At 37.1% G+C, this 230,350-nt stretch overlaps 6 protein-coding genes across 9 annotated transcripts; 4 read left to right on the top strand and 2 right to left on the bottom strand.

Annotated features, from left to right (window-relative positions):
* Positions 1–3,798: 3,798 nt before the first annotated feature.
* On the top strand, positions 3,799–14,862 carry LOC133516854 (cytochrome P450 4d2-like). Its single transcript, XM_061849855.1, has 10 exons — positions 3,799–4,255; positions 6,644–6,813; positions 7,175–7,284; positions 10,067–10,160; positions 10,285–10,540; positions 11,229–11,355; positions 12,073–12,285; positions 12,535–12,778; positions 13,373–13,540; positions 13,932–14,862. Exons 2-10 carry the CDS (start codon positions 6,651–6,653, stop codon positions 14,093–14,095), a joined length of 1,539 nt encoding a protein of 512 aa, XP_061705839.1. The 5' UTR covers positions 3,799–4,255; positions 6,644–6,650; the 3' UTR covers positions 14,096–14,862.
* A 73,850-nt stretch (positions 14,863–88,712) lies between these two features.
* Positions 88,713–160,413, bottom strand: LOC133516855 (insulin-like growth factor-binding protein complex acid labile subunit). 2 transcript variants are annotated; one of them, XM_061849856.1, is made up of 4 exons: positions 160,069–160,413; positions 109,402–109,495; positions 105,085–105,208; positions 88,713–91,680 (listed from the first exon to the last, which is right to left on the bottom strand). In XM_061849856.1, the coding sequence occupies exons 2-4, from the start codon at positions 109,422–109,424 to the stop codon at positions 90,616–90,618; spliced, it is 1,212 nt and encodes a 403-aa protein (XP_061705840.1). In that variant the 5' UTR covers positions 109,425–109,495; positions 160,069–160,413; the 3' UTR covers positions 88,713–90,615. The 2 variants fall into 2 exon arrangements, with proteins under 2 accessions (XP_061705840.1, XP_061705842.1); XM_061849858.1 differs by lacking the exon at positions 160,069–160,413 and having other exon boundaries at positions 109,402–110,066.
* A 10,860-nt stretch (positions 160,414–171,273) lies between these two features.
* LOC133516857 (N-acetylglucosamine-6-phosphate deacetylase) lies at positions 171,274–180,288 on the top strand. Its single transcript, XM_061849859.1, has 6 exons — positions 171,274–171,611; positions 171,833–172,107; positions 173,660–173,878; positions 174,609–174,744; positions 175,775–175,951; positions 179,161–180,288. Exons 1-6 carry the CDS (start codon positions 171,407–171,409, stop codon positions 179,352–179,354), a joined length of 1,206 nt encoding a protein of 401 aa, XP_061705843.1. The 5' UTR covers positions 171,274–171,406; the 3' UTR covers positions 179,355–180,288.
* A 3,967-nt stretch (positions 180,289–184,255) lies between these two features.
* LOC133516858 (brain tumor protein-like) lies at positions 184,256–202,509 on the bottom strand. Of its 3 annotated transcripts, none has more exons than XM_061849863.1 (9): positions 201,962–202,509; positions 197,989–198,160; positions 197,552–197,696; positions 195,959–197,318; positions 195,618–195,865; positions 195,040–195,228; positions 194,247–194,415; positions 192,291–192,523; positions 184,256–191,588 (listed from the first exon to the last, which is right to left on the bottom strand). In XM_061849863.1, exons 2-9 carry the CDS (start codon positions 198,099–198,101, stop codon positions 191,484–191,486), a joined length of 2,562 nt encoding a protein of 853 aa, XP_061705847.1. In that variant the 5' UTR covers positions 198,102–198,160; positions 201,962–202,509; the 3' UTR covers positions 184,256–191,483. The 3 variants fall into 3 exon arrangements, with proteins under 3 accessions (XP_061705847.1, XP_061705845.1, XP_061705844.1); XM_061849861.1 differs by having other exon boundaries at positions 195,618–195,886; XM_061849860.1 differs by having other exon boundaries at positions 195,618–195,889.
* Positions 202,510–202,650: 141 nt separating this feature from the next.
* On the top strand, positions 202,651–204,082 carry LOC133516859 (signal recognition particle 9 kDa protein). The gene is made up of 2 exons (XM_061849864.1): positions 202,651–202,932; positions 203,968–204,082. The coding sequence occupies exons 1-2, from the start codon at positions 202,792–202,794 to the stop codon at positions 204,061–204,063; spliced, it is 237 nt and encodes a 78-aa protein (XP_061705848.1). The 5' UTR covers positions 202,651–202,791; the 3' UTR covers positions 204,064–204,082.
* Positions 204,083–206,629: 2,547 nt separating this feature from the next.
* LOC133517427 (uncharacterized) lies at positions 206,630–227,175 on the top strand (the record flags this gene model as incomplete). The annotated part of the gene is made up of 27 exons (XM_061850743.1): positions 206,630–206,939; positions 207,044–207,292; positions 207,681–207,833; positions 208,464–208,703; positions 209,620–209,841; positions 212,410–212,562; positions 212,779–213,094; positions 213,612–213,751; positions 214,851–214,925; positions 215,959–216,195; positions 216,804–217,013; positions 217,747–217,896; positions 219,782–219,914; positions 221,098–221,361; positions 221,519–221,724; positions 221,766–221,930; positions 221,972–222,136; positions 222,178–222,342; positions 222,384–222,548; positions 222,590–222,754; positions 222,796–222,960; positions 223,002–223,166; positions 223,208–223,372; positions 223,437–223,784; positions 224,359–224,496; positions 225,891–226,086; positions 227,054–227,175. Coding segments are annotated over exons 1-27 (4,908 nt in total), but the record flags the coding sequence as incomplete, so codon positions are not given.
* Between the last annotated feature and the right edge of the window lie 3,175 nt (positions 227,176–230,350).

The following is a 230,350-nucleotide window of genomic DNA, read 5'->3' on the forward strand; positions in this document are numbered from 1 at the left end:
CAAAGAAATCAACTTTTTTCATTTTCATTATTATCCTTACGACCAAAATGAACGAGCATTCCTTTAGCTTTTAAACTTGTATTTATGATCAATACAACCCGGCCCAATTCGAACTTTAAGATACGCCAAAAAAATCCTAAAGATATGATATGAATTGACGAGTGACGTATCTTCAAACAAAAACGCATCCATAAATCTAATCCATATCGTTTATTTAGCAAATGTTTGACGAACCATCTTAAAGTTCGAATCTTGCCGACCCATTACTATTTACTTTGGTTTGTTTTTAATTAATCGAGTTCGCATGACGTACTAAGAACGGTAATTCCCGGTGATCAATGTGATGCCCGTATTTTTCAAGAAAAAAGTTTTCCATAGTATTTTTCCTGTTGCTCACGATTTCCTTAACCCAAACCTTTTGAACTTTCAAGGGAACCAGCCCACTGAAGGAGATTCAAAACGAGAGTCATCTCATTCAAGATTTTTCGCCTCAAAAAATCTTACAGGGTATATTATACAGCTTCAGTTAAAAGTCTTTGAGCGCAATAAATATATGTAGGTACTAGCTGTTGCGCGCGACTTCGTTCGCGTGGATTTTATGTTGGTTGTTGTAATTCTACATTACTGCAAAATAGCAGTCGGGTCAGTGGGGTGACACACTGGACCTTTCGGGGGCACTCGGCTCTGTTCGGCTCAGCGTTGCAATTATTAGGCAGCTTAAAGATACAGATAGTTAATTTCCCAAGTAGGCATATTACAATGCGCTTCTGAACGTCAAAAAAAGCTACGCCGGCTCTAACTCTACACCTCTGACCCGAGAAGATTTAAATCCCTCCTAAATTGTAGTAGGGTGTCCCAATATGCGACCTTGTAGACGTCCAGTGTCTTCAACGAACATTTGTCGTGTTTTCCTTGGTAAGTACTTGTTTTCTTTGGTGTATCCATGAACCTATTATACTACAGAAGCAATTTTGCTAATACAGGATTTCATCATATACCAATTTCCTGATAATTACGCACGACACAAACACTACACTTACACTTATCTCTATGACCTTATATGCCAACCTGCCATCAGTCTGATCGAGACGTCAGTATATAGGTAGCGAAATAGGTACAAGAAATTATTTGAATATGCATGCGTGACAAAGTGCTGTAAAATGATTCCGGACGAAAGAGAAAAAACACCGAATAACTTTTTATTTTTAAGTTCATAAATTATCACATAATTGTATGATTGTATTGTATCAATATTGTTTATAAATTATCATACTACGAAAGAAGGCGTGAACAGTAGGGTAATTTTCAGAAAGTAAGGTAATTTATGCTTTTCTTACTATGTATGAGATTTATATGTTCAATATTATGTTTATATGAGACTATTTCGGTAAATGGCTAAATTATGGATTGTATAAGTATATATTTCTAACTGATTTTGTATTACTGCTTCGGTAGAGTAGAGTATAGAAGTTTGAAGACGCTCTTATGTGCATTTTTTTTAATCATTGTTTAGCTGTGGCATTAGAGAAATGGCTAAGAGGCTTAAACTTTAACTGATGTCGTCTAGAGTAGAATGTTGTTACCTAATACGGATATATGTATGTTTACTGATCTTTGTTTGTTACGTTTTCCGATTACAGTCATAATTTTGTATAAACCATCATATCTCTAATGTTTCAAGTCAAATGTATACATTTTTATAAAAACATGACAAATCGATTTCATTCTGATCCTAAATAATATGGTTTTAAATTTTTGCACATGATGCATCTAGTTTGAAAAGGTAATGAACCTTACTTATTTTTGTAGATCTATAAAATCAACAGTGGTATTTTTTTTATTTAAAAATAATTTTTTCACCATACATGGTATCACTGGCTTACACGCACTCTGCCAAACCGTCTGCCATTGCAGTGTCACAGTATATCACAAGTGACAGTCTGTCAATATTGGACAAAACACCTGGCGAAAACACCGAACGTGTATAAGCGGCCTTAGGGTTGGCAAAACTTGACGCTCCTCTGCGTCACAACCACAGATAAGGTAATATAATGACCTAAACGAATGCTAAACGCTCATACTTGACAACTCTAAATAGCCGAAAGGCATAGTGCCATACATTATAAGTAGAAAGGGACAACATGATTCTTTCATAAATCGCTGTCAAACTCCGGTTTTGTAGGAAGTGTAATTTATGTACGATAGTACTATTATATGACTATTGGGTTAATAATTTGACAACACGTGCCATTAAAGCTCGAAATCTAAATCACAACATTGCACAATACCACGATAAGTTGGATTTCCGATTCATGATTTCCCGTGTAAGGAAGGAAGTCGTTCGATTATACAATTTATATGTAAGGTGTTCCCCATGGCAGTTATTGTTTACTATTGCCATTTATAGACGTAATTACGTAACGTGTTACTTATGTAGGTACTTATGGTGCCTTACGTGGCGGAAATCCCTGCGTGCGGTCTACGGCGCCTCATTTCTAGGTTAAAGATCTTGTTATTGCTTCATTCATAAAAACATGTAGGTATCTTGGAAGTGGTTAAAGCGTTTAAGTAGGGATATGCAGGTACGGGTAAGGACACGTACTTCACTTTATATTTGACCGAATATCTGCGGTTTTCCTAAATTAATTATATTATTATGTATTTTGGGTCACATAAAATTACACTTAAATTGTATGCGGTTTGTATTAATTAACTCATCATGGAGTACTGGAAGTTTAAATAAAATAAAATGTGTGCAAAAATATAATGGTTTCTCTAATAAAACACGCTATTTATTATATTACCTAGGTATTAAAATATTTATTTTGCTGTAAGTATTATCCCACCAAAAACCATGATTATGTAATTGCGTAAATCAATTGACCAAATTTAATGTTATTTCACATTGAATTGGACATGAACTTATTATAAATGAACTTATTTAGTAATCAGTAACATTAGTAATTAATATTTTGGAATTACGGATTTGTCTTGAGTCTATGTAGTTTGAACTGATTTTGTGTCATATTTAACATGTCAAGTCTAATTTGTTTATATAATAAGTTATGCTCTCTCTCTCTACAAATTCTAAGTATTGAACTATGATAACCAAAATGTGTTCTAGAAGTTTTAAATAAGAAAGACCGAAAATTAGCTAGTCAAGAATGCTGTCGCGGAACCGTCCAGTATATTTGTTTCAAAAGCTGTGGGCAGTCTAGCGTTCCCGAGACAATTTTATGTAGTAGCGTTTGGTGAGAAATCCCATGAACAGTGAGAAAAAATAGGAATCTCTTGTATACGTTCGATTCGTTCTACGTGACATTTGTAAAACGGATTCCATATATCAGACAATCTAACAGACTGCGAACTAGAGCTTAGAGCCAAGATTTTTTTGAATTTCTTGCAATTTCTTTGGATAAAGCCAAGCAGTTGGTCAGCCTTTTTTATGTATTACATTATCAAGGTGTGAATTAAATGATAATTCTTTGTCTAGAGTCACCCCCGAGATCTCTTATAAGCGAAACTTCTTCCAAAGGTTCATTGTCTATGGCATTCGATGTTTTTACAAGCAACCGCTTTTTCGTAAAAGTTATGTGCTTGCATTTTCCTATACTCAGCGGCAGTTTGTTGTTATATATATAATTAATATCTTAAAATGAAACAATGATCACTATTTGATTATTTTTGTTATAATTAAGATTTTATCGTGTATTTTTAGAAATGTCTCAAATTGGAAATTATTATTTGAAAAAAGAAATTATTTGTACGCAACGCTTGCCTCAAAGCTCAGACTCAGTTACTGAATGTGTAAAAGCGATGCTAGTTTCATAATTAAAGCAAATGCGTTGTTGTGTAAACACTGACTGAGTAGGGTGAAAGGGGGCGAGCCAAGAGTCTATTCTGTATGCGAGGTGCGAACTCGTTACCGCCCTACCCGCGGGCATAGCCACGTCTCAATTATACCTAACTTCATTACTCAGATTCCGTTACGAGCATAAGCTCTAAGTAGTCGCGGAGTCATCTCGTCGTAATATATACGGGCGAACTTTGTTTGTGTAATTAATTTGTTTTCTGTGCGCCTCTCGGCAAGTTACGTCGCTCGCACGACTCTCATTCAGTTGCTCTACAGAAAATTCAATTTGTTTTTAATATTAGATATATATTTTTAAATAATAGTTCAAATTCTATTCAGTTCATTTTTATACTCATCGTATTGGTGTTATAATTTATTTACATACGGGATCTTATCTAACAAGTAAGTTTACAAAGGCATTAGTATAGTTGGTAGGTAAGTATATCAAAGGTATATTTATCATTTATTTCTTTCATTAACAAATAAAACTAACTACTTACCTCTAAAACATAAGTAGGTACCTAATAGTTGTCAGCGTTTAGCTGCAGCGCACGTTTAGCTCGCAACAAGGGGCTAGATTTATTGAAAAGTTGATTCGATTAAAACTTTAATGCATAACGTAGCCCACAATATTACCCACCAGTGATTCTCTTCAAACTTGGACCTCGGAGTTCTAGCCGCAATATATTTCTCGCTAACAGCCTCTCCAACAAGACTCAAATGAAAACTGTTTTATTACATCAAACGTACAACAAAATCCGTTTCTGAAACATTTTTAGTTTTATCTTTTTTTATGTCTTTATGCTGAAACACAAATACTGCTGTTGAACCGCACTTTACCGGCAATCTCAACAACTGAACAATAACATCTAATGTTGGAGCAAAAAGTTACGATTAATTTGCGATGTGTTCAATCGGAAATACAGCTAACGAGTAAATGCGCGTGTGGTAATTTACTCTCGCGGAATAATGAACCAAGAGTAATTCCTTAATAATTGTTGGTCTGAAAGACCCGAGGAAGTTGTCGGCGGGACTTGAAAGAAATTAATGAGTGTTAGCAACTCCCGACGTGCCGGCGGCGGCTGATCGGCGGACCAACTTGCCCGGCGCTTAAGAAAATTTCCCGCTAATTGCAAATGGCCCAAATTACTATTTCAAATGCCTTATCACCGTGAGCGGCGGTTAATTTATGCAGCTTTTGATGAGAACTTGTCCTGTACATTTAGCAATGTATTTGTTATGTTCATATTAAATCATTATTTGGTAATTTAGCATGAGATATATTGTAATCATATTGAGTAGTTAAAATGCACTCACATTCGCACAAAACCAAACACGTACCTACGTCTCATTATCAACACATATTTGAATTTAATCTATCGGTAATGCAGGGCTTTATATCTTTAAACTTTTTGCACAATGCAATAACGTACAACTAGCAACCATACCTAACAATTAGTGGTTTCACTGATAAGTGATTTGTCGATGTTTGATTTCTCAAGCACACTTTTTTGCCAAGGAAAGTTCTAGGACTAATAATATGTCTATAAATTATTAGATTATTTTTATATAGGTATAAATACCTCGCTACTCCTCCAAAAACAACAGCATTAAAGTTCAACTCACGTGGAGAATCACGCCTATAGTAAAGTAGTGCCATACGTTAGCCATACCTACATACAAGTACTATACCCGCAATCGTATTACCTTAATCACAATATTGCCCCGCAGAGGGCACTTTGTACTCTGACGTAATGGCCTCCACTATGAAACCCCGCCCGGCCATATACCACACCTGGCTAGTACTAGAATAGGAAAGAAAGTAAGAAAAATGCTGCATTAGGAATCCTAATTTAGGATCCGACCTAAATGATAATTAACCCTAATGATTAGCAATATTAGCCTAAAATGATACAGATAAAATAAAACTTGATTAATTCAGTAACAAATACAATAAAAAAAAAATCTGCGCAAAACCAGTGTCGTAATGAGTTCTTCGGAACTTACCACTTAATTATCACTAATAACTGAATTTAGTTGCGAAGATATTCAATGGTGTATGTGAATTCGCTTTGGGTCAGCGTGGGGTAGTCTAATTCTGCTTGTTTACCATCTCATAGGCATCTGCCTATCGCCAGTAAAGGGATGTACATATATTGGCTGGTGTTATTATTGTTTACCTAACTGGTAAATTTACGAGTAAACAACATTCATGAAGACCTCATTATAAATATAGATTCATGTTCCCACTAACTTCGAGTTGGAAACTTATGTAGGAATTATATGATGCTCACTCGCTGACATCCAGTAAGTATATTAATATGTAGGTAACTGCAAAGTTTAAATTTAACTTGCACATTTACGAGGGTTTGCGAAAGTTTCTAGTTGCTCTCTCTTTTTCATGAAATACCTATCGGAGGTATTATTTATATATGTTTGTTAAAGATATTTTATGAAAAACATAATGTCTCCTATTAATAAATCGCCCAAAATACTAATGGTTTTATATGTTAGATGTTAGAACGCCTGTTTTTATCTTCTACGAGTAATTGTGGTCGAATTATATCTGTCTTGGTCGAATCTGAAATTGAAAAAAGTTTGTCGTTTTATATTTTGCCTGCACAAAAAAGGAGGGTCATGTTAATATTATATTTGTTTTTAAAACTTTCATTGGCATGAGTCTCGGAGGTGAGACTAACATATCATTTAGCACGTACTTACCTAATTTTACATTTTTTTTTCCATTGAACATTAGCTACTTGTTTATAGAAATTTTGTTTTTTTTTTCAGTATCACGATGATTCTCGTGGCTACCCTCCTGTGTGTACTCGTTGGGCTGGTATTTTATTACGACCGCAAGCGCAAGAACACGCGAGCCAAAAAATTACTCAGCAAGTTTAATGGATCGGACGGGCTGCCTATCATTGGAAATGCTCTGGAACTCGGCTTTGATTCTGATGGTTAGTGATTGTAAATATTGTTACTAAATACTGATTATATACGATCCAGCTATGACTTCATAATAAAAATATTTCTTTACCTATTTACAATTTGGTATCAAGCTAAGGGTACCGGTATAATTGCATCAGATAGGGTTTTAATTAGAAGCGCGAGGGATAATAAAAATGGAGAGTACGTGACATATCCGTAATCAAAACGGACTTTAGTGACTGAGGTGATCTAATTGCATGTTGATGAGACTGAATGTAACCTTTTCTTACAACAAGACTGCAAGAAATGATTGAGATATATATATATATATTTTGTAATCTTAGGGAAAGTTTTACGGTTGAAATTAAATGTGTTCTGTTACTTTTACAGGTGTGTCTAAGATTTTATTAGACAAATGGCGAAAATACGGCATGACTAACTATCGTTTGACGGTTGGCTCCGAGGAGTGGGTTATGCTCTGTGAATCAGACGATGTCGGGGTAAGAAAACAAGATTTTATTAAAGCTGTCTTAAAAAAATGTCTGTTTCACTACGTAGATACAACAACAATAAATGGCACTGGAAAATGAGTTTGAATTTGGAATGAGACAATGTTATAACCGCAATCATTAGTGATCATATTTCTGTGATGAGAGTTAATATCGAAAATCCTTTACCACATTGTATAGGGTTATCGATATTTTATTTCAATTTTGCGTTTTCATGAATTAATTTTCATAACTTTTTTTGTAAGTCTCTCTATCCTCTGGACATAAATGAATAGGACGTATCGATTAGAATATTTCTAACATATGTACAAAACAAAGTCTGATTGCAAACGACACAGTATTGACGGAGAAATTAATGATTGACGATTTAATACTTCGGAACAGCCTGAATGTAGATACACGGTAATTAAAGAGTATGTCATATCATATCACTAGTGTTACTTAATCTTATCATCATTGTGAACGACTAATACAGTATGCTACTATTTGTTGTATTGTGTATTGATGTTTTATATACTCGAAATCTCGGTCAATGTCCAGAGAGTAAAGACACGTGTATATTTAAGTGTTTGTATACCTAGATATCGTAGTTTTGTACCCACAAAAAAGGCCCTATAGAGGCGGTCGGTTTTCGTCCCCTAGATATTTATCTATTTCGCGTTAACTATCTAAAGAATGCAGCGTGCCCTTTTTTGCTTAAACTGTATCTTATTAATCGTATGAATCATTAATTCTTGAACGAGGTAAAAGTTCGTTTTTAAGTGTGCCGATTGCGTGGGCTTCCCAACAAAGAGGATAATCTGATCAAAAACCAGAGAAAGATAATTAATTTATATCGACTTGTAATGCTGCGCCTCTTTAGGATTCCGTACCAAAAAGGTACAAAAGGAATCCTTATGGTGCGACTCTGTCCGGGCGGACTGTCTATCTGTTCATAACGCTAAATATCTCGAGAACCACTTCTATCGATTTGAAATTTGGAACTGTTATGAACAACACTGTTATGTCGATAGTGATATTTATTTTCTGTTCAAAACAAAAATAGAAACACAAATCAAATAAAAAATACAATCATTAATAATACTTAAGGACTAACAAATAAACTATCAATAATATAATAATAATAATTCAGCCTATATACGTCCCACTGCTGGGCACAGGCCTCCTCTCATGCGCGAGAGGGCTCGGGCTATAGTCCCCACGCTAGCCCAATGCGGATTGGGCTAGCGTGGAACTATAAATAAAACTAAACCTAAACTAACCTCTAAAAACTAGTCAAAAAACCCAACCCGCGTGTCGCTCCCAACGCAAAGGTGCCCATCACGCTTGCTGCGTTTCCGCGTTAAACAGCGCTGGGCAACCTTTGCGCTAGGAACGACCCGGAGCGGGGGTCGAGACCCCTCTCCCGCAAGCGCCGCCCCAGTTCCCCAAGAAAAGATTTCGCCACCACTTTTATGTCTAGGTCAAGTGGGGTATCATTTGAAAGAGCTTTGTACATTCCAAACATTTACCATGGTATTTTATTTTATTGGTTTAATAATTACAGGCATCATGAATTTTACTTTTTCTCGAGAATATAGTAAGTGTAAAGTTATTTCTACTCAGAATTACTAGTACTATTTATTTATTTAAAAAGAGATTAAAACACGATAGAAGTTTTCAACAGTTTTGTGACGCATTTTCATATGAGTAAATTTTTTATGAACCGTCATCGCATCACACATCGCATTTTGTGACTTATTAACTGAAACAAAGTTAAAGGTAACAAAGTACAAAATATATTACAAAAATATATTATTGGATATTTATAAAATAAAAACTAAACCTAACTAAAAAATAAAAAATCCATAAAACCTACCTTTTAAGCCTACGGTGCCCATCACGCAGGCAGCGTTCCCGCGCTGTATAGCGATAGCAATCCTTTGCGCGAGAAAGCTGCTGGCGCGAGATTCCCCTGTTGCCTCCCTTAACCGCTTCCCATGTTTGTCCGATGACTTCGACGAATCATTTTTTCAGTAGGAAAAAGAAGAAACAATATTTGGTACACTTTGAAGGAGTATATACCTCATCGATCCATACGGCTTTGTCCATTTAAAAAACGATTTGTAGATAGTACTGTAAATAAATTTATCTTTGTTTTGAATTTCAATCAAGACGTCATATTTAATTGACAATGTCAAATCCAATATTATGATCATTATGACAACTATTTTTTTTGTGATGAACGGCAATTGCATTTCACCTATTGTGCCGTAGAATTGGTAAAAGGACAACATTTTTTTTTATTCTTTTGTATATTTTGTAATAAGCAATATTAAATTTATATTGATAATATATTGCAGTGAACACAGCACAATTCTTCCAAATCATATGTAAAATTTCTGGTGTTACAAAAATGAAATGTCATTTGTCAGAATCTCGAAAAAAGTAAATGGAATACTTTTTTCTGAAAACTTTACATTCAAATAGGTATGGAAAACGACGACAAAGAATATTCATAGCGGAATATAGATTGTCTATTGTCTAGAAGCTCTTTGTCCAAAATACCTCGCGTTTGCATCAGAATCAGTATGCACAGTGTTTCTCACCTTCCATACACTAGGGATTAGGACTTTTGTATACAAGTTTGTCTTTATCGCCATCTTCCTAGCGTTGCTTCGGCTTTTTCGCCACACCCCTTACTACTGCTACTAATACTTACACAAATAATGTTTATGCAATAGGTGCATATGATAATATAATTTTTATGCAACAGTTAATATTCTCCTTTTAGTCGATCCTTGGACATCCGACAGAGTTGGCCAAGCCTACTGAAAGGAACGCTGCTATGATGCCTTTCTTCGGGAATTCTGTCTCAACATCAGAAGGTGATTCATACTTTATAAATGACTTAAAGGCAATTTGCAGATTCAAAGCCTAACAGCCATAAATGAAAAACGAAGTTTTGGTTGGTCGATTAGACTGATAATAATTTATTATTTTTCTTTTTAGGCGAACGATGGAAATCGACTCGTAAACTGATGACTCCCAGTTTCCACTTCAAGACGCTAGAAGCTCGCGTTGACGCAGTCAATTCGCGTACAGACGCCCTCTACCAAGTGCTAGACCAATACGTGGACAAGGCCCCTGTGGATATATACAGATACCTTCGACCGTTCATGTTTGATATCCTATGCAACACATTGATGGGTGTCGATGATAATATGCTCGCCAATCCCGACCACCCTTATTTAGACGCCAGCGCTAGGTAAGTCATATCTTTTATAATACCGCTTTGTATCCTTATCAAGAAATACTAATGACTTGTTTTTTTGAAAATTTGTAGTTCAATATTTGAATAAAATTTGTTGTTATCGACTACCGATAATTTTAACATGAAAAAAATAAAAATAAAATTCTGAGGTGGAAATTGTAGATTTTCTCAATGTCATTTATATATGACATGCGTTCCCAGTGTTAACTGTATTTTTGTCATACATACATGGCATTATGTGTTTATTGTATTTTAATATAATTAATAAAATACTGATAATATTACCTATATTAAAAAAAAACATATGGATTATAATAACAATGCTTTTAATCATATTTTAATAGTCTTTTATTAAATATTAACATCTGCTCAGTCAAGTAAATCACAGTCGACAGATTAGCCTAATCTTTTGTACTTTTGAAAATAAAATACAATGATTGTACCTTCATAAATGAATCACAATCAGAAAATAAACATGGGTTTTTTTTTTATATAATTAAGCACATCACGAGATCACGAGATGTTATATTACCATGTCTTTTATATACCTATGACGCCAGGCCCCAGGAGGTGAAAAATTTAACCCCAAATTGTAAAAATCTAACAGCTTCAAAAAATTCTTCATGAACTATTACTTTTTAAACCCTTCGCCTAATTTGATTTTAATTTTAAATATTTTCAGGGTTATCAAAATCGCTACCGAAAACTATTTCTCGTACTGGAGGAATATTAGCTTCATCTTTAAACTGACACCCATTTATCGAGAAATGATGGATACTATTAAAACAATTAGAGGCTACAGTGACAAGGTACGTTACGTTTTAACATCATAATTTTCTGTTACTCATATTATGATCATAATTATTGGATGTAATAAAATATCCCATCAACATTTTCATGTAAAATGTTGCCAAGTTTCTGATATATATTCAAGACGAAACCATAAGGCTCGCACTGTCAAAAAATTATCAGACCTCTTGTAGAATTAAGCTTATAACTCTACTTACAAGCCCTAACTTGAGAAACTCTGCACCTTAGTCAAAATATATGACTTGGCAGTTTCGCTACCGTCTCATGGCCATAAGGTGAAAAATGTATTCCCTAGGTATTCATTATTTTTTACTATACAATACTTCTTGTAGTAATGAATACCAAATACCAATTACCGAATTTCAGCTTCCTAAGACTTCAGGAAGTACCCTAAGGATCATCAGTGATGATCATCAGTGAGTGAGTGAGTCAGTGACGAAATCGGCTTTTATTAGATATGAATAAAATTTAAGGCATGAGAGCTATGCAATAGATTTTTTTATGTTTAATAAGTCTACTATTGACATTATATCCTGAGAATCTTGTTTATCTGGTATTATCCAAACTCAAGTTATAAGGATTCAAAAACGACGAAGCGCTTCGAAAAAAGATAGGTAGTGCCCTTGCGTTTCGCTTTGCTCGTCTTGGCGGGGTTACTACCGAGCCCTCAGATAAGAAGAGTATTCCTTGTATAATGGTCGTTCTTTTTAATACAGCTTATTCGTGAGAGAAGAGTGAAGCTAAACGAATTCATCGAAGAAATTAAGAGCAATAACAGGGACGCTACCGTTGACATAAACGCTCTGATTCACGAGAAAGTATCCGAAAAGGCTTGCCTTCTAGACTCCCTTCTTCTAAGTACCCTGCCCAATGGCGATCCTGCTCCAGATGACACCATCAATGAAGAAATCACTCTGCTCTGTTTCACAGTAAGATATTCGTAAAGCATAATGCACATACCTACTTATTATTGCATTTGTTCATTATTATATACGTCAATAGTTGCCAACAAAGCTTTGGCTTAAGCATTAATAATTAGAACTTAGCATAATAATATAACATTGGATTGCTGTTTTTCCTCTGTTTTGTATTCTTATATGTTTATTTTATGTAGTACGTTAGAATCAAAATGGTAAAATAAGATGTCTTCAGCACTTATAATATTTCTTTTTCCACAGGGACACTACACCACAACAATGACAATGGCACACACTCTGTACTGTTTAGCCAAATATCCGGAAATTCAGGAGAGAGTAGTCGAGGAACAGAACTCCATATTCAACAGTGACAAGCTGAGACAGCCTACCAACCACGATCTCATTGAAATGAAATACCTCGAGGCTGTCATTAAAGAGAGCATTCGTGTCATCCCCACAGTAACAAAAATTGGAAGGCAGCTGCAAAATGATTTACCATTAAAAGGTACAACATATTTATCTTACATAACAATACTACAATATTTTTTGGGTATTTCAGTGCCGCACTGCTGGGCATATATTTTTTCCGTGCGAGCCTGCCGCATGTTATTACCCGCGAATCGGCGTAGAATGCATCGAAGTCGTCCCGCTATCTCCTTTTTGGTTTATCTTAACCCCGTTGACCACCTGGGGGCCGATTTTTGAATTTTATCACTCTTAAATCTGTGGAATACGGCGAAATGCTATTTTTGAAATACGAGCGAGACCAATTCTACGAGTATAAGTAAAATTTGCTATTTTTGAGTATTGACCAATTCTATTAGTAGAATTTAAATTTCTAGTATTGGAGATATTATTAAAGAGGGAACACGAAACAGAACGATCAAAATTCAAAAATCGGGCACCTGTGGTGTCCCGTGGGCCCCACTCAGTAGCCATTTTGGCTTACCTTTTCGGATGCTTACGACAGACATGCCCAGCCCAGTCACGCTTACTTAAGCTTAGCGGTCTTGACACCCACATCTACAGTTCTAATATTAATAGTATCAGTTATTAATATATTAAATTTTGTTTATATCAGAAACTCCTTCTTCCACAGATGGTAGAATCATTCCTCCTGGAACGCAAGTCGTCGTGTACTACGAGGCCCTGTACGCCGACCCGAAGATGTTCCCCGAGCCCGAGAAGTACAAGCCAGAGAGGTTCTTCAACAGCCTACATCCATACGCTTTCGTGCCATTCAGCGCGGGACCGAGGAACTGCATAGGTAAACCTTTAATCTTATACCTTTAAACGAGCAATTCTTGTATATTATATAGGTAGTACCTGGGCGACCGAGCTTTGCTCGGTTATAACTATTTATTGTAATATGGTGGTGTATAGGTGATAATCTTAACTACATTTTTTTACTAAATTAAACTTGTCTAAAACAATAAAAATTAAAAAATTATATATAAACTTGAACATATAAAAAAAAACAAAAGTTAGTCACCGGGCAAGATTCGAACCAGTAACACTCGTTTAGCCGTCCGCGTCTTAACCCGCTGGACCAGACGGACAGGTGTTGAATATACAGTTTTATAATAAATTCGCTAAATAACGTAACCAAACATTCAAGCCTCGCAATTTAAGTTGCCTAATTGCTTTTCGATTTCTAGGTTTCCGTTACGCTTGGGTGGCGATGAAGGCGACACTATCCAACTTCCTTCGACGGTACGAGGTGCTTCCCGGCGCCCCGGAAGATGAGCCCAAGTTCGCTCATAGGATCATAACCGAATCCATCAACGGCGTCAAACTAAGATTGAAAAAGAGAGAACTTTAGATTACTTATCCAATTGTTGTTGTGGTCAGAAATGGCAAGTCTGGTCAGTCGTTGTTATTGCCAAAGTATTTAATAGTGTTTAATAGGTAGGCATTTTCGATTTTGGAATGATTTATTTACGAAAGTATGGACGCTAAGCACGAAGAGTTGATCCGCCATTTTCTATATCTATCGCCCGCGCGTAAATGTTGCTGTCCCGTCCATGATGCCGGCGGTAAATACGCGTGGGAAAAAAAAGAAAATGGTGGGGTACAAAATTCTTCGTCCTTGGCGTCCTTTACTTCATAGTTCACAGTTTACTTCATATTCTGAGAGATGATATATCACTATGTATCTCTCAGAATATGATTGTGATTTGCTCTTGTGAGGTATGCACGTATTTTTTTGGAACTGTACATGTGTGTAATATAATGATAAAATAGTAGGTATAAAACATTTTTCTTCTTATATTACAGGTTTTTGCTATTAAGTAGATAGGTATCGATAAATATTTTTTACTAATTTAATTTATTTTAATATATTTTTTAATAAATGATATTAAATAAAAATAGAATATTATTAACGCTTGCCCGTCTCACATAGATCACGTATAGATATTAATACATCCCTAAAAGCTGGCCATTAGTCGAATGCAACATATTGCAGAATTCCTGTAAACGGGTATGTACTCGTATTCTGATTCCTGGACCCAGAAATTCCTGATTTCCGGGTCTGAAGCGAGTTTGTAAAAACTATCGAAAATGAATAAATATATAATTTAAAGGACATTTTTATCAATAATGTTTTATTTATCAAGCAGTTACGTCTGCGGACGATACTACAAATTTTATATGAAAGGAAAAATTCAAAAATTCACTGTTCTTAACCGAAAGAGCTAATAATTAAAAAAAGCCTACCAGAAGTGCGCGAATCGTTCCATTTCTTCCCTCATGTATACACGCCTCGGGATGACGTCAAACGACATCTACCGAAAGACAGTTCCATTTTTACGGTACCGGAGTCTCAAGTTCGCCTATAGGTTTACGCTTGGTTTCCGCAGCTCGATGTCATAAGATTCCGCCTATTTTGCGTGGTGGGTTGGCGGCGCTACTCTCGCTCACCCAACTCTACCTTTAATCCTAATAGACCCTTGATTTTGCCGATGACTTCAGGGAGAGATCCCTGCGAACCGAGGTGTTGTGCCCGGTACCCTGCCACCCCTGGGCATTCGAGAATGAGATGCTGATCTCTCCAGTCCAACAGTTATTTTAGTACAAAACCGAAGGGGTAGATTGGGTAGAAACTGGGCAATCGAAGTGTCGTTTTAGTATCTGGGATTTAAAAACAGTGCATAGGTAGGCCTTGCTGGAATTAGTCGGGATCTCTCACGATGTTTTACGTCGTCGAAAAGTCACTGCTAAATATGAAATAATATTTCGTAACTAAAAGAATCTAGTATTTGAACTTAAAAATAACGAAAGATTTTAATTGAAAAAGTTTTATTCGTTACAATTGAAGTCTGAATCTAAATATTCAATGTAACTGATTGAGCTAGCTTCAGAACAACCACAGAGACCGAAAGATCTTCATATAAATTGGATGTGCTTGAATCTGAGGCGTGGATTACAAATGCTTGCATATCATCTACTAAATGGTCTTTTATCCGATATACCGTAGATCCTTTTTTTCAGTCCTGAAAGTAAATTATTCATATAATTAATATGCATATAATGGCAAAGTATCAACACTATTTGTCAGTTATTTTAAGATCATGAATGACCTGCATATTTATGTAAATTAATATATTTGGAATAAATACGGTTACCGATTATGTTCCGGAGATTAATTACTTAGGCGGACTATTAGATAGTTAATTATTTAATAATAAATACAACACAAATACCCATCATAGCGCAAAATTTTTGAAAGTCAATAGTGGAGATTATAGCCGCTTTTTCTCTGTGACAAAACTGAATAACTTATATGAAATATAATTTCCCTAGTGGCATTATGTACGGTTTAATTCCGTTTTTGAAAGTATTTTATACATAAACCTTGAGGTTTTTTTTGTAAATAAAAATACATAATGACATATAAACGACACAAGTTTGTTTATTTTTTACAAGATGGGTGTCAAAGGTTTGATTGCCATGTTAAATTGCTAATGATAGTTCCCATTTCTGCCACGGCTGTTCTCTTTCCGCACAGACTCTACCCTTGATTATGCGGTCGTATCAAAAAAAATTTGTCCTAATGGGTCCTTTAGTATTTAGGTCACAATTTAATGTTTGGCTGAAGCAGGGCAACTTTCCAATTTCTTTTACGTATTGCTAGAACTGAAAAAATTGCGACAATTTGATTCAAATTTAGCGAAGGTCTCCCTTTCCGCTTGGGAAAAATGCTTTCGTATGTCCGGTTATTCTCCTCTACGGGTCTTAAGAGGGAATAGCTTTGCCAGCCTAACGAAATAACGGTACTTTTTCCATGAAATTTTCCACTAACTAAATCTTAACAACTGACTTTGCTGTCGATCGCATCAGTGTAATACATTCTAGGTTTCGCTTTAGTTTTTTTTGTATTGCAAAATAAAAAAATAAAAACCTATACACCTAGTTTTTCGTTGTGTCAATACTAAAATATAATGGAGAATGGAAAATATTTAGAAGTGGAAGAACATTACATAGTTCCGCTCCCAGCGCTCTGAGTGTGGACGTGTTTGACAGTTTACGGTACGCGGTGCTAAAAATATTTACAATAGTACAATGTAAAAAGTGTAAATTGTTTGTATCAACTGCTAAGGAAGATAGGTACCAACAAGGAAGGAGGATATCATAAGGGTGGATGTGATGGAATTTTACATAAGAAATGTGCGTGGAAGGTGGACCTAAAATATATGTGTGAAGGTTGTGAAATAAAGGTTCTCCTACAATGCCTAGAATTTCATTGGAACTTGGAAACGTTACGGTGGAGACTCTGCTGAATGAGGTAAACAAAAAACGTGAAGTAGTCTTCAACATCGAAAATAAACTGCAGGAAATGTCGGATCTGACTTGTGTTGGTTTGATGTTTTTTCCTACACGTTTCCTTTACCGACTGTAATTTTTTGTTTATTTTTTGACCACGTACTTACGGGAAACAAAACTTGGCAAAAGACGCCTGAAACATCACACGCACTTTGACGTTCTTTTTGAAGCCTGGATACCAATTGAAACTTATATTTGGGCGAATGATAACAAAATTACATCATTTAGACATCAAAATGTACGTTCTAATTGACCTCCTGTACACTCCTGTTTATTCTAAGTGGAATGTAAGATACTCAGAACGGTATGGCGAACTAGTCAAGTTCAAAGAAAGAGCAGATAACAAAATTATCGTATTAGAGAGGAAAATTTTCTATTTACAAAAGTGCAACCTAGCCCTGGAGGAAAGAGTAGAAATGTCCGAACAAAAAGAGAAAGAGAAAGTAATTGAGATTGCGTGGACGAGGTCGAACATAAAAAAAAACTAGACGAGGTAGTAACATCTATTTCGCAAAAGCTTGACCTCAAAACCGATGACATTGAGCAGGTCATGCAGGAGCATGCGCACTAAGGCAGCCCGGGACCAATGGATAAACAAGCACAAGACTCGTCTCACTAACGGCAAAGTTTTTGGCAATAAGAATGCAAAAAGGATTTATATCCATGGATATGACTAAGCTGAAACGCTAATTATTTTATGCGAATTTTATTGTCCGCCAAGAACCAGAAGTCTAACATATTAGTGAAGAAGAGCGAGACAGAAAACAAAATTTATAATGTAAGAAGCGAAGGGGATATTAAATCCCTAATTGATAACATTAGAAATACGGCACAGTAAACTACATAATCAGGCGCCGTTATTGAGCGCGTACACACTACTCGATTTTTAATTACATGTCTTATTAGAACGATATTTAAAAAAATATGGCTATTATTATTTAATATTGTATGCAACCGTAACTAACGTAACGGCTGTTAGTTGCAGTGGGGCATTAATCTTGTGCATTAACCCGTATTTATTCAGCTAAAAGCTTCTTGGAAAGCAAAAAGCATATATTAGGTATATGTTTTGTGCAGCCATCAACAGAACACGACTTGTCTGTTAATGAATAAAATATTCATGGCAGCGCATCTGTATAACACCATAACCTACTTAACTAAGAGCTGTTCTGACAGTAGGTAGTCAGTAATTACAAATCAAGATTAAGTAAAATATTGATTGACCTGTCTATCCTAGTGGGTAGTGACCCTGCCTAAAAAGCCGATGGTCTTGTGTTCAAATCTTGGTAAGGGCATTTATACGTGTAATGAGCATGGATATACAGTGTGTAAATCTAATACGGGCGATAAATTAAACCAGACATAGAACTCATTAGTGTAATCATTAATTAAGATACTTTATTAAGTTACACTTAACTGTGACCCCACAATTATTTTTTGAAAATTTTATCAGCAGCAATGTACTGTAACCACTGATGAAGTTCAAGCTCCTCCTATTTATGAACAGGGATGTTGAAGGCGTGCATATCTCGCTTGGCGCAGTCCTTATGCCGAAACATAGGCCGACCGACGCTTCTCTTGGCATCAGCTACGGCGCCAAGCAAAACACGCCGCGGCAAACGAGAAGGTTGCATTCGATGCACATGCCCCAGCCAACGTAAGTGTCTCTGCTTCAGTAGCGCAAAGAGGCTGGGTAGCTGAGCAATCTCAAGAACCTTCTCGTTCGTAATCTTGTCCTTCCAATTTATATCCAAAATATTCCGGGCGCAGCCCATGTGGAATGCATTGAGACGACGTTCGTGCTTGGCGTACAATGTCCAAGTCTCAGCCCCATACAAGAGTAGGCGATGTCGGCTTGAGTGCCGTCACTGCCTGGACTCTTTCCGCGTTTCAGTTGCTTTACAGCCTTATGAAATTCCTCGTCCATCCAACATGATCATCGGTATTTCCGCACACCCTTGAGCCAATACAACAGTTTTCCGGGGATTGATGGACATAGAGAACAGAGCACAGGCCCGAGAAAATTTGTCCATAATAGTTTGAAGCTCAAACTGCGATGTAGCAATGAAGGCTGCGTCGTCAGCAAAAAGCAAGTGGTCAACGAATAAATTGTCTCGTTTTCGCTTAGACTTTAGAAGGGAAACGTTGTAAAGTTTACCATCGGTCCTTGTATGCAGATGGATACCCTGTTGGTCGTCACCGAAAGCAGTTTTTAGCAGCAACGAGAAGAAGCAAACAGGGTAGAGGTCAGTACGCAGCCTTGCCGAACGCCTCGACGCATAGAGAACGGGTCAGACACGGTACCGTCGAACACCACTGCACCTTGCATACCTTCGTGAAAGGACTTCACAAGGTTCAAGAGATTTGGTCTCATGTGTGCCAGTACAGAATAAAGCCCTTCTTGGCTAACTGTGTCGAAGGCCTTATTTAGGTCAACGAACGCGACAACCAGAGGTGTTTTCTGTTCTCTACATTTGCCGAAGTGTAAAGATCATGTCCGTTGTGGAACGCTGGGCACGGAATCCACGCTGACTTTCGGGATATACGCGATCGATAAAATTCTAAATTGACCTGATAATAGTATCCTAACAGTCCCGGGTTCAAATCCTGGTAACGGGTATTTATTTGTGTGATGAGCACAGATATTTGTTCCTGAATCATGGGTTTTTTTCTATGCAGGTATTTATGTATTTATAAATTATTTATTATATTACATACATCGTTGTCTAAGAACCCAAACACAAGCCTTATTATGATTACCGTAAGACTTAGTCAATTTGTGCGATAATATCGTATAATATCTATATTAAAAAAAGATTTGAAAGATTATTTACCTGCCTTAACAAAAGGTACATAGGACATAATATCTATATAACATATCCAGATCTGGCCAATTTCGAAGAACTAACACGAACCTAACATTCTGGCCTCTTCTTTAACCCCCTTTTCAAATAATTACGAAGATTTTGGAATGAGTAATTTATACAGTTTTAGTACCTAACTGAATATTTATCATCAACACATACATGTCGTCAATCTCACCATACTTATTAACCTAACGAATGAGCTGATGCCTTTACTGATACTGGTGGTTTCTTCAGCTTAATAGTCGCCTCCAAACCTCCCCTTATAGCGACCCCATTCCTCACACAAAGTTTACCTTAAGGTCATATTAGCCATCAACTTATCCCCGGATCACTGTTCACTCTGAGTACTGATATACGTTGGTCACAATCTACAAGAGATACATCATTATTCTAATAACACCATAAGATCGGCCTTGACTTGATCTAAAAGCAAATATCACTCCCCGTAGATTTGTTCGTACACAACCTCCTTCTCCTCCCGTCGTTCACATCTACCTTCTCAACTCCAGCTAAAAAATCACAATAACCTTCAACCGGTTATTTAACTTAAACTTGACTACTAGCGCCATCTACTCCATGACGTTGGCAAATATTAGCCCCGCAATACGTTCCGGACACATACTATATAAATTAATTTTTGCGCTATGCCAGTTACTAGCAATACATAACTTGCTCATAAAAATAGTACATTACGATACAAGTGCGAAAAATAGGAAATTTTAAATCGACACGAGTTGCTAATTACCTATTCGCACATGTATCTTACAACGTTTTACAGTACATATGGCCCTTTAAATGTTCGACACAGTAACGTAATAATTATGCTAATATTCGCACTAGTGCGGTAAAGTAGTACCATATGTACTGTAAAAATATTTTAATTAATAAAAAGAAAAGTATTTTCAGACCACTAAATAATGAAAAAATAAGTGTAAGTAATAACATCTGTACCCCTAGTGTAAATATTTTCGACAGCGAAACGTGACGTACGCGTTTGCGTTAAGTGTCATTTTGTATGAGATTTTTGACTTTCCAAAACGTCCCGCTTGGCGCGCTGTTCAAAAACCCATACAAAATGAGACTTAACGCAAACGCGTACGTCACGTATCGCTATCGACTAAATTTACACTAGGGGTACAGACATAACTTTAGTTCTGACACTTCTGACAGTTTCTAAATTTTGGGGAAACTTTTAATGTGCCGTCAATGAATTTCAATTTTTTTTTTACCTACTTTATCTTATCACAATTTATCCGGATCATGGGACTTCCCGTGTCACGTCCCGATTGCTGCCCAGGAGAGTTGGATTTGAACACCTTCTCGTAAGTGGGGCTTATATAATTTAATTACTTTAGTTCTTCCTGTTCAAGTAAAGGCCTGAGATAATTGCATTTGGAGTAATGATATGTCTGTATTTTGTATCCCATTAAACCTACAATGTTACATAACCTACATTTGGTAGTTTTGATAAAATTGTGTCTGTCATTGGGTAATTTTATTGTGTTTGTCATCTTTCCAATTGCGACCTAATTAGTCTGGAGGAAATAGACCTTTTTAGGGTTCCGTAGCCAAATGGCAAAAAACGGATCCCTTATAAATTCGTCATGTCCGTCTGTCTGTCCGATTATGTCACAGCCACTTTTTTCCGAAACTATAAGAGCTATACTGTTCAAACTTGGTAAGTAGATGTATTCTATGAACCGCATTAAGATGTTTACACAAAAATAGAAAAAAAAGAACAATAAATTTTGGGGGTTCCCCATACTTAGAACTGAAACTCAAAAAATCTTTTTTCATCAAACCCATACGTGTGGGGTATCTATAGATAGGTCTTTAAAAATGATATTGAGGTTTCTAATATCACTTTTTTCTAAACTGAATAGTTTGCGCGAGAGACACTTCCAAAGTGGAAAAATGTGTGCCCCCCCCCCCCCCCCCGTAACTTCCAAAATAACAGAATGAAAAATCTAAAAAAAATATATGATATACATTGCCATGCAAACTTCCACCGAAAATTGGTTTGAACGAGATCTAGTAAGTAGTTTTTTTAATACGTCATAAATGGTACGGAACCCTTCATGGGCGAGTCCGACTCTCACTTGGCCGCTTTTTTTTGAGAAACGCCGTCGACATCTCTTCTAAATACCTAAAACTGGTATGGATATGTTCCTCGTTGTCTCCAGAATACGAATTGGCTGCTTTTAGTTTATGGAGGGGGGAGGGGGATCGAAAAATGGGGAGAAAGATGGCGGCCAAATGTCGTTGATATTTATTCACAATTTGAGACGTATGTATGTATAAACTCTTTGTTGTACAAAAGACAAAATATAAATATGGCACAGGATAAGCAGTACAAAGGCTAACTCCAGGAGGTCTCTTTATGGGACCGATCGGTACGTGTGAGGTGTTGTTTGAAAGAATATTAGAAGTACTATTATTGTGTTATAGTAACCTTAGTCATAACTGTAGTTGTTTACAAAATATTTGAAAATATGTGATTTATTACCGTGGATACGGCTTACGCCATTACTGATAAAACAACCTTCTAACTCTATAAAATATAATTTTACTGCAATCAATTTTATAACAAAATTTGCGGCACATTTTATGAGCTTACCAAAAATATACGTTTTATTGGTGTGTGATATTATATAACCAAGTAATGATGAATTTTGTTCAGCATGGGTCACTACGCACTACGCACCGTTACATAAATTGCGGCCGCTTATTATTAATTTTGTTCTATTTTACCGATCGATTCGTGTGAGGTCTTGTTTGAAAAATTATTAAACGTACATTATGATTTATAACAGCCGTAGTCATGACTGTAGTGTTTTTAAATATATTTGAAATTATATTTTTTTTTACCATGCATGGATAGCATAAGTGCTGCTAAAACATCCTTCTAACTCAATAAATTATAACTTTAGCGCAATTAATCTTATTACGAAATACGCGGGAAATTTTATGAAATTTCGAGAAACATAAGTTTTATTGGTATATGATATTATACAACCAAGTAATGATGTTTTTTTTTTCAGCATGGGTCACTGCGCACCGTCATATAAATCCTAACAAACAATTAGGCGACACAGCACCTATTTTGTTACCAAATAACCGTAGTTCTACTAAACAAACCTCTGAAGTAAACATGTAACATTTTCTTCATTATTTTAAAATTGGTTAAGTTTTCGCCTTAGATTAGAAACAACCGAGTGTAATCACATTTAATATGCTTGCAAATGGTATCCATCACGAATTGATCAGTATTATAGAACCGGAACAAAAATGAAAAAAAAACAATGACGGTCGGCCGCCATTTATTTGACCCATGCTGAACAAAATTCATCATTACTTGTTCATATAATGTCATACACCAATAAAGCGTATTTTTGGAAAGGTAAGGAAATGTCTCGTATATTTTGTAATTACATTATTTCCGGTAAAGTTATAATTTAAAGAGAAGCATGTTTTATCAGAACTTATGCTATCCATGCACGGTAAAAAATTATACGTTGTCAAATGTTTTGTAAACGACTACAGTTATGACTACGGTTGTTAATAAACAATAATAGTATGTTTATTGTTCTTTTGAACATGACCTCACCCGAATTTATCCGCAAAATAGAACACAAGAAATAACGAAATATCGTCGACGGTCGGCTGCCATTTCTGTGACGGTGCGTAATGACCTATGCTGAACAAAATTCATCATTACTTGGGCATATAATATCACATACTAATAAATTGTATATTTTTGGAAAGCTAATAAAATTTCCAGCATATTTTGTAATAACATTCATTACGGTAAAATTAGTAGCATGTTTTTTCAGTACTTAATAATAATAATTATAATAATATTCTTTATTGTGCACAACGAAAACATGATCAAATATAGCAATTAACATAAAAAATTAAGCAACAACAGGTGGTCCTATCGCTAAAAAGCCATCTCTTCCAGACAACCTTCAGGTAGTGGAAATTACCGTTAGGAAGAAATATGTATGTATAAGGGTAGCAATAATAAGTGGAGAATCAGAACAAAGCAAAAAAGGAAATAGCACAAATACATGTATATCTTATACCTTTAAACGAGCAATTCTTGTATATATATATATATATATTTCTGTGATCTCGAAAACGGCTCTAACGATTTCGCTGAAATTTGGTATATGGGGGTTTTTGGGGGTATACAATCTATCTAGATTAGTCTTATGTTTGAGAAAACGCGTGTTTTCGAGTTTTCATGCGTTTTTCTTTCGACGCAGAATATGGTCGCTAATTTCGTGTTGCTGGCCACTGTCCGTCTGGTCCAGCGCGTTAAGACGCGGACTGCTAAACGAGTGTTACGGGTTCGAATCTCGCCCGGTGACTAACTTTTGTTTTTTTTATATATATTTTCAAGTTTATATATAATTTTTTAATTTTTATTGTTTTAGACAAGTTTAATTTAGTAAAAAAATTATTTATGTAATAAGAGGAATTGACAATAGATGGCGTTACTCTGTGACAAGTGCTGTATTAAGGTTAAAATCGATTGTAAATAATAATAATTGTCAGTTCACATTTTACTTTTTAAGTTTATGTAGATTATCACCTATACACCACCATATTACAATAAATAGTTATAACCGAGCAAAGCTCGGTCGCCCAGGTACTAACAATATAAATATATACATAAATGTGATAAATAAATATATATATATCTATAAACACATAAATATATCATATCACACAACACAGAATCAAACAGACTGACTAATGATTAACGAGTTTGAGGAAGGGACAGATAGTGTATTTTGAGTTATGCCATCCATGTACGGTAAAAAAGCGGCCAAGTGCGAGTCGGACTCGCGCATGAAGGGTTCCGTACCATTTAAGACGCATTAAAAAAAAATCTACTTGCTAGATCTTGTTCAACATTTAACCACTTTGGACACACATTTTACCACTTTGGAAGTGTCTCTCGCGCAAACTATTCAGTTTAGAAAAAAATGATATTAGGAACCTAAATATCTTTTTTGAAGACCTATACCTAAGATACCCCACACGTATGGGTTTGATGAAAAAATTTTTTTTTTAATTTTATGACGTATTAAAAAAAAAAACTACTCACTAGATCTCGTTCAAACCAATTTTCGGTGGAAGTTTGCATGGTAATGTATATCATATATTTTTTTTAGATTTTTCATTCTGTTATTTTAGAAGTTACAGGGGGGGGGACACATTTTTTCACTTTGGAAGTGTCTCTCGCGCAAACTATTCAGTTTAGAAAATAATGATATTAAAAACCTCAATATCATTTTTGAAGACCTATCCATAGATACCCCACACGTATGGGTTTGATGAAAAAAGATTTTTTGAGTTTCAGTTCTAAGTATGGGGAACCCCCAAAATTTATTGTTTTTTTTTCTATTTTTGTGTGCGGTTCATACAATACATCCACTTACTAAGTTTGAACAGTATAGCTCTTATAGTTTCGGAAAAAAGTGGCTGTGACATAATCGGACAGACAGACGGACATGACGAATCTATAAGGGTTCCGTTTTTTGCCATTTGGCTACGGAACCCTAAAAACATATATTTTGAAAACAACTACAGTTATGACTACCGGTTATTAGAAATAATAACAGTGCGTTTAATATTATTTTAAACGACACCTCACATGAGCGGATCGGTCCCATAGGACTCAAGATGTGAACAAATATCTGTGATGGTCGGCTTCCATCTGTCTCCCCCTTTTTTGACCCAACCCCGTCCATAAACTAAAACCGGTAAATTCGTATTCTGGAGACAATGAGAAACACATCCTTACCAGTTTAAGGTATTTAGAAGAAATGTCTACGAAAATCATGAAGGAGACGACTTGGTTAAAATTCGTATATTTAGTCTAACTTGTTAATTCGTAGACTAGCTACCTAAATACGTCAAGGTATATTTTAAGCAATAAAAAATATGCGTTTATTATGTAACTTCAGGACTAAAACTTTTTTAATTCAGGCAAAGACAATAAAACTACAAAGTTAGCCTGGCCGAGACTAGAAGTGCAGTTGCATTCTGCTGGAAATATTACCCACAAAGTCAGAGTACTCCTACAAAAAGTTACTTACTTTAACCCTAAAATCTTTACCGTTACTGCATTGTATTTATATCGAATATGTGTGTATATCTATGTCAATCAAAATAACTATAGGAAAGCTGAAAAAACTCATAATTTTAATCTCCGAAATAAATCGAAATTTGTTCAGACTAAATCTAACTTCATCCACTTCAATAACAGCCTTAACAATATCGCAATCAAAATTTTTAATAAATTAAGTACCGACATCAAACAATGCAGTAATCTAAAAACCTTTGACATAAAAGTAAGAGATTATTTTATTAATAGACCATTCTACACTATTGACGAATATTTTGCCAACGCACTTGATTAAACTGTTCTATGGATACATTGTAAGGTTCACTTTTTATTATAATAATATTTGACATTCATATACCACAAGATTGATGTAATATATTGTAAATAATTGTATATACCCGTATTTGCATGTACATGTACTTATCGCAAATAAAATAATCTGAATCTGAATCTGAACCGGTTTCGAATATAAGAATTAGGTAAATCGAAAGTAGATTTTCCGATAATTCGGCATGAAAACAAAAAGATTAGGCTTGCTCTAATTTAGTGCTTAACTTTGACAATAGTTACGAACCAATGGGTAAAGTTTCGGAGCGATTTGATTGTTCGCGCCTGATATTGCTTACAAAGTTAAGAAAGTCGCGATATTTAAAAAAGATTTAGTTTTGTTAAAGAGTAGAAGATACCCGAAAGCCGAAGCCTACACATTATTTTGTTTAACTAAATATGTCCATTTTTAGGGTTCCGTAGCCAAATGGCATAAAACGGAACCCTTATAGTTTCGCCATGTCCGTCTGTCTGTCTGTCTGTCTGTCCGAGGCTTTGCTCCGTGGTCGTTAGTGCTAGAAAGCTGAAATTCGGCATGGATATATAAATCAATAAAGCCGACAAAGTCGTACAATAAAATCTAAAAATTTAATTTTTTTTAGGGTACCTCCCCTACACGTAAAGTGGGGGTGAATTTTTTTTTTCGCTTCAACCCTAGAGTGTGGGGTTACGTTGGAAAGGTCTTTCAAAACTAATAGGGGTTTAACTATGTTTCAAGAAACATTTTTTGATAAAGTGAATATATTCGGAGATAATCGCTCCGAAAGAAAAAAAAAATGTGTCCCCCCCTCTAACTTTTGAACCATAGGTCCAAAAAATATGAAAAAAATCGTGGAAGTAGAGCTTAAGAAAGACATTAAATGAAAACTATAGCGGACATGATCAGTTTAGCTGTTTTTGAGTTATCGCAAAATGTTTTCCCTTCATAGTAAAAAGACTTACTTTAATTAGGTACTGATTATGCAAATTTGCCTATTTGTTTAACTCGGGTGAAAGGTACCATTTATTACACTTTAAGCTCCAGTTTAGCTTATTGTGACGGAAGTGTAACTACGGAACCCTACGCTGAGCGTGGCCCGACATGCTCTTGGCCGGTTATTCTTTACAAAAACGCAATAAAGGTGGTGCCTAAAACAGTTAATTTACGGTTTACGCCGCAACGGATCTAATAGCTGGTGGAGGCAATGTTTAAATGTTTTCTTTAGGTTCGTTTCTTTTGTGTAATTACCTTAGGCAGCCCCATAAGGGGGCTAACTGGTGGTAGTATCCGAGTATAAGACTACGGGTGTGGAATTTAAGTGATCCTATTTGGTGGCCGGCCGATTGAGGCGCTCCACGTACCCAGTTCGTGTTGCGAATCGACAATGTTTACCTGTTCGACCGTTTTAGCTAATTATTACTTGGAACTCGTATTGGGTCTAGTATATAATTCACCTATTATTTGCTTCTTTACGATAAACTTATGTTACAGTGAAAAAAATATTCAAGGTATTTTTTTTACATTTTATACTAGTTATACATTACTTTCGTTTAGAATAATGTGAACCATGATCTTAGAGTTAGTTAAGAAAATCTTAAATGTATACAGGTTGATGTTGTAAGATTCAACTATTACGCCTTATTATTACAACATTCTACAAAAAATAAATACGTTAACAAAGTTTTCAGTCATATTCTTTGTAATTAGTAGATAAGTTAGAGTAGCTAAGTGTGAACGAAGGATAGTACATAGAGTAGTTTCTGGATTCGGTTGTTCAAACACAACAGGATAATTTAAGAACAACAAATCGCGTGAAGTTTATCATCGGCAATGTTGTTGGAAACAAATGGCGGCCGCTGTTGGCTGTGGAGTTGTGGACAGCGTTTAGCCGCCGCGTCAGTGTTTGATTTTATTTTGCTACGGGGCAAGTTTGCGAGGAAACGTCGTTATCGAGGGAAGTTGAGCCATCGGACTTTTCCATTATTAAAGTTTTATCCGACTGGGCTGCGCGAGAAACCGATACTAATGCCAATTTTCTTAACGATTTTTGTTTTACTTGCCCGTCCATTTGCATATTGATATTATTTTATTAAAAAATACAATGTTTTGCTTACGTTATAAATATTTATTACTTAACATTAATTCATTCCTTCGTAAAAACTAGTAAGTATAGTTGACGAAATATAATTTGCACGGTTTGGTCATAAAACTTTATCTTTACAATAGGACAAAAGAGGTATGAAGTGCGTTGCCACTCGTTCTATGCATACAGTAAGAATAACTAAAATAAATAAATAAATAAATATTATATGACTAAGTCCCACAGTAAGCTCAATAAGGCTTGTGTTGAGGGTACTTAGACAACGATTTAAATATAATATAAATATTTATAAATACTTAAATACATAGAAAACACCCATGTCTCAGGAACAACTAGTTATGATACTTCGTGTTTCTGGGATAAAATCGACACGATATTAGGTAAATGAAACTTTTTTTTTGATAAATTAAGGATTCTTTACATAAAACTTTTATTTTTTAAAACAATATACTAAGAATTCAAAAGTTGGAATAACTTCTAGGAAAATTTAGAAAGCAAAAAAAGTAACTGGGACCAAGTTTGTTTAGTTCAAGTTTATGCCTTTAAAAGGCAGAGAGAATAGGTTTCCCACCTGATTTTGTTTTTTTTTTTTCAAAGTTATGGGGTTAAATTTTGCATAATTGCCAGTGATCGGACCTATGGGAGTAAAACTTTAACAAAACTTGTTAAGCGGACATAAAATAGTGCATACAGCCCGAAAAATATTCATGTCCATAGGGATAGGAATATTATAGTACATTCATAGATATTCGAATATGTTTAAGGCTATAAGCACTTTTTTTACGTCCGCTTGATAAGTTTTGTTAAAGTTTTACTCCCATAGTTCCGATCACTGATAATTGCTGACACTCTTATGCCTTATAAAATATAAAGCAAAACCGGCAGCTAATTATTTTATTATTCTATTGTAAAAGAGCCATTAGCGATAACATTCATCGGTGCAAATAACATTTCTTCGACTATACGTACCTCTTTAATTCATAACCACTTATTTCTTGAAATAGGAAAGCATTTATCAACAAACGTATTGATTTGATGTAAGAATACTATACTTAAATATCAATTCAATTGTGTCGATGAATTTATTTTATGTCCTAATTAAGTCAGTTAACAATTATTTACAGTAATTTTAATTGTTAATTAATATTTCGTGATTTTTCCCTTGTAACCTAGGTATTTACATAAATTGATTTAACTTAATACAATTAATTAATTAATAAAATATATTTTTTACATATTTTGTATGTTGAAGCGGACAAAGAGATACCTTCTTATTAGTAGATAATTTTAACAGCGAGCGTACGCAGCGACTGCATACGTCACGGGCGTAGAGGTTCATAGCCGGTCGCCTTGCGCCCGCGCAGTGTCTCGTCTCGCGGGAGTCGCAGGCTACGTAAACGGTCGACAGTCCATCAGCCGCGACGTGAAGTGCATGTCGCTGCGCCGCGCATTTGCACTGCAATCGCATTTCGTTGCATTTAGCTCGCACCTTATACTTTTATGTGCATATCGCTTTACCATTTCTCCTTGTGAAAATATCTGCTCTGAGCCTTCGCTTATGCATGTGTGTGCTCAAGATTGAAGCTACAAAACATATTGCTTGTTTACTTTCTACGCCCGAAGCTAGCACCTACAACAAATAAGTGGTTAGGTTAGTTAGGTTAGAGAAGTAACGTAGTAACGCACTATTTAGAATTCTAGAATTACAGATATTTTGACGCGGTGCTGTCCGATAATATTGCAACTGACTGCATATAACGCTGCAGCACTGTATACTGACCCGGCGGCATATAGGTGCAAATAGGATCACGTTCGCTACGGCTGGCAGTGATCTCCGGCACAAATGTCTTATTGTCTATCCGCGCTGTTCACACGCCGCTAATCCCAATAAAATAATGAACCTATTCTCATTTCATTTACTGTCTGCTTTATCTTTATACCACCTTCGTTTGATTAAATAGTGATTAACGGCAAAAGACTAGACTCTTCTTAATTTAACCAAGCTTAAATCTACCCCCGATCTCGGTACACGATCCCCACGCTACTGCAATTTAATTCTAATACGGCAATTGATCATTTGAGGCCTACGGGTGTCACGATCTTGGATAGACGTTCAACGTCCATTTCTCGGCGCGTTCATCAGATAAGTAATCACGTGGGCTAACCAATTAAACTAGTATTATCGGCACTCCAAGTTTCACGCCTAAGTGGGGTGATACGCAAAAGTTTCAGCTCTGCATTACGGTATTATCCAACCGGACCCGACTCTTCTGTCTAAGTGTTTAATTACTCCGCCTTTGTTGTTATAAACAGCACCACAATCCGACGCCGGGACAGCGGTGACATTACAACCACTTGCCACATGTTGAAAGATCAGGCTAACCAGTATAAGTGCGCTCCCCAATTACATATTACGTTTTATGAATTTTAAGACCACGCTACAAGAGCTAATCTGAAAACTTAACTCGCTAATCCACTGGAAACATGGGGTCGAGACCACATCTGTGGCGGCATGCAGGCATGAATTGCTGACTCTGCCTGCCTAAGTAAATTTGCCCTCTAATCTGATACTTTTTAATAAATAATTTTAGCTTTAGAACGTATATAAATATAATATATGCATGGTAATATTGTGGGAACAATTCGGCAATTTTGATTTTCTTGGCTGATTGGATTTTTTTGTCGCATTTTATTTTATTTTTAAGAAGAAGAAAAAGCCATAAATAAATAGAGAATACCTAAAATTATTATGGAATGTGAGAAAACTCACCTTAATCTATTAATGACGATCACGTGAATGTAACACCTTCACACTGCACTGTTTACAGAAAGCTACCGAGCGAATTAGGTACTTTCGGCAAAATTATTCATTAGTAAATTCATTATAAACGCGGTTACAGTTTATCGAGTTATAGGAACCTACTGTAAAACAGACAGAGCTCCCATAAAGATACATTCGAGCTGTTGATGAGTAACTGATGCAATAGTTATTTGTACAACAAGAGAGCAAAGTTTGATATATCTTCGAATGCTTATTTATATAATAGATTCACGAGCGTAGCGAGTGAATCTTATTTAGAATCTTGAGCGCAGTAAGGGATTCAAAAGCGTACGAGATGTAAATAACTTTGAAAAATTTTCACGATAGCAGTGTGAACAATATAATCCGTCTTAAGGTATTCTAACAATTAAGTTTAATTACCACAATAAAAAAAACGAACATCAATTGACAGTTCAACCGACAACTTTTTTTTGTAAAAAAAACTTTGTAAGATACGGTCCGAATTGCGCATACAATTATTTATCAATTATAGTAGAGATCGTTAAAAGTAGAAATATGTACTTTGCGTAACAATTGCGTATTTTTTTAAGTTCATTGTTTTGATTATATAATAAAATACGTAAAATAAATAATTAATTATTACGATTGAGGACTCGTAGGGTGCTTTGGAACGATGCGGTCTGACTTATTCGGGGGTCTAATATAAACCGTCAATATACCGTTGAATTACGTATGCACTTATTTCTGTCTCTTTCTTTTTGCTAATGACGTGAAAGGGACAAAGACAATAGAATTAGGCCCCACACGTTGAAATGGCATTCGAATATAAAGGTCACTTGAATATTATTTTGTCTCATTCAGTGAGCAAAATGCGATTTTGCTCACTGTTTTTAAGCAGCAAATTACCCTTGTTCCAGCTACTCACGTGAAAATAATATATTGTTTACAACTAGCACAAAATAAAGGAATAATACTACGACGCATTCGCCACAGCTGAGACCGATGAGTTCATCTGTTTTTGTTCTGTTTGTCACGAAATAAGACTATTCTTATTCGCTGTCCATTCGACACGCTCGGCAAAAAGCTCCCGCAGAAGGGTCTGCTGAGGTTTGGGCCGCGGGCGGCCGGCAGACGATGCCAGTTACCGGGATAATCCCCCGATTAGAGAGCTCGACACACCATTCTCGCTTCCAAACTTTCATAAGTCTTTACGACTAACAGCGTAAATAACGTTGTCATTATGAAGGAATATGCAAACTAAGTCCGTTGTTTTTTTTCTGATGCTAAATTTAAAACTTGCATTACAGCTATCAATCAATCATATTTTTATTGATAATGATAAATATAATATAAGTATTTTAAATGTCAACACACTCAATCTATAATAGTATCACACATTTGTATCTCCTTGGATTTCACGGCCTCTAAATCCCGGTCGTTTTTATAGCTTGCGTGGAGTTATAGCTCCAACACGTAGAGGCCCCTTGGAGAGCTTTACTGTCATGTAGAACGCCTGCTGGAACCCGTTCACTGCAGGTACAACAATAGATACCCATGAACCGCTCGCAGGAGGCATTGGGACTATTGTAGAAAAAGTGAACAGGTTAACGATCTATGGATTGAAGTTTGTCCACCCACAATGATCACACATTACTATTATATGAATGAAAATTTGATAATGCTATCTGTAGTTAGGTAAAATATTAAATGTCGCAATGCTTCAGTTGTGGGTACTACCTAATACTACATATACCACGATTTATCCTGTCACTTTTGTATTAAATTTAACCCTTAAGATGTTTTAAATGTAGTTGAAAACAGTAATTAGGTAATCCAATGCAGTTGAAATAAGGACGTTGAATATTAGTAAGTAAAATTATCTGTAATTTAAGATAAGAGAATCTAACTAGAGAGAGTTTTATCAGCAAGTCGTTAAAACATTCGTAAGATAAAATTCTTTGAAGTGATTTGCCTTACTTCCCTAGGCGAAATTGATTGAGCGAGCGAGCTCGTAACACGAAGCTGGCAACAGACAGCTCTGCACTGTGTTATAAAACTTTCAAATAAAAGTTGTGTATTGGAATCCAGAGAGGATTGAGTCACGACAGAACGACCGTTGTTTTACGTTTTAGCCATCAGAGAACTGAAATTGAAAAAAGCCTTGATTGGCGCAGTCAGTACTGCACAATTCGGCTACCTGCACCATTCACAAGCAATTCAAAGGCACGTCTAAGCCACTACTAAAACCGGCGTCACATGAACTTCACTCATTTGAGAGCGCTTCAATGTTCGAAGCGACCGTTTTCGGGAGACACAGAGTAACAGAATCAATATTGAAATGCAAATTTAGATTTGAATGTCAAAATACGCTGTATTGAGTCATTAAAAAGCGGCCAAGTGCGAGTCGGACTCGCCAAAGAAGGGTTCCTTTATGACGTATTAAAAAAAAACTACTTAAACTACTAGATCTCGTTCAACATTTTACCACTTTGGACACACATTTTACCACTTTGGTAGTGTCTCTCGCGCAAACTATTCACTTTAGAAAAAAATTATATTAGGAACCTAAATATCATTTTTGAAGACCTATCCATAGATACCCCACACGTATGGGTTTGACGAAAAAAAAAATTTTTTTAATTTTATGACGTATTAAAAAAACTACTCACTAGATCTCGTTCAAACCAATTTTCGTTAGAAGTTTGCATCGTAATGTATATCATATATTTTTTTTAGATTTTTCATTCTGTTATTTTAGAAGTTACAGGGGGGGGGACACACTTTTTTTCACTTTGGGAGGTTCTCTCGCGCAAACTATTCAGTTTAGAAAAAAATGATATTAGAAACTTTAATATCATTTTTGAAGACCTATCCATAGATACCCCACATGTATGGGTATGTTGAAAAAAAAAATTTTTTTTTAATTTCATGACGTATTAAAAAAAAACTACTTACTAGATCTCGTTCAAACCAATTTTCGGTGGAAGTTCACATGGCAATGTATATCATATATTTTTTTTAGATTTTTCATTCTGTTATTTTAGAAGTTACGGGGGGGGGGGACACACATTTTACCACTTTGGAAGTGTCTCTCGCGCAAACTATTCATTTTAGAAAAAAATGATATTAGAAACCTCAATATCATTTTTGAAGACCTATCCATAGATACCCCACACGTATGGGTTTGATGAAAAAAGTTTTTTTGAGTTTCAGTTCTAAGTATGGGGAACCCCCAAAATTTATTGTTTTTTTTCTATTTTTGTGTGAAAATCTTAATGCGGTTCATAGAATACATCCACTTACTAAGTTTGAACAGTACAGCTCTTATAGTTTCGGAAAAAAGTGGCTGTGACAGAATCGGACAGACAGACGGACATGACGAATCTATAAGGGTTCCGTTTTTTGCCATTTGGCTACGGAACCCTAAAAAAAGAGAAAAGTTGTTATTGTATGAGCTGACTAGCGCAGCTAGTAGGTTTGTCGCTAATCCTATTGCGGCGCTCGCGTGACAGTTGCCTCTAAAAGTTCAGAGTGCGCATTCCAAACAAAACGCTGCTAACGCCCCGGGACTTACCAAACAACGGAAGGCTTTGTACTTCTTAGCGCGAGATGAACGTATTTCTTTCTAAACTTATCGGCTTATTATTGGACGTTAGTAGGTAATGTTATGATGTACCTACCAATTAAGTCACTTCTATTCATAAATCGAGAGGGTTCAACATAATCTTGGCTGTCAAAATGTTAAAATCCACGAGTTGTTGAAAATTCTTTATTTCTGCTGCAAATTTACCTACAAGGATTTAATTAAGTATTTAGCACATAGATGGGGGCACTAGGACACAAAATTATAAAGTGACTACTACACGGCTTACAACGAGGCTTCCGACTACTGTGACCTTGGTACTGACATTGTGGTAGATGGTTGGTTGGCTACCAAATTGTATTATGATCCAACCAAGGTGAGATTAATCTCTTACCACTACCTGCTTTGTTGCCAGTCATCATTGTTTCTGAATCTATTTGTAAACAATGAATTCTCATATGGGTAAGCAAATAATCAACAGCGTTAACTGTAAAAATAATAATCTACTTATTCTACTGATTAGTGATTTTGTACTAAGGTCGTAATTTGTCTTAATCCCATTTTAAGTATTTTTACTATCAGAACTAAATACCGTTACGCAAGGAGGTAACATCCCTAAAGAGTTTACCTAATACTGCAGCGTCACTTCGTCTCGCATTATAAAATATGCAGATAAGTTACGGGAATTGATTCGAGGCACAAAGGAGGCCGGCGAAGCTGTCTATAGACGAGGCGGCGAGATTTCGGCAGTAATTTCCCGAGAGGCCACACCTTTATCTCATGACACTGAAAATATTTTGAATAACGTAAATAAACTATATGCTCCAATTTACTGCACGTTCTCAGCTTTCTAATTTACGAGGGTAGGTTGCGGAGCCTAGTGTAAAGTTTGTATATTTTTACGTTCAAAATGCCGTCGTGGCACCTTTCATGCGTCAATGCCAGTTGCAATGAATGAATGACTGACGACCGGTCTGGCCTAGTGGGTAGTGACCCTGCCTATGAAGCCGATGGTCCCAGGTTCAAATCCTGGTAAGGGCATTTATTCGTGTGATGAGCATGGATATTTGTTCCTGAGTCATGGATGTTTTCTATGTATTTAAGTATTTATAAATATGTATATATTATATATATCGTTGTCTAAGTACCCGCAACACAAGCCTTATTGAGCTTACCGTGGGACTTAGTCAATTTGTGTAATAATGTCCTATAATATTTATTTATTTATTTAATATTTGGTTGGATTACACCTATATATTATTCAATTTTCTATTGTTACTGTACAGTCAGCATCAGATGAATAGTGACGGCCGAAGTGGCCAAATATATCTTAACGCCCCTTTGTTGAATTTTTTTTTTATAAAAATGTGTTTCGATATGTTTGGCCCCTTTGGCCGTCACTATCTATTTGATGCTCTCATACAGTCAGCATCAAATAGACAGTGACGATATCAATACCTACTGTACGGAGGACCCGCGCGAAATCGTCATTTTCCTGTCTGGATATTAATATTATAAAAAATATTTTTATATAATTTGTTGTATACCTATCCAGGGCATTCCACTCCTTGGTAGTTCGCATAAAAAATGTTGAAGCAAAACGCTTCGTGCGTATTTGTGGAATACCTACCATGAAGCGATGCTGGAGTGCCGATTGTCTGATAGTTCGATGGTGAAATGGGGACGGAGGAATAAGGTTGTGCAGTTCCTCGGCACACTCTCCGAAATGTATCCTGTAAAAGATCGTTAGGCTGGCAACCTTGCGACGATGCTCCAGACTTTGGAGTCGAGCATTCGTCAAATCGTCATCATTAATGATTCTCTTCGCTCTTCGCTCGCGCTAACTTTTTCAATATAATATTTTATATTAAGTTACCCAACCTTAGGTACCCAACAATACTTAAATACGCCCCAGTTATTATCAAATGTTAGTCTTAGAATTGATGAATCGATGAACAACACATATATCTAAGCATTATATTCTTCAAACAGTTACACAAGTTGTATAGAGATTAATTGCGATAAACCAGACAGTCAAAGTAAAAGCTACGTAAGACATTCACGAGCGATAATAACGACGAAATGGCACTAATGAATTAAACTTTGTCCTCCCGACCGGCGTACTAAGCCATTATCGCCGGCGTCTCGCGCAAGACAGACGCCTCCAGTTCGTACAGTACAGTCAGTATCAAAGAAATAGGTACGTTAGTGGCGGCCAAGGTGGCCAATATATTGGGACACATCCTTACCCGCCTGTACGGATATCAGAGATATAGAGATCTAGAGAGATAAGGATCTTTATTTAGATCCATTTATACATTTACATTTCAGGTAGGGTATCGCAAAATATTATTTTCTCCAATATGCTCGGTAATGTTCTCCTTATTGTAGCAAAAATAGTACGGGAAGTTCTTCATTATGGTCAAACACAAAACAATTCAAACCATTATTGTCGTGTTTTAGCGGACGGGAAAGTTATTACTGTATTGTTTTTTACTTTTTAAAAACATGTATCGACTAAGAAAAATGCATACAGCCAATTAATATAACTGCGGGCTACGTCTACACGACCAGGTCAGCATCATTTCAAGCTATAGGATAGAGTCGTGTAAGACCGACGTGTATGATCGTGCGAATACTACTTAATAAAATCAAAGACTATATAACTTTTATAATTTTTTAAGGATCTCACGCGTGCAAATACAGCTTATATTGCACAATTATATTGAATGCGCGAATATGGAATAGTACTGAATGGCAGAATAGTTGTGCCTTTAACTTTTAAAAAAGCGGCCAAGTGCGAGTCGGACTCGCCAATGAAGGGTTCTGTACCATTTATGACGTATTAAAAAAACTACTTACTAGATCTCGTTCAAACCAATTTTCGGTGGATGTTTGCATGGTAATGTATATCATATATTTTTTTTGGATTTTTCATTCTGTTATTTTAGAAGTTACAGGGGGGGGGCACACATTTTTTCACTTTGGAAGTGTCTCTCGCGCAAACTATTCAGTTTAGAAAAAAAATATATTAGAAACCTAAATATCATTTTTGAAGACCTATCCATAGATACCCCACACGTATGGGTTTGATGAAAAAATATTTTTTGAGTTTCAGTTCTAAGTATGGGGAACCCCCAAAATTTATCGTTTTTTTTTTCTATTTTTAGGGTCCTAAAAAACACCCGTCTTTATGTGTACCTTTAGCGATAAGATATTATAAAACTTCGTCGATTTTTTTAGTAAAAAATGAGTTTTAGCCGATACAACAAAACACGTGCTCATTATTTTTTGCTGCTTTCAAACATATACTCAAACCAGCCATTAACTAGCAAGTTGCTTGAGCATCACTTTCTACAGGAGTTAGAAGATTTAGTAACTTTTTAGTACTTTGGAGGACTATTTCTTCCAATAGGTTGAGTTTGGGCAGCTAAAAAAAAATACGTGTCCGTTATTTTAGACTACTCTATAACATATATAAATATAAATCAAATCGGAACCGGACAGTTGGATACCTTTCCTTGTTAGTCCAAGTTTGTTCCCCGGCACCAACAAGTGAGTACCGTAATCTAAAATACTGCGAACTGTATTGTAAGCTAATCTAAGCGAAATAGGGCACCCCAAAAAACTCCTGAAAGGGACCTTAGAGTATTAAGCACACGTTTACACTTTTTTATTAGGTATTTAAAGTTAGGAGTTCTCTCAATTCCTCATGGATCCCAGAACTAGATTTGACCAACCAACTTAGAACTATTGGCTACGTGCGAAGTGCATGGTATAGTATAGCGATGGCAGCGCATGCAATGGTAAATTATCACCAACAAATGTAAACGTTTTTAACATTTTGTACAAATTATATGTACGAAATGGATTTTTAAATTTACGATAACTCCTAAGACATTCATTTAAATTGTATGGTGTAAGGCATCATTGTAATCTGTATGAAATGCCTAATATAACTAATTCATTTAAATTGGTAATGATTAATACTGCATCCAGCTTCTAAATAGCTTTGCAAATACCACATATTATGTGATCTTTATCTAGATGTTAGAAATGGGTATAGTAAGTTTTTCTTAAAAGATAGACATACACCATCGCGGACTCTATTGTAGACCAATGAAAGAGAGACAACCCCACCATACATTGTGTTGTTATAGCTCAAAAGGATTAGGCAGCGTTTTCAATTAAAGCTCTTAGATTTTTTTCCGACATCGTTAGCAAATTACATCGTCATCATATTTCAACCAATTTTACAAAACAACCTTTAAAAACTTATACACTTAAACCTTCCTCAAGAATTGTTCTATAGATAGGTGAAAACTGTATGAAAATCTGTTTTGTAGTTTTTAAGTTTGGGGGACGTTATTCTGAGGTAACAAATATATAATATACTTCTAAATAAAAAAATACGGCCAAGTTAATAACCTATAATATGGTGCATATGGTGTATTAGCATTTTACGTGCCTGTCGAAAATTATATGGGCCATAGGTACTGTAAAACGTTGAACGATACACGTGAGAATAGGCATTTAGCGACTCGTGACGATTTAAAACACTTCCTACGGTCGTGTTTTAAAGACACTCGTTGCGATTTTCCTTCTTTTCGTACGTGTATCGTAATGTCGGTATATTTTATACATTGTAACAATTTATAAATAATACTGTTTCATCTTTCAAGTTGACAGGTAAACAGTCCTTCTGTAGTAATTGAGCCGAAAAGCGGCTCCTCGAAAGTATTTAAAGTATCTAATGCCCGAAAATTCTTTGATTTGTGAGGTAATTTAACTTGAAGGTTGTTTTGTTTCGCTTAAATTCTGCCGCTGACATGGAGCGGTATCCTACCGGTGAATTTCTCTAACTTTCAATCTTTGTGTTTAGCGTACGCATACTTTTTAATTTGATTACAGCGATATTCAAGTAGGTTCTTTTATTTAAAATATTTATCTACACACATAATCATAAACCTTCTACGATGCCTTCAAAATCAGTAAATAATGGTCAACATTACTATAAATGGTTTTGTTACCACAAATTTCTTATCTGTGAAAATGTCATCGGATATGTCAGTATCAGTATCTTCAAACAAAAACGTCACTTTTGACACTGATATATCCGATATATACCCTAATTCTAAACCTAATATTTGACGTATCTTAAAGTTCGAATCGGGCCGTTGATATGTTACGTCACCGGTTCATAACTTATTCTTAAAAAAAATATGTATGACAAAAAAACTACCGGTTCGTAAGTAATCCTATGAAAAGTATGTATGACATATATTTTAACAATACTATTGGCAATTTAATAAAAGTCTACCTACCGTAAGTTCAGGTACTTCAATACCCAACCATAGTCTAATTTATAACAAAAAGTTATTGACGATAATTGTACCCGTTTTTAATATCGCGCTTAGGCGGATCACACTGGAAGCTGTTGCGGGTTTTTCTTTTCGCCATCGCCCTACACGACAACATTTACATCCTCATCACTTAGGTGTCGGCTTACGTGAGCGAATAACTCGCGAACGCGAAGGGGTGCGGCGGCGGCGCGGGTGAATTCAATCATTTGATACCTATGGAAGTGTCCTCAAGTTACTGATTTAATATTTGGTATTAAAACACAATAAAGCTCCCGAATCATCTTGTATTGGTCGCTACCATTAACCAAGTAACGCAACAATATACTTAATTGATCTCTTGTACTTAGAAATGTATGTTTCTATCTTTATAAATAATAAAAATGCAGACGGATTCAAAATGGTCGTATTAATTCCTTCACTTTCATATTATTTTATCCTTATGTCGATTTTTATCACCTTTCAACCTGCCGCGTTTATGGTGTCATTGACCCCACATGGGTTCATTGACCCCACACCTAAAATAAAAGTATGACAACAGTTATTTACAACAATTATTTAGACTTTTTAGAGCGTAGGTACAATTTTGTTGATGCCACAAGGAATTCCTCAACTACTTTAGTAGATAGATGGATGTCAATCAGGTGGTTGTTTAGACAAGGGGACGTTCAAAGCGAGTCGTAAATGTTTAGGGTTACCAAAAAGGAGACACTGGAAGACTGTGCCGGTATCGCCGTCGAGAGAGCGGTCATCCAGATACCATAAGTTAAATTTAGAATTTAGGTTCGAGACACCCCGTAACACTGCCATAGGTAAGCCTAAGTTTCTGGAAGATATTTGTTTACTTTCGTTACGAGGGCACCACGGTTATCCGAATTAAAAGCTTTTTTGACGTAAATTTTTATGAATACCTCATAGTCCGGGCGACTCAAAAAGGACCGTGCGGCGTCCACGACAGCTTCACAACCGCTCTTGACACCAGAACCCAACTGCCGAGGCTTAAGGATATTTTTCAATTTCTGATTATATTTTCGGCAGCAGAGTTTTGATGCCAAGCGTCTGAAAGTGCAGCCGACAGCGATAGAACGGATGCACCTATCTTTTTTGCCAAAACAATGAGATTGGCACCGTAAACAAGTGGGATTTCAGCGTTTTCCTGGCCTGCTAACATTAAAAAATATTAATATTTTAATATGCGGTTTTAATGTGTATTTATTTTTTGTATTGTTAGTGGTGTATTTTAATTTTATTTTTATTATAATTTTTACATGTGTTGTCTTTCGCATTAAATATTTTAAATTTAAATGTACTAGAGTCTGTTCGGAAAGAGAAGAGTCGTGGAACGTATGAGGCCCAATATTATGTATTCCTGAGCAGCCTCTTGGCTAGGGTTACCAAGCATTAAGTACCTACTTGACTTATAGAGTCTGTGCAGAAAGAGAAGAGTCGTGGAATGTATGAGGCCCAATACATTCCACGACTCTTCTCTCCGCACACTCTATAAGTTAAGTAGGTATTTAATGCTCGGTAACCCTAGTCAAGCGGCTGCTCAGGAATACAAACACGGCGCAGTATAATGAATTAAGTTAGGAACTCTCGCGCCAACCCTCCTTGTGTCACACCTCTTGAGTTCGACCTCTCTGGTGAACTTAGTTCGAAGCTCCTATGACACCAATTCTACATTTGAAGTAGCTTTTATGTCGTGAGGAAACAGTTTTATAGTTCGGTAATTAAATTACACTCAAATTGATACTTAAGAGGATAGTGGAGGACCAATTCTACATACAATTAGCTTTCTTTACTGCCATATAGCTTTCTAGAAAACTAACTAACTTTAACATTAAAGAAAAAAAAACATTTTGATGTAAGTAGGTATATTTTTAGTCACAGCTATGTCCCTTCGTTTGAATTTTCTCGATTTTTTATTAACGTACCTAAAAGATATTAGGAGCTCTAAAAATTTGCTTGCATTTTGTTCTTTGATCCTGGCTCTTATAATACCTAATTAAAAAAAAATACAAAGGGGCTTTTTTTATACTACGTCGGTGGCAAACAAGCATACGGCCCGCCTGATGGTAAGCAGTCTCCGTAGTCTATGTACGTCTGCAACTCCAGAGGAGTTACATGCGCGTTGCCGACCGTATCCCCGGCTTAGCTAAGGTTAATATATACTTAGGTATATCATATTGTCTATTTTTTTCCATAATATCCCATATCCATAATATCAATATCCCATTGGACTACGTTTGTATGGAGAACCAGTCATCCACTTTCCTGTTTTATTTTTTGATTATGACAAGAGTTAAGAAGCGGAAAATAAATTAAACATAAAATTTTAAAAACTCGGAACTCTTATAATAATGAATAAATCGAAAAATTCAAACGAAAGGGTATAGCTGCGGTATTAACCATCAAATTGCGTAAGAGTATTTTCTATAATGTCATTAATGTTAATATCTGGAGAAGAAAATGGGGACTACGTTCGTATAGAGAAGCGGCCACGTCACTTCGTCTTAAGCTACTGAACTGATTTACTACGACTGTGACAATGGGCCGCCATTTGCGAACTAAACAGCTCCGCGGCACAATGTTGACTCCCCGCCCGCTTCGGCACAATGTGTGTGGGGTCATTTTCGTCATTTATGTTTATTATCAATCGCTGCGGGGAAGGAACAGGAACAATAGTTTTATCAAAACATGTCATCATTTCACGTAGACGAAGTCCCGAATAGAAGTTAGTATGTTTGATTATAATATAAAAAAATTAAATTTAATCTGTTTATTTCATACCAAAAAAAAAAAACATGCATTTTTCTAACTTAACTACTAATCTTAAATTAAAAAGATTTTTTGAGTTAAGGAGTCTAGGCGGTAGGAGTTTAGGTATATAAAATCATTTGGTACTATCAAACTGATCTCTTCGATAATTTTCTTTTGGAGCAATGATTTCCGAAATTATTTACTTTTCAAAAAAGTTGACTACGGAACCCTAAAAGAGCAGGCCAAAAAGCTATTGAGGCACAAGACAGTCCCTTATCTTGCTACGGCCTTTCAAATATGAAACGCCTAATTGAAAATTTTACAACAAACAACTACAAACAACCCTCCTTGTGTCACACCTCTTGAGTTCGACCTCTCTGGTGAACTTAGTTCGAAGCTCCTATGACACCAATTCTACATTTGAAGTAGCTTTTATGTCGTGAGGAAACAGTTTTATAGTTCGGTAATTAAATTACACTCAAATTGATACTTAAGAGGATAGTGGAGGACCAATTCTACATACAATTAGCTTTCTTTACTGCCATATAGCTTTCTAGAAAACTAACTAACTTTAACATTAAAGAAAAAAAAACATTTTGATGTAAGTAGGTATATTTTTAGTCACAGCTATGTCCCTTCGTTTGAATTTTCTCGATTTTTTATTAACGTACCTAAAAGATATTAGGAGCTCTAAAAATTTGCTTGCATTTTGTTCTTTGATCCTGGCTCTTATAATACCTAATTAAAAAAAAATACAAAGGGGCTTTTTTTATACTACGTCGGTGGCAAACAAGCATACGGCCCGCCTGATGGTAAGCAGTCTCCGTAGCCTATGTACGTCTGCAACTCCAGAGGAGTTACATGCGCGTTGCCGACCGTATCCCCGGCTTAGCTAAGGTTAATATACTTAGGTATATCATATTGTCTATTTTTTTCCATAATATCCCATATCCATAATATCAATATCCCATTGGACTACGTTTGTATGGAGAACCAGTCATCCACTTTCCTGTTTTATTTTTTGATTATGACAAGAGTTAAGAAGCGGAAAATAAATTAAACATAAAATTTTAAAAACTCGGAACTCTTATAATAATGAATAAATCGAAAAATTCAAACGAAAGGGTATAGCTGCGGTATTAACCATCAAATTGCGTAAGAGTATTTTCTATAATGTCATTAATGTTAATATCTGGAGAAGAAAATGGGGACTACGTTCGTATAGAGAAGCGGCCACGTCACTTCGTCTTAAGCTACTGAACTGATTTACTACGACTGTGACAATGGGCCGCCATTTACGAACTAAACAGCTCCGCGGCACAATGTTGACTCCCCGCCCGCTTCGGCACAATGTGTGTGGGGTCATTTTCGTCATTTATGTTTATTATCAATCGCTGCGGGGAAGGAACAGGAACAATAGTTTTATCAAAACATGTCATCATTTCACGTAGACGAAGTCCCGAATAGAAGTTAGTATGTTTGATTATAATATAAAAAAATTAAATTTAATCTGTTTATTTCATACCAAAAAAAAAACATGCATTATTCTAACTTAACTACTAATCTTAAATTAAAAAGATTTTTTGAGTTAAGGAGTCTAGGCGGTAGGAGTTTAGGTATATAAAATCATTTGGTACTATCAAACTGATCTCTTCGATAATTTTCTTTTGGAGCAATGATTTCCGAAATTATTTACTTTTCAAAAAAGTTGACTACGGAACCCTAAAAGAGCAGGCCAAAAAGCTATTGAGGCACAAGACAGTCCCTTATCTTGCTACGGCCTTTCAAATATGAAACGCCTAATTGAAAATTTTACACAAATAGACAAGACCTTTAGCTATGTTTTGTGCCTTATATACTAGTTACAACATAATTCAATACGAGGAGTGTTTATTTACGTTGGAGTCGGAGGAGTGAGATATGGTTTTTCTGTTTCTTGAAATTATTAATCATTATATCTACGGAAGGTGGAGATAAGGAACGAAATCTCCATGTACCAAAAAGTGTCATCAAAAAACTTTAAATAGGTGGCGCTACAATACCTAGAGTACTTGAGAAAAAAAAATCAAATCATAGACAGCGCAATTCACTCCGTCAATAACACCTAGGTTCTTAGCTACTCTAGCGCTACTCTGGAGAGATTTGGAACTATTATTTATAGGTGACGGCTGGACACTTATGCAACAGTTCTACCATAAGAGATGCCACTCCTCTTAATTCCACACTCCATAATTATATCTCTATAATGATGACAATTCCAAGAAACAAACGACAAATGGTACAAAATAAATGATTTGGTGTTAACAGGATCGCATCGGCCTGGAATGATTGGGACGATTTAAAATGTCGTCCGAAGCTCATTATCCATTTAAAAGGGACGAGTTATATAGTAAAAATCAACAGTAGTCACTAATGAGAATTCGTTTCCATTCCAACCCAATTTGTGATTCTGTAGAGCTTGTTTTTAAAGGGCTTTTGAAAAAATGTTTAGTTCATTTCCTGTTTTTATTTCTAAGCGATAAACGCTCAATATCTCTCAAATATTAAGACAAAAGGCACTTGATCTTCTCAAGGTACTCAAAATTATAGGTTACTTTTCGTTGACCTATAACTACGAAATTTGGCAAGTAATACCGTTTTATACCATAAGTAATATCATATTTTCGTAAATTATTTGTAATATGTACCTACAAATTTGTACGGAACCCTTCGGTGGGCAAGTCCGGTTCGACTTGTCCGTTTTTTTATTATTATAAGAGTTTAAAAATATAAGATTTGTTTTTTGCTCGTAACTTCTATTACAATAAAAAAAAATTATAAAATCAAACAATGGGGCTACGGCTAATACTAACTGATAGGTACTACGTTTGTATGGAGAATTTATCATCCACCATACTCTTAAAGAAAAATTGTTTTTGGATAAACCATAGATAAATGATAACTATAGATGTATTTTCTCAAGTTCAATATTGTCGCCGCATAACCTTGACAACAATATTTGATAGAAGTTTAACAGGACAAAGATTCACTTGGGACCTTCGAAAGATCTACGGAACATGGCGGATCATGCTCCAGATATATTTTTGATTTTTTTCTTTGATGGGATATTATGCAGTGAATGGCAAACGTGACGGTGGACGGTGGTGGTTACAGTTAATGAAAAATTCTTCTGGAAATGCGAATAACGAATTCTTTGGACATCATTCGGCGGTTCGTATTCTCGGCAGCCATTATGCTTTGTACTGCTGCACCAGTGCATCGTGAAGGCCGCGATGGTTGACTGAAAATCGACGACTACTAGCGCCAGGGTCCGCTTTCCTACTCAATTTTCTAGGACCTTGGACGGTGAGGTCGAGGCACCTATTTCCTACATAGTCTATCGGCCTGCAGCTTATATGACCTTACTGTCGGAGACGAATTTCCTGCAGCTTACTACACCCTACTCCTGCCGGTGGGTAAGGTTGCCAGAGTTCAACGAGGGTGCGGAGTGTTAGGGCCGGCAACGGGTATGTAACACCTCTGGGGTTGCATGCGTACATAGGCTACGGAGACTGCTTACCTTCAGGCGGCCCGTGTGCTTGTTTGCCACCAACGTAGTTTATAAAAAAAGCTTATCCGCTACGTCACGAATTCCGAGGCTGCTACGGATGTGTTCGTTACGTATGCGATCTAATCGCGTAACGCCACACATCCATCGCAACATTTTCATCCGTGACGTGAACCTGCAGGACATGTCTTCCGAAAATAGGCCAGGTCTCGCTACCCTATAGAAGGACTTCTGCCAGTGTCATTTCATCCAATAAATTTAATAAAATAATAAATGTTCACGGGGTATGGTTATCTTGGTTAAAAATTGTGATTTTCTGTTGAGTTATGAGTAATGAGAAGATTTTAAAATTAAAATCTATTTCATATCTTACCAGGATGTACAGTAAAATACATACAAAAATGGAGTCTTAAAGAAAAATAATTGGGACAAATAATTTCACCAGACATAAATATTATGATTTTAATGCCCATTAAGTTAAAGCTGTTCGAAGATTTAATTGAGTATTTAGATATTTTAAATGTGTAATTTTCTAGTAGGTGTGATAGGTATAGCGGCCGCGGCCGAATAGTACATTTGTGGCATCGACCATGGTTAAACAAAAATGTTTTCCAACTCACTGTGAAATGATTGCCCTAAGCAATTTTAAGGCATACATTGATGAGTTGGTATACAAACATGTCGTAAGCCATGCATACTTTGCCATAGTATATATGTGTCATATATTGCACCCTGTGGTATTGGCACTGTCGCGATATCTCATTGTGTTGTCGCGTTTGGTGCAGTTAAACGAAGTCTATGTCAGTCGTCGTACCACGCGTACCCAAAATAAAATAAAACAACATCTATTATTTGAACAACAAACACGCTGATTGAGCGAATGGTCATGATCGGAGGCTGATTGAGGCTTCCCGAAACGTGAAATTGACAAACTGTGTATATTGTGTACACATTTTTTTCTGCGATAACCCAGGAATTTGAATTTAATTTTCACTTGAAATTGATTATTATATTTATTTCAATCGTGTTAAATACGCTCTCGCAAAATAAGTTTGGATTGAAAAATAGGTTTTGGTAAATTGTATAAGTACAAACGTTATGACGTGTTTGTATAATATAAATGTTTAAACTCTAGGTCCATGGGGTCCCAGCGCGCACAAGTTTTTTGGAGAAATCGCGAAACGTCTGGTTGACGTAACTGGTGACCGAAGAGCTGGCGGCTTCCTCGCACAACGTATCAGTATTGCGATATAACGAGGAAATGCCGCCAGCATCCTTGGTACAATGCCTCAAGGGCCTATTTTAGATATAAGCTAGTTATAGTAATCATCTGTATATATCCATTATGTATATTGTTATCTCAATAAATGTTTAAATATTAAAAAAAAACTATCAGACACTTGCCATAATGCCATTTCATATATTATTACTTGTTATAATGTAATTGTAATTCATTCATTCATTCATTCATTGCATCCATGGTTGTTACATAGTAATAGTAATTAAGTTTCACATGGACCCTGATAGGGCACAGCAATAGTCTGAAATCTAAATTATGCTAGGTATTAATATTAATGTAAAAAAATATAAAAATTAGATCTTATAATATAATAATGATTAGGTAATTGTAATTTAAAATTATATAGCAACAGATTCATTATTATCTATATTATATATTATTGTAATTAACAATTAATCTCTTATTATGATACGTTGATTTTGTTACATTATGATTTAATCTAAACCTTAATTTAACTAGTATAACTAAAATAAAGACATATTGTACAATGGCTTTTGTTTAGTTATATTTTAAACAAAATAAATAAATAAATATTATAGGACATTAGTACACAAATTGACTAAGTCCCACAGTAAGCTCAATAAGGCTTGTGTTGTAGGTACTTAGACAACGACATAAATATTAAATAAATACTTAAATACATATAAAACACCCATGACTGAGGAACAAATATCCGAGCTCATCACACAAATAAATGCCGTTACCATGATTTTAATATAACGTAATGCTTTATAGAAACAAAAACATTATAGGTATTGTATACTGTGTCATAGTTCTAACCTAACCCACTTTTTCGGGAGCCTTTTATTTCTATTAAGACCTAACATATAATTGTAGCATGTCATTATTTAGAACAAACATCGGGGCTAAACTCGGGGTTCGCCATAGAGCTATGGAGATTATAGATGTAGGTCGAAAAGCGGCCAAGTTAAATTGGGACTGGACTGGTCATGTCTGCCGCATGCCGAATTATTTGTTTGCCAAGATAACCACGGAGTGGGTGCCCCACGAGTCAAACCGGGGATCCGGCAGACCTCGTCGGCGATGGCGGGATAACTTAGACTCTTTTATGAGAGACTGGCCAGTTGTAGCTCAAAACCGGGACGAGTGGAAGAATAGAGGGGAGGCTTTTGCCCAGTAGTGGGACACGATAGGCTCGTAATAATAATAATATAACAAATTTGTTTTAGAGTATGTAGTAATTATGGCAGTGTATATTAGACGAGGTGTAAACCCTATAACCATTATAGCAAGAATAATATTATGTACCTATTTATGTCGTTGATAAGGTAATATAGTAGTATCCCTTTTATTACGTTATGCAAAATCTCGATATGTCAAAGTATAATATATGAAAAGTAATTATAAAAAATGTAGTGCAACCAATATACATCATAATTATATCACGGTCATCGTAATTTTGAACACGTCCGAAATAAGCGCAGCTCGTGCGAGAGTTATACAGAGATCTTCCGAAAATGGTATTAGCCGGGACAGGACTGACCGCTGATTTCAAAGATGAATTGAATACAAGCACAACACTTTTACTTTTATTTCCAGCTAGATAATTTACAAAATAAATCACCAGGTATATAAAAGGCTCGCGCTCCACATTAATATTCCCACGGCATTTTTTGAATACTCGCAGCTTCATAAAGCTACAGCTCGAATTTTAACTATGCCTTTTCGGCGAATGAATTCGCCTCTCCGAACGAGACGTCAAATAGAAAATATATTAACAACTGTCCATTAACAATCAGTAATTGCAATTCTTTGTGGAAAACTCATCAATATAAATTAACAAGTTAATCAGTCGATGCCCTTTTTCACAACCTGGGGGCGAATAAAATTTATTTCGCGGGTTAGGGGGAGTAGCGGGCCTTTTTGTGAGAAGATATAACTCAAAATATAACGGATTTGCGTAAAATATGTGAACCCTTTTGTATGCTAATATGATCCCATTGGTCGGAGATTGAATTTTGGGCTATCATGCTTAAGAATTATTCATGACAGATACGCAACGATTGTAAGGATAATGTATTAAATCTATTAGGAATCAATCGTGTCTTTCATAACTTACGGCCCGATTCGAAGAATGATTAAGACACGTTTAAGATCTTGGAAAGATCTTTCAAAGATCGATAGTTAAACGACATGTCAAAATTAACGTTTATTACGATTCCGCGGTGATCCCAATAAGATCTATCTGCGATATTTCTAACGTCAAAGTGACATTGGTTGCCGGAATCGAGCTGCTTCTGTCAATTATACGACATACAAACGATACCTAAATGAGAACTTATCTAAACCAGAACTCATTCTTCGAATCGGGCCGTAAATAATGTGCATACCTACATAATTTAATAATTTGCCACAATCATTTCGTAAATTTCATTTAAACCGAATAACGAAACGAGATTAAATAATTCATCAGTAAAATAGATTGGGGTTTATTAAAAGGATAGAATAAAAACAAACTGGGTTTAATAAGAGTTGATAAAACGAGATTTTGCAAAGCACAGAAATATTTTAAATATCATTGCGGCTGAAATGAAAAGTCAGCAGGATATAAATATATACCTATAATGGTTAAAGTAGTCGACCGTCGCGGTCGGCGCTAAATCATTTCATCTAGACGCCGTAAAACATTGTTGCATTGAATATTAAAAAAGTAGCACATGTGGAATTGTGAGAGGGACAGATTAAGGGGCGTTCATTTCTGGAAGGCACCGCACGTCTCTCGGGCGGCGGGAAATTGAAACTTTATATTTGAGCGCACTTTATCTGACCGGCGAAGCTGGAACCTTTCTAGCGGAAAATCCTTAGTCGAAATAAAATAAAACGAAAACGAATTTTCTCAATACTTTCTACAACTAGAACAAGGTTTGCCGTTGTAAGCTTTGTTTGATGTTTCTAATATCTATAAATTGCAGATTTCAATCACAACGATAAAAAAAATTGATCATCGTTTTTTTTTCTTCGTTGTGGTTAACAACTGCATATACAATTTATAGATTCATGTCGTGCCATCTGTTCCATGTGTTCCATACCATCATATGCTCTTGTGAATAAATTATGATTGATTACGTCCCACAATGAAAAATAAAATATTAACACGCAAGTTTTTAATATCCGTCTTACATTCATTGCTTTGTTATTTAACTTACACCTACGTTCGAATTAACAAGTGTAGGTATTAGGTAGATACGGTATAAACATTTCAACGGAATTCATCACGCGAATTACCCAATAATATTCAAACGAAATGAATCGCTTGAAAGTTTTTTTTATATATAAAAGTGCATCTGAGGCGAAGCAGAGTCAGTATTTAGCTTCACCAGCACTCGACTACACAACTATTTTAATTTCAGTTCTAAAGCAATTTAGCTTGAAACATTTCTCGTTTGGCGAATTGAGTGAAAGCAATGGCGTATTTTACTTATGAAAACAAAAATATTATACACGGTAAATATTTTGATACAAATTACATTTTGGCGCCTCAACATTGTATGAGAAAATGTCGTGAAATAAATAGTGTCAGTCAAAAACGAATTACAAATAAGAATTAACATAACCACCTAGTCTATATTAATTATTATAAATAAAAATGTACGTCGTCTGATTATTAAAGTACGCTAGATTGACTCAAGGTTAACATGGGCCCCGCACATCCAATCCACCTACGACAGACTAGCCTCAGCCTGTTTTGAGTTGTCACGAATAGCACCCAGTCACAGATCATATAATACTAGTACCCAGTTTATCGATTGAGTACCTAAAGATTGCCTATTAGGGGTACTTTCTTAAGGAGCTTTGGGGTACAGCTGCTGACCGCCATAGACTGCTCAGAATGCAAAAACGCGCCCTTTGTGTAATTGATGGAAAACCCGCTGACTATCCTGCACAATCTCTATTTAATTAAGCACAAAATATTAACGTTATCGTGTTTATATATATATAAGTGCCTGTATGTTTGTCAGAACAAATATATACCTGTACAAGTGTAGTGCATCTAACCGTAATCGTCCAGCACGCAGCACTGCCCTGCTCGCCTGCTCGCTCCTAAATGCCGGCTTACGAAGTCGCGAAAGTCGCTCAAATATCATGTGACCAACGCTTTATAACTCAATACCGACTGACATAAAGGAATAAAAAAAACTAAAACGCAATAAAAAAACCTGCACTAACACGAAACGAATCGACCAACAAAAAAAACAATAGCGCACTGAAAAGAAAAAAATAATAACTTGCGTTATTGCAAGTGAATATCTACCCTACAATTACAATTATAATCTATTTCTATACACTTTCTATATACCTAATACAATCGCTAGGCTTATATCAATTTAATTACATCTAGAAAGTATGAACTATATACATACGTCTGAAATCAATCACACAAATCTGCGTATTTATATATTTACAATCTGTTATTTTTGGAGTCGGTGCCAGCCTCAAACAAACTTGAGCACCTGGCGGAGGTTGCAGTTTTGGAATGTGTTGCGTTCAACTCTTCACTAAGGTGCTCAAGTTTGAGACTGGCACTGACTCCAAAAATAACAGATTGTAAATATATAATGATTGATGAAAATGACATTTTCGTCAATATATAAACTAAAAACATGCAAAACTATTCAAATTTTATGACAAATACGGAAAATGACTGGCGATGGCGCGTAGTTGTTTTTACGCACGATTCCAATGCACGCGCAAGGCAAAGGAGCGAACGAAATCGACAAACAGCCAATTATAAAAATGTAAAAAACTAAAATTTTCGTATTTATATTCGACGGATGGAGATCAAATCGATAAAATGTTATGTTTATTCATTAATATAATTTACAAGATAATTTAATCTATAAATTATGTTTACTGACTTACTTACTCCGTTGGCTCAGCGACCCAAAATGAGACTTGGCCTCCGACACAAGACAGCGCCACTTTTCTCGGTCCTGTGCGACCTCTCGCCAATTGTCGACTCGAAGCTCGCGCAGATCCGCCTCCACCATGTCGCTCCAGCGATACCTAGGGCGTCCGATAGGACGTCTTCCTGCTAGGCGACCCAGGTACGCTCTTTTCACGTTCCGATCTTCGTCCATTCTCTCAAGGTGGCCTAACCAACGGAGTCTGTGGGCTTTACTTTCTCCCATGATGTTAGGTTCAGCCACTAGGTCTTCAATCTCACGGTTCTTAAGGACTGTCCAACTTCCATCCGGTCTTTGTTTGGGGCCCAATATTTTACGGAGGATTTTCCTCTCGGCAACTAGCAGCATAAATTATGTTTGGTGGTGTTGGGTGTGATAAAACCTCTTTGAACTAACATTTGAAACCTAATAGTTGGTTAAAAAAATGTATTACTCGACCAAATTAAGAAGTCTCCGTTTCCATGCATATTATTAGCAATCAGTTACCTTCTTAACTCAGTCGGATAATATAATGAAAAAGCACGAGTGTTATAATATACCGAAAAAGCACGCGTGTTTAATATCTAGGATTATGAGCCAAAAATCGGTGGAATAAAAACGTCGTTTTGAGCAAGTGTGTTGAAAAAACAATTTTCAAATAACCGTATATCGTACTACACGTTACAATGTATAGTCACTTTATTTTAGCGTAGGCGTCTAAAAATCAGTAAAGTATCAATACCTAATTCAATATAAGAGGCTTAAAAAAAAGTTCAGTTTTCGAAATCGGAAAATGCGAAAAACCTTAAAATGAAAAATGCAGTTAGGTAGATACCATGCCATGGTATACCATGTAATCAGTTTAGGGCATTCTCAGTAATCGTTTAATCATAGAACTTTGTAAACAAAGTTCCCTGAAAAGTGTTTTGCAATGTCAAAACATACTCTCTCAGTTATTGCGTCCATATTTTATAAGAATTACGAGTGTGTGGATCGACCACCCGCCCCGTGTTATGCATTTTGACGATTGGATTTTGCTAACTCGCGGACAACTCGCTAATAAATTCTTCGCTGCATTTAGTCCACTAATGATAAATATCTAAATCCTTTCATAAATATCTAAGTGAACAACAAGCATGAAAGCTTAACAATAGGAATTCATGAAACTGCTAAAAGTTATAACAATAGAATCGTGACAAACATTTATGTCTAAAACCTTTAATTAGTTGAAGCCCAAAATCCTGAGCAAGTATTTATCAGGTTACAGCATTTTGGTAATGGCATCAAATTGCATTTTTTTTTGAGTTTTCTGTAAAAACTTGTTAAGGACAAAAGGACCTGTTGTTAATGGTAAATTGAAAGCAGTGTTCATTATTTTGGCAATTGAGTTAAGTTTTCGCCGTAGAAGTACCATGATTTGCGATCTCGCGCGCAAGGGCTCACCTACTTGAAGTCGCGCTGAAAGCGGGTCACTAATATATGCTCATGTCATCATTTTACTTTCCTCGTAATCAAAATGAAAAGTAAAGTATTTAACTCGCGTGAAAGGCACCATTTCAGTCTCGGACTATTGGCAAACTACCTCGATAGAAATGAGTGCCTTTCACCCCTTGGCTAACAATTTACTATTACTGTAGCATGTCATAAATTTATATTAATTTAACAGTCATGTGCTGTATTTCATAACTTGCAAAGTAATTAGTGGTGTCCAGGTTAGGTATGCGCCTTGTCAACATGTATGTATAATGAGACATAATAAATCTTTCTGTAGGCGTATTCTGATTGTGATAGCAGATTATGATTAGTCTGAACTTGTTTATTTTATTTATTTTATTTCCACACATACAATTACCATTACAGGCTGAACCGATAATGTAGCAACAAATTAAATATACAAACAGACAAAAAACAAGTACCTATATCTAACAACTAAATTTTTCAACCTTACATACTACCTATTCAATATAACAAAGAGTTAAGACAGCTACTTTTGTGAATTCACTCATCGTACATGAAAATAGGCCTATATGCGTGGCTATGATGTTCAGGGTACGCACGGCGCGCGTCATCGGCGCCTCGCGCGCCCTTGTTGTGGGTATTATTTGTCAGTGTTAACTTGACTATTCTGATTGAAGATATAACTTGTAGGGATATGTTGTACTAATTAAATAAAACAACAATAATAAATATTTTTGGGGAGATATCACTACTTTTTTGTGATGCCTCGTGGTATGACATAAATGTCATATGAATTACGGTCGATAGTTTATTACCAATAACAAAATACAGTTTAAATTTACAATGTGTTCCAACCTTGAATTTAAACTATTAGGAGTTGTTTTGGCTGTCCGTCAGCGGTCTATATCACATACATAGCGTACGGACATGTATTGGCAATTTGAACAGAGAGGATAATGGAAACGTTATTATCTACAAACATTTTCATGATTGAATAAGTAAATTAAAATTTATTATACTCGTATAAGCATGTATCAGTGAACTTTGATAAACTAAGAAGACGATATTTAACGATACTAAAGAGTTATTGATTTTACAATCAATAGAGTAAAAGTCTAAGAAAAAACTTGCCCTTTAGGTTGACAGCGTAAGCTTCGATAAATACTTACACAATTGCTTAGCATAAAACTTAATATCTTTTTTATTTATAGAAGTTAATTGTGTGTTTGCTGTATTTCAGCATCACTTTCTCCGGAACTTTAATTTTATATAACTAACTAGGACTGTAAATATTTGGTTTATTACCGGGCAGTTGGTATTCAGGATCGCAAATTTGATTATGTGATAGCAAAAAGTATCTAATAAATCAATGCGTATACCTAAAAACAAGTTCTCAAAAAATAACCTTTTGTTCTAGGTATAACACGTATTTTTATAACAGCAACGCCCAAATGTGCACTACGTTGTACATAAACTTACGATTAAGAAATAAAAATAGTTATCAGTGCCTCTGTAAAAAAATAACAGTATTACAATAAAACAAACAGACATTTAGGATTATTATGTCACTCTCAAAACGAAAAAAGCCATGATTAATTTCATAATAGTACATTACGATACAAGTACGAAAAATAGGAAATTCGAAACGAGTGGCGATACATTAAAACACGACCGAAGGGAGTGTTTTAAATCGACACGAGTTGCGAATTACCTATTCGCACATGTATCGTACAACGTTTTACAGTACATATGACCCTTTAAATGTTCGACACAGTAACGTAATATGCTAATTTTCGCACTAGTGCGGTAAAGTAGCACCATATGTACTGTAAATAAATATTAGTACCTGGGCGACTGAGCTTTGCTCGGTTATAAATATTTATTGTAATATGGTGGTGTATAGGTGATAATCTAAACTACATTTTTTTACTAAATTAAACTTGTCTAAAACAATAAAAAAATATATATATAATCTTGAACATATAAAAAAAAAACAAAAGTTAGTCACCGGGCGAGATTCGAACCCGTAACACTCGTTTAGCAGTCCGCGTCTTAACCTTAACCTTAGAATACAAAGGGTCGATGTGAATGGACAGCGATCACCGGGGTCATTGGTCTCTATGGGTGTACCACAGGGGTCAATATTGGGACCTTTCCTGTTCCTTATCTACATAAATGACTTGCCATTCCTTGTAAAGACCCACCATGATATAGTATTGTTTGCAGACGACACTTCACTTATTTTCAAAGTCAAACGACAGCAACAAGCTTACAATGATGTAAACGATGCTATTTCAAAAGTAGTAAATTGGTTCAAATGTTAATAATTTATTGTTAAATGAGAATAAGACTAAATGTATTAAGTTTGTCACTAGTAATGTAAGGCATGTAAAAACAAGTGTCATTGTGAAGGATGAGGAATTGGAATTAGTTGATAGTACAGTTTTTCTTGGTATAACTTTAGATTCTAAACTCCAGTGGGGTCCCCATATTGCTACTCTTTCGAATAGACTGAGTTCTGCAGCTTTTGCAGTAAGCAAAATCCGTCAGTTAACTGATGTAAAAACAGCTCGATTAGTATATTTTAGTTACTTCCATAGCATTATGTCATATGGTATTTTACTGTGGGGTGGTGCTTCAGATATAAATACCATTTTTGTTCTGCAGAAGAGGGCTATTCGAGCAATATATAAAATGAACCATAGAGACTCACTGAGAGATAAATTTAAGGAAATTGACATCATGACAGTGCACTGTCAATACATTTATGAGAATATTCTGTATGTGCATAAAAATATTGCCGATTTTAAGAAAAATTGTGACATTCATAATATTAATACTAGAAATAAACATAAGTTCGCCGTGCCCTTCACTCGGCTCCATAAAATTAAAAAATCATTCATGGGTAATTGTGTGAGATTTTATAATAAACTTCCAAACCATATTACTGAGTTACCAATTAATAAATTTAAGAATCATGTAAAGCGTAAACTTTTTTCTAAAGCTTATTATACCACACAAGACTACATGAATGATAAAACAACGTGGGATTAATTGTGATTCGAAATGATTAATTATTTATTATATTTGAATAATGATGATGAAATGGATATTCCAATGCATGTATTTCCTTTGTTGTTTTTATTATATTTGTTTGACATTTAGAATTTATTCTAGAAACAATCTAGACTAGTATTATTTATACATTTTTTTTTGTATGACTATATTTTGTGAAAGTTTTAGAATTAAATTTGATCTATGAATTATATTCATTAGTATTATATATGGAATAATATTTACAACATCAATAAATTGCTCTGATAATTAGATTAAGATAATTATATGTAATACTGTCTTACTATTCATAAGTGCTTGTTGCTAGGCCTACATGAATAAAGTATATTTTGAATTGAATTGAATTGAATTGAACCCGCTGGACCAGACGGACAGTGGCCGGCAACACGAAATTAGCGACCATATTCTGCGTCGAAAGAAAAACGCATGAAAACTCGAAAACACGCGTTTTCCCAAACATAAGACTAATCTAGATCGATTGTTTACCCCCAAAAACCCCCATATACCAAATTTCAGCAAAATCGTTAGAGCCGTTTCCGAGATCCCGGAAATATATATATATATATATATATATACAAGAATTGCTCGTTTAAAGGTATAAGATATACCCATGTCCCACGTGTCAATTGTGGTTGTCTGTGAATATCTGTCAAACGTCTGCTGTCAAAATAGTAGCCATTGAACTGACCATTCACGACCTCTAGGTGAGTTCCAATTTAGCGGGAAAATTTAAAACTGACATCTGATAAACTTTTTTGTACCTACAGTGTATTGTCCACTGGGTGTTTAGCGCTAAATTTAGTTTCTAAATTCCGGGAAGTTATGCTGAGTGTCACTTTGTACAGTGTTTTGCACATTGGGCGGCACGAGACTATAGAGTTTTTGGCGAACGGCGAGTTCTCAGTTCGGTACGAAGTACTAATTACATTGTTATATTTCTTTATTCTTTATGTAGGTACCCAATTCATGATTACTGTTCAAACGCCCGTCGCTTGTATTCTGTATCAGGATAAAAAAGCCTACACTGGCAGATCGGTACCGGTAAATTATTAATTTAATTTAATAATATTTCTTTTACGTATTGATGGTCTTATTTATCAACCATATTCAGCTTCAATCCGGCAGTAAGCTCAACTACGCAATTAATCATACTTGTCGGGTTCGAATATCGAATTGGCCTCGTAGGTACCGCAGTAAACGTGTTAAGACCCCGTTCGTGTTCTTCTCTCACTCTCACTGATCGTAAGCGCGAGGGAGATGGATGTGCGTGTTCGGGACCGCGGATATCATGTTTTTGAATTTTAATTTATTGTAAGTTTTAAAAATGAAAAAGTACCTAATCGCTGAGCCTTAAAAAAAATTGCGCATTTTTAGGAACCATTTTGCGCATTAATTGTTACAAATTTTTAACGTGCGTTTTAGACCTATGCTCGTGATTTTTTCTATAGAATAAAAGTAAAAAAATCGCTGAAATCTCTACAGAAAATCCTCAAGATTGATAATTAAATTTTTGGCAACCGTATTGTTATCTAAAAAAGCGGTACGAGTTTTTAAAAAACTGCGCTCTCTGAATCTACGGCACCTTAACGGCTTTATTCAGCGCTTTTAGTATGTTTTAAAATCTTAGTGGAGCCCACATTATCTCTTTTTTTAATTCTAGTTATTGGCTTAATGTCAAAGTACAAATGGATCAATTCCACCAAACGAGCATTTTTATCTAATTTCTATGGAATTTTGATATATCCATTTAAATTTTAATATAAGTAGTGAAATGTAATGTGGTAATTGCCGAAAAATAAAAGCCAATATTACTTTCAGTGTAGGTACGCATATTATTTCAGTTTGAAAATTCGATCTGGGCACGGGAATTGGCGTCATATCAGAATTATTACTATTTAAATATTATAGGGACATTCTTACAGAAATTGACTAAGCCGCACGGCTACTTAAACGCCTACGGCGGCTTCTACGGCGGCCTTTTTAGTTGACGGTTATTTAAACTATGTTTTATTATTAATCACAAGTACAATAATATAGTTATAGGATTATTAAGGATCCGAATTAAATAAGAATATTTTTTTTTTAGTTTGATTATAATTAATGTTTATGCCAGCAGTTGATTTTAATTTTATGTAATGGAATATCGTATGAACATTTGGACATTATTTATGTAGGTTTGTTTAAAAGTGTCTATTACTAATATTTATGATTAACTTATATTGTTTTGGTATTTTAATTAGTCTGAGTATTTAAATCGTAAGCTTTAACGATAGAATTTCGCATTCGTGGATTTTGGCGATAAGACCGCCTGTTGTTTACCTCTTCTTAATGTGTTGTATTATTTGTATTGTTTCTATATTGAGGTGTGCAATAAAGAGTATGTGTATTGTATTGTATTTGCAGCAAACTAATAAAAAAAAAAGTAATATTTGGTATGGATTCATTATAACTCGTATACGATATGGCCCACTTGTAATTTGTCCACGATATATGACCTAAATAACGCTGAAAGACATATAACATCCATAGTAATAGCGATTAATTAATGAAATAAATAATGATTTCAAATTCCCGTCTCTAGAAAATAAGGCACGATAATTGGGTTTCGTAATAAATAAAATCGCCTAAAATCCAATTGGCATATTACAGAAATTTTATTTTATTCTCAATATTCAAACTAGTGTTCATTATCGAAAAAATATTTAATATTTATAGATATTTATTGTGGCCATGGAAATTAGATAAAAATTCTCGCCCAACCCGTTTTTATAGTTCTAGTTAGAAGACATATAACAGAACAAAAAAATATGAAAGTAGAAGTATGAGAAGGCTTCACGTGTGATGGTGAATGGCTTTGAATTTTTTCGATAAAAATTTACTCTCCATCTCAGACAGAATTTAAACATCGATCACGAGTTATTTAGCACGAAAAAATTAATGTTTTAAGTATATACTCAGTAAATATAATCTAATTTAAGTATTTAACAATCAATAAGTGATAATAATGTACAGATTTCGGTGGGAATTTTCATTTTACTTAAAAACAGATTCCGGAGAGGGCACGGGAGTAGTAGCTTTTGAGCCTTTAAGTATTTGTAAAGTGTACCCGAAAAACAAATTATTCAGTGAATTCATATTGACCTCAGTGTGAAAGTGTGACTTCTTTATGAAAAAAATGGTACGTATTATCTGATGCTACCTTTTCAACTCGGACACAAAAAAAATCGCGTTCAGATAATGACCCAAATATTATGCAAGATATTTTGTTTCTTTAAGTGTAATACTTTCCATACGCATTAATATACTTTACTAGCAGAAAAATAACTATATTAATTAGGATTAGGTAAAAGATATATTTTATTTAGTTTTATGATAAATTATTTAGTTTTTTTTATTGTTTGCATAGGTAGATAGTTCCAATTACATTTCTCTTTAATGCTGTGTTGTATATAATACAAAGTTTAAGCTTATTCGTATTTACTAAATTTCCTCTCCTATTATTTGCATTCTTTACAATTTTTCCATAATTTATTAAAATTAAAATGGCTGAATCAAATAATATTTTTTCATAATGTCCTATAATATTTATTATTTATTTATTTATTATTCTGCTTTCCCAAATTGCTTTTATAATCAAGAGACCTAATTGGGAAGTAAATCGAAAGTAGAGTGTGACTTTATCTGAATTTAACAGCCGGTACATCCACGATAGAAGGCTAATAATATCGAGAAAGTTTTGATCCTTTTACCCTAATCCGGACTCAATGTCGCTTCAGGCTACTCTGATAGGGAAAGTAAATTCCATTCCAACGCGGATATTTTTAGTTCTGTTAAGAACAGCGTTCGCTACGGATTGAAAAAGAATTTCTTGAGCGCGAGACGAACACTATGTCTTCGGTAAATTTGGGTAGTGCTAAACAAATCCAAACCCAGATTCCAGGTGTCGACGGAACAATGCAATTCGAGGAACAAATCATGTCGTCGCTGCCAGGACGCAGCCTGCAGCATTTTTCAGTCTTATTCCGAATCGGTCGGGATACGTAGAGAAATACGCCTGTTTATGCCTGTTTTTTTAGATATCTTTAAGGTTTTCGATACCGTGTCGTATGATACTGTGGTCAAAATTAAATGTGTGCAAAATAATGCCGCTTTCGGAATGAATCGCCTGCAGATCTTTTTACCTTCAGCAGGGCGATAGTTCTGAATTCAAATAATCATTGCCAGTTATCTAACCTTAACAGTATGTATTTAAATGATCTGATTGAGGCGCTCAGCAGAATTCATGGCGGTTGTAGAATTGATATCGTTTGTGTAAATAATATAAGTTATGCGAACGATACGGTGCTGTTGAGGCCATCAGTAACAGGACTAAAAAAGCTAAGTGATCCATGCGAGATATATGCGTAGCAGCACGGTTTGAAATACAACGCTGCCAAAAGCGGGTTCATGATTTTCAGAAATAAAATAAAAAGCCCAGCCTACACGCCCAAAATAATGTTGAACGGGTTTCCTTTGAATCGTGTCACACATTTCAAATACCTAGTAGGCAAATTGTGCACTTTTATACCAACCTTCATTCTACAATTTTTAAAGATTAGATATTGCCATAGTTACGAATGTAATAAAGATGTCGATGGAAGTAAACAATGTATAAATAATGCTGTATTCAAGAAAAAAATGCAAATATATGATAAATACGTAAACAACATTAAAAACCGTGTTAAAATTATAACTTTGCGTGTTAAAAATATGAAGCAGATTATACCGGCTATATTTGGCTATATAGAGAAGATTATTATGTTGACAAGAGAACACACAGGTAAAGAAATTTATATTATAATAAGTATATAATTTAGGGCATTGCGACCGTGGCTGTCTCCTACTGTTAATTAACATTATCTAATACGTATGGCCTTATTAGCAAACTAAATTTTATGTCCATGATCTCGATTTTAAAACCTTATTAAAATTTTCAGATTATTTCATTTATTCAGCTGAATCAACAGCACAAGTTTTTGAAGAGAGTTTAATTTTTTTTGTTGCCAAATCGAAACACGTTTTCGCTACGCCGTGTCGAAGGTCTGGAATAACATCCCTCCCCCCTTGAGAAACCTGCAAAGTATTCATAGTTTTAAGTCAAAGTTGAAACAGTATTTACTTAATCACCAACTTAACCAGGAAGCCTACAGATTTGATACTAGCTGCCTGTAGTTTGTACGCTTTTACTTACGCTTACCACAAGTTTTTGTTCCTTCTGCATAGCAATAGTTCACCAGTCCTGTTATGCCATACTTGTTTGAGTATTATTATGTTAGTATTCGTCTTCCTCTGATGCTGTTTTCATAATATAAAAATCTTGTAAACTGATAAAATGGACGCTCGATAATGGTCTGGTCTGTCATTGCCTTTTAGTTCGTGTAGCTACCGTTGGCGCTTGTTGCGTATGCAGCTGTAATGTTCAGCCAAGGTATGGTTGGACCGGACCGATACAGTGTTATGTTTACGATGCTTGATATAAAAATAATCTTTACTTGATTTAGTCGTTATCTTTTATCTATTTTTCAATTTGTTCACTCTATATTATTTTATGTCTTTTTCCTTCTTGTCTGTTACCTTTCGTGATTTTTCTCACTTGAATGGTCTCATCGGAAGATCAGCGCTGGAAGCCACCAGCAACATGCTGAGATGAGGCCATTTCGTGGCACTTTATACTTCCTTTGTTTTTGTTATATCATGTAATTTAATGTGTCTTGTTTGTGTCTACGAATAAAAAATATTCTATTCTATTCTATTCTAAACATGAAACATGTATGCACTTCGTTGGTTTCCACGACACGGCAATGAGACACGACGTTGTATTATGCTACGACACGACGTCGTATCGTCCCACGACGCGACACCGTAACGTGACACGACGTCGTTTCGTGCCATGACAAGACCGCCGTAGCAGTATCGTGTAATTGTGTTATGGCTTTTAGGTCGATTTAGTGATAAGAAAATTCACGAGAGCTGTGGGTCTCAGATGCTAATTAAGGGAATACGTTGATTAAATGGAAGAAAAATACGCAATTTAGAAGGTTAAAAGACGTCTAAAGTCATACTACTAATTGGTTTAACAAGAGGAGAGAAAGGAGTGATCAAAATATTATAAGGTAAATACTACACTTAAAACTAGTTTCTTCTTCTGCCACATGGATGGCTTAGACATGTCGCTGGGTCACTGGCCATATTCGATTCGAACTTACTCATTGCTACGAGTATAATTTTGTCACCATTCGCCAGTGCGTCTCTGCGTACCTACTTACGAGAGAAACGGGTGTGTTTTAAGTAGGTACTAAAAGTACGTATTGGTCATAGCACAATGCACTGCGATTAATAAAGTTCGAAAGAAATACGTTCGTACGTCGCTTCTGCTGGCTTAATTTACTTTCTCATTGCATTGTTATAACAAACAAATTATCTAGTGTCATTAAAGTAATTGATATAATTACACCAACCATTATTTACACCATACATTCAAAAGGAAACATAGAGAAGGTCCATTATACAGTTATGAATAGAATTGTTTGAACTTGTGTAATTATATTGGGCCGCAGGTGCTTCAAATGCCTTGTAACAATCACTAAAATAATTAATGATTCAAAATACGTACGTTTTCTAACTGCTGTTATAGTTTCCTGACTAAGCTTCATTGTACTTACCTACTCGGCAACCAAAACTTTTTGAAATATTTTAATCTCTTAAAGCTCACGGTCTTACCCGTAGTACGAATTACTTCACTATAATTTAAAACTAAGTAAAAGTCTTCTGGGCAACATAACACAGAAAGGGAGAGTAGAAAGCATTTTTTATTCATAAGTTTATTTTAAGTTTTATAATATAGGTAGTTTAGTTAGTTTATTTATTTGTTATTTTAGTTAGCTGTATTTTATTATTTTATGTTGTCCCAATAAAATAACTATTATTAGGATTAAACTTAAACAATTTCAATTGGATCAGACTTGCATTTCTCTTGTTTCGTTTGGTTTTATAACAAAAGAAATTTAACCATATTTTGTTCACGATTTGAAATTAAACTACATATAATAGTGGAATAATCCTTTTGTATTTTTTACACAGCTTGGGTACCGTAACAATTGTCATTACAAAGTGCAAAGGAATAACTGTTGGCTGATGAATTCGACATTGATTTATCGTCTTAGACAGATTTTAACGAATTCAAACGAGTTCACCCGACAAGTTCAAAAAGGTGTAAAATAGATATACTAATTCTAACAATACGTGCGATATCTCATTGTATTCGGAATAATGTATAGAATAATGTATTCAAAGCGTACACACATATGGTCATAATAGCACAATCGGAATAGTACAAACCTCGAAATTTCTCGACTCGACAGTCCTGAAAATTGGTATGTATGTAAATTACAGGCCCCTTTTTCACGTCCACACCATTTGAAACCTCACCAACCTTGGAACCTCAAGGAATCGCAGCCATCTTGGAAAATGTGTACCATCATGGAGAAAATCGCATTTTATTCTCAATCTACGTTATCTAGGAAAATATGGTGTAATCAACATTAAAGCTTATTAAATTCTACACAAAAATGTCCTAGCTATCTTTGCGAAAAGATACATCTTATTATAGAAAATACTGGCAGAATCTAGGTTTAGCGCTTGTACACTTTCAGGGGACATTATCTTAATAGGAAACTCGGAGAAATACGAAATCCCCCTTTGTCTATACATTTGTACATGATCTACCTCAATATCAACATTTCACTCGACTGCAACTTCACCAGAAAGTAGGATTATGGGTTTAAGTACTAATGATTCAGAACAGCGTGTAGCTTAGGGTACTGGTCGGATTTTTTAAAGTGACATATCGGTAGATTCCTCTTGCCCTTCCCAACCTGATTACAAAAGTTTTATCAAGACAAATTTATGTGCATAAAAATTCATATAATCAATTTATTCGGTAATTATCAATAGTTATGCGAAACGCTGTTATGCCAATAGTTGTTATGCGAAGTGAAAATAGTTAAGAAAAAAATTATGCCATCCAATATATTCCCGTCAGGACCATGTCATTTCAGTGTTATACTGCTTGTTTTTCGAAGGAAATAAATTTATAGTAAGCATCAAAATGAATAAAACAAAACGTAGTTAATCTTGGAACTCGGCTGTTGGCCATAATATAAACTTTAATGATTGTGATCTCATTTAAAGATACATATTTATGAATGATCTGCTCAAATGACGGGTAAGTATACGATTATTTTCGACCACTCACCTTTGATTTCGAGCGCTCGAATCACAAAAATTAGCTCCCAGGTCAGTTATTGTATTTTGTATTGGGTAGGTAGTTCGGTTGTCATTACGAATACACGTCAAAATCAGTGCTCTGCAATTTAAATTCGGTTAACAGCATGGCTGCCACGAGTTACCATTTGACATTTACGTTAGCGACTGCGTGAACTCGATCGCATTTCCTCTCTATCGCACCTATACAACAGAAAGCAAAGTTATTCGTAAGTAAATTTGTTGTCCAAGTATCTAATTCTTTTATAATTCATAACATACAATGGTGCAAAACAAATAATGTCGCAGGTTCCCATTAGGGACTTATGTCTTCTTTTTCGATTAAACCTAAAAAATATAACCCGTCTACATTTATATGACTGCATTGATAATCCAGTTCAAAATAAGCCAGAAAAACTACTTTACATTCCATTCTTATATGTACAAGATCCTTAATTTTATAAAATACTTAGGTTTAAGGTTTTTTGTATAACTTGATTCTGAAAAAAAAGTAATGCAGGAATTAATTAATCAGGGCATTACATATTCGATCTAGCGTATTCCAAGGTTATCTTTATCTTACTCGACATGCACACGCATTATGATAATAGCAATTATAATAATCCAAATTTACCTATCCGTTGAAATCAATATTTATTTCTCAATACAACATTTCAATCTGTGTGAAATCAACAGAAATTTGCATACAAAAAGCGCTATCTGCTTTGCATAAATCGATTTACCTATCCTCTTTCAAAAGCTGGCTTTTTCCTTCCCAATTTCAACGCCAAGTTTATTTGTAAACAAAGTAGCAATGGCTCTAGGGTATTACCAAATAAAAGTTTGAAACGCGGCCGAAAATTATTCTTATTTTTATGTTTTTATTGGTGGCGATAAATACAAACACAATGGCAACAGTGTTGCTTGTTTGTTGGCCTAAGAAATTATTGGGAAAAAACATTCGGAAAGTCGAAGTATCCCCGAATTACGCCAGTAAGTATAAGATACGATAGAATGTGCTTAAGAATATACCTTTTCATCCCACTTGCTCTAAAAAATCTTATTTCATGCAGGTGTACTGAAGGACGAAGGCCTATATTATTCCCGCGTTATGGATTGTTAGGGAGTTATAGCTTTTTTTAAATGTGTCACTAATTCATACTAACCAAGTAGGTTTAACGAGTGTTACTTTTAAAATACCTACTGACGTTTGTAGTTTATTTTTATTGTTTATGTTAATTTGATTAATTGAATAGCCGTTTCTAATATTTTTACAGAATTTTCCATCGTGACTGAATGCCGGATAGGTCTGTGCCTTCGATGCCTAACCTGTCAAAGAATGACAATATGGCGGAATATTTGAAATATCACCGTATTTAAGAATTATTTCCCTTAAAAATTAGTGTTTTCTTCGCAAGTGTGATGAAAAATATTGTGTGTAACTCCGAGGGTAAGAATATTCAAATCGTGCATATCATCGAAATATTACGATGATTCATCTTGTCTTAAGTTGGATACTCAATTCCCTTGGTACATAACAGCTACCTCGACGCTCAAGTTTCCTCATCAAATTTGAGCGATAAGGCCCTTCGATCCGATAGCCATCGTGTGGGATTTTCGATAAATTCAAAGTCACTTAGTAGGGTCCTTTCATGTGTCATTAATAATATACTTCTACCAGTAGCGTTTAGCAGTATCGTAGCAAGCTACAAGTGTTTGGCATTAAGTCCCTCCGGTCGATCCGGCCCATCAAGCGAAAGATTTCAAAATCTGGAATCTTAATCGTTGCGAGGATTACACAAATTTTGCCACTGAGTGAAAAACATTTTTCACCGCACCAATGCGAAGAAAATAGTAAAATTTAACCAAAAGAAATCCAAATGGACGTTATTAGATATTTATCATTCATATTCATCATGTAAAAGTCATTTCTAGTTACCAGCCAACATAAAAATTCAAAATTTGTATCAAATTACCTACTTTGCCTTATAGATAAAATGCAACTGTCTCATCAGTTTTTGAACAACCAAGATCTGGAAGGGAGTCTTTACGAACTGGTGTGCTGAAAATAATTTTTGTAAAGAATCGCTCCAAGTGCACGTAAGTTTAAAAAAAATTACCCCTTTGCTCACTTACTTACTACGTTGGCTCAGTGACCCAAAACGAGACTTGGCCTCCGACACAAGACGGCACCACTTTTCTCGCTCCTGTGCAACTTTTCGCCAATTGTTGACTCGAAGTTCGTGCAGATCCGCCTCCACCATGTCTCTCTAGCGATATCTGGGGCGTCCGATAGGACGGCCTCCTAAGGTGAGGTGAGGGTAAGGTGAGGTAAGGTGAGGTTAGGCTATCCTAAGGTGTTAGAATTGTTGCAAAATAATAGTTCAGACGCGGTAACAATAATAAGTAAGTAAGTAAGTATAATAACAACTCAAAAACTAAACTAACAGAAATTACTATTACTAATAGCAAATAGGGAGAGCTATATAATCGAGCTTAACCTTTGTAATAGGTACCGATACGAGTAGAAGCGAGGGAGCGAAATGATATCAAGCTCCACCTACGATAAAGGAATACAAGACAACTTGTTGAGTTGATGTCTGACTAAGAACTACCTACATCTACGTACCTAGTGTGTATTTTTATAGTTTTCTATTCCACCCTGAAGTTTCTTAGAAGGCGTGATTTCCTTACGGAATATTTTATTTCTTTCATTCTTTATATCATGCTGAATATGTGGCGATTTGGCGAATTCATTACGTTCTGAAGATTGATGCTGATCGCTTCAGTCATTTGCCAAAATTGTGTAATGCATCTGTGTACATTAACTTGAATAAGAATATGTATTATTAAAACGCGATCATATTACTTTCTTCAGTCAAAATTAGTTTTGGAAAAATTGGAGTGTTACAAGTATGTATAGTTTCTGATAGTACCGTTGTTATAGGTGTCACTAACATAGATTTATAAGTTTTGCTGTGCTATGTACTAACACTAATATGGATTGTATTATTCGAATTAAAAATATTGAATTGAATTGAAAACTAGAATTAACTACTGCTCAAAATTTTCAACTTCGAAAGAAAGCGTGAAAAGGGGGAGGAAAAGGACATTAGGGGGAAAAAAGAGTTGAAGTTTGTATGGGGAATCTGTAAAAAATACAGATTGTATAAAAGATGCCCCCAGATGCGTATTTAAGGATTATTACCTTGCTTATATTCTCATGAATATAATGTAGTGTTAGTATGTACTTTTAATGTCTGCATACTTGCTATATTGGCCCGACGGCCATTTTTCCGGTGCTAAAGGTAGGTAAAAGAATACTAACTTTTCTTAAATTCTCGATTTATATGTATGTATTAGAAAATATTGTTAAAAATTGATAATAAACAATATTTTCTAATACATACATAAAAATCAGCAATGAGATTTTAAGAAAAGTTTGTATATTTTTACCTACCTTTAGCACCTTGTACCGGACAAATGGCCGTCGGGCCAATATAGCAAGTATGCAGACATTAAAAGTACATACTAACACTACATTATCCCATACATTTTAGTCATGAGGAAATAAGTAAGGTCTGGCGGCTCTGGGATATTAGACCAATAGTAATACACCACCCCCAACCCTTTAACAACTTACAAAAAGAATAGTAAGTAAGTAGTAGAGAAAGTTAAATCCTACCAAAAACAAGACGAAACCATAAGACCTCGCTTTGTCAAAATGTTATCAGATCTTTTGTAGAGCCAAGCTTCTAACTCTACAAGCCCTAACTTCACAAACTCTACACCTTAAACCTTGGCTTTATATAGCATAGAATTTTGACGTTTCATAGTGATACCAGGCAAAAAAATACTCCTTACATTTGTGGTGAGAATTGCTAGCCAAAATAAAATATTGGAAATACATACATTTTGACATGATTATTTTTACTTACAATCATCATTATATTTTATTCGTGAAAAAAAAAAAAATTTTAAGTGCACTATTTGGACAATAGTGCACTTAAATTTTTTCTGGGGTGATAAATAACTGTTACTGGTTTCATTGTAACGACTTTCATATACTTATCATAAACCTTTGGTCTAAAATTATATTTTTTATACTTTGTACTATCTTGTCTTGTTTTAAACAAATGACACGATAGGTCGGGTCGCTGTTTTCCATTCCACTCCACCCTATGGCCGCTGCTGCCGACGCAAAATGTCGTGGCCGAGCCGTGAGAGTGTTCTTACATCTACCCTCCATTTTAAACATTCGTCTGTGTTATTTTGTTATTTCAATGTTATATGTGTTATAGTTCGTTGAGTAATTTCGTTTACGAGAACTACCTACTTTGAAATATTTCAGTTAAATAAGTTCATGCAAGAAATATTATCTTCATATTTCATATAAAAATAATTGCAATAATATGTACACTAAAAACGTTTACTATCACATGAGCGTAAGGTAAAAAAATTAGTCACTGTTCATTATTTTTTAATATACTTATACAATACTTCTTGTAGTCATTAATATACTTACACCAATGCTTTGCAAACACTTAATCCTATTGCAGAGTTTCGATTGCCTGCACCACTCTGGATATCAATTCCGTTAACAGGCTAACCGATAACAAGAGACATTGACGTGGATAGGCTTGTACGATACGAGAACGCCGACAAGTCTCGCGAGGGGCTTGTTCCAGTGACTAGGTCGTCTGTGCTACGACCTGTGGTAGCGGCCAACTTCAAATTGGAATACGCTACTGGGTCAAATACTCCAACTTCCACGTTCGTAGTTTTCAATGGAATATCAGATAAATGCAGTAGTGACGTCATACGTATTTCTACACTGTAATACTAACTGTGATACCAGTAGTTTGGCAAAACGAACACTGACTTTCTACCAACAGTACCCCTAGTGTAAATTTTATCGACATCATAACGTGACTAACGCGTTTGCGTTAAGTCTCATTTTGTATAGGATTTTGAGTTTCCAAAACGTCCCGCTTGGCGCGCTCTTTCTAAATCCAATACAAAATTAGACTAAACGCAAACGCGTACGTCACGTTTCAAAATCGAATTTATTTACACTAGGGGTACTGGTTTATACAAGTGTAGGTAAAGACGGTAAAGTATATTTTTGAGCTGTGTCGGTGATTTACTTATCCATAATTTGTGATTTTACTCAACATCATTTCGGGTTCGTTTAATAATAATAATAATACTTTATTGTGCACTACAAAGAAAAATACATGTTACAAACAAAAAAAAGGACATAAGTGAGTAAGTAACAACAGGCGGACTTATCGCTACTAATGCTTGAGCAATTAAATTGAACAGGTACGGGTAGATATACTTATTTTAATTACCTACTCAAAAATACCGACTACATACATTTAATAAAAGGAAAATTGTATTTTTCTATGATAGGTATATAATCGAATGAATGAGCGAAGCGAAGTGAAGCTCTTACATTCAGCTTGGAAAACGGCTGGCTAAGGGCACGTCCCGGCATTTCAATGTTTTTAAGCTGAATCACGCTGAACTAACAGAGGATAGTTTGATGGACAATAAATTAAGTAAATTTGTTATAATTTAAATGAAATTAGATAAACGTGGAGTTGAGGGCATTACATTTTAGTTGTTAAATTATGAACAGGCTCGATCAAGGGGTAATGGTGCTAGAAGAGCTTAGGTGAGGGGTCATCTTATTTGCACGAAATTATGGCCGAGTTTGATGTCAAATGAAAGTGCTCGATTTACGCAATTATAATTATTTTGTTATTTAAGTTACGGTTTTAAAATAATTAGAAAAATAAAAACGAAATATAATAAACATAATATAGGTATTTGACATTGGACAAGAAAGACGACGGCTTACCACAGATACAGTTTATTTTAATCTTTATGGCGAATTAAATCTAACTTTTTTGTAAACCGCGAGTTCTCAGTTCGGGGCGCAGTACAGTCAGCATCAAAAGTAGCGGATGAAACAATGCTCCAAAAGTATCTAATTTTCCGGATAACTTTTCCAAATAAAGATAAATCTCTAAAATTCACGTTCAAAACTATATCTTTTTCAGTCTTAATTATTCTACATATAGAACCATCCCTTCTTGTTAAGCTGTTACAGAATGATAGATACTTTTGAAGCGTTGTTTGATCCGCTACTTTTGATGCTTACTGTATTAGTATATGTATAGTTTTATAGTTCATGCGTATTTACATATAGTACCAGTTTTTATTTACTCACATTTCTTATTGTTCTCGTCCTATCCAATGTTCTAATATTGCTATTGTTCATAATTAAATTGTCTTTCACCTTTTAGTGTGTGTAAGTTTCGCATTATCTTCAAGGCTTAGCTGGAAGTGATCCATTTTAAGGTTCACCCTTGTACATTTACAATTACATGTCATACTTTGTTTTGTATGTTTTATGTAAACTCGTTTATCTGTAGGGCTAATATGGTCGGCTTTTTATCATTTGTCACCATGCCTGTCACGTTCTAACAAGTATGTAAGTGGAAAAGTGACGGGCATAGTAATAAGCGATAAAAATGGAACCATGATGCCACTGCTGCAATCACCTAAGTGACATACGTGTATATATATATATATATATATATATATATATGTATCTAATGTCACAAGAAAATCACAAAGAATAAATCCACTGTAGCCGCCGTGCAGGGGGGCGATTTTTGGATTACGAGCACTCGATTTCGTCACTCAAAAATCTGTGGAAAATGGCGAAATTCTATTTTTTAAATACGAGCGATAGAAATTGGTTATCTAGTGGTTCTGATTCTGACTGACCACTCGATTTCAATTTTATAAATAAATAAAATAAAAAGCCTTTTATTTCATGCAAAGAACAATTACATTTTTAAGGTGAGAAAATACTAAAATTAATTTGAAAAAAGTAATATGAATTATATATTATGTGTTTTCTTTTTTTGGTTGTTGCACGAACCCCTCTTAGGTGAAGGTGAAGGCCTCCTCTAAAGATTTCAATTTTTCTCTGTCCTGAGCTATTTGTGGCCAGCAGGGCCCCGCTACTTTTATTATGTCGTCTGCCCATCTGGCATGAGGTTAAATTGTATTAGTAGAATTTAAATGCCTAGTAGTGGAGATATTATTAAAAGGAGGAACACGAAATCGAGCGATCAATATCCAAAAATCAGCTCCTAGGTCAGGATCACGACGACTAGAATAAAACTTGGATTTATAGTGAAGTGTTATAATCTTCCTAGGTACTGGTTTACAGGAGTTCTTTCCAAAACGGTTCAGTGAAAGAACGTGGTTGTTGATAGTATGGAGGATGATGAAAGAGTGATCTGCAATATTTGATCAGAACTAAAGGTGATTTAAATTTAGGTGCCTCTAATTGGCTGCGATATAAATTATGTGGAGCGCTCCTATTGGTGCTTTTGAAAAGCCTCCGAATACTAGCCGAGCCCGACATCTGCGTTTAGCTACTGTATTGGAAATATTTTTATACAATATTTTTTGCTGTTATATAAATATTATAATTATGTGTAAATAAAAGAGGTTTGTGACAAGCAAATTGTAATTTTTGTAGATTTTATCATACAACCACCAAAAGTATCATCATCCGAAGCAGGCTTTGTAAAAAAAGTCGTTGCTTTATACTTCATTCAAGAACCAACTGTAATAAGTGCGAAACTCCTCAATCAAATGAAATGAAGCCTCATGCTGATTACCTGTATAATTTTTAAATTACCTCAAATTTATCGACAGTACTTTGATTACGGAAGGTGGAGGTAAGGAAATAAATCTCCATGTACCAAAAAGTGTCATCAAAAAACCATAAATAGGTGGCGCTACAATACCTAAAATACTTGAACAAAAAAATCAAATCATAGACAGCGCACTTCACTCCGTCAATAGCGCCTAGGTTCCTAGCTACTCTAGCGCTACTCTGGAGAGATTTGGAACTATTATTTATAGCTGACAGCTGGACACTTTTGCAACAGCTCTACCATAAGAGATGTCACTCCTCTTAATTCCACACTCCATAACTTTGATGTTGGCTTTGCCATTTTGATGTCAACATAATTATATTTTTTCTCACCTGTAATTTTGTTGGTAGCTACGTATCTAGTAAGTCGTTAGGTGTGACATCATTTGTCTTTGATCTCATCCTCTACCTCCCAATGAGGTATAAGTATGCGCGTGTACACAGTACCTACTCGTATTGTGTGCGTGAAAAAATTGCAGCAAAGGGTATGAAACCAAATATATATATTTACACGATGTAATTAGTCAATTTTTAAGACCGATTTTGACAAACCGACTGGCGACTGGATCGCATAGGACAATCTTAAAATCTCATAAAAACAAGACCTATCAATACATGCTCTTAACTCTCAATATCGGGTTTATACAATTGGTATTGCTACAAACTTAAACCCACTCGTAAAGTTAAAACATATTAATACATTTACCAGAAGTCTAGAACTAAAGAAATAAAAAATGCCTGTTCGTTCAACAAAATCCACCAGAAGCGCAGCTAATCTAATAACAAACTGCCATGGAATGAACTGTACAAAATGATTTCGTGTTAATGGATCCGTCATCCAGGCAGGCACATTGATGCCTCGATGTTCAATTTAGCCTTTATATGAACTTGATCATTCATTTCACTGCTGTAGCTGTCAATCTAAACAAAGAATTTAGATTTAATTCAGTAATAAATATGGTCTTTTTTTACGAACAATACTGCTTAGTATTGCCACACAGCGAGGAAATGCTACTAGCATCTTTGGCACGACAATGCCGCGGGGGCCCTTTAGCTTTAGATGTATTTTAGTTTAGATTATATTTAGTATGTATTTATATATATTGATAAAATTGTTGTATAGTTTATTTTTAGGCGTATTTTGTTACTTTTAAAGTTTTAAATTTATTTTATTGACCAATCGAAAGCGAAAGTCTCCGTTTCAGCAAACATTATTTCGTATGTCCGGATGTTCTCGTCTACAGGTCACATTTTTCAACCGATTATCTTGAAATTTGATTACCATGTTGGATTATTATATAGATTTTTGTCTTTATTACTTAAATTCCATAAGTATTTTACTTATATTTACTTTTTAAAATATGGACTACATTTATAATGAAAGTAAAAGCAACTACCCACGGTACTACAGTTAACTTAGCTGCTGTTAACATCCGAATGTCTCTTTAAGATTGATTGATATTCAGGAATTGGATTAGATAAGTGACATAGATGTGATTAAACAATTTGTAATGGCTTTAATTTGGTTTTGATAGGACTCTGCCGATCATCTTGGTAATTGGCGCGCAACTCACGTATGACTTTCACTTCATTTCGGTTGCACCAATCAGCGTGAGCGAATTTCAAGGTTGTATCAAAACCAGTTCAAAGCCCATATAGTTAAATCTGAACCGAGCACTAGGTCTATTAGTTGAAAAAAATTAATACTCATACTCGCAGTTTATTGACAACGTAAATTACAGGTCAGGCTATTAACTAAAAAAAAAAAAAAATTTATATTATAGGACATTATTACACAAATTGACTAAGACCCACAGGAAGCTCAATAAGGCTTGTGTTGAGGGTACTCAGACAACGATATATATATAATATATAAATATTTATAAATACTTAAATACATAGAAAACACCCATGACTCAGGAACAAATATCCATGCTCATCACACGAATAAATGCCCTTACCAGGATTTGAACCCGGGACCATCAGCTTCGTAGGCAGGGTCACTACTAACTGTATTTAGCAACGGTTTTGTGTATACATTATATGGCTGTAGCTCAGCATAAAAGGATTCAAGCCAGCCGACGCGGCGTGTAATCCCAGACCGGTATGCAATATTCAAAACTATTATGATACAAATTCAACACGAGTTTGTTACATTCTTAAAAAAAGCAGTTGTACTGTAACGGGGGATACGATCTATCTGTGATGACGAATATAAACGCAGATGTAGATTTTTGATATTATGTATTTTTTTATACGTTAAGGCAGTGTCTTACCTGAGCGAATAACTCGCGAACGCGAAGCGGCGTGGCGCGGGCGAATTCAATCCTTTGATACCTATGGAAATGTCCTTCGTGGGCGATCTCCGAATGCCGTTGGGCCGCCACGCCGCGCCGCGTCGCATTTGCGAGTCATCGCCCACGTAAGCCGCGCTGTCAGCTAGATTTCAATTTCAACTACCCGTAATAACTGCCACCCCCCAAATGCCCGTCTGCAGATCTTTATTTATCTGGCAGGGTAGTTCTGAATTCAAATCTATAACTTGCCAGTTATCTTCAAAAAGACTGTGAAGGTTTCCAACCTTCACAGTACTCCAGTGCGACCTAGTACGTGCACACAACACGTTTTTGATACATCATTTAGGGACGACAAATTCATTTTCGAGAATAAGACCGTAAACTAGTTCCACATCTTTATAAAATTTAAGTTTGTAAGTTAACTTCCTCGTAAAATGCATAGTTTCTCACTTAAGCGGTCGGCGGAGAACGTAGTTTGAGTTCTTCCACTTAACTTTACGGTTATTGCCTTGCTTGTTTTACGCGGTTAATTTATTAATTAAGCTGGTTTGTCTTTATACTTCTTGGAACGTTTCAGGATGACGCGTGCCTTGACTCGTATTGTCATTTTTTAAAGGTTAGATTTGATAAATCTGCGCATCATCGTGGATGCCTAGAACTATAATATTAAATCTTTTTCCTACTCCTCTACTGTTATCTGTCATTTATGCATTCATTAACACGAATATAAGAACATACATAAAAGGTTTCAAGAAAAGTCTATATTGTCTATTCCTCATAAAAGCTCTTGTGCTTTTATACGCTATAACGTTACTGCGATTAATGGCTACCAACCTAACAAAACCAAAACGAATACAGTTTTAAACTAAGTGCATTGCTGCCAACTTACAAAATATTCATTTGGTTGCATAGTAAAAATAATTACTTCATAAGTCAGAAACACGCATGTGACACCCGTAATATAGCAACACCCATAGACTACGAAGACCGCTTAGCGTTGCTTGTTAGTCTCCGTAGGCTACGGTGGCCAAAATTGAGAAAAAACTGTCCAAAAAAATAATTTAGCAAGTAGCAAGTACCAGGGCCTCATGAGTTACGAGAAGGTGTCGCCGACCGGCCGGCCGCGGCCCGCGGCGGGCCGGGCGCGTAACAAGGTATGCTCGCGCGTCTTGGCTATATACTTTTGCTGTAATTTGTTTACGTAAATTAAGATTTATTTTTGTTGACTCGTAGGAAAAATATTGTATGCCACGTTGTATAAGTAGGTCAAAAAATTCTCGTGGCGTATTCCTTTACAATGTTCGCCTACGCCTTCGGCTCCGGCTCACATTGTAACTCACGCCACTCGCCTTTTTTGACCCTTCTTATACAACTGTTGCATAAAATACTATTTCCTACTCCTCCACTGTTATCTGTAATTTATGCATTCACTAACACGAATATAAGAACATACATAAAAGGTTTCAAGAAAAGTCTATATTGTCTATTCCTCATAACAGCACTTGTGCTTTTAATCGCTATAACGTTACTGCGATTAATGGGTACCAACCTAACAAAATCAAAACGAATACAGTTTTAAACTAAGTGCATTGCTGCCAACTTACAAAATATTCATTTGGTTGCATAGTAAAAAAAACACTCCATAAGTCAGAAACAAGCATGTGACACCCGTAATATAGCAACACCCATAGACTACGACGACCGCTTAGCGTTGCTTGTTAGTCTCCGTAGGCTACGGTGGCCAAAATCGAGAAAAAACTGTCCAAAAATTTAATTTAGCAAGTAGCAAGTACCAGGGCCACATGAGTTACGAGAAGGTGTCGCTGACCGGCCGGCCGCGGCCCGGGGCGGGCCGGGCGCGTAACAAGGTATGCTCGCGCGTCTTGGCTATATACTTTTGCTTTGTTTACCTAACTTAAGATTTATTTTTGTTGACTCGTAGGAAAAGTATTGTATGCAACGTTGTATAAGTAAAATACTATAAAAGGGAACTAACGCAAAATTGAAGGGATGTTTACAAAAACAACATAACTAACATTTTTGGTGGATTTGAGTTATTGATCTCATAGTGTTTGTAAGAAGGAGCTACAATTCGTGCAAAAGATATTGCCCAAAAATTACCCCATTTGTCCAAAATCGTTCCCTAAATTATACCAAATTATACTTTTTTATATCGAATTGTTACACAATTTTACAAAGGCAAATACAATTTCGGATGAAGTAAAGCATACAGATAAGAGTAGGTACAATATAGGCAATTTATTAAACATAAGTCAGTCGTACATAAGCAATGTCAAATATTTCAAGCGAATAATTATTATAGTATATTAGGTAATGGGTTGTCTTTGAGATTCAAGATGACGAAGACGTCTCGAGAATATTTTTTTGTGTTTTGCTCATTAATGTCGTTTAAAGTGTAATATTGATAGCTTATTATGCAGTGAACTATCGTAGAAGTGCACACTTTGAAAAACTGCTAATGAAAAACTAATCTTGAAACGCGTTTAACCATCTTTTAATCAACACCCGGCAATCCATCGTGGCTTTTAGTAAATAAAGTCCAGCTATCTCTTTACTAAAAGCAACTACCGAACAACGTCATGCTCTACGAGCACACTTAAAAGTTACCACTGAATAACGACCCTTGACATCGGCAAAATCATCATAGATTTGATGAACGCCATATTTTAAAAGAAGAAGAAGAAGGTAATGCAGCTAGTGGCAACGATTGATTACATCCTGAAAAAAATATCTGGTTCATTGTCGCTGTCCATGATGTTGTTAAGAGGAAAGAGGATGGCCGATTCTCCATAAAAACGTATTTTCCTCTCTAGATGTTGATATTTTGGAAAATATTTTTAACTAATTTCATGTATATTAATCATAGCTACGTTTGAGTTTGGTAAAATTTTGTATTATTACAAAAATTAGGAGCGAATAACTGATTTCATACAAAATTTTAAATGCTTTTAACTCATAAAATAATTAAAACTTCGAAAAAATCAAACGTAGGGCATAACTGTGGTTCATATAAGAATCCAGAGAGTTTATATAAGAAGCGCTGGTGGCCTAGCGGTAAGAGCGTGCGACTTGCAATCCGGTCGCGGGTTCAAACCTCGGCTCGTACCAATGAGTTTTTCGGAACTTATGTACGAAATATCATTTGATATATACCAGTCGCTTTTCGGTGAAGGAAAACATCGTGAGGAAGCCGGACTAATCCCAACAAGGCCAGTTTACCCTCTGGGCTGGAAGGTCAGATGGCAGTCGCTTTCGTAAAAAATAGTGCCTACGCCAAATCTTGGGATTAGTTCTCAAGCGGACCCCAGGCTCCCATGGGCCGTGGCAAAAATGCCGGGACAACGCGAGGAAGAAGAACTGTGGTTCATATACAACAATGTGACAATATTTTCAATAATGTTAATATCCAGGGAAGACAATGAGGATTACGTTTGTATGAAAAGTTGATTTCGCGCGGGTCCTCCACTTTCGTCAAGCAGACGCGTCTGGCCTGGAGATACAGCAAAGAAACCACGGCTACGGGGCCGAAATTATGTGAATAACTTTTTTCCGGAATCCTTTGGACGTATTTATAAATTTTAAAGACGTTTCAAAAATTCACCCACCAATTCACAAGAGAAACGGATAAAAAATATGGGGTGAGCGCTATCATACTTCTTTTTATTTACTCGCTTTTACGATTCGTAGCCGTCAGCTGCAGGTGGACTTGCGGATCATTAGGAGGGCGGCCCCCGTGGTCCGCCACGCCGCACGTAGCCGACCTAATAAGCGATCCCACAATCAGAGGTCTTGATTGTATATTTGAGGCCGATTTGAAATTACAAATGGATGAAAATATTTCAAAACCATGACATAGCTAACAAGCATACGGCCCACCTGTGAATTAGCGGTTACCGTAGGCTAAGGACGCGTGCAACTCCTCAATGTTATAGACTTAGTATGTATGTTGCTGACACTTATAACTGCACCTTTTTTGCTGATAAATCAGTTTTAATTTGGAATGCATAGTGTGCATCAATATTCTAATATAATATGTTATAGATGCGTGTTGAGGTGACCCTCTTACTTACAACACTAACCGCGACCCTGAAATCTTTACAGGGACTGCCATCACTGCACCTCCTTATACAACAGGAAGCGTTAGCTGCAGCGGTACGACTCAAAAAAATCAAATCTCTGGAGACCGCCTAGAGTGCCACACCGAAATCCTCTACGAGGCCATAGGTTAGGAGCCGCTCATAGAATCGGTGACTGACAGGATACCCAGGCAGTTCGTCTTGGACAAGAAATACGAGATACAATTACATGAAGAACCTCGTGAAGGTGGCAGCCAAAAGGAGCTGGGAATTTTCACGGATCGAACAAAGACAAGGTTAGGCACTGGCGCTGGAGTATCTTCAAAGGACCTAAATATACATTCTGCAACTCATTCCAAGGTAAAACACCAACAGTATTGGTCAAACCTAGGAACATGCAGGCAGGCGAAGGAAGCCCTCCCGAAAGTCAACCCCGGTTTGTCATGAAGCTGAAGAAGCCACAGCTCCGGCTTATAAATGGGGCAATAACTGTCCACGCCCCACTAAACAAGCACCTGGTGACTACTGACTGGTGGTACGTGCAACAAGCCCTCTGCAGGGCTTACATGGAGATGGAGGATACAGACGCCCACGAGAAAAGAAAGAATGCCCAGGGGTGCCAGAGTACCGGGTAAAATACCTTGATTCACTTAGATCTCTCCCTGAAGTCGTCGGCAACGTCATATGTCTGCCAGGCTTTCTGGTCGAGCTGGGTTGGTAAGAATAGTGCAGACAACCCATCACGCAAAATAGGCGCAATATTATGACGTCGAGTTCCAGGCCCACAAAATCTATACCTATACTTACCTGCTGCGATCTTTTGAGAAAACCTCGGCAATCCTTTGAAACCGCATAATAAGCAACCATTTACATAGGTTCTAGAGTGTGAGGATGAATCCCTTGTCGACGACGAGTAGTATGATGGTAGAAAGCAACTGGCAGTTATTTATGCTATTGCTACATTTCGATATCACTCGCTCATGCATTTCACTTGTATGAAACCGTTCCTCATCTAGAAGTAGTATTGATTATTATAAATTGAATTGAATGTTTGACGACTATGTTCGTTTCCAACCCATTATAATGCACATTACCTTTAAGAGGAAATACCAGCTCAGCCCTTCTCAGATTTGAGAATTTTAGACAAAAATCTCCGTCGTGCTGACGGAGGCGGATCTCGATATTTTCCTCCTCAAAAACTTGACAAATCGTAACGAAATTTTGGGAACAGAATGAGAATGTAGTTATCTGTGTCTGACAGTTTTTATTTTGGCGTTTATCATTGCCGATTTTGTATACAAATCGTCTGTTTACTATAATTCAAATTTAATCATCTTATATACATATAAGATAATTATCACAAATACTTTATTTACGTTACCTACTTATGATCTGACAGCTATGGTCACGAAATATACATACGAGTAAAGGGTAGTTGACTGTGTTATTTGCTGTTCTTAACTTATTATTTCGATTATATAATATATTATCTTAGCTAAAGTGAACTTTTTCGCAACTGGATGTGTAAATGTAAGTGTGATCTTTCTTTATACTACGTATCTCACAATGATGTTTTACTGTTAAGTGTTAGATATCAAACGGTGTCGTCATATAGGCCAAGGTATATCGCCATCTATTAAGCATATTTTTTTCTTGATTTTTCGAGACACGTTTTTTATTAAACTTTTTTTTAATCTTATACGGAGTTATATATAGCGAGTCATTTTCTAAACAGAAAAATAAAATTATGGCACGGTTACGTATCGCACAACAATGTGTTAGAAAACAAAAGATCGAAAGACAAAAGTTCTTTCTTCCATTGAAGAGAATTACAATCGGGTTTCACCAACAAACGGCTCGGTGCGGCGGAATCAAGCTCAAAGATAAACAAAACGTGTCCATTTTATTTTCGTCACATAGTTTTCCTCTCTGTTAGTAACTTGACTATCAGCTTACAGTATTTTGAATTTGTATTTCTATCGCAACTGGCCAAAATTATTTTGTTCCTGCATGGCAGATGCAGACTGCATGACGTCATGCAAAACCAAGACTATTCATATACCTCTCTCTCGTTATATCCCATCAAAAACATTGTCATGTAAAATGTTGCCTAGACGAAACCATCGCACTGACAAAAAGTTATCAGATCTCTTGTAGAGCCAAGCTTCTAACTCTACAAGCCCTAACTTCACAAACTCTACACCTTAGTCAAAATAAATGGGTTGGCCCTTTCGCTTCCATTCAATGTTCAACACACAAAAAAGTCATTAAACCATAAAGTATTCAATGTTTTGAAATCTGCGTTTGCAATTTGGCACTAAAACTTGTTTGCATTAAGTGTACTCATCTCATGTAAAGCCAAGCTTAACCCGCTCGGCGGGTTCTCTGTTCGTAGTCGCTTTCCTCTACGAAGCAGGAAAACGCTGGGATCGGCTACGAAAACGTTGATAGCGAATGTGTTAAATGTGTGATTGAGGAATTTGAGGATTTGTCCTCTACTTTTGCAGTCGACGAAGTGCCTAATTAGTGGCACAGAAGAATCACTTTCCTACATTGAGGGTAAAATTGATACATATACGACACAATCGAAATTTAGCACCTTGAATATGTCTTTTCATTCAATAAACTTCAGTGACAGAGATTCTTCGTCTCCATTCGTTATCGCGTGCTCTGTCTAGAGTTCAGAGAGTAAAATTACTGTGCTTTGTGATAGAGCGGTAACCTGTCAGTTTCGTACATACACGGGTAAAGTGTGGGTGTCTTTAACTATCATGTTATTTAATACGATTATTATAAGTAACACTAACTAACATGTTCTTTAATACTATTATAAGTACATATGTATATCGTTAAATTAGAAGTAGCACACAATCGACCTCGCTCGAGCAGGAAGTGCGGTCACGTGAAGCTCGGTTCACACATGACAGGGCGCTATGCGCCTCATTAACGCTGTATCGATCTCGCGAACATTTAATTAACAAGATGCTTCATTCCAAACTCCCGCCCTGCCGCAGCTCTGATTATTTTGCAGGGTTCGAAACGTCGGGATGAATTTCTAAATTCATTTTACGTGATATGATTCTTCTAAATAGTTTTAGGAATATCTATCGCGGTAAGACATTACATGTAACATACCTATCTTAACAGTAGTTTATGTGACTGCTACATAATAAAAGGCATTAAAACACAAGAGTGTGGGTTTAAGAAACGAACGAAGTGAGTTTCATAAAAAGATCACACGATATGTGTGTAGATAAAATTATTTTAAGCTTTTCAACTCGCTTCCATTATATTTCATGTGGTTTCTGGACACATCATAGAGGTTATACCTATAGGTGAAAAAAAAAACAATGTATGTAACTGTACACAATTCGTTAATTAAGGCATTAAAACACACACACTCCTATTTCAATGCCGTTCATTATGTGCAATAACCATGTGACTTATTACAAATATAGAGTACGTACTTCGTAGATTCAAGTACAGTCAGCTGCAGAGAGAGGTGACCCAGGTGTGCAGGGGCACAGAGTAATTGTAAGCAGGGAGGTCACCTCTCTCTGCAGCTGACTGTACATAGTACAATCGGATGGTGTAGGTAAGCAAAGGCCTAATGTTTGGGGATCCCAAAAGGGGATTTTTGTAGTTACTACCCCTGCCTATGAAGCCGATGGTCGCGTTCGAATCCTGGTAAGGGCATTTATTTGTGTCATGACTGATGAGTATCGATATTTGTTCCTGATGGGTGTTTTCTATGTATTAAAGTATATTTATATATTATATATATATCGTTGGCTGAGTACCCACACCACAACCCTTCTTGAGCGTATTGTGAGTCTTGATCTATTTGTGTAAGAATCCTAGCAAACATTTGCGGTAAATATTACGATAAACAAACCTATTTCAGGTCACACATGTTACGGTGACCAAAATGAGTTACCACGAATCGACGTCGATTCGACATCGAATCAACCAAAATGGGGAAAAAATCAGGTACCGGCTACGTAATTAGTAACGTAATTCCAGTCATTATAACCATTAGGTCAACATTAGGTCATGTTTTCGACGTGAATTAGGCGTCGTCACGATGATGTACTTACTAATTTGGTAATCTTTACCACCTCTAAACGTGATGGCGACGTATTTTTACCATTTAGTTCTACACAATTGCGTTGTATTTTTAAGTTGTTCGAAGCAACTTAAAAATACAACGCAATTTCATTTGACCTCTTCTTTACAAAACGGCTCCGTTATTAGCTGCCCACTTCCACGTTTTTGAAGAAAGTGACTTACTCATAAGAAGCAATTTATAATCAAAGATAAATTTCAATTTCATTTACCAAAAATTAGAGGACGAATTAGTACGATCACGCACTAATTCGACGAAACATTAACTAGCGATAGCACGAAATATTGTTTTTATATGTGGCCGTATTGCAACCACCATACGACATATCTCTGCACATTTAATATTTTTTTAATTTTACAAGAATCTAAAATCTCGTCCGACATGTGGCATCATTATGTTGTTAATTCATACAAACTTCATACTTATAAATAGGTGTATTCTGATTGTAATTACGTTATGAATTTGATATCCATAACAAATTCAGATCGAATTCATAGCCTCTTATTACAATCAGCATACGCCTCCATGAATCGTCTTCACATTGCATTAAAAGTTTATCATTTGACTAGCCAGTTTGATCCCCTATTGTACTTTTAAATGGGTTTCGTATCACTCGAGCAGTCGAATGGGGTTTTCAGGTTCTTTAATAATAAAATACCATCGTAATGGCTCCGATACGTTTATGGGTCATTAGCAAACCCACTTAAGTCGTAACATTTTACATTTAATCTTTATTTGGAATTTTTTCATGCTTATTTCCTTGTCAGTACCTACCATGCATGGTATTAAAAGAAAGGATTGAATATTTAGTTACACATCGAGTTCGGTGAATGGAGACCTTTTTACAATCAGCAGATAATGCGTATTAATTTCAATAAATTTAACTTTGTAAAAGTTCAGAATAGATAATAGAATATGTACCACAATTAGTGCGCGGCACATAAGAGATTCAATGCATATTTTTTAACACACATGATAAACCTTCTATGATTGAGTTAAAACTAGCGTTGATTTAAGGCACTGTTTTGTTAGAACAAATCTCTTACCTGTGAAAATGTTATTATTGATCCATTAAGAGGATACGGGAGCTGAATTTAAATATTTTAGGTGAATATATCCGTCTCGCAAACGGAAGCGGCTCCTAAAACTAGTGCGATAAGGACAAAGCCAGGCTAGGCGTAAAATCCTGCGTAAAAATTTCAAAAACCGATGTTTTGTACTCGACAGTTTCCTCCTCCAAAACTTAACCAAATGTTACGAAATTTTGAGATTTAAACGGTAATGAAATTACCTGTGTCGGACTGTTTTGCTTTTGAGGCTAATTGATGTCAGTTTTAAATACCATGCTTCTCTTTGCGACATAGTAAATTAGGCCGTTTTTTTGCGAATATTTGAAGTGCACTAGCGCCTTAATAAAAATAAAAAAAAGCAAAACAGTCGCATGGTTGACTGGTACCCGTGGCCACCTTTCAGCTCCATCATCAGACCCCGAATACCTTGTGTCAAAGATCTTGTTCAGACGAATCAAACGAGCCCAAACATGAAGTGGTTTGTTTACATTACCGGCTTCATCATCAGACCCTGAGTGTCACCTAGGTCCAAAGATCTCGTTGAGACCAATCAAACGAGCCTAAACACGAAGTGGTTTAGTTACATGGTTTATTGGTACCGGTGACCACCTTCCAGTTTCATCATCAGACCGTTTGTTTTTGTTGTTTTGTTTTTAATATACTTCATGAATCACGAAGTGTCAAGATTGTTTAATCTATCATTGTAATGTGAGCGAGAGGGATAATGTGGTAGAAGAGATTGGCACACTGAGCTCGAACAGCCTGCCACAGCGCGTAAAAAGGTAAAAACCTAAAGTCGCTCAACGCTGAAACGTAATTGCGCTCTTTGTCGTGGTCAACTGCTGACATCAGGCGCAGATGTTGCTTGCCGTACGATTCCTCGCCATTTTTCGCGGTTGGGGGTCATTCTGGCAAATGCGTTCAGGGGTCCCTTCATGGTAGATATAAACTACTATTATGTTAAATGGAAAACTAATAGGTACTACATATTTGTAGTAACCCTTGACAACCTTAAATACCCGTATCTTAAAGAATCCCATGTCGTAGTGCAAAGGAAATACCTTAGGAGGCAATTCTAACACATACTGCAGGTTCCGGGAAGAAACGAGCGAGATGCCTACTTCCTATTGGCATGAATCTAAGAAGTGAGGATGAGCTTCTTCGGAGTATTCGCCATTGTATAGTAATAATCATTTGAACTGAGCTTGTTTACTTACCTGTACGAACAATGGCATTGTATTATTACAATCCTATTTTTTTTTTTTGTTATATAGTTATGGATATGATGGATATGTACTTACATATCCATAACTATATACCTAGGTAGGTGATTCCGATGTAGTTTGTGATATTTTAGAAATTACGCGTCGATGTTTATGCCGATATTTTAACAAAATGTATTTTAATTAATCTGTTTCGTACTAAACGAGCTCGTTGAATTTATTAGATAAGAAGATTGATTACCAGTGATTTCAGAATAAAATACATTTCAGGTTTTGAATATTAATTTATTATTAGTCTGTATTGCATAGAGGTCTGTTATCTCTGCCGCTTTCTGTACACCAATCTGCAAAAGTGCATGGCCACTTTATTAATAATTCCATTCAAAATGTGTCCATGAAAATTTTCAGCTAAATACCGACTAAATTCTAATTTTATGAGGTTCGTAGTTTATTCTATTAGTAGGATCTCGTCTGTAGACTGATGGATCAATCGGATTAAATCTGATTAATCGCGTTATTGTGTACGAGAAACGCACTCGCAGCGTTCAGCAAGTTTAGGTATTTTACGCGCTGCGGCAGGCTGTGCGAGCTCAGTATGCCGATCTCTTCTACCACATTTTTCCTCTCGCTCGCACTACAATGATGGATAAAACAATCTTGATCCTTCGTGGCGCATATTGAAAACAACCATAATAAAACTACCTGCAATCAAATCTTAAAGTCCTAATAAATGTTATTTTGACCCAGATACCTAAATATGCATCTTCGTCTGCGACACTATGTTGGAGAGAGTAATGTTCACCATGCGTTGAGTTGTTGTGGATGTGCGGGATGATTTCAACGTCACCATACCCTAAATGATATCATCAGGAGGGCTCTTGTGTCTGCGAATGTGTATATAGATTGAAACCTCCAGGCCTAAGCCTCTTCAATAGCAAAAGGCCTGAGGGGCTGACACTTATGCCTAAAAAGGGTAAGGGTACTAAGTGTCTACTTTGGGACGCTACGTGTGTCAGACCGTCCGGACCGCAGGAGCGGCGGCTGAATTAACGGAACTTGGAAAGCGCGACAACTACTCGGTCTTGCCCAGTTATAATATTTGTTCCGCTAGCGGTGGACGGAGGAGACACAAAACAATACTACTTCCTTTACTACTTACTTCCTTTCTACCGGTTGTTCAGTGAAGCATAGAAATACTTACAATTTGGCGATAGTCCGCTACCTTTATACTGTTGTACAAAATTAAACTCATAGCAGCAGCCCGGTCCCAACGGTTCAGAAAGTAAAAGGACAAAGCTCTAACGTACTCGTAGATAACCAGATAACTTTGACACCTTTACCAAATGGCTAGAAATGAAATAAATAAAATCGAGAGTTGGAAGTTAAAATTCTTTGCGCAGCAGCCGTATCCTACAATAAAGAGTTTACTACTACTACCGTTACAATATTCATTAATTACTAACGGTGTAAGTATGATCTACAATAAACGGAAATTTGGAAAACCTATCTCACATGGTGCGCTGTAATCACATTCGCATGCCTCGAATACCAATAAACCGCAATGGACATACATTAACACCATTTCATACGTCAACGTCAGAATAATTATCCGGCTTCATTGTCGTCGTAGTGTATGTAATAATTTACAGATTGTACTTAACTCTTTTGCTCTACAGGCTTATTTGAGAGTCCCACTGCTGGGCAAAGGCTTATTCCCCTGATTCCCACGACTCCCGATTTAGTGCTTCTCGGTATTATTTTATAAACTAAAATGTTTTTAGAGTAGAGTGATAAGCGTTAATGGCGTAGGCCACTAGCATTAAGGCGATTTTCAAACCAAATGTCTCTGATTCGAGCCTATTGAGAAACCCAAGAAGGTCCGTGAAACGCAATGAGTTTCTTGGAACTTATTTGCGAAATATCATTTGATATTTACCAATGGCTTCAGTATAAGAAAACCTTACGAGGAAACCGGAAAAATCCCAATAAGGCAACGTTCTGGGTTAGAAGGTCAGATAGCAGTTTATTATTTAATTTTTATTGTACATAAGAAAATAAAAACGTACAAAAGACGGGCTTAATGCTAAAGGCATTCTATACCAGTCAACCTTCGGGAAAAGAAGATAACTTGTAGGCGGTGCATGTACAACATGATGTTGTAATTACAAAGCAAAGTATATAGGTACTTTTTACAAAACACAACATAACATACATATACATACAATACAAACATGCGTAAGTAAATAACAGAGAGATAACGCGGCCAGCATTATGGGTTCCATGCCGCAGGTGGAGGCTTTAGAAGGGGTGTTCTTTTTATAACTTATTTGTTTATAAGTATATCTTTTAGTTTTAGTTTTATTTAATATTAGTAAATTTTTTAAGTAGTTTTATTTTATGGCTAGTTTACTATAGTTAAAATACTGACGGTGACAACGAAAAATAGAAAAACAAAACATATATTTCCTAACTTAAAACGATACATAGTTTATATGAGCTAGAAGAAGAAATAACATATATACATTTACCATTTTTTCAATTAAAATATTTTTTCAATTAAAATCAGCTTTTGTTCAATTAAAATATTTTTTTATACTACGACGGTGGCAATCAAGCATACCGCCCAAACAGGAAAAATAATATTAAATAATAAAATTATTTATTAATAACATTATTTATTAAAGTTAGCACAATAGGTTAATTGGGAGCAAAAGATACTTTTGAATAGTCAGTCATTACAAATGTATAATACTAGCTGTTGCCCGCAAGTTCGTACGCCTGGTTTTGTATGTTGGTGGTTATATATTCTACATGAGCATAGACCATAATGCAGCAAAAGATAGCAGTAGGGACGTTTAATCATTATACAACGCATGAGATTTGGCTGTCACAATTAACCTACGGAGTTTCAAGCCCCTAACTGAAAAAAAATTCGAGACATAATCCCTCTCAACCCCTTAACGAGATTTTCAAGTCCACTATTAAAAAAAAAAACCCTCCCGATTCAAACTTTAAACCCTTTTTCACCAATTTAGAGGATCAATACAAAGTTTCAATTTTAACTCCCTTAAGAAATACATTTCTAAAAACGGGGAAATCACGTTTGTTGTGCCTTTTTCATCATTGTGTCTTTTTACGACATTTCAAGAAAACTATTTACAGAAAATTTCGTTCCCTCGTTGGTGCAAATTTTTAGCCCTTTTTTCACAAACTTTTTATTCCTTTAAGGGGATGCATTTTTTAAAAACGCTGAATTTATTGAATTCTTGTAACAATATTACGTTTATATCAAAGTTTATATTTATATTAAAGTCCCGCACTCAAAATAATTTCGATCACTATACAAACTTTCAACCCCTTTTTTACCACCTTGCGGGATACATTTTCAAAAACGCTGAACTAATCTTTCTTCTATTTTAATGAAATACTTGTTTACCAAGTTTCAAGTTTCTAGCTCAAAATAAATGTAATCCAACACAAACTTTCAACCCCTATTTAACCCTTTTAGAGGATGAATTTTAAAAAAAACTGAAATCACTTTTCTTGAATTCTAAGATTCCAAGGTAATGGCACGCGGCGTTTTAGTTAACAATAGACAATGGATAAGCCGTTGAGGGCCAGCTACAAATCTAACGACTATAATACACTTATCGGTAGTCGCGACACTTGTTACCTCTGGTGTCAAATAATGGTACTGATAATCCGCTGCTTGTCGCTAGATAGCGAGTATGAAAATAATAAGCGTTTTGGTAAGAAAACTGATGTAAGTACAGGGTGAGCACTGTAGGCTTACTTAGTTCTCTATGTTTACCCAGATCAGAGAAAATGTATTTGTATTTAATTACAGTATGGAATGTTTTGTCTGGATAATGGCCCGCTGATCATAGTAGCTGTTGGTACTTAGAGTTTAAGTGCAAATAAATTTAATTTCTTTCTTTCGAAAAACCGTATCGCAATTTATGACCTCGTCCTAAAATCAACCCTATTGTGAACAAATTTGGGTCCTTATCTCGATGCAATGCCTATGAGAATGAGAAGAGAATGTTAGACTGCCCTTAGTAAGTGGACGTATATTTCCCGCTTGTGCGGTTGCGACGACGGCGCATTACTCAGCCCTATCGGATGGCGACCGCTAATTGACTGGAAGTAAAGATAAAACGCTATTTTTATTCGGTCATAAATCTTCACTTAGGTACGTATGATTTATCGTCCTGTAAATTCATGGACTATCCTCTGTCAATAAGTTTCGAGACAATCAGCGCTAATCACCGAGGGGAGAACATGCATGTAAAAAAATAATGAGTGAGAAAAGAATGAAACAAAATTTGAAAAGACAAATTTTAATCATGGTCCAACGTATACTCAATGAACGGACCTTTTCAATGTAAAACATTTGACATTATTATACTTAGGTACTTTATATTAATTACAATATGTACATAAACGTAAGTACCTAATTGAACACGGAAGGCGGTTAGCAGTTGGCGAGGAGAGCGAAGGCAGTGATAAAGAGCGCGAGGTGTGGTGGTGCCAGGCAATGCTCGGAGCGCGCCGAGCGCGCGCCCGTGCCCGCCGCTGCACGCGCTCGAGCGCTTCCGCCCGTCTCGCCCCGGCACAACGCTCCCGCCGCGCTCGCCAAACTTCGCCCCCGCACCTTCAGCGGTGAAATACAGAAATTCTCCTCCACGAAACCCTGCATCAACGCTAATGGATTGGCTAAGGGATCCCTACCGCACTCGCACGGTAGGTGATTACCGCGTATGACTAAGTTATCCACTTCCAACATGACCGATTCCGGTGTCTCCAACATATGATTCCCGGTCAGTCTAAAGTTATGTACGCTGTTATTTTGCACTAATGAAAGCTCCTCAATTCTATCAATTTTATTATTACATATTTCGAGCGTGTCGACTTTCTGCAGACCCTCGAAGGCTCCTACGCGAATAATGCCGAGATCAGATTCCCGCAACGCCAGCTTCCCGACTCGAGTCAATCCTCGAAATGTGTCCGGTTGAAGCGCCGGCAAGTCCATGTAAGCCAGTTCCAAGACGCCAACGCTTTCGAGCCCCGCGAACGCTTGCGGCTCGATTGATCTAATGCCGGAAGGCAGTTCAATTTGTGCCACCTCGTTTAACCCCGAAAACGCATGAGCCAGTATTTTTCTAAGCGGATTGTTTCTAAGGGATATAACTTTAATGAAGTTAGTACCGGCAAAAGCATAACTCTCGACTTGTGCGATTTTGTTGTGCGTGAGGACGATGGAAGTAATGTTTTGTAAGGCGGCGAAAGCGAATGCGTCGACGGTGGCAAGGGGAGTATGTTGGATGTAGAGCTCTTTCAACCTATTCAGACCGCGGAAGGCGAAGGGGCGGATGCGCGTGAGGTTGCAGGCGTCGAGCGCGAGACGGCGCAGCTGGCGGAGGTGCGCGAAGGCGTCGGAGCGGAGCACGCGCAGGTCGGCGCGTGACAGTGACAGCTGCGTCACCGCGGGGCTCAGCGCCGACGGCACGCCGCGCAGGTTCGCGCTGTTGCACACCACCTGCGACACGAGCACGCATGTTACAAGATGTCATTTCACTCAATGATAAATATATTTGGTATTTAGTAAGTCTTTGTATAGTTTCGTTTATGCTCCTCTGATTCTGTGTCTGTGTACCTAATATAATATGCGCACGAAAGGAATTCGCGGTATGTCTAGCAGCTGAGCGTGCGCCGCGCTATCACCGCAATGTGATACGCAATATATCTTGAATATTTTCGTTTCGATAGATTATTATTCGATTTGAATGACGAATGCGTTACTGAGGATAAATATTTTCATATACCGTACTCATAGTTATGTAATGAACTAGTGGAGCATAGTAATACTATTTGGCACGTATTTAACCGGTCAGCTAAATCTGAGTTCAGTAGCTAAATCAAATAGAAATAGGCACTAAAATTAATAGTTTGGCGACAAAAGCGGAGCCTTCTTATAATATTTCAATATGTGCATTATTTTAATGCCATTATAGCTTTTGTTTATTTTTAGGCAAGTACCAATTATTTATTTGGCAACTGAATTATTATATTGGAGACTATTTGTGAAACACATTTTAAAAAGAAAACAACTATGTATTAATTTTAAAAATGAAGTTCTTTTAAAATATTTGAATAGCAAATTAAGGTAAAAGCACATTTAAAATTTGTGTACTCGTATGGACAATCATTACTTAAGCTGTCATTTTAATATAAAACAGTCTAAAACCGTCATTGTGGTCGTATAAACGTTGAACTTATGGGTAAAAAACTTAAGAGGAAAGGGGACGGCCGCTTCTCCATAAAAATTTAGTCCCCATTTTCCTCTCTGAATATTGACATTATAGAAAATATTTGTAAGTCAGTTGATGTAACCATAGCTATGCACCTACATTAAAAAATAAAACATTTTTTTATTTTTGTAAAAGTTAGGAGTGAAAAACTGATTTCATACACATTTTTAAATGCTCCTAACTAAAACAATCAATAAAAATCAAACGTAGGGGATAGCTGTGGTTGATGTACAACAAATTGTGTCAAAATATTTTCAATAATCGAATCGAGAGAGGAAAATGAGGACCACGTTTGTATGAAAAGGGGTTTCGTCTTCTGTTCGATTAAGTCATGGCATAATTGGCATAGAGAAATAAGTAAGCATAGACTGCTCACTCCATATCGTCGGGTAAGGATACCTTTTGTGCCATTTAGGTACACTAGTTTGCAGGAGACCGAGAAGAAGCAAATCCAATATTTTTCGAAAAGTTTTATATTTAGGAAATTTTGTACTTATTTATCATTTAAGCACATACGAGTACGTTTACTATTTATAGCCTATAGCGGCAATTGGCGAAACGGCTGGTGGATGGGACCGGGGATGAGAGAGCTGGCAGCTTCCTCGCCCAACGCTTGAGCATAGCGATCCAGCGAGGAAATGCTGCCAGCATCCTCGGCACGTTGCCACAAGGGCCCATTTTAGATTTAGATTTTTAGTTTTATAGTAGTATTACTTTAGTTAATTGTAGTTTACTTGTATAATTTGAATTATTTTTATTGTATTTTATAATAATCCGTAATAAAGTATCTGTTTATAGAACGATACAAATATTTGAAACATAGTGGTTATCATGAAATAAAAACATTTTTTTATTACCATAAGTATCCATCATATATAATTTTTGACGAGTAAATGTTAAACGTGCAATGTATGACATGGCGCAAAATGTTGAATATTATGTATGTTGAATATAAAAGTTTTCTCATAATTTTCTGTTCACAGATCACTCTGTGAACAGAAAATTATGAGAAAACTCACATATAACACATAGTACTCACGTACTATAGTAGTAAAATGCAAACTTGGTACAACATATTTGAAAATAAAATTATAATATTTTTTGGCTATTATAGAAATCATTAAAAGCCGGCGATACCTACGGAGTTACCGGCGGAGTTTTCGTACCTACATAATAATATTAAGTTGTATGAGATGTATGGTAAAACATATTGCTAATAAGTTTAAAACTAGCTTAAAACTGAATACTTATTGAGCTTAAATCTGACTAAGATAAGTTTTCGCAAAGCTCGGTTTAAACTACTTATAAATTGTTTTTAAGGGTCTTTATTGTTTCCCGTAAAGTTTTAAGTCATAATGTATTGTTTGCTGGCATTTTCGTTAGCCATAATTTGACTTTTCTCAGAAACGCGTATCTTTTCAGGATTGCCATAAAACAAACCTGACCTAACCTAACCTATCTATAGGATAACCTAAGGAAATTCCTGAAAAGTTAACGGTTTCAGAGTTATGACTAATGATAATATGACTATCATTACATTATGTCTTTCGATAATTATGCGAAAGAAAGGGACCCGGGTTTTTATCTTTGTATGGACTGAACAATCTATGTTATGGCTAACGCAAATGACTGGATCTGAATCCCTTAGTTTTGTAATGTTTTTTGCAGCTTATCATATTAACAGCAACGGCTGTAAGCAGTTATAGTGTCACATATTTACTTCATATTTCACTGTTTTCGAGATATTTGGCATCAAAGTTGAACAATTTCAGGCCAAAAAACTAGTTTATTGGCCATAACTTTTGTATTAATTGGGTTAAAATTAAAATCTCTGACCAGTTTTTAGAGACGTCGAAGACGAACCCAAATGTTCGTACATGTAAAATCTTTAACAACAATCGAGTAACAAAAAAAGGGTTTTTTTAAACAATGTTTAAAAAAATATATAAAAAAATAAGTGTTCATTTCTTTCAAAATCGGGCAGACCAGAATGGAGATAAAAGATTAAAGAACCGATAACCGTTTGTCTTATAATTCTATCTATATTGCCACGTGTGTGGACGTGGGATCCTCTTTCGTATAGGGCTATAAAGCCACGAACGCAAGTGTCGTTACCAGGATGCTGCTTAAAACATCTCACACCGATGAAAAGGCCTCTTATAGTGCAAATATAAGAGTAACGACTCAAAACTAGTCAAAAATCGATGTAAACTGCGGGGAGCCCCTTAAGATAATGTTCATGAAATAATTACGGAATGTTACAGTATCTACAAACATCAGCATCACTTTTGGTATAACGTTTCAAGCGCGTTAAATAGATTAGGTACAGTTGAGTTCATAAACATGTACCTATACATTTTTACTTTATTAAAATGGATTAAGTAAAAAACAAATATGTGGCAATCTGTATAATCTGTAACACCAATGTGTGAATCATTACTAGAGATGCAACGAATATCCGGCCACTGTTCGGTATTATTAGCTGCTTCCGTAATTTAAATACTACCTGAAACAACATCGTGATGATACGGAGTCATTATTGTACCGCGTGAATTATTAACTATACGTAATATATAGGCTGAACACATACATTAATCCACACACACACACACACACACACACACACACACACACACACACACACACACACACACACTGTATGTTATGGAGGAGCGGGGCATCCTGATACAGGTTCATTCACCTAAAAGGAAGCTCCAACCACTTATGTCAAATTGTAAACCTTTACTTTATAAGGAAAATAAAATATTTTACATTTTTCATTTTCATTTTTTCATCGTTTCGACATCGTTGAGTACAAGCTCAATATGATTATTTAGGTGTTAACAACTATATGATAATTGATAATAAATATAAAAAATCATACGCTTTACAGTAATAGGTGAAATTTTATTATTTTAGACGCTAGACTATAATTTCAAGTTCCTTATTTATTATTTTGCTAGCTCGAATTTTCTGCTGGTTTTTTTAGTAATATTATGCTTATATTTGGAATTAGTATAATATTTTTTGGCCCTAAAATATTAATACACAGCCAAATTATATTATTATATGGCCAATCAAAGTTCCCGTTTAATATTTTCGTTGCCCGGTTAATAATATGCCATACTTGACTATCTATAGTTGAGTTGATTTACGGTAATGTAGTTTAATGATGAACATTACATAAAAAATAATCTACCTAATTTGCAGACTAATATCAGTTTTAAAATCCTTCTGTATTTTTGTGTCTATTTCACTGACCTTATATTATTCAGCGTTCAAAGATTCATTAAAAATGAATATCGGAGCGATACGGTCACGAAAGATAAAAACCATGAAAAATAATATGCCCACACACGCTACAGGAAGAGTAAATCCCTATGAAAACATTGACAGATTGGTTTCGTCCCGTTACAGCCGCTGCGATATTCCCTTTACAGATAAAATTAATCCTTTTCCAAATATCTCCGACGAGCTATGACGCACGTCCATAGATAAGCTTCACGAAAAATCGGATATCAAATCATATTAAATTTGATAGTTTTGCAAATACAATAAAGAGTTAGCTTGGTCTGACTCTAGTCACCTCTATAGGTATACGAGTAATTATAGTATTTGTCCTAGCTCAATTAACTTTAGTATAAGCGCCTATGGTAGAAGAGTCGACGAAATGCACAACGATTTCCCATAAAAATGATGCTAAGTCTGAATTTACAAAAAAGAAGGCTTCTGGTGCGAAAAAGGGTGGGCTGATTTAACCTATCTGATACGGAAATAATAGTTTTGGCAACAGTTAGACGCAGAAAAGCGAAATCCGTCAGTATTTTTTTGCCGGAAATGCTTGGCAGACGCTCGGGACCCCTAAATATACCCATCAGATACCACCATGAAATCAATTCCATTCGGTAAGTATGAACACCCATTTCAGGAATATATAAGTCTGCCAAGGCTTTTTCAGCTGAAACACCTTGACAGACGAGATTACAATTCCAAAGTACGGGTCCCACGGATGTTGCTTACTTAATCGTTTACGATATTTGAATAAAAAAAAATAGCACCATATCGTCGGCATAGCTAATATTATTAACAAAACAGCCGTCCACCGAACAACCTACACCAGCGCTGCTGGGCTCCTCAATCAACCCATTAACATAAAGATTAAAAAGTGTGAGTGACGTTAACCCTCCCTGTCTCACACCACACTTCATTTTATAGGGGTCTGAGTATCCCACAGCCCATCTTACAATATTTATTTGATGATCATACCAATACTCAAACATATTTATTACCTCATCTGGTAAACTAGCCCCATTACGTAACGTTGCGCCATAACAACTTGTAAGATACTAGGTCAAATGCCTTCGACAAGTCCAAAGAACATGCATAAACTGACGTACTCCGCTTAGTGTAATATTGAACAGTATGCTTAACACATAGTATAGCCGATTCAGTTGAAAGTCCGGGTCGAAAATCGAACTGGGCGTCATGTAGGTAGATATGTTTATTCAGATACGGGTTAAGCACATTGTCCAATACCTTCGCCAGAATAGTTCCCAACGAGATTGGTCTATAGTTGGACTTGTCAGAGGCATCACCAGTCTTATTTTTTATAATGGGCACCACAATGGTCTTCATGAGGTCTTTAGGTAAATAGTTATGGCCAATACAAAATGTGTAGAACATCGCAAGAACTCTAGGGAGATGAGCTCCCGCATGTTGCAGATGCTCGATGCTAAGACCATCGTGTCCGGGTGACTTACCTCTCGTCATTTGCCGTACAACCTTGGATATTTCCGCTGGTGTAATTGTGATTAAGGTACCATCCACACGAGTCCCAGCACCGAGCATCTAAACTCAACTAGAAATGTCGATTGGGGAAGCGGATTAAGTATAACGGTAACGGCGTTCTATTATTACGTGGAATGAAAAACTGCTGTTAGGAAGCTAACCAAGGCCTATTGACTTCCTTGGAACCTCTTATAAGGATGTGACGTGATTTGGCATCCAACAAAAAGTGTTGCCAGGAATTTGAATAAAAATATTTTGCTACAGTAATATAATCATATAAAATTAATCATTTAAGAAATTCGTCCTAATTACGAATTTTAATGGTTTTTTTAATGTAAAGATTGCAATTTGTGGGCTCTCCCGTCTCTTCGCCTGGGATATACGCCTATTTTCATAAAAGTTGAAATTCCCGCCTATGTTTTAGGGAGGTTCCACAAAAAATTACTAAATAGAAAGTGTATTTTATTCATATCAATATCCTCGCATCAATTGTCGCTACCTTAACGCCGTTTACGATCAATGCCGTTGTTTCGTTGGACAGCATGTGTTTTTTTTACCTTGGCGGAACTTCGTTATAAATAATGCTTAAGAAGGGATAAAGGTAAGCTTTTCCTTGTATCAAAATCTACAACTACGAGTACCGAATGCTCTTTCTTATTGTATTATTATTTTGTACCTAAGTTATGGTTAGACGTCGCAATCAATTAAAATGTAATTGAGGTGATATTCCAGACATCTTGTTGCTACACTTCGCCTGCCCCTAGGGTTGTCAAATCTATAATATAAATGGGTGTGTAATGTTTAATATAATTATGAAAAAACTATCACACACTTGCCACAATGCCATTTCATATTTATTTATTTATACAAGGAATTCCAACAGCTATAAAAGATACATTCAACTTTTTAGATAGTAATACAGAGCCAATTACAGGAACTCAAAAATAGAAACTGTATATATAATTACACAGTACACACTAGATACAATGGCACATGTGGTACAAGATATTACAATAAAAAAAGAGACCCAAAAATAGATATGAACAATAAGTAAGAACACTTATAATTTATGAAAATACACTAAGTTAAACAACTTATATTCGCACTCGGATGAACAACATGGACCGGGCTCAAATACATTTAAGTTACAGATCACACACCATAGCCTGTCACCACCTGCAACGCAACATGTTATTTAGAAGCACAGATTGACTAGATTGCGCATTACACTAGGGATTGAGCAATTAAAAACGTCAATATCTACATCGTTCGACAAATTATTCAAGTTACGAGCTGCGCGATACAGGAAACTATTTTACCTATAATTAGATAAAGTGCGTTTAACTGAAAGGGGTGATAAAACCTATTAGACAGAGTGTTTAGAAAGAAGTTGTGGGCCAAAATACATGCCAAAATCCAGGCAAAGTGAAGGGGTTTTACAGTGAGTGTCATTTATCTCAGTTCTCATTTCTAGTGTCGAATTGTAGGTAAATAACTACGTCATCATAATGTGATTATTTTTTATAACGTATTCATCGCTAGCATATACCTACCTAAGTTACGAGACACATTGATTAACGATTACCGTATTACCGGGCCGGATTAAATAATAACCAGAAGCGTTGGTCAAAACTTGAATTTTTTATTTTGACCGTTCTATATTTATAATTTCCGGTGAACGGCGGTTTATTCAAACACAAAGGTAAGTATATCTAGGTAACTCGAATTTATCACTTCCCTACTTCTTGCCGAGAAATGTCATAAATTCGGTCATATTTAGTGTGTATTGTGATTATGTCGCAAATGTATGCAAAAACTTCGTTGATGTATGTACATACGGAACTGTCATTTGCACTCGTCCCAGGTTCTTCACTTGCATGAATGCTCGTGGAAAACCATTCTGAATTTGTCTTTTTTAAACTTGCGTAGTTGAGCAACGGCAATAACTTGTACGGCTACACTAAAACATTTTTATTTTATTCCTTTTTTTTTAAAGAGAACAGTAGTTAGACCAAGACAAGTCTGCAAAGATTTTGATAGCAGACGCAGTGTAGTATATACGTCATAATTTCATGGAAGTTTGACGAGGAAAGTAACACTTACACGGTGTTTGCTATAAAATTATTACAGAATTTCCTTGATCTGACTCTATACAACTTCAAATCCCTTGATTTACTCCTTACATATTAATATGAAAGCTTTCGACGAAAATATTTAATCTAATTAGTATGTTTACTGACTGAAGAAAATGAAGAAGTTTTGCGCACGTGTAACTTCTATTCACTCTATTTCCTTTATATTACAATTTATAGCAATCAAAACGAATACCACATACATAAATGTTTATGTTAGTTTATTTTTCATGCCAAGTTTCACGTTATTTCAGCATGTTGTTGTAAAATGAGCGTGTAAGGTCTGCTTAAAACGCCACCTGCGTCGGGCAGCGTGTCGTGACGTCACGACTGACGACTGACACGCTGCCTGCCGTGGGTGCCTGGGGCCTATCGCGAAAATGGAAATTCCCAAATTGCGGGGATTTTCTCTTTTACTCTCACTAAGACGTAATTAGAGTGACAGAGAAAAATGCCCGCAATTGACGAACTTCGATTTTCGCGGTTATAGCCCTGGTCTGCTTGATACACGCTGTCCGCGGCAGACGACATACACTTTTCATACAAACAGTATTAGTGTATCATACAAACATTAGTATTAGATTGCACTATACTCATTTATAGATGTCGCCCATCTTTCTTTGCTAATCAATTCTACTATTTACTTTTATTTTGTGATGTCAGCAAACGAGCAGACAAGCCCCCTGATGGGAAGCGGTCATCGTCGCCCATGGACGTAAGCAACATCATAGGAGCCACTTAAGCGTCTGACCCTTGAGAACCCTAAATACCCGCTTCTTGAAGGCAACTCATTCCACATTCTGCATTCATTACAAAGGGCAAAGCAGAAAAATTATACAAATAGTATAAATGTAGCAATCAGGCAGGTTAATATTTATTTAAATACATGCTTAAACTCTTTCTGATCATGTAAACAAATTTCTATTAGAATACAATCACCCTGAACGCCCATCGATCATTCTCGAGTGTAAAACTGCTGCCAGTCTTGGTCTCGAAGAACCATCCGATATAATAGTGATCATTTCACCGGCAGCAAAACACAGAACAATGATCACTTTGCACTATCAATGTTTGTTTTTTTACCACACGAATTGGCAAAGGCCCTCTTGATTGTCCAAAAACTAATGAGAAAGTTGTATTTTATCCACATGTGGGGCAAAGTAATCAAATGCAAATTTTGAGTTGTTTCCTTATGTTAGCTGGTAGAATTGACTTTTAAATGATGCTTTTGAATGATACATTTTTTATTACGTTTATTCGGATTTGATTTGGTTTGTTTTTGTTTTGGTACTTCATAGTTAGTATTTTCCCTGCGTTGCTGTGGTGAAAAATTGCCTTGAAACCCTCGCAACGTTCAAGATTCCACTTCTCGAACCACTTGCTACGCTCGTGGTTCAATTTTGGAATCTTTCGCTTGCTCGGGTATCAATATTAGCACGAGCGGATAAACAACTTTGCCCCCTTGTAAAACAAATAACTATTAATCAGCCACCACTAATATAATGGAGGTAAATTCTATATTGTTACTTCATACGATACATCTATCTTACTAACTTCATAATAACAAATCATTTTGTGACCAAATATCCCGTATCGGATATAGGTATAGGTATATGAGGTATGGTATTTTGAGGTAACCGATATCGTTAATTAAACTAATATGATTTCATAGGAACGGAGAGTGATTTGTAAATCGGAAATTTGAGAAATTCGATTTAAGCCAGTATGCCTATTGGCTAGTTTGCCCTTGTTTGGCCTGCAGTCGAGAATTAAGCAATCTATTTTGAATTGCACGCAACGCACGCTCCCGCTGGATTGAGTATTGACAGAGCTCGTGGGCCATAATAATCGCATTTATTATTCAGGCACGATTCAGGTCCGAGCGTTGAGCATTTCATAGACAGATTTAACCTCTCTCATTTAATGTTGCAGACTTATTATACTCGTAATTACGATGTTATTGACGTTACAAAGAAACACAAAACGTTTTTCTGACGCCACGGCAAAGAAAACAAAAGGTAACACGCAAAACAGGAATTTCAAAACGAGATGTCGATTGTTCTTACTTAAAGATGTCTCTAAGTATGTATTATTGCTACGGATGTATTTTTATGTGATGCACATGATTTCAGACATTAAACTGTATTTAGGCCATTTTGTTTGAAGTTGTTACTACACTACACTTTTTCAGATTTGAGATTTTTTGTTAAATCTACTCAGAATCACGAGCTCTTTCGATTTGAAGAGGAAAACGAAACTGATATTCAAACTTGATTAACTCATTCGGTAAAGAAAGTATAAAGGCAAATTACGGAAAGCAACTACAACGTACGGCGTACTAATTACCTAAATTACACTTCGCTCTGACGTACCAGCGGCATGTTGCTATAATACGCGCGTAGCGTTGTCCCGCTCAAACATCGGAGCGACGTGCGAATCGGATCCAGTTTGCTAAGCGCCTACCTATAGGTTTGTTCCTACATGAACGGTTTCATATATAAATTCGCCTTGTCGAATAAGTATAATTGATGGTACTTATTATGTTACGAGTTTCATCTGGTTGTTCAGCAGCTTAACACGTAACCTTTATAAACAAAGTTGTGCCGTTAATGAAAATAAATAATTAAATTTTCACCACACCAGCTAGTAAAGGCTCTCTTGGTTGGTCAAAAACGGATGAGAAAAATGCATTTTATCCACATGTGTGGCAAAGTAATCTGATGCAAATTTTGAGTTGTTTACTTATGTTAGCTAGTAGAATTTTGACTTTATATTGACCATGTAAATGTTTAGAGACACCTAAAAGTTTTGATTGAAAAAATATAAAAGTTTTGGTTATCTTTTTTGAGATTCCTCCTAACTATCGCATGGCCGGGAAGTCCCGAAGGAAAATTTTCTACACAATTTATATGCCAATGACCACACTATTTTTAATTACTGTACGTTTCGTACACGACGCACTGACGTTCGAAATATATTATTAACACGTTCACTGCGGGACAAATTTTGAAAAACTTTTAACTGGTGCAGTTGAGATCGAATCAGCCCAAACCTAAGCTCTTTTACAGTGCGAGTGAGGCCTTATTGACCTCAAATTTCAGAAGTTACTTAGATCCATCACAACTTTGTCTAGACTAGGATTAGGTGTATTTTTGGTGTGACCTTCATTTGTCAGTAAATGTTTAAAATACACTTAGCTTCGTCCTTGGTTCTGACCTCTGGTTAAAGAAAAAATACCTAAAGATTTTTTAAGGTATTTTGGGCCTCAAAACGCACTAAATTTTATCTCAGACTAGTGAAGGGAATGGCACTCATCGCTAAATGATCGATGAGAAACTCATCATCTCATTTTTTTCCGTTTCCTTTTTCAAAGCGGTTTTGAGTTATTTTAATGCATGCATCAGATTTATTATTTTGAGTTCGAGTCGTGGTAAGGGCATTTAATTGTGTGTTTATCACAAATATTTCTTCCTGGGTTATGGTTAAATTATCTAAGTATTTATTCGTCTATAAGTACGTTTACGTTTATTAATCGTCGCCTAGTAACCATTGTACAAGCTTTGCTTAGTTTAGGGTTTGGTAGGTCCATCAGTGTAATCTTGTTCCCAAATATGTATTTATTTTAAAACAAGTCTTTGTTTAAATGCTCTAAAAGGAAGCAAAAAAACTATGGATTATGTAAATAAAACCCATTATTTCGTATTTAGGTTTTATTATATTTAGTAGGTACCTATTATTTACGTGAAACAAGCGTGGTTCAGTATCGACAACTATGGCCGCCCTATCGTCAACCGGTCGACTCCCACGCCGCCCGCGTCCCGCTCAGTGCGGCTTTCAGGCGTAAATACATTTTAACCCGCACTGTTTAATATATACCCAGTAAAATATAGACCTCAAACATTTTTTCTACACGAACGAGTCCGGGTTTGAAAAACATAAAGAAATGTATATTTGCCTTTATCATACGCCTTGTAAGTAAACGTCAACAGCTCCCGCACGAAAGAGATAACATGAACTTTTAGCTCCACACAGACGTAAAGTTGAGCTTGAGGCGGTTTTGCCTCGACCTGAAGTAAACGTCTTAAAAAACACTATAGTGAAACACTAAAAACATATATCTATCTAGTCCGAAGTAAAACAAGTCATTCGGGTGAAATTTATTTGTTAACCATGGTGCTAAACCGGAATACTTTTTTTTATTTGGCCTACTGCATTTGCAAAATATTTAGGCCGTTGCTCATATAAAGTATCCTTGGTATGAGATATTTATATTAAAGTTCAATATTCCAAATTATTGGATTATAAGTTAATCGCCGGGCATATGTGGCTAAAGTTTATTTATATCAAACTAAGGATTTATTTGTTCAGTTGTAAATATTTGGGGTGTTATGTATATATAAATAATTTACCATATTTTGGTGTTTTAAGTTATATGATTTAAAAACGTATTACAGTCGTTTAACTTTAACCAATTCGGTAATACAAGAATACGATCTGATGATAATTGTTCATGACACATCTGATACTATTTCAAGAGTTTTAACTTAAAAATAGCAGTTCCTTTTTTTGCTCAAAACGTGTCTAACGCCGTTAAGTTCTCTGCTCTGATCTATCCAAAAATAAATATATATTCTGTTTTTTAACAAATGTCAAAATCCATCATGTTCGTGAAATATAAGAAATAACTAGGGAAACATCTTAATATGCACTTTTGTCGCATACCGTTTGGCACTATTGTTCCTTAGGTCAAACAAAGCTGATTTAGCCAAGTAGCCACGAGATCGTGCGTGACTACACCCAAAAAAGAGGGGGGGTTCCCCAGGTCCAATCTATGCTATATTTTTTTCTGCTCTTAGCAACTAGGCCAAATTGTATATAATTTTCGTATAATTTAGGGACAAGGAATTCATTTTTGAAATGATTGTTATACCTTTTCATACAAAAAAACTGATTTGTGCACATACAATGAAAACGTATGTAACTTTTTTCGACAGTTTTGGTCTTTACAATCACAGTGTAGAAATTTGTACTAAATAAAAATATGGACAATTTAGACCATTTATTTCTTATTCTTAAAGCTATCACTTCAAAGTACAAACACATAATTTTTTGTCAAGAGATAACAGTTTGTAGCGCGTGCTGGTGATAATTTTCATATAATGGCCAAGGTCAAATTTAAAAAAAAACACTGAATTATGCATTTTAAAAGTTAGAATACAATGTTCGGAATACTAGATCTAACTAGGGAAACGGCGTTTTTACTAAAAACGGGTTTTTACGGTAGCATCATTATACTAATCAAGAAGGTATATATTATTTAATGATAACATACTTATCTATGTGTACTTAGTTTACGACATGCATTATATTATGTCTTTTTACGATATATAAAAAACCATTATAGGAGGGCAAGTGGAAGCAAGCAGGAATACAGTGAAGCCAAGATAAAATACACTGACCAATTAAACGAAAAAAACTAAACGATGATTCGTATCAGGCGATCAATATCAAAGAGAAGGGATAGGATAGATACTTGGAAATCGCTTCACAAACAGGAGGGAAATTCAGACTTGCATTGTGACATCAAAATCATATCTAAATGATATCAGTTGCACATGCATTTTGCTCGTACGTGTCCGTACATGTGTTGGCGCGAGGGAGACGCACAGCTAGTTTTGATGTGGAATTCCATGATGATGATGTGTGGTTTACCTGTGACTGTGATAGGCAGATGCAATGCATGGGGCAAGGCGGCGGCGCCAGCGCCGGAGCGTGACCGGCCAGCCCGGCGCCCAGCGATAACACCGCAGACCACGCCGCCCAACGCACCAGCCACCTACGCAACCAACACAACTTATACTGTCTTTTTTATATATATATATATATGGGGACTATTTTATACAGATCGACCTAGCCCCATTATACAACGTGTCTCTACTCTACCGAGATCTCGAGTAGAGTTCGTTCTCAGGATTTTTGTAATGTGGAAAAATATTTGATTAGATAAACATAAAATATATATATTTTAAAAGTTAAATCAATACAAATAAATCATCAATAAATAGGAGGAAACTGTATTAGCCGTTCGCAATGAAGATAAGATTGAAGGCAAGTTTACAAAAACAACATAACTAACATTTTTGCCTTTGCTTTATTTCCTTTATTGTTACTATTTTGTAGAATGGAGTCATTTGTTAATATTTTGGCTTTACGTATTACTATCCTTAATAATTTACAATATTTTTTATATTTACTCTTGTTAGCTGTATTTTTAGGGTTCCGTACTTCGAAAGGAAAAAACGGAACCCTTATAGGATCACTTTGTTGTCCGTCCGTCCATCTGTCTGTCTCTCAAGAACGTGTCTACTGAACTCAGGTCTACTATCCCTTGGGGCTTTGAAAAAAAACAAACTTCTAAGCCAACGCAATCAAAAGATATAGCCGTTTATACCGCAAATCTCCGCAAATTTTCGACACTCGCAAGGGAATCAAAACCTACGGGGTACTTCCCGTGAACTCAGAATCTTGAAATTTGGTACGAAGCAACGTCTCATAGCACAGATAAGGGAAAATTTGCTTAAACCTTAAATTTTTAGTTACATCATATAATAAAAATATTTTTAATAAATGATACGACTCGATTGTCGTGATAGGTGAACTTTTACTTATATACCAACAAATTTGTACGGAACCCTCGGTGCGCGAGTCCGACTCGCACTTGGCCGGTTTTTTTCGTTGTTGTATACCTAAATGCATTTTACGTTTTACTTTACTGGCTCTTTTTATTGCTTCGATTATCCAATTTGTTTTTCTTTTATGTGTCTTTTTAGGGTTCCGTAGCCAAATGGCAAAAGACAGAACCCTTATAGATTCGTCATGTCCGTCTGTCTGTCCGATTATGTCACAGCCCATACGTGTGGGGTATCTATGGATAGATCTTCAAAAATGATATTTAGGTTTCTAATATAATTTTTTCCTAAACTGAATAGTTTGCGCGAGAGACGCTTCCAAAGTGGAAAAATGTGTGTCCCCGCCCCTGTAACTTCTAATAACAGAATGAATAATCTAAAAAAAATATATGATATACATTACCATGCAAACTTCCACCGAAAATTGGTTTGAACGAGATCTAGTAAGTAGTTTTTTTTAATCCGTCATAAATGGTACGGAACCCTTCATGAGCGAGTCCGACTCGCACTTGGCCGCTTTTTTATTGTCTCTTCAGGTATACATAAGTAAAATAATAACTGAAACAAATGTATGAATTTATTATATGCTGTTTGGATCAGAATAGTCATACACATCTAATGAAAATGTCTAGATTACAGTCGACCTCTCTAACACTTACAAATCAGTATTTTTCCTAGTAGCTTTTGCTTATTGGAGTTTTTATAATTTGGCCTGATGTATGGTCCGAAATTGCTAAGTTTATCACTTCTGAGACGTATTTCTTAGTGTTTGTAAAAATATTATCAATACAAGTCTTAGTATGACAGGTAATTCTTGTAGGTTCATGAATTGTGGGATGGATATTATAATTGCGTAAGACAGAAAGAAAGAGATTTGAATTTGCACCATCATTTAGCAAATTTATATTAAAATCTCCTGCAATGTTTCTAAATACTTATTTATCAAGAAGAGATTCTAGTTTTTGTAAAAATATGTTTATTTCTGAGTATAATGGAGTTTAGGTCTGGGAATACAATACCCAAGATTCAAAGTGAGTCTCGAAAGGCATATCCGAGATCCAATCTAGACTGATGCAATTCAATGTTTTTGTAACTTTGCATTGCAACTCCCCCTCGTGTTTTTTGATTTCTAGAGAAAACAGAAGCATTTTTATAACCACAAATCTGTAACATTTGAACATTATTTTTACTAAGAAAAGTTTCCGTTTAACACACCACATCAATATCAGAGCTGTCTTTGAGAATTTGTATTTGACCCAGTTTTGATTTTAGGCTTTGTACATTTTGGTGGTAAATACTGAAGGTATATTCATTGTCTTTAGTCACGAAAACAATGTTTTGATAGGTCCGGGTCGGCCTGATTTTCAGAGGGTAGGGACACGTTGTATAGACAAATACATATTTATGTACATAGAAAACACCCATAACTCAGGAACAAATATCTGTGTTCATGATACAAATACTTGTGATACACTGACGATTGATTTCACCGACTAGCCGGATCGGATGGTCGATTAGTCGGTCGACGAGGCGGCTAGTCGTCTAAATTCATAAATCATGATTTCTCTATAGTTTAAATTCGGATTTACAGCCCCACGTTTTATGAGGTTGACATCTTGGTAGGTTCTAGCAATTTAATTAAAGGTGCCTTAAATAATAGAAATAAAAATTATCGAGATACTGTAATACTATTAATGTTGTACAAAACATTATATTGTTCGGACTGTGACGATATACACATACTTTTTGTTATTTCGACAATACCAATATAGGTTTGCCTTAGCTTAACATTCCTTTTTTGTGTGACATTGTACATTTATTAATTTTTTTTCTTTATATTTTACTACATAAACAACTGGAGACGCCTCTGTAATTTGTAATTTTGTAATTTTCTGTACAAAACGGTCTGCCGATTTTTACAGGGGAGGGGCACGTCAAATGTATGACTATTTGTACGTAACGTACAAATAGCCATGTCAGATTAACGGCATTCCATAGAATACATATGACCATTGGCCGAGGTTTTCGACAGAGGGGTAAGCTCTTAAAGGCCACTCCAGTTGTTAAATCCTCCAAGATATCGATCGAATAGGCTTCTACTGCAGAACAGAAATTATAATCTTTGAAGCACTGGCCCGTAATAAAATGCCTTAGTGGAATGTTTAATTTAAACTGACGCTTCCTGTTTTTGCCACATTCATTCTGATTGCATTCATTCATCATATATTCCACCGCCTCTTTCAATGGAACCTACTATAATATTGAATATTACAAACCGTCTCTTATTGAATATTTTTAAATTTTTGGCATATTTTAAATAAACATTTCCCGAATATGAGTAAGCTGCGTAACATGCAATATTAAGTTGTTTGTGGGTCTTTTTTTATGGGCGCTTTAACTCACTAACTACTACTCAACTCACGCCTTGATTCGAAGAATGATTAAGACACGTTTAAGATCTTTAAAATATCGATAACTAAACGACATGTCAACATTGTCGTTTATTTCGATTCCGCTGTGATCCCAATAAGATCTATCTACGATATTTCTAACGTCTCAGTAACATTGGTTGCCCGAATCGAGCTGCTTCTCTCAATTATACGACATCCCTAAATGAGATATCTAAATGAGAACTTATCTAAACCAGAACTTATCGTTATCGTATTTCATTCTTCGAATGGGGCCGTCACTTTCTAATTGCCGGCATGTCTCAACGTGCCGGCAATGGATTGCCGTAAAAAAATGCAGACAAGACCTTCATGAGCTTCATCACGTGTCATGCATATTTAGAATGTATTTTAAGGTTATATTAGTTACCACACATTATTTGTAAAAGCATTATATTACTAAATTGAAATTTACATTCATGACTTCTTAGTTAATTTCGCACACTTTTTAAAGACAATCATGATCTTACCAACGGTGTTGGTTTATTCGTACTTAAAGTTTATCAGAACTTATAGAGTTGTTGCATAATTATTTTCCCACTTTGAAATAAAACAATGTGTGCGATCGGTAGTAGTGTTTGGGCCAAAAGCAGTGTTAATCTTATTTGCAGTTTCCCTTGAACTGGTTCCCAATTTGTGTTCATATAAGTAAATCGCTCGAAGATGTTCTGGTCCATTTTTCGAATTTAACTAAATCTCTGTAACAAGCCCGCTCTTATATACCCTACGTAAAAGATTCGAGAACATTCTACTACATACTAGATTTATTCTAGAATATTCCCGAGACTACTAAAAATATCAAGAAAATTTAGAAGTGGAAAAAAAATGCAACAACCCAATATTAAGGTTCATTTTATACTGTACCTTTGTAGCCTATTAATGTGTGTACTCACCTCAGCATGTGTGCGAATGCCATGCGCTGGCGCCGACGGGGCGCGCCGCCCGCCGCGCGCTCTCACCTTTGCACCACCATCGCTTCACCATGATCTGCGGACACGATTATATATTTTACCATATTTACGTTTTAGATTATTATAATGTTACAGTCGGACGATAAAGATTTTTAAATAAAAACGACCACTAATATTTTATACCTGGCAATACTAGATTTCCTCTGGAATATGTGACAAAAAAAAAGAATATTGTTGCTTACACATGCTGGTAGGTAAATACGCAACAAACAGCTGTACAGCGGTGGCAGGATGGTTCCATTTTTATCACCTGTCACTATGGCCATCACTTTCGCGCTTATGTGAATACTTTTTAGAACGTGACAGGCATGGTGACCAATGATAAAGAGCCGACCATCTTAGCCCTGCTGTAGGGCTATAAAGCTTTTCACTTCTAGTTGTCTCCGAGGAAAAGCGTTTTTGTAATATTGTGTGTGCAATTTAATGGTGGTTTAGTTTAAAAGCGTGTGCGTTGTGGAGTAATGGCGCTCTGGGGCCGGCTCGCGGGAATCTCACGCGGCGCCATAAACATACTCTTGCAATTTTAAATTTTTGGCATGCTGCTCCGGCATTATTCACCACTGTTTACGTATACGGTACATATGTTTACGTTTATTGTAGACACGCCTATTAATTTAGGCGCTTGACGTCACGAGGCATAATCTTCACGTCTGTTTATCATGTTTTGAATTCAGACGGAAAGATTAAATTACAACTCGAATTGTCGTCCACGTTTTTATTTCAAACCAGTTAGGACACGGCTCAATACGTGGGTGTATCGAAGTGAATTTACCTTTTCCGTGCTACCGATTTTATTTTCAATATCGCTTTGTGTAAAGTCAATTTACATGGAAATTCGTCGCAGCAACTTTGATCATATAACTAGCAAACAATTCATGATCCATTATGACCTAATAGATTTAATAGCAGCGTTTTACCTTACAATAAAACGCTTATTAAGCGAAATACCTTATTTGAAGCCTATTTAATATTTGAGAGTGCGATGCTGTTTGACAGATGACGTAGCGGTTCATTATAGGCTGACACCTACCCCCTTGGTACTCGTATTTCAAGTTTTACCCCGCTCCACCAGGCGCCCGTGGCGTGCGGCCGCGGAGCTCTTCATTGGCGTGTATAATTGATCCGTTTATAATATTAGAATTGCCACAACAACGTGGAATGTGGATTTACCTACACGTATGTACATGTATGTATAAGGCAGGCTGGCTGGCTCCCGCGAGGCCGAGGGAGTCTCCCCATCAAGTGTTCACTTTCAATTTCCGTTTAAGTATAATTGAATCATACAATAGGATGCTCGTATCCGTGGCCAAACAAAACATTTTTATGTTTGTTTAACATTTATACTTCGTTTTCAGACTCGGCGTGAATGGTGTGTACTGATAAAACCATTAACTATCTGGCATATTCTAATTTTAAGTACAGGATAGGAATTCGATCCATATCTAATCCAGACCGAATTCATAAAATTAGAATACGCCTTAATATTTCATTCCATTTCCAACTTTTGAAGGAAACTTTCAAGGCAATATTGTGTTAAAGTATTTAAGAATGATTATCGAAGCACGTATTGCAACGGAAATGAATATAGATTGAGCTAAAGTATTTTATAGAGAGCATGGCGGGCATCTCTCGTTGATTTACAGATAAAACCCGGTAATTTTATTTTTCATTAGTGAATAAATATGTTTCAATTTATAAACGAAATAAGGGATAGCATCGAAAGAGTATTTTCAATTTGCTATGTAATGGATACTTGGCGAGTACTCAATTCTTTTATTCGTCGATAATATATATATATATATATATATATATATATATATATAGTTTTGAAAATAATTGTCAGCTATTGTATTCTTGAAGCAGTAGCAGTAAACAGTACCGCCAAAACCGAAAAAAAAGAGAAAGAAACGTCAAAATGTATTTTTCATCACACTCTCACAGAGCATACTGACATGGAATGAGCTTTAATATGCCCACGGGCGAAATATATTTTTTCAAATTTAATTACGCCCATATATTTGCATAATTGTTATGTGTGCTATGAATTAACCCATTTCGCACATAATCATAACTCCTCAGTAACACGTTTTCATGACTTACCAGTATGATGATGGTATTACCTATAAGCAGCGCAATGATTGATTGATATATTTAAGATGAATGTGTAATATAAAAACAAAAAACCCGACTGCGATATTTTTGTAATGTTAGTTCACTGCATAATAATCTACCAATATTGATTGCACTTTAAATTGCACATAAAGGTACAATAATAGCAATGCTTAAGAGGGAAATATACCACGTCCATACAAAAATGTTTTTCCACTTCCAAATATTTTCCATTTTCCATAATTTGTTATTATGTTATTGACATAATCAAAAACTAGGTTTAGAGTTTTTCTTTTTTTTTCCATACCTGTAAACCTAGACTATATTATTCTGAAGCGATCGACATCAAAATCAAAGTTATTTGTTAAGATTTAGTTACCGTAAAACTACACAACTATAGTCCAATACTGCAACTATGGTCCACAAGTTCGAAAGAAAATTAAGTATCTATACCAATGTTCCTTTTGGTTTACTCCTAGTTTTACCTTCCATTTATAAACATACTTTGCCTTAGAACTACAAAAATATAGTAAAATACACACCTGAACGAGAAAAATTGAGTTTATTTGTGGACCATAGTTGGGAGCTTTGGACTATAGTTGGGTGGTTTTACGGTAGTGGAAACCGTTTTCTCCCGAAATGAAAATTCATAGAAAAAGTACCGTTATTTCGTTAGACGTTAAAATCACAAACCAATCAAAATCCAATGTCACGTTCGATTGGTTCCATGCTTATTTTAAATTAACAGTTTTAGCATAGTTCCAAAATATAATCTACGCGATATATCTACTCGTATACCAAAGAGAATATATAACACCGTTGTTGGTGCGGATATCGGTTGAATGCCGATTGTCGAGTGGCACGATGACACGCCGCCATTGCTATGACTGATCGCTACGCCGGGAACCAATTAAACTTGTCCACTACACTACACAACAGGAATTCGGGAAAATAAATTGAATTGGAATGTTTGGACAAATATCTGTTTTTAGTGATTATTGTCTATCTCAGACGGTTAGTAAAGAAGTACGCAATATAGCAGATTGTTAACCAAGGTATGAAAGTCACTTTCATTTCTACTTAACATAATACAATTTAACTTCATACAGCCAAGCCCTCAACCAGTCCGTAACTGCCTGAGTTTAACCGTAGACCTTGTTAAGGTATTAACTCCCCAGCCCGCATAGCCAATAACGCTCCGTAGCGAACGATACGCAACTGTCTCTGTCGCTCTAATATGGAAGAGTATTAGTGAGAGATGACTAGGATACGCTACGGAGCGTTAAGAGGAAAGGGGACAGCCGCTTTTTCATACAAACGTAGTCCCCATTTTCCTCTCTAGATATTGACATTATGGAAAGTATTTTTACATAATTTGATATGTATTAACCATAGCTATGCCCATATATTTGACTTTTTTAGATTTTTTATTATTGTAATATTTAATCAGGAGCAAAAAACAGATTTCATACACATTTTAATAATAAATAAATTTAAAAAAAAAACAAATATGTGGGCATGGCTGTGATATACAACAAAATTTGTAAATAGCGTTGCATATACAACAATATTTTCAATAATGTTAATATCCAGAGAGGAAAATGAGGACTACGTTTGTATGAAAAGGCGATTTCACGTGGGTCCTTCACTTTCGTCTTAACGATTGGTACGTTGGCTACGCGGCCTGAGCAGAGTTCGGTCGCTCAAGTTATTTGAGCTACTATTTTCGAAAATGTGTGAACGGTTGGGTCTTTCTTTATAGTTGTTATTGTCAAATATTGAGCGACAGACGCATAGCGACAATATTATAGACGACAAAAAAAACAGCTAACGGAACATACGTAGTTTTCTGGATGGAGACACCTGGCACACTTTGCGAGATTTGTTGTTTAAGTATGTAACGTCCGTATTTTTTATTGCAATGTTATTTTGTAAGGCTTCACAGTTTCGCAGTTTGAGATGACAATACGGAATATATTACTAAAATATCCGTATTCCCAAAATTGATATGCATTGGTTTCCTCAAGACGCCATTCTTTGTACATAAAACAAGAACTTAATACAATATATCAACATCACAGTTGTTTTCAGTTTATAGATATCTGTTCTTAAAATAGTTGACAAAATTTTACTATTTTGAATATTGCAACTTGTTTTATAAATATTGACTGAGTTAATATCATGTGTAAATATTGACTTAATTTATAGACTTAACACAATAGGTACATATATATTTATATTGAAATAAAGTAAATTTGTATTTGTATGTAATGATCTGTAAAAATGTATTTAATATACTCATATGGTACTGGCAGAATGATTTAACAGTTTATTTAAACTTTATTACACAACAAAGAAATATATTGAATGATTTAAAAAAGCAAACCATACTTATAAACTATATAAATAAATAATAACAATATACATACTACCACATATTTATAAAATACATACTATAAATATAATAATGATGAATATTATTCGAACTCTTGTTTTAGAAAATGCTTACGTAACATCCGCTTGAAAGAAAACTTACTTGGAGCTTGTCTATATTTAGAGGGAGTGAATTCCAAAGACGACTAACCTGGCCGGCGAAAGAGTTAGTCATAAAACCAGTACGGTGTAAAGGTACGGTAAGTTTGAGAATGCGGGATGTACGCAGCTCACATCCTAGACGAGGAGTATCGAAGACGAATTTACTTTTGAGATAGCCAGGAGCAGAAGGCTCAAACAGGATATAAAAAAGGACACAAAGGATCCGGAAGGACCTACGACGACGGATGGAAAGCCAGTTGAGCTGCCGGCGGTAGAAGGAGACACATATTAACGAAGTCCAAATATAAATCTAATGCAGTTATTGAGGAGACGGTCTAGTTTATTGAGTGATTCCTGAGTGATATTGGTAGTGCACACATCCCCGTAATCAATTATTGGTAAAACGTGGTAAAACTAAGGACTGCACTATCATCTTTTTCGTGTTTACAGGTAGAAAGTTTTTAAGTTTATAAAGAGTTCAAGTATTCCAGTGACCTTCCGACTTGTCTCCAACAGGTGACCAAACCAGGAAAGGTTGGAATCTAAAATCCAAGGTTCTTAACACGACTGCTCACCGGAATTAGAGTATCCTCAAAAAGATCAGATCAACAGGTACTGAACTCAACTTGGACAGTTGCGGCTGGCTAACTAAAATGAGGGCTTGGCATTTAGCTGTTTTTTTTTTCAGTTTCAGTTACCTATTTCCCCAACTCATCATGAAGTCTCGAAGAAAAGTAATTTAATTTACGGCCGATCAATTATTGGTTCAGAACCTATGCCTATTTAGTTTCAAGATTAATTTTAGTTCAGCTGGATGAGCATTCCTGATCTCAAACGTCCCTCCCTATTCGGTTCGGAGGTTCAGAAATCCGAAAAAAATCTAGTGTGGCTTCCCAAGCCTTTTTGACATCCACTCAAAGCATGTCTGGTCTCATAGGGCTTTGCCCACAAACTGTGAGATTGCGGGCTTTGAGGATGCTAAAATGCTTTTAAAATTGCTTGCCCGGGCAATTGCTCTAAGGCTAACTGGAACAGATCCCTGAAAGGGATAAGTTCGCTTTTGTACAAATGATGTGTGTTATTTCCTGTTTTATGTTTCTTTTTGTACAATAAAGTGTTTTACTACTTTACTACTACTACAATTTTCAGACGACCCATAATCACAAAGAAGCTGGGATATAATTTACTGTGATTTAACTTACAATACTTTTCTAAACAACTGTACCGGTCCAGATCGCGCGAAGCTTTTGGTGGTCGGAGCCCGAGAAGCTGGGTACTAGCTACATGCCCATCCTTCACCTAATACTGGTACTTCCTTGGATCCGAGCTCCCTTAAACTGGCGACTGGTTTGCGATTAGGGGTTTCGGTATATACGCCACACGTTACGCTATTATCGCATGGACGTGGACTAACTGGGACACCGTGGATTATCTTGTCAAAAAAGTGCACTTCAAGACATGTGTTGCTTAATAACAAAATCGCGTCGCTTAATAAAAAAAAGGATAATAATGTAATGTAATAAATATGAGAGCCTCGGTAGAGTATACCATTTTGTGCCAATTGGCGTTGAAGTAGGTCCATGGAGTTCCAGCGTGCACAATTTTTTTTGCAGAAATCGCGAAACGTCTGATTGACGTAACTGGTGACCGAAGAGCTACGGTTTCCTCGCACAACATATCAGTATTGCGATACAACGAGCCTCAAGGGCCTATTTTAGATTTAAGCTAGCTTTAGTAACACCATTATATATATTATACATAAATATCTTCGAGCAACGCCGGGAAGGGAGACGGCATTCGTACTATTTCCCCTCTGCCGAAGCATAGGTACAGTTGTACCTATGACTGTGCATGTTATGACTCGTCCGTACACAAAAAGAGATCGAGGTCTGTAAGATTTGTCATTGACGTGTGTCATTTTCTATGTATATGTGTCGTCATTACAGATTGGATTTTGTATGTAGTGAGTGAGAAGTGCGACTGTGTGCACGTTTTCCCCCGCAAAAAATTGCAGAATGATTTGTTCGGTGAGATATCGCTTGGGCTCCTCCCTTCAGACGTATCGGAAGCCGGTGTTGCTCGTAGATAACTATGTTATATTGTAAATAAAATTTGAATGAATACTTACAATGCTGAATACTTTCAGTGCGATGTCAACGTCAGTCGTCACACTTTTCTTTATAGTTCAAAATTCACTTACGTTTTAAATTTCTACTGCTGACATTAGCCACTTAGCATATAAATCACGGAAAATCTATGTCCCAGCCGCATGGAAATTCAGAACGTCCTGCACCAATTCAAACGTAAATCAAACCCTGGATGCGTTTGCTTTTAGACCAATAAAATAGGGTAAAAATCGGATAGATGCCATACTTTTTGAAAAACTGTCATAACACTCATAACTTCGAAACTTTTAATCTAACGTGAATATTGAATATTTTCAGTTAAGCTAGTTAGCTTAATCTTTAGTTTTTCTTTGAGTCAGTTTGAGTGTCTCTTCTGTCCTAATAACAAATACAATACAGTTTATGCAGACTTTTCGTTTTTTCAGAAGATATTTTTGAGGATAGATGCCTTACTGGTATGGATAGATGCCTAATCATGAAAGGCATCAATCCGCTCTATGGAAAAAAATAATTAAAATTATATAAATATGTTTAATTAGTCACCTTTAGTAGATTATTATATAAAATAACTTACATAATTAAATAAATTATATTGTCATACAAACAAAATTAACAATTTACGCGAAAATAGTTAAGAAATACAAAATAACTTAAACTATTAACTCAACATAATATAACTTAAATCTATGATGTGGCAAAGGGTCCCAATCTCAGCATGTGCAGTGCCAGAGAGACGGCGTGCAGTGGTCCCGGGAGAGATTGGGGTCGGTCACTACTAGCATAATGTACTTTTATTAGGTACAGCTCTATATTTACATCTTTATGTGTATTTGTACAAAGCCATAAATAAATGGCATCAATTCTGTATTTATTTCTTTGTTTAAAAATAATTATAAGATAGTAGAACTAGTTTTTAGGGTTCCGTACCCAAAGAGTAAAACGGGACTCTATTACTAAGACTCCGCTGTCCGTCCGTCCGTCCGTCCGTCCGTCTGTCACCAGGCTGTATCTCATGAACCGTGAAATTTTCACAGATGATGTATTTCTGTTGCCGTGTTGCCGCTATAACAACAATTACTTCCGTACTGACCGAGGACCGAGGGTTCCCCCTCGGTGGGCGAGTCCGACTCGCACTTGTCAGGTTTTTAAGATTGTTAATTTAACAGTCTCTTGACGTGAAACATGTATTTCATGTTTTTTTTTAATTATTTGAGTTCTTTTTAGTTGAATTCCCGAGGGACAGTATTTCTATACCGTTCACTGGTTGAATTCCCGAGGGACAGTATTTTTATACCGTTCACTAGTTGAATTCCCGAGGGACAGTATTTGTATACTGTTCACTAGTTGAATTCCCGAGGGACAGTATTTGTATACCGTTCACTAGTTGAATTCCCGAGGGACAGTATTTGTATACCGTTCACTAGTCGAATTCCCGAGGGACAGTATTTGTATACCGTTCACTAGTTGAACTCCGGGACAGTATTTCTATACCGTTCACTAGTTGAATTCCCGAGGGACGTTATTCCATTTTACAATGCTACTTTAATTATAATATTTAATAACTTTGATAGTAATTTACGAATTCTTAGTTGCTCATTATACTAAAATAGTGTATCATTTTATTAACATGGTTTAAATTCATCTTTCTTTAGTAACGGATATGTTTTGTGCTTGTTGGAACATATTTCAAATATTATTTCATCGTGTATCATGTCTCACACCTCAGAGAGCTTGGGTTGTTACTTATCATAATGTTGGTCTATATTTACCACTAGATGATCAGGCCATACCTTACTTATATTTAAATAAGGTTTTAATTTGTCTTTATGTGTGACATATTTTATTATGTTTGTGTACAGGTTAAATTTGGCAGTCAGATTTTTGTTCCGTCTTGTTTTCCTGACTTAGGTATTTGGCCCTAGCAATCAAGTCGGTATATCTGAATGGGTCCTAATCAGATTTCATTGGATATAGAGCTCATAAATTATTGAATCAAACTCAATCTTTAATGCAATAAATCAAATTTATTAGCATTTAATACCTTGTTTATTTTATACTTCATCCCCTTATTTACTAAATTTCAGTATTACTTTCCAAAGGTTTCAATAGAGAAGGTTGAGGAAAGTAGCAGTATTTCAGCTTACAAAGCTTCTGTAGTAGAGTTTAGGCAGGGTAAGACATTACACCAATAAGATCTATCTACGATATTTCTAACGTCCAAGTGACATTGGTTGCCTGAATCGAGCTGCTTCTGTCAATTATACGACATACAAACGATATCTTAATGAGATCTTATCTAAACCAGAACTTATCGTTATTGTATCTCATTCTTCGAAACGGGCCGTGTATATCATTTGTAAAATTATATTATACATATACATAGTCATACCTACAGGGACAGTCTTCACACGAGCTCTAAGAATGGTCAGAGACCATTCTGACATGAAATACTTTACTGTACCATGGGCGAAACGTGTATCGCGACTTTTTGCAATAGCACATTACAGTATACATACACCTATTAGAGATACCTAACCCTCAATATCCCATGCTTAATTATAAAAAGATAGGGTTCCAAGGCAAGGCTGACTGTGTTAAGTTAGACCCCAGGGAGTGCTTCGGGTTTCTATTAAATTATTACACGATTGTGTCTGATATGTGCGCTACGCTCTTACTAAGTCGCTAAGGTAAACCAATCAGCACGATTGGCGATAAAGATAAAAGTACATTGTGCAATGAGGGGGGGTAAGTGAAATTGTGGATACAAGGGTGGTAAATCCCGACAGCCGCAGGCTGGAGGGAATTAAAAACCCGAGTTTGCAATATTCTTACCTCACTATATGTAGTTACACACAATGTTTTTTTATCACATTTGCGAAGAAAAAACTAAATTTTAAGCGAAATAATTCTTAAAGACATCAAACATTCGTTCACCATTTTGTAATTTCTTGACATGTTAGGCATTGAAGGCACAGACCTATTCGGTATTCAGCCAGATTGAAAATTATGTAAAAATATTATAAGCGGCTGTCAAATTAATCAAATTAAATAATTTTAAACATAAACAAAAATACTAAATTATAAACGTCAGTATTTTAAAAGTAAAACTCATTTATGCTACTTGGTTTGTATGAATAAGTGAGCCGTTCAAGAAGTTCTTACAGCAGGTAGATGTCGCTAGGCGTTAGGGCGCATATGAAAGGAATGATGGAAATATTCGCTGTCAACGGATAAGTATCGGTAGCTCAGTTGGTAGAGCTTATATCGCTTAACTACTTGAATTTTACAAGGTAAATTTAGTATGTTTAGCAACATTATTGTCCGCGGTTTTCCTCGAGGATTTCCCCAAACCGGGCGTGGAAAGCTAACGTGACACTATACCAAAAATTAATTATGATGTTCATTTTCAAAATATTCTGATAGTTTCGAGAAGTGCAAAATCTGTAATTTTTATTGGCTGTCAAAATATTGCCTAACAGACTTGTTCTGGTCTTACTCTAGCCTTATTTCAGGAGGCGTTTTTATCCCGCCTCGTATTTTAAACCAAATGATTAAGTGATAAGCAACATATAGTTATCATATGATCGAGCCTTACTAACTAATTTTTAGGGTTTCCTAGTCACCTAGAAATCCTTGTACAGGGAGCTTATTTAGTCACCGCAATAATTTACGGGCTGAATATATAGGTCATTTTGAGCAACTTTTACTATAGAACCAAACCCGAAATAAATAAATAAAGAAAGAATAAATATTATAGGACATTATTACACAAATTGACTAAAGTCCCACAGTAAGCTCAATAAGGCTTGTGTTGTGGGTACTTAGACAACGATATATATAATTTATACATACTTAAATACATAGAAAACACCCATGACTCAGGAAAAAATATCCGTGCTCATCACGGCTTCATAGGCAGGGTCACTACCCACTAGGCCAGACCGGTCGTCAACAACAACAAATCACAAAAAAAATTACTAATTTATAGTCTTTCAAAACGAACAAGAACATTTTCGGTAATAAGAAAAGCATATGTGCCCCCCCCCCCCCCCCTCTAACTTTTGATCCTAACAAAGAAAATTATAGATCATGATCAGTTCAGCCGCTTTTGAGTTATTGCAAAAGCTCTTGGCCGAATTTTCATTATAATTTATTCATAAAACAAATACTATGCTCGCCCCGAAGCTGGGTACAACGCCCACACATATTCCACCAAAAACAACTTACAAGTCTTCAAGTGTTTCTTGAATCGTCGCTGGAAAATTGTCCTCCTTCCGTTCCTATTATAGGCTCTAAGCAAAACATAACAAAGGAGACTCCACTCTGCTATTGCGTCTCCTACACAAATATTATCTTTCCGTCAAATAAGTTCGCGGTATTTGCTGTGTCAAGTAAATTGCGCCGTCCAATACGTGTGAAACACAATTCAACTTTACGACTTCATTTTTTACACAATGTCTTTAATTAAAATATAAATGTGAGCACTGTAAGGGTAATGACGTCTAATAAGCTTTCGGGCGACAATGCTAGGGCTAAACGCGCTCGCTACAGAAGAAAGGGACTGGGAAAAATGAATTTATTAATGATATTTCGCGTTAGCGTAACATCTCGGCGTCCGACTGAATTAGCTACATTATCCCGCTGCGGCTGTATTACTACACCGTTATTAGTTGACATTAAACGTAAACAGCTTTCTTTATTATGCTATTTATATGTTACAGTCGTACTGGGCACAAGCCTTCTTTCGTGGAGGGTTTGGGATAGCATTTACGTTACTAAAATGGGGTTAAAAGACTTCACATATATCTTTTAATTTCATAGCAGATGTCGCTACAAGTATCCTCGCGAAGTTTTCTTTTAATAAAAAAACTTAAGTATATTGCAAATGCCTCCACTTTAAGAGTCGCACTTATTATATTTAAAAAACTATTTTACTTTCTAAAAACTATTCAAATATTACTCCTTGATTGCAAACTACTTATGCAGATTAACCTAGCTCCGTAAAAATAACTTTGAGTACTCGTACCGTGTTCCTGCCAAGCACGCTGCGCTGTGAGCTGTCATTCTCATTATTGTTAGCGTCTGAATACATATTATTAAAGTTCCAACAAAACTAAAATGGAGGAAGACTTCGGTTGATATTGAACTGCCGAACGAAATGCAGTAGCAGTTAGCAGATGTGATAAGAAGGTTTTAGCATTTTGCATTTGCATAAATCAGTTATGAAAACCTTGTTGACCTTAAATACAATGTAATATCTCAACAAGAAAATACTGTCTTAACAGTTAGAAGATATATTCGATTATTTAAATATCATCAAAGCACGGTCGGCACCATATGTCAATAAGACGCCAATTTGTGTTTGTCTTTAAAGTTACGGATCCCTAAAAAGTATATTATATAGGAAATAGAAAACAGTTTTGATCACCTCCCACCACCACTAGTTAAACTTACACATTCTTGGAATATACTTCACACCGCCAAAGAAATAATTAATTTCATTCATCCTCAACGTAAACAGAGGTGAGCTGTTAACAAAATCTGCAAGGTTTAGAACGTCGCTCCGCGTGTTTTACTTCAATTTGACACAATTTAATTAAATTCCGGAAATAAGTTCTCGTTTGTAATACGGAAAATGTACCAAACTACACTAGTACAAAACCAAACTACACTAGTGACAATGTTACTATACGTGGTAAATATCGCGCGAATATACCAACCAGAAACTCTTTTCAATCGCTATCTAGTTACTCTGAATCAGAGGAAGAATCTGAGTATGAACCACCTGCATCTGGCTCAGCTTTAAATAGAAGCTGCCCAGAAAAATCATGTGTTTATACTAGATTAGAGGAGTTAGAAAAACGTTCAATAGAACTTACGGAGAAGCTCGCAATTGCCGAAAATGAAATTGAGAACTTGCTAGCTGAAAACTGCTCCTTAAAAAATAAAATAAAATCATATGAGAGTAAAGTAAACCACTTAAAGACAATAAGTAAAACTGTCACCAATAAATCAACAGGCAAAAAATCTGAGTCAAGAAGGAAAAATAATTGTCGACAGAGTCATGATCAAAGCTATATAGACTTAAATATTCAACAGCAAAATAGTCACCATAACTTACAGAATATTTCAATACATAACGACCAGCCTAGTCCCGCTATCTCGCCGGCAAATAAACCGACCCACTCGAGTACACCTACACTCTGTAACCGGAAACAAAAGAAGCGTAGTATTTATATATGTGGAGATGAAAACTTGCGAGGGTTATCAGCACGACTTAACCATTCAAGAGGTAATGACTGCAGGGTAACTGCAATGATTGAATCATATGCCCCGACTTCTAGGATACTGAAATACCTCCACGCCACGTCCAGCATTACAAAAGATGACATCATCATATTTTCGATCCAACACAATGAAACGGACCCGTATAAGCTATTAACAAGATTAAATAGCACAATCGCCAAATATAAGGAAAACCGAATTATAATATTAAATGTATGTAACACTTTAAATTTTAAATGTAATGTATTGTATTATGAATTGAAATTATTTACAAACATATATGAAAATTGTCAGATTATTGACATTTTTAAAAATAACTTTATTTATAATCAAAGTAAGACTGCATTTGTAAATTGGATTCATTTTAAATTAAATGAGGCCCTTGACGCGATTTTCTTAAAGTGCAGCCCCTTAAATGTTATGGGTAAATGTAATGTGAGTAAAACTAATCAGTTGTTTGGGTCTAAATCTTTTTTTCGACCCTAAACCTACCCATTCTGCAGGTTCCCAGCCAATTGGATCACCTGATCCTTTAGTAACACATACATTGAACACTAACACAATATCAATATTCCATCAAAACATAGGGGGACTGTACTCGAAGCTCGATTTACTGGATAGTACTCTAAAGCAGCTACGTGATGAAGGGAGCGAGTTCGATATAGTCTGCCTATGCGAAACTTTTATCAGTGAAGGATCTCAGGGAAATATAAGGATTGACAATTTGAAACTCGCAACCTCTTACTGCCGTGATAAGAATAGGGGTGGTACTTGCATATTAATACAAAAACATCTAGACTTCAAAATATTGCCATATCTCTCAAAATTAGCTAATAAATTTTACTTTGAGTGCTGTGGTATTGAGGTAGTAGGTTTGGGGCTTATAGTTGTTAACATATACAGAATTCCAGATCATAAAAAATGTTACCTTGAATTATTTTTTCACAAACTAGACATTTTATTAAATTATTTAACTTCTCATTTTAAAAGGAAAAAAATTGTTTTATGTGGTGACTGGAATATTGACTTGTTAAAGCAAAGTGTAGCCTCAAGAGACCTAACAAATGTTTTACATAATTACAACTTGAATCCGCATATCTTACAATCAACAAGGCAAGGGTCTTGCATAGATCAAATTGCAAGCAATATAATGAAGAATGTAACTGTAAATATACATCATCTGGGTTTATCTGACCATGAAACAGCACAATCTATAACTTATACCTATTCATCTACGAAACAAAAAGCAGGCTTTTCTACTTGGTTCGAGTATAGGCGAGACTACAGCAATGACAACATCCGTAAGTTTTGTAATTGCTTGTCTTCGCTTTCATTTTCAGACGTTACTGACTGCAAGAATGCGACAGATGCTTTCAATTTATTTTATGATTTACTATGTTTATTTTATGATCTGTGTTTTCCCACTATAAAAGTAAAAGTTAAAAATAGACCGCTCACAACAAATTGGCTCACTAAAGGCTTAAAAAAATCTTGTAGAACAAAAAGAAACCTTTATTTCAATCTTAAAAAATTAAAAATTAATAGGCAAGCCATGAAAAATCAATATAACAAATACAACGCAATATTAAAAAAATGTATGTTAAAAGCTAGGAAAATTGTAAATACTAATTACATTCAAAACAGCAAAAATAAATGTCTTGCCACTTGGAAAGTAATATCAACATCTTTGTCGGATATATCGCATGAAAAAGATACACAAGCTTTAGAATCGAATAAAAATATATTTTATAATCCCTGTGATATCTGTGATATTTTTAATACTCACTTTATAGAGTCTACAAAGTCTGACAAGTTGTCACAAAACTTACCTCATAGAATTAAGTCTGTACTACCCAGTGAGAAGTCATCTTTAAACCATGCCACAATATTTTTAAGCCCCGTCAATGAGCAGGAACTGTTTAATATAATAATGTCCTTGAAAAATAGCAACGCAAGCGGTTACGATGGCATTACTACAAAACTATTGAAACTATGTGCTTTTGACATCTGTATTCCCCTTGCTCATGTAATAAACCTGTCATTTGTTGAGGGTGTTTTTCCGAAACAACTGAAAGTCTCTATAGTTAAGCCTTTATTTAAAAAAGGTGACAGGCTTGATCCAGGCAATTATAGACCAATAGCATTAATCCCGATTCTATCAAAAATATTTGAAAAGGCTTTCTACATTCGATTAAAAAATTTTTTAGCAACGTTTGACATACTCTGCCCGGAACAGTTTGGCTTTCGGGAAAACAAGTCTACAACAGATGCTTGTTTCGAATTAGTAAGATACATCACAGAAAACTTAAATAATGATGTTCCAGTAGCGTCGCTTTTCCTAGATATGACAAAAGCATTCGATTTTGTTAATCATTCGACACTTCTCAATAAGCTTGAACATTACGGTATCAGAGGCAGAGCGCTCGACTGGATCAAGAGTTATTTGACAGATAGGATTCAATGTACAGAGATCAGTAGATTTACTGAATCAAATAATGTAATGATCAGGAAAGTATTTAAATCTCAGTACAAACTCAACCTCCGCGGTGTCCCTCAGGGAAGCATTTTGGGCCCACTTCTCTTTATTGTCTATATTAATGACTTACCAAATGCAACTCCTAACAAGGTAATAATGTTTGCAGATGATACGACAATATTGGTGAAATGTGATAATAGGTCGACATTTAATCAAGATGTAAATAATTCTTTAACTGACATTATAAATTGGATGGATATGAACGATTTAAAAATTAATATAAGCAAAACTAAATTTATGCAAATTACTTCTTATAATTCAAATAGTTTACCTGTTACAGCTCAGTACAACAATGATAAAGTAGATGAAGTATCCACTGTCAAGTTTCTAGGATTTACCATAGATAAGCATCTGCACTGGAAAGATCATGTCGAACAAATTTGCAACCGGCTAAACAGATTTGTGTTTGCTCTCCGAAGACTCAGGGACACGGTCTCATTAGGGGCTGCTCTGACGGCTTATCATGGATACGTGTCCTCTGTTCTTCACTACGGGCTAATTCTGTGGGGTAGGTCTGTCAATGTAGAGAGAGTTTTTAAAATACAGAAAAAATGTGTAAGGGCTATTTGTCATGCTAGTCCTGATGATCCTTGTGTTCCCTTATTTGAAAAGCTGCATATTCTTCCCTTACCCTGCTTATACATAAGAGAAATATCTTTATTTGTTAATAACCACCGTGCACTTTTTTCTAAACGTAGTGATGTTATGCATAGGCAGAAAAGGCAGAAATTTGTAAATCTACTTTTTAAACCACGTGGACGTAAAATGATTTATGAAAAAAATGTATATAACATGTGTATATTAATTTATAATAGACTACCTGATGACTTAAAGATACTCAGAGGCAACATATTCAAGCGTAAGTTGACTAGCTGGCTTTTGGACAGATGCTTTTATAGTATTAAGGATTATTTGAATAACTGACTTTGCAATTATTTTTCATTGACATTTTCATATTTTTTACTAATTATTATATTATTCTTTATTCATGTTTGTATTGATTTATGATTTGATGTTAGAATGTGCTCCTCTATAATCTATAATCTTTGCATGTCTGCACGCAGACTGAATACACTGGAACTTTGTTTTTTTTTTTGTACCAATATGATCTGCATGTATATACGTGTATTCTGCGCAAATAAATTCTTTGAATCTTTGAATGGTCTGACAGTTCATTAACTAGTAGGTATACAACATTATCATCAAAGGCAAGGCGGAGCACGGGCGCACGGCGCTAAAAGAGTTGCGAGGGTGACGTCGTTATGACATGAATACTGATGGACATCGTCCTTTCCCTTCATCGCTTGATTAACATTCAGAGCCACTCGCGACTCCAAGCTCGGTATTCTTGTAACAATACCGAGCACAAAATAAAAGCTTCGCACGTCCATTCACTGAAAGGCGGACTTCCTATGGCGTCACCCAGTTTTTTTAGTTTTTACTTCATAGTTACCGAACTTTTTGAGAGCTGAAATATAAGTAACCTTACATATTTAGATTTTCGTGAAAGATCACGGATGCCAAGAGTTTTATTAGATATTAGACATATGGATGTCTTACCAATGGTGGTAAGACGTCAAAATGATACCCGAATAAAATCTGATTTATTACCCGCTTCTGCGCATCAAATTGTTTTGTGAGACTTCAAGTTGTCTTGCATTCTTAAAGGGGGACTCGGAGCGGAAAACGGAGTGTCGTACAGACGTAATACGCGCCGTATATCCTTTGCCAAATCCGTACATAAACACTATTGTATTGTGAGCAGGTACGTAAATAATTTATTTTCGCGTGGCGGATAGAGTTGAGTCTGGAATTCTCTTTGGTGTTGCTGAATATGTTTATATCTTTTTTCATTTTCACATATCATTTAATCCGAGGCGTCTCAAATACGCAGTTCTAAGAAACGGACTCTAGCTAGATAGTTTAAAGATTTTGGAAATGATTGTTATTTTTTGTATTTGACATATTATGAATATTGAGAAGTTTGAGAAAGGAAAAATTATGTATAGTTAAAACAAAAAAAAAAACAAACAAACGAGAACCAAATGAGGTGTCTTACTGTTATTATACTAAAAATAAAATAAGTAACTATAATAACCCATGTTAGCTGAAACAGATCGGTCTCCACAAAGAGCAGCGGCCCGTTCACTTGTATGACGTGTATCTCAAATGTCCTTTCAAGTTGATGTGCAAACATACAGCTGGAAAACATTAGGTTAGTCAAGTAAGAATTACTGTGCTGATAATTCGGTTAAATGAAATTGAACACACCAAAAATTTTAATTTATTTACGGCAAAGATTTCCTACATAACCTTTAGTTACTTGATTGGATGCTTTTTCAAACGGGTGACATAAACTATACTTATAACAATTTGTATTATATGGAGGGTGTTCTGCATTATCGCTGAAGCTTTATTGTTCGAATTTCACTTGCCAACCAACTTTTCGCAGATTATTTACTTTGGCAACCAACACACAGACGTAGATATCACCGATTTAGGCGGCCAAAAGTCGATTTTGCAAAAATCACCATATTGATAAAAAAAATAACATGTGGGGGTAGCCCATAGACCTAGGTATATTATAGTACCCTCACAATCCTTATCGCCAAACCTGAGCCGCACAACAGGCAGTCGAACTTTGACTATCGCTCAGCGCGCACGTTTCTGTTTTCGACGCTCCAGAAAATTGCAAGTAATTTTTTGTGGTATTTTCATAAAGTTTTATTGATGGATTCCAATTATTCAAGTAAGAATTTATACATTCAAATAATTTCATATTGTATTTCTGACATTAATCATATATTTTGAGCCATTTAAATATGCCTTTCACAAAATGTTATTTTTTTCATAGATTTTGATTTTCAATCGTCTTTTTGTTATACTTCAGGGTGCGTCCCTGTAGTGTATTAAATTTATCTGAACAGAATACTTATTACTCTTTGTTGTTTAAAAAATTAGCCGCCTCTAGTCAGACTTAGATGATTTCAAAGATAACGTATAAAAAAATCGCCTTGCGCCTTTTTTTTCAATCAACTTTTTTTTCTTATTACAGGTGAGCTTCAGGAAGAAAAGTTCTTATTCGAAAATATAGTTTTGAGCAAATACAAGAGCAAAACTTACCGATTTTGTGTGAAAAGTGCGATTATTATGAAAATCATCTTGTGCTTACTTACGGCACAACGGAGGAGCTCAAAAAATACTTGAAACATGAATTTTCTAATTTGAAATCACAAATAAAACAAAGATGGTTGAAAGCAAGCAAAACGAATGCCAAGTTTTTTAAATTAAACGAGTCTTGGTTGGCAGGAACTTTTGAGATTCCAGTAGCGTCCTCTAATATGTCAGGCCGAGTATGTAAACCTTTTGGGGAATTAAGTGAGCGAAGCAAGAGAATAAAAACCGAAGAAGTTCGAGCCAATCTACCTGATGATATTGTTCATGCTGCTCAATCGGTCCTTCAAACTAGTGGCAAAAGAGATGCCTCAAATTGCCATACAAAGCCTTTCTTCCTGAGACAGTTGCGTTTTTGTTGCCTGCTGAACCTGTGCCAGAACACCAAACAAGCATTGAGTGTGAAATAGAAAACGCTCTCTAGAAAATTATTCCATGATAATTAGTTATTCCTTATTGTAAAGGCTAGTTATAATTTAATTTATTCATACGAAGTTCAACTGCAATAAAGTTGGTTAATTTGCAAACTGAATTCAGAAATGTTTTTTGTCAATTATTGTTAATAAAAAAAATCTTACCAAGATGGAGGTCCGATTATATTTTTCCGGTAATATTTATCCACAACGAAGTTACAGGGGGTCGAAAATGGTCTGAATTGCTTCGAGAAAAGGATGGTACGGCCGTGCTTTTTTGCTCGACTTGGTGGGGGCACTGCCGTGCCCCCAGATAGTAATGTTAATATTATGTAAATATTCCATACTTTTACTTCAATAAAAAAAATAAACAGACATACAAACGGACGGACGCACCATAAGGATTCCTTTTGTATCTTTTTGGTACGGAACCATAAAAAGTGGGTGACTTGCCCGTGACCTTGTGCAGTTATGATAAAAATTCTATAGTGGCTAATCGTATTGATATATCGAAAAAGAAACTTATTTTACAGTACATATGGTGCTACTTTACCGCACTAGTGCGAAAATTAGCATATTACGTTACTGTGTCGAACATTTAAAGGGCCATATGTACTGTAAAACGTTGTACGATACATGTGCGAATAAGTAATTCGCAACTCGTGTCGATTTAAAACACTCCCTTCGATCGTGTTTTAATTTATCGCCAATCATTTCGAATTTCCTATTTTTCGCACTTGTATCGTAATGTACTATTACTAGTAGGGAAGTATCCTATTTCCCTCTCTGCTCTTACATTTCCGTCGGTAACGCGCATCACTATTTAGATATGAAAGGAGTGGCGACGCGGGCGGAGCGCGACAGCGCGGCTCCTGCCGCGAAGATTTGTTGTCGCGACTGCCCTGACAGCGTACACGCCGTTATCGTACACGACACTTATGTATGATTCACACATCGCCAACAATGAGACAAGGAAATGTGAAAACTTTTGCGTTGCCACAAATTTACAAGAAATATGCTTTCGTAGTTGCTTACTTGTAATTTACCATATAGAATGTGCTTTTGCTTATTATCAAGAATCACCAACTCAGCGAATAACGAGGTTTTCAGTGGGTTTACAAAGCAGGAGCAACTTCTTATTAAATACGTATTTATCACAATTGTGATCATGACGTGGTTTGCCAAAGATGGTTACCTACATTATAAACCTTCGTCTGCTTAAGTTTGTGGATAAGTATTTGTGAACGGCACATTGCATTATTAACAGGCCAAAAATATCTGCAGCTCTTAAAGACAATATTAGTGTGTTAAAGTGTTATTCGTGATATTATTCGGTTAACATCGTAAGCAAAGCAAATACGAGAAAAAATAATTAATGACGGAGGAAATCCGTACCGACCTTCTCGGCAGATTTGGTTGCATAAAGAACGTTGACTGTGTTCGTGTGAAATAAGGGCGTACGGAGGAATTCGTTGACACATTTAATCTTATACTCAACCTGTCTCGTTTATCTGGAGATAAATGGAAGAAAATCCCGTGTATACATGTGACTGGAACAAGCTTTTCTTAATAACAGGCTTGGCATGGAAATGAAAACACATTAAAATTGTTGTTGTGTCGCCGCTGTATTTTTGATTCGGTAATTTTGAATAGGCACCTGCTTGAGTGCTTGAAATTGTCTATTAGGCAATTTAGTGAGTTCATAGTTCGTGGCATGGCGATAGTATGTTAACTTCGTTAAAAATAAAATCACAAGGAAATGTTTGGTTTAGATATACGAGACAAAACTTGGCTGTGTAACATCAACGCAAATAATGTTTGTCCAAAATGTAACAAAATAGCGGCAACTGTGCAAGGAACGTCTTAACTTTTGTGGGCATAACTTTATAACATAAGCAGTTAGTAGCTGGCAAATGCAGAAATGTTTAGAGCACTTGTTTTAATTAGTTAATTTCAGCAAGCCCTGGTATACTGCCGGGCACATAATGTTGTTTGCAACTTTTTACTCTCGCGAATAAAAGCTTCCTTAATTCCTGTGTAATCATACTCTAACTCTATACTGTCTACAAATATAGATTGAAGAATACTTCTCATCTCACAAAATATGTAAATTTAACTATGCGTTTAGAGAAAAACTATATTCACACTGCGCGCTCCTCCTCCCCAGAACTATATAGTAGAAACATTTTAAAATGTCGAAATCCACTTGAAATACTTGCATGGGCCGAAATTTTGTCGTCGTTAGATAGGTCTTTTAAATGAATAGGGTCTTCTATTTTTGGTAAAGTGAATGATTTCGGAAAAAATCGCTTCGGAAGAAAAAATGTGACCTTTCTCTTAACTTTAGAACCACCGGTTAAAAAATATGAAAAAAAAAATGATTAAAATAGAGCTAACTAAACAAAATGAATAAAAACTATAACAAACGTAATCAGTTAAGCCGTTTGTGAGTTATCGCTAAAAGTCTTCCCTTCCTATTTCATTAAAAAGCCTAAGGCAACCCTTATTTATGACCGCATTTTCTACTCTGGACTACTGTATTCGCAATAAAATTGCCAAGCGGTAAGCAGATGAGTCAAACAGGTGAGTTAATATCGAAAATTGCACTAATTTTCGATATCTACTCACCTTTTTGAACACGGCAACAAGGTAAGAGTGACTAGAAAAATATATGAACTAATTCTTATTGAGTATGTTTTATACATTCCATTAGATGTTGAATCGTTCGGTAGGCAAGTCAGTGAAATTTGATATTACAAAAATTAATTAAAAATAGCCTTGACTATATTTTTATAGGCAACCCTATTTATGTTCAGGAACATATTTTACGTATTTCATAAAATATAATTTTCATCCGGTATGCAGATCGGTGAAGGTCGCCTTACGTGCGATCATAGATCATATGTTATTTATTACTCAACTGAAATCAGAATACGATTCGAAAGTACCGTTAGCACTAGCGTTTTATAATTAATAATTATAATCATAAGTCAATCTATTATAATATATATACCTTCATACCGTAAGCCCAGATACTTATTGACTAAGCGAGCGAAGCGTCTCCATTTCAGCTTGGGTAAATATACTCGTATGTACGCCGTTTGTCCGGCTGCTCGGCGGGTTGTATTTTTCAATCTATTTTCATCAAATTTTTGGCAAGCTTTCATAAAATATATACTTCGATTTTTTTATCAAATTAAGTACCTACCCATCGAGTTATATTAATTCTTAGTTTATTATTATTAATATAACTCGATGGGTAGAATGACAGGGGTCATCTCCATATAATTAATAACCTAAAAACGCCAACTATCGCAAATTGTATTGAAATCACACCTTTCAGCGTACCCGTCAAGTTAGACAAGTACTATTAGTTACACTTTTTAGGGTTCCGTAGCCAAATGGCATAAAACGGAACCCTTATAGTTTCGCCATGTCCGTCTGTCTGTCTGTCTGTCTGTCTGTCTGTCTGTCTGTCTGTCTGTCTGTCCGAGGCTTTGCTCCGTGGTCGTTAGTGCTAGAAAGCTGAAATTTGGTATGGATATATAAATCAATAAAGCCGAGAAAGTCGTACAATAAAATCTAAAAAATTAATTTTTTTTAGGGTACGTGTAGGGGACGTAAAGTGGGGGTGAAATTTTTTTTTCGCTTCAACCCTAGAGTGTGGGGTATCATTGGAAAGGTCTTTCAAAACTAATAGGGGTTTACAAGAAACATTTTTTGATAAAGTGAATATATTCGGAGATAATCGCTCCGAAAGAAAAAAAAACTGTGTCCCCCCCCCCCCTCTAACTTTTGAACCATAGGTCCAAAAAATATGAAAAAAATCGTGGAAGAAGAGCTTAAGAAAGACATTAAATGAAAACTATAGCGGATATGATCAGTTTAGCTGTTTTTGAGTTATCGCAAAAAGTTTTCCCTTCATAGTAAAAAGACTTATTTTAATTAGGTACTGATTATGCAAATTTGCCTATTTGTTTAACTCAGGTGAAAGGTACCGTTTCATCCCTTGGTTAACAATTTACTATACTTTAAGCTCCAGTTTAGCTTATTGTGACGGAAGAGTAACTACGGAACCCTACACTGAGCGTGGCCCGACATGCTCTTGGCCGGTTTTTATTTTCAAAATAGCGTGAGCAATGGGGGTCGAAAAGTCTCTAGTAGGTAATGGCAATTACAATAAACAGTCACGTCAACACTTTCAGCGCTATTTTTGATAAATAGGTGGCTCCGTTTATTTGGCACAGGTAATCAGCGGTTGGGTTTAACAATGACTTTTAATACTTCGTCATCGGAAAAAATTAGTTCGTCTTGTTTTTATTCAAAATTGAAATTGGAGATATCAGGTTTTAAATATAAATAATGACAGATTTGAACACGGGCATAGAGAGGTGGTCCAGAAAAAACAGGGGTCTCGGCGCCTAAATACAGTTTCTTACCTTTTGGCCTCGAGACGCTTGGCGCGGGAGGTCCGAACGCACTATATTAAATAATTGTCGAGAAGGATATGAGACGCCCCCGGTAATCGTAGAGCTGGCAGCTTCCTCGCTCAATGACTTAGTATTGCGATACAACGAGGAAATGCTGCTAGCATCTACGGGACCATGCCGCGGGGGGATAGTTTTTAGTAATTTATGTTAAGATTAGTTTTTCTTTTTTATATTTAGGTTTTACGTTTTAAAACTTAGTTATATATTATGCTTATTGCTGTTATATGTTATTTCCGTTTCCTTAATGAATATAATTATTAAAAATTATATACAGGGCGGAAAAAAATAATCAGTTTATTTTTTAAATCGGGTTTCAGAACTCCCCAGAAGCACTCGGGGTCCCTAGTCCCTAACAGCTCGCCACAATTGATTTCTATTATTTGTTATTTTAGATATTTTTTTATTTCTTCCTGGAATTAAATATTTTCATTCTAAAATGACGTAAGTCTTATTTACTAGGTATAATGTTTCATTCCAGTCTAGGTACTCGACTCGCTACGCCCAAAATGTGATATACTCCTGAAGTCCTGAGCCTATCTATTATATGGCCTGACGTTTCGAACGTTACGTTCGTGGTCACAGGCAGATTCAGCCTGCCTCTGCTCTCCCAGTCTGCCTGTGACCACGAACATAACGTCACGTTCGATACGTCAGGCCATATTATAAACGTACGTTTACGCGATTAAGCCCTGTATTAGTTTTAAAATTATGAATTTTATTGCTTGTTTGAAAATATAAAAAAGTAGATATTTCAATTTAGGTACAACACGAATTTTAAAAACCTTGCAGGTATTTATTACGTCACACTATTTCCCTTATTGACGAACCTATTCTTTTATAAACTACATTAGACTTGTCAACGGTCTTATTCTTAAAGCATTATTTGTAAAAGTAAATAAATAGCCCTAAATAACCGAGCCGGATGAGCACATCAAGATGCCGCTAGGTAAGGCTATGACGACATGATAGGTCTATAAAAGAGGAAAAACAAATGGCGGGTCATAAATTGTGTCGCTCTACGCGTATGCACCTACGTAACGTAGTTAAATGGCTATATAAAGATTCGCATAGATCATCCACGAATGACCGCTCTGAGCCCTCGTGGCGTATATACATTGTAACGTTTTTGTAGGGTTCGCTCGGCACTTACATTTTATTGTTCGCACTTCAGTATCCGTACCATGTATTTAATGGTAAATTAAATAATAAAAACTGGTCAAGTGCGAGTTCGTTTTACTCGCGCACCGAGGGTTCCGTACAAACTTTGAATTATGTTGTGTAACTATAAAGGCGCAAGAATTTTGATCAGAAGTACCTATACTAAGTATATTTGTGTACAGCGCCATCTATCGGCAAATTATCTAACTAATTTGCGCGATGTATGTAATTGCACGTATGTTGGTTTTTCGAGGATAATTCTCTATCATGTGAACCGATTTCAAAAATTATTCTTTTATTTGAAAAAAAGGTGTCTTTAATGTAATCTCATAGAAATTTCCAGTGTAATAAACACACTTATAATTGGTTAAATTGCAAACTGAATTCGGAAATGTTTTTTGTTTATTAAAAAAGTTACCACCTCTACTTGGTCTGATTATATATTTCCTGTAAAATTTTTAGTAATGTTAATATTAAGATGTAAAAATTCCATAATTTTTCTTCGGTAAACTTCGGAGATAAGGGGGGGGGGGGAATTTTTTTCACATTTTCCTCCATATTTTTTTCCACTACAAAAAATATATAAAACATTGTTTTGGAATGGGCAACTTGAGCTCTTTCAAATGATACCCCACTTGACCTAGTCACTAGACTTTGAAATTTTGCCCCCTCTTCATATTGGGAATTTCCCATAGTTATTAAAAATAAAATAACAAAATAATACTTTCAATGTGTTTGGGCTAGCGTTGTTCATAAGTATTCCAAATTTCCAATCGATAGCTTAAGTGGTTCTCGAGATATTTAGCGGTGTGACAGACGGACGGACAGAGTCGCACCATAAGGGTTCCTTTTGTACCTTTTTGGTACGGAACCCTAAAAACGGGTCACACACGATAATCGTTTTATTTCGCATCATAACGAGGAGCTTTATTACAAACCGTTCACGTTGGCAGACCGACGCAACTTGAGCAACGCAGAGCCTTTATAACATACATGAGTTTTAGTGAGGTTTTTTTACGAGTAAATACATGAGTTTTCTATTATTATTTAATATGTGTAAGTCTCATAGTGGTTTTGTATTTACCTAGCGGTAAATCTTTACCCACCACAGAACAATGGTATTCCGGACATTTGGTGGGCGTGCGTGGAGCCGAATCCGACAAGTAGAGTCCCTTTTTACAAATTATTATTATCATAGGATTATTACCTCCGACGTTTCGAGAACGGCGTTGTCCCCGTGGTCTTGAAGAAGACTGGCTATAACCTTTTCTATCCGCGCGAGTTTTTCGTACTACCCGCACATGATCTAGTTTATAAACTTGAACGTTTTGCGCACTAGGGATGTTACTCTGTCGACACACAACAATGGAATCCAGTCATTAGTAAATGTACGCGGAAACGAATATCGACAGTTGAAAAATCGAATATCGTTAGTGTTGTATGTCGACAGAGTAGCTGACTATTTTGTAAATATTATGGGACAATCAACACATAATAAATAAATACCCTTGCCGGGACTCGAGCCCAGGACCACCAGCGTCGTAGGCAGGATAATGACGAACTAGGAAGACTCCTAGACGTTCATTCAACTGTACTTCAAGTAATACTGCAGAGAAAACGTTCGACTCTCGATTTTATTAAGTTTAAAATTGTAAATTCGAAACATCTGTTGCCAAAATGATGACGAAAGAGAAAGAGACGTGGCCCGGAAATATCCGTAATGGAACGGCGACGGAACCGGTCGATCATAGACCACTTCCCACAGACTGAGGTCACGTTAAAATAAGTGATGGAGTTTAATGTTGCAATCGCGATAACAATTACCCCTATAATATTAGTTTATGTGACTGCTACATGATAAAAGGCATTAAAATACACGAGTGTGGGTTTACGAAACGAACGAAGTGAGTTTCTTAAAAGGAAGGAGGAAAGGACGAGTGTTTTAATGCCTAATTATGTTATGCCTAGTTACATACACTATTTTATCTACACACATATTATAAACTTTCTATATATATTCACTAACCCAAATTACAGCCAACGTTGGGGCATCGTTGCTCTCTTGACGGAACTCGCGGATAAGTGGTGGTGTCACCGAAATATTTTTATCGCTCATTTTACACGAAACTTTTGTTATAGTTACTTTAAAAACAACAAAACAAATCCATTTTATATTTAAAACTAATTAAAAGATAAACTGTACGTAGTGTACGTCAAATGGCGGTAAATGAAAACTTTTTGCACGTATGTCACGCATCCATAGTTTTTTTTTAATTCAGAGACAAACTAGAGTCGAGGGCCTATATCCGTATCATTCGATACAAAGTAACATGCGAGATTTGTCAAAATTGTATGTTTATTACATTTGCATAGAGTTCAAATCGAATTGCTTTTTTTCAGAGACGTTCCAAATTTGAATGTCATTACCAAATCGATTTTACTGTAGTTATGAAGCAATTACAACATTATAACAGATAAGACATTTGATGTAACAAAACAGTGTATCGTAATGTTGTCATTATTTACGGATTTTTAAGGCATCATAGAACTATTACATAAACCCTAGAGGTTTTCAATAGTGGCTTTTTGTGTTAAACGTTGTTTCAAAAATTAATAGTGAATAAATAAACTAAAAAAAAAGGTTTATGATATGTGTGTAGATAAATGTTTTTTATTTATATTTACATGTTATACGGGTAAAAGCCGTACAAGTCACAAAAGTGGAAGCACGCCGATAGCGAGGATTTGCTTACTCTCCTGCCACGTTTTCAGGTTCCAGGTCTAGAGGTCAATCGCAAAACGCATTTAAAAAAATTTACAGTATATATGGGGCTACTTTATAGCACTAGTGCGAGAAGTAGCATATTACGTTACTGTGTCGAACATTTAAAGGGCCATATGTACTGTAAAACGTTGTACGATACATGTGCGAATAGGTAATTCGCAACTCGTGTCGATTTAAAACACTCCCTTCGGTCGTGTTTTAATTTATCGCCACTCGTTTCGAATTTCCTATTTTCGCACTTGTATCGTAATGTACTATTTTGTCAATAAGTTGTGATCAAAATTGTGTATGACTGTTTGTCCCTAAATAAATAGAAAAAAAAATACAGTTATATATTATATATAAAATTATAATAAAAAAATCATAATTTGAAATCTTTGATGTCTAATATTTTTTCATAATGTTATTATTTCCAATTTATTACGATATACCTATTGCTCAAGATGTAGCCGCTTAACTAGATTGTATAATAAAATTCAACATAGACCCATCTAGTAGGCAAACGATCTGTATTTCGATTCGAACTCTTGGCGCCGCGCGAAATAAAGAAAATACATATGACTGCAGTATACATATAACAAATTGGCGAAGCACTTTTCACAAAGCTTTTTAAGAAATTTTCTCTTGAACATAACGTACATTTGTAAACATACACGTCTCACAACATAAACGCGACGTACCCCCAAGTCACATTATTTATTTAGGATTTAAATTCCTAAACTAATACAGGATTATCAAAGGCTGACAATAATCTGTTTTGGTTTTCTAAAGTTTATCTTGTTAACAGTTGTTCGAACTTATGCGATATATCTTTAGGTAATATTGAATTTACGGTTTCCTTCAATAAGTATAAAATGAAAGAAATACTTTTTCGAACCTCAGCAAGGGTAATTTATTTTCGTAAAATAACTAACGATTAATAAATACATTATATAACTATCGTTACTAACGTATAACATATAGTAAATAAACGCATTTATATTTAAAAAATCTTCCTTCCCTTTTTTACCCGACTGCCACAGGGAGGAGGGTAATATTTTTCGAGTGTACGTATGTATGTACATATGTCTGTTTCTTTGTGGCCTCCTGTAGCCTAAACGGCTTGATGGATTTTAATGTATGAGGTATCGTTAGATTCGTCTTGATGACGGGAGTGTCATAGGATTTTTGGGGGTAACTAAAAAGTTATTAAAAAAAAATTATTATAAAGAGACAAAAAACCCGACTGCACACTAGAAAAGAGGAAAACAAGCCCCACAAGAATATTTTTGTAGATCGTATCGCAGGCGGGGACCAACAACCAAAATGACTATAAGTAACCCTCTGTTGGTCCCCGCCTGCGATACTTACCATCAACAACAATATTCTTGTGGGGCTTGTTTTCCTCTTTTTTAGTGTGCAGTCGGGTTTTTTGTTTTTTTATAATAAGTATTATTTTATTTAGAAAGGAAGTAATCGTCGGTTATTCTAAACAGTAAAAAACTGTTGCAAATCTCAGTGAAAAAGATGGAAATGGTTTGCTGTAGCTTCCCTATAATAACTCAATAACTTTATATTTATAACTCAAGAGATAAAATAGTACATTACGATACAAGTGCGAAAAATAGGAAATTCGAAGTCGTGTTTTAAATCGACACGAGTTGCGAATTACCTATTCGCACATGTATCGTACAACGTTTTACAGTACATATGGCCCTTTAAATGTTCGACACAGTAACGTAATATGCTACTTCTCGCACTAGTGCTAAAAAGTAGCCCCATATGTACTGTAATAGTATTTTATACAATCGTGATATAATAGAGAGCTTTTCAGTCGAGGACCATGTCTAGGCAACGAAGCTTGCTGAGTTGCCCAAGTAAGGTACGAAATTGAAAAGCTTGATTATATCACTATAACATTGTATATAATACTTTTTCTACGAGTAATCTAAAATAATGCTTTTTTTTACTATCAAACCTAACTAGTTACTGAAAATTGGTACGTATGTCAGACAAAAATGTAATACAAAAGACATAAACGCGCGACCCCAAAGCTCGTCTCGCCCGTTTATGTACTTTCTATGGGACGTCACGTGTTTGGTAAAAAAAAAAAATAGTTTACTATAACAGCGTAAACTAATATTATAGTTGAGTAGGGAGCCCATACATGAAAAGTATGCAAGTATAGTTTGGTATAAGAAATTTTAATTCAACCATTACAGCATTTACAGCCAACGAGTAGAAAAAGAGACTTGCAGAAAATAATCTTCTTCGATGGTTTTATTTAAGGGCAGGTATTTAACCGGTCAACTAAGTAATCGAATTTCGGTAGCTAAAAAAATGGGAATAGGTACTAACATTAATAGTTTGGCGACAAAAGCGGTACCTTAAAATAGGAATAGGTACTAACATTAATAGTTTGGCGACAAAAGCGGTACCTTAAAATAGTCCAATTAAAATAATTTTACACAATTTAGCTTTTTCTTCGCATGTGTGTAACTCCGGGGGTAAGAATTTCACTCGAGTCTTTATTTAATTAAGCCTGCGGGTGTCGTGAATATATAGACTCTCGTACAATATTTCACTTACTCCCCAAAAAACACACAATCACACAATCGTTCGTCGTTGCACAATGTACCATAATTATTAGTCATTGTTTAGTTGCGTGGTTTGTTTACCGTAAACACAAAAGTAAAATAAAATGTTATAATTGCACATTTAAATACATCGCATTTTACCCTAACCTATGTTAAAAGACTTTTTACTAATCAAATGTTAAATCAGCTACCAAAAACAGGAGGGCCTTCTACTACATTTTTAATACTAACTAATAATGTGTTATTGGTCAAATGGAAATATAAAATTGTAATAAGTACAGTCAGCATCAAAAGTAGCGGATGAAACAACGCGCCAAAAGTATCTGATATTCCGTATAACTTTTCCAAATGTAGTTAATTTTCTCAAATTCGCGTTCAAAAATATATCTTTTACAGTCTTAGTTGTTCTATATTAAAGACATCACTTTTTGTTAAGCTGTTACAGAATGATAGATACTTATGAAGCGTTATTTGATCCACTACGTTTGATGCTGACTGTACAACATACCGTACTAAAGCCATCGGACTACTAGACTAGAAGTAATCGTAACATTAGTCGTGTTTTTATGTAAGAAATCCTTTTTTCCATCTAGAACTATTTACTTAATACATGTTTTCAACTAAGAAAACAAGGCAAGACGAATGTAGGAGGCGTATGACACATGGCTGTTAGTTATCTGCGCAGCTAGATGTAAGTGTACATACGCACACCCGCTTCACAAATGAATGCTTTGTGTGTACAGCGTTTGTTCTCGGACACATCTGATAAATAACAGCCCACGGCAACGTATGAAATGTGCAACCATAAAGTAACGTTATTCAACTTTTCTTTATTATAGCTTGGCCCGTTTCAGGTTAAAACTTGTAGGTTTTTTTAAACCTGTGTAGATTATTTCATATTACGAAGTAAGCAGAACCGGTGTCGTTAGTTAAATATATTAAAACCAAAGGTCAAGTTTTTATATTTTCATGATTTAGGCGTACCAGCATCAGCTGCCTGTCTGAAACTAAATAATAATAATAACAAGTTTGATTTTTTTAAGTACTTAGTAGTTTCAAACATTTAAACTGACAAAGACGAACTATTCGCAACTATTGCCCATAAGTAGTTTAGAATAACATTTTTAATTGTAAGTATTTATTTGGTTTACTGAATTCATTCCTCACGGAAACGATTGTCAATGTGATAATTGCGATTGAAGTAAGATTGCAATTTCAAACGATTCGTTAATAGGCACTATAGCTTCTCCAATCCTGCCAAATTGAGGATAAAGGAATACGAAATCGTAAAATGATAAGAAGAAGAGAAGAGCATTTATTCATGATAGTTAAAACATTGGTTGCAAAGAGCATATAATCACTACGTTTATTGGTTGCTTCAATGGTGCCCGTAAATGAGCGTTAATCAATCTTTATTTCTATCATCCAATCACGTGACTGCGGTCATAGATACATTAGTAAGCTTAACCTAAGGCCTAAGGTCTAAGATACACTTGTAAGTTTTACTAAGTAGGGAGTAGGGACTATTTGTTAGAAAGAGAATTATATTCATTTCTCATTCTTTAATATAGCTGTGTCCCTACTTACGTAAAAGTTATCTACAAGTGTATTTTTCTCTATACATAGATAAAAACCCATTTATAATAAGTTTTAAGCTTTGCGAATACTTATTTGTAATAAGATTTAACTAAATCATAATTAAAACTGATCAGTCAGTATTCTAAGTTTAATTATTTCTCTATGCTGCGTTGACATTCGCTTTAGTCAGGGATAGGTTAGGTTAGGTTAGGTTAGGTTATATATTCAATAATTATCAAAGAATTTATTGGTAAAATATTACAACTTAAATAAAAATAAATAAATAAATATTACAGGGACATTTCTTACACAAATTGACTAAGCCCCATGCAAGCCAAGATTGGCTTGTGTTGTGGGTAATCACTTAATCAGACAACGATATACTTATAATATACCTACAAATACTTTAAGACATAGGAAACATCTATGACTCAGGAACAAATATCTGTGCTCAGCACACAAATAAATGCCCTTACCGGGATTCGAAACGAAACCAGGACCATCGGCTTCATAGACAGAGTCAATACCCACTAGGTCGGAGCGGTTTAATCCATTATTAATTTACTACACAATTTAAGCATGTCAGTACTACAAATAATAAGATAATATTATCAAAGTAGGTAAAATAGTACTAACGACGGGAAATTGACAATGATGTCCATATCATATACCTTTAAGGTTAAGCTCGCTCCTTAAGCACTTACACATGTGAGGTGTGGTCACTTATAAGAGGCTAAACAGATGTTAGGCAGATGTCCATGACTATATTTCTTTTTCTCTTCTGTACTTTTCTAGATGTATTATCCATTATGATCCAAGTTTAAATAAAAAAATACATCCTGACAACTTCAAATGTTTACCTTTCACCTAAAATAAAACATTATATACGTAACAACGTTGTTCACATCTTAATAACCAGGCCAAAGTTGAACTGTCATCGATAATACGTGACGGATGAAGACACTTTATATTTTATCAGCCTACCAAAAGTGTACCAGTGAGAGGGCAGAGGGTCACAAATCTGTGTCAGAGCCGCAAGAACCGGCCACAATTGTCTTTTTTATCTCGACCCGAACTCTGAACATCCTGCAAGGGCTTGAGAAATCATCCACTGATCGTTTAGGTATGTTAACATTTTCGTTGTACATGTACCTATTCGATACGACCGTTTTTATTAAATTTGTTTACAACTAGGTTTTTTTTTTCATTAAAAAACTAGTAAGATAGTTATAGTTTGCTTTAAACAAACCTTTAATACATAAATCAAATTAATATCGCATTAAAAATTACATTAATATTAACTAAAACTAAACTAAACAAAACTTATAGTCTGTATCTTTAGGTATTTAAAAAAAGGTAAACAAACAATTTGTAAATTTTCGGGTAGTTTTAATATTTATTGGTTAACCAACCAAATACACAACAAACACTGAACGACCTGACTTTAAACCTACTTTATTTGATCATGTAATGTTTTCATCTACCCTCAACTGCCTTAAGGAGCCATTTGAGGGTAGATTTTGTTTACGTTTTTTTAAATACCTAAAGATACAGACATAGTCAAACAAACACAGTAGTTGCTTTAAACTAGTTTTTATTTCCTCACATTGTAGGTAGGTACATCGAATATCGAAAAAATCTGACTAGCTAGACTAGAAGATAGTTTTTTTTTTTAATTCTTTGACACGTGGAGAGCGTTTACAACTCAAAATCTTATTAATGGATATTATTATATTTCTCAGACCGTGGAGACCTACATCTCCAAAGTTAATATAGGTTTACTCGTAACCGTTATACGTTTCTGTAATATTGCACAATGTACTTGACTTGTTCGATACATACTAGTTATGTATTCTGTACTATTCGTTTATGCGACTGCTAGCTTAACAGTCTAGACGCGATTTATTTATTTAGTATAAATTTCATTTTGACACTTGGAGAGGCTTTACACCTCCAAATCATATTAGTATTAGTATTTTGACATTGGGGACCTTTTACGTAGCCAGATTGAATGTATTTATATTTGTATATTGTATTTATATTTTTCATGATAGTATATAACATGATGATGCTATAAATGTTGTATTGACGTGTAAAAAAGCCGTTGTAGCCTATCGCTGAATAATATTTTTTTTTTTTTTTTACATTTTTCATTTATTAACACAACTAGATTTTACAGTAAATTCATAACAATAAATCATTCAAATTCAGAAAATTTATAGTATACGGGGCTCCTGTTTTCATATATTATGTAGATTTCCGAATCCGGGTTCCTCGCAGCTTTGGAGAAAGGGGCACGTGTTTTGAGAAGATAACAAATTTAAGTGCTTCCGGGTCGACAGAAAATTCGACGGATCCTCGTTTACTTCTCATTATTGTAGGGAATGTAGTTATTTATTAACACTAAAAACCTGGCATCAAAAATACATAGAGTATTTGCTATGAAGGTGACTTATGAGAAAAAGTAATAAGTACATAAATAGACGCTAATACGAAGATAATAAAATGCCTCTTCTTCCTCGCGTTGTCCCGGCATTTTGCCACGGCTCATGGGAGCCTGGGGTCCGCTTGACAACTAATCCCAAGATTTGGCGTAGGCACTAGTTTTTACGAAAGCGACTGCCATCTGACCTTCCAACCCAGAGGGTAAACTAGGCCTTGTTAGGAATAGTCCGGTTTCCTCACGATGTTTTCCTTCACCGAAAAGCGACTGGTAAATATCAAATGATATTTCGTACATAAGTTCCGAAAAACCCATTGGTACGAGCCGGGGTTTGAACCCGCGACCTCCGGATTGCAAGTCGCACGCTCTTACCGCTAGGCCACCAGCGCTTTTTAGATAAGATAATAAAATGCCAAAATCAAATATATATTTAACCATAAAGACACATTGGAATATAAAGTTTATTGCAGTTATGATAACGTACATATAAACGAAATTTATGTTAAACAAATTATACATTTCTAATATAAAATAACACTACTAATCTAAAGCCTAGATTAGTAGTGTGTCCTAGCCTCGGTAGAGAGTACCATTTTGTACCATTTGGCGTTGAAACTCTAGGTCCATGGGGTCCCAGCGCGCACAAGTTTTTTGGAGAAATCGCGTAACGTCTGGTTGACGTAACTGGTGACCGAAGAGGTGGCGGCTTCCTCGCACAACGTATCAGTATTGCGATACAACGAGGAAATGCCACAAGCATCCTTGGTACAATGCCTCAAGGGCCTATTTTAGATAAAAGCTAGTTATAGTAATCATTTGTATATATCCAATATTGTTATTGTAAATAAAGAATTTGTTATCAAAAATAAAATCTAAAGCTAACTCAAAAAATATATAATATATAAATATTTCAACGACTGATAGCATTGCTTATTAAGATTATTAATACACACCGTAAGTAAACACGAGTCATTGATTTGTCAACGCTAACATGATAACAAAAGGATTCTGAATTTTATAGCTAAATTAGTCGTATTTCCTAGAATTATATGGAAATTTCCTGGCATTATATCGAATTCACTTTGAAAATGACCTACATCCTACATTCAATATTTTCATGACATGAAACAGGTAGATGCGTTTGTGTTTTTAAGAGTAACCTTTAAACTGAAGTACAGACGGAAAAAATATATTAACGTATCATTTCTTTAGCTCTTCCCAGTAACGTTTTTGGAAAAATGCAACAGAAGAATCACGCACATATGTTAACTAAACATTGCGACAGTAGTCATTTTATTATGGTTCTGTGCATATTTTCAACAGCTTAATATATTATATTATAAATGTGGCGAAAAACTACACACAAATACTAGTGTAGATTAATGCGATGAATATTTTATTTATTTTTTATTTATTCAGCAACAAACAGTCATTCAATAAAATTAATCAGTAGATTAAGCAGCAGTAAATTGACCTATAAATAAATAAATAAATATTATAGGACATTTTTACACAAATTGACTAAGTCCCACAGTAAGCTCAATAAGGCTTGTATTGAGGGTACTTAGACAACGATATATACAACGTGTCCCAAAACTCAACGATAAGCCGGCACCAGAGGATGGAGCTGCTTATGCTGAAAAAAATATATCTCAATTATTTTAGAAATTACAGAAAATTCATTGAAAATAAAAATAGTTGCGTCAACTTTTGAAAATAATTGCCATAGTGGTGTCGATACTATTTTTTTACACCATGATGATTGAAAGTGGACTGTAAGAAACAATCTTTCAAAATTGTAGGGACAAAATGAATTTTGATTATTTTTTGTGTAAAAACTACATGTATTTTGGTATTTTTAAGAACTGTGTTAGATAGCAGGGCTACTGAAGTTTCCAAAAACAAAATAAAAAACAGTAATATTTGAATATTTGTGACATTTTTCGATGAATTTCATTTTTTTTCTGTAATTTCTAAAATAATTGAGATATATTTTTTTCCTTATTTTTTCTCGACTAATCATAAGCAGCTCCATCCTCTGGTGCCGGCTTATCGTTGAGTTTTGGGACACGTTGTATAATATATAAATATTTATAAATACTTAAATACATAGAAAACACCCATAACTAGGGATTGCAATCCGGTCCGGCGGATCCGGTAATCCGGCCGGATCCGGCACTTTTCAGGAGCTACCGGATCCGGTCAAAAAAAAAAACGCCTAAATACAGCACGCACTGTGCGGTTTCGATGAGGAAAAGGCGACGGATGAGAGGTATGAACTTGAACAGAGCATAAAACGAATGATTAAGTTTAAATTTAGTTAAATAAAAATATATTTATTATAACGATGACTGGGAACAGAAGTTGCCTTTCAAGTTGGTGGCACGATACGACGATTACATAAATACTATAATAGAAGAAAAAATTAAACGATTGAGATGCCATGGAAGGCATTTGTAATTTATGCTAAAGAGAAGAAAAGAGTGTTGTGATAGGAGATTAAAAGTAAACAAATGAGCAGGATTAAGTCGGCGGTACTCAACCGACTAGAGCTGGGCTAATCAATATGTGTTACATGTGTGAATGAATATAAGATTGTAAGTTTGTATTGAAAATGAATGTATGAAATGAAATGATAACATTGATAATCTTTAGTTTACTTCGATTTTATGTATATATGATAAAATATTGTTTATTTTCTATTCAAATTTGAGAGAGAATCTTTTGTATTTACAATTTCATCCAATCTTATGCAATTTCCTTAATGGTACATGCTACTTTACGTCTAGCCAATTCTTTATTTGATCCATGTAACTTTTCTTAAGGAGTCCCTTTCCGCGATGGATTTCAATCCTACACTCTATTATTTTTCGCATGAGATCGTCGTGTCGTGTTCCATTCCCTATAATTTGACCAATATACTTTTCTGTAAATAAAAAAACGGTAATTTTTTTAAATCATACAGACTACTACTTTCTTGGGCAAAAAATGAGGGAAAATTTAATATCATTTTGGTTAATAGTAAAATATCTTATTTTCTTACTAGAATGGATGTCAACGTTACAAAGAATTCAATCAAGGAACAGTTACGAAAACTTGTCATTTCAAGGAGTTCCAATTCCCACCTCACATCTCACATCCCATTACAGAGCTTTGTAAACTAATCAAATTTATAATTGTAAACGAAAATTTGAGCACTTGTGAATGGTTATATATAATAAATGACCGATTTCATATTTGGGTTTTTAAGTGATATTGACAAGGTCACACTTTTTACTACTAAGGGTTATTTAATTGTTAAGAAGTTATTTATTAACTTCAAATTATAGATTTAGGAATACGTATTACGCAAAAAACTAGAAAAATATGTCATTTAATTTTGATATCCGTATACCAAACCGGATATGGTATACGGTTATGGCCAAAATCCGGCCGGACCCGGCCGGATTGAAAATCAATCCGGTTTGCAATCCCTACCCATAACTCAGGAACAAATATCCATGCTCATCACACGAATAAATGCCCTTACCAGGATTTGAACCCGGGACCATCAGCTTCGTAGGCAGGGTCACTACCCACTAGGCCAAACCGGTCGTCCAAACCTATAGTTTCCTTAATTTACTTATTTATTTTTTACCATTTCTTGACAAACTAATTACCATAGCCTACGTATAGCTTCAACACACGTGTTATGTGCTTACTTACTGTGGGACTAGGTCGGTTATTTATTTATTTACAGTAAAACTGGCCAAGTGCGAGTCAAACTCGCGCACGAAGGGTTCCGTACCACTATCTCTAAAAACGGCAAAAATATCACGTTTGTTGTATGGAAGCCCCCTTACCTTTAGTATTTGTTGTTATAACGGCAACAGAAATACATCATCTGTGAAAATTTCAACTGTCTAACTATCACGGTTCATGAAACCTAGTGACCATGATCAGCCTGGTGATAGACGGACAGACAGACGGACGGACAGCGGAGTCTTGGTAATGTTTTACCCTTTGGGTACGTAACTCTAACAAGTAAGTTAAATTAGCTATCAGCATATTTCGTCTCTCGGAGAATTTCATTTCAGATAATTAGTCTATAAATAGTGTTTTGAACTTTTACTAGATACATCTACCTGATATTGGCACATTTTTAGGGTTCCGTAGTCAACTAGGAACCCTAACTAGTTTCGCCATGTCCGTCTGTCCGTCCGTACGTGGCTTTGCTCCGGGATCGTTAGTGCTATAAATATGCAATTTGGCATGGGTACATAAAGCATACATGGCGACAGAACGGTAAAACAACAACTACAAAAAATATTTTTAGGGTACCTCCCATACAAAATGAATTCTTTTGAAAAAAAATTGTCGCTTTAACCCAATATTTAGGGTCCTACTGGACGTAGAAATGATAACGCGGACTGTATAAAAGTAGGTTGGTTTATTCCGCCTTAATTACAAAGAATCCCGGCCAAACAATTATAAAAAACTAATACGGTATTCGTCCGTTGCCGGTGGAGTATGTGGCTTCACAGGCAGTGTGTCTATTATATCTGGGGTTCATTCCTCTAGGAAAATTCGTATTTTATTAATTCATTTCACCAATTTTGGATACTGACGACGTCTATTATTTTTTCTATTTATTCACCAAGTTATTTCTGTCTTAACTAATCGAACTGCAGATAAATTGTTTTATTTTAAATGAATTAGTTTATTTTAGTTAAATCCGAGTGTCGCGGAACACAATCTATCTCCAGGCTCGGGTACTTGACATTAATCTTCATCATTAAACTTGATTCGGCGCTAATACTTTGCAAAAGTTACGGAATGGGTTCAACTTGATAAAGTACTAAATAATCTAATGATTTCAGTATTAAAACGGAGCATTATCGAGTAAATAACTCATTTAGATACCTACTAAACAGATGTAAGTAGAATATAGTACATAGTTAAGTTACAAATATGCTATTAGGATGTAATAGTGGTTTGTCAAACCTATTTGTATGTACATCTCAATCTTTTTATTTATTTTTTCTTTTTATAAATAAATAAATATAAATATTATAGGACATTATTACACAAATTGACTAAGTCCCACAGTAAGCTCAATAAGGCTTGTGTTGTAGGTACCTAGACAACGATATATATAATATATAATTATAAATACTTAAATACATAGAAAACACCCATGACTCAGCAACAAATATCCATGCTCATCACACGAATAAATGCGCTTACCAGGATTTGAACCCGGGACCATCAGCTTCGTAGGCAGGGTCACTACCCACTAGGCCAAACCGGTCGTCATTTCTCTTGCTCATTGTTAATTTATAAGCGGGCTTTATCAGAGCGTCTTACTTTCCAAGTACCTAGGTTTCTTTTTATTTCAACGTTTAGCAAAGAAAATTCGTCGGTTCTAAATGGATTTGTTATATAATTTCTGTTCATATTCTTTCTTTTTACAAGCCATGCTTTGTACTATACACATGTATTTTACTTTCCTCGTATACGAAATGAAAAGTAGAATGTTAAGTCTGGGTGGAAAGCACCCATTCTGACTCGAACTTTTGACACTCGAACGAAGTAAGAAAATATCTCGTTAGAAATGGGTGCCTTTCATCCCATGGTTAACAATCTACTATTACCTAACTAAAACTAACTGCTTTGGCTCAGCGATCCAAAAATAATCTTGGCCTCGAAACGAGAGAACGCCACCTGTCCCGATCCAACGCGATTTCCTGCCATGAATGGGCATTCAGCCGACGCAGGTCCGCCTCCACGACATCACACCAGCGGTACCTGGGGCGCCCGATTGGACGACGGCCGGTTGGTCGCCCCAACTTAAACTTATTACCTACTTCTAAAAATATTTAATAGCAGTAGTGATGATGATAGAATTTTAACTCGTGAGTCATATAAACACGATAATATTTTTGCGATTTTAATCACGTATTTTTAGTTATGCGCGATATATTTCGGAAAGCGTAGAACTTCATTTTCAAGCACTGAGACCCATTCGCGTTCACGTTGATGATATTTGGTGCATACCTATAATAGTATTTTTCAAACAGCATGTGTACGGTGACAGGTATCAACTCAATACTATATTGCAAAATTTTGTGTTTTAAGGTTATAATATAAATGTCATCGCACCCATGCTGTTTGAAAATACTATAGTGACTAAAAATTCGAAATGATGTAAATAAGTTTTCGAAATGCCATCCAATGAAAAGAAACTTTCCAAAACGTACCTCCGAAATAAGCAAACTTTAACCCCCACCTTTTTATTGGGCAGTAAGTAAGCATAGAGGTACCTGTAAATGGGGAAGGGAACATGACACGGGTCGGAGGGTTGTCTCACGCAACCCAACCCTTAAAGTTCTTACGATTAGGGATATTACACAGTACTTGTTCGCATTTTGCCCGTAGAAGCCGACAAAGCCGAAAGGGTATAAGCCTGGTAAGCATAGCCAAACTACCCTTAGCGAAAAAAATAATTTCCTTTTACTGGATTATTAACTTATATATATGTAGTGCTTTCACCAAAAATTAAGCGTCAAATGCTTCAGGTTTAAAAAAAATGCAAAATATAATAAACATTTTTATTTTATTACAGCCAAAGTACTAATCCGATTTTTTTGTAATTTTGGGTACGTTGTATATACAATTAAGGTCGTTTTCTGAAATTGAATAATCTCTTGAAAAAATAGTAAACAATTGAGTTGATATTTTTCAGAAAAATAAAAAAAATTACGTGCGAAATTGCGACAGGAATCAAATTTACATATTTCATGTAGAATTTAATAATGGTTACCATATATTTTTTTTCAATAATTAAAATCTGGATTAACAGTGTGAAAAACTCGAATTTGTAACATCACATACATTCATTTCATACAAAATAACTTGTACGTTATTACACTAGAACGTTATATTCCCAACGCAATTTGAATGTAGAACGCGACTTATTTTAATACTGAGTGAGCACCTTAAACTCCGTGGCTTTATGAGACTGTGCTGTACGGCATTCAGAGAATAATAAACAAATTGGCGGGAACAGGAAAATAGGCACGAGTTTTATACTGAGCGTTAACGATTGAAAGATGTCTGTTACTTTGATGAATGAAAAATGAAAAACTTACTTCGCTTTTTAAAAATGACGACTTAAATCTGACTATCCAATCAAATAGTGATGATGATTGAGGACTAATTTTATTTAAAGATTGTTTTATTAAAAGTTATAATTTTAATGAATAAAGTGTGTATTATTTAATTCAGAAACAAGTTTTTGATCTTGTAATAGGTATTGAGGTACCTACATACCTATTAGAAGTTAGTGTCTTCAAAGTGCTCTGGCTTTATAGGACATAATTATATCCGAACGCGAGAGGTATGGGTAAATATTATTTTACAGTACATATGGTGCTACTTTACCGCACTAGTGCGAAATTTAGTATATTAAGTTACTGTGTAAAACATTTAAAGGGTCATATATACTGTAAAACGTTGTACGATACATGTGCGAATAGGTAATTCGCAACTCGTGTCGATTTAAAACACTCCCTTCAGTCATGTTTTAATTTATCACCACTCGTTGCGGTTTTTCCTATTTTCTGCACTTGTATCGTAAATAACTATTTCACCACACAAGCTGGTAAAGGCTCTCTTGCTTGTTCAAAAATGGATGAGAAAGTTTCATTTTATCCACATGTGTGGCAAAGTAATCTGATGCAAATTTTGAGTTGTTTCCTTATGTTAGCTGGTAGAATTGACTATTAAATGATGATTTTGAATGATAAATACCTATTTAGTAACGTTCATTTGGATTTGGTTTGATTTTTTTTTTCATATTTGACAGTTAGAAATTTCCTCGCATTGATGTGGTGAAAAATTCGGTGGCAAAAATTATTTAACCCTCGTGACTTGAAATCCTCGCAACGAAGATTCCACCTTTCGAACCACTCGCTTCGATCACGGTTAAATTTTGGAGTCTTTCGCTTGCTCGGGGATCAATATTGGCACGAGCTGTTAATATTAACCTTTGCCCCATTGTAAAACAAATAAGTATTTTTTGAAAGTATATAAGAGATCATTACCATTTTTGTCAAATTCCAGTTCTCATGATGGAGTCCATGAAATATCGAACTCGAACGAATCTCTTCAAATATTATAGGCATTCATATAGTGATTTTTGTATTTTGATCAACAGATCAAGCACATTCAAAAACTTCGCATTCAATTTGATGGGGTGGAACTTCTGATATTCCACGTTTGGTAATTTGTCTTCTTCGTTAAGTATTTATGTTAATTGATGTGTGTCAATCGACATGATTTTAATAAGTGTATTTTTTACTTCGGTCAATTTGGTTAAAGTTTGGTTTTGGTAGTTTAATTAGAGACTTTGAACTAAATAAAATACGTCGCATGATTTTTTAAATAACTTCGTAGTTCTGATCCATAACTTATAGTTATACTATACTGAATTACATTTTAAGATTTTATTAGGTTGTCTCAGTATTTTATATATAGCAAGGGGGACGATTGTGATTAAATCCGGTTTTTCACGATTATTTCTGGTACGTACGTAAATTTCAAATGATATTCCAAAAAAAAATTCAAATATCCGATTTAAAAGCCACACGACTTAGTCTACGTTACTAAAAGAAAAATAAAATAATCTAAAACGAACTGCAAATAAAATCGAATATTTACCGACTGGTGCTTCGCAATAGCAGCTGGCACATCGGCAAAGAGGCCTCTTATCTCAATTCTGTTAAAAAATTAACCGGCCCTTTCGCAGTCCGCCGAAATTAATTTCCTGGCAAGTGGATTTTTTTACTGAGCAAAAAAAATAAGAAGGGTTAGAATTCCCGACACATTGAGAAGTCGAGAGGCAGCGGGCCAAAAATTAATTTAGGTAACAATTCAAGGGAGTGAGTAGCTACAATAGCCGCAGGCAGTGAAAGGGCGGTCGTCGCATAAGTCACTGTCACACTCACAGCCGTGCGCGACTTTTTGTTATTTTGCACCATTTGTGGCTGCACCAGCACAGCACTTTAATTTCAAAGAGTAAAAATGTAGTGTGACGGTTTAACAACAATTTATTTGGCTCCTGCTTACTGCAGGCCGCCAGGCTGCGCTCGGCTTATGGCTCATTCTCGCATTCATTTCTCGCACTTAAACATTAATAGCTGCAATTAGGCTAAAGGCTGTATCTAGGTTAAATAGAAACCCTAATGTTAGCTTAACTCCAATTGGCCCAATAATAATAAAATACTTTTCATCACACTTGCTCGAAAAAGGTCTTACTTCATGCAGGTATACTGAAAGACAAAGGCTTGTATTGTTCCCGTGAGAGTTATGGATTAAAAAAAAAGTTTTTATTAATTCATACGAACCAAGTAGGTATAAATGAGTTTTACTTTTAAAATACTGACGTTAATCATTTATTTTTACTGTTTATGTTAAAATAGTACATTACGATACAAGTGCGAAAAATAGGAAATTCGAAACGAGTGGCGATAAATTAAAACACGACCGAAGGGAGTGTTTTAAATCGACACGAGTTGCGAATTACCTATTCGCACATGTATCGTACAACGTTTTACAGTACATATGGCCCTTTAAATGTTCGACACAGTAACGTAATATGCTACTTTTCGCACTAGTGCTATAAAGTAGCCCCATATGTACTGTAATAGTACATTGCGATACAAGTGCCAAAAATAGGAAATTCGAAACGAGTGGCGATAAATTAAAACACGACCGAAGGGAGTGTTTTAAATCGACACGAGTTGCGAATTATCTATTCGCGCATGTATCGTACAACGTTTTAGAGTACATATGGCCCTTTACATGTTTGACACAGTAACGTAATATGCTAATTTGCGCACTAGTGCGGTAAAAATATGTTACAGTACATATGGCGCTACTTTACCGCACTAGTGCGATAATTAGCACATTACGTAACTATATCTAAAATTTAAAGGACCATATGTTCTGTAATGTACTATAATTTGAGTAATCTAATAGCAGTTTCAAATATTATTAAGTACAGAATTTTCAATCGTGGCTGAAAGCCGGATAGGTCTGTGCCTTCGATGCCTAACCTGTCAAGGAATGACAATATGGCGGACGAATGTTCGAAATGTCATCGGATTACAGAATTATTTCGCTTAAAATTTAGTTTTTTCTTCGTTTGTGTGATGGAAAACATTTGTGTAACTCCGAGGGTAAGAACATTGCAAACTAAGGACTCGCTTAATGCAATCTAAAGACCTCGTTTGCAAAATTTCACTCACCTCCCTCTTTGCACAAAGTACTACCTCATTAGGATATTGATAATTTAGAAAACATATTGTTTTAAAATTAAACGTTTATACGTATAAATAAAATAAAATAAATAAAATAAATAAATAAATAAATATTATAGGACATTATTATACAAATTGACTAAGTCCCACAGTAAGCTCAATAAGGCTTGTGTTGAGGTACTTAGACAACGATATATATAATATATAAATATTTATAAATACTTAAATACATAGAAAACACCCATGACTCAGGAACAAATATCCATGCTCATCACACAAATACATGCCCTTACCAGGATTCGAACCCGGGACCATCAGCTTCGTAGGCAGGGTCACTACCCACTAGGCCAAACCGGTCGTCAAAACATTATGCATAAACATTATGCATTGATAATGGGATTAAAATTAAATTAAATGAACACATAACTAATATAGTTATTCATATTATTTCCGTGTAACTAATTTTGTTTACCTATACATGTGCATATGTACATATCGTTCTTAGCTAGTTTTTTGTTTCTGTACTAAGCCGAAAATAAGGATGCGGATATATTTTTGATACTGAACTCAAAAAATAGTTATGCCGCCTATTCTTTTTGTTTACCAAAAAATACTAATGCTCGCTAATTACTCATTAATGCCTTACTTGTCTCGACTATGGGTTGGGTACCTAATCTTAGTTTCTTTGTAGATATAATGAAACCTTTGTATACCTTATACAAATAATCAAAAGAAAGAAAATACTCGTACTACTAAACATCCCACGAATCCGTTCAAAGTCAGCCAAGGAGAATATTTACTTAGCCGCAATAGAGCCAGTTCGCTATCAATCCACAAAACGTTTCCAGTACAATATGACCCTCGACCCGTTACAATTGTGTGTCAAAGATTGTTACCGTTCTTTTATATTGTAGCATTCTAGGGTAGATTTGCGAGAAACAGGCCACACCGTCAAGTAACAAAACAATTCTTGGAAAACAAGTACAATTAATAGACGAGGGTGGGGAGTGTTAGGGTCGGCAACCCGCATGTATCACCTCTGAAGTCGCAGACGTCCATAGGCTACGGTAACTGCTTACAATCAGGCGGGCCGTATGCTTGTTTGCTATTGACGTAATATAAACAAAAAAACAATAAATAGACATCATTTTCATAACGTTATCAAATCTATTGACTTGACATTGACTTTATGAATAAATGAGTATGAGTATGAGTATTCAATTTAATTAAAATGCTGAAATTTTTTAAGATCTAAGTTAATTTAATAATTAAATTAAGTACCTTAGTGGGTACTTCACAAATAAAACAAAAGTATTAGAAAAACTTTTTTATCAGGTTCATACTTTAAAACAAAAAACTAATATAATATATATGTACCTACTTATAGGATGAAATGCATTGAGAAAATGATATTTTTGGAAAGGCGCTGAAATTTTGAAACGTAGGTAATAAATAAGAGTATAAATACCTCGGTAGAGAGTACCATTTTGTGCCATTTAGCGTTAAAACACTACGTCCATGGAGTCCCAGCGCACACAAGTTTTTTGCAGACATCGCAAAGCGTCTGGTGACCGAAGAGCTGGCGGCTTCCTCGCATAACATATATACAACGAGGAAATGCCGCCAGCATCTTTGGTACAATGCCTCAAGGGCCTATTTGAGATTTAAGCTAGTTATTAATAGTAATAACTCATTATATTAAATGATGACTAGAGCAACAGGAAAGAATACAAATCTATTAAGGGCACAACTGAGTGTAAGCAGTCGACATTATAGATTATGTAACAAGCTTTTATTTAACCTGCAATGTGAGGTGCTGTGCTGTGCTGAGGTGGCCACAGGAACTCTGTGATAAAACAACGCAATCTAATTGTGTTTGCTTTTGTTAGAATAGTCTCGATGAGTATTAGTTGTCTGTTACAGTCAGCGATAAAAACTTGTACCAAAAATGTTTTTTTTTTTGTCAAAAAAAAATTATATTTGGACCCGGGTATGTCCTTAAACTACGTCCACAAGAGAGGTATGGGCATTGTGAATGTCATCTTGCTCTGTGTGGTAGGGCACAGCACAGCGGATGTCATTCCAGATCTAGAGCAGAGCCCAACTGGGAAAGTACCTCCACCTTACAGAAAATCGCAGCCAAATAACACTAGACCCTACTCATAGTGTTGTGTTCCTGCCGGTGAGTAAGGTTGCCAGAGCTCAAGGAGGGTGGGAGGGGGTTAGGGTCGGCAACGCGCATGTAACTCCTCTGGAGTTGCAGGCGTACACAGGCTACGGATACTGCTTACCATCAGGCAGGCCGTATGCTTGTTTGCCACCGACGTAGTATAAAATATATATATATATATATTGATATTATATATATATATATATATATTGATATTGCTTATAAAACACAACAGTCATTAATCTACCTCATTCAAGTGTATAATGTTGACACTTGACAACCGTAATATACAATATTTGTTTGTTCCGACATATTTACAAGCTTTTATTTACTTTCACCTGACCGTTGTCTGTTTGTAATCAAATCTTACAAGTTAAATTTGATCCATTTCCCGGTTTCCGATTGAGCTGAAAATTTGCATACATATGTAAGTCGAGTGACAATGCAATATTATGGTACCATCGAGCTGATCTGATGATGGAGACAAGAGGTGGACATAGGAACTCTGTGATAAAACAACGCAACCTAATTGTGTTTGGGGTTTTTAGAATTTGCTCGATGAGTATTAGTTGCTTGTGGAAAGAAAAGTACAGTCAGCGATAAAAGCTTGTACCAAAACTAAAAAAAATTGCCAAAAACTTATTTTAGCAAGAAGTTTAGTTTTCTCAGCAAAGAACTATTTTAGTTGCTCTTTATACCTATCAATTCTGCTTTTTCTTGTCGGCATGTAAGTAAACATCGACATAATGTAATATGTTTATGTAGTTTCGCTGTTATTGTTGCGAGATAATGCTAATAATACGCAGTCCGTATCGAATTAACGTAGGATTCTGCCTAGTCCTTTGTACATTAATCTGCTTGACAATAGTATAACTAATTACGTAATATTAATTATTTGCTCATCTAAATACTATAGGAATTACCACAAACGTTAACCTGTAATGTAATACGAGTAACTACTGAGATATGTTCAGTTAGATGTAAACCAATTTAACTATTCAACAAATTGACGACCGGTTTGGCCTAGTGGGTAGTGACCCTGCCTACGAAGCTGATTGTCCCGGGTTCAAATCCCGGTAAGGGCATTTATTCGTGTGATGAGCATGGATATTTGTTCCTGAGTCATGGGTGTTTTCTATGTTTTTAGGTATTTATAAATATTTATATATTATATATATCGTTGTCTAAGTACCCTCAACACAAGCCTTATTGAGCTTACTGTGGGAGTTAGTCAATTTGTGTAATAATGTCCTATAATATTTATTATTTATTTATTATTATTATTAGATTAATTAAAATTCATACGAACATATGCCAAGTTTCACGTAATTTAAGAATGTCATTTTAAAATGAGAGCGGAACTTCTATTGTATGGGAGCGGGTTTTGGTGGCCGGTTCGTGTGAATCTTAATTAAATCGTTACGTTATCTAGATACTGACCGGCAAGGCACAGCCTAAACCATCGAAGGTATACCTTATATAAGGGTCATCGTGGAATGGAAAATCCTGAGGATTAAGCCAAGTGAATTTTGTCGTATTTATTGAAAAGGTTATAAGTTAATAGACATGTATAAGGCTGATAACATTTAGAAAGTGAAGACGTTAAGCAATACTATTAGAATTCGCTTACTTACGTTCGCTTACATACATGCTTTTATCTATGTATATATATATATATATATACATAGATAAAAGTCCTATAAAACTCGACAAGCCGCTTAAAATGGCACCCCTAAAAATCCCAAGGCGAAAGAACCTTCTCGTAAAATTAAATTAATGACAATAGTACGTTAAGAAAACAATTCCTTATTAATTACAGACGGGGAACCATTATTAGCGCAAAATAAACGGTGTACTAGCGGTACGCGCTGATACAAAATTAACGAGTGCCATTAAGATCTCCCGCAGGGCAAGTCTCGTACGAATACTTTTATCAATTATTTATCTCATATCCTGAAGCGTAGGATAACGGGAATAAAAGCGTTAAGCGGGAATGTGAACAATCGGACACTTGAAATATGTGAAATTAATTCATTGTGATATGCAAATTAAAAAATACAAAAACCTTTAAAACTCTGCATAAAATAATTCGGCCGAATGCGGTCACGCTTTTAACAAAGACTCCTGTTGGAACGATCCAGGTCCGAGCCGAGGCTTCGGACACTTCAATTCAATTCAATTCAAATATACTTTATTCATGTAGGCCTATAGCAACAAGCACTTATGAATAGTAAGACAGTATTACATATAATTATCTTAATCTAATTATCAGAGCAATTTATTGATGTTGTAAATATTATTCCATATATAATACTAATGAATATAATTCATAGATCAAATTTAATACTAAAAATTTCACAAAATATAGTCCTACAAAAAAAATGTATAAAAAATACTAGTCTAGATTGTTTCTAGAATAAATTCTAAATGTCAAACAAATATAATAAAAACAACACAGGAAATACATGCATTGGAATATCCATTTCATCATCATTATTCAAATATAATAAATAATTAATCATTTCGATTTCTACAGAAAGCATCACGTGATCGCCGAGGCTCGGAAGCGGCTCGGTGCGGACCCGGAGCGGAGGCCGGTTTGTTTTGTTGTTTGACGAACATTCAAGTAATGAGCTAAGCTCGGGTCGGCAAGTACTCGGACCGTTGTCTACGGGTAGCTCGTAGACTCAACTTCGCAATATCGTTTGTCATCAATTCAAATCCCGCTTTGACGGTAACAGAAATGCACTTCTGCTAGTGCTTAGTTAAATCTCGATTCTTCTATCGACATCCATATGAAGCAATTTTGGAATGATCGTAATATTCGTAATTATAAAATAAGAGGATTATAAATAAACGTTATCAGACATTCAATCAAATCAGTATGTTAATGTTTGAAATTAAATTACATTAAGGCGTTCATTAATTTATTAAAATTTCAATGGACGTTGATTTTTTAAAGTCCTTTAATTTCAAGGGTGCATTCCGGAACTCAAATTAAGTAACTTTCTTAAAGAAACCGGTATTCTAATTAACTCCATTTTGGAGATAATCAAAGATATTTTTATCTAATAAGGCCCCTACGAGCGTGTAAACTTGCCTTAGAGCCTGTTTACATATTGATTAGTGTTTAGTACGAGTTAATACATTTGCTACAAAACGCAAATACTATCTCGAACTATCAATATTCGAAATGCCATTGATATGTCATAGTTTTCAATTGTTTGGTGGATTTAAATATAATGTCCGTGTAAAAACGCTAATAGTTTTTTTTTTAAATTAAAAGAAAAATTAAATTAAAAGTCATACCCCGAAGTTAACGGAGTTAGAAAAACACCGTGTATAATATTACATATTTCATATAGGCTGTACTGTCAGAAAGGAATATACTTATACATTATATATCGTGACATTGTCGGGCCATTTTGATGACAAAACGCAAAAATTATTTTGATCTTTATATTATTGCTAAACATTAACATTATAGTCAGCACAAGTACACCATATTTTCCTAAAATCTGATGGCTCTCATACAGATATGTCCCTAGTAAATATACCTAATTACAAAATATCTGCAACATTTTCACGTCACAAAAGCATATAATTAACGCTATCTAAGACATGCATAAATATAAACAAAACACATATTTCAAAAGAAACAGAAAGCGGCATATGAAATAATAAAGCAAAACTTAAATCCGCAGCTCTACTTATTTGAAGAAACGTTTAAATTTTTACATACAATAAATACAGTGACTCGCACAAACCAGCCTTTGCACAGCGACGTCATTAAAATGAAAAGAAAAACTTCACATCCATTAGCAAACATTGCGAACACAAGAGTGGCATTTAATCAAAAACTTTTATTCCCGTAACGGTAACATTGAAACATTTATGGAGGAAACTTTACCTATTTCAATATTTATATTTATTACTTGCTGGCACTGTAAGGGTAAAGACATGATGATGGGCACGCGATTGCAATCACGCGCGTTGTAACATTACGCGGAACGCGCAACGGTCTGCTACGGCGTTTCGTAGCACTCGTGTAGCGGTCGCAGTCGGACTAACGCGAGCAGCGCTACGCGTTGCACTCGCGGCTCGCGCAGCCGCGCTGAACCAATCTCGTCTCCGACCCGCTACGAGGAACACTAGATTGCATTGTTGATAGCCTGTAAGATTTTCAACTAGAAACTTTTCTAGAACCTGTTTGTAGATAATGCAGCATCTAAAGCAGGAATTCTTCGATATAGCCAAATATGCTGTCAAAAGCGTACAACATAGAAGTGGAAAAATCCTTAATGAGCTGTAAAGATTTCCTGAAGCATTACAATTTAAACATAAGACTATTACCTACATAAGAGGAGTCAACACAATATTCAACCACCTCTTCTATTACTATAGATATGTCGTCTGACGTACGAAAAATTATTTCATTTTTTCGACAAAACTTATTTTACTTCTGTCTTCATAGCGTTGTACCGCCATATTCCCACGGCTCAGTTGGGTAGCCTGGAGCCCGCTTGGCAAAATTACAATATACAATATAATATACTGGTAATTCTTTTTTCACCACACCAGCGGTTCAAAAATTGATAAGAAACTTGCATTTTATCCACATGTTTAGCAAAGTACTTAGTCTAATTCAACTTCAGAGTTGTTTCCTTATGTTGGCTGGTAGGACTGAGTTTCAAATAATGATTTTGAATGATAAATATGTAATAACGTTCATTTGGATTTGATTTAGTTTGATATTTTAGGGTCGGCAACGCGCATGTAACACCTCTGGAGTTGCATGCGTCTATAGGCTACGGTGACTGCTTACCATCAGACGGGCCGTATGCTTGTTTGCCACCGACGTGGTATAAAAAAAATACAGTTAGTTTTTTCCTTGCGTGTGGTGAAAAATGTTATTTCACTCGGTGGAAAAATTTGTTTGACGCTCGTGCCTTGACAAACTCGCACACCTCATGATTACACTTTTAATTTTAGAATCTTTTGCTTGCTCGGGTATCAACATTAGCACGACCGGTAAACCACGACTTTACCCCCTAGTAAAACAAATAATTATTCTCATCTTTTCTCAGTTGGTCCCAGTATTAAGAGGTGAGAAAAAATCCCAGCTGTGCCAACATTGCCCTTCAAGCAATAGACTAGACTACTCCACAAAAAAATGAAAACTGAAAATTTGCAATAGTGGCGCCATCTAGTGAGGTTTAAGCTTTGGGCAACCTAGTCGAACCACCTTAACACAATACATACTGAAAGATCATAATAGTATTTACATATAATACTATCATATCATTCGATAAAGTGTTGTAGTAGTTATAAACTTTCTCGTCGACCACTGTATAATAAGCGCCGATAGAAACTCGAAACTAAATCGAATATTGCCGGTTCACAGGAAAGCTGTCTATCGTGTAAATCGGAAACTAACTTACTGTTGCAATGTCGATTGAAAATTACTGTTCTCGAGAAAAAAACTCCTTTGCAAGCCCTCTGTCCCTAATAGAGGTCACTCGGAGGAACAACAATACATCAAAGTTAGGCATTCATCAATATATGTATCTCTCATTATAAGTTATGTACTGCTTGTGCATATAATATGATTATGATACTTATTAAGTTCATTACATGACCCTAGTAACGCCATCTAGTCGCAATTTGCGAACTCTAGCGGGCAACAGGATATTTGGTGACTGCAACTGCATACATTTTTATTTTGAAAGTGGAGGGTGTGGTTAAAAAAGAAAATTGCCCATAAGAAAAAAACGGGAGGTCAATCAAAGAGCTCTGTAATGTTTCATTATTGCGACGAAAATTGTGGAGAAAAATTGATTTTACGGACATACAGTGCATAACTACGGCAAAATGTACTATTGGTGCGTGCGAGTGTGTTATTGTCACGGGGTAAGTGTTCCGCGACTGATCACACGATCAGTTACTAAGAAACACGATCAGTAACTACACAGTTAGGCCTGGAATTTAACTGCTTTACGTAGTGTTTCATGAATATTTATCATACGACACTTTGTCCGCAGCATTACGGAACGCCCTTGCTGACTTTGCTGTAGAAATAATTTGGAAAGTCGGAAATCTTGAGGCATTCCATCACCGCAAATAGAGACGGCGTATTTCGCCATAGACGACGTAGCACTTCTGGTCAAGTGCTTCTAGCGGTTGTCTTGGAAGCGAGAGATTCCGAGTTCGAACCTGCCTCGTCCGCAGATATAGCTCTACGTGACGCTAAAAAAAGAAAATTGCCCGTAAGAAAAAAACGGGAGGTCAATCAAAGAGCTCTGTAATGTTTCATTATTGCGACGAAAATTGTGGAGAAAAATTGATTTTACGGACATACAGTGCATAACTACGGCAAAATGTATGTAAAAGTGTGTTATTGTCACGGGGTAAGTGTTCCGCGACTGATCACACGATCAGTTACTAAGAAACACGATCAGTAACTACACAGTTAGGCCTGGAATTTAACTGCTGTACGTAGTGTTTCATGAATATTACTTTGTCCGCAGCATTACGGAACGCCCTTGCTGACTTTGCTGTAGAAATAATTTGGAAATTCGGAAATCTTGAGGCATTCCATCACCGCTAATATAGACGAAGTATTTCGCCGCAGTCGACGCAGCGCTTCTGGTCAAGTGCTTCTAGCGGTTGTCTTGGAAGGGAGAGGTTCCGAACCCCGTCCGCAGATATAGCTTTTTATGTTAACTTTTTTTTTTGCCTGATTATTATGTCTTTGGCAAGGTTTGCTTTGTGTACATTTTATCCTTGCATACTACTGGGTTATGTTACTCTTATGCTAAGGTTCGTTTAATTTTTAAATTGTTATTATTTTAGAATTTTATCCCTGTTTACCATTTTCACTGAATGCACTGTGTTTTACCTTCCTTAGATTAGCTAGAATTTATTATTAAATGTTAAATGCCTAACTTGTACTTATATTTAGAAATTATCTATAACGTTCAGATAACATGGATAACAGACACATTATTATACAGTCTGTTACCGGCAAGTGGGTTTTTATTTAAGTAGGGTAAAGTAACATCGTTCTTTAACTTAACCATGACCTTAATTTAATTAATAAAGTAAAATTCAGATTTTATTAACTTTCTAACAAAAATTTAATTCCCAACAATGTACAGCGCAGTAAATTGACAAGTGCCAATGACAGCCCTTCATACCTTGTTTATTGCGACGTTTATTTCAAGAGTTAGCGACACCAGTATTACTATTACACTTAAGATAACTACGGCAACAATAAAGGTATCATTTAGGTCTCATTGATAAACACTTTATTACCAACCAAATTAAACTTAAATACACACCCCACACCTTAATGTTTATTTTGGTAAAAACCAAATTCAGTAACGAGTGTTATTAACAAATCACCGGGGAGTCATTTTTGCACCTTTAAAAACTTGAAAGGATGTTTTTTATGCCTTTTTAAAATCTTGTGCACAGTTTCGTTATTAGTACCGAGCAATACGAGTACGTTAGTATTTGACGTTGGTACCTGTCTGAAGTGCTCGAGAATCCTTTTTAGGGTTCCGTATTTCAACTTGCACTGGCACGATCCCGTGCATGGCCCTTTCAGGATGACCGGGCGATTGGCCTGTCCTCACGAACTCGCTGAAGAGCCGTGGTTATCAATCGAGCATTGTGTGGATGTCGTTAATTTGGGAAGCGTTTCCGATAAAGCCTTAAACCTTGAGCTGCAGCCAACAAATCTCGGGCATCGTAACGTAAGCCACCCGTAAGGCATGTTAAAGAAAATCAAATACCAGTTTTGCTAATATTTTGGTCTGTCTTGACAACCCGACGTAAACACTTCAAATTGTCATGTCAAAGTTTATTAATTAAATATTAAATATAATGACAAACATGTGGAAGAGACTGACTATATAAAATTTTTAGGTTTAAATATTGATAGTCACTTGTATTGGAAAAACCATGTAGAGACAATATGTTCGAAATTGGACAGATTTGTATTTGCCTTGAGAAAACTTGTTAGAACAGTCTCGACAGAAGCTGCAATTACAGCCTACTATGGCCATGTATCTTCTATTTCGAACTACGGCCTCCTACTCTGGGGGAACTCTGTTCATGTCGAGAAAGCTTTTAAACGACAAAAAAAATGCGTCCGCGCAATTGCAAATGCATGGATAACAGACACTTGCAAACCCATTTTCAAGAAATATAATATTTTACCTTTAGCATGCATGTATATCAGAAAAGTTTGTCTGTTTGTCAAAGCTAATATGAAATATTTTAAGTTACGCTCTGATGTTTTTAAAGGAAATCAGCGAACACAGTACAAAAATCTGCTTTATCAACCTCCCTGTCATGCTGACATTTATAAGCGTAATGCATGCAATATAATTATTGAAATTTATAATAAGCTTCCTGATAATATCAAATTATATTGTATGATTTAGAATTTAAGACAAAATTAACGAGATGGCTTCAGGAACATTGTTTCTACTCTGTTAAGGAGTATCTGGACTTGTAAATAATTTTAATGCTGTAGATACTTATTCCTAAAATTTGTATGCCAAATGGCTAAATATTGTTACTCACTATTTATAAGGACACCTTTGTACATACATATTCTTGCGAATAAATTATTCTATTCTATTCTAAAATCTGTTTCTGAATGTATTAAAACCTCCATACATGAACGCAATGATAACGACGACAATATTTTTTTGATAGTTGTCTCTGTTTTTTACCCCCATACCAGGACACGCCTTGTACCAAGTGCATTAACGATATAAGTAACAACGATTACGTAGTACACCCACTACATTGAATGTGATTTCAGAAATTTGAGCAGTTAATTCACATAATTATGATTTGCTAATACTCACAAACGATTGCTAATGGATTGTATTATTAACAGTTTAATAAATGCCCGCATGACGGTAATACACTGTACATGTCTGTGTTATTAGTAGACCGGTCCCATACAAAACTACTCAACTACTCGTGTACCCCTATTAGTGTAGAAGAACTTACTTGGCTTCTTAAGTAGTTACATTACGTACGTTAGTTAGATCGAGACTCGCAGCGGTACACGTATTACGGGAATTGAAAACTTTTTACATTTCAATCTGTATTAACTTTAATAACGTCCGTTCCGTTTTCAAGCTATCGATGAAAACGAAGAAATAAGTTTCACGAACGGTAATGCAGGTTATAGATGATAAGAATTGATTAAGTAACATGCATTATGATTCCAATTATTAAAGAGAGAATTGAAAAAATAAAGTATTTCCCAGTAGATATAAATGAGCACTAATATGGAAGGGAGCATTTGGTTAGGCCGACAGGCAAGATATTATCACGATTTTTTTTTATTCATGACATAAATATATGTATATTCTCATTTCTTTATTAATTTCATTTTTCTTTTTCTTTTGTAAGAACTCGATATGTTTTCTGATTTTTTTTTTTTTTTTCTAGGGGGAAAATGCATTCCGCATACCACCCGGGTGCGGGGGGTGACCCGAGTGGTTATGTGGGACTCCCGTTTAGGCTAATGAGGCCCACGGTATACCCACTAAAAACCCCCCATATGCCACCTCGCCGCCTTATTGGTGGGGTTACAGGAACGCTTGCGCACTCATCCGCGACCCCGGCGGCAGCCGCCCGCGAGCGGCTCCTTCGCAAATGCCCGAAGGCCCTTCACGCGAGGCGCGCCAGATGGTTCGACGCGCCTTCCTCCTCGGCCTCCGTCCTGCAGTGTAGCGGACCCCCCCGAGCCCGCCACAAGGAGGCCACGGGCGCCAGAAAACTTCCCAGCGCCCGGCGGCAGATGAGGTCCATGGTTCTGCCGCAAACCACAACTCGGCTGCAGAGGACAGGGAGAACGGCACACCGTAACACCGACACTCCTCTTCCTCTGCAGCCCCACCAACGCCGCTACAGCGGAACGGCCCCGCCAAGGTCGCAGGGGATAGGGAGAGTGGCGCATCGTGATACCATCACGCCTCTTCCCCTGCGATCCCACCTCGGCCGTCGAGGATAGGGAGAACGGCTCACCGCAATACCGACACTCCTCTTCCTCGACGGTCCACCTCCAACGCGTCACAAGCGGGCTTACCAAGCCCACTTGGAGCGTCCTCCTCGGGCCAGCCCGCACCTCAAACAGGCCGGCCCTGGTTGCCTCTTCGCTTCACCGTGGGAGACCAAGCCACGGCTACTAAGCCCCTCCACCACGACAAGGTGGGCAACCCTCGGGGGGAAGCTGTGAGACCTAGGTTAAGATGTACTAACACTAGGATTGTAAGTCTGTATACCTATAACTAACAAGCTATGGGTAGATTGGCCGGAAATAAAGAAATAAATTAAATATATATTTTTTATCAATTTTCTATAAAGAAAAGTAGCTACTGTATGTAATCGTATGATTTCTATAGTAATCTAGATTGTATTTTATTATTCTTATTTATTGCATGTTAATTATAAGATGTAATGTTTTGAAAAGATGTGTCCCGCCGAGTTTCTTGCCGGTCCATATTGGGTACCCTCCTCCAATTGAGGGGGGATTTAAATCTTCTCGGGTCAGAGGTGTAGGGTTAGAGCCGGTGTAGCATTATTTGACGTTCATAAGCGCATTGTAATATGCCTACTTGAATAATAAACTATCTTTATCTTATCTTTAAATTGAAGTGTTAATTAATCTCTGGATAAAAGTTACTTTATAGTTTCCATCACACTTGCTAAAAAAAGCTCTTATTTCATGCAGGTGTATTGAAGGACAAATACCTATTTTGTTCCCGCGGCAGTTATGGATTGTGAAAAAAAAGCTATAACTCCCTAAGGGAGTTACAGCTTTTTTTTTAATTATGTCACTTACACAAACCAAGTAGCATAAATGAGTTTTACTTTTAAAATACTGACATTTATAATTTAATATTTTTGTTTATGTTTAAATATATTTAATTTTACTAATTTAACAGCCGTTTAAAATATTTTTACATAATTTTCAATCGTAGCTGAATGCCGAATAGGTATGTGCCTTCGATGCCTAACCTGTCACAAATTACAAAATGGCGGACGAATGGTTGATATGTTACCGTATTTAAGAATTAGTACCTGGGCGACCGAGCTTTGCTCGGTTATAACTATTTATTGTAATATGGTGGTTTATAGGTGATAATCTTAACTACATTTTTTTACTTAATTAAACTTGTCTAAAACAATAAAAATTAAAAAAAAATATATAAACTTGAACATAAGTTAGTCACCGGGCGAGATTCGAACCCATATCACTCGTTTAGCAGTCCGCGTCTTAACCCGCTGGACCAAACGGACAGTGGCCGGCAACACGAAATTAGCGACCATATTCTGCGTCGAAAGAAAAACGCATGAAAACTCGAAAACACACGTTTTCCCAAACATAAGACTAATCTAGATCGATTGTTTGCCCTCAAAAACCCCCATATATCAAATTTCAGCAAAATCGTTAGAGCCGTTTCCGAGATCCCGGAAATATATATATATATACAAGAATTGCTCGTTTAAAGGTATAAGATTTCGCATAAAATTTAGTTTTTTCTTCACAAGTGTGATGAAAAACATTGTGTGAAACTCCGGGGGCAAGAATGTTATTAACTGACCACCCTCGTATTCAAGATTTCACTTACCCCCCTCGTTGCACAATGTACTATTATCCCTATATATTATAATTAAATGTGTAGGTATAGGTATCATGAATCACTAATATTAAATAATATGGAATTAAATCATGACTACCTGATCTTCGAATGAACTTTAGAAAATATTGCATAGGTATCGCTTTAATGTAAATTTAAAAAAAAACCCTCACGATTTTTAGGGTTCGGTCGTCAACTAGGAACCCTTATAGTACGGAAGGTGGAGGTAAGGAAATAAATCACCTTGTACCAAAAAGAGTCATCAAAAAACCTTAAATAGGAGTCCCATGTGTGTTTTGAACCATGGGTCAAAAAATATGACGAAATAAATACAAACCTTATGGAACAAATAGGACTGACATTTATTAACCAAATAACTATGGAAAGTAGAGACAAGGAACAAAATCTCCATATACCAAAAAGTGTCCGACAAAAAACTATAAATAGGTGGTGCTACAATACCTAGAATACTTGAGAAAAAAATCGAATCATACACAGCGCACTTCACTCCATCAATAACACCTAGATTCTTATCCTCTCTAGCGGTACTCTGGAGAGATTTGGAACTATTATTTATAGCTGGTAGCTGGACACTTTTGCAATAGTTCTACCATAAGAGATTTAACTCCTTTTAATTCCACACTCCATATTTGATAGTTTTGCGTCAATGACTTTATTGACAGCATTGACATTGCAGACTTTTGTCTATGTTCTATTCTAACCGGCCAGACCCACGTGCAAGGTCTTTTGACCACTTTTGACTATGACTTTTTTTTTAAATATTATTATGGAGGGCCTCTAACCTCCATAGATTTTATGAACATAGACAAAGACACACAGAAATAGGTAATAATTTATACAAAATAATTATAAATTACATATGGCAGTATGCCATAAATCAAAATATCTGATAAAAATAGTTTTATTTGTTCCTAAAGTTGTATAAACAAAGCCAATGTTGCTGTAGCAAAATATTTTTATGATAATTACTGGCAACGTATTTCCACAGCATCAGGGTGCCTACCGCGAAAACCGAAATTCGCAAATTGCGGGGATCTTTCTCTTTTACTCTCACTAAGACGTAATTAGAATGATAGAGAAAAATGCCCGCAATTGACGAATTACGATTCTCCCGGTAGCCGCCCAGACCACACATGCGCAATTACAAAGGGTCATGTATTTCTATGGAAGTCGACAGGCCTTGGTCAGCAGTCGAACGCTTGAACCTCAAGTCCAAATCGTCTCGAGTTAATAGTATCAAAATTACGGAACGTATAATCCTGCATTACTATTCCGGGAGTTTTTAAAATTTCCATAAATGAACCTGACAAGAAGGGCGTTCCCATTTAACAGAAAAAAATTCTTAAAAATTTACATTATTTCTAAAACAAGATCGATTTCAAGAAACTTTATCACATTTTTAGCCTTTAAATGAGGTCAAGAATACATCTTTAAAATCTATCGGGCTTAATAGGGCCGTGCGCGTTGGAGGGTCTGCCATCTTGTGGCCTGAATCGGAACCATAAACATGCACATTTACATCATCACATCAGCCTTTTATCGCCCACTGCTGAGCATAGGCCTCTCTTCTAGTACGCCACTTATCCCGGTCCCGAGCCAATCTCATCCAGAAGTGACCCGCAGTCTTCCGAATGTCGTCCACCCAACGAGCCAACGGACGCCAGGCACTCCTTTCGTCTGTAAGCGGCCACCATTCCGTTTGGCCCACCATTTTGGCCCACCTGCCATCACTCTGCCTGGCAACATGTCCCGCCCAGCTCCATTTTAATTTGGTAATGACGTGTCCGACGTCTTGCACCTTGGTGCGACGTCGGATCTCGACATTCCTCACTCGGTCTTGAAGTTTGATGCCGAGCTTGGCGCGCTCCATGGCTCTCTGTGCCACTCGAATTTTATGCACAGTCTCCTTAGTGAGCGTCCATGTCTCGGCACCGTAGGTCATGGTGGGCAGGACACATTGGTTAAAGAGGCGAGTTTTCAGGCATTGTGGAATGTTAACGGGTTTGAGGATGTCCGCCAGTTTATTGAATGCCGCCCAACCCAGCTGGATCCTCCTGGTGATCTCCTTCCGTTGGTGTGTTTTGTCAAAAGATAGAATATGTCCAAGATACACGTATTGCTCGACCACCTCCAGTACTTCGTTCCCAACCATAATAGTTGGAATCGATTCACTAGAGATGTTCGTCATAACTTTAGTCTTGGACATATTCATCTTAAGACCAATCTTCAAAGAAGCATGGTAAAGGCTTTCAACCATGACTTGAAGCTCTTCCAGGGTCTCGGCGAACAATACAATGTCATCGGCAAATCTGAGATGCGACAAGAAGACACCATGGATATTGATACCAGTTCTGTCCCATGCAAGCGTTTTTATCACGTCTTCTAGTACCGCCGTAAAAAGCTTGGGTGAAATGGTATCCCCTTGACGCACTCCCCTTTTGATGGATATTGGGTTGCTGAGTTTGTGAAGCCGGACTTGCATTGTTGCCGAGCTATATAGCTCCCGGAGCACATCCACGTAGCGATTGTCGATTGAGCAGCGATGGAGAGAGTCAAACACGGCCCAATGCTCGACACTGTCGAAGGCTTTTTCGTAATCTACGAAAGCCATGCACAGGGTCCGGTTGTACTCGTGACTTTTCTCCATTAACTGCTTTACCGCATGGATGTGGTCGATCGTAGAAAATCCGCTCCGGAAACCAGCCTGCTCGGGAGGTTGGCATTCATCGAGTATACAAGTTAGGCGGTTACATAAAACTTTTGCGAAGAGTTTGTACGTATGGGAAAGGAGGCTTATGGGGCGATAATTACTCAGCTTCGATATATCTCCTTTTTTATGTAAGATGGTGACTGTGGCAGTTTTCCAGGATTCTGGTGTGCGAGTACCTCGCAAAACCTGATTAAAAAGTTTTACGAGGACATTGATGACTGGGTCACCTCCAGCGCGAAGGAGATCAGATGTAATGCCATCTTCATGTCACGTGTTTTCTTGTGCATAGTAGGTTCTGCCATCTTGTGGGCTACATCGGAACAAAAAACATCACATTTACGCCTCGCGCCAAAAATCTGACGGCTCCTGTGCTGGGCTCCTACCGGGAAAATCGAAGTTCGTCAATTGCGGGCATTTTTCTCTGTCACTCTAATTACGTCTTAGTAAGAGTAAAAGAGAAAGATCCCCGCAATTTGCGAATTTCGGTTTTCGCGGTAAGCCCCCTGCCTCCTACAGTTCATGCACGCTCCCTATAAGCTCGCATTACACCTCGCGCCAAAAATCTGACGTCTCCTGTGCTGCCCCCTACAGTTTACGCACGCTCCATATGATAATATGTTTATTGCTGAAGTGAAGGAAAATTCGAGCACAATACGGACCTATGAAATGTCACTGTCATTGGTTGTCTTGTCAGTTGTCATACTCATACTTGTCATTGTCAGTGTCAGCTGCGAGTGGCGTATTTATTGTATTATTTTCTTTATTTTTCAGTTCGTTGAAATCGTTTCATCAGACCGGTTACTTCCACTTTTTGTTTGTTCTGACCTAATTGTTTATCTACTAAAATGAAAGCTAAGTCTGGCTTGACTCGTTTTCATAACTGCTTTATTCTTCGCGATAGTGAAATAATAAAAGAGGACCTCTGGATTCGAAATGGTAAAATTGAAAATCCTGAACATATATTTTATGTAGAACAACTGGAAGCTGACGAGACAATAAACTGTGAGGGCTTACTGATTTCTCCGGGTTTTATCGACATTCAAATTAATGGTAAGCAAATTTACTTTTAAGCAGTACAAAAATATTTTTTACAGGTAATTTATATCATTAGTTGGCCTTTAAACTAGGTCATGTTCCAACAATTGTTATTACGTCTGTATTTTTCTGTAATTTTTTAACACACATTATATTTTTGTTCACAACTTATGAAAAAACTACCATGATTTTTACCATTAGAAATGCTTGTATTTACCAGCTAGGTATTTTTATAGGTGGATGGGGTATAGATTTTTCATATGACCATGAAAATGTCGAAGATGGTGTGCACAAAGTAGCCCAAAATTTGTTGTCACAAGGAGTGACATCCTTCTGCCCAACCATGGTGACATCAGATAAGGAAAAATATAAGAAAATCCTTCCCCACATTAAAAAGAGTCCTGGTGGCAAACATGGTGCCACTATCCTCGGAGTCCACCTAGAGGGCCCATTTATTAATATCCAAAAGAAGGGGGCCCATATGGATCAATACATCAAATCACTAGATAAGGTATTTTTGTAAAATATATTTAAATAACAATTAAATTGTTTTAAGATACTAAGTTCGCAGTTTAATCAATATTTGTCAGACTTTTTTTGGTACAGTCAATTACCTAGATGAAATCTAAGACAGAACTTTATAAATTAAACAAATCAACGTAACTTTTGTCTCTTTTTCTCTGTAAGATTAGTTTTTATAATCATTATGCTACCAAAATTTGTAGCATCTCTAGGTACCTGAATTTACCATATATGAGTTTTAGTTAACTTTAAAATCATTAGACACATTTTTTTGCCCTTAACACATTCACTGCCAGACAAGAAACGGCGCACTACCCCAAAAACCGGTGGTCTATAGCTGCGTACAAAACAACCTGCCCAGCGGGTTGTCCGGCATCTGAACAAAGTTCACGAGCGCCCACCAGGTGGGTTCCCGGCAGTGAATATGTTAACACTGTATATACATTTTTAGGAAAGTAGCTTATTCTAGTCATATATATCAGTCCCAGAAGTAGCTATGTGGTTAAACAATATGTAGCTGATGATTGGCTGTCAATTAGTATTATCAATGGCCTACTTATTACAAGTGGCCGCAAAGATAGCAAGCCAATTAACTTTTTATCTGTTATTAAAAAAATAGTAACGTTGGAAAGATTGTGCAATTAATTCATGATATATTGTTTACACTAACAGAGTAAATATCACAGTTACATTGGGACATCAAAATGATATTTAAATGTTGTCAGTTGCACATGCATTTCGCTTGTACTTGTCTGCACCTACATGTATTGGCACAAGCGAGACGCATGGATAACTGACATCATGTTGAAATCACAGTTTAAGTCAGAATAGTGGGGCTACGCCAGACACACAGACGCTTAAATTTGCTTAATTAATGTAAGAACACACAAAAGAATTGGTAACTGACGTTGTAGTCTCGTGGAATTACCCTGCTTCAAAATGTCGGCTAATTCCGTGATTCACACATAATTCCATCAAATTAGAGTCCATTTTTGGAATAAGCCAATATTCTGAACTTTTTGGAATTACCCAAATACACCTTATGTTACGTGCCTAATTGTAAACTCGTGAAAAGCATTCCTTACAAATGTTAAGTTAGACCAAGATAAGTCTGCAACGATTTTGATAGCACATGCAGTGCAGCTATTTATATATTATAAGTTTGATGTTTAACATAGAAACAGACTACTTCTACTTTTATGTCTCTACTATAGTAGTGTTACCCCTCAGAACCCCTTATAATAATAATAAGGTTAAAATTTATTGCCCATAATATATTTTTCTACATAATTTGATATAAAGAAGCCGTTCTTTATCTTTCTCATCAGATTATCCCTGAGGCCAATTCTAACCTGCAAATTTGTATCAATTTGATCTGATCTCAATATGAGATCACTCGCGCGAAATTACATATTACCTATTGCTAACAAAACACGATGCAAATAATACTCGTAAATATATCATCACAAGATTTTAAAGTTTCAATGCTGTTTGTTCTAAAGGGTGAGCTAGACTTACTAACTTGTATTCAAAAATTTCAGGGCATAGACACTATCAATGAGATTTACGGATCCCTCGACAACGTAGTTATAGTGACACTAGCCCCTGAACTGCCTGGAGCCACTCAAGCCATCAAGGACTTGACGAAATTGGGCATTAAAGTCGCACTGGGTCATTCAGCGGCAAGCCTAGCTCAGGGAGAAGAGGCGATTAAGAATGGAGCAAATCTCATTACGCATTTGTTCAATGCAATGTTGCCAGTAAGTTTTTTTTTTCTTACCAGTGCCCGTCTTTTTCTAACTGTGTTAATTAAAGAAGACGGGTAGGGTATCTCGCGGGCAAGATACTCATGAGCGTAGGCAAGTAGGAGCGGGGGAGGGGGTATGGATACAGTTTGAGGCCCGAGGAAGGACATAGGATAGTTTTTAACAATTATCAACATCTGAGTTATTTGCTTAAAAGGTGGTTTAAATAACATCAGGTTTCTTCTAGTTTATATTGTTTTAATGTACACATATGAATACCCATATTAAAATACAGTGCATGTACCTCTACAGTTGTAAACGCTTAGGTTCCAAGCCAATATTTACACGTGACAGGACTGACCTTACCGTGTTTGAGGGTCGCCGGCTAGCATGACTTGCGTTCTCACGTGCGACTCCATTTAATCAAACGCGAGTAAGTATGAAGTCGCGCTCGAGAATGCAAGTTAGAAAATGCAAAATTGGCCATAGGTGGGCGCTGTTGCATTCTAGCCGTTGCAAGCACAAAAAATTTATTATTACGAGTATCGTACCTACGTCATCATTGAATGCACATACCATAAATGGCTTTACTTTCTTTGTTGCTTTATGCCTGTGACAGCGAGCAGGCAGTTTTACGTTTCATATTTAGTCGTATAGTTTGTGATATTGCAATTCAATTGCACACGTGGAGAAGTACGTTTTATTGCTTGTCTATGCCAGCAGTAAATAATGACCTGTGTTTTAGTTCCATCACCGCGACCCCGGCTTGGTGGGGCTGCTGGCATCGACGACCAGCAAGCAGGTCTACTACGGAATAATATCGGATGGGTTGCACACACACCCCGCGGCGCTGAGAATAGCCTGCAGAACTAATCCTGAAGGTAGTGTATGTTGGGGTGATCCTCGTCGCGTCGATCAACTAGGGGTCTACTACGGAATAATGTCGGATGGGTTACACACACGCCTCGCAGCGCCGTGGTAAGCCTGCCGGACTAACCCTGCAGGTAATGTATGTTGTGGTGTTCTGTGTTGTATGTCTCGTCGACCAACTAGCAGATCTACGGAATAATATCAGACAGGTTGCAGACACGCACCGCGGCGCTGAGGATAGCCTGCAGAACTAACCCTGCAGGTAATATATGTTGTGACGATCTGTGTTCTATATGTCGTCGACCACCAACTAAGCAGTCTACTATGGAACAATATCGGGCGGGTTCCATGCGCACCCGGCGGCCCTGAGGTTAGCCCGCTGGATTAACCCAACAGGTAATGCTCCATCTAGCTAGTAAGTATAGACCATTGATCCCAGTCTCACCACCATGCCTAAGGTAAGCATTAGTCACTTATTTGTACGTTTAAACGTCGTGTTGCGTTGCCGCTGCATTACTGTTGCGGCCTTGACGCCGTAGCCGCATTAATGCCGTGATTTGAACATTCAAACCGGCCGTTATATTTCAAGGAAAATTGATAGTAGCAGCGTCCTCGTTACGGCCGCCGCAGTATCGTCGCAACAGTAATGCAGTTGTAGTTGCTATACGAACGTTGTAATGTTTACGCTATTCTCGCGGTAGTGATGTGAAAAGTGTTGTGTTTAACACGGCAGTAATGTTTGTTCGCCTCTCCTGGCTTGAAATACTCGCAGCGCCACTTTTTAAACAATTATGGCGTTATTCATAAACACATTATAGGCCTGAATAAGCTATGAATTGTTTGTTTTTATCCGTCATTTTGACTTATGTATTTGTAAGAAAGGGTTAAAACAAAATTTAACTAAATTAGGCCCGTGAAGTTTTATGAATAAGGGCGTTAATGTTCATATATTTCACTGTGATGTCAAAATGAGCACACGGGTCTTTACCCGTTACGTTACGTACTTGTTAAAAAAATCAAGCATTTAAACTTTTTACTTAGGTTTAGTTCTGGTCAGCGACGCCGTGGCAGCCCAAGGCTTGGCCGACGGCAACTACCATATCGGACCACAGCGGGTGACGGTGCAGGGCGGTAAAGCGTACGTCGAGGGCACTAAGACGCTATGTGGCAGCACGGCCAACCTCGACGAGTGTGTACGCACCTTTAAGGAAGCTACAGGTAAATGACTATTTAAGGCCCGTACAGACAGGATGATCAAATTAACAATTCGATAAGAAAAAAAAGAGCCAACCTCATCTAGTGTCCTTACGTACACAATTTCATTGACGAGCTTCCTTTGTTCAACTTCATTATTGCGTTACCACCTGGTTAAATTGTCAATTTAATCAGATTGGGCGAAAAATTGTCCCGTGTAAGGCAGATCTCGTAACGAAAGCAGCTCGGTGTGCGTCAATGTGCCTAAACGTAGATGGAGCTCTCGACAATTGTACATTCAAGGTACGAGTATCAAATGTCGATGTGGATAAAGTGCCATAAATATGTACATGCGCATAATGACAGGGCAATAAGGTCGTGTAGACATTTTGCCACTTTGTCCGTGTAGATATTTAATACCTTAACTGTAGGTACATTTTACATTATATACCTACATGATTGGACAATACCACAGACATACAAGTCTGATATTGGTATGCCTGATGAAAAAGAAAGTACCGTTGGTTTCGAGTTCACCAAAAATACAATCATAAGTGATGCTCATTTTGATTGATATTAACTACTTGGGGTAATTAGAAACTAAGTAAATGAGAACGTTCCCAACTTCCCAAATATCCCTTGCATTCTTAATGATTCCTACTGCATACTGATTGCTTCGCACGGCAGTTTTGTAGTGAAGGAAAACAGAAACTAAAATAGGGTTATCATATTGATGCGGATCGAACACTCACCGCCCGCCGATCCAATAGGGTTGTTTCCAATTTTTTGAAACGCTTGTATTACGTTCTATATTAACTAAAAGTTGCCCTAAAATTCAACTTTTATACTTAAAACGACTTTAAATATGTTAAATTAACAAAATATATTTTGACAGATGCTTTCGCGCCCAAAACGCTCTTTGAAAATTGTGTGACGTCACAGTTTACGGTTTGACACATAACTACATACACACGTAGAAGATACGAACTGTCAACTGACATTTGTAATTTGTTGTTCATCGCCTAACTGTCAACAGTGTCAATCCGAGAGTTGTGACGTCATCAGAATCTTCAATGACGTTTCGAGTTTGGTCACGTGACGTGTGCCAAAAGATATTTTAAATTCAATATTTACAAAAATATGGTCATTACAGGTCCCCTTAAAGTAGTTTAACATGTTCTTATAATCCAAAAGAATTTATTGGGATACAATTCTGCCCTAAGATTTGTAGATGGAAACAACCCTATTAGCTGAGATGTATGAAATAGCAGTCCGGTTTTGGGGTTATTGCCATGGCAAAGGTCATTCAGCGTGACCTACGTAATTAGCTCGCGTAGTATAAGAGCAGTGAGGCCAATTCAAACTTACATTTTGCCATCAAAATTTGCAATTCGTACGTACTCCGTACATGTAGGCGCGAGTGAGACGCACGGGCGAATGACATCAAAAACCTGACATCATTTAGATGTCAATGTAGTTTGAATTACGCACTGTAATCATGTTACACATCTCTACAATTTCGTTAGAACTAGCGACTAGTTTTCATACAGCACAGCATAAATAACCTAATCATATTTAAGTATTTACTTCTACAATTCAATAATTGTAGAAATATATGACTAAAGACTAGCACATATGTAAGTAGCACAAACATCCTCAATGTCACTTCGAACATAACTCATTGGTTACTAACTTCTCGATAGTTCTAACAAAGTAATTAACCATTGGTAGATCTTATCTCGTAGCCACGATGGCCTCATTAAATCCGAGCAGGTAAATTCTTAAACATGTTTTTTTCGTGATGTATATAATATTAAGATGCATATGCTTTTCCTAAAAAGCAAGAACAAATAAAATTATATAGAAACGAATTGAGATATCTCCTACTTGCAGCTGCTGTCCGTATTTTAACTTCATAATAATGTCATGGAATATTTTGTTTCCTATGTCAATGCCGCAAAATCGGTTTGCGGAAAACTTCCGCATACGAGCGTATTTTTTTTTTTAACCGCCATCTACAGAGCACCAAATGCTTATTTACCAATGATTTTTGACTATTACCTGACTTATGCACAGGTTTACGAACTTCCCGCGGACGGTTTAGCCGTATTCACCTTACAGGAGTTTCATATCACCAGGGCCCGTACATTTCATGCCGTTGACACAAAAATGACGAAATTTAACATATATAGGGAGTTTTTACAACACTATAAATTTAGATAACTTACCTGTTGACGCGTAGAAAAATAAATACTTGTTACGTAAAATACACTATTAAAAATCAAAAATATGTATTCATTTTAATAACTAATAATATATTATTTAGTTGAGTGACTATAAGATGAAAGTCAGACATTTCTGTACTAATTGTCAAATATCTATATCAGTTACCTAAAGAAGTTGACAAATGATTAAGTATTACGAAGATTTTTAACAAAAAAAATTAACCGCCAAGAAAAAACTAAAAGGAAATAAAAAACCGGCACTAACACGAAACGAATCGACCAACAAAAAAAAAACAATAGCGCACTGAAAAGAAAAAAAATATAATTATGTCTTCAATAACGCAAGTGAACCTACCCTACAATTACAATTATAATCTATTTCTATACACTTTCTATATACCTAATACAATGGCTAGGCTTATATCAATTTAATTACATCAAGAAAGTATGAACTATATACATACTTCTGAAATCAATCACACAAATCTGCGTATTTATATATTTACAATCTGTTATTTTTGGAGTCGGTGCCAGCCTCAAACAAACTTGAGCACCTTAGTGAAGAGTTGAACGCAACACATTCCAAAACTGCAACCTCCGCCAAGCGCCCAATACAAGACAAAGTAGAGAATAGTGACCGCACGTGTTATTAGTGATAGTGGTACATACATGAAAATGTATAAATTAAATAAAATGCAACTAAACGCGAAACTTAGTGGCAACACTAGTTGATTTGTCACAACAATATCAATGTTGACATCTTTAAGGAAACAATGATTTTTATTTAAAAATATTTCTGTGTTAAACTAGTAATTTTTTTAAGAATGAGAAATGTCATTTTGCTCCCTAGTAACACAATCTGCTATTAAGGTTTATGGTCACTTTTTCATAGTCCGTGACTGAAAAAAAAAAACAGCTGCCAAGCGTCCGAATTCCAATACAGAAAGAACACACCTAGCGTGTTCTTGGCAGTGAATGTTGTAAAGTAAATTTCTACATAATTTTCAGATTGCACTTTGGAGTACGCCCTGGAAACGGCTACGCTACACCCCGCACGGGCTCTGGGCATAGAAGCCAGAAAGGGGACCCTCAACTTTGGAAGTGACGCGGATTTCGTCGTCATGCACCCTAAAACACTTAAAGTGCTATCCACGTGGATCGCAGGGGAATGTGTGTATAAATGTCAAAGTAACGGATTATAAATTATTCCAATTACTGCAATGTTCTGCCGCCAGAGAGCAGCACTATCGCATATTCTGAACCAGCGTACGCCTTAAACAGATTTTTGAAAAGTTTTCACTATGACATTGATGCATCATGGCGGTTTGTTTACAGAGGCTTGCCGCGAAACGTGAAAATCGATATTTCGTTATCTGCCTCTTTATCGCTCGAGTATGCAAGAGTGATAGAGAGGAATAAAATGAAACTTCGAGTTTCATATTTCACGGTAGGCCCTCAATATGTGGCAGAGTTTAGCGTAATATCCCCATATTGATGAAATGTAAGCGTATGAATATAAAAATATTATTGTGATAAGACTGTGAAGATACGTATACAACAATTTATTTGATACAATTTGAGATATCTGAAACCAACTGAAATTGAAAAACATGGGATGTTTACGTAATTTGTTTAGGCAATACTACTACGATTAGACTTGCAAAGTTTGTAAATTCAATCTGTTTTTTGATCCTGTTTTGTTTAAAATCAATTGTAAAAATATGGGATCATACGTCTTGATCAAAAATATGTGTTTTATGTTGACGAATTAATAACTATAGGACTTATTTTTCGAGTATGTTGTATACAGTATGCATCTATGTTTTTACATTGACTGTTTTAAAGAGAACATTTGAAATAGAGGTGGATTGTCAAAGAAAATTTTGTAGCCACAGAAAATTTACTGCCATCTTTCGAGACTGGATTAAAACTTTTAGAATGCCATTTGACTTTGATCCAATCCACCTCTATTTCAAATTCTCTGACTATACTACTTTATTGGGAGTTGGTCACATGCCATATATGTGCATATAGAATATGGCGCTAATAATAATATAACAAATATGTACATCATGTTACCATTTAGTTTACGCTATATATGTATAGCTGAAAATAAAATAAATGTACTTTCACTTATTGCTTTTCTTTTGGTTCAATGGGGGGAGGGGTGAACATTCGTTCTGAGACACGTACCTATCCCCAAGCTACAGGTTTGCCGTTTTAAGTCCAAACAAACCTTTGTTATAATGAAATAGTTTTTGGTTTGATGATTGAATATATTTTTGATATTTATTAACAAGGTGACATCATGCTTTGACATAATGTCACGTTTAATAATGCCACAATTAGATGCTACACGTTATTTTAATTAACTTTATTGGAGTGCAATTATAATGCTGCCAAGGCTTTACGCCAATACCGAAGCAGGTACGCACCAGCACACCACCTTATCCTACCGGGCATAGGATAATACTACGAGCCATGGCCCGTGTTACTAAAAATCCTCTCATCGTGCCACGAACGGGCCAGAACGACCAACGGAAGACACGTTGTTTAACATACAGTTAGATTTGAGGAGAGAGTCCTATTGCTGAAGCGCTGGTGGCCTAGCGGTAAGAGCGTGCGACTTGCAATCCGGAGGTCGCAGGTTCAAACCCTGGCTCGTACCAATGAGTTTTTCGGAACTTATGTACGAAATATTTGATATTTACCGGTCGCTTTTCGGTAAAGGAAAACATCGTGAGGAAACCGGACTAATCCCAACAAGGCCTAGTTTACCCTCTGGGTTGGAAGGGCAGATGGCAGTCGCTTCCGTTAAAACTAGTGCCTACACCAAATCTTGGGATTAGATGTCAAACGGACCCCAGGCTCTCCCATGAGCCGTGGCAAAATGCCGGGACAACGCGAGGAAGAAGAAGTCCTATTGCTACTTCCAACGTAATCCTAGAGCAAGTTCAAAACAGGCGCGCAGTCATTTTGACACAAATCATTCTAAAATAATGAAACGTGCCGGCCGTCACCCTTTTCAAACTCAAAGAGTTCAGACTTTGCTACACACAGACTCCTGTCCGGGAAGTTTATTGCCGGTGGCTTTTGCAAAGGGTACCGGACGATGCATTAACTATTTGAAGTGACGAAAGTTGGTACACGCGAAACGGAATGTAGAACAGAGGCGAAACGTGCACGTTAACGCAGAAAAAAATCCATTCCCATATCGTAATACAGGACACCAATATCGTTGGTTGGTGTAATGTACTGTATTTATCTCAGTAAATCATACAATATAATGTATTTCCAACGGTTCGCCAACGCTACAGAGAGATAGTAAGGACTTGAAAATTCGTGAAAAGGTATTATATTGAAATAAAAGTGAACGTTTGTATGGTAAACTAGTTTTATTTTAAGCTAGGAACTTGAAACTTCGTGAAAAGGTATTACATATATTAACACGTTGGCTGCCAAGAACATCACCGGTTGGATCACGTAATCTTCTCAGTGTGGCCATGAGCATCACCGGCGGGATCACGTAATCTTCTCTGTGTGGCGAAGAGCATCACCGGTGGGATCACGTAATCTTCTCTGTGTGGCGAAGAGCATCACCGGTGGGATCACGTAATCTTCTCTGTATGGCCATGAGCATCACCAGTGGTGCTCATTACCTCTTTATTAACCTCAATAATAGTCCGATGCTGTGAGCATTACCGGTGATAACCCTTGGGATCACTAAATTTGTATGGGGCGTGGGAGCAACACTTTAGGAGAAGCATGGGGGGGCAACCAACATGTTAGAATAGAAAAGTAACTTCAGCGTTTTTGAAAATTCATTCCCTAAGGGGAGTGAAATTTGTTTGGTATGTTAGGAACTTGAAACTTCGTAGGGTAGTGGCACCAGAAGATGACCGGCCCCCAAAAAATGAACATTTGGCCTTACACTCTACCTATACTAGTTCATCTATTGGCATCATGTCGTTAAATATTAGGGTACTTGATTTTGGTTTTATGCTGGTTCATCTTTTGGGGTCAAAACGTTCAGAGATAGGGCATCTTCTGGGCATTTTGCCTTATTTCATCATATATATTTTTTATAATAATACTGAATTACAATATGAGCATTTGGAATAATTAATTCTAATCTAGATTATATGCTGAATCATATTAAAAAATAAAAAGTTGATAAAAATAAGCTACAACATATGTAAAAAATATAGAAAGTAACGGTAGTCGCTTAACTGTCCATCTTTTGATGACTTCACCCTAATGTAATAAGACATTTTCATAAAATACGCGAAAAGTAATGATGTGATTTTACCAATTCTACGGCACAATAGGTGAAATGCCATTGCTATTCATCACGAAAAAAAATTGATTGTTTTGATTGACGACGTATTGATTGAAATTCAAAACCATCTACTAATCGTTTTTCGAATGGACAAAGCCGTATAGATCGATGAGGTATATACTCCTCCAAAGTATACCAAATACTGTTTCGTCCCTTACCTACCGCAAAAATAATACGTCGAAGATATCGGACACATTGTATTATGTCAGTGATCGGACAAATATTTAAACAAATTAAATGTTTAATTTAACTCCTCATGTAAATAATTACGTAAATATTTCTACGCCGATGTATGCCGGCAGAATATGCTGATCTAATACCTTCTACTAACCAACAGTGTATGTACCATATTCTTGGAAATAAAGTATTGAATTGAAAATTGAATTGAATTAAAAAAAATATTGAAACGGACCTTATTGTCGATGGCGCTTACGCCATTATCAGCGATGCTCCCATATAAATACAACGCTGCGCTACGCAGTGCGGCGTAAGCGCCCTCGGTAAAAGATCCAGGTTTCACTGAAAACGTCACAATTAATTCAATTCACAATTAATTCAATTCACAATTAATAAGATAAATTTCAACCAAACGTTAACTTCTCTTAATTTTTTAATTTTATGCTTTTGTTCACTTTTAAAGCAATTAACTGAAACACCAATAGACTTATAATTATTTCTTAAAGCACTCTTTATTTATACTATACTACTATTACTATTTTTACTATTTCTACTGTTTTTATTAGTATTAAACAAAATCTTGGTGGTACTGGGAATAACCCGAAATATGAAATGTTGTCAATTGTAAACCACCAGTCAGATATTTCTCCCGTATCTGACGCAAGAAAATTTTGACAACCCCTACTCTATTGTTTTAAGGTCAATTACAAAAAATATATTTTTAATTTGCAAAAACAAAAAAGTTAACGTGTAGTATTGTGTCAATTGTAATTATTCATATGAATCTTTTTATCCCCAATAGGGAGCGTGCATGAACTGTAGGAGCCAGCACAGCAGCCGTCAGATTTTTGGCGCGAGGCGTATATGTGATGTTTATTGTTCCGATGTAGCCCACAAGATGGCAGCACTTACTATGCACAAGAAAACACGTGACGTGTAAATGTACATGTTTATGGTTCCGATTCAGGTCACAAGATGGCAGAGCCTTCAACGCGCACGGTCTCTATCGGCAAGATATTAGTGTAGGTAGTCTATTTAACTTCATTTTATTTAAAAAAAAAGTAATTCTTGATAAAATTTAACTAAGTTAGCCATACGAAATCTACTTTATGTTTGTATATAAATATGTAAGTTATTTAGTGTGCAATCGTGCTCTCTCGCAGGGGGTTCCACGGTAGACAAGCGTCGAGGTCCCCAAAAGGTACCACGACACAAGCCGAGTGGACACCCTTTTATAGATGCTTGTAATAATGTAATATAATTTGTGTTTTAGTTTAAGTTTATTAAGCGTTTTTAAATAAAGTTTTCTTCTACTCTAGCCAACTCCTGGCTTAAGTACTACCCTTGTCCCTCATTTCCTATAACGCCCATTTTCTTACAGCAATGGATTTCTCAACTGAAGCTTAATAATAATAATACAACCGAGTATTATAATAGACAATACATGTTTAAAAGACACACACAAACAAAACAAATGTCTATTCGAACACGTCACAACTACATACAACAGGTGACTTACTTAAGTTTTTTACCTATACCGTAATTTATTCCTGGAATCATTTTATAACGTATCACAATAAAACTAAATTTTAGTGGCATGGAAAATCTTTATTGAAGTAAATATATTTATAAAGTCAGTACAATTTAAGTTCAATAGTTTCCAAAAATATTAAAGTGCAGGTTGCTGATCACCTGGCAATGTTAAATATGATTATTTCTTAATTAAAATACAAGCTAATGTTGAGAAAACTGTAATACGTGAATAATAACATGTATATACCTAAATAAAATCATGACAAAAATATATTTTAGGCAGGCTCTGAAATACACTGCTCTTTACTGTTGTTATCCTGGCCACAATTCACGAGAATAAACTTAAAATTATGAAAAAAGAAACCGCTAAGGTCACTTGAAAACCGCACTCATCTTAAAAACTAAACAGCATGAGTGCGAACTACACAACAATAGTATATTTCCTAGTAACGTTAGCGGTATTAATAATTTGGTCAAAGTAAGATGTGCAACTAGTTCAAACAAATAAATTCTACTTCTGTCCACAGGAGCAAATTGACAGTTCTCGCTGAAAGAGACCGCTTTACAGCTCACGCGACCAACCGTGGACAGATTTGACCAGTTGGGCATCTTAACAATAAGTTTCATTACAATTAAATTAAACATCAGGTTACAAACCACGCAATGTATATTCATGTATACGATATTACTAAGTGTATTTATGTATATAATATAAATACATTTTCATGCAAAACAAAATAATATCATGGAATATTAAGAGCCAAAATATCTGAGATTAACTCTACCTTGATACCATTAACTTCTAAGATCTAGGCACAATGCAGCAGAGACTCCTGTATGGATTACATAATATATTTCGTTGACTGTGGGGCGAAAAGTTTCATCTTTGTACAGTCAACACCATCACACAACGTATGCTAAGGCTAAGCTACTGCCACTGGTTTACTGATTTCCGACACCAACTAGAAATCTGCCGTGACACACACCCACCCCCAAGCAAACACGACTTGTGCCAATTTTTGCAGTCAAAATAGCACATTATTGCTACGAATTGGTTTCTTATTCGACAATCTACTAAAGCAAAATCTTATTCGTATGAAATTGACACAAATTAACCTAGCGCTCTGGGAACGCCTGGGTATGCTCTAAAATAAGTATTTATAAGGGCACTGCTGCCAAATCCATATATTATGCGGGGTATTCCGTAGGCGTGCACTTAACAGATCTGCTTGCGAAGACTAGATGCCAATCGGTAACGCTCCTTGGCGAACGGAACGCAACTGTTTCTATCGCACTTATATGAAAGAGTGATAGAGAGATAACTACGCAACGCTACGGAGCGTAAACGATTGGCATCTTGTCTACGCACGTCGGTTACTTAGCTAACATGCCAATCGTTAACGCTTCGTAACGTAGCGTAGTCATCTCCATCGCTCTTCCATATTAGTGCGTCAGTGACAGTCGAGTTTTGTTTGCTACAGAGCGTTATCGATTGGCGCATTGACTACGCACCCTGATCGACAAAGCAGCGGTTAAATTCCAACATTTAAAATCAGCGATGGCGTTTAATGTCAACTATAATGAAATATACGCTCGTGTACGTAATACCCCGCAGTCTGTTTAGGTCGCACTGATCATAATCAAATAAAGAATGTCCGATCAAAGTAAAATCACATGAACATGAGTAATTGCATGTGGTAAGTAGGCATGTCAGAGGCAGTGGTACGCTACTGTGCTGGTGCTACTGGAGCCCCCTGCAGCTCGCTCCCGCGGCAAGCCGCCGCAAAGGCAAACAACTATATCTAATAAACTTCAACGTTACAATGTTTCAAATCTTCACGGAGGGTATTGTCTGTTAGATATCATTTCGTGTCAAGTCCAGCCATCCAAAATATTCGATGTGGACTACTCCTAAGTTTAAAATACTTTCAACAGAATTAAAATAATTATTGAGCAATATATGCTTAAGAGAATATAGTAGAGATTTGCTCGGCTGCACCAACTCTACGAAAATTACTTTCTATATCGAACACCTACTGATGCACATTCCACAAATGTCATAGTTTTATTATAAGAATTTAAAATCAACATAACGAATAAAATGAATCTTTGGAGCAAAATTATTTTGCATTTCTACATGCACCTTTCACACAAATTATAATAGTATTGTTTACATTTTCGACACAGAAACGACAAAAACATATGCGTAACTTATGGTATACTTAAATCTAATTTCAAAACAAAAGAAATAGCCATTTACCGTAATAAACAAGTATGTTAAGAAACTTATGTAAGATCGGAATATGCAGGCAGATTCAAAGTAAACTAAAATAATCATTTTGGATGATATGTTTTGTCAAGTACTGAATAATTTGTGAGATGAGAAATACCTAAATGGCCATCATGCGAACAAAAAATTATGCTTAAAGTTAGAGTCAATTAAAGATAAGATCACTACAATAAGTAAATACCAAGAATTGTATATTAAAATATTTGTACTTTTACTGACTAAAGGAAAAAAACATTGGCAACTGCTAATAATCCTACATGTAAAAAAAATAACTTGTATAATGTAGATTGAAAACGGTCATCTCAAATTCGTTCACTCTAAGATGTGGAATGCAATTAGAATTCTTTAACAATATTAAAAGGTATAATAATATATTAAATTTTTATAATCAGCTCAACAATGTATATAATCTATAATAATTTAAAAGCCTAGATCCAAACTGTGATATTTATTGCACAAGCACACATGTGGCTTAAAATTCCAATGGGAATAGAGCTCACAACCTTATTTATTACGAGTTATGTAATTTCAGAACAGTGGAGATTAAATTGGTAAGGGTGAATAAAATTAAATCGTTTTCAATCTTTGAGCATGCTGTCTTTACCGTCACTGCGAGATAATGGAATTAGATGAGAATGCCGTATCAAACTTTAATTCCACCCAGCGGAAATGCGTCCTCGTTATAATAGACTCGTTATGCCACAACACTCCACGGAACCATTGAGCTGTGCTTGGTGCCACAACATAGGCAATACGCCCACCTCCAATAGGGAGGGTAACATGAGAGCTCAGCTTGTGCGCTGCGAACCCTACCACTCACCGCACGCGGCACTGCCAACTCCGGCCAAACCGCCAAGTGAACGACTCGCCAGCTCCGCCATAAGACATTCTGGAAGTTGGTGCAGTACCTCTAACTGCAACGCTGACTAAACCAGGTACAGCTTTTACATAAATTAAACCGAAGTGCTCGAAACGATGACCACTCTCCTCGTAACATTCCTCCTTTTAGCCCTTTCCACCCGGTCTGATACGATCGTGCGGGTCAATTTTAAAATGTCACTAGAATTGTTATTAAGTTAGCAAATCTCAATTTTTCGGTTGGAAAGGGTTAGAGCGAGGTATTATTTATTTAGCTTTAGGCACCAAATAACACAAAATAGATACAAAACTTGAGATAGCTCACAAATTCCAAAATTGTTCATGGTCCATCCTGGCTTTTCACCTCGCAACGCGCAAACATTGAATGTGAAACAGCTCAATGCTGACGAGGTTCGCAGTTGATCAGTGCCACATACGGTGATTCTACAACTACAGAAGTAATTTATTGCTGAATACATAAGGGAATAGATTCAAGAGAAATATATTTACCAAAAATTGTTTTCAAAGTGTATATAGGTAACTTTTAAGATCTCGAGAAAGGCTACTGTAATGTACTCTAATGATACAATTATTATCGAGTAATGTCAATGGACAATAAATACCATTATCCATGGCAAAGTGCTTAGGTACTTGCTACAGCAAGAATATACAGCCGAGCGCCGCGCGGCCAATACGCCGCGCCGCTCCGTCTAATAAACATCTCTAAACAACGCCACCGCCACCGTACACCGGGCTGTACAGGCAAACTTGTGATACTGTCGTGTATATCCAATTGGAATTCTAACAACTACTAAAATGTCTACAATGACATCTACGTAAGTATATGGCAAGAACTAAGGAAACTGTCGACGAAACGATCACAATCGATGTAAATGATGGTTTGAACATACTAACTATAATTAATACTTTCAAATACAAGGTTCTTATTTCAGGTGTTTGGGAAATTACAGGTTACAATGATATTTCACCGTTAAATTTATTAATATTGGAATTCACACAAAATAGTATAATTTGTAAAATTATCCAAAACTTATCACACCACTTTTTTATAATTTTTATGCAACATTAGCGTCATACGCTCCCTTTGGGGCTTCATAACTTCTATTCCGGTTACTTCTACCGCTCTAACACACAATAATTTTGATCAATGACAACAAATAAAAATTGAACATTATAATATTAAAACCCTGAATATTAATAAACAAAAAATTGGCAACAATTAGTAACTTAATTTTACAAATATCATACATTCAAATAATTACTATGTTCATGCCACAAATATCGTAAGAAAATAATTTGGCAGTAAAAATTCGTAACTCTAAAGGCCTAAACACACTGGCCAAAAATACTATTTAAATAATAGGCCCAGAAAGTTTAACTAAACAAAATAGTAAAATGACAAAATCAGAGTATTAACCACACCTACTCGTCCACGAGGGGCATGTAGACTCATTATTTTAAACCTAGGTAAAATAAAGAAAATAAAATTCCCTAATGCTATCGGGACAAAAATCCTGAAACAAATAACTTAAAAACAATATGAAAAATAAACCCAAAAGTTACTCACTAATCAATAGAGGATTCAGGCTCGCCGCCGGGCGCCTGCTCGGGCCGGCGCGAGCTAGTCTTACTACGGTTGTCTCTCAATTATTGCTCATATCACATAATATGTCGCTGGTGTATTCTATATTCAAGAACTCTCGCAATACACACAACAAAATAAACTATTACTAATTAAGTACAAACGTTTCATACAATGTGTTACTTTCCTATTGTTATTTATTACTACGATAAATTATTGGATTTTACCATATTATAGCTCAGAAACATATCGATATTGATAGTGGACAGAAATGTGTTAAATTTTGTAGGGGTAAATACTTCTATTTATTATAACAGATTTTCACCGTTTGTTCGAAGGATTTAAAACGTGTTTCTAAAGCCAACGAATTATTATTAAAGTTTGATTTTGATAATTGTAAATTTCTTAGACGTAGAGAGCGAGGTTTAACGAAAATCGTGTACTACTTAATAACAAAAATATCACACATTATAGGTGGTATGGTAGAATTTGAATATGTTTTAGGTTTTAATGTTAAGTACCGTAAAATGTTTAACATAAAAATTAATACCAATACAATGTATATGCAATGACTGACTTTATATAAATTACAATAGGGAAATTGCTCTTATATTTATTATATAATACTTTAAAGAGGTTAAAATGAATTAATTTTTATGTAGGTTTTACGACAGGCGTATATATAATATTGACTATTACGTATTATTCTGTATTTTATAATAATGCATTTTTTGAGCACAGGGCTAGCATAACAAGAGTCAGTACTCTAAGGTCTACAACCCAAGCAACGTTCACTCCAGTGGGCTACAATACGAGTAATATCAATGTATATTTACTATCAATTCTGTGAAAATCTGTTATTTTCTCAAGCTTTTATTTAATCTCACTTAGTAAGTACGATTGGTTCTACTCTTGTGTATTGTACTGTCACTGGCATACTGGCTGCATATTTCAATGAGGCATTTCACCTAAAGGTCCCTGCAAATTTCTAAAAAATGCTACCCTATGAGAATATTAAAAATTCAAACTGGTTACTATATTTGATACATTTAGGTGAAAGTGCAGCATTCAAACAGCAAAATTTTGAACATTTACATCGAATATCTACAAAAATATATAATTTGGCGCATGTCATGTAGTGTTACGACCAATGTTTAATGGTAATGGTATTGTATATAAATTGCGAATTTTGGAAATTGCGAACGAACAAATCATTTCACAGAACACTTACTCTCATTTTAATACTAAGATATTGGAATAAATTTTGCTGAATTTATCAATCAATTCGTGAATAAGTTTTCAAAATCCTGTACATTGTGACAGGTATTGTGACCTATTACTTTTGCAATAACAACTAACGACTCGAATATTCAATATATAACCCTATGTTACTCCTTACACCGTAGGTTATGTTATGTATAACTGGTGCACTCCATATCCTTATGGACAAATAATATCAAGCTCTTCCCAATATAACGCCGAATATAATGTACATATATAGATATAGATGTGCAAGTTTCGACTTGAAAATATACACAAAGATGTCAGAGTAAATGTCTGTTCCGTTCTAAACGTCCATAATATTGTATACCTAGTAAATTATTGCAACGTTACTTACTGAGGCTTTTCTATAATAATTCAGCTTGTGCTGGTTCATCGTAAAATTGAATGAACCAAATTTTTATAACATAGTGTATGCCTACGCATGAAAAAATGTTCAAATATGTAATAGGCTCTCAAAACAAGAGTACATGAAAAAACATTTTGTATAGACACAAGAATTCTGTAAATGGTAAATATATTTTAACGGACAATATATAATATTGTATACGAGTTTAACCTAAACTAGATGGCACGTTATTTTAGTGTCGCCCCCTTTGGTCATTGTAGGACTAAAATTTCGTTAACAAAACTCAATTGTGCGTTCGTATGTTCACTATCCAGCGAATGAGTGATCTACGTGTACTGTACGCATGGATGCCGCTACCGGGCTCGGGTCACATGTCAGATGCAACTTTTGGAATGAGGCGACACTCCCACGCAGTCCCCTAATTGACATGTATTAACTTCACTCGAACTAGGAACCATACCAGCTGCTAAATTTAGGAAACAATATGTATAATAAAAAACAAATACACTAAACTTTGGATTTTCCTTCACTATAACTAAATGCAATCATAATAAAATGAGACGAAAACAAACCGACAAATATACGCAAGTACTCAGTGCTTTGGAAATAATGACTCGAATGTCCTGTCTACAAGCAGTCAAAGGTACCTACTAGTAACTGGTCTCCTTGTAATTGCAATACTTCAAAAACAGAGAACTGTACAGGGTTAAGATAGCTCACTGCATGCAGACAGGGTGGTATAATCCGACTAAACATAACATGAAATTTAACACAAAATAACAAAAATCAAATACTGGTTTAGCAAAAAATGTTAAGCTTGTAAAACAGCAATTAAATATAAAATAAAGGGAATAAATGTGAGATCTCGTAGTATGCAGACTTACAGCCATCGAGTTACTCCTCAGACAATGTATAGGGTGTTGAGGACTAGAACATGGTGATTATTCTTAGCCAGAGTGACTATGTAGCCTTCCGAGGTAATCTTCAAACCGCAGCAACGGGAAACCTGTGTACAAAACAGTGTGGTCAAAAATGGATATGTGATGCGCATTCTCTGCTGTCGCTGCTGGTGTAGGCAGCGGACTGGCCGCCTGCCCGCTCCGCTGCAAGCCCGAGCCATCGCGTGGAGGGTGTAGGCTGTAGGGTGGAAGGTGTAGGCTGTAGGGTGGAGGGTGTAGGCTGTAGGTTGGAGGGTGTAGGCTGTAGGGTGTAGGTTGGAGGGTGTAGGCTGTAGGGTGGAGGGTGTAGGCTCTAGGGTGTAGGTTGGAGGGTGTAGGCTGTAGGGTGGAGGGTGTAGGCTGTAGGATGTAGGTTGTAGGGTGGAGGGTGTAGGCTGTAGGGCGGGCGCGCGCGGCGCCGCACCGCCATGTACCCACGGCCCGACCCTGCCCAGGCCGCCGCCCCGCTCGCCGCGTGCGGCCCTCCGAGGCCTAAGGTGCCGTTTCATATCAATATATACTGCACTTAATGTACGTCACTATATGCGACATATATGTGCGACAACGCTCTACGAAGCCGAAATTAGCCGATTCCCTTTCCAAAAACCGATGTACAATATTTATAGCCGGGCATTTAGGCGGATCTTGATAAAGTTCTTGAACTTGCATGCGATTTTCGCTACATTGCGTTATTTGTTCGATCGACTGAATTCATTGTACTCTGTAGTAGCAAAGCAAGTTCTCGGGCCATGTCAAGGACGCTACAGTACCTTGACGTAGGGGCACTCGAACTCGGTGACGAGCACGCCGTCGCGCGAGAACACGGCGACGTGGAACTTGTTGCCGTGCGAGTCGCCGATGAGCACGTCGCCGGCGTCGGACACGTCGATGCCGTTGGGGAAGTTGGTCACGTTCTCGCAGCCGATGCGCCGCAGGAAGTGGCCCTCGTCGTCGAACACGACCACGCAGTGCCCTTTGAAGTCGCACACGTAGAATTCTTTGCCTAGAAATAGACGAAATTACTATTTTACTAATGTCGTCCTCCTTCCTAGTGACAGCCCTTTAACTTTTTTTATGGCAGCGGTAGTGCATTCTTTTTTCAAAAATGGGGGCCGACTATTATCAAGAGGATAGTGAACAACTGCTTCTCCATAAAAACGTAGTCCCTATTTTCCTCTCTAACTTACATTAAACAAAATATTTTTTCACCACACCAGCTGGTAAAGTCTCTCTTGGTACGGTCACGTCTGAAAATATCGATACAACAAAAAGTATCAAAAATATGTATACATGACTTTATTGCCCATACATAGCACGGTAGTATTGAAAAAATGTCGTCACATTTATCCAAAATTTTACTGAAGTTACCCGTGAAAAGTGATTTCACTGTCCTTGGAATGACCAGAATAACTTCTGCACCATTTCAGGACGCATGAAGACATTTTTAATTATAAAAAAAACGTAGTTTTTATAAACCGATTTAGCCATCCGTCACTGACTGTCCGCTCGGTCGAACTGAAGTTGCCAATCGAGTAGTTTGTAAGCCCCGCCCACCTTAGGTTAGTTTACGTTGGACTGTAAGTGAGCAGACAGAATGCTTCCATGTTTTCTTTCCGTTCACTGTCACTGACCCTGATCAAGAGCTCGGGCCGGCGCTGCAAATACGTATAACTCGGACGCAACGTCAAAATGTATTCGTTATTTCTCGCGCCACCAGAGGGCCTCGCAAAACCACACCAAATCACACGAATTTATCCCTCATTCCCTCATTGCACTTGCGACATAGCCTTCCTCAAAAAACATGACGATGGTGGATTACCTCATTAACGTTGTCTGCATCAATGAGATGGCCAAGAGTCAGTGGAACTCCCGCTGCGAGGACGCCTTCCCCAATAAGTTGAAGACAGGCGGTATGACTGACTAAAAGTAAGGACGCTAAGAACGAAGATACTTACGCGCCTGAGCGCTTACAGGCGGATCAAATTCTTCGTGCTTAGCGTCTTTACTTTAAGGCAGGGGTTCCCAAAGTGTGCGCCGCGGCGCCCTGGTGCACCGTAGAAAGTAAAGAGGGGCGCCGTGAGTTCTATCATTATCCGAAACCACAAATATTCGCGGGTACCTATTTGAGCGCTCGCATCGGTAAATAATATAGCGTCGTGTCACTCTTTTTCGACCGTGATTTTAAATTTACAAGGGCGCCGTTGCCAAATACTAAACTTGTACTTGTAACTGCGCCGCATGTTGAAAAAGATTGGGGACCCCTGCTTTAAGGCAATGATGATATATGACCAAGGGTCAATGGAACTCAGCCGTCTCTCTCATGCATTTGTTGCAGTCAAACCAGCTCAAATCGCCTTCCTCGAAAAAGATCAAGAAAGTATTTGTGACATTTACAGCAACAATTGTATACATACGGCGGAAGAGTCCGTGAAACTTATCGCTTAATGGCGATGTTAGATGGCTGCCTCATGCACTCACTGAAGTCTAACTAGCTTCTTAGGTCGCCTTCCTCTGACAAGATGCAAGACGGTGGTTCACTTACAGCAACAGTTGTATGTGACCACAAGTCTATGAAACTCACTGCTTATAGTGATGTCGGAAGGCTCCCTCATGCACTCGCTGCAGTGAAACCAGCTCGTGAGGTGGCCTTCTTCGGATAAAATAAAGATGGTGGGTATGACGTTTACAGCAACAGTTGTATATGGCCATGACTACATAAAACTCACCACTTATGGCGATGTCAGATGGCTCCCTCATGCACTCGCTGCAGTCGAACCAGCTCATCAAGTCGCCTTCCTCCGACAAGATGAAGACTGTGGGCGTGACACTGTCTACGGCTACGATGAGGCCCTCTGCGGTGACTGCCAATCCGGCGACGATATCGATGAAGCGCACCTGCAGAACATATTGAAAAACATTACTATATATTGGTTACCTTTACCTCTAGTTTGTAATTCGCAGGTGAATTTTATACATTTGTTTAGGCTATTCTTACATAAAAAAAAATGTCAAAGCATACCTTAGACCAGCATGCTATTCAGTTTTTGTCAAGGTAGGAAATCTGTTCACCGTGGCGGAATAAAGATTGTTTGTAAGCGGGTTGATTAGTATGAGTAGCAACAATTGCGACTTGAAAAGCGACAAAGATGTCATAAGAGTGAATGTCTGTGTGTACCATGTCTAAATATAATATTATGCAACGTTAATATTTACGTTACGCAAATCCTTATGGAGTTTTAAAAGTGTAAATAGATGTACCGCTGGTGTTAGTGGGCCTTTGTCCCATTGTCATTAAAAAAAAAGCAAAAAAGTTTTACTGACAATTTTTCTTGTATAGTGGGAAGGAACGTGGGCAAGAGCGTACACAGCCAATGGACCAGGGAGGGGCAAGTTGATATTGCTGAAGGTCTAGCGGAGGGGAGGAGGGCATACGATAAAATAGCCTTCCAACACACAATGTAATATTAGTGTATTGGAGGGCTATTATATCGTCTAAGACCGAGATAAACAGGTTCTCACAGCAATCTTCTTCAGGAAGTGTCCGTTTTTGGTGAAGATCTGCATGCGCGAGCGCTCGTTGCCGCGGTCGCACACCACGAACTTGCCCGTGGCGCGCACCACGGCCACCTTGCGCGGGTACCACAGCTGCCCCTCCTCCTTGCCGGCCACGCCGAAGTTGAACTTGTGGTTGCCAGATTTGTCGAACACCTGGAGATGATACGTGTAGTATTAACATATAGGAATAATTTATTATTGATAATTGAAAAGCATGTAAGATTTTAATTTTTTTTTATACTACTTGGTGGCAAACAAGCATACGGCCTGACTGATGGTAAGCAGTCTCCGTAGCCTACGAACGCCTGCAATTCCTCTGGACTCTGCTCTAATTCTGGAATAACATCCGCTGTGCTGTGCCCTACCACACAAAGCGAGATGACATTCACTATGCCCATACCTCTCTTTTGGACGTAAATAGCATATAGTTAGTTGTAAAGGGCTTTCATTGGCATTCAAGACTTCAAGAGGTTAAAACCTTACAACTTTCAATACAATCAATTGACCTCGTCTAATCAAAGGTGCCCGGCCTACAAACGTACCGTAATGCGATGATTATTAGTGTCGGCGACGATGATGTCCTCGTCGTTTCCGAGACAGAAACCGTGGGGGGAGTTGAACTGCCCTTTCCCGCCTCCCAGCTGTCCGAACTTGAACCGGATGTGCATGGGTGTGGCTTTGGTGGCGCGCACTAGCGGAGCGGGCGGCGCCACCAGGGCGGCCTCCTCGGCCGCCGTCAGCAGCGGCCGCCCCGGCGAAACGCCGCGCCCGCCCATGCCGCCCACGCCGCCTACGCCGCCAAACCCGTTCACTTCTGGAAAAATTAGTACATTTACCTTTCACTAAATTAAAAGTATCAAAATCGACTCAAATTTACACATACCCGTGTTCAAGCCCAGTTTGGCGAGCGCCTGCAGGTTGTTGTACGCCTGAGGCGAGTTCAGATCCTGGGCGAGCAGCTCGGCCAGGGTGAAGGCGGGCGCGGGAGACGCGTGCGGCGGCGGCGGCGCGTCCTTCTCGGCGATGCTGGCCAGCTGCTGCAGGTTGTACTCCACCATGGACGCGCACGGCAGCGCCGGCACCCCGGGCACGTTGTTCACGCCGCCCACTCCGGGGAGCACGCTGTTGTTGGCGACCGGCCCCACGCCCGCAACTCCGATGGTGGGCACTCCGCTGACCCCCGGAACGCCCGGTACCCCCACGATGCTTCCGACTCCGGTGACGCGGCGCACGTTGCCCATGGGATAGTCGTCGAACACGGGCGTATTGGTCACGGACACAGCGGGAGAGTGAGAGTTGGACGTCACGGAGACGATCGCTGACGACTCGCTGGCGCGTTTTCTCTCTTCTGCGCGAGTCGCTTCGGTGCGAAAGACCCCGAAGGTGTCCTCGGTGATGGAGTCAAACTTATCGATCTTAGAAACAAATTGCAGGGAGTAATCGACCTCGAATTCGGGAGCGCCTTCCAGTAAGCGAGAGAATTGTGACGCCACGGTCTTTTTTAGCATTACGATTTCGGTACCGTCGCCGGAATTGAGAAGCCTCGATGCGAATTTGCAGGCGGTGTCTATGCGCTGCACAGTCTTATCTACCCTGTCAAATAGGTCCATAACCTTGAGTTCTCGCTCCTTGTGGAGCCGTTCCAGTTCTTCGAGCGCCTTTTCGCGGCGTCTCTCGAGAGCCGCTTTATATGCGTGGAAAGCCTCATTTATAACATTTTCAGCGTCATCGCGCTGACGCTGTAAGTCTCCGAGCGCGTCATCCAGGCGGGCGGAGGCGCTGCCGGCAGCGGCCGCTCGTGCGGTGGCTTCAGCGATAAGAGTCCTGAGCTCGGCTCGTAGATTGGGTTCGGCATCGACGATGCGCTCGCAACGATGTTCTCCCACCTTGTGTTCGATAGTAAGGCATTCCGTGCAAGCTCCGACTTCGCACTCACAGCAATAAAACTTCAGGCTCTCTCCGATGTGGCGCGAACAGAATATTGGTTTGTGCACGGCGGCTTTCTCTTTAGACGACCGCAACGCATCAAACGGTACCACTCGGTGGTTTTCGAAGCACCTCATGAACTCGTGAGCGGAGTTGCAGTTGGAACATAAGAAGTGGGAACAGTCAGTACACCTGGCAACAGCCGGTTCCTTGCTCTTGCAGCAAGTGCAAACCACGGATTGGTCCATGGCTGAGACATCCAAAATGTTGGTGAGGACATAGTCTGATGGAAGCGAAGCAGCTCCACCACCGGATATCTGTATAAACAAGTTTTATTTTGGTATTTATACATCTATTGCTGAAATCCTCAGGGCATTTATACAGGGCAAACTAGATGGATAACTATACAAAAGGTAGGTAATAATAATATATTTTTGTAATTTGAATCGAGTTGGCTATGACTTAATCGTGATAAAGTGGTTGAACACGTAATATCAACTGATTGGTTACTTAATATAATGGTAAATAATTATAATGGTTTTTCATCTACCTTTGTTTCCTGTTTGCATATTGGGCATTCAACGGCTAAATCATACTTTAGTGTGTCTCCTGCTTCATTAACCATCAGTTTGTCTATGCATGCTTCGCAGAAAACATGAAGACAAGATAATACTCGAGGACTGCATAACTTATTGCTAAAAAACAAGAAGTAAGTATTTAATAAAGGTGGAAGACACACTGGAATTTTTTAGCTATACTCCATTATTAGCTTAAAAAAAGTGTGTTAATCCAATCTCGAATATTTACTTTCTGAACACTTTCTTTAGAAGACTTTTCATTTGTCTCTCCTTTGTATTTTTAATCTTTAGTTTAACCCATAAAAGTAGAAGGAAAGTTCTGATTCGTGGCCAGCAAGAGTAAGCTCTATGGCATAGAGTCTATGCTATTGCACTAAACTAAAGACTGAAGCAATAAGCTTTTACTTACTCGCAAATGTTACAATTTTGCTCTTGATTTCCATTATCGGTGGGCTCCAGAGACCCTTCTTCGACTAAAATAACCAGACCATCCCCGTAAAGGTCCCCATTCAGTTCTTCCATTTTAGCTTATAATTATATTCGTGTATAATGTATATTCCTTGACCTTACTCAACAAAATTCTGAAAAAAGAAGAATAGGTATAACAGAAGAATATACAGAAAGGATATTTAGAAAAATATTCATATCATAATCATGGTGTAAGTCAGTTCAATAAGAATAGAATCATCAAATGAGAATGTTAGATCACTCCTGCTGAAGAGGAAAGTACATTCTGCCTTGCTTATCGCAAATGTAGTACTTGCATGAAAAAAAACGTTTAAAATAAAGACTTTATTAAAGGAGACTAAGATAAACAATTGGCATGGTGACAAATTTTTAAATCCTTGAATATTGTCAGTACTCCCCTCATGAAATGCTCAACCCCTCATGATTAGGCGGGTCCACACAGAGCGAGCGAGCGAGCACGTACGTCCGAGGCAATTTCCTCACGCTCAAACCGGCCAGTGTAGACGTGCCTCGGCCGAGGCGGCGCGTACATTTTCCTCGCCCCAACGCGCCGCCTCGGCCGAGGCACGTCTACACTGGCCGGTTTGTGCGTGAGGAAATTGCCTCGAGCGTATGCTCGCTCTGTGTGGACCCGGCTATTGCCCCAAGTTCCGGCTTAAGACTGTATTGTTCTTTTGTTCTAAAAAGCAGTATTTGGTGAAATGGAACAGCTCATAAAGACCACAAAAAAAGTGAATGGAATAGGAAAAAACGCGACTGGAAATTACTCTGCAGGGAAATAATGATTTTGGGAAAATGATCTAACTGTTTTAGCGGACGGGAAATTCATTACTGTATTGTTTTTACAAGGTTTTATTTAACTTGCCCTGTATATATGGGACAAATCTTGCAAGTTAAATTTGACTCACTTCCCGGTTTCCAATGAAGCTGAAAATTTGCATACAAATGTAAGTCGGGTGACAATGCAATATTATGGTACCATCAAGCTGATCTGATGATGGAGACAGGACCTCCTGTCTATGGCTACCTAGCCATAGGAACTCTCGTGATAAAACAACGCAATCTAATTGTGTTTGGGGTAATTTTAGAATTGTCTCGATGAGTATTAGTTGCCTGTGGAAAAAAGTACATTCAGCGATAAAAGCTTGTACCAAAAGTGATTTTTTTGCCAAAAACTTATTTCCTTTACCCACTAAGAAAAATCAATGCAAACAGTCAATTATTATAGTCGCGTCTATACCGGCCAGCAGTCATCATTCAAGCTTCATGCCTTGTTCTTACAAGAGCTTCCTGCATGATTGCGTGGATACTGCTTAATAAAAGGGCCGAAAGTTTCTATATTACTTATAGAACTAACCTCGAAAGACAGTCCTGATATTTGGTATGTATGTAAATAAAAGGCCCCTTATTCATGTCCATACCATTTGACATTTGGGGACCTCGAGGAATCGCAGCCTTCTTGGAAAATGTGTTCGCGTAGGTATATATTTTACTAGATAACGTAGATTTTGAGTAAAACGCGAAATTTACTCTAAGTACACAGAAAAGTCTAGATATCTTTGCGAAAAAAATACATCTTGTCATAGAAAATACTTCCTAAATCTAGGTTTAGCGCTTATACACTTCCAGGGGACATTCTTTTAATAGGAAACTCGGAGGAATATTAATTCCAATTTTGTGTATACATTTGGACATGAGGCGCCGAGTGTTAAATGACGTCAAGTTGCGGAAACCAAGCCTGCGAGTACCTATAACATACACAGCATTGAAATCTAATATCAGCCGCCCTGGCTGATATTACTTACTTACTGCTGTGGCGCAGCGACCCGAAGTGGATCTTACCCATCTCTCATCATCATCATCTTATTACAGCATCGTGTTTTTTTGTATAGGAATTCTAATATCAGCCAGGTTAGCGTAATATCAGCTAGCAGTAGTTTACATAGGTATTTTACATGCACGCATCTAAAAATTTAGTACACGATTTTTATTCACTTATTATGTTTGACTATGAAAACATTAAAATTAATAATACTAATTAGGCGGGTCCACACAGAGCGAGCATACGCGCGAGGCAATTATCTCGCGCACAAACCGGCCGGCAGTGTTGACGTGCCTCGGCCGAGGCATGTCTACACTGGCCGGTTTGCGTATGCTCGCTCTGTGTGGACCTGCCTATTGTATAATATCTTATTTATAACAATGTTAATTTCGTTTTCAATATTTCGTTTGTATTTTTATAGAATTTACTATCTTAATACGTATTATTAACTACAGTACATTATTACTTATTGCAATACAATACAAATCCTCTTTATTGCACAACCTCAAAGTAATATTTACAGAGAGACATACATCAATACATGAAGACAGAGGTGACAACAGGCAGACTTTTATCGCTAAAGAGCGATCTCTACCAGACACTAAGATTAACTGGAAGAGATCCCTGAAAGGGATAAATTAGCCTTTGTATTTCTTACTAATTGTATGTTACTTTTAATACATATTTTTGTACAATAAAGAGTTTACTACTACTACTACTACTACTATAACCTTTAGGTAGTAGAGAAATGATACTATTTAGGAGGTGCAAAAAACCTAATTGGAAACTACATAGCTCTAAAGATAAATCTTATACATACTTTAGAGCTATGTAGTTTCCAATCAGGTTTTTTGCACCTCCCAAATAGTATAATTTCTCCACTACCTAAAGGTTGTAGTAGAAGTAGTGGTAGTAGTAGTAGTAAACTCTTGAATAGATGGGATGTCACTGGAAACGTCAACACCAAGGATCCCAATACTCCGTGACATGGTAAGGACTGAGCCTTGGAACTGTGGGACCACAGTAAATGGGATTTTCTTAAACATGCAAACTTGTGCCTTGGTGGGGTTGAATCCATTGGACTAAGTTGTCTCGGCCCCACACCGAAACTCTGGATAGTGCTCTCAATTTCCAACAAGCTTTTCATGATTCTCCAGCAGTTGGCACGGCTTGTGTAATAGGCATCCGCAGGCGTTTACAAAACAGTTTATCAATTATGGCTGGTAAACAATAATGACACATCATTACAAAGTTCCATTCACTTTTTTAGTGGACTTTATGAGCTGTTCCATTTCACCAAATACTGCTTTTTAGACCAAAAGAAAAATATGAAAATCACTGAAGGTATTGATGAGTTTGGTAGGAGTAGGTATATAAAAGGTCACATTTTTTTATCAAAATGTATAAAATGAAATATCTCTGCAATATTTTAACCCTCTTGTAGATAATTGATTGGATATTTTATGCTTCTATTGAGCCATAAAAGAAAGAAGATCAAAAAGTCCAAAAAAAATCAGTCTCAAAATTACTAGATTTTTGTTTTTCAGATTAGGTTAAAAATCACAAATATTCTTGTAATTTTAATCAATATGAAATTGAAATCTTCTCAATTGTAATTTGCTCACTTTTAAACAATGATTAAAATATAAATGTAGAAATAAATGTATATATCCAATCCATTGACCCGTTTTTTCCAAAATAGATTAAATAATTTAAATATTATAACTAAGATATTTTGTGAAGTAGACGACTATTGAGGAGGGCGAAGGATATTTTCTGCGGCACTTGACACTTGATTTACTTCATGTTACGTCGAAGAAAGAATGCCACTTGAGTATAATTCTTGAACTGTCATTTATTCCGAAAGTCCTCTATTGCATATTTTTAGTTGTAATTATTGAATTCTAGTCGTACTACACCAAAATGGCCTCATTCTAAATATGTACGCAAGTACCTACCACAAACGCAATGCACCAAACAGACAAAGGCGAAGGTCGTAGTGTATTAGAACATTTACATTACGATGTTTCGATGTTACTGAATATGTCGAGATGTAAAACAAACTGAAGCATAATAAGACTGAATAACTTACCGTAAAGAGCTAAAATTTGAAGAAAATGCGGCTAATAAAGCGAGCAGAAGGTACTACCACGCCGTAACCAAGAGGTTCTTCATCACTAAGTAAATAAATAAAAATTGAACATCAAAACGCGCGACAGATATTTTTTTTCTAAATTAAATGGTTTCTTTCGATGACTTAAATTAAAGTTTTGTCACGTTCTCATTTTAAAAAAGGCGAATACATCAGTACAAAAGTATTGATTTTCCGTTGCGCTGCGCTTTTCGTTGGTGTTGCCATATATCATATATTATTTTTCAACCCTACGAGTACGAAGATATAATATGTCCTAAATTATAGAAAAAAAAACATTGATTCATTAGATTTCGATGAACAATAAAATTTAATTCAAAATATCAAAAGTATTAAATGAAAGCTAAATCGTTTTGTTTTAATGCCACAGGACTTCCTTGTATTTTAAAATTATACATCCACGTGTTTGCGGCGTACAGTAAATTTATAATAAATTATTATTACAATAGGACCCACTTATGTTGATATGGACAATGAAATGGATGTATTCAGTTTAGCAGTTTTGTACAGCTTTTGAAATTTAAATTCACTTTAAAACTTGATAAATAAAACGCAAATCATGTGCTAAAAAAAACTTTTCTGACAATGACAAATGACACCTCTACGAAAACTGTCAATGTGTCAAGCTCGAGACTCTCAGAGTCTCAAGAAGTCGATAGTGTTTATACTTTATATGCTCTTTGGTCGATGTCGATTTGATCGTACATTACTACTAAAACTAGAAGTGACTTCTTATTGCTCTTATTAGCTTTAATTTCCAATTCCTGAAAATGACATTCATACCTAGCTGGGAAGAATTTGAAAGATCTGCAGAGATGTTATATTTGCGTGACCCATTGAACACGCGATACAGCATGAAGTATTCCCATTCTAAGGGGGCATTTCTTGTTAAAATTACAGATAACAAAAAGGTCAGTATAACACACTAGGTACACATTTTTCAATATAATTGAATATAGGCAAGTCTTCAGGATAAGTTGATTAAGTACTAATAACAGTACGTGGAAATAACTCATTAAGTATTTTTTAAAGATCAAAGAACAAAGTGTAACTATAAACTATTTAAGGAAAAGAGGAGGCCTATAGATAACCAGTTTCAATGAATAAAAGAGATTGTTAAAAACATTTGAATTACCATAAGGCCTATTGTATTAAAAACATACTTATCATCAGTTATCGGAATAGGCAGAGTATAAATACTTAAACTTGGTAGAACAAAGTCATAAAGTGGAGACTGACTTCAGATATAATTTTTTTACGATAAAAAACGAGGAATGCATTGTTATTTACTGTATTTATAACAATATTATTTACTTAGTGTGTTTCCCGGAAAAAAATGTTATTACATGGCTGTATCCACTTTATGACTGTTATACCAAGTTTAGGTATTTATACTCTGGCTATTCCGATCACTGCTTATCATGTATAATGAAAGTATTAAAATATGTTTATACATATACTATATATATAGGGAGCGTGCATGAACTGTAGGAGGCAGCACAGGAGCTGTCAGATTTTTGGCGCGAAGCGTAAATGTGATGTTTATTGTTCCGATGTAGCCCACAAGATGGCAGAACCTACTATGCACAAGAACACACTTGACGTGTAAATGTGCATGTTTATGGTTCCGATTCAGACCACAAGATGGCAGACCCTCCAACGCGCACGGTCCCTATAGAGGTTCTTATAAATTGACATGTATGTAATTTGTACTGCAGTCATAGTTGTGTAATAAGTAAATTTAAATCTACACGTAGTTGGTTTGATAGACATTTTCTTAAATTAATTTTTGTTATTATTATTATATTATATTGTTTAATACACTAGCAGCTGAAAGCTGATGCGTGTATATCACTGCACTGGTTTTTTTTTGTATGATTGTTGCTAAGAATCATTTTTTATTTGTAAATACTTCTTTTAATAATTAATGAATTGTGTTCTTTCAGTGTCTGCAATACAAAACAGAAGTTCAGCAAGATGTCAGGAAAATAGACAAGTTTATTTCTAATCTAATGAGGCATATGGCATCTAATGATAAATAAAAAATTTATTAGACCTTAATTTTTTTTTATTTCAACCCAAAACCTATTAAAAATAAAAACATGAAATATGACTCATTTTTTAAGACTCCTTTTCTTATTCCTAAATTAAACTGATCTCAGGTTTACCTTCCTTTCAATTTTTGATTACTTTTTAGTTAGCAATAAAACTTTGGTTGACAAAATATATTTTTGGTACCAAAATTAATGATACGGTGATAAAAATGTAGTCCCAATTCCTACTATATACCTCTTTTCTTGTACTACTGATCCAAATAGGTACCATTTGCTATGGAGACAGTTTTTATAAATCATCATCATCATCCCACTCAGACGAAGTTGCTATAAGTTGGCAGAACCTAGTTATAATATGCCTACTCGATTCACCAACAAGGGAGCCTATTGCCTTGTCTCTCCAACCTGCAATTGATCTGATAGTTTGGTCGCCTCGTCTATTTGCTTCTCCATTACTTAATCATTCGAGCGCAAGAGAAGCAATTTATACAATCGGTTGAGTTTTATAAAGCTACACTTTCATGTTACTAGTTCGCTTTTTGTCTCTCTTTCTATCAAATAGTGGCAGACCGACCCTGTATGGCAATACTAGTAAATAATGTTGCCACTGACATGCGGACAAATCGGTGTTACTAGTTTTTGTTCCCGTGATGATAGGGAATATGACGCAAAACTATGCGTCGAGGGCGCTGCTATAACTATAACAAACTGAGGGTCTACCGCGAAACAGGAAAATCGAAATTTCTTGCGGCATAGATGCAGATATAGTCAGAACAAGCTAAGTTGGCGTTGATTTTGATAGACCAGACGGTGCAAGAATTGAACGTTAAACTTCTATGAAATTATGACCTTTACTTAACACTTGCACCGTCTGGGCTATCAAAATCGCTGTCAACTTGGCTTGGTCTGACTCTAAAGTACCAATCATATCCACACATTCGTTACACGTAATGGAAAACGATTATCAAGCCCGACATCGTTGGTAAAACGGACAAATACTCTTGCTTGAGCCTGATAAAGTGTGGATGTAATTGGCACTTAACGAAATTTTCATTGGCATTTTCGTTTCGCGGCAGACTCTGTATACAAACCGCCTTGATGCATCAAGGTCATAGTGAAAACATGTCAAAAAACTGTTTAAGGTATAGTACGGTGAAACCTGGATAGTTGAAATATCAAGGGACTGGCAATTTTGTGCCAATTAAGGGCTTATCCATCGGCACTGACATCGGGCCGGATATTCTTGTAAGGGTCATTTTCCATTTCACGAAATACCAGCATATCGTTTACAAATTTCTTGATGTAAATAACTAATTAAACTGTAAAAATATTAAACATCAAACATTTTTGTGTAATTCAATTTGAGATAAAGTATTTTTATATGACAAAATAATATTAACGATGTCCTTATATTTCGTGAAACTTGCTCGGGCCCGGGGGCCTTTTCTTTTTTTTAACGCAGGGGTAAATGCATTTACGCATCTCACCCCCGGGCCGGGGAAGCCCATTGGGGGGTGGTATGTGGGACCCGCTCCTCCCGTAACACCCTCTGTTAGCCAAAGGAAGGGGAGGAGAATACCCACTAACATCCCCTGCGGCGTCACCCTCTTTGCCGTTAGGGGAGCGCATGGGATCGCTGGCGGCATTCTATCCGCGAGGTCCCGGGGGCCTACCACGAAAACCGAAATTCGCAAATTGCGGGGATCTTTCTCTTTTACTCTCCCTAAGACCTAGAGTGACAGAGAAAAATCGTTTACCACGGTAGACCCCCAGATTTAGTGTGTCCAAGTCCAACGGCAGGATGGATGTATTCTCTTATAATATTTTCTATACCGACTTCTATTATACATAAACGTGGTCGCTCACAATGGGCCTCATAAGAAGGCTCAAGGTCACTCAAAGGGTCAAAGGTCACTAAAGTCGTGGGAAGCAGTTGGTTGAGGGCAGTGAATAACCTTTCGTTGTGGAGATCCTTGGGGGAGGTCTTTTTCCAGCAGTGGACGTCTTTCGGCTGAGATGATGAAGATTATGATATCTATGTCGAGAATCGTGGGCGTATCATACTAGCTACAGCACATCAGAACCTTTAATAGTGGATGACGACGGCTTTCAATGAAATACGATGTTCAACTCACAGTCTTTACTGGGCAAGACTGATTACAAATCATAGCACACGTTACACTTCTTATCTTAAGCAAGCCAGTGGGTTAGACCCAGGAACCGCCACCGACGTCATATTCTCCCGTTTCCGTCTGCAGAATGATTGACAGCATAACTTCAATTGTTCTCTATTTCAATTGTTTTAACAGCGCACTCTATGATGTCTTGGCGGAACTGCGTCGAACGCCACTCAGATATAACGTAACACCCTAGCTTGCTCTATTTATCAAATATTTTGGCAGAATTGTGCTTAACTGCGCGGTAGCCACAGACGAAAGAGTGAAGTGAAATATGGCGTAATGAAACGCCTCTTAAAGGCCATTGATGGCACGATTCAGCCGTTCTCTGACATATAATTCGTTATCGTTTTTGTAATTTCATTTATATATATATATATTAACCTAAATGAATAAGAAATTACAAAAACGAGGAACCAAAAGATTTAGTCTTGCAACACCAATTTAAGCTTTCGTTCATTCATTCGTCACTAAAGTCAAGTGTCAAAAATGTTGATGGACATGTTATTTTACTGTCAAGCAGTGTGAAACATAAATAAAGCGTATGAGTTTTTATAGAAATCATGACTTAATACTTAGGCCTAAACAGTTAATATGAAATAATTTATTAAAAAATATATCAACTACTTACGTATTCGTTTTAATGACATTATGGATGGATTAATTCACGCGGCATTGGAAGCAGAGGTATATCGCTGCTTTTCACTTCTATTTGCGTCGATATAACCACGATTGTAATTGTTTTTGTCACATTTAGTCGTGTTTATTGCTAATAAACGTGTATATTTCAGGTAATATTAAATCGCGCGAAACATGTGAATACCATCTTATCGCCATTTGACAGAGGTGTCCCAGACCATAAAATGACTTGGACTCATGATAAAATGCATTTTGCGGAGCCTGTCGATGAATCTAGGACGAAGTTCCAGCGGAGTGTTGGTGGTGCGCCATCTAAAGCTGTAGAGAAATTCGATTTGTTTAAGAAATTACATGAGTTGTACAGTGAGTTGAGTCGGGATGAAGTGTTGCATGGAAACTTTGTAAGTACTATTTCATCATGTCTCTTATAGTCATGCTATATCTACTTAAGTTTATGTTATAATTTGCACTACAACTTGATACTTATTGATTGTACTAATCCATAAGTTCTTGAATAACCTACTTCAAGATTATGTAGCCTAAGACCCAGGAAATTTTTTCGTTTTTGGAACCGTCTTTGTTTCTATAACATTTAAAAATTATGTGAATTTGTGTATGCCCAAATCCCGCATACTTCAATAGTAAATATTCTGAAATATTACAACTTACAAAGGTGGTAAATAATTTATTTTCCGTTTTCTTGCAATGAATACCAATAATTTCCATTGCATCTGTATAAGCTGTATTTCTTATTATATTTTTACTCATTTTTATTTCTATCTGTTACAGCAAGGGTTAAAAACATCATCATACTTATTAGAAAAGTTACTAGCAAAATACAATCTAAATACTTTAATTGTAAACCTATATCCAGGGAACAAGGGATATTCCTTATCACTTAAAATCAATGGCAGTTCACAGCACAACCCTGGAGATCCAAATGTAAGTATCATCTTCCTAAATACTACTAGTTTTTTACCTAATTATTAGGCATAATGGACGAGCTGCAACAAAAAATGTACATAGTTAAGGCATTCATTCAGCCTTAATTTATTATTTAATTAATACCATTGTGTTATGAAAATTACCTGTATAAATTGTATTTTTTTGTATTTTATTCATTTCATACACACCCATTACAGCCATTACAGCTTACCCCAACACATGCATATAACTAAAATAATTTTCATAAAACAAAATGAAGTACAGTTTTTATTTTATTTACGTTTTTGTATTTTTTTATTAGACCCTTACTTACATAGGTGTTATCCTTGTGGGTCAATGTTACCCTCTGTTGGTCAATGTTGCCCGACCTTATCCGACCGCCACTTTTTGATATTTAACAAATTAAACACATATCAGTGAAAAACACATATAAGGATCAGAGTCAAATGGTGTTCTAAAAGTTTTAATCATGTGTCGAAAGAAGGCAGTAAATTTACATTGCTACAAAGTTCTCTTTAACAATACACCTCTATTTCAAATTCTCTTTGGTTAACAATAAGCATATTTCATTGTATACAATACTACTATACTTTCAAGTATACTTAACAACTCTAATATTATTTTTAGACATCAACAAGCCAACACGAGACATTAATAGAGACCCCTCGCTGGCCATATGAGGAGGAGGATTTGCTTAGTTACATAGACAATGAAGAGTTACCTGTGGTGCTGCTGGATTTGCTAGAAGCGGAACACTCCTGCCTGTTCTACTCCGGCTGTATTATAGCTCAAATAAGAGACTACAGACAGGCATATCCAAGTTTCTTATGTGATACTCACCATGTGCTTTTAAGGCCAACCAATCAGGTTTGTTTTTAATTATTGTTATACTGATCAATAGCTCACATCCGATCTGAGCACAGCTATACTTATATTTTTTTATAAAAGACGATAAAAAAGAGACACTTTCTATATAGATTTTCGTACTTTTACCCGGCTGTTGCTATCTCTATTGCACGCGCTACATAATTATGTTGCTGTCAAGCTCGCACAGTGACATTCACAACTGTCATCATGGGTGGGACAGTAATATAGCCATTGTGTTGCCGATTGCGCGCTCGAGAGAGCAGGAGATTCCAATCTTTTTTTAGTGCAACACCCTTTACATGTTCTAATTATGCAACTCCCTTGCACATTTACATGCATTTAGCTCTGAATGAGCACCGGTTCCTGATGCCTCTGAGACTGCTGCAACGATCAATAGTTGTCAGACCAACTGTCCCATAGTATGGCATCAGTAAAAGTAGAAGAAAAAAATATTCTAATGACTTTTTTGGGTTTTAATACTAGCATAAAACAACTTAAACTTTTTGAGGTTTTTAAAGGGTCGTAAAACACCCTTGGAGCTGCCGGCGTCCATAGCCTACGGGGGCTGCTTATCAACACGCGGCCCGTATGCATGTTTGCCACCGACGTGGTATTATAAAAAAAGCATAAGAAAAATACATTAATATAATTATCTCTGCCTATGCTCCACGCTTGCCAAACTATGTAGTTCAAAAACTTTTTTTAGTATGTAATGAGTTAAGATTAAGCGTCTTTCCGGTGGACAACATAAAATAAATGGACCTTAAAGCCTAATTTCCTCACGGGACCTTTATAAACACTTTCAAACCTACTTCTTTTTAACTTAGTAAAATGTACCCAAGTCGTAAACTTACATAATATCCACCCCGGCCCGTTTACCCGAACGTTTTCGAGCCACATGTTATGAATCGCACAGAGTATAATAACGGACGCGTCGTGCATCGGCGGGCGCTGCGGCTGGGCGGGCGAGGAGCGCGGCGCGCTGGAGGCCGTGGAGGCGGCGCTCGTGCACGCCGCCGCGCCGCCGCTGTGCCTCGACCCGCGCCCCGCCGTCGGCCTGCTGGCGGCCCGCCTGCACGCCGCGCCGCGCCTGTTCAACACTCCCCGGATACGGCGGCAGGCCAGGCGGTTCTCACAGGTTAGATCACGAAGCGAGTTACTAGACGCACGCGACCGCCGGCGCGGCGAGCGGCAAATCAAGGCCGCTAATAAATTTCGCCGAGCGCAATAAAAAAAATAGCCGAGAAGGATAAATCCAGCAAGTACCTAGACTTGGCTCACGAGATAACCGCCATGTGGGATGTTGACTCAATAATCATTGTTTCGATAGTCGTGTCAGCGAACAGTCTCATAGTGAAGAGTCTCGAACAACATCTGGAAAGACTCGCTGGGTGGCTGGATCAAGGGTCAGATGCAGAAGGCGGTAATCTTGGACACGGCGCGTATAGTACGACGGGTCCTCTCTCTGCAGCTCTGACCAGCGGCAGCTAGGGCCCAAGCTGCTGGCGGCACCCTATGTTAGGTTTTTTATTATTGTATGTGTTTTTGTATTTTACTTTTATATTCATGTTATAAAAAACCTAAAGTAAGCAGGAAAATAAATAAAGAGGATAATAAAAAAAAATATAATTTAAAAAAAGATAAGAAAGATTATTTATTCTCAGACCATATTTACAGTCCATATTTGTTAGTATCAATGTATGAATGGCCTTGATTTGCCGCTCGCCGCGCCATGGGGCGCGTGCGTCCCACCCATTTTTAGCGCCACATACAAAACTGGACATAGTCGCGTAGCAAGGTCCGTTTTCAGGTGAAAACGACGGGCCTATACGAGTGCCCTTACCTTACCCAAGGGCCACGGAACGCTCTCTTGAGCGTAATGTATAACGCTAGGCTAAAACAAATCTATGGCGATCGGCGTCAGCGTCGAGCTTGCGCGCTGTTTTCAAAAAAACAAAATGATTATATTCTTAGTTTTTTGACCTCATCAGCACGTAAATCTTTCTCTTGATTGTTCAAAAACTGATGAGAAAGATGAATTTTATCCACAAGAGTGGCAAAGTAATTTGATGCAACTTCTGAGTTGTTTCCTTGTGTTGCCTGGTAGAATGGACTTTCCTCGAATTGCAATGGTAAAAAATGTTGTGTTTCACACGTTGGCAAATTTTGTTTAACCCTCCTGCCTTGAAATCCTCGCAACGCTAGAATTTGGTATCAATATTAGCACAACTAGCGGTTAAACAACAACTTTTCCTTTTTATCAATTGTCACTATGGCTGTTACTTTCGTACTTACATACTTGTGAACGTGACAGGCATTATAGTGACAATTGAGTAAGTGATAAAAATGCGACTTGAAATCTTTAACTCTTTTCCAGGCCGCACCAATCTACAAGGTTTTCCCAAATATATTCAAATAAATCCCGCCTTGATGGTTCATTTGAAGACAAGTCACATTTTCCAAAAGTGCAATCTAATTTGAACTTTAAATCGGATGACTAAGGTTGAAATTCTATTGGCGCGTATGTGGTCGATAAATCGTACTATGCCTGGAAAATGGTTAAGACAGAAGGGAGAAAAGTTTATTTCACTAGCCACTCGATTACCTTGTACCGTTTGTTGTTTAACCTAGTGACCTATAAAACAGTGTTAGACATAACATTACATTGATTATCAAGTTGTTTTAAACGTTTTGCTGAACAGGCACTTTGAGCTAATAGGAATCGAAGTTGTTTACTAGGTATCGGAATGTTATGAAAATAAAATATTCACCAATACAATTATCATTCCAGAATATACATAACTATTACATTAAAATTTAATAAAACCCCCCGCATTCACGTAAAAAACCTACGATGCCACAAACAGACACATAGACAGACATTGGCGTCGAACGTACACACCTCTTTTTGCGGGGGTTAAAAATGAAACACAATCTTTCGCACTTTTTACAATTTTATTTACTAATACTGAAATGTTCTGCCGCTAGAGTGCAGCACTAGCACCTTCGTAAACCATAGAGTAACTTATACATACTGTGCCTTAAACTGTTTTTTGACAAGTTTAACAGATAATAAAGTATGACATTGATGCATCAAGGCGGTTTGTTTACAAAGGGCCTACCGGAAAACGCGAAAATCTAAATTTAGTTATCTGCCTCTTCGTGACTCGAATCTGCAAGAGTAATAGAGAGGTTAGATAACGAAAGTTCGATTTGCTTGTTTTGCGGTAGACCCTCAGATAGTGATGGATGGTGGTAGTGGCGCCCCCTACACAGAGTTTCGCGTAATATTCCATATTAAAAAGAACGTACTTTGATAACTGAAATATGATGATATAATACGTGGCTTGATCACTGCATACAATTTCAAAACTAATTTTCTAGACATACATTCATCTGATATTAGCGAAAATATTTAAAAAAAATCTTCCAAATTGATGACGGTGTCAGCATTATTGGATTCGAAATTAAAGAAAAAGGAGAAAATAAAGTTTGTTTGGATGAGATTATTTTCTATATTTTTACACTACTAACTAATTACGTTATATCTATTACTAAACCAACCTATTAATTACTTATAAATAACTAATAGTCTGCAAGTGTTAAGTAAACGTCTTAATTTCATAGATGTTTGACGTTGAAAATAACACTTGCACTGTCTGGGGTGGCTGGCAAAACCGCTGACTATTTATAATATTCTCCACAGGTGGCTGTAAATAGGAAAAGAAAATTGGACCAATTCACTCATTACCATGGTTTGGAGTTGCTAGAGCTGATCCACAGACAGAGAGCGAAGAATAGCAGGCAGTCCGTACCTCACACACGGTTAACGTCCAAATTTCCCAAGAAACCACCCGAGGTAATCAGATATTTCCCTAGATAATGGGGATATTTTTGTCAAAATCCTTTTTTCCTGATAGCAATTTTTCCATCGCAAAATTTACCCTTTACTCTCTCTCAATTGCAATAGCTTATTTTCTTGATAAGTTGTCTAATCATTTCTTTATTACATAACCTGCAAAAGTGGAAGTTAAACTATGAAACTACTCAATATACCACCAATTTCCTTGAGCAGGTATTCAAGCCAATAGAGTCCCCTCGGATGGAGGCGGTGCCGCTGGCGCCGCCGTCGTCGCCGGGCGGGCCGCTGCGGCTGGCGCGCGCCTACGAGCGGCCGCGGCCCACGCCCGACTGCCAGCCGCAGCTGGTGGAGGAGTACGTGCTGGAGACCGAGCGCGCGCCGCCCCACGCGCAGGCGCAGGCCGGCTTCTTCCACATCAAGCTGTCCATCCTGCAGCGGCCCTCCGACCAGGAGTTCCTGGGCGAGCTGTATGTGGACAGAGACCATGTCGAGGGGGAGAAGAACGGAGCGGCCTGCCGGTTTACATTAGGTATTAATCGCTTCATGTTTTTATCCGAGACTTAATGATCACGATTTTTGACAACCTTCTACAGTAACGGAAAGTGCTTTTCGGAGCTATTTGAATTACCTGAAATTTCTAGAAGACTTTTTTTTATATACTGCGTCGGTGGCAAACAAGCATACGGCCCGCCTGATGGTAAGCAGTCTCCGTAGCCTATGTACGCCTGCGACTCCAGAGGAGTTACATGCGCGTTGCCGACCCTACACCCGCCCCCCCCTCGTTGAGCTCTGGCAACCTTACTCACCGGCAGGAACATAACACTATGAGTAGGGTCTAGTGTTATTTGGCTGCTGTTTTCTGTAAGGTTCCCCAGTTGGGCTAATCTAGGAAAGAAACGTTGTTCGAATTTGACAGCTGATGTAGATGGTACGACACATTATGCGGTAAATCCAGTTACCACCAAACATAGGCTAGTTATATGATTCATATAAGGATTTGTCTGCAGGTCAAGGTTACAATAACTACGACCGAGTTATGTTTGCAGGTTCAAGGCTACAAGCCAACAAGTACATCCAGCAGTTCACGGAGATCTTCACGGAGGAGGGCCGCAAGTCCGTGAGGATAAAGCACATAGTGCCCGGGCAGCTGCCGAGGGTGTCGTTCACTGGCGGCATGAGGGAGATGGTAAGAACCGACCAACTAATTCTAGTTACAGAAACCTGATTAGATCTCAAAAATGGCCCCACTTGTATTGTGCCGCGAGCGCCTCAACTGTACAGCAGCGCACAATGGTACATTGTGCAACACAGTCCGACAGCCGGAGGCTGGAGGGAATTAAAGACACGAGATTGCAATATTCTTACCCCCGGAGTTACACACAATGTTTTTCATTACACTTGGGAAGAAAAACTAAATTTTAAGCGAAATAATTCTTAAATACGGTGACATATCAATATCAAACATTAGTCCGCCATTTTGTAATTTTTTTGAATCGAAGGCACAGACCTATTCGGCATTCAGCCACGATTGAAAATTATGTAAAAATATTTTAAACGGCTGTTAAATTAATCAAATTAAATAATTTTGAACATAAACAAAAAAATTAAATTATATGTGAGCGTGAAAGTGACGGCCATAGTGGCAAGTGATAAAAATGGAACCATGCTGCCACCGCTGACCGCCGCGGAGTACAGACGCGCGCAATGCTTTTCCTTATATAATATTTTCAAAGATGTCATCGACGTTCTCCCACCCAACTAGCAAAACAGTCCTTAAGAATTGATTTAATCAGCCTGTAATCGTATAACAGCTGAGTTACGGTTGTTGAAACACCACTATATCGTACAATAGCGGTTATCATGTCGTATAAACGTTAACGTCCGCATTACTCTAGAACGCTCCCTAAGCTTTACATGCTCCGTACGGAGCATTAGCATAACACTAAAACCAACCTAACGGTATGAAATGTCAAATGTAAAGTAAACCCTAAATGGCTCATCAATTAAATTCCGTGACTGTATATGTTTTGTGATCGTCACGAATAAATTTCTTAGATCTTTTATTTTTATCTTTAAACAAGGCTTCCGCTTTCCATTCCTTCTGTAATGTACAGTGTACAGTGTGCCTTCAGATATATCGGAACGGCCGAGGTGCTCAAAAATACACGCACTCTAACGCCTTGCCAAGGGGCGAGGTTGAGAGGCGTGTTCAGATATTTGTGAGCACCTTGACCGCTCCGATATATCTGATGGTGTCTCTACTGTTTTGTGTTATGTTTCACCAGGGCCAGCAATTGTTGCAGCAGCGCTCGGCGGCGGCCAGCAATGCGACGGTACACACGCACGCTACTACGGGACCTGTTGTGTAAGTTACTTTACACAAAATATATGAATACCTTATTGTTTGGATAAACTAAGTCATATTGTGTATGATAAGTTTTAGCATCAAAGCATAACGTTTCGATTTTGGTGACGCTTTTAGGCATCGAATAGTATTTTGCCCAATTATGAAAGAAAAGAGCACAGAAAATGATTATCTAATTATATAATATATGCTAGAGAAAGGACCCTTACCAGCTTAACACGAGGAATTTCATACATTGACTCGCCTGTTCCTATCTCTATTTTACGCGCATAATTATATTGCTGTCTCGCTCGCACAGAGCTATTGACGCTGGCATCATGGGCGGGACAGCAATATAATTACGCGAGTGCAATAGAGACGGAACAGGCGAGTCAATGTACGAGATAAATACCTCGTGGTAAGCAAAATACAAATAATTATTAATGATAATTACAAAACAGCTACTTTCTGGCTAGTAACCATTATCAGAATAATATACTTTTTCTCCAATATATGCTCGGAAATGTTCACCTTATTGTTGCAAAAATAGTACAGGAAGTTCTTCGTTATGGCCAAACACAAATTAAAAAAATTCAAACCATTATTGTCGTGTTTTAGCGGACGGGAAACTTATTACTGTATTGTTTATTACTTTTTAAAAAGATGTATCCACTAATACAAACGCAAACAGCAAATTAATATAGCCGCGGGCTGCGTCTACACGACCTGGACAACATCATTTCAAGCTATAGGATAGAGTCGTGTAAGACCGACGTGTATGATCGTGCGAATACTGCTTAATAAAATCAAAGACTATATAACTTTTATATATTTTTTAAGGATCTCATGCGTGCAAATACAGCTTATATTGCACAATTATATTGAATGAGCGAATATTGAATGGTACTGAATGGCAGAATAGTTGTGCCTTTAACTTAAAAAATAAATAAAGAGGGAAATTGTTTATGACGTTTTTGATGTGAAGGTTCGATTTGAGTGCTGGTTGATGCTTACATTATGATTATTTTACCTGATTTCCTCGCGTTTATGGAGAAAAGCACTATATATGCCTTAGCAGGAACAGCAATTCGTGGATTCGTTTTCTATGTCGGACTCAGCTTCGCGTCGTCCGACAAAATCGAAACTCCTCCACGAATTGCCCTTTCCCAGCCTCTACTATAATGTTCTATAATAGTATGGTGTTAAGGTCGGCTTCCGCTTGCAGGACGCCGGCGATATCGGCGACTCCTAATACTCATACAAATGCGCGGCAGCTTCCCATACTGGTGAGTTTTATTGAAAATATCGATTCAATAAGCCTTTATAACAGTTATCTATTGGAAAATGATAGATATAAAAAAAATAAACCTTAAAAATAATTGTTTTTTTTTTAATTATTTATTAGTTTGCTTATTCATATTTAAATTTGGACAAGGCCCATATAGATCGTATCATTAACGACGACGCGTTATTAAAGGTTAGATTTGACAATCTGCGCGTCATCGTGGATATTACTGTCTCGCTCGCACAAAGCTATTGACGCTGGCATCATGGGCGGGACAGCAATATAATTAATAGTATTCCAGTACGAAAAAAAAGGACCTATAGTTATGTAAACGCGAAAGCGATGCGTGACAGGACCCCTATTAATATTAAAAATGTGAAAGTAACTCTTTCTTTTAGCTCTTCACGCGCAAACCGCTGAACCGATTTAGATGACATTTTGTATAGTCAGTTTGGGGCCCGAGGATGGACCTACGATAGTTTTTAACAATCATCATCATCATCATCCCACGCAGACGAAGTCACGGGCAGAAGCTAGTACAATATAAAAGCGTAACCTACCTATTGGTATATTTATTTTGACTTTGCTAACGATTATTCACTGGTACAGCAAGCCCAGCTGCAACAAGTTGCCAGCGCGGCCAACGTGGCGGCGGTCGGCAGTACGGGCACCGTGGGCGTGGGCACCGTGGGTGTGGGCAGCGTGGGCGTGGGCAGCGTGGGTGTGGGCGTGGGAGTGGCGGCGGCCGTGGCCGATCCCGCGCTGAAGCCGTTGCCGTCACCCACCACTCCGAGACTGTCACCGCAAGTGCAAAATGCGGTATGAATAATAGACTGAATTATTTTTTTACGTAGCTTGCCTAGATTGGGTACGGTGATAGCTGGCATCTCAATACGAGATTAAGAGAGGTATGGGCATTGTGAATGTCATCTCGCTTTGTGTGGTAGGGCACAGCCAGTGGATGTCATTCCAGATCTAGAGCAGAGCCCAACTGGGGAAGTACCTTCTTACAGAAAACAGCAGCCAAATAACACTAGACCCTACTCATAGTGTTGTGTTCCTGCCGGTGAGTAAGGTTGCCAGAGCTCAACGAGGGGGGGGGGGGGGGGGGTGTTTAAGGTCGGCAACGCGCATGTAACTCCCCTGGAGTTGCAGGCGTACATAGGCTACAGAGACTGCTTACCATCAGGTGGGCCGATTGCTTGTTTGTCACCGACGTAGTATAAAAAAAATACAAATTTAGCGCTTTAAGGTTATAAATTGTATGGAGATGACAGCTGCCAACTTACTCAAGCTATATGAAAAATACTATAAAGAACATTGAATAAACGCTGGTAATATTATCTGCATAAGGGCTTACATTTTATTTATTTATTATTGTTATTTTATTCCGTCAGCCAGGGGACAATAGCAGGACATGTTGTTAGAACTGTTGTATCACTTTCTACTGACATACTCGGTAGTTGGCCCAAAAAGCTCTATAATATCACTATTATATAAAATACAAGAATGAGTATTTTATATAATAGTGATTTATGATGATATATTTCAGAGCCACGAGATTCATTCGACGCAGGCGTCGACAAATCAGTTGCTCGCACAGCAGCTCACCAACCCGCCGCAGCCGCTCAACCCGCAAAAACTGCAGTCGGCCATCATACACATACAGCACCCGCTCATGTCCACCACGGGCACCTCGCAGGTACTCGCACGCCGGGTTCTCTGTTCGCAGTCGGCCATCATACACATACAGCACCCGCTCATGTCCACCACGGGCACCTCGCAGGTACTCGCACGCCGGGTTCTCTGTTCGCAGTCGGCCATCATACACATACAGCACCCGCTCATGTCCACCACGGGCACGTCGCAGGTACTCGCACGCCGGGTTCTCTGTTCGCAGTCGGCCATCATACACATACAGCACCCGCTCATGTCCACCACGGGCACCTCGCAGGTACTCGCACGCCGGGTTCTCTGTTCGCAGTCGGCCATCATACACATACAGCACCCGCTCATGTCCACCACGGGCACCTCGCAGGTACTCGCACGCCGGGTTGGGTTCTCTGTTCGCAGTCGGCCATCATACACATACAGCACCCGCTCATGTCCACCACGGGCACCTCGCAGGTACTCGCACGCCGGGTTCTCTGTTCGCAGTCGGCCATCATACACATACAGCACACACACAGCGTCATACACAGGGCGAAAATCGAAATTTTGTTTTCTGCCTCTTCATCACTCGAATATGCAATAGAGAGATTAGATGACAAATTTCCATTTTCTAGTTTCGCGTAATATTCACTTGCAGACTATTTTAGTTCAACACGTGATATTGTTTGTTTGATTGTTTATCACATATATTTGTTCCTGAGTTATGGATGTTTTTGCGTATTTACGTATTTATATATACAAAACAATACAATAAAATACTCTTTATTACACACCTCACATAGTTTACAGTAAAATTACAGAAACATAAACAAATACAATTGGATAGACGTAACAGGCAGTTTTATCGCTTTTTAGTTTATATATGTATTTATTATATATATCGTAATCGCTAAGGCATATTGTACCAGGTAGAGCACTAACAACTCCGTCGAAACAACGGAATATACTGTCAGAAATTTACACATCCCTGGTACAGTCTGTCTTGGTGTACTGCATATCTGTCTGGGGTGGAGCTGCTAAAACTCGACTTATTAGCCTGGAAAGAGCTCAGCGTGCACTCTTAAAAACAATGTATTTAAAAAAAATCCGTTTCCCGACCGCATCATTATACCAACTAAGCGACCTATTATCAATAAGGAAACTATATATTCTACAAATCACTTTAAAAAAACATAAAACCCTTTCTTACAGTGCCGAATATGACTCCAGAAGGACAATAAAAAACGTTGCTAGTATAACTAAAACTAAAACCAAGTTTGCGCGCTCACAATACAATTTGAAGTCTAGTCACATTTATAACAAAGTCAATAGGTGCCTAAACATTTACCCAAAACTTCACTACGAGTGTAAATCAGCAATCATAAAATGGTTAAAGTCGAAAAGCTACGAGGAAACAGAAGACTTACAAAATTAAAACATACTATATCTTACTAAAGATCCACACATCAACTTACTAAATACACACACACACACACACACACACACACACACACACACACACGCACACACACACACAATTACTGGCTCCATTATTCCTTTTTTTTTTTTTTTTTACTTTTTTTACTATTTTCTACTGCATGTCTGACAACCCCGATACTTACCTAGTTCTATAAACAATTGTTATATGTGATTTTAATTGTATACATATATTATTAGACTTACTTAAATTTTCGTGTGACAATCTGTAAATTAAGGAAGAGCGGTGTTGCCCAATACAGGCAAATTTTGCTTACCGGGTAGCACTATCCCCTACTTTATAAACACCTGTATATTTTACGAAAATAAATAATTTTAATTTTTTTTTTTTTTTTTTTAATCGTCGTCTAGTACTCCCAACACAAGCCTTATTGAGCTTACCGTGGGACTCCATTTGTGTTATATTCACCCATAACATTTATTTATTTATTAAAATATAGGTGCAGAGCATACAGTACTCGAACGCGTCGAGTGCGCAACAGAAGCCCACCATGACCAAGCCGAGGACGACCAACCCGGCCATCAGCGCGCTCGTCACCAGTCTCATGAACTCCGCACAACAGTTCCAACAAGGTATGCTGAAGCCCCATTTAGACGGTTCAAGAACATGCATGCAATATTCGATACATTAGAGTACACAGTACAATGAATCCAGTCGACCAAATACCGCTATGTAATGAAAATCGCATGCAAGTTCTTCAGCCGGCTAAATGGGGCTTAACTCCGGTTACTTTTTTCTACTCGTCGACTGTAATAGTTGAATTAAGATTTCGTATACCAAACTGTAATTGGGTACTTTTCATGTATGGGCTCCCAACTCAACTATAATATTCATTTCGAAACCGTTTAGTTAACTATACTTAATGAAATTGACCAATCACAGTTCGCCGCGGTCAAGAGGACGAAACAAAACGATAGCTCAAATTAATTATTTATTTTAGGTTGTATAGTAGAAACAATTGCTTCATAAGACATAAACGCACATGTGACACCCTTAATATAGTAACATCCATAGACTACGAAAACCGCTTACCATTGCTAGTCTCCATAGGCTACGGTGGCCAAAATCGAGAAAAATTTCTAAAAATAGCGGAGCAAGTACCAGGGCCTCATGAGTTACGAGAAGGTGTCGTTGACCACCCCGCCGGGCCCCGGCGGCCGGGGCGCGTACGAGTATGAAGGTATCGCGCCTGCTCGCGTATCTTAAATAGTTGTATACTTTTGGCTTGTTTACTTGTATGATTTTATTAGTTTAAAGTATTATTTTTATTGTCTCGTAGAAAAAGTATTGTATACAATAGTGATATAATCAAGCTTTTCAATCTCGCACCTCACTTAACACGGTACTCGACTGAAAAGCTCTCTATTATATCACGATTGTATAAAATACTATACTTACTAAATGCACACAGGACTGAACCATAATTTTGCGTTTTTTAAGGGTGGTCTATAGTAAAAATAGGAACTAACTGCTTCCTTTGTTTAGCTTATTAATAAATAATGGGGTTGGCTATTGCAGTTAAAGTATTAGTATTATTAGTGTTTCCGATAATAGTACAGAATATTTTCTTCCAGATATAATGCAGTCAAATAGTTGTTAGTGTGCGCAATAAATAAATAAACTGTTTGTCTCTCTACTGTTGTTCATTGTTTTACATTATTGCGATTTTCTCAAGTTATAAGAAGACGTATTATCTTGGAATGTACTTATAGACTTCGAAAAGTAGCAATCATGACGCTGTTAATTATATTCCAGCTGCGAGTCAGAAGTCTGCAGTCAGCACGGCTAGCACCAGTGCCAACAAGACGATACTGAACCTGCTGAACAGCGCGCCGGCCGCCATGACGCACGTGTCGTCCACCGCCGACAGCGTCGAGCACAAGCTGCTGGGGCGGACCGTGTCCATCGCCGGGGCAAGACTCATCACTGCCACCACGGCGAGCCACACCATGCCCACCTACACGCAACAGGTAGGTCTGCAGTCACCACAGACAGTACCGGCGCCAACAAGACGATACTGAACCTGCTGAACAGCGCGCCGGCCGCCATGACGCACGTGTCGTCCACCGCCGACAGCGTCGAGCACAAGCTGCTGGGGCGGACCGTGTCCATCGCCGGGGCAAGACTCATCACTGCCACCACGGCGAGCCACACCATGCCCACCTACACGCAACAGGTAGGTCTGCAGTCACCACAGACAGTACCGGCGCCAACAAGACGATACTGAACCTGCTGAACAGCGCGCCGGCCGCCATGACGCACGTGTCGTCCACCGCCGACAGCGTCGAGCACAAGCTGCTGGGGCGGACCGTGTCCATCGCCGGGGCAAGACTCATCACTGCCACCACGGCGAGCCACACCATGCCCACCTACACGCAACAGGTAGGTCTGCAGTCACCACAGACAGTACCGGCGCCAACAAGACGATACTGAACCTGCTGAACAGCGCGCCGGCCGCCATGACGCACGTGTCGTCCACCGCCGACAGCGTCGAGCACAAGCTGCTGGGGCGGACCGTGTCCATCGCCGGGGCAAGACTCATCACTGCCACCACGGCGAGCCACACCATGCCCACCTACACGCAACAGGTAGGTCTGCAGTCACCACAGACAGTACCGGCGCCAACAAGACGATACTGAACCTGCTGAACAGCGCGCCGGCCGCCATGACGCACGTGTCGTCCACCGCCGACAGCGTCGAGCACAAGCTGCTGGGGCGGACCGTGTCCATCGCCGGGGCAAGACTCATCACTGCCACCACGGCGAGCCACACCATGCCCACCTACACGCAACAGGTAGGTCTGCAGTCACCACAGACAGTACCGGCGCCAACAAGACGATACTGAACCTGCTGAACAGCGCGCCGGCCGCCATGACGCACGTGTCGTCCACCGCCGACAGCGTCGAGCACAAGCTGCTGGGGCGGACCGTGTCCATCGCCGGGGCAAGACTCATCACTGCCACCACGGCGAGCCACACCATGCCCACCTACACGCAACAGGTAGGTCTGCAGTCACCACAGACAGTACCGGCGCCAACAAGACGATACTGAACCTGCTGAACAGCGCGCCGGCCGCCATGACGCACGTGTCGTCCACCGCCGACAGCGTCGAGCACAAGCTGCTGGGGCGGACCGTGTCCATCGCCGGGGCAAGACTCATCACTGCCACCACGGCGAGCCACACCATGCCCACCTACACGCAACAGGTAGGTCTGCAGTCACCACAGACAGTACCGGCGCCAACAAGACGATACTGAACCTGCTGAACAGCGCGCCGGCCGCCATGACGCACGTGTCGTCCACCGCCGACAGCGTCGAGCACAAGCTGCTGGGGCGGACCGTGTCCATCGCCGGGGCAAGACTCATCACTGCCACCACGGCGAGCCACACCATGCCCACCTACACGCAACAGGTAGGTCTGCAGTCACCACAGACAGTACCGGCGCCAACAAGACGATACTGAACCTGCTGAACAGCGCGCCGGCCGCCATGACGCACGTGTCGTCCACCGCCGACAGCGTCGAGCACAAGCTGCTGGGGCGGACCGTGTCCATCGCCGGGGCAAGACTCATCACTGCCACCACGGCGAGCCACACCATGCCCACCTACACGCAACAGGTAGGTCTGCAGTCACCACAGACAGTACCGGCGCCAACAAGACGATACTGAACCTGCTGAACAGCGCGCCGGCCGCCATGACGCACGTGTCGTCCACCGCCGACAGCGTCGAGCACAAGCTGCTGGGGCGGACCGTGTCCATCGCCGGGGCAAGACTCATCACTGCCACCACGGCGAGCCACACCATGCCCACCTACACGCAACAGGTAGGTCTGCAGTCACCACAGACAGTACCGGCGCCAACAAGACGATACTGAACCTGCTGAACAGCGCGCCGGCCGCCATGACGCACGTGTCGTCCACCGCCGACAGCGTCGAGCACAAGCTGCTGGGGCGGACCGTGTCCATCGCCGGGGCAAGACTCATCACTGCCACCACGGCGAGCCACACCATGCCCACCTACACGCAACAGGTAGGTCTGCAGTCACCACAGACAGTACCGGCGCCAACAAGACGATACTGAACCTGCTGAACAGCGCGCCGGCCGCCATGACGCACGTGTCGTCCACCGCCGACAGCGTCGAGCACAAGCTGCTGGGGCGGACCGTGTCCATCGCCGGGGCAAGACTCATCACTGCCACCACGGCGAGCCACACCATGCCCACCTACACGCAATAGGTAGGTCTGCAGTCACCACAGACAGTACCGGCGCCAACAAGACGATACTGAACCTGCTGAACAGCGCGCCGGCCGCCATGACGCACGTGTCGTCCACCGCCGACAGCGTCGAGCACAAGCTGCTGGGGCGGACCGTGTCCATCGCCGGGGCAAGACTCATCACTGCCACCACGGCGAGCCACACCATGCCCACCTACACGCAACAGGTAGGTCTGCAGTCACCACAGACAGTACCGGCGCCAACAAGACGATACTGAACCTGCTGAACAGCGCGCCGGCCGCCATGACGCACGTGTCGTCCACCGCCGACAGCGTCGAGCACAAGCTGCGGGCCAACCGCGTAGTGTAGCGTACCCACGCAGCAATTAGATCTGCACACGCAGCAATTAGATCTGCAGTCACCACAGACAGTACCGTACCCGGCGGTAAATATCGCACATCGGTGCAACGTAAGAAACTTAATTAATTTGACAGTTATGAATTGACCCTTATATATATGGAGCTAAGACCTAGGAGGTAGATCTTAGTTTCACGTTCGTCATAAGATTTCGCAATTATAAACGATTTTGCCATAAACATGCCAAAAATGATTCCTAAAGATGCAAGATAATATATTTAAAATACTAAAACAATATTTACATCAAATAGTACAAGATGAAGGAATGCGTAGCATTCCAATAAACAATGTTTTGAAATTGATCGTTGGTATGACCGGACTAGACATTGTCTCAAGGCTAAATATAATCTTGTTCTTTATCATTATGTTATCGTTCTTAATAGGTACTGGGAGGCTACACATGCGAATCGAACGAAACAACGAACGTCTCGAGCAGCGAGAGCGCGCTCCTGGAGCGACTCATGGGGCCCGAAGCAGCGCCACCTGCGCAGCCGCAACCGCAGCCAGTGTGTCATGTGCAGGTCAGTACCATACAACACAACGTCGCCGTGAGAGCAGCTCTTGGGCCCGAGCCCCACAACCCTAGCCCGTGTGTGTGCAATTCCGTATAGCTCCATACAACATATAACCTGCACGCAACACGTGCATCAAGCACAGACTTAGAATAAAACCTTGAACTGTACTGTACAGTGTATATTGGTACTGTAATAGGCATGTAGGGACTGCATCCTACATTCGCCCAAGCTTAGATGATATTAAATAATGGAATATATTAAATTTTAGCTTTTACTGTATACGCAATGTGCATTTTTAGTTAATAGCATACTTAACGGTAACACTGCTTATTATGATTACCGTAAGGGATGAGCTTGTAAAAGCATTGTATAATCTATATCCTTTCCTTTGTTACTCCTTGTGTTTAAATCTCTTTTTGTGTCCGAATATGTTATATACTAATTTGTAACCAGCGTTTACCGTTAGGATTCGCCACGTGCGAAACCTTTCTTGGTTCGATATCGTTATTCCGATGAACCTGATGCGTACCCGCAAAGTTATGATTAACGGAATCGCGGGAGTCAGGAGTCGGTTTGGAGTCGGACGTCAACTCGACAACCTTATATCACAGGTTGAGCTTGATATCGTTTCGCTCCCTCGTGTTCTTATGGTACCTTTTTCTAAGGTCGAGCTAGATTATAAATCGCTCCCTATTTGCTATTGTAATTTGCGTTTGTTTAGTTTTTAAGTTGTTACTATACGTTTGCAACAACCCCAACACCTTAGTACATATACCAAACCCCCGCTGCCAAAGATACAAATGCGACTGTAATATGCCTGAAACTTAATTATTTATAAAATGTCTAAATTATACTACGTGAACTATAGAAGAAGCAGCACAGGAACCCTGTTTAATACGCTTTAAGTGTCAATATCAGGTTATTACATTACTTACAAAGTGGCATGCTGCCCATCATACATGGTCCTTTATTTCTTAAACTCATTTTATTCATTAACCATCTTGACTGCCACAGTAGACCATTAAAGAAACCATTGAAGAAGATTAGTATATGGGCACTTTCAGAAAAACCTGTGTACCATTAACTTTTTGCGAAGAACTATCAGATTTTGGGTTATGTGAGGTATTTTCACAAATATTTTGTATGAACCATCACAAAACTGACTCCCAAATTTTGTGTTAAAATTGAGAACAAATACAAAAAAGTGGTAGTTTCTGACATTCATAATTGCCTTTATTGTAGGCTTTCACTTGCACTTAGTTTTTCAAAAAAAGTAGATGTTTTTCTGAAAACCCCCATAAAATGAACCTTAATACATTCAAATAAAGTTTACGATTACGTGTCGTATAAAATAGTTGGGACAGTTAAAGATCAATCTTGATTCTTATGAAATGTTTCAGGGTCTAAGCCTAGCCTCACTCCAAGGTCTACAAGGCATCCAGGGCCTGCAGAACGTGCAGGTGCAGATCCCGGGGCTGTCGGCGCCCATCTCGCTCTCACTCAACGTGTCGGGTTCGCCCTCCGGCCTGCTCGTGTCCGTGCCGCCCACCACGTCCGTCGTGTTAAACCAGCCCTCAGTGCTGTCGCTGCCCATAGGTGAGCACAGACTGGGCGTGGCTGACACGTGCCGGGCGCGCCCTCCGGTCTATTGTAACTATACATTGCCCCCCAGAATTTAATACTGTATCTGATTTTCGAGTCAACTAAAGCATAATAGACAGTTTTCAATCGATCTATTCCGATGATATCTCTTAAAATTTTCAGAGCGAAGCAGGCAGAACTAATTGTGTTTTCTATTTGATTCAATTCATGTTTTCAGTTAAGAAAATAATCAATTTCGATATAGACGCGGATATGGCTACGTGGCTGGCAACCTCGTTTTTCGCTGGGATTTGTATAGTGCTTCTCAATGCTTGCAACGAAATAATTATATAAATATGATGATGATCATGTATTAATGGGAAACCAAAATTTGATACGGTTACAGTAGACAAAGCCCTATAAAGATTTTTTTTTTCACCACTAAAAGTTAGTCCTGCAGAAATGTTTATAGCGCAGTATCTCCTAAACCATAGCGTAAAAATAATGAAGTTTTCGTTACCCTTTTAACAACCCCCAAATAATAGTAAAAAACACAAAAAATAAAAATAACACCGTAATGGCAGAATGTTATAATATAACGAACCAAAAATATTACTTATAGGTTTTTTGACGGTCGAATGCCAAGACGTTTTAAATACAAAAGAAAGTTGCTTTACAGGCCTAGGTATGAAAGGTTGTATGTTTTTTTTTTTATATATAATAGCGTAGTATCTCCGAACCTAATTTGAAAAGTGAGCCATGTCAACATTTAATTGCAAGTTTGTGAAAAGTATCGTTCTCGCGGGAGCGATTACGCGAGGGCCACGCAATGCACGGTCGCTCGCGTGCAAGTTCGACGTTGACCGCCGTACATTCGTTTTGACCAATGTTTAACGGTCGGCGTCAGCGTAGAGCGCGCGGCCCGTGGCCGAGGCGTCATCGAGTCGTCGATCCGGAGTGACATGTTCTGTATGTCCCACAGCCCAGCTGATGGGCGGCGGCGTGAAGGGCGCCGTGCGCGGCGGCGTGCAGGTGGTGCGCGGCGTAGCGGGGGCGGGGCAGGCGGGGCAGGCGGGGGCGGCGGGGCAGGCGGGGCAGGCCGCGCAGGCCGCGCAGGCCGGGCAGGCTGCGCAGGTCGGGCAGGCCGCGGGCGGCGCGCGGCCCGCCGGCCGCCTCGCGCGCCCCGCGCTGCGCGCCGCGCCGCCGCATCTGCCCATTGTGCGGCCCGGTAAGCAAACCTCGACCTTGTTACTCTCTGATTAGGTACATTTTCATTTGTTGTTTCGAATTTTATTATCTCTCGGTTCGATTGATGCTATTCGGAACGAATAGAGCTGACGCGAGTTATAGTACATTGTAGGAGAGGCCGGAAAACCGCTCAAAGATGGACGAGTGAGTTTGAGGGTCGACATGTTAGTGGAGGCCCTCAAATAGGTAATACGAGTCCAACTTTAGCGTTTCCTGCCGAGGCATTACATAGTGGTTTCACGACTACTCCGAGGAAATAAGAAAACATTTGCATAACTATAAATAAGTACTTTAATAGATATTGGCGTGAGTTATAAAGGAATACGCCAAGAGTATTTTATGACCTACTTATACAACGTTGCATACAATACTTTTCCTACGAATCAACAAAAATAAATCTTAATTTAGGTAAACAAAGCAAAAGTATATAGCCAAGACGCGTGAGCATACCTTGTTACGCGCCCGGCCCGCCCCGGGCCGCGGCCGGCCGGTCGGCTACACCTCCTCGTAACTCATGAGGCCCTGGTACTTGCTACTTGCTAAATTAAATTTTTGGACAGTTTTTTCTCGATTTGGCCAATGGAGGCCTTTAAGAGGCTTTAAAACGTAATTAGACGATGATCCAGGTAATAACAGTCGTTAAAATAGCCTCTCCCACCAGTCAGTCAAGTAAATGTAGTCAGTAGACATTTCGTAACACGAAACTAGCTTTTTCAGCAGTTTACATCGCTAAATAACATCACAGTCCAATGATAACTTGCAAACCAGTCCCCAATCAACAATTATTGCCCATTTCCATGTTCGAGACCGATTTTATTCATCAAAATTGGCCTTTACAAGCAATTTTTGGCAAAACCAGTTGCTTGAAGGTAGGCCACTTGAAATTGCCGTTTAAAGCGATTTCAGAAACCACACACATCTAATAAGCAAATGGGTTCATTATACTATTATATTTGTCACACAGATGGATACTATTTGCATAAAAGCGAAATAAATCGTAACACAGCTTACACTTTGTCCGCCAGCTCCCGCACTTTCCACATGCTTATAAAACGATCCATTTTGATAATTTAACTGTTCAATCACTTTTTAAAACAAAAATCACTGTAAGTATAATGTAAAACAACATAAAATTAACGAAAAATGCAAGCTGATGATTTGGCTGACATTCTTGCAAAATGGCGAGGGTTTTAGTGTTGCCATTACAAAATTAAAATTTCTACTAACGTCTCTCATTACCTACGTAGCCTACGGAGACTAACAAGCAACGCTAAGCGGTCTTCGTAGTCTATGGGTGTTGCTATATTACGGGTGTCACGTGCGCGTTTCTGACTTATGAAGTAATTGTTTTTACTATGCAACCAAATGAATATTTTGTAAGTTGGCAGCAATGCACTTAGTTTAAAACTGTATTCGTTTTGATTTTGTAAGGTTGGTAGCCATTAATCGCAGTAACGTTATAGCGATTAAAAGCACAAGTGCTGTTATGAGGAATAGACAATATAGACTTTTCTTGAAACCTTTTATGTATGTTCTTATATTCGTGTTAATGAATGCATATATGACAGATAACAGTAGAGGAGTAGGAAAAAATTAAAAACGCATTATAATTGCCTCGGCGAAATCGCAAGTACTCAGCTCTCAGCTCGCATCGTCCAACAAAATCGCTCGTATACGTTGCCGTTTCTCGGCCTCTGCAGTAATGTACAATTTGAAAATTTCAGGTACCGCTCAGTTCATCACACAGGCACAAGCACAGGCGCTGACGGCGCAGCAAGTGCGGAGAAAATCCAACCCCGACAGCTCCTAGTAGCGCACAAGAGCCCGTCTAGTTCAATAATGTACATACGTAATATTAGATAATTTATTGTATAACGAGGAGCCGTGCAATAGTGCGGTAGGCGGAAATTGTGATCCCGGTTGCCATGGGACTGTATGGTTTGATTTTTGTACTTGATTCATGTTTTTTTTTCCATCCGGACCGAAAATAGTAAAATTTGAACTCTATTTCTAATAACTATTAAGTTAATGCAAAATTCATTAATCAGATTCTATGCGATGGTTGATCGAAGTGCATTAATACTTTTTATTTTAGCACTCGCAGCGAAATTTCATGTTTTTTTAAATATATATTGAGAACTAAGAAAACATACAAATGTTTACTGTTGTAAGTTGAAGATCAATTATCTAAATTAATAGTAGGGTGTTGCTTATTTCGTCGAAGTTAATATTTTGTACGTCTCAACCGCTTACCACGCGTCTACCATTAGGGGCCCCTAGCGCCAACCCAACTAGCACACTAGCGGATATAGCAGCCTATTTTGCAACTTTTAGCTGTACAGTAGCGCTTTAAGGGTTCAGAAAGTGATTTTAAGTTCTACTGTTGCTTCTGTAACTGCTCATAGCTGTAAATATCACTAGAGGTAGCAGAAACTGAACCAAATGCCACTCTAGGCTTTATAAGAGTTCATTTTACAACCCATTTGCCGTCTATAGCTTTAAAAGAGAGTTAAAACATATATGTTAAAGCTTAAGGCTGCTAAAAAGCTTCTATTGCCGCTGCCGTACGCTTCAGAACTGCATAAAGACTTTAATTGCAGACTTTTTAACGGAGCTGTATAAAATATATATTTATCACTGTTCTGCCACTGAAAGTTTCATTGCAGAAGTGATTTGTACTTTTGCGCAAACTTAAGTAGCAATTTGAGCGACTGTTTTACTAATAGCGACATTAAGGCTTCACAATAGAAGCAGGGGCGTAATTGACACATGGCCTACTTTTTTGGATACATTCTGCTATTTTTATTGGACACCATATTGCCATTTTATAAAATATTTGAGCCAGTTTAAAAGAAATATGGACCTGAAAGCATGGAAGTTTAAACAAAGAACTGGTGGATATCGCAAGAAAGTACGGAGAGTTTATCAGAATATGCAGAAATAAAAAAAAGACAACTGTGTGTGAGAATTCTCTAATTGAAATTATCAATAACACGTAAGTTAAAAACTCATTACGTGAGAGTGATTTAGC

This window comes from Cydia pomonella, chromosome 4 (genome assembly GCF_033807575.1).
Source record: "Cydia pomonella isolate Wapato2018A chromosome 4, ilCydPomo1, whole genome shotgun sequence".
Lineage (NCBI taxonomy): Eukaryota > Metazoa > Arthropoda > Insecta > Lepidoptera > Tortricidae > Cydia > Cydia pomonella.

Coding starts and splice junctions, on each gene's coding strand:
- LOC133516854 (XM_061849855.1), top strand. CDS start 6,651: ATGATTCTCGTGGCTACCCTCCTGTGTGTACTCGTTGGGCTGGTATTT. Junction 7,285..10,066: donor GTGAATCAGACGATGTCGGG/GTAAGAAAACAA, acceptor TTCTCCTTTTAG/TCGATCCTTGGACATCCGAC. Junction 12,286..12,534: donor TCACTCTGCTCTGTTTCACA/GTAAGATATTCG, acceptor CTTTTTCCACAG/GGACACTACACCACAACAAT.
- LOC133516855 (XM_061849856.1), bottom strand. CDS start 109,424: ATGGCATTCGCACACATGCTGAG. Junction 105,209..109,401: donor GCATTCGCACACATGCTGAG/GTGAGTACACAC, acceptor TTGGTTGCGTAG/GTGGCTGGTGCGTTGGGCGG. Junction 91,681..105,084: donor TCTGCCTATCACAGTCACAG/GTAAACCACACA, acceptor CTCGTGTCGCAG/GTGGTGTGCAACAGCGCGAA.
- LOC133516857 (XM_061849859.1), top strand. CDS start 171,407: ATGAAAGCTAAGTCTGGCTTGACTCGTTTTCATAACTGCTTTATTCTT. Junction 171,612..171,832: donor TATCGACATTCAAATTAATG/GTAAGCAAATTT, acceptor GTATTTTTATAG/GTGGATGGGGTATAGATTTT. Junction 174,745..175,774: donor CTGCAGAACTAATCCTGAAG/GTAGTGTATGTT, acceptor CTTTTTACTTAG/GTTTAGTTCTGGTCAGCGAC.
- LOC133516858 (XM_061849860.1), bottom strand. CDS start 198,101: ATGGAAGAACTGAATGGGGACCTTTACGGGGATGGTCTGGTTATTTTA. Junction 195,229..195,617: donor CTAATAATCATCGCATTACG/GTACGTTTGTAG, acceptor TATCATCTCCAG/GTGTTCGACAAATCTGGCAA. Junction 192,524..194,246: donor ATCTGACATCGCCATAAGTG/GTGAGTTTTATG, acceptor GTCTATTTCTAG/GCAAAGAATTCTACGTGTGC.
- LOC133516859 (XM_061849864.1), top strand. CDS start 202,792: ATGACATTCATACCTAGCTGGGAAGAATTTGAAAGATCTGCAGAGATG. Junction 202,933..203,967: donor AAATTACAGATAACAAAAAG/GTCAGTATAACA, acceptor GTGTTCTTTCAG/TGTCTGCAATACAAAACAGA.